This window comes from Sylvia atricapilla, chromosome W (genome assembly GCF_009819655.1).
Source record: "Sylvia atricapilla isolate bSylAtr1 chromosome W, bSylAtr1.pri, whole genome shotgun sequence".
Lineage (NCBI taxonomy): Eukaryota > Metazoa > Chordata > Aves > Passeriformes > Sylviidae > Sylvia > Sylvia atricapilla.
In genome coordinates, this window is record NC_089173.1 from 19,974,666 (window position 1) to 20,182,279 (window position 207,614).

A 207,614-nucleotide genomic window follows, 5' to 3' on the forward strand; every position below is an offset into this window, starting at 1 on the left:
CCAATAAGGATGACTAATATTCCAGTTAAATCTTTTCACACTCTGGCTCTAAGATGTTCCTACTTTTGCAACCATGTTGTCCAGCCCTCAAAGGAGGTCTTTAGGAAAGAAGAGCAGGCTGGCTGAATTTTAGAGATATTAGTTTGCATTAGTTATTCAACACATTTGAGAGACCATTCTGGGTTAAGCAACAGTTGTTGGCCTGTATTTCTTATTACATATGGGCCAACATCATAAATTTTGAATTGAAGCTTAAATGGCGTGAGTTGGGTTTGGGCTTGAGTGCTGGTGTAGGTTGTAATGAGCCCAATTATGGCATTTATTTTAAATTCAAGTGAGAGCCCAATAGTATCATGGGTCCAAAGACAAATGACTTTGACAGTCTGTACTAATGTGAAATTATACTAACAGTCTACTTCATTCAAATGATTACAAATCTTTCGGTGTTAATCTATAGGAGTTGTTGAGACACTAATTTGGATTGCTTTCTTATGGGTAGTCCCATTAATCATCTGGCATCGTATTTTAATTACCTCTCCTATAGTCTCTTGAAGTGACCACTTTTGCTTTCGCCATTCTTGCTTTTTATATACTTTGTTTTCGTGCATGACTACAGTTGATAGGTTTAGATCTTTTATATCAGAATATCTTCCCATGGATACAGTGTACCGAATAAAAGCTTGGGACCAAGGCTATTTAGCATTGTTCTGGCTAAAAGTACTTTCTAATTTTTGGATTATAATTATCAGCAAAACAATTTTCTTGATTAAATTTCTACAAGTTGAATAACTTAATATTCCTAGCTGTAATGCATTCATTTTGTTCGACTACGTTTTAATTTCAGTTCGTCATCACCTGATGTAACTTTACAGGGGGTCTCTGGAGCCTTCTTTACTTGAGTGTGATGGATCCATGCACTTTGCTCTTTGATTTTAATTGCAGTGAATGTGGTAAGAAGCACCTGGAATGGTCCTTCCTATCGTGGTTCCAGAGTCTTTCCTGTAAGACACTTAACATATGCATAATCTCCAGGTTGCATGTCATGCACTGGCCCATCTAATCCTATACTCCGAGTTCTAGCCACACGTTTTTTGATTTTTCTGACTTATTTACCCTGGGCCACCATGTAGGCGGTCAGTGTCTCTTCCCCAACTTGGGTGGACATTCCTTTTTGCACCCTATATGGTCTACTATAAAACATTTCAAAAGGACTTCACTTTTTCTTGGTTCTGGGTTTAGTATGAATTTGTAACAATGCCAGCAGGAGAGACTGGGGCCAGGGCAGATTAGCTTCTTGCCCTAGTCTCATAATTTGTTGTTTAATAAATGATTAATTTTCTTTACTTGGTCACTTGACTTAGGGTGGTATGGAATGTGAAGTTCCCAGTCTATACCTAAGTGACAGCTAATTTGTTGCACTATCTTTGAAATAAAATGTGGCCCTCTATCTGAGGATATTGTGCCTGGAACTCCAAAGCATGGTATGATCTGTAATAATACTCTGGTCACCTCCCGGGCTTTGGCAGTTCTGGTGGGAGAAGCTTATGGCTGTCCTGAAAAGGTATCCATTAACACCAATAGATATTGATACCCTCCTTTTCTTGCGAGTTCTGAGATGAAAATTTGCCACTGCTGCCTGGGTCCATGACCCCTCCCAATTTGACTAAGCTTTGGTTTGGGGGTATTTTTGGGTTTAGTCTGGAGGCAAAGGTCACACTGCTGAGTCACTTGGGTGACGGTAGCATATAGGTTCCTGGCAGTAATCTTTTCAATTAAATACTTATGCAGGGTATCAATTCCCCAGTGTGTTTTTTGATGTTCCTCTCTTACTAGTGACCATAGTATATGGGAGGGGATAACTAGTTTCCCTTCTGTGGTGACGGCCCATCCCTCTTGGTTATATGTTCCCCCTTGGTTCTCAGTTTTCTATCTTGTTTATTATATTCTGGCTTACCTTCAAGGGAGATCTCACTATCCAGAATCAAAGCTCCCATTACTGTTATCTCACTTTTTGCTGTTTCTTTTGCCTCTCTGTCTGCCAGCTCATTTCTTTCCTCCAATTCTGAGCTCACCTTCTGGTGTGCCTTAATGTGTATAATTGCTACCTTCTTAGGCAGCTGAACTGCTTCTATTAGTCACATTATCTCTTGTATATGTTTGATGTGCTTCCCTTGGGAGTTCAGCAGCCCCCTTTCCTTCCAGATTGCTCCATGTGGATGTACAACCCCAAAAGCATATATTGAGTCTGCGTAAATGTTTATTTTCTTTCTTTCTGCTCTTTCTAAAGCATGAGTTAAGGTAATTATCTCAGCCTTTTGTGCAGAAGTACCTGCTGGCAAAGATCCAGATTCAACTACTCTCCTGGAGGTGGTAATAGCATAGCTAGCATGTCGTTTTGCCCCAATGATGTAGCTACTTCCACCAGTGAACCAGGTTTCTGCATCATCAAAAGGGGTGTCCTTCAGGTCTGAGTGGCTGGAGTAGGTCGCTTTGATAGTCTCGAGACAATCGTGGTATACTGGCGCTCCTTGATTTCCACTAAGAAAAGAAGCTGGGTTGACAATGTTAGTTACCACTATTTCTGCATCATCTTGTTCTACCATGATGGCTTGGTATTTCAGGAACCTCTGTGAGGAAAGCCAGTGCCAGCCTTTTACTTCTAACATTGCAGACACTGTGTGAGACACTGGTACAGTCATTTTCTGGCCCAGGATGAATTTGCGTGCCTCTTGAATATTCAGCACAACTGCTGTGATGGCTCTGAGGCACCCTGGCTATCCCTTGGTTGCTGCATCTAGTTTATTGAAAAAGTAAGCAACTGCCCTTCAATATGGGCCCAGGTCTTGTGCCAGTATTCCCAGGGCTATCCTGTTTCTCATGGGAAAACAGAAAAAAATGGTTTACTCACATCTGGAAGTCCCAGAGCTGGAGCTGACATGAGAGCTTTCTTTAGCTGGGGAAAGGCTTGTGTGGCCTCCTTTGTCCACTGGAGGTCTCTATCTCTATTTGTAATGAGTACATTCAGAGGTTTTACCAGCAACCTACAGTTATATATCCATAATCTACACCATCTAGTCATGCCCAAAAAGGTTCGCAGTTTTTTTATTCTCTTGGCTTTCAGGGTTTGACATATTGTTTCTTTACGATCTTGCCCTAGAGTCCGTTGTCCAGCACTGACCTCATAACACAGGTAGATCACTTTCTGCTTTACCACTAGGCCTTTTTCTTTGATACTCTGTACCCCTGGAGTCCTAGAAAGTTTAAAAGGCTTACCATCCATGCCACACACGTTTCTTTCATCCTGGTGGTTATGGGGAGGTCATCTACATACTGTAACAACCTTCCTTCTTCTGATGGTGCCTCCCAGTATTCTAAGGGTTTTACAAGTTGTACTCTGAACAAGGCGTGTGAGTTCTTGAACTCCTGAGGCAGAACCGTCCATGTGAGCTGGGTTTGGCATCCACTTTTAGGGTTCTCCCATTCAAATGCAATTTTTTCTGGCTGGCTTCATGGAGAGGGAGGCAAAAGAAGGCATCTTTCAAATCTAAAATGGTAAGCCAAATTAGCTCTGGTGTTAGGCATGTTAACAAAGTATATGGATTTGCTACTGTTGTGGTTTGAAAGCAAAACAAGTGAGAGGCTCCAAGTCAGAAATACAATTTAATAGGAAGAAAGGTTAAAAAAAAGTAAAATAAAATAAATGCAATAACACAAAAGACCACTGACAGGATCAGAATACAACCTGAGCAGGGTGATGGAAGCAGTCCAGATGGGGTGGTCTTCCTGAAGCAGCAATCCCGTAGAAAGGTCTGGTAGCTCTGGTCCTCTGGGAATCCAGTGGGTAAGGGCTGTTTGTACTGTCCCAAATCCCAGCTTATATCCAGGTGAGAATGCTTGGCTCCTCCCCCTGGGTGGAGCATCTCACAATGGGATGATGAGTCATGCAGTGGGTCCTTGATGGCCCATTAAAAAGAGATAGCTCTCGGAGGGAGTTACCTGTGAGTCATGCAGCAAGGCATGGGCCATTAATAGAAGATAGCCCAGAGGGAGGGGGCCTGGGAAAACACTGCCCCACCTGGATTCAACAGTTCATGAAGATGGTGATAGAATACTTTTTTGCGCATCCTACACTACAACCCAGGACAGCTACCACAGGATAGAGATCCTCTGTTATCTTGTTGACAGCTCGTAAATCTTGTACTATTCAATATGACCCATCAGGTTTTTGAACTGGAAAAATGGGAGTGTTAAAGTCAGATTGACACTCTTTCAGCAATCCTAATTGTAAAGTAATTTCAATTATTGGGCTAATTCCATCCCTATCTTCCTTTTTCAAGGGGTATTTTTTAATTCCAAGTGGTGGTTTCCCTTCCTTAAGTTTAATTTGTATAGGAGGTGCGTTTTTTGCCTTCCCTGGTACATTGGAAGCCCACACTCCAGGAAAAACCTGGGTAATTATTTCTTCACTGATTTCCTCTTTAATTTCCATAGCTGTCAGCATTAAGCTCAACACTTTAACATATTTTTCATTGTTTGCTTCCAGAGTAATTTCCTCATTTTTAAAGGTAATGGTTACTTGTAATTGTTCTAATAGATCTCTGACGCTGTGTTGGAGTCCTTTAGCTAGCTCAGCTACTGTGGCGCAGCACCTTGAGTGGGATATGTCTCCCAAGCAGGCGATGGGCGATGTGGCTTAGAGCACTTTGCTCTAAGGCACAGAGGTCTTTAGATGGCGCAGGTTGGGGGCAAGGAATGAGAGAGAGGTCTTCTGTATGTGATCCAGAAGGGTTTATACTCCTGAATAGCCAGTGACAGACCCCGAGCACGGGACACAGCAGGTTATAAACGGGGGGGATTCAAGGGGTAGGTAGCAACTTTTGACCAATGAGGAAAGGGTATGGGAGAAGAACAAGGGAGAGTTTCATACTTTAGGAACTAATAGGAAACCAGTGGAATGAAAACAAATTATATGGACGAATGGTGTGTTGTGGATTAGGGGAATCCCTGAAATAGAGTTTGACAGAGATTGGTCCAGTGAAAGATTGACTTAGAACAGTCAGGAAAAAGGAGTTGGGATATGTATAACTGACAGCTCAGGGGGAGAAAACAACTTTTGGAACAAAACCATTAACTCGGACAAAACAAGGGGATACAGAACAGTCTAGTAACCATAAAAGTCAAACAAACTACAGCAGATCTCTACCTAAAAGTGATTGCAGTGATTTGGGCATATAGAGAAACCTATGAACGCCCCACTGCTTCTCAAGCTTGTATTTTAAGGGTTTACAAAAGTATGCCTTTTCAGACTGACCAGTTGCCCCATGAACAACAACATAAACTTTTCCCACAGGCACTAAAGCTTTGTTTAAAACTGAATATGTCCCTCCCGTGTCAACTAAAATTTTCAGCTCTTCCCCTTCTTTCTCCAGCTTCATTTTTATAAGCAGTGGATACGCTGGGGTGGAATCCTCCAGTCCTTCTCAGTCTACTTTCACCTGTGCGATCACCCCCTTTTTCCCCCGGTTCCCTCTTTCCTGTTGGTTATTCCATCTTCATTCTGGGCACTGATTTTTCCGGTGACCCATCTTACTAATTGTACACTGATTTCTACCTAACCAGGGTGGGCCTTGTCTGGATGGTCCCTGCCTGTGTCTACCTTTTTCTTGTTCACTCACAACCGCCACCAATTTTTTTCATTCCTTCTTTGTATCCCTCTTCTAGATTGATAAGTACTCTCTATGCGTCATCTAATAGGGCTTCTAGGTTCCTCCTGTCTGTTCCGCGAAGCTCCTGAAGTTTTTGTCTAATGTCTCCTGTACACTGTCCTAAAAATAAACTAACTTATATTCCTACCTCTGATCCAGGATCCAGTGGGGTGTGTTGGTGTATTGCGTCTCTCAGACACTCTAGGAATTCAGATGGAGACTTGGAAGGACCCTGTTTGATTGCATATAAGGCTGACTAGTTTATAGTTATGAGAATGGCTCTTTCCACCCCTTTTGCTATCCATTCCTGATAGCTTTCTAGATTTTCTCTTTCTGCTGTTGTATTTGGGTTCCACTTTGGTTTTCGAAGTGGGAAATAGTCCTTTACATCTAACTGCTAAGTTCTGTAATAGTCTTCTGCTAAATCCCCTGCTGTTTTTAAAATCAATTGTTTTTCTGTTTCGGTTAGCGCATCTAATAATAATTGCGTATCACTCATATCTGGATTATGTTGCTTTATTATATATTTTAAACGTTTCGCAGTGGCTATTGGGTTTCTCCGGTAATTTTTAGCAACCTTTTCCCATGCTTCTAGGTCACTTGTGGAAAAAGGCACTTTAACTAACATTCCTTCTCCATCTGGCCCCATTGCCTCCCATAGGGGTGCTTGGAATACCTGCTTTCTAGTCTGAGAAGAAATCGGACTACTAGAAGAAGGGTGGGCTGGAGCTACTGGAGCTGATATCTCCTCTGAGTCTTTATCCTTCTCCTGTTTCCCAGGGAAAGGCCTAAGCAAATAATCTATATCTTGTTCCTATGTTACTGTCTAGTATACTTTATCTTTTCTTGTACATCTCTGACTAATGCTACAAGCTGAGCAGCACCGCTTAAGCTTCTCTTTTTTTGCTTTGCGATCTTTTTCAAGGGCTAGTACCAGGGGATCAGAAGGGGCTCTCATTCCACAATCTCTCTGCCATTCAGGGTGCTTAAGAAGGGAGAAAAACATATCTGCATACGAAATCTTGTCCCACTTTACTTCTCACCTTAAGAACAACATCAATTGTAATAAGGTGCTGTATTCTAAAGTTTCAGTAGGTGACCATTTCACTGTCTTTCAATTGATACAAAGACCACCACTGACTTCAATACTTAATAAGATTCTGTTTGCTCTTCATGCCCCCAGAACCCACAGTATCCTTCCAGTGTGCCAGGATGCACCCCAGTGGACTAGCTTTAGAAATTTCCTTGCTCTGGCCAGTCCCCATTATCTCATTCTCTTTGCCTTGTCTCACTTCTACCCAAACCTTGTTTTACAGGCTATCACAGTCCTCTCCCACTCTTCCTCCTACACTTCCCAAGTTTTAGGAACCAAATATGATTTCTTCACACAAGTTCTAAAATCACAGGCTCAAGGTCTATTTGGCTAAGATGTTATTCCTTCTCCCACTGGGTGCACACACTCTGCTTGCTCCTCTGCTCGGGAAAATGGAAGGACACAAAGAAAGCCCAAGTTGCTTGGCAAACAGTCCTGCTTGCTGTTCTGCTGGGGATGTGGAAGGACATGAACAGAGCCCAAGTGGCTTGGAGCAGAACCCCTGCTCACTCCTCTGCCCGGGAATGCGGAAGGACATGAACAGAGGATCACACAAAGGTCTGGACTCAAAATCACAATACACAGACAAAAGCCAAGGGCTCACACAAACAAAACAAGGACTCAAAAACAAGGACTAACGCAATCAAAAACAAGGGTTCATTCAACTCACCCTCAGAGTTGCTTGCAGCTGTGTTATCAGACAGCGAACCCCTTAATCCTTCCGCCAGGCTGCTCTGTCAGTCTGTGGAATCCTTCTGCTAATCACTCTATTGATCAGCGCCTGCTTGCAAGCCCAAACTTCACTTACCTAGGGACTATGTTGTGCACTAGACGTCTCCAGTGGCTTACCAACTGCCCTCTGGCCTGTCGTATGACTTCTGGGTTTCTCTAGGATCCATACATACCGTTTGCAGTGCCAGCGGTCTGTTGTCTGTCCCTCCAGTGAGCGAGCCAGGGGACTGGAGTCTCTCCAGGAAATCCCAGGATGCACCAAGGGAGCCTGTTCCCTGGTCAGTCCCGCAGGGGCAGAAAAGAGTCCCTTTGTGGACACCAAAATGATTTGCAGAAAAAAGGACTTCACAACTATTAAGAGTTAGTTGAAGAGTAGGTATGTATTTCTATTGGCACCGGGTGGGATGTGGGCTCTTTCCCAAAGGCATGCGCAACTCCAAAGAGTTACCTTTCTCTACTTATTCTCTAAAATGTTACATATGCATTAAGTTGTCTATATGTTTTTATCACCTAACCCCACCTTTTCTCACTTTGTATTAAAATTAACTTTTCAGTCTTTTGCACCTGTGCAATGCCCTCTGGTGGTCGTGGGTGGTCTTCATGATGAAGTAATACAAGTCTTCCTCTTGTCTGAGCTTTTTACCCTGTCCTCTTGTGCATGCTCACTGGCTTCTTGGTCACAGTTTGAGTCGCAAGGCTAGCCCTGGTCATAACAGTCTTTTTTATCACCACCTCAACCAGACAGTTTCTGTCTTATCCGCTAGCCTTGCATTCTTTTCATTTTGCTGTTGCAAGCAATGGCCTTGCCTACTCTTGCAAGCCCAGCAAATGTTGAGCAAGATTCATTATTCAGACTATTTCTCCTAATTGATCACCCTTTGACTTTTAGCTCCCTTGTTTCATTGACAATGAGATTTTCTTCCAGTGAAACCCATCTTGCTATGTTTCCCGCAGGGTTTTTTTCTATTTTTTCAGCTTTTCGTTTTTGTTTTTTCCCGTTCTCATGCATTCATTTTTCAGCTTTTCCAGCTCTCATGCCACATTGGCGACTCTCTTCGCCATATTTTTTATACAGCCTGATGGGCTGTTCTGTCTCCCTTCACTCTCTGGCAGGATGGCTGTTGTCCTCATATTGGGGGCACCATGCATTGCATGGATGGTCATGAGTTGGAGACAGAAAATATGACTCGAGTCCTCTTGATCATAAGACAAGCAGCCTATTTTATTGTTCAGAACCATTTTATATAGGGAGTTCAAAACTCCCAGATCTAGACACTGATTGATCTGGGTCTTAGCCCTGCCCAGCTCCTTGACCTGTCTGCTTTCTGGACTGACTATGATTGGCTGAGGTCTCTGTATGAGTTCTCTTATTCACCTAGGAACTTGTAGAACAAGGCAGATTAGCCAAATTTGATTTGTTATGACCAGATTTATCTTATCTAGCTAATAGATTAGCTGTGACAATTCTCTATTAAGGGTGCTTGGTTTTATTTTTTTCATTGCTTATTGTGATATGCTCAAATTGTGATTAGTAGATTGATACTTTATTGTTGAATACCCATTACTTGTGAATTCCAGTGAGAAGTTGGGTATTGAACATGTCCATATGATCACAACAGTGTGCTCAGTTTTCATCTGAGCATTATTGTGCACTGAACTCAGTGCTAACCAGCTTTCACCAAAGCTGCTGCCCTGACAAGTTGTGTGCTGAGGCACGTTCATACATCAGGGATGCAGTAAAAGCACTTTTCTGCTTGTTTGCACATCTCCTCCTGCCTAGGTACACCACTTGTACGTTGTCCTTAGTTCCCTAAATTTGCAGGTTTTACTTCCCAGTGTCATGGGACAGAAACCAGGCAGTTAACTCTGACCTGACCAGTCAAGAGATCTGTTTCCATTTATCATAGCAACTATAAGCCATACTTGTCAATTAACCTTGTGTCAGATGCTGTAAGCCATACTTGGCAATTAACCTTGTGTCAGGTGTTGTAAAAATACAGGGAGAATAATAAATTTCTTGTTTTAAAGTAATTTTAATGACAGAGAATGAATTAGAATGAAAGCTGACTACCACAAATGGGATAGCACTGGTGGATGGGTATGGTTTGAGTTTTTTGTATTCTTTTGTTGCCATACAACCAATGCATGTTCAAAGCAGGGTAATAGGTAGTTTTGTAAATAGTTTCTTTAAATGTGAGGGAGAACATAAAAATATTGGCTGCAAAGGCTGTATTTAAAGGTAAGGATTATAATTTTTCTATAAGAGAGAATGACAGTGGGAAGTAGATTGGGCATTGTCTATGACTTCATGTATGAGTACAGGAAAGCAGTTTAATGATGGGGATGAAAGGAACAGCCTGGTTTGTGAATGTGACTTTTCTGTTAGTATTCTGAGTGGGTATGAGTGGTTGAATTCTAGACATCAGAACAAGACAGCAGATATTAAAGAAATTTAAGGAGTGATCCAGCTGGAGCTGGAATTTCAGTAGAGTAGCAGATAGAAAAGTCTATATGTTAAATAACTGGGAAAAGCTGTGAGATCCAGATGTTGTCTGGAAGTAGAGATCTAGACAGATCCCAGTCAGCTGACAAAAATGCTTTTTATCCACTTCATTTACCCCTTTACTGAAAAGATTCCAATAAATCCAAAAATAGTTTATTGAAGCTGCTTTCTCAGGAGTCTCTCTACAGAGTTTGTGGTAAAGACAGGAAGAGTTCAATCTACTACATTTGTATATTATTGGGGTATTATCGGCGATTGATGGAGAGACGGGAAGACTGATTCATGATCAGAATTCGATTTTACTGAGGTTTTCCAAGTCATATATACCATTTCAGGGAGGTTAATAATTTCTACTACAATAATTAGGTTAGAAGATCATACAAGCAACTCATGCATTATACAACATCTTTATCGTAGGGGGTTGATTGAATCTTTTCCCTTAAACAGGTTTTAATCCCATCTTCTCATAGGCTCAAAGTTCTGTTTGTCCTTGCCATGGCATCCTAGTCACCAGACTAGTCATGCTAATTCTGTCTTACTCTCAGACTTGTGTATTCCCACATCTCCCCCTTCTGTATTAACCAAAAATACTCCTTTAATAGCCTTATCGATCAATCTCTGCACACATTGAAGCAAACAAGGTATCATAACTAACACAACTACTATCAAAATCATAACATGCATTCTTATTTTAAGAAAATCTTATAGCCAAGGTGTCAAACCCCAACCACTAAACAAGTTATCTAGCCAAGAACTAGATTCTACTTTTAGTTTAAACACAGTATCCTTCAGCATCTGAATGCTTTTATGGATAGATCCTGAGTGATCAGAAAGATTCATAAATAAGCATAGCATCTGATTCAATCCCATGGTTTTTTGCTTGTTTGTTTTGATCTATATTGCAGAGAGAAAAAGATTCCTTTTAGCGTATTTCCTTTTTAAAAGATCAGTCAAATATAAGGCCCTCACTTAATTGTTTTGTCTGCATTTGAGTTTGCAAATATGGCTATGTTTGGATTTCCTCAGTACTTGCCTCCTGAGAGTAGGGAGGTGAGGACTATCCTTTTCTTGTGCCCTGGTATAATTAAAATTCCAATGACTGTTTGCCTGAATTTCACCAAAAGGACTCTGTAATATCTCTAGTTTTCACACGCTTTATACTGACACAAAACTTAAAAGTTCACAGTTTCCTAGACAGGACAAAAGAACATCAGCTGCAGTCCGGGTGGGGTTCCTCCTCTTTCTGTTCTCCCGTGGACTCAGTGGTGTCGGCTGCCTGTAGAGGTTCTTGGAAAGGCTTCACGTTCTTTGCAGGAATCCAGCGAGCTCCTTTTTCTGAGGAGATACAAGCAAAACCCCTTCCCCAAGTGATGAAGGGGTAAGGGCCCAGGATTTTACCAGATTCTGGGTCACGGATTAGTACTGGTGGTTTTTCCTTGCAGGAAAGCAATGTGGATGATGTAAAATGCCTAGTCATGGGAGGATTCAAGTTTGTTACTGAACAGTTTAAGAAATTAAAAACGTATAGAGCTTTGCATAACCTTTCAGCGGGGGTGTCTCTAGCTCCCCCCTTTTGTTGTACCAGAAGGCGTTTGAGACCTTCAGTGAGATAACCTGGGAGGTTGGAATGTGACCTAATATGCATCACAAAGTAAGGAGCCGTCCTCTTGTCTAACAGAGTAACCAGCAGTTTCAACCAGGAAAAAAGAGTGTCATTTTTAACATTTTTCAAAACAGAATTTTCTGCTCTTTGACCAATACCTGAAACATATGCGGAGTCAGTAACCAGATTAAAAGGTGTACTGAATTTCTGAAACACTCTGACCACAGCGGCTAATTCCACTATTTGTGGAGACCCTTCAACAACAGCAATATCAGATTGCCAGGTTCCTGTTTCAGAATCTTTCCATACAATCGCTGATTTATGGCTTTTCCCAGAACCATCTGTGAATATTGTCATAGCTCGCAAAGGAGTCTCACTTCTCTTTGGCTTAGAGGGAGTAAGTTAAAGCAAGAACTTAACAATTTGTGTTTAGGTGGATGGATAGATATCTGTCCTGGGTAATCTGCTAAAGCAATTTGCCATTTTTCAGACATCTGTAGCAACCATTCAAATAAAACATAGTGAGAGGCAGAAAGATGCAATCAAAATCTTTCCCAGCCAAGGAGGTCAGCCTTTGACAAGCCTTGATAATTAACATGGCCATAAGTTCATCCTGCATGGAAATAGTCTTGGGCATATTATTAGGCAAAAAGACCCATTCTATGATTAGTAAAGGGTCTGCTTTTTCCGAGTCCCACTGAAATATTAAAGCATGGGGTTGCTTGCTGGGGTTCAGAACGATTAACCACAGTGGTAACTCAGGGGCCCAACGGGCTGATTGTCTCTTGAGAGATAGCATCAGCCACTTTCTGAAGCGCAATCTTTGCTTCTTTATTTAAATGCCTAGGTGATAAAAGGTTGGGCTCTCCCCCCAAGAGGGCAAACAATGGCTCTAAATCTGCATTTGAAATCCCAAGCAGGGGACGTACCCAATTTATCGTTCCCAGCAGTTTCTGTGCATCATGTAAAGTTTTGATTTCAGTTGAAATTTGCAAGGGTTGTGCCGAAATAGAATGCATGCTTATTCGCCAGCCCAAATATTTCCAGGGGGATGTCTTTTGAACCTTCTCAGAAGCAATGGTCAGGCCCGCTGATGTAACAGCTTGGCAGACTGCTCGCATTGCTTCCTCCACACGAACCACAGTTTCTGCAGAGATGAGGATATCATCCATATAATGATACAACAGAACATGAGGCATTTTTTTTCCGTACTGGACTCAGAATTTTTGCCACATAGCACTGTCATATGGTCGGGCTGTCTCACAATCCTTGAGGCAGTACTAACCAATGATATCGATCAAGTGGTGCCTGCATATTAATGCTTGGCACAGAAAAGCTAAATTTGGGTGCATCATCTGGATGCAGTGGTATATCAAAAAAGCAATCCTTTAAATCAATCACTATTAGATGCCAATTTCTAGGGATCATGGAAGGAGAAGGGAGCCCCAGTTGTAGGGGCCCCATTCCCTCAATTGCCTCATTTATTTTCCTCAAGTCATGCAACAGCCTCCACCCCCCAGATCGCTTTTTAATTTTTAACACGGGCGAATTCCAGGCACTATTTGATGGGATTATATGTCCCTTTTTTAGCTGTTCTTGTACAAGTTCCTGTAACACGCGCAGTTTTTCTAATGACGTGGGCCATTGATCGACCCAAACAGGATTGGAGGTTTTCCAGGTTAGTTTGGGGGTGTCACACGCACCAATGACCCTTATGCAAAATTTGACTGCATGAAAATTTCCCACTGTGATAAAATATCTCTCCCCCACAAGATTAGGGGAGCTGAAACCACAAAGGGTCTGACCGAGGCTACTCTCCTCTCAGGTCCTGTAATTCGCACCAAGTATTGGCTCTGATAGCTTTGACTGTTCCCACCCACCCCTGAAAGGACTTGGGGGACCGGCATTAATGGCCAATCATTAGGCCATTGACTTTGAGAGATAAGACTAATGTCTGCGCCGGTATCAATAAGTCCGGTTAAAATTAACACCTTGCCTTTCAGAGACACTTTGCATTGGCATGTGGGACACTGAGAAGTGATATGTTGTCTCCAGAAAATCTGTGGCACCCCTGTGGAACCAAGCCCGCCCCCCCTCTGTGTACCTATCGGGGGTGCGGACAAAGGGGTTATCGGGAAAAGTACAAGCTGAGCAATTTTGCTGCCTGCGGGGATCATACAGGGGGGCTGTGGAGTCCAAGCCATAATTTTTATTTCCCCAATTGCATCAGAATCAATGACTCCTGGCAAAACAAATAGTCCTGTTACTGAGGTAGAAGATCTACCTAAGAGCAAAGCATGGTAGCCCTGTGGTAAAGTACCACAGATCCCTGTGGGGAGACAAAATACAGAGCTGTTGATTAACGTTACTGTGATACTGGTTGATATGTCCAACCCGGTGCTTCCTGGAGTGGCTGCCCGTAGTTCTGCGATGGTCTGAGTAGCGGGGGCTGGGCTGGCTGGAAGCTGAAGGTTGGTTCGGGCAGCTGTGGCTGGGGAGGCTGTGGAACTTGTGTCTTCACGCATCGCCATCCTGTGCTGCGAGATGAGTTTCCCTGCAAAGGCTGGCCATTTTTGTGAAATTTAGAGTTACAGGAATTAGCAAAGTGAGGACCCTTCCGGTAGTGAGGGCATACACTAGGTGTCTTGCTTTTTGCGCCTTTTGGCAGTCTTTTTTAATGTGCCTGGGCTCCCCGCAGCCAAAACAAACCAACTGCTTTCCCAGCAATATTTTCAAAGCGGCAAAGGCATCAGCTATACCTTGCCCCACGGCCTGGTAAGTAACTGCTGTTGTGTGCTGCAATGTCCCCAGGCGATTGCAAGCCTCAATCATTTGTAGCAATGTGGGCTCTGGTTCTGGAGGCAAAGTTTTTAAAAGACGTTTGCAATCCTCATTAGCATTTTCAACAGAAAGTTTTAGTAGTACAACTTCCCTGGCTTGGTCATTATCAATTTGTTTTTCCAGAGTTTGTTTCCATCTGTCCACAAACTGCATATAGGGTTCTTGTGGAGCTTGCTTAATATTTATGAAGGATTGTTGCGGGGTTTTGGCATCAGGCACTTTGAGAAATGCATACCTGGCTGCCTCGGTGATTCCCTCCAGGGCTTCCCTCGATAAAGCAGCCTGGCCATTAGGATCGGTGTGCACCCCCTCGACAGCCAATTGGTCAGTAGTTAAGGCAGCCAGGGCTTGGGTTGCATGCCCTGCATATGTTAAAATTAAGTTTTCCAGTCTTTTTTTCCATTGTGCCATGAATATTGCATATTGTGTTGGGGTGAGCAATAGGTTTGCCAAGAATTTAACGTCATGAGGAGGCATCAGGTGGGTAGTGAAGGTTGCTCTAAGAAAATTACTGAAGTAAGGGGATCCCAAACCGTATTCTCTTGCTGTACGGCGCAGTTCCTTAATTTCTGAGTGGCCTAAGGGCTCCCATCGCGGATTCCCCCCCTCGGGCCGAGTTGCACGGGGGCTACAAAGATTTCTGCCGCGGTTTCAAAGTCTCTGTCCTTAAGGGCTTTCTTTTTTATCCATAACCAATTGTTATGCATATTTGGAGGGAATAGGTCCGGATCTTTTTCGGGGCCGGGGTCGAAAGGCTCTCCGTCGCTACCAGAGTCACTGTCCGCATAATCAATTAACGTTTGGCTGCTCTGTGGTCGCTGGTGGGATAGCGGCAAGGCTACAGGTGGCATCTGTGCTCTGTCCCTGGCTTTCATCGGGGAGGGGGTGCGGACGGGAGAGGGAGCGTGGGACCTGGGCCGATCAGGGTTATCCACGGCTGCAGGGACCGTCTCTGCGGTTGCCTCACAGGTTACCTCGCCTCTCCCCTCTTTTTTAATCGCGTCCATGACTGCCCTCCAAGCCGGGAGCAGGCGAAGCTCTGGCTCGTGGCCAGGCAGCGTAGCCGGGTTGTAGAATTTTACACCGACCTTGTCCCAGTAGCAGAGAGTAAAAATAGAGGAAGCGGTGGTATCAGGAAATATGCGTGACACCCATCGTAGAAGTAACTTAAGGTCTCTCTTAGGGATGGGGGATCCATGCTTGCTTAGGAGGCGTAGCATGGTTTCATAGACGTCTCTCTCAGTGGACATTCCCTGTCCCATATTTTTAGTTCCCCTGGCTCACCTGTCATGTCACAGTGTACAGGGATTGTGGGCCCAAACACGGTTCTTTCACCGTCACAATCAGTTCCAGGGGCATCGCCGATTTCCGTCAGATAGACGGTTCTTCTCTAGTCACACGGAGCACCAATTATCGGCAATTGATGGAGAGACGGGAAGACTGATTCATGATCAGAATTCGATTTTACTGAGGTTTTCCAAGTCTTATATACCATTTCAGAGAGGTTAATAATTTCTACTACAATAATTAGGTTAGAAGATCATACAAGCAACTCATGCATTATACAACATCTTTATCGTAGAGGATTGATTGAATCTTTTCCCTTAAACAGGTTTTAATCCCATCTTCTCATAGGCTCGAAGTTCTGTTTGTCCTTGCCACGGCATCCTAGTCACCAGACTAGTTATGCTAATTAAGTCTGTCTTACTCTCAGACTTGTGTATTCCCACAGGGTATTGAATCAGTACCCTGCCTTAACTCTTTTTTTCCTTTCAGATTATTTTTTTATACATACATTGTTTTGTATATACTGTATATGATGACTTCGGTGGGCAGTGAACGTACCCGGGGCACTAGCGACAAAATGCAAATTTCAACCTCTCAGCCAACACAACCACAGAAACAAGTAGTACAGGTACGTGCTACTATATAATCTTTGAGTTGAAAGTGAGCATGCAATGATTTTTTTCTTCCCTAAGTCAGTAAAAATTGAGAAAAGATGGGGGGGCTATGGTGTTATTTAGAAATGTTTGTTTGTTTGTTTGTTTGTTATCTTGCTTTAATTGCTTAGTTATCCAGTACAGCATTAAGTTGTCCCTGTATGCTTGTCTCTGAAGGAGCTTTGTGTTCTTCAGCAACATTTCCCATAAGTGAGGAATTCAATGGCTATCCCTGTCAGGATTTCTGTTGTTACCTTACTGTCTTCAGAGCTCAGCTTTTTCATATGCCAGCCTCATGATGCTAGAAAATTTCAGGTCAATACAGGAATTTGGATGGGTGGGAAAAGCTTTGTTAGGTCCACGTTGTGTTCTACAGCATGATTCAACATATTTAGAAGTCACAAAATCCTAAAGTTATTGTGCAGTGCCTTCACAAAGTGAAATAAAAATGGTTTTCCACTAACAGACTAAAGTTATTGTGAATATCTGCAAGATTGAAATTAAGCTCTTACCCCATTGTCTTGGTTCTCAGCAGCAGAATAGTTAAGTTGTGTGCTTGCCTGGGTTAAATTGCAAAATGTCTCTGTTTCTAGCAACTCATTATTCTTTTGTCATGTACTTTTCAAAATTTGATCCAATTCAAGAATTGCCCCAGTTCTGTCTAGAGGTGCTCCCCTGGGAAATTATTTTCTAGACTGATCTTTAACATGGAGGGGCTCTTCTGCTCTGTACGCTAATAATTATGTGACCTCAAGCCCTTATCTCTTTGTGTTACAGTGCTTTGCATAGTGGTGATTCATGCTAAAGTGTGGGTTTAGAAAGTGACTTTCAACAAATGAAGTTGAATTTGTTTTTGCTTTATAACAAGTAAGTGTGCAGAAGTATAATGAGCAGGTTGACAGAAGTGATGGGTTCCCCTTTTTTGATGTTTGCAAGACAGCAGTGGAGTACTCTGCCCAGTTTTGGTTTCCCTAATGCAAGGCAGACATTGGCAAATGGGAGAAATTCCAGTGAGGAGCTGTGAAGATGGTTGAGAGGCTGGAGCACAGGATGAATGAGTGGTGACTGAGGGAACTGGATTTGTTCATCCCTAAGAAGGCAAGGACAGGTTGTCTTCTATTCAGATACCTCATAAAAGGGTATAGCAAAGGTGAAGCCAGCCTCAGAGACAATGGCACAATTTGGAACACTGGAAATTCCAACTGTTAAAAGTAAAAATAATTGTTTACCAGAAACGTTGGGGATTAGAGAGGTTGTGGGATCTCTATCTGGCCTCAAGCAACTACTCTGATGGGACATGCTCTCAGTGGAAGGTTGCACTGACTATCACTAGGATATATTTGCAACTGATGTGATTAATTGATTTTAAGCATTAAGTCTGCATTTTCTGCATTTTTCCCACTTATTCTACCTCTTGCATAACAGATATTGGTTTGGTCATTTCAGTGGAAAAGATGATTATTTAATATACAGCAAATATGTTTTAGTGCACCGTATATTTTTATTGTTTAGATCAGATGAACCTCCCTCCTTATACTTTACAGATCAACAAAAATGTGGGATGTTACTGTTCAATTTCCACCGATTCATTTTTTGAATGTAGAATAATGTTGCTTTCTCAAATGGAGATTTTTGTTGTCATTGTCGCATTGAACATCATTTAAGTTATTTCAGAAATTACATCACAGTTCTTTCTCATTGTTTCTCGATAATAAATATGCTATTTTATTTTAAGAACTGAGCCTATTTCTGTCACTTTGTAGTTTGCATACTTCTGTTTTCTGGTAGTTCAAAGTTGTTAAAAATTTCATTCACTGTTATGCTGCAAAGATAATGTATCTTGTAAGGTTGAGTAAAGTTCTAGCTGTCTTAAGATGATACCATTTTCTTAGTTGCAATTAAAATTTAATTATACTGTTTTATAGGATACTACAATGTCACTTGTAACAATGGGGCCTTAAAATGAAGAAGAAACACTCACTGGGGAAAAAAAGCAAAACTTTTTGTGACACTAATTTGGTGTTTGTGTAGTAAACACATCTTGTGGGATCTTGTTTTTTTTTATTTCTTCTGAATCTTCAATTCTATCTGTGTGCAGACCACTGGCATAAATGTTAATGAAATGTACCTGCTTGTGTTTCCAAGTTTCTCTTTACACAGGAAAACGAAAGATATTGTTACTCATTTGATAGCGTTATAAAGTTTGTATATTTTTGTCTTCTAACATGGACTTGAAAAGAGTTGGTTTACAGAAGAAATGAATCTCAATGGTTTCCTGTTTCTGGTCAAATATTCCATCATGTCTCTATAGAAATTACACTGAATGTTTGTATTCTGGTTATCTTTAAAGGAAATCTGTTCACTAGCTAAAAAGTTGCTGTGAGCATGAGGAGGCTGAAGTCAGAGCAAGAAGATGGATCATTGGGACCTAATTTCTGAAACCAGCAGACCTTTTATTTTTGTTCTTGTCTTGGGTTTTGTAACCAAAAAAATGTTTATTCTATTCCATCTCTTGAAACACGGTTGGGGAGATTTTTCCTTATCTGTTGTAACTCCAGAAGAGAGGGGGTAACTGCCTTCTCTGATAACAAGACAGCTGTTAAAAACCGTGTGGGACATTGTTTCTTCTCTCTGTTCAGTCTTACAGTACCCCCATGGGAATATCTTCTGTTAATGGACCATTAAAGCTCACCAATGACATGACACAATTCATCACCCTGTTGTGATATGCTCCACCCAGGGAGGAGGAGCCAAAACCATCTTCACCTAGATAAAAAGGAGCGAAAAGTGTCACCAGTTATCCAGTGTTCCCATGGGACTCCCAAAGGAAGACTGGACCCATCTCTGGACCCTTGGCTTCACAGGATCATCGCTGCTTCTAACAGGACCACATCTGTCACTCCAGGAGGGCTTACTTTCGGACTGTTTCTAACACCCTGATCAACAGGGTGTCAGGTTGTATTTCTGACTGTCAGGGTTTTCTAGGATTTCTTGTTTTTGATTTGCTTGCTTATTCTTCTGTACTAAAACATTTGTATTTTTATATATCCCTAATAAAGAACTGCTATACCTATTCCCAAAATCTTTGCCTGACAGCCTTTTAATTGCAAATTTATAATAATTTGGAAAGGGAGAGTGGGGGGGGGCTTACATTCCAAGGGAGACTCCAGTCTTCCCTGGCAGATACATGTCTTTCTAAACCAAGACAGCTCTCTGCTGAGCTCTCAATAGATACCAAGAGCAAGCTCCTTCATACAGAGCACCACACTGACCCAGGAAGCTTTTGTGGAGAGTTGCACCAGGGCTGGCACAGGGAATTCAAGAGCAGGCTCTCCTCTTGTGTTACTTACTGGCATATGAAGCTGTCAGCATGATACTTTGAAAATGTGAAGTAGCGCAGAGTACTTAACTCTGTTATTGTCTTAGTTTAAGACAACTGTGTGGGGTGGAGACTCCACAATGAGTTACCTTCTTGTAGTTTTAATCACTTTCCTTTCACCAGTAAGGAGAAATAAATGCAAGAAGATATAAGTGAAAAAATAACAGTTTACTAAAAAGAAAAAAAACAGCAATAACCACTAGATACAAAGGTGCTGAGTCACCTCGACCCCCTGGGAACAAAGAAAACAAGATGGTGGAGAAGCCCCCTACTCCCAAGATGATGGCAGCTGTAGCAGCCCACATGGCCTAGAGGACAAAGACAAGATGGTGGAGAAGCCCCCTTCTCTGGACCACTGGCAGAGAGAAAGAAAACAAAGGAAAATCAACACAGCAACTGAGTCTCTGCAGTTCCACAACTCCTTTCTCCCTCAAACAACAATCAACAGGGGACAGGGACAAAGCAAAACCTGGAAAAAAACCTAATTTTGTCCAAAAGGCTTCAATGCTGCTGAAATGCTGGAAAAAACTTCCCTCCTTGGCATGGCTAGAACTGGAGCAGCATCTGGAAAACTTGTGGAGAATGGGTCTAACTCCTCCTTGGCAAATGGCAGGTGGCTAGAACTGGAATAACAGCCGAAAAACTCATCCCCTCCTTGACATAACAGCAGGAAGCTGTGGCAAAGGTATTTCAATATCTGTTCTGAAGTAGCTTTGGATTGTGAAGTGCACCTTTTTTGGTTGTGACTAGGAGACCTGCCCAAGGCAACCCCCTCAGGAGCCCAGAGAGAACAACAGAGCTCATTGTTGTGCATTCCCTGTTTTTAAAAGGACCCAGCCCTCCTCCTTTCCCTGAACTGGGGTAAAACACACAAGCTCCACTTCCTGGGTTGTCAGGTCTTAGAGACTAATAATCTTGGGCAGGTTGGCATGGAGAAGATATGAAATGCATCAGGTTTTTTGGGTCATCTAGGACAATAACAAATGCTGATTGTCTTGGAACGTTGACTCTGAGCCAAGTAAATGTTACTTCCCTCAAGGAACTGGGACAGCTGCAGTAACTTTTCAGCCAATAAGCAGCTGGTGTTTTTTACTGGAGTAATTTTTTAGACTCGGATTTACACTTGGTGATCTCTAAAACTTGCATTTGTGGTAAGCTCCGAAAGTGAAGCAGTTTGAGACTGATTTAGTCTGAACTCGTGAGGTACAGAAATTCATGTGGGTATCCTGTGAAGTGAGACTGCCTAGGATGAACCCTTTCTGTCAAGAATTTTGGGGAATGATGTGGTCCCTTTCTAAATAATGAAGTCTTCTGCAGTACATCAGCTTGCATTTTGGGTCATGGCTCTCTTCAGTATCAGCCTTCTCTAGTATGAGATAGTAGCCTCTTCTGTTTAAACAGAAATCAAATGAGGTCCACGTTCACGTAGCATACAGTCATCTTCGATATTTTCATGGGAGTACAGTTCAAGTAGGCTTCAGATGCTGCACTATGAAGAGTGGCCTGTATGATGTGTCATTAATGTTTTTTAGTAGTTTTCTTTTTAGGGTAGCCATAGCCTATTTGGGTTTATTGCTCTTTACTGCATCCATCCATTTTAGTCTTTCAGCTTTTGGGGAAGTTGCCAGCATAGATTTCTTGTCCAGAAGTGTTACGAAAGCAGCAAATATTTTGTCAAGAGCAAGATTCTTTAGCAGTTTTCAGAGACTAGTATTCAGTTATAAAAAAAGGAAGTGCAGCTGTTCACGAGCAGAATCTTGAGGCATGACTCAGTCTCTAAGTGCTCATAAAATGAGTCAGTTGGTGTGACAGCTGTCACTGTTACCGACACGAAAGGACGAAGCAGGCAGCAGGAGGTCAAGCAGGAAAGCTCTCTACTTTATTTTTCTGACTCCGTATATATAGAGTTTTACAAAGAGGCCAAGATTGGCTACACAGGTAGCCACCTCTGACCTCGTTGGTGAACATCACCATCAATCATCTTTCTCCTCCCAGAGGAGAAGAATGTAAACAAAAGATAATTTTCTAAAAACATACATAGTTTACTTGAAGCTGTGTGAGAACAAAATGCAAACAGTGAAAAGCAGGTAAACTTGAGGCAACAGCTAACAGCTGGCCTGAAAGCCTCACAGGCACAAGTAACCCTGACCGTAACTCAATCAGCCTATACCTGTGAAAGAAAGGAAACCTCTTTGGGAGAGAGGGCTCTGAGAGATGGAGGGAGTTGGCTGCAGAGAACAGACACCAGCCAATCCCTGACAAGCATGCATGCAAGCAGCTATTGGTCAGTGAACTGGGTGGCACCAAGATTCTAGCTAATTGGGGTCAACCATATAAAAGCAAGTGGTGAACAATAAAGTTTTCCTATTGCCACGTGAACCTCAGAGTTTCGTGTTGTGTCCATCTCAACTGCGACAATTGCTGACCCCAACATGATGGTGATAGCCTAACCGCATGGAGAGCAATGAGACGAGGCCCAACACGAAGAGAGCAGCCTGGAGAGCTGCCGACAGCGTGGAGAGCTGTAACAGTCTGGACGTGTAAATTATAGGGTGAGCCACTGGAAACATGGGGGGACAGGTTTCAACAGAAGATATAGCTATAGTGAATGTATAGACCCTTATGTTGAGCAAAAGAGGGATTAAATATGATGAACAGGCTCTGTAAACTTTATTACAATTTTGTAAGAGCCAGGGTGTAGAAGCCACTACAGAAGCCACTTTCAGTATTAAAAATGGAGCAAGGTGGTAAATTGATTTTTGAGTCAGCCTCTCGAGAAAATGAAACTGCTATGAGTATTTTGACTACCTGGAGGTTGGTGCTGGATACATTAAAGCTGATAAAAGATGAGCAGAATGCGAAAGCAGCAGCAGAGGCACCAGAGGAACTGCCTGCCGAAATATCCCAAAATTGCAGAGTGCACGTGCCGTGGGCACCGCCCACCAAAACATCCCAAAATGGCAGAGTGCCAGGAGGAGTGGTTGGGGAAATAGATACTGCATCGGGTTTGCAAGCGGAGAGGGTGGATGAGAAACCAGAAAGGAAGCGACTTTCATTTGAGCTCTCTAACCCTGCAGAGTGCCCCCCCCTCCCCCAGCATCTGGTGTGCATGTGCAGCATTAGAGTCTGCCTGTGCTGCAGCTGCCAGAGCCATACATGCTTTGTCCCATGCCCTGTATTACCATAAAGCCACTCAGTCCTCCTCTGCCTGCAGCTGATTCCACAGCCCAGCCACTGCTTGGCACACCCATTCACAGCCTCAGCATGCAAACAGAACCTGGAAGCCGAGTGGCACCCAGCGCCAGAAGCGCCGGCAGGGAGATGACAGCACATGGGGCTGCGGGACGCCGCGTCCTGCTGCGTCCACAGCCATGGGCCAAAAAGCCCAAGGAATGCTGCACAGCAGCTGCTGTCTGCAGCTAGAGCCCGTCATGGCACTCTGAGCTAGCCCCGGCTGTGCCAAGAGCCACCACCCTGGGGGGCCCCAAGCAGCCGCCCCCGTGCTGGGACTGAAGAGCAGGGCATGGGCAGGCATGCAAAATGGTGGTGCAAGTGCCTGGCATGCAAATTAGACCCAGAAGGACTACAAAATTAGGATGCATTGAGAAAGGCTCCTTTGGTGAGGTCTTCAAAAGAATTGATAATCAGACACAGCAAGTGATTACGATAAAAATCGTAGACCTTGAAAAAGGAAAATAAAATGCCCTTAAATTCCTAGTTCAGGAACAATTAAATCAAGGACACATTCAGCCATCAACAAGTCCATGGAACACCCCTGTGTTTGTAATTAAAAAGAAATCAGATAAATGCAGATTAGTCCATGACTTAGGGAAAATTAATGCAGTTATGGAAAGTATGGGTGCTTTACAGCCTGGAATGCCATCCCCAACTATGATATCTGCTACCTGGGACATTTTGATTGTTGATTTGAAAGACTGTTTTTTCATTATTCCCTTATATCCTGATGACACCCCAAGTCTGCATTTACAGTGCCCTCCATCAGTCATGCAGCACGAGTCGAGTGATATCAATGGAATGTGCTGTCGCAGCATATGAAAAATAGCCCAACAATTTGTCACTGGTATGTTGCACAGGCACTCTCAGTAGTGAGAGAACACTTCCCAGGTGCATACAGCTATCATTATATAGATGACATCTTGATAGCAACCTCACCCAAAGAAGGCCTTGTGCAGATTTGGCCAAGTTTGATGCGAGCACTGCAAGATTTTGGGTTGCAAATTGTACCAGAAAAGGTGCAGCAGGAACTCCCATGGAAGTACCTGGGAGTTAAAATATTACATCAAACAATACAACCACGAACAATTCAGTTTTCAACCAAAGTTCAAACCTTAAATCATGCTCAAAAACTTTTGGGTATCATCAACTGGGTAAGACCTTATTTAGAGTTAACCACCCCACAATTATCACCCTTGTTTAATATTCTCCAAGGTGACCCTGAGTTAACCTCTCCAAGAAAATTAACTCCAGAGGCGAAAACTGCACTTGAAACAGTAGAGCGGGCCATAATGAACAGACAAATTTATTGGATCAAGTCCTGAAGTTCATATTACAGTTTGTTGTTATTGTTGATTTACACTCTGCAGGTATCATTGGTCAATGGGACACTCAGTGGTCTGACTCACTATACATTTTAGAATGTATCTTTTTGCTCCACCAACCTAAAAAGACAGCACCTACTATTTTTGAGTTAATTGCACAATTGATTATTAAATGCTGTCAAAGGTGCTTGCAGCTGAATGGTAAAGACCCCTCAAAATTTATTATACCTTTACAAGAAGAATATTTTGAATGGTGCTTTACAAATAGCACAATGCTATAAAGAGACTTACAAGACTTTACAGGGCAAATTGCCTATCATTTACCCAGTCAAACTGCTGCAACTAAGTGGGACCACTGTGTTGTCTTTGAAACCACTGAACCATCACACACCCCTGAAAGGCCTCACTGTTTTTACTGATGGATCTGGGAAAACAGGGAAAGCCATCGTGATCTGGAAAGATGACAAGGGATGGCAAACACTAGAGGGTCACAATAGTGGATCACCTCAGCTACTTGAATTACATGCTGTAGCCATGGCTTTCCAACATTTTCCTTATATTTCCTTAAATATTGTGACCGATTCGGCCAATGTTGCAGACATCCCACAAAGATTGGATCAAGCATTACTAAAAATAAATTGATAATGCCGCACTATTTGAGCTGTTAAAAACTTTGTGGCATACAATCCAAGCTAGAATTTGTCCCTATTATATATTGCATATTTGGAGTCATACAAATTTGCCAGATTTTATAGCGGAAGGTAATGCCTGAGCTGATTGGTTAGCTACCCCTGCCAGGACAGCAGCACAAACAGATATGCTGGCACAAGCAAGAGCATCACATGCCTTTTCCCACCAAGGTGTTTGAGCCCTACAATGACAATTTATGCTAACAAATACAGAGGCATGCAATATTGTTAATACTTGTGCTGATTGTCAAGGCCACGCTGCGCCACTGCAGATGGATGTCAACCCCCGTAGTCTGTGAGCCTTACGAGTTTGGCAGACTGATGTCGCACACATTTCTGACATTGGTTGCTTAAAATATGTACATGTTTCAACAGATACTTTTTCATCTGCCATATGGGCCTCAGTTCACACTGGAGAAAGAACCCGTGATGCCATCGCACATTGGCGATCAGGCTTCGTTGCCCTAGGCATTCCCCATACTACAAAACTGATAATGGCTCTGCATACTTCTCACAAAACACTCGACAATTTCTACAGCTCTGGGATGTGTTGCACCACAGTGGTATTCCTCATTCCCCTACAGGACAAGCCATTGTTGATTGTGCTGATGGCACTTTGAAGCATATCCTTGATAAACAAAAAGGGAGGATATGTGGTGAGACCCTGCAGAGTAGGATGGCCAAAGCTCTGTACACTTTAAATCATCTAATAATACTGACAAATTCCCCAAAATCCTGTCATTTTAAATCGCTTTTTATTATTACAGTCCTCTAGTTACATCCAGTCTCCCAAACCTAGGATACTGGTAACGGACCTCGTTACCAATAATTTGGAAGGTCCTGGGGACCTTGTGACTTGGGGATGAGGGTATGCCTGTATTTCCACAGATGCCAGCATTCAATGGGTACCTGCTCGGTACGTGTCCTGCTCTGTGCTGTGCTCTGGATCACAACCAAACTCCCTGATGTCCCCACAGCAGACACCGTAGAACAGTAACCAGAACAACCTTTTTGCACCGGCTGTATGGAAATATGGAACCTTTGGAATGACAATTTACCTATGACTTCACATAAACCTCAAGAATCAAACAATTTAAAGACATTACTAGCAGATGGAAGTGTAACTTTTAATTATACACCTGGACATGATCTGTAAGACCAAACTGAAACAAGAAAGCAAAATGTTTCCTCTGATGGTTTCTGAATTGAATTCTTTGTAACAAAAAGGTAAATGAAACTTCCTTAAGTCTGAGTGATTCAGTTATAGATGTAAATAGCCTGCAGCATGCCACCCAGTGAAATTGTGCTGTTACTGATATTTTCATTAGCTTCTAGACATGGTTGTAAAAAATTTGATGACGTATGCTGTGTGAGAGATTTTAGATCAGTGGCTGAAAAGATTAGGCTTGTCAAGTCGGGTGAAGAGCCTCATTTGAACTGGGCTCAACACCTTTTTGTTATTATAATTGTTTCACTCATTGTGCCATGTTTGTCATCCTGTCTGCAAAGGGCCCGGCAGAAGCTGACAAAGACTGCCTTTGTAGTTGAAAAACAAAAGGGGGAACTGTGACGGCTAACAGCTGGCCTGAAAGCCTCACAGGTGCAAGTAACCCTAAGCTTAACTCAATCAGCCTATACCTGTGAAGGAAAGGAAACATCTTTGGGAGAGAGGGCACTGAGAGGCAGAGGGACTTAGCTGCAGAGAACAGACGCCAGCCAATCCCCGACAAGCATGCATGCAGGCAGCTATTTGTCAGTTAACTGGATGGCACCAAGATTCTAGCTAATCGAGGTCAACCATACAAAAGCAAGTGGTGAACAATAAAGTTTTCCTATTGCCATGTGAACCTCAGAGTTTCGTGTTGTGTCCATCTCAGCTGCGACAAGGTGGTTTTTGGGAGAGGTGTGGAAGGTGATGTGAACAGGGATCATCAGAGATGTGGTTAATTTAGAAATACCACTGTCAGTTTGTTATGGTAAAACTGTCTCTGGAGTGGTAGATACTAAATAAAAGTAATATCAAAGTGTAAGCTTCTGTGGTAAATTCTATTATATGGTTGTCTTGTCTGTGGTGAGCTTTAACTGTGGTTCAAACACATTAGAATATTTTGAAATTGCTTCTGTTCTAGCTAACTTTTTAAGTATAAAATGGGCATAGAGGAGATGTTAATCCCTTCCCTGTAGCACCACTGTGCTTGTTGTGTATATTCTTTTTGAGAATTTTGAGAGAAAGAAAATAGTGACACTAGTGACCAGTAACGGATCCTGTGGGAATGGCCTGATGTTGTGTCAGGGGAGGGATAGGCTGGATATCAGGAAAAGGTTGTTTCCCCAGAGGGTGGTTGAGCACTGAACTGATTTCCCAGGAAATGGTCACAGCCCAAGGCTGCCAGAACTCCAGGAGGGTTTGGACAATGCTCTCAGGCACAGGGTGGGAATGTTGGGGTGTCCTGTGGAGGGCCAGGAGTTGGACTTTGATGATCCTTGTGGGTCCCTTCCAACTCTGTGTATGCTGTGATTGTTATAACTAGGAGATACTTAAAAAAATATATAGTTAAATTTTGTGTACTTTACTGCATGTTTGTGTTTCAGGCAACAGCAGAACAGATTCGCCTTGCTCAGATGATCTATGATAAGAATGACACAGATTTTGAAGATAAAGTGAAACAAGTATGTTTCTTATGATACAGAGTTTTTATGCCCTGCGGCAATACTGAGTTGTATTTTGGAGCTAGAGCATGTTTCTGATTTAGATGAAACCTTTTTCACAAGGATAGAATTTTAACTAGAAAAAGATGCTCTTATTGTCTTGTAAAGTCTGTTTTCAAGAAATTGTGTGGTAATATAGACTGTATGGTTACACTGGTATATTTTCCTTTGGCCTTTAAGCCAAAACTCATCTGTGCTGATGTCTTCCAGACTATATCTCTTTAGTATGGTCCCAATTGAATAATTGTCAGAATAAAAAGTACATTCAGGATGTTCATGTGTACACACACATGGGAAAAAATGTCACCTGTGTAAGCTGAGTTTACCAATATATTGGTTGTTTTTCAGGAAAAGTAAAAATCATAGAATCATAGCTTAAAGGTAAATTGAGGTATTATTTTAAAAAATAATTTGACCTCCCAGAACTGTGTATGCAGCTTCATTGACTTTTCCTTTCGAAAAACTCCTCTGAAGCATTAAGTGCTTTTTGTTGTTGTAAACTTGTTTTGGTGATGTGCCAGAAGTGAAGTTTTATACTTCCTGAAGCCAAAGTACCCTCATCAATAATGCCTGTAGCTGTGCTGGTGGGAAGGATAAGAATTAAGTTCTGCATAGGAAATCTCCAAGCATAAAGTTAAAGGAAAAAAAGAAGTGAGAGAGTGCTTTCTTGATTATCATTTAATTTTTTTACCTTTATTTGGGATTTTAGTTTGCTCTGACACAGTAGCTATGCCCATTTTTGAATCTGTGGTGATACTAACTCTTATTTTCTTACAAAGATAATTTGAATATTTTAACATGTCTGACTCTTACTGCCAGCTTATGGAAGTGACGGGGAAAAACCAGGATGAGTGCATAGTGGCACTACATGATTGTAATGGGGACATGAACAGAGCAATTAACATATTGCTGGAAGGAAGTTCAGACACGGTAAGGTTTTACTTTCCTACTAAGCTGTTCTTTTTGTTTCCACTTCTTAGAAGTGATTGGGAAAGTCACATTTTGGAAGCTTTTAATTTCCATGTCTCCAAATTCTTTTGAAGGAAATGGAGATCAGGACAGCATTTCTGCTGCATGCTGAACCTTGAAAATGTTGTGGGTGTTTAGCTGGTTTCTTGCAGAATCTTTTGGTTTTCATTTACATACAATAATTTTAACTCTGCAGCAGAAATCATTGCTTTGTTGGACACAGGCCTGGTTTTTGCTCCAATGTTTGTAACACCTCCCATCCACGAGACCTGAATCTAAGTGTTTGCCTCAAAGGATAATCTTTATAAACCTAAAGCACAGGTAGATATTTTAAGTTGTGCAACTTATGTAGGTTTGCACTGCCAGTATTGAATTTGGAGGAGGTTTCCACATCTGAAAGTTGCATTGACAGCACTACTAATGGCAAAAGAGGATACAAGTATCCTTTCACTGTTGTTCATTTGCATAACTTCACTGAAAACCAGAAAGAGGAGACTAAACAATGTGTATATAACAGCAAATAATGTTGCTTAGAATGTGTCACAGAGCAATTTTCTATCCCAAGAGATATCAGTAAAATGTCTTGCTGCAGCTTAAGCTTTTGCTGGAGGGACTTGTTATAGTTTGTCCAAGACAGTAAGCTAGATTTCATCTCATCTAAATTGGGAAAGAAACCTGGACTTACTTTCTTAATGCTGAACAGTCAGTATTTCCTGTGATTTGTCAGGATGTGTGGTCTGTCTTATTGTTAATGAGGAAACCCACCCCCACTCACCCTAAATCTAGAACACATACTGTTCTGACTGAGAAGACTTTCTTTCCTATCCTCTTTTCATTTATCGGAGTTGAGGTCATCTAAAACACAGAAATATATAATACTGAACAAACTGTCAAGTTGGGAATAGAAAAGAGCATCTCATTATTAAATCTTTGTTGGTAATGTGCTGGTTTTGTGTTCTTTTGTATTTCTTGTATTTGTCATTTTCTAGTTGAAAATAGTTTTCTGATAGGGAATTTTAAATGCTTCCTTACTTAGCAAATTTTTAATAAGTGATCATTGTTGGGAAAGGTGCGACACATGGATGCTCCTACAGATCATGGCATGGAAGAAACTTTCTGAACTCATTTATGAATTAGAAGCAGCATATCCATATATTTCTCTTTTGACAAGTCCCTCTGAACCTACTGCACTTTGTAGACAAAACACAACTCAAATACAGACAACTTGAAGGACTCAAGAAGGAAGAAGTATTAATTAGAAGGGGTTCTCATCAGAGTGTGAATAAACTTATTCTTTATGCAAATTTGTGGGCCTCCAACTTGAAGGCCATTATACTCCAGAACATTAACTGTGGATTTGATGTCAGGTTGGAAGCAGAGGTGGTACTAGTTCTGAATGCAGATTCCTAAATCTCTTTTTTTTTTTAGTTTCATTCTGCTTTGATGCACTGGAATGTTTTTTTTTTACCTCATTTGGAAGATGATGTGCCTATCTAAATTGAGGAATTAAAAGAAGGAGTGATAGCTAGAATGTCCATTTATAATTTCTTTGGTACTCTGCCAGTTTTGTCTTTTTTTAATGTTGTAATATTTAAGGCTTTATGCTCCGTGACTTAGTCTTTATGAAGACTTCACTTGCAATGGTTGTGTCAGTCTATCTTTGGATAGACAGACGCTTGTGGATGAGATTCAAGAAGGGTGTGTTTCTTTGCCCAAGACTTCTATTCATTTAACTTCGTACAGTCATAAGATCCATTTTATATCTGACTATGTGTTACTTCCTATACCTTTTAAGATAGAACAAAGGGGACCTTTCAGATTATTCTTCTTTCCATCTAAGACCAGGCCATCAAGGCAGCTTCTGTTACATATTTTTGAAGGTCAGGCCCACAGCTGTCATTTGGATTGCCTCAGGCATCCTCAGCTGAAATTGTAAGGGAGCTAACTGATTACAAAAAGAGACAGCTTCAATAGTCTGTGATGGATTCCCATGCCCAGAGGTAGCATCATACTGTATGCCCAACTTTTTGAGGCTTTCCTCGAAATTATACTGTGGGAAAGCATGGATCTGATGCTTTCATAGTCATCCTTTTACTGATCCTTCTTAAGTCATGTAAAACCTTACTAAGGAGAGGCTGCTTCCTCTTCAGCTTTGCAGACTCATCCAGTTTTGGGTATTTCTTGCAATGGTTCAAGATTTTTGGCACCATGCCCATCAGTAAAATAGTAGTACACTCTGAAAGTTATAGATTTGGTTCTTCAGTTGTCAGTGTGGCTTGGGTTTTTTTCTCCTGTGAAATAACTAAATTTTTAGGAGTATTTTAGTACATAATACAGTTACACAGACTATGGCAGATAAAGCCATGTGAGAGTTACTGGAGGAAACAGTTTTCTGTCCCACAAATAATGTGGTGTTGCTCAAACACATAGATTTGTACTTCTAATCTGTGCTGTCTGTGCTTCACCTAAGCTGTTTTATGGCAATATAGTCTTCTATACTTGGGATGAAATTTAAAAGTGATTTCAACCTTCTTTCTCAAGTATATGATGTTAAAAAAAAAAAAAGAATAACTATTCTTTTAGTACTTATTGTCTCCAAAGGAGATACTGAAACACTGTTTATAATTGTAAACTGCTTTGTTACTTGTTTTCCCAATAGAATTAGTTTCCTCAATTCTAGGTATCTTGGACTATCTGATCACTGCCTACCTTGTGAAGGGCTTCTGAGTTGCTGTTGTTTGAGGAGAGATAGGACAGGACCTGAAACTATTGATAGCCAACCTTTTTTGTTGAATGCACATTCCTGTCAGAGGTCATGGCTTTTTGTAGTGCTTCACAGTTGGATGCCATCTTGCTTGCATGTGCAATTTTACCTCTCAAATACCTTACCTAGACTAAAAGCTCCTAGAGATGGAGGCATATACATAAACTTATCTGCCATCTTAATGGTTTGTACTTAATACATTTATTCTTTCTTTTGCAGCTGACAGCTCAATAGACTAACCATGCAATTGCATAATATGAGTTGCTGTGCTATTCTTGACAAGTGTTTTAGCTGTTTTATTTTCAATTTCTATAGAGCTGATATGATCCCTGAATTTATTTTAAAGATAGAATTTAACATTAAAGCTAAAGCTCCAGTTTTCCCAAGTTATTGTTTTGCCATTCTGTCTCCTGGTGCTTGAATTCTAGTACATCTGGATAGTGGTTTCCCCCAGCCACATACTTACTGTCTGTTGTTCAGTGATACTTATAAGCATTTTTCATTTCCTTTGGAGAAAAGGATAGCTCTGTACATGCTCCCATGCTAGATTTATGAAGGTAGTTTAGAGGGAAACTTGCTTGCTTTGCAGATTTTCTGTGTTGTGGTCATATCTAGGCTTCCTTGAACTAGTAAAAGTCCATTATAGCCAGAAATATTTGAGATTCTCACATTCCATAAGAAAAAAACAACTTTTAAAATTTATTTTTCATTATTTCAAAAAATACAACTTATGTTTCCATTTGTATCAGTGTAATATGTATGTATGGCTGTTTTTTTCCCATGAACTGGAGGGATGTGAGGTAGAAGCATACGCTGAGAGCTGTCTCTTCCTTTTTGACTTTTGTATCTAATTCTATTCTATCCAAATAGACTTCTTGGGAGACTGTAGGGGGAAAGAAGAAAAACCTTGGAAAAGAAGGTTTGGAAAACAAAGAGAACAGAGAGAAACGATGGGACAGAGAAATGAGCCGTGGATGGGGAAGTTCCAACAGATGGGGAAGAGGAGGAAGCCATGGCCAAGAGTGTATGTATCTAAAGATTCAGACACTTTTTTTGCAGCTGAAACTGGTTAAGAGCAAATGCTAAATGAAGTAAAGTCTGTCTGAGCTATAGCTCAGTACTGAAGGGATCATAACATGTTTATGCAACAGGTATGCTCAGTTTGTCTGTGACTTGGTTTTGGGCTGGTCTATGTTTATTCAAAGACACTGAATTTAAATTTCCGTCCTTTTTTGATTAACTGATCTTGTATAAATTGCTATTCGTTTTAAGTTTTAGAATTGCCTCTCTGTAAAACTGCTTGAGAAGCAAGTATGTTGCTTCACAGCTGATATGCTTTTTTTCTTTTAATGAAAAAATTATCCAGCTTTGATTACATCTCCTTTTATGAGTGGGAGAACCTGAAGATATTCTCATCTTTTTATAAAGGGGAATTAAAAGACTGGGATCATTATTACTCTCTAGCATATATTACTCATAAGCCAACCAAAGGTGAGTTTCTACAACACAGAAAGTTCTTTGTGGATTGAAATGTTTAAAATTTTTCTACAGCTTATACAGGTAGAAAAATACATTGTACAAAAGCAAATTGATGTTTCCAACTTAGGTAGCATCACATTAGATCACCATTGGATGCACATTGCTTTTTTCTCTAAGTTTTATCAGCAATATCAAACCTATATAAATTGACATTAAGTGCCATATGCACTGATAGATGAGCAGAGAAACACCAGTGAAAAAATGTTTAGCTTTTGACTTAAAAGCAGGAAAAATTTTACGATATTAGCCAATTCTTTTAATTATTGCAATATCTTCAAATACTGTGCCAGTTGAAGACATTGTCAATATTTGTAAAATAATGTCAAAGTTAGCAAAAAATAGTAATAAAACTTGTAGCTTGTCTTGGGCTGCAATGCAAGATGTAGCCAAAAGTATGTATTCTATTGCCATCTGCTGAAACTGGTTGAGGAGGTGTTTTTCTTTATCTTCTATGACCCATTCCTCATAACTCCAGGGGGGAGGGGGTGGGTGTCTTCTGTTAATGGGCCAGCTGTTAAAACCAGGTGGGGCAGTGTTCTTTATCTCTTCCATGACCCATCCTCCCTCTGGGGGATATCTTTTGTTCATGGGCCATTAAGGCTCACTCAATGACTGATAAAATTACATCATCCCATTGTGAGATGCTCCACCCAGCGGGAGGAGTCAAGCATTTCTACCTGAATAAAACCTGAGATTCAGAACACCAGGACAGCCTGTTTCCACTGGATTCCCAGAGGAAGACCAGACCCATCGCACCACCACTGGACCTTCAGAGGAAAACTACACCCTTCTACAGGATCATGTCTGCTCCAACAGAACCACATCTGTCATTCCTGGAGGACTTAATTGGACTGCTACCAACACCCTGACAAACAGAGTGCCAGGTTGTATTCTGACTCTGTCAGTGTTTTCTTTTTTTGTTTGTTTGCTTTTTTGTGCTACTACATTTTTATTTTTGATATTCCTAGTAAAGAACTGTTATTCCTATTCCCATATCTTTGCCTGAAAGCCTCTTAATGTCAAAATTATAATAAATCGAAGGGAAGGGGTTTACATTCTCCATTCCAAGGGAAGCTCCAGCTTTCCCTGGCAGACATCTGTGTTTCCAAACCAAGACAGATTTTGTTGCCCAACGTGGGGCACGAGATCATTAAGGGAAAAAGTGTGAAAAAAGGAATAACAGTTCTTGAGTGATGTAATTTTTTGTGTGCTGGATATAGAAATGTTGTTAGGTGGCATCATGTGGTCTAGCTTACCCTGGTTCAGGTGGCACGTGGTTGTGGCTATATTTCTCCCATCTGCAGGCCCTTATCTAACCATGGGTCCTATAACTAAGGCTACTGTGGCTGCTATCCAGTTTGCTTTATGGGTTAATAAGGTGAGGAATTAATGTATTTTTAACTTCCTCTAGAAGGCGGGCACATGGATTCAGAACTATCACACACTAACTGTATGATTTTGGAGTTACGTTAATAATGGTACATCATGTGAGGAAATTAAACCGGGGGAAATTTTTTCCCAACCCCTCACCCAGCTCTTTGGATCTACCCCACCAGTTTTCAAAGGGTTAAAATCTTTAAATGCTAATCATATCATACAGTGCCTGGTATATCTGATAATGCCTGTTCTGTTTATCATTCAGAGATAAGGGAAGATTGACATGGATAACTACCCTGATATCTACTCCAGAGAATAGGCATGCAGCCCCAGAGCCCAAAATGGCCCCAGCGTCTAGGGATGCTGACCCTGCCCCACAGCCCACCTTAGAAATTAATCACCCAGATTGAGTGAAGGGGATAAGCAAGATGGGCCAGATGCTGAAGGAGTACATTTCCCCAGTGGTGGCCTTATTAGCTGCTGGGAAACCTTCTCCCTGCCTCAAAGAGGGGGCGTCTAATGGTGCAGCCGTTGAACCCACAGACATTACAACTGCCCAGGTTCCAGCTGAACCACAAGGGCAGTCACAGCCAGCAGCAGTCACCCCTGTGGAAACAAAGAAGTCTAAGATGAAATCAGAACACCCAGTTAATAAGAATAAGAAAGGAAGGTCCTCACAACCTGCAGGGTAGCCACAGGTTGAGATCATCATCGAGTCTTTGTCATATGAAAATCTCTGTAATCTGCAAAAATATATTGTACGACAGGGGTGTGAAGTTTATACACCCTGGTTACTTTGGGTCTGGGACCTTATGGGTTCAGGTGTGCAACTAGACAGTGCTGAGGCAAGAAATTTGAGACCCTTGACCCAGGACTCTGGTGTGAATCAGGTATTTGTAAGGGCGCCAGGCCCCCCTTTCCCTCTGAGAATGGCTTTTAATGAGTGTGAGAGAGAGGTTTGTCCATAGAGAAAGAATGTAGGTGTTCCATAATAAAATGCACTGGAAAACCCTTGAGGAAGAGATCCAACATCTGAGAGAAGTGGTGGTATTGGAAGTACTTTTTGGGAGGAGCACATGGCATGATAATGACCCTGACAAGATCTGGTGCACAGGGCAGATGTTGTGGAATCTGGCAAATCTAGGGCCATCTTAATACACCACCTTCATTGCAAATATTAGTGCCGATAACAACCAAGAGACAGTGAGTTCTGTCAGAAACAAGCTTAGAAATTACAAGAGTATGATCAGTGGCCCAATGCAGGCTCATGTCTGTGCCGTGGTGAAGGAACTCTAAGAGGAAATGAGGGAGATGAGGGAGGAGATGAGGAGGAACAGTTCTCACGTAGCACCGGTGCGAGTCACAGGCCCCAGAGTCAGAGCCAAACGTCCCCCAGCTAGAGAGAGAGGGTACATGCCAAGAGCTGACCTGTGGTCCTTCCTGTGTGACCATAGGGAAGACATGGGAAGGTGGGATGGGAAACCCACTTCTGTCCTGGCAGCATGGGTGCGTCAACTCAAGGAGAGAAACATTTACCGAGGGGATTCCACTAAAATGAAGGTAGCCTCAGCCTCTTATGACCAAGTTGCCAGGTACTATGGAGGTGGGGATGTTGTGTCAGACCCCCTTAAAGGAACCTGTACCATATATGTCCAGGAAGGGAATAACAACCAGTGCTAGAGGGGCCCTGCCTCTAGCCAGGAAGAGGCACAGGAAAATCGGGTCTTTTGGACAGTGTGGATCCCATGGCCTGGTACATCAAAGCCACAGAAATATGAAGCTTTGGTAGATACTGGTACGCAGTGTACTCTAATGCCATCGGGACATGTGGGGGCCAAACCGATTTCCATTGCCGAGGTGATGGGGGAAATGCAGCAACTGACCTTGTTGGAAGCTGAAGTGAGCCTGACTGGGAAGGAGTGGCAGAAACATTGGATTGTGACCGGCCCAGAGGCCCCATGTATTCTGGGCATAGACTTCCTCAGGAATGGCTACTACAAAGACCCAGAGGGAGGCAGATGGGCTTTTGGGATAGCTGCTGTGGAGGCAGAGGGCATTAGGCAATTGAACACCTTGCCTGGACTATCAGAAAACCCATCTACAGTAGGACTCCTGATGGGGGAAGAGCAACGACTTATCAATTGCCACCTCAGTGGTGCACTGCCGGCAGTATTGGACAAATCGAGACGCCATGATCCCCATCCACAAGATGATCTGTAAGCTGGAAATCCAATGGGTGGTCAGCAAAACCCACTCACCCTTCAACAGCCCTATCTCGCCTGTGCGCAAATCTGAGAGAGAATGGCGATTGACTTTGGACTATCGTGGCTTGAATGAAGTGACACCACCACTGAGTGCTGCTGTGCTGGACATGCTGGAACTCCAGTACAAGTTGGAGTCCAAAGCAGCAAAAAGGTACGCCACTATTGACATGGCTAACGAGTTTTTCTCCATTCCTCTGGCTGCAGAATGCAGGGCTCATTTTGCTTTCACCTGGAGGGGTGTGCAGTACACCTGGAACCGACTGCCCCAGGGGTGGAAGCACAGCCCCACCATATGCCATGGTCTGATCCAGGCTGCACTGGAGAAGGGTGAGGCTCCGGAACATATGCAGTACATCGATAACATCATTGTGTGGGGGAACATGGCAATGGAAGTGTTTGAGGAAGGAGAGAAGATAATCCAGATTCTCCTAGAAGCCAGTTTTGCTATCAAGAAGAGCAAAGTCAAGGGACCTGACCGAGAGATCCAGTTCCTAGGAGTAAAGTGGCAAGATGGCCAGCATCAGATTCCCACTGAGGTCATCAATAAGATCACTGTAATGTCTCCACTGACCAGCAAGAAGGAAACACAAGCTTTCCTAGGCATTATAGGTTTTTAGAGAATGCACATTCCTGAGTACAGCCAGATTGTGAGCCCTCTCTACCTGGTTACCAGCAAGCAGAATGATTTCCACTTGACCCTGAACAGCAACAAGCCTTTGCTAAATCAAGCAGGAGATCGCTCATGCGGTAGCCCCTTGGCCCAGTCAGGACAGCACCAGAGGTGAGGAATGTGCTTTACTCCACAGCTGGGAACAATGGTTTGTCCTGGAGCCTTTGGCAGAAGGTGCCTGGGGAGACTCAAGGCCGACCATTGGGATTTTGGAGCTGAAGTTACAGATGATCCGAAGCCAACTACACTCCCACAGAGAAGGAAATCTTGGCCGCCTATGAAGGAGGTGATTGGCATGGAAGAACAACTCCTTCTGGCACCTCGACTACCAGTGCTGGGATGGGTGTTTAAAGGAAAGGTTCCCTCTTCTCACCACGCCACTGATACCACATGGAGCAAATGGACTGCCCTCATCACACAGCATGCCCTTATTGGAAACCTGAATCACCCTGGGATTTTGGACATAATTACAAACTGGCCTGAAGGTGAAAACTTTGGTCTTACGGATGAAGAGGAGCAGGAGCAAGTGACATGTGCTGAAGAAGCTCCACTGTACAACCAACTACCAGCAGAAGAAACATGCTACACTCTTTTCACTGACAGTTACTGTTGCATTGTAGGGATGAACCGGAAGTGGTAAGCAGCCATATGGAGCCCCACATGACAGGTCGCACAAGCTACTGAAGGAGAAGGTGGATTGAGTCAAGTTGCAGAACTCAAAGCCGTTCAGTTGGCCCTGGACATTGCTGAAAGAGAGAAGTGGCCAAAGGTATACCTTTTTACTGATTCATTGATAGTAGCCAATGCTGTGTGGGGTTGGCTGGAAAGATGGAGAAAGGCCAACTGGCAGCATAGGGAAAAACCAATTTGGGCTGATGATGATTGGAAAGACATTGCCACTCGGATAGAGAAGCGACCTGTGAAAGTGCATCACGTCCTCAAGAGTCGGGCTAATGAGGAGCACCGAAATAACGAGCAGGTAGACCAGGCTGCAAAAATAGAGGTGCCAAAGATAGACTCAGATTGGCAACACAAGTGAGAGTTGTTCCTAGCTCGATGGGCCAATGATGCCTCATGTCATCAGGGCAGAAATGCCACCTATAAGTGGGCATGAGACCAAGGGGTGTGTCAAACCATGGACAGTGTTTTTCAGGTTATCTATGACTGTGACACGTGTGCTGCAATCAAGCAGGCCAAGTGAGTGAAGCCCTTATGGTATGGTGGGCGCTGGTCCAAATATAAGGATGGGGAGGCCTGGCAGATTGACTACATCACCTTTCCCCAAAACTGCCAAGGCAAGCGCTATGTGCTGACCATGGTGGAAGCCACCACTGGATGGTTGGAGACCTACCTTACTGGGATATCTTCTGTTCATGGGCCATTAAGGCTCACTCAATGACTGATAAAATTACATCATTCCATTGTGAGATGCTCCACCCAGCGAGAGGAGTCAAGCATTTCTACCTGGATAAAACCTGAGATTCAGAACACCAGGACAGCCTGTTTCCACTGGATTCCCAGAGGAAGACCAGACCCATCGCACCACCACTGGACCTTCAGAGGAAAACTACACCCTTCTACAGGATCATGTCTGCTCCAACAGAACCACATCTGTCATTTCTGGAGGACTTAATTGGACTGCTACCAACACCCTGACAAACAGAGTGCCAGGTTGTATTCTGACTCTGTCAGTGTTTTCTTTTTTTGTTTGTTTGCTTTTTTGTGCTACTACATTTTTATTTTTGATATTCCTAGTAAAGAACTGTTATTCCTATTCCCATATCTTTGCCTGAAAGCCTCTTAATGTCAAAATTATAATAAATCGAAGGGAAGGGGTTTACATTCTCCATTACAAGGGAAGCTCCAGCTTTCCCTGGCAGACACCTGTCTTTCCAAACCATGACACAGCTATGTTTAGAAAAACTGAAATCAGATCCATCAAAACTAAAGTGAAGGGCAAAATTTTTGACAGAGCTAGATGCTGCTTGTCGCGTTTTCTAAACTGGAATTAAAGATTTTTTTTCAAGTTTTTACCAAATCTTGATATCTCCTCCCAGTGCAAGCATTTTTGATTTTGTTGCGGCCATTAGGAAAAGTTGTGCTGTACAAAATCTCAACAGTGTTTTAAGTGGTCAGTCTTTTTTTTTTTTTTTTTTTTTTTTTTTTTTTTCTCTCCTTCCTTTGAAGACTCAGCCATCCTTTGGAGTACTTCCTCAGGAGTTTTCTGTGAAATAGTTAAGGTGCAGTGCTTAGTACTTTTTTAATGCCTCACCATCTTCCAGTTGTTATCCTTCTGATTAAAATACAGAGAGTTGTTTTAAGTTTCCCTGGTTGTACAGGTATATGTTATGGGCAGACAAAAGAGTTGGTGTTCTTGGTTCTCCCTCATCCTTTCATTGTTGCCACACAGCCTGGTATTGAGAAAGCATAGTATGAGGCAGATTTATTTCCTACCTCGTTAAAGAGGTGAGGCCATAATTAATAGTGTAGGCTGCAAAACACTGCCTTTCTCCCCTCCCCCAAAACCCCAACCCAACAGAAGTGTGTCTGCTGAAGGGCATTTTCCTCTTAGATATTTTGCTTTCTAATGGTCTAGTGCAAAGTGAACAACTTGCTTGTAGCTATGCTGCTGAAGAAGTGGGGTGACCGACATCTTTTAACCAGCACACTTTAAAATCTTGCCTTTTTTTGAGGTTTAGGTTAAGCAGATGGCTATACTGTCTCATGCGTGAGTCTCTTAAGCTGTCCTCTTTCCACAGTCAGAGCTGAAGAGAATGGAATGGACAACAATCAAGGAGAGAGGCCTTCAGACCATAGGAAACGTGTCTGTGGGAGAGGTGAGATTGTAGTACTGGTGCAGGACTGGCACCAATGATTTCATATCCTGAAATCGAACTCTCCCATTTGTTTCTTTAAACACTACTTTTTAATCATTTGTTGGTTATCTTTTGATTCCATAAGCATTTAATCCACCTTTAATTTAGGTACATTCCTCTCCCTTGCCCCTTGTTGTGTCTTGGTCTGAAAACAACTTGAAAGAATTGACACAGATGATTTCTATGGTAATTTCCTGTGTACCAGGCTTCTGTGCTCTGGCTATGGAGAGGTATTTTCCCAGATTGACTCATGTCAGCCTTTTGAGACTGGGAGTATGCTGGGCTCTGCAGGATGTACCTTGGCAGCAGGAAAGCACAAGATTCCATCTGTATGGCTCTCAGGGAAGGATTTGATGTGTACTTGTGTTGTTTCTTTGGGTTGATCTGGTTGTCAGGCTTGCCTTCTGTTTTTTGTAGCCAATCAGAGAACGTAGTGAGTCATTAAAACCGAAGATCACAGACAGAGACTCTCTAACTAGTTAAAGTTAGAAAGCGGTATGTTTATTAACACTGGTGGGTGGTACGGGAGTCATCTCCGAAAGGCCTGACCACGCCGTACAAGGTTCTTTGCCCTCTATTTATTTCCCAAGATCTTACATACAATACATATGCATAACCCCAGCACCTCTCATCCCCATTCAGTATTAAAATGAGGCTATTAGTCCTTTACATGTGCTGCGCATTTCTTCTCTTGAATTGGGTCGGTGGTCTCGAATTGGGACAGTGGTCTTAAGGGATGAAGTCACGAATGTCTTCATCAGGTCTCCATGACTCTCTGGCATGATCCAAGGTCCCATGCTTTGTGATTGATATGAAGTCCAGGTGCTAGCCATTGTTCTAGTGGTTTCGATCTGTTCTTATAACGGTTCACTTACTCCACTTCCTTCTATAAACAAGCTCATAATGGCAAACAATACAACAATTAGCTCTACCTTAAGCATCTAATAATCATTAACCTATTGTTTGTTTATCTAACTTACATCTTGACCAATATGAATTTCTTCTAACCCTTAGCTAAAATCTTAGCTCTTTAAAATCATGATTCAGTACAAGCCACCTTATAAGCTTTTTGGTAAGAGAAGAAATTCAGCATACAGGACATGAGAAGAACTATGGAAAACAAATACTGCAGAGTCTTAGGCACAACAATCTTATCCTGTAGAAGAGATAGGAAAGGTGTTGATAATGGATTTGATGTAGAATCAAGGGATGTGTAGTTGGTTTGATTTTCATTGGTTGAAGTGAAAAGAGGCTTGTTTCTTCTAAGAGCAGGAGGAATGAATATTAGTAACTTGAGTACAGTGCAGATTGTGTGAGGAAGTGGATATTAAATGAGTTAAATTGAGAAAGTGCATAGCAGAAGTAATGCACTTAAGTAATGTCTGATGAAAAATTCTGCCTTCAAAAGGCTCTCTTCTTTGAAATATTAAGTAATGAGGCATTCAAAGACAGGCACATCCAAGTTCATTGCCTCCATATCTGCATCTTGAAGGAATGGAAACATGCAAAGACATGTAGCTTCCAAAAAATTGCAAAACTGACTCAGTAGTACCTGTGAATCAGCAAATACCAAATGGTGTGTGTAGAGAGGTAGCCTTGCAGGGAAGGATGTGGTGTAGTTCACAGCTACAGATTTTTGGTATGTTAGCACTGTTAATAGATGGAATGTAAGTATTTCAGTTATTTGTTTTATAAAATAATCCTTTATATTCAAATTATAAATATAAAGGTAAGAGTTTTTAAAATTGTTGGCTGAAACTTAGAGGTTAGCTTTAAATGCAGTCTGTTTTTTGCTTTGTAACCTTATGAACGGTGCACTGCTTTCGTTGTTAACACTGTAGCTCTCTAGATGAATATCGTGTCTTAAGCCAAAACACTGACCTATCTGACTGAAGAAATAGGAACAACTTCTTCAACCAATTTTTGTTCACTGGCTTAGTGTATAAAGTATTATTGTATCTCTCTACCAAGTATTTTAGACTGCACGTTCATGTGAGAAAAGTATCTTAATGAAATGTTTTCAGCTGTCTGGGATAAACTGGTTGACTTCAGTATTACTATATTACAAGGGTGTGTATTCTGTGGCAGGAAATACCTAATTAAATTTTAATGCAAACCTCCTGTGGTTTTTGGCCAGGACAGTTATTTCTTTTTGCAGTAGCCATGAGGGAGAAAAGCCTGAAGCCATCTGATCATGCCTAGGTTGTTATTCTATACTACTCATCACTGCCAGGGGATGGAAGTAAGGGATTCTCACTTCTGAGAAGGGGGGGGGGGGGGGGACGACATGATTTATGGTCGGGAAGAAAAAGATGGCACATGGAGTGTCCCCCCACCATTTTGTTAATTGTCTTGGGAATTACGAAGTGCCAGGTTGGTTGAATGTGGGGATTTTTTGGGGTTTTTTTTGCATGCAAATCACCCTCTTTTTGTACACTTTTGTTATTAGTATTGTTGCTGTTACTGTTCATTTTCTTATCTCATTGCTTTTTCCAGTAAATAGTTTTATCTCAACCCTTAATCTCTGCCATTCTTATCTCCCACTGAAGGGGAGGAGCGGAAGGGGGGGAGGGTGAAGGGGGGGGAGGAGAATGGGACTGACTCTAAATTAAGGAGTGCTGCTCCTAAACAGCCTTTAAATTGGCACCCAGTGTGAGGCATGAAGGGTTGAGATAACAGACTTGCCCAGAGTCAGTGGGAAGCAATTTTGATCTAAGAATTTGTTGTATTAGGTATGGAGCCACTGGGTACAATGTTGCTTGGTGTGTTTACATGGTTGTGGTACCTAACCCTGTATGCGTTTCTGTATATGTACTGTGTGCCCATCACAGTGCTCCTTCTCAGAGCAGGGAGAGGGATCAGGATTGCTTTGTTGCTGTACTGTAAGATATCAGTTTATGAGATGATAACATCAAGGGCAATGAGGGTCATTAGGGTTGTGTCTTCAGTGCTGCTCTCCTGCCATGGCCTTGGGTGCTACCTCTGGAAATTGATTAAGAATCATACCCAGCCTGTGGGGGAAACAGGGGAGGATGATTTTCCCCAGCTTTTTACCCCCTTTTCCTCCTTCAGACCTGTTACATCAACTTTTGAGAATTTTGAATTTCCTTTGGATGTTAGGGAAAGTTTCTTCTTGTTGCTAAGTCTGCCAGGTCTCCTCAGTACAGTCTACACCATGTTCAGAGCCAAGAAAGAGATATCTAGGGAGGTTATTCAGAGATGTGCCACAAGGGTGGAGGGATAGTCATGAGTGGCATGGAATGTGGGAGAACATGAGCCAGTCTGGGGGGAAATTCTCTGCTCCAATGGCTTGAAAGTTCACCCCTGAACAAGTATAGGACCTTGTTATAGTGATAGAATATTTGCAAGGTCAATGCTGTGACCTCTCCACAGAGGAGCAACTTTTGCAGTGTGCTGGGCCCTGGCTATTATTTATTGGACACTGCTTGTCACTAGACAGCACCCTCAGGGGAAGGAGGAAGAAAGCAGAGCAACTGACACTGTGGCCACTCAAACTGCAGCTGAACCAGAGGAACAACCCATGCTGGTTGCAGTAATACCTATACAGAAAAAGAAATCCAAGACCAAATAATTTTGCTTAGTGAGGGTTGAAGACAAAGCAGGGCCCTCAGAACAGGAGGAAGATGCCGGGCCAGAGTGTAGCAGTCCGCTGTTTCTGCCACAGTGGAGGCTCTGGTATCCAGGCATACAGCACGACTTCCACTTTGTTTTCATGAGTGGGTCGGGTCTTGTAACAGACGCATTGTACCAATGTGGCAGACGGTTACAAAAGACGTTTATTAAGTAAAAGGTTCAGGTTTTATACCTCGGATCTACTACTACGTCAAACAGGATATTGCCACACTTCCTGGGTTAGTAGTTGGAGTGGAAAAGTACTGGCACATGTTAGTAGAGGGTCTACATTCCTTTCAGGGGTAGCTTATCTTGAGAGGGGGATGGGGCTTGCTCTTTTCCTCACCGTTACAGTCCGAAATCTTCCGCGCCGCCTGTCCCTATCTAACCACATCTCCCCCCCCTCTCTTACAAAAGAACGAGGTAGTTATACGCATATATATATATAGATATAGGCACTAAATGAGGTAGAAGGTTAGGACTTAATAAGGGAAAAAGGAGTTTGGAAACTTGAGTAAATTTCTGCCAGGCAAGTTTGGAAATCTTGTGACTGGCAATTTTAAATTCACAGCATCTCATGTTGGCCTATGAACAGAATGTTAGTTTGATCTAGGCGAGCTTTGACAAATGAAACTATTTTGTTCAGCAGGCATGTCGTTGGTGCTTGGATCTCGCCCGCGTGGGTTTCTCTGGTGCTTTCTGACGGCTTGGTGGTGTGTCTCGTTCTTCTGGGAGAGGCATGTACGCGTTACGTGGTCGCCCCACCAGCATGTCCTGTAAACAGAAACTCACAATTCTCATTAGTTTCATCCTGTTCACTGTGGAGATCAGGTTTGATTGATTTAATAGGACACTACCTGATTTTCCTATTCTTTTTGACAGCTGCATACCCTCGCCCTGTAAGCATTAATCTCTAGCCCCGTTCCCATTCACCCAGCTCATTTTTAATTACAACCTGCGGGCCCTCCTCTAGTGCTCTGGAGGCCCAGTGCTTTTGAATGGGATTATTTGCTTCACTTCCTCTGGGGAATTGATTTAATGCTATCAGTGCGGTTGCCAGTATGCGTGCCTGTTCTCCTGAGGGAATGGAATTGTTAAAGCCTTCTGCTTTTGCCAACACCTCTATCTTAGTTTTCAGGGTTTGATTTGCCCGCTCGACTATAGCCTGCCCAGTACTGTTATATGGGATACCTTGCACTAATGTGATCCTCCATTTGGAGGCGAATTCCTGCACTGGTTTAGAAATAAAATTGGAACCATTATCTGTTTTGATCTGTTTGGGGATACCAAGCCACGCCATAGCTGTCAGCCAGTGCTGGATTGTGGCTTTGGAGTTAGTCTTAGGATGTTGGGTGGCTACAATCGTTCCACTGAATGTGTCCACTGTTACTGCAAGCCATGCTCGAGGCTTCAGCAGCTGACACAAGGTGAAGTCCGACTGCCAGATTTCTGAGGGCTTAAGACCTCTTGGGTTGACTCCACTAGTCCACAGGGGTGACTTCTGGCAGTGAGGGCAGGTAGCCACTACATGTTTGGCATCCGCTGTTGTGATTCCACATCTCTTCGCCAGTGCTTTGGGTCCAATGTGGAGGGATTCGTGCAGTTGACGGGCCTCCTGCAGTGTCTAGACCCTTTTCGCTGCAGCATCTGCTTTGTCGTTGCCAATCTGAAAGTACCCTTTGATTGGGTTGTGGCTATTGACGTGAATGATTGATACAGTGCCCTTTTGTGAAGAGAGTGCCTCTTCTAGCATTAGGGCTGCTGCTGATGTTGACACACCTGGTCCTGCCATGGCTAGGCAGAGCCTTGCCACGAATATAGAGTCTGTTACAATGTTAAGGTGTTCCTCTTGGAAAAGTCCACAGGCCAGGGCTACTGCTGTAGCTTCCAGCTGCTGCACTGACAGTGTGGGGTCACATGCTTTGATGCAATGCCACTGCTTTCCTACTTGCCACACTGCTGTCGCCGTAGAAGTAGTGGAGGAAGCGTCTGTGAAAGCTGTTGGTCCTGGTCGTGGTCTGTCCATAACCTTTGGTGGCAGGTTTATGTCGACTATGGTCAGCAGCTGAGTCCAGGGTGGTCTGGTGGAGTAGGAGATTTCTCCTCCAAATCCGACGAGAGCAAGGGCTAGATGCTCCGAGATTGTGGTTGATTCTATGGTCGGTTGCTTGCGAAAAGGAAGGTGGATTCTCGCTGGCTCAGTCCCTAGGTGTTTCAAGGCGAGTTTCCTGCCTTTCATGATGAGGTTAGCGATGCATTCTACTGCTGGGGAAAATGCACGAGCAGGCCTTCCAAGGACCACCCATTGAATCGGTCGGGCCTTTTCAGAAAGTCCTTGGGCCAATGCTCCCACTCCCCCCTTTTGTGTAAAATGCACATATAAGTCCAGGGGCATCGTTGGGTTCCATCTGGCAAGTGTGCCAGTGGACATCTGCTGTTCGATGAAGTCGAGGGAGCTCGCTGCTTGTGGTGTCAGCTCCTTGGGTTCCCAGGGGTGCTTTCCTTTCAGGAGGTCGTACAGAGGGTCCATGATTTCAGGAGGAACTAGGACGATGTTGCGAAGCCACTGCAGTGATCTTACCAGGCGTTGCACGTCGTGGAGCGTCTTAACATCTCGGTGGACTTTCACCTTAGGAGGTGTCACGTAGGAGCTTGTGATTCCCACTCTTAGGAAGGTGACACAGGGTCCTTTTTTGATCTTCGCGCTCGCGATCTCGAAGCTGTTGGCCTGGAGGGTCTCTGTGATTCTGGATACCAGATGATCCACTTGGCTCGCTGATGGTGCTGAGACCAGAATGTCGTCCATGTACTGGATGATGGTGGCAGCAGGATAGGAGTGTCGGACTGGCATCAGTGCTTTGTCCACGGTGATCTGGCAGATGGTTGGGCTGTCGACCATACCTTGAGGTAGCACTTTCCACTGGAAACGCAGGCTGGGCCGGTTGCCATTCGGGAAAACCACGGAGAAGGCAAATCGTTCTTTGTCCTCAGGATGCAAAGGTATTGAAAAGAAACAGTCTTTAATGTCCAATACTGCACATGGCTGTCCTTTAGGAACAGCTGAGTTCATGGGCAACAGTGTCTGAACTGGGCCTATGGGTCGGATTGTTTTATTCACTTCTCTCAGGTCATGGACTAAGCGATAGCCCTCTCCTGACCTTTTGGGAACAGGAAAAACGGGCGTGTTCTATGGACTCACAGTGGCTTCTATATGATCCTTTTGCAGTTCCCTCTCAACCAGTTCTATTAAAGCTGCCAAGCGAGGCTCGCATAGGGGCCACTGCTCAACCCATACAGGGTCTGATGATTTCCAAGTCAATTTGATCGGCAGCAAAGGGTGTAAGGCAGTGGCCCTCATTATAAATTTGTAATCCTGACTCCGAGCATAGCCAGGACATCTCTTCCTATTAAGGGTGGAGAATCCTGTAAAATGTAAGGGTAAATGGCAACTGTTTGTTCTGGCCCCTTTTTTGTGTGGAGTGTTATCGCCACCAATTGGGTGCTTTTTCATGCCCTGGATTGTCCCCCCACCCCGTTCACAGGAGGGACTTCTTTAATTTGCCAATGTCTGGGCCAGTGTGATTGAGGAAAAATGGTGCAGTCTGATCCAGTGTCTGCCAAAAACTGAAGCCCTAAAACGTGAGGGTCCTGGCTGCCATAGAGCTGACACGTCCCCCACACCCTCAAGGGCTCCCTCCCCACTTTTATGACCAAGGCCACCCAGGGGTTCTGCTTTGGTTTGTCCCCTGTTGACCCTGTGACACTGGAGCAGTTTGTGGTGGTGAGAGGTGCATGTTGGCTGCTGGTGGTGGTGCATTGTTCTGCCACTGAATGACTGGTGGGGATGAGACAGTGACCGGTTCCTGTATATATATGGGGTATGAAGGTCCCCTGCCCCACTGGGTATTGGGAAGGCTGGGCCATCTCGCAGTGGGAGGAGGCTGAGTATGGCCCGCACGCCCCCTCCCCCTTCCGTTTCCCTGAGGCCTGGATCTGCACTCCTTGGCCAGGTGTCCCCTTTTTCCACAATTCCAGCAGGTGGGTCTCTGGCGCTGCTGGGTCGGGGGTGCTGCCACTGGCCGCTGTGCTGGCTGGGGACAGCTTGCTGCTACATGACCTGTTTGGCCACATTTCAGGCAAGCCATTGCATTTGTTAGGGTATGAACCGCTGCCTGCATGGGTATTAGGTGTTCTTCCTTTACCACATGTTTGATCATGTCAGCTAAGCTGGCTCCTGCAGGCAGAGACCGTAAAATTTCCTTGGTTACAGTATTACACTGTTGCTTTAAACAATCTGTCACCACCGGTCCCCTTGCAGCTGCAGGCAGGGTGGATGAATCAATTGCAGCCTGTAATCGGTCCACAAAATGTGTAAAACTCTCACTTTCCCCCTGTTTGATCGTTGACCATGGCGTGGACTTGTCCACAACCCGGGAAGCTGCCCTTATTGCCTCCCTAGCTGCCCTGGTTGTTGCTTTCACCTCCTCTGCTGTGAGGTGTGCAGCTTGGTTTTGGGGCGTGGCCACATCGTCATGTTTGCCAAGCAGCCTGGACAGAGTAGAGCCATGCAGAGGCTGTCCCTGCCCTGAGGCTTGAGCTAGGGCAGCTGCGCATGAATTGGACCACTCCTGCTGAAATACAATCAATCCTGCTCCATCAAAAAACATACGGGTTATTTGTGAGATATCAAAAGGCAGCATATCATCATTGCTAAAAAGACCATCGATCAGTGTGGACACCAGGGCTGAATTGATTCCTTTTTCCTGCACCGCTTTCACCACAATCTGCACTTCTTTCGTACTAAGCGGGGTGTAAGTCCGCCTCTGGTTCTGCCGGGTGCCAGAAACCCGTACCGGGAACGCATGTATTGCAGCCGCAGGTTCCCACTCTGCACAGGCTAATTTTATCTTCCCCCAATCGGTTAATTTGCCCTGAATTTGTTCCCTTACATTGTTAAAAGCTTTGCTCGGTTTCGCTGAAAACTTTATAAAATCTGTTATCTCCGTTTCCGAATCGGACTCGGAGCTCTCTGTAGAGCTCGCCGTGGAGCTGTAACTCCCTTCCGTATCGGAAGTGAACTGGTGGTAAGCTTCCGGTTTGCTATGCCTTTTCCCCGGACTCCGCCCCCGTTCCGCCTTCCGCGGGTGGGCTCGGATGTCCCCTCTGCTTTGACTCCATTCCGCCTCCCGCGCCCGGCCCCCCCCTTTCGACCGGGGGTGACGCCGGCGCCTTGCGCGGGGGTAGTCCCACGTTCCCCCTTTTTGCTCGCCCCCGCGCCTGGTAGACGACACCGGTAAGGGACCTTGTCCGCGTGTTCGCCCCCCCCCGCTCTCCCGCGCATGCGCCATGTAGGTCGGTGGTTCCGGAATTCCTCCGACCCCCCACGCATGATCGGTCGCGGGGTTTTGCACTTCCGGGTTCGCATCGCCACGTGGCGCCCTCCCCCGCGCGCGCTCCACGTGGCCGGCGCCATCTTGGCCACATGGCGGGGGGGGTAGCGGCGATTGGCCGCCCCGCCCCCGCGCTGGACCGTCGGCACCATATTGGCCATATGGCGGGGGGTGTATGCCCTCCGCGGCAGCCAATCTCTCTGCGTTTCTCGCTTGCCGCGCGAGTTTTTCCCAGACGGACCGCGCACGTTCCTCCGCGCGGCCGCGCCGCATCTCCGCGCCCGGAGAGACTGCCGCTTCGGACCGCGCCGGACCGCCGCCGCTCCGCGCGGGCGGCGCCGCCGCCGGTCCTAGCGCCATGTCGCTGCTCGGACCCTGGTCGCGGCAAGGAGGGACTATCGGGGAAGCCGCGGTTTTTTCGGGGGTGTTCGGATCTGGGGGCTCTCGCGGGGGGACCCGGGGTTTTTCCGCGTGCTCCGCGGCTTTTATGCATGTATTTGTGGAGGGGGATGACGCGTCTGACTCCCGCTTTTCCCCTGGGGTTTCTGCTGCACTGCGCCCCCCCCCCTTCTCTTCCGGGGCTTCTCCGGAGGGTCCTGCGCCCCTTCGGTCTCCTCTCCCCGGCTGCTTAGCCGTGAATAAACACGTTTTTGCAGCGTTCCAAGCTTCCTGTTCTTCCATTGCTTTTTGCAACACTTTTTCAACTTTTCCTCATGCTTTTAAAACTTTTCCGCTGCCGGTGGCTTTTGTATCTTCCGCCAGGGCAACTGTATATTTCTCCCACCCCTCTGAATTTAATATGTCTATAGGGCGTGAAATCGCGCCTAGATCCGATAACCTTGCAATAGCAAGAAATAAATCTTTTTTGTCCCACGCAATTCCCGAGTGGGTTGCTATTTTACTCACGATCATCATCACGGGGTCCATGTTTCCCGCGGGGTCCTTGGGGCGTCCCCCTTTTCCTTCTCCTCCTCAGGAGTTCGGACCGGCCGACTCCTACCCGCTGTGCCTTTTCCAAAGCGTAGCTCCCGTCCTCCGAGGTAATCGTTCCCGGGTTTCGGCACCACTTGTAGCAGTCCGCTGTTTCTGCCACAGTGGAGGCTCTGGTATCCAGGCATACAGCACGACTTCCACTTTGCTTTCATGAGTGGGTCGGGTCTTGTAACAGACGCATTGTACCAATGTGGCAGACGGTTACAAAAGACGTTTATTAAGTAAAAGGTTCAGGTTTTATACCTCGGATCTACTACTACGTCAAACAGGATATTGCCACACTTCCTGGGTTAGTAGTTGGAGTGGAAAAGTACTGGCACATGTTAGTAGAGGGTCTACATTCCTTTCAGGGGTAGCTTATCTTGAGAGGGGGATGGGGCTTGCTCTTTTCCTCACCGTTACAGTCCGAAATCTTCCGCGCCGCCTGTCCCTATCTAACCACACCAGAGGTAATCACCCAATCCTTATCCCTGGGTGAGCTGCAAGATATGTGACGAGATTTCAGCCGCCAGTTGGGTGAACCCATGGTGACCTGGCTGCTCTGATGCTGGGGTATGGTGGCCCATGATATGAAACTAGATGGTAGCCAAGCACCTGGGATCCCTGTTCCAGGATGTGTGCATTGACCAGAAAATTAGGAAGAAGACAGAAACTCTCAGCCTCTAGAGATGACTCCTGTCAAGAGTGATGGAAAGGTATTCTCTCAAAAATGTTCCGGTAGTGCACTCAAGCAGGTCAAATGCCATGGAGCAAGGTATCCAGTACCCGAGAGAATTAGCTGTGCTGGAGGTACTCTATAGGGATTCAAATAATGAGCACTCTCCTGTAGATCCAGATGAGGTCCAGTGTACACAATGCATGTGGCAGAAGTGCCTATGGAGTACGCTGTCATCATATGCCAACTCACTGGCAGTGATGTCAAGGAAAGAAAGAGAACTAACAGTGCTTCAGATGACTACCCGACTCTGGCAATAGACATGGTCAACAAAATAGCAGCTATGTCCCCACCAACCTCCAACAGGGGTCCCGAACAAGAACAAGCTTTTGAACAAATTAAACAGGAGGTTGTTCATGTAGTAGCCCTTGGGCCAGTCAGGACAGGACAGGATGTGAAAAATGTGCTCTACACCACAGCCAAGGAGAATGGTCCTTTCTGGAGCCTCTAGCAAAAAGGACCCGGGGAGACCCAAGGATAACCCCTGGGATTCTAGAGTCAGGGATACAAAGGATCCAAGTCCTTTTACAACCCAACTGAAAAAGAGATACTGGCAACTTATGAAGGGATTCAAGCTGCTTCAGAAGTGGTTGGCACTGAAGCACAGTTCCTCCAGCACCCCAACTGCCAGTGCTGGGCTGGATGTTTAAAGGGAAAGTCCCTGCCTCACATCATGCCATTTATGTTATGTGGAGTAAGTGGGTTGTGTTGATCACACAGCAAGCTCAAAATCCCAGTCACCCAGGGATCTTGGAAGTCATCACAAACTGGCCTGCAGGTGAGAATTTTGGACTAATTTCAAAGGAGGAAGAGGAAATGGTAATGTGCTGAGGAAGCTCCACCATATAGTCAGCTACTAGAAATGAAAAACAATATAGTCTTTTTCTTGATGGTTTCTGCCGTATTGTAGGGATACATCAAACACGGAAAGCTGACTTATGAATTCATACACGGTGAGTTGCAGAAGCTATTGAGGGCCAAGGTGGATCAACTCATGTTGCAGAGCTGAAAGCTGTCCAATTGACTTTGGATATCACTGAAGGAGAGAAATGGCCAGTGTTCCACCTCCCCAATGACTTATGGATGGTAGAAAATAATTTGTGGGGGTGGCTGGACCAATGGAAAAGAGACCAATTGGCAGCACAGAGGGAAAGCCATCTGGGCTGCTGAATCGTGGCAAGACATGGCTGCTCAGGTAGAGAAATTTACTGTAAAAGTACATCATGTACATCTTCAGTAGTGTCTCTTGGGTGCATGTGGAAAAATGGTGAGTTGAGCTGGCCCTGCCCCATCAAAACTTCCACGTACCATAGAAGGGGATAAAGTCCCTGTGGTGCATATGAGGAATGTGTTAGGGAAGACAGTTTGGATTAATTCTTCCTCAAGGAAAGGCAAACGCATCTGTGGGATTGTTTTTGCTCACAGACCTGGATGCACTTGGGTGGTAATGCAGAGGGATGGGGAAATGTGATGTGTACCTCAAGGGAATTTGATTTTGAGTGAGAACAGTCTGTAATGTTGAATTGTATAATATCAGGTGCTGAATGACATTGCCACTGTGCCATAACTACCATGGACAATGAGGATGGACTGCTTCAGATACACCAGTCATGAACTCCTGATGCAGCAGCCAGCTGATAGCACACCAGCCCTCCTCCCCTGGAAGGCATCTAGGACAGATAGAACCCACAGTCATGGACTAAATGAACTCAACAGACATCTTGGAGGGATGGCCATTGACAATGAAAATTATATGTGTGCTTGTGTATAGTTTTATATATACATAAGTATATATTTGGAAGGTATAAGATCTGGACATGAGCTAGATGATACAGAACAAGGGGTGGATAATGTCCTGTTTTTTTGGCCAGAACAGAATTAATTTTTCCACAGTTGTTGTGCGGGCACGGATCCTAGAGCCTCTGGGTGTTCCTAAGTTTTTATTGTATACCACTCATCTCACTGCTGGGGGGCAGAAGTAAGGAATTCTCACTTCCAAGGAGGAGGGGGATGTTGTTTACCATCAGGAAGAAAAAAGTGGCTTACAGAGGGTCCCCCTGCCATTTTTGTTAATTTTCTTGGGGGGTTGTACAGCACCAGGTTGGTTAGTGAATGTGGGGGTTTTGTATGCTTTTGTTATTAGTATTGTTGTAGTTACTGTTTCTTTTCTTATCTCGTTGCTGTTTCCAGTAAATTGTTCTTATCTCAACCCATAATCTCTACCTCTTATATCTCCCACTGGAGGGGAGAGGGAAGTGAGCGTGATGGTGGCTGTGCAGCACCAAATTAGGGGATGATGCTCTTAAACCATGACAAAACCCGTGAAATCTGCAGGGAGTTGTATAAAGCTGTGTAATTTATTTCTCAGTATTTCAGGAATGGCCGACCTTTCTTTGGATATTAGTAGAAATTGTCTTGGGGTGTTTTTATGATGATACTTTATTTCCTAATCATCTGCTTTATGCCCAGAAATGTCTGCAGTATCTTTAAGATGAACCAGGGGGCGTGACCTGAGCCTGGGAGCCCTGAATGCAGGCTCTGCTCAATCTCTCTCTCCAGCGGTCAGTGGCTACACAGATTGTAACTTCGTTGCCTTTTTCTGGAATAATTTTACCAATTCAGGCAAGAAGCCTCTGGTTTTTGTTGTTTGGTTTTTGGTTTTGTTTTTGTTTTTTTTTACCTTCCCCTGGCCTGGAGGCTTTTCACTGGCAAATCCTTTGGCAACTTTTTTTCTTCTTCTTTTTTTTTTTTTTTTTTTTTTTTTTTTTTTTTTTTTTTTTTTTTTTTTTTTCTTTCTCTCTGGCCCTGGGAGCCTGTGGGGTGGCCATGGTCAGTCTGAACCCTGGGAAAGACCAAGCCAGCAAAAGAAGAGACATCAAAATCTGTGGGAGAAGGGAATACAGGTGACCATGTCCCTGATAAGTAACAGTTGTGTTAATTACCCAGTACAGCCTTGCCCCTGATGAGTCACAGCTATCTCCCATAAAGACAAGTGTGATAAAAGAGAATGGGTTAGCTACTGAGGGAGAATAATGAACGAGGAGGAACCTTGAGGAAGAGGGAATGAGTGAATGATGGAGGATCTTAGGGAGAGAGAATATCAGTGCTGTGAGGTTGGTCTGGGTCTGCAGTTAGAGCCTATTGTTGGAACCGGCAGTCATAGGTAGGTAAAAGACTGCATTCAGAGTCTACAAACTAATATATGCAGTCATAGTTTAGCAGGAAATAATCAGCAGTCAGAGGCTGCAAGGGAGACCTACAGTAGGAGCTTGCTGCAGCTAGAGTCAGTGAATAGTTGGAGTCAGGATGGCTAAGCTGTAAAGAGGAATAAACCAGGACCTTTTTCATGCTGTGATAAAGAAGAAGTCTGTGTCTTGGCTCATTTCTACCCTCTAACAAGAGGGCTGCTGCAACAAAAATCCAGCAGTTTTGCCTGCTGTGAGGCAGAAACTAACACCAGAGGATCAACAGGTTTCCCATCTGCTCTATTCCAGGCTACTGTGTGAACTCCTCTTCCCCTTCCCAGAGCCAAAAGGGACCAGTTACCATTTTGTTTTCCAGGCCACGTAGTCAGCCTGTGTATTTTTCTTCCCTGGGCATTTGAGGTGTTTTTTTTTGTTTTTGTTTTTGTTTTGTTTTTGTTTTTTTTTTTTTGTTGTTTGTTTTTTTTTGTTTGTTTTTTTTTGTTTTTTTTGTGGTTTTTTTTTTTTTTTTTTTTTTGGGTTTTTTTTTGGGTTTTTTTTTTTTTTTTTTTTTATGTTCTGCTCTGTGTGTGTGGAGGGTAAGTTTCTGGGAGTTCATATCTAGCATTTATTCAGTCCTTTTCTGTGCCTTGTGGGCACCCACCCTTTTTTTTGGTAATAAACAATTCTGGGTTTTTTTGTTTGTTTGTTTGGTTTTTTTTTCACTTTCACCCACTGGTATAAGTTTCTCTCACTGGCAGAAGAAAAGGGGATTGTTGAAGCCCTTTCCCTTTTAGAGGAAACACTCATTTCAGGGTGTTTTCTCCTAAAATTTGTCTACAAAACCAAGACAAAATAATAATAAAAATCTGTCATTTCATATGGTAGTCTTTTCTGTTGTGCAGAATTAGGTGCTTCAGCTGCAAGTAAATAGGTGGCTGGTAATCTCTACAGAATCCTTTTTAAAAAATGTTTCATTCAGAGAGTGTGGTAATCTAGGCGTTGGATAAAAAAATAGGGGTCAGCTAATATCTTTGCAATGCGTTGTCTGTTTTAAGCTACCTACTGAGACTGGAGTTATCTTACTGACTGCTTTATAGGGGAATATTTTCTGGGCCACTGTGTTACTTCTTTACTGTAGAACAATATAATTTTAAGCAATCATATGCACTGAAAATAGCAGAAATGGGATTGACACTGTAGTAGAAATATGATGTTCACTGAGGGGGGGAAACCCTGATATTCAGTATTTCAGTCTCTATGCTATAGGTACTAGCCTTTTTAGGAGACTGTGATCAACTCCCTTGGGAGGCAGTCCTGAAGGGCAAAGGAATCTGAGAAGGTTGGACATTCTTCAAGAAGGAATTTTTAAAGTTTCAGGAGCATGCTGTCTCATGTGCTGAAAGATGAGCTGCTGGGGAAGACTGTGGGCCTGGCTTAACAGAGAGCTTCGACTAGAAGCTGGGGGGAAGAAAAGAGTTGATCACTCTTGGAAGAAGGGGCAGGCAACTTGCGCGGACTACAACGATGTCATAATGTACAGGAAGAAAATTAGAAGGGCTAAAGCTTTAATATGGCTGCTGTCATACAAGACAATAAAAAATGTTTCTATAAATATATCAGCAGCAAAAGGAGGGGCAAGGACAATATCCTTGAGTGTGTGGGAAAGCATAGTGACAAAGGATGAGGAAAAGGCTGAGGTACTCTGTCTTCTTTGCTTCAGTCTTTTATAACATGACTGGTTTGTTCTCTGGATGCCCAGCCTCCCGAGCTGGAAGATGGAGACAGGTAGCAGAATGAAACCCCCACAATCGAAGGGGAAATGGTTAATGACCTGCTACACCACTTAGACACACACCAGTCCTTGGGGCTGGATGTGCTCCACCAAAGGGTACTGAGGGAGCTGACAGAAGTGCTCACCAAGCAACTTTCAATCATTTGTCACCAGTCCTGGGTTGCTATCTACAAGAAGAGTTGGGAGTAGGATCTGGGGAACTACAGACCTGTCAGCCTGACCTCTGTGCCAGGGAAGGTTATGGAACAGATCATCTTGAGCGCCATCATGTGGCACCTACAGGATAACCAGGGGAGCAGGCCCAGCCAGCACGGGTTTAGGAAAGGCAGGTCCTGCTTGACCAACCTGATCTTCTTCTATGACAGGGCAACCTGCCTAGTGGATGAGGCAAAAGCTGTGGCTGTTGTCTGCCTGGAGTTTAGTAAAGCCTGTCTCCCACAACATTCTTCTGGAGACACTGGCTGTTCATGGCTTGGCTAGTTGCACTCTTAGCTGGGTAGAAAACTGGCTGGATGGCTGAGCTCAGAGTGGTGGGGAAGAGAGTTAAATTCAGCTAGAGGCTATTCACTAGTGCTGTTCCCCAGGGCTCAGTGTTTAGGCCAGTCCTGTTTAATATCTCTATCCATGATTGGTTGAGACGATCGAGTGTACTCTCAGTAAGTTGGCAGATGACACCAAGTTGATGTTGATCTGCTGGAGCTTCTAAAGGCTTTACAGAGGGATCAGGAGAAGTTGGATCAATGGTCTGAGGCTAATTGTATGAAGTTCATCAAGGTAAAGGGCCGGGTCCTGCATTTGGGTCACACCAACCCCCCCTGCAGCACTGCAGGCTTGGGGCAGAGTGGCTGGAAAGCTGCCCAGCACAAAAGGACCTGGGGATGCTGGTTAACAGCCAGCTGAACATGAGCCCAGGTGGCCCAGAAGGCCAATGGCATCCTGGCCTATATCAGCAATAGTGTGGCCAGCAGGACCAGGGCAGTGATCATTCCCCTGTACTGGGCACTGGTGAGGCCACACCTCAAATCCTGTCTTGAATTTTTGGCCCCTCACTACAAGAAAGTGGAAGTGTTCGACAGGCATGTGGATGTGGCACTTGGGGATGTTATGTTGATGCTGGGTCAACAGTTGGATTTAATCTTGGAGGTCTTTTCCAACCTTAATTATTCTGATTCTAAAAATGGTTACTAGAGTACATGCATTATATTATGAAACTGATTTAATGCTTCTAGCTTTATGATAACTAATAAGACAAAATTATTTGAATTGTAATGTGTACATAATTAATATCAAGGTCTTATATTAAATATAACTTCTGTGTTTGTTTTGGTAATATGGAATACCTAGAATTTGAATTTTCTATACTTAGCCTCCTTATTTCTTTGTAAGGCTTAAACTTCTGTCACCTTGGTGTCTTCTGGGAGGATGGCTGATTGTATTTCCAAAGCAGAGACCAGGACTGTTTGATTATTGTGTAGTCAGAGAGAAACACAAATCTAAGGTGTTGCCTGCACTTCCAGTCTGCCTTCCCTTACTGTTCTTAAGCCTATTTCTTTAAGTGTCTTCACCTAATTAAACCTGTCAGTGTGAAAATCTGAATTTAAAAATAAAGCATCTGTGATGCAGTAGAAAGATTTAGGTCTGAAAGCTCAGCAAACTGGATTTTTTACAGATTAGGTTATTAAGTTAATGGAGTGCTCCAATCTGAATTGTGATGCTACACACCTTTCTCATGCTCCCATGTAGCATAAATTTGTTTTCTGGGAAGAATAGTTGTGTATGAGCGGAACAATTATTTCTATGCATGGATGGTACCAGAGTGAAGTCTTGGTTGTTTAATTATAAGTGTTTTTAACTCCCAATGGGTTTTACTGGAAACAAAATCTCACTGCCTGCTTAGGTTGACTTCTCTATAATTTATTCCAGAAAAGAAAAATATAAATTGATTAAGCAGTGGTTAATGTGAACGAAGTCAACTGATGGAGGTGTGTGTAGTTTTGTTATTTGCTTGATTCCATTATTTGCTTTTGTGCTCAATATGCTGATTAATTGTAACAAAGTCTATTCCTTTAGACTCAGTGGAAGATTGAATGAGCTACTGCCGCATCACTTCTTGTCTTTTTGTTAGTATATAAAAATGTTGTTAGAAAAATTGCTGATTGTGAATTACCACAGGAAAAAAAAATTAGTGAACATTGGCTGTTGTAATATAAATCATATCTATGCATCTTTTTAGAGCAGTGTTAAAGCTATACTTTTTATGTTAAAAGCATAAACTGGCATTACTGCTGGGAGGAATTGATCTTGTCTGTCTCCTGGTACATTTGAACTTTATTAGAGGATTGATCTAAGTTTAAAATTAACCAAGCCAAAAAAATAAAAAGAGGGTAGGCAGCATGGTATCTGGGGACAGTAGGGGTTTTGGTGGCTTATCCTTGTGCAAAGGTGACTGGTTTTCTGGCATTTAGCAACCAGGAAACTGGTTTGAAGAGCTGATATAACAGTGACCTAATAATTTTGGTTTTAGATGGTGGTTTTGTGCTCACTTACTTTTTGACAGTATGTGCAACGCTTAGTACAGGAACGTTGCAGAACTTCTTAGAGAGCGAGGACATGATTTATATTTGGATTGAGGTTTGAGCTACTCCAGCCTGGGCCCCAAATTCAGGCCTGTGAAGCCTGTGGCGCAGTTAGAAATTATGTTAAGGTGTGCATGTAGGATAGGGCGATTTTAGGTGTTGATAGGTCTAGTTTTTGTGGTGTGAACATTTTAGCCACCTTAAGAATAAGATAAACAATGTTTGTTTGCATTCTTTTTATGACCTGTAATTGTAAACCATACTGAAGTGTATATAACCCACCATTTGAGATAGAATAAACAGAGAACGTCATATTAACCATATTGGCTTGATCTACGTTGCTCTGATTCCAGGCTTCCCAATACTTTAGGGGTTCCCTGACTTCACAGGAAAGAGCAGTTGTGATCACTAGTGAGAAACTTCTGTTGTAGTAGTTCTGATTTAAATGGGTTTAAGATACTGTGGGATTGCATGCTCAGAATATGGGTCCCTGCTCTGAATTGTGTGAAGCCCTGTTTGCTCACTGACCCTTTAGTCACTGTTAAAAAGTAGCAAAAGTTTGGAAATACCTGATGGCCATTCACAGTTGCTTCGTGACTAACTTCTCTATGTTAGAAGGCTGTGTGCCTTTTAATTGTTTTAATTTTGGCAGCAAAGTAATTTTCTTTGCATGAGAATTTAAGACTATAGTAGTGATTTGATTGTGTTGGAGAATATCAGTCCTTCCCATTGGCATCTTGCATTAATAGCCATGATGTATGAGATTCTGTGTCAGGGTGGTCTTCCAGTAGTGGGTACTCGCTGTCCCATATTTCGAATCAGTTCTTCATAAGTGTCTTACAGATTTGAATTTAGTGCTAACCCTGCTGGTTTGGTACTGCTTGTTTGTCTTCACTAGAATACTTTTCCTTGCATTTGTTGATTAAACTTAATTTCAGTTTTGACAGAAGGCATAGACACAGCTTTATGAAGTTAAGGGAATCTACTTGAAATTCAAGTTTTATACCAGATCACCTTGAAAATGCCTTGCTGATTAGTAGTCTGAGACTGTGCATGGAGCTTCAGGAACAACATGATGTTTTTCTAGCAATTCTAAAATTGTTAGAAGTTCTTGTTTTTAGCCAGTAGTTTATTGTGCCCATCCTGGTACAGTATCTTACATATGCCTTGTTTGCTAAAACTTCATCTTATGTGTAATATGCTAAAGTTATTTTTTCAGACTTTTGCACTTGGGAGACTGGGGAGACTTACTTCCTCTTCTAAAATCTATTTCTGCTTTCATGCTAGCTATTCCACCTTCTCTCTTTGTACCTAATGTCTGCCTCACTCAAAAATATTTCTGCTTGACTGTTACTGTGATTTGCAGCTCCCAGTCAGTCTTGTAGTTCAGTTTGTAAAAAAACTTTTGATCTCTCTTCTGTGCATCATTAGTAAATGGTGTTTAATGCTGTATTGATAGCTGTAGGAAGTACAGTGTCCCCAGGTAAACTTTTCTAGCTGGTTCTACTCTTTTAAGAAAACCAACAAAACCAATATTTACTAGGCAGAAAGATAATCCAGAGTGCACTGACTTCTAAAGCTGCAACTCTGTAATGCCATGGATCAGCTTCCCAGATTGTGGATTTTAGGTGAGTGAAGGAGAGGAGAGCAGTAGAAGAGGTAGGCTGAGCAAGGAGGTTTAGTAGGCTGAGTTATCAGATGGGTACAGCAGGGTCTAGGACACTGTTCATGACAGAGCAAAGAGCACAGCTCCATGTGTTGGCTCAGTGAAGAGGGATGGTAACTTCCAGGTTGCAGTTGTTATCCCTTTCCTAATCTCTGTCTCTTCTCTCCTGATGATTGTGAAAAGAGTGCAAAGAGGGGAAAATGGCCTTGTGTCAGACTTCATTCTTCTGTGTTCTTGTTCTGTGTTGCTAGATGGAAATCCTTCCTCTGCAGGTTTACATGGTTGTCATCCTGTATAGAATAGGGGTAAACCCTTTAATCAAAATGCAGGTAAAGCTATCCTGCTAATTTGATATTTCTAAGAAGTCTAAGGGTTTGCGTGGCAAGGTTTTGGTAGCAAGGGGAGGGAGGACTACAGGGATGGCTTCTCCGAGAAGTTGCTGGAAGCTTCTCTTATGTCTGACAGAACCAATGCCAGCCATCTCCAAGATGGATCCACCACAGGCCAAGCCAATCAGCAACAGTCATAATGTCTCTGTGATAACATATTTAAGGATGGGGAAAGAAAATATTGCACAGAAGTAATTGAATCTAAGGAAGAGAGAAGTGACAAACCGTGCTAGAGACTCCAAGGTCAGTGAAGGAGGTGCTCCAGATGCCAGAGCTGAGATTCCCCTGCAGCCCATGGTGAAGACCTGCAGCCCATGAAGGTCCACAGGAGAGCAGAGACCCACCTACAGCCTGTGGAGGACCCCATGCTGGAGCAGGTAGATGCCCAAAAAAAGGTTGTGACCCCGTGAGAAGTCTGTGCTGGAGCAGGGTCCTGGCAGGACCTGTGGCCCCATGGAGAGAGAAGCCCACACTGGAGTAGGTTTGCTGACAGGACTTGTGACCCTGTGGGGGACCCATGCTGGAGCAGCCTGTTCCTGAAGGCCTGACCCTGTGAAAGGGACCCACGCTGGAGCAGTTAATGAAGAACTGCAGCCTGTGGGAAGGACTCACATTGGAGAAGTTGATGAAGGACTGGCTCCCATGGGAAGGACCTCATACAGGAACAGAGGAAGGACTCCTTTATCTGAAGAGGAAGCAGCAACAGAAACAACATGTGATGAACTGTCTGTAACCTCCATTCCTCATCTCACTGCACTGTTGGGGGAGAAGGGGTAAAAAATCAGGAATAAAGTTAAGCCTGGGAAGGAGAGGGGAAAGGTGTTTTAAGATTTGTTTTACTTCTCATTGCCTTACTCTGATTTTGATTGGTAATAAATTAAATTAATTTCTCCAAGTCAGGTTTGTTTAGTCTGTGATGGTAATTTGTGTGTGATCTCTCCCCTGTCCATTTGTAGAGGGGAGTGATAAGAGGAGCTTTGGTGGGCACCTGACCTCCAGCCAAGGTCAAACCACCACAGTATTTTAGAGGTCCAGAAATGTCTTTTAAAACATTGATAGTGAACTAGGGCAAGGAAGAGAACAAGTAGCGAGGAGAGGAAAAGTCATTAAAATAGGAACTTTCTAAACTGAATTTACTATGTATTGGAGCTACTGTTTATTCAGTTTAGATGATCCCCTCAAAATAAGGGGTAATTTTGATCCAAATTTGAAGCCTTTCATAGGTAATTCTGATGTTTGGACAACCAGTATATCAGTGACTTAGGGTTATAACTTTTGTGCTCTGGTAAGCTTGTAGTTGTTCAGTAACTTTTTATAACCACATAATTTTGTCATTAAAATAAACATCACTTTGTTCTCAGCAGCAACTTTTGTAATACCATCAGCAGCAACTTTTGTAATACCAAATAATATAGATAGCCTCCCCTCAAAAAACCCAACAAACTGAAAAAGCCTCAGATACTGAGGTTATAAAAAAGAAAAAAAAATCCACCAAAACTATGTAGAAATATGCCACATGTAAGAAATAGTTTCTAACAGTTTGCATAGACATGTGCTTTATGGATGGTTAAGTAATACAAAAAAATTCATACTTTCTTGGCACTATGCAACATGCAAAAATAAAGCCATTCACTATATTAAGAAGCTTGTAAACTGAGGTTGGTAACTGAAATTGGAGGTAACAAATATTTGTTGTTGTTAAAATAGAAACTAATATTCTTGTGGGTGATAACAAGGAAGTTTGAGTAATTTGAATTTGATAATTTTCATGTCAGTAGTTATGCTTAAAGGGGAAACAAAAGGAATGTGTTGGAACAGATTGGTGAAAGCACAGGAGGGTAGAGGTGGGCTGAGTCAGAGAAGGAAGCAAATGGAATATTTAAACTTTCTTACAGATAAGAAGTGATGGTATTTCTTGAGAGATCAAGGTATGCAGGGAGGCTGGAATTTTAAAGCATTTAGGCAAGAGGGAAAAATTAAATGAAATTTTGAACAATGTCTAATGATTTGGCAATAGCAGTCTCAAGGGATGATTCTTTAGATTAAGTTTTTTTCTTGGCATTTGGAGCTACTTCACTAGATACAGAAAAGATAGCAAAGAATTGCAAGTCCTACTGAAACACAAAGTCTTAGATGAACTGTGGCTTACTTGCATGTGTTAGGGAAATTTGGGTGGTAAATGATATTTAATCACAGTACTTTTTTTTCTTCAACCATTATATTTTCTAATGTGACAGACTAGCAATTGGTGCCTCCTCTGCTGCTGCTGTTAAATGGTGTTTTCTCTCCTAGGGTTTGGACGTGGCAGAGGGAGAGGAGCAGGGAGGTTTTCAGCCCAAGGCATGGGGTAAGAAACACAGAGCACAGATTTTGGCAAGGATCAAACTCACTGGGCAATATTAATTGACAATGTTGCCACTGTGTGTCTCAATATTGCTGTATGTTTCATAAACCTGTATAGATACAAAAATTCAAAATGTCTTAGATTATTAATGGATTATTTTTGTCTTAAACCAGTATTTCTACCTAGACACACCTATGCAAAATTAATCTGTGTTCACTCAATGTTATTATCTCAGACCTGGGGAACCCATTTGTACCTATCAGTAGCAGCCATCAGTACTGTCTTGGAGACTGAAAGTTTTGTGTGATGCATATAGTTCTAGGTCAATTTAAAAAATATTTGTTTCAGTGTAATGTAGAACTTTCAAGTTCTATATAAAACCATAAAGACTAGTGATTCTAAACTTTCTCTTGTTTTTGAGGTTTCATGCTTTAGCTGTTTGGACGTACATTGACCCTTAAACAAAATCAACTGAAGTTACTCAGCAGCTCTAAAGTTTGTTCTCAGTTTTGGTGGAATAACTTGCTTCATGAAGTGTAGCCTCCACTACTTTTACTCACTGTTTGCCTTTAATGACATTTCATGTAACATCATTGATGTCATGATGAACAGAAGATTCATTCTACTTTTCTGATGATTCTTGTTCATACTTGTAGATGATAAACTGAAAGAGATTTTTTCTTTCATGATCCTTTTCCACCTTTTAGCTTAATCTGGTTTTTTTTGGCATTGATGTCAAGAGTGCATTCTGAAATAGTCTTACTGATGTTATGACTCCTGTCCTGCACAGGTCTGGTGCTCTGAAAGGACATGATACTTGTTTCTCATCAGTAAGCCACCTTCTGAGAAACTGTCAGCTGAGAGAGGCTTATCATTATGCATATAAACTAATGCTTTATAAGACTGGAGAAGTAGGTATACTGTTAACTGCTATTTCAGGAATTGTTGGTTTGGTTCAGTTTCTCTACAGTAATTTTTGTCAGTCTCTTCACTTTTTTTTTTTTTTTTTTCCTCCCTCTTTTATCTGTGTCTGCTCATAGAGGAAAAATTTTTGAAACCAAAACTGTCAAGATAGATTATGTGGAATCAAGAAGTTTAACCTAATGCAACTTCAGATAAAAATGATTGCATCTGTGTTCATTGAATGACCTATGTGTTCTCTTCCATTTTTAAACTTTTAAAATTCTAGGACATTTAACCCTGCATATTATATCGAGTCTTCTGCCGCTGATGGCTTTGGGACAAAATCAGAGATTTGGGAGACTGGTGAGAATGATGCAGATGATGGAACTGGTAAGATGCTTCAAGAAGTGGAAGGATTGAAATGAAGACCTGTAGTAAATTTCAGTTGAAATAACTATTCTGTTAGTGTTCAGTTAACTTCTGAAAATGTGAATACATTTCACATGACACAGATATTCTTTTTTATAGCTTAGTTGCTACTAATGTGCAGAGCACATGCTGTAGCCTCACTCTTGTTAGAATGAAGGGAAGGCAATTTGCAGCTTTTTTTGGTTTAATGCTGTGTTGGTTTAAGTTCGCAACCAGGCAGAAACACTAATCATGTAATGGTTTCATGTTCACTAATTTTGACCTTTCCTGGCTAACGCACCAATGAATGTAGTGGTTTGAGTGTCTACTAGAATAATCTACTCTTTTTCTTACTGTAAGATATGATTAGGAGAAAAGCAAAGCAGGCTTGAACTTAAGGGGTATAATGATAGGTTTATTAACACACTAAAATAAGAAAATGAGAATCAAAATGAAACTTTTAAAACACTTCTTCTCCTTACTACAGGTGTTCACTTTTCCACTAACAACATAAAGAGACAAAACTTTTGAGTTTTAGTCAGTTTCACTATTTAAAAATAATCTTTTATCACTTCTTAGGGAGAGGAGTCTCTCTTAGAACGCCTATGGAAACATCGCTACAAGAAGCAGTCCTCTGGTGGCTCCCATGTCACGAATCTGCAGTTGTCTGGAAAAAACTTTCTGCAAACTGTGAAGCTCCTCCCATTAGCAGCTTTCCTGAGCTGAATATGGGTCATATCTGCTTATTTTAGGGTACTGTTTAAGGATGCCTCTTCTAGTATAAACCAAAGGTTCTCTTCTTTTATCTTCAGAAATTATCTTCATCTCATGGAACATAGGTCTCTTTTTCCCTGGGAGCAAAGGGCTTCATATCACTTTCTCTTTATTTTCTTCTGCTTAAAATTCTCTATTAAATCTCAATTATGTTAGTCCACAACTTTAACTAGAACACTACATTACCCTAAACAGCATGTATATTGTTACAGGGAAAGTTAGTCCCTTCTCCATGGTTTCACAAGAGAAGTCTAGCCAAACGAGGCAACTCTTGAATCCTTTCTCCCACTTAGGACTTAACTCTCTTCACCGACTTCCATCTCATGCTGTGTCTTTGCTACATTTCACTCTCTCCTTTTCTTTTTAATCAAAAGGAGGATTACAGTTTTAAAAGTTCCATCTGCCAAAGAAAAAGTTAACACTCACCCGGGCTTGCAGATGGTCATGTGATCTCTGCTGGCAATTCTAAAGCCATGCCAATGGGGGGAGAGGGGGGAGGAACTCATGGCGAGAGATCAAAGCAACACAAGGAAACAGCAGTCAGGAATCTCATCAGCCAGGATTGTAGATGCCTCTTGCCCATCCCTGGTCTCATGGAGTGGTCCCAACTTGGAGCTGCTCCCTGGGGCCTGGGCGACATCTCCCTCAGCCCCAGCCTACGGCAGAAGCTTTAAAGTCAACTAAATGTTAGTAGCTGCGGCTTTCCCCTCCCCCACCGGCCTGGCAGCAGCTGCTGGGACCCAGCCAGGGCTACAAAAACAACAGAGCCTGGCTGGGTTGCGTGCAGGCCCAGGAGGGGCCTGCGGCAGAGCGAGGCCAGCCCACCACTCCTGTTATCTCTCTCCAAGGCAGGGAGGAAAAAAGAAATTTCCTAAGATTCCTCAAATATTTAATCTTGTGTGTTCATAGAGATGTATCATTTCTCCAATAGCTATATTAGCTGTCAATTTCAAAGCCAGTCAGTGATTAGATTTGCTACAACCTTCCCAAACTACTACAAATGCTAATAAACCCTTGAGAGACAAAGGGATTTGAAGAGTTATTGGAAGAGTCTTGTATGTGAAGAACTGTGTTAAAGGAGAAGCCAATGCCTGAGCATTCTCACACCATTTAAGGGGTCACACACACACCACCTGAGACTTTACCTGCTTAGACCAGAGTCCCTTCATAGTAGGCAGCTCCAGTGAGCCAATGGGTGCCCCTTTCTACTCCTTGCTAACACACATTCGCTCTCAGGTGTGCTTCCTCATTCTTCAGGATTGACCCTAGGTTTTCCACAGCAGAGTTTCAGGCATCTGATTTTATAAAAATGAATAATTTAAGAGTGGTACAGCAGCAGGTCAACTCGATCTGGGTACTTCTCGAGAGGGACCCTAAAGAAAGAAAACCCTAGACTTTTATGCCCTTGTAGTCTATGCATGTGTTCTTAACCCATTCTTCACATACCTTGCACACACCTCTTGGTCCAATGGTGATTTTTAATCTGGCGTCTTATAACCCTTTATTGTATTCTTTTTCTGTGTCCACACAGACAGGCCACTAACTGTTCTTATCTTGTCAAGTCACAACTTCTGCTGATGACTGTAGCCTTTTTATCTTCTGGTTTGTACTTCTTGTGCACTAGCTCAGTTGACAGAGCATGGAAAACTGAAAAGTCTTTGATTTAGAGTAAGCACTATGTAGCAACAACTAAAACATCGGTGTATTATCAACATTATTCTCATACTGAATCCAAAACACAGCAGTGTAGCAGCTACTGAGAAGAAAATTGTCTATTCTAGTCAAAAGCATCTCTAGGTGAAAGTGAATTTTTTTGCATGTCACATTAACATATATTCTATTTACTTGAAATCCCATGTCCAACCATACACAACAACTGGAACTGAATGTTAAACAACAGTTAATAGTGTTGGAACAATGAACTTTCCTCTTGCTGATTATCTCTATCAAAGTTAGATTTTGAGCTTTATCTGATTTGTAAAAAGAGAGCTCTTTCATTGGGTTTTCCAAGGTTTGGTCACCCATCCCATAAAAGTCTGTCACATACCTCCTCTTTAGTCTTGTTAACTTTATACCACTGTGGGTCATCCATTGACTTTATACTTAGCCATGCAGTTGTGGTCCTCTGGATTAACAGCACCAAGAGTAGTGAGATGCTCTACTTCATGTCTTTGGTATATAGATTCTTTCCAATGCAGATATTTGAGGCTGGTTGGCTATTCATTGCTCATTTGACATGAGAATGGTATATCCAATTTCCTTTTCATACAACTTTAAAAGCAAAATTAGAACACATTAAGACAGTATATGGCCTTTCCCATTTGGGTTCTAATTTGGATTTTTGTGAAAATACCTTAATTAACACTTCCATCTCCAGGTTGTATAAAAGGTACCTGTATTTTGGGTGGTGTGGACTGACACAATTGAACATACTTCCTTTTTTCCTCAAACGCCTTTTGCATATATATAACATACTAGTTCTAGTCCTTTAGAACTTGTGACAAAATGGATGAAGATCTGAATGAGAGTTTATGGGTCAGGATTAAAGGAAGAGGAGGGACAGGTGACATTATAGTGAGGGTCTGCTTCAGGCCACCCAACCAGGAAGACCAAACCGATAAGACCCTCTACAGACAGGTGGAAGTGGCTTCAAGTTCCCAAGCCCTGGTCCTCATGAGAGGGAGTGACTTTTACCACCCCAGTATCTGCTGGAAGGACAATACCACAGCAGGGTACAAGCAATCCAAGAGTTTACAGACATATGTTGATGAAAACTTCCTTCTCCAAGTGATAGAGGAGCCAACAAGGAGAAGTGCTATGTTGGACCTTGTTCTTGCCAACAAGAAGGGACTGGTGGGTAATGTGAAGCTCGAGGGCAGCCTGGGCTGCAGTGACCATGAATAGATGGAGTTCGAGAACCTTAGAGCAGCAGCAAGGAGGATGCACAACAAGCTCACTGCTCTGGATTTCAGGAGAGCAGACTTTGGTCTCATCAGGGATACGCTTGGTAGAGTCTCATGGGATAAAGCCCTGGAAGGGAGGTCCAAGAGAACTGGTTGATGTTCAAGGATCACCTCCTCTAAGCTCAAGAGCAATGCATCCTAATGAAGAGGGAATCAAGCAAAAATGCCAGGAGGCTTGCATGGATGAAGAAGGAACTGCTGGACAAACTTAAACACAAAAGGGAAGCCTACAGAGGATGGAAGCAAGGACGTAGCCTGGGAGGAATTTATATTGTCTAAACAGCCAGGAATCAGGTTAGGAAAGCTAAAGCTCCTACAGAACTAAACCTGGCCAGGGATGCCAAGGGCAACAAGAGAAGCTTCTGTGAGTAAATAGATGATAAAAGGAAGACTAGGGAAAATGTGGGCCCTCTCCTGAAGGACAGGGGAGACCTGATTATCCAGGTCATGGAGAAGGATGAGGTACTCAACAACATTTTTGCCTTATTCTTCACCAGCAGGTGTTCCAGCATCACCACCCTAGTTGCAGAAGGCAAAAGCAGGGAATGGGAAAATGAGGAACTCCCTGCTAGAGGAGATCAGGTCTGAGATAATTTAGGGAACCTGGAGATGCACAAGTTCATGTGCACTGGAAAAGGGGAAATATAACCCCCATTTTTAAAAAGGGAAATAAGGAAGACTCAGGAACCTACAGGCCAGGCAGTCTCACCTCAGTGCCTGGCAAGATCATGGGCCAGATCCTCCCGGAAACTATGCTAAGGCATAAGGTAAATAAAGAGGTGATTGGTTACAGCCAACATAACTTCACTAAGGGTGAATTGTGCCTGACGAATTTGGTGGCCTTCTATGAATGAAAGGGTTTACAGATGTGGTGGATGAGAGAAGAGTGACTGACATCATCTACCTGGACTTGTGCAAAGCATTTGACTGTCCTGCACAACATCCTTGTCTCTAAACTGGAGAGATATGGATTTGATGGGTGCACCACACAATGCATAAGGAGTTGGCTGGACGGTCGCACTCAAAGAGTTGCAGTCAAGGGCTCAATGTCCAAGGGGAGACTGGTGACGAGTGGTGTTACTCAGGGGTTGGTGTTGGGACTGGTGCTGTTTAACATCTTTGTCAGTGACATGGAGATTGTGTGCACCCTCAGCAAGTTTCCTGATGAGACCAAGCTGTGGGGTGCAGCTGACACACTGGAAGGAAGGGATGCCATCCAAAGTGACCTTGACAGGTGGGCTTGTGCAAACTTCATAAAGTTCAACAAGTCCAAGTGCAAGGTCTTGCACCTGGGTCAGGGAAATCCCAAGCACAAATACAAGGTGTGGGTGGAGAATGGATTGAGAGCCGCCCTAGGGAACTGGCAGATGAAAGAATGAGTAGTTCTTATAGACCCAGTTTGGATTATTTACCGCCCAGGGTTTCTGTCACCTCTTGCCTATTGAGCTAATTCAGCATCCTTATTATTTATGTTATCTCTTATTGGGTTGGAATAATTTCCTCAGCAAGACCTCGGTGTCTCCCTAGCTTGGATTTGTATCCAGTGCATATATTGGAAAATAGTTGAGTATATTTCTCAGTGTCCTTCCTTAGTCTCGGCATTTTACTTCCCACATAGAGCCAAGTCACCAGGATTCCAAGGTGGTTTAGTAAATATTTGCAATACAGGTGATGCTCCAACCATAGCCCTCTGTTGCATGGCAGCAGGATTAGGCAAGACACTAGAAAGCATATGATAGAGTCTGGCAGCCAGCAGAGCAATTATCTGAGGCTCGTATGGGCGAGTAGGCTCAGCTACTGCAAGCGTTACCTTTGTGATGCCTTTCATCTTGCACCTGACTTAGGTGTTTTTTCTCCCATGCTCAACCATCCCAAATGTAACAGTAATCAGTTTGTCCTGGGAACCTATCCTTTAGTCTGTGTTGCAGAAAGGTAAGTCTGTGCTGGTCAAAGGTCCCTTGTGGTGGCCACTGTTCTGCCAGGGTTCCATCTCTAGTTATAAATGGTCAGTCTTCTCGATATAAAATATCTGCGTACTTTTTTTTTGATAATTTGCTGTACCAAAATTCTTTTCCAGTTTTGTAATAGCTTGGTCAAGGGCACCCGCTTTTCTGTGTCGGGTATATTTCCCATCACTTATCCTTGTGTGCTTTACTCTGATCAGGCCAAGCACCAGCCCCGTCTCCTTGTGCAGTTTACACTGATCAAGCCACACACCCCTCTCTGTTTCCAGTAAGTCTACTAATGGAATTTTAATACACACTCACTCTTGGGTGCACTTCCTTCTTTTTCAGGCTCGACCCTAGGTTTTCCATAGCAGTCTCAGATGCTGGATTTAATAAAAATAAGTAGTTATATAGAGTGGTATAGCAGCATGTCAGCTTGAGCTGGGTGCCTCTAAATAGCCACCCAGAACAAAGAAATCCTTGGGCTTCTATACCTTCAAAACACAGTACTACACCAACTACTAGGAAAATTACTAAGAAAGTAAACTATTCTAGCCAAAAGCATATCTATGGTGAAAATACAGCTTGCAGCCTAGGGCTTCAGCAAATACAGCTACTCATCCTAAGCAAGTAAAGCTAAGCAAACGGCATACTAAATCACACAATATTATGACTCTTAAATGACTCATTCTTATTTAAAACTTACTTATTAAGCTAAACAACTCATATCTCATGTAAGTCCTACTAAAAGTGATTGGTCCATGGGCACTGAACAGTAGGGTATGAATATTTAAGTAAAAAAGAAAAAACATTTACAAATATGAATTCACTCAGTGACACTGGGATGGCTTTGGCAGCCTCATCTGTATAATATAAGAATGTGAGTCTCTAGGATGGAGGAGAATTCTAAGATCTTCTGTCTTTGAAGAGAATTATTAATTAAAGCATGAGTAGGCAATTGAATGAAAGCCAAAAGAGCAATTGGCCTGTCTGAAGATAGAAGCAGCTGTGTGTTTCTGTATGAACTTTCAAATGTGAAGTACACAGTCCTGGCTAAAGGCAAGAGACAGACCTAGTTTGCAAAGGAACTGTTTAACAGTGATCTCATGGCAATTCAGAAATGAAGAGTGTGATCTGCTTGTCTGTGATTGGTAAAACAGGATACCTTTCTGCTTCCTGTATTCTGTTACAGGAGATAAAGACACAGGAAACCCTGCATCAGGATGGAGAAATTTATATATGTTATTGTCCACACTTAGGAACCATTGAGTAATACGAGATTTTTTTTAACCCTAGCAAAGGGTAACTTCTGATCTCTTCACTGCTGAAGCCTACTCAGATGATTTTTCATCAACCTGTTTCAAGTGTGGAAGAAGACTGGAGGCCAGAGCATGCTCTGTTGGGCTCTGCTGTGAGCCTTTTGAGATGCAGCTTTCTAAACTTCAAATAAGCTAGTTTCCACTTAACCAGAGAAGACAATAACAGGCTCAGAGTTTAGGAGGGCCTGTGATACAACTGTTTTGTCACTCTGATTCCCTTCTAGTACAGTGTGGGAGAGTGGCCTTGAGTATATTAATGGCTACTGAAAAGGAGCATTCTGGCCAAATTATGGCATCTTTCCTAAGAATTACTTTTGAAATTACTTGGTGCTATAGTGCAAACAGAAACACAACTTTTACTTTCACTGATGTTAATTTTCCAAATAAGTTTAACAGATAAGTTAGAAGAATGCCTAATGACTTGTAAATTCCACTTAGGAATGCTGATACTGTTGTTTGCTGTATGGTAGCAGAGGACAAAGTATGCTGTCACAAGTATTGTACAAGCAATAAGGTTCGCTAAAGAAAGAAAATAGAGAAGAAAGGCATGAGGAGACTGTACTAGAGGTAGAAAATTCACTGATTAGTTAATAATGAATGCAATTGTAAGGTTTATACATGACTGACTTGTGTTTCACTTCCTAAGTGAGCTCAAATGTTTTGTGACCCTCTATTAACTCAAGGTAGCCTTCATGTGCTTTCCCCATGGCAACCTCTGTTCTTTCTTGTAGGCATCTCCTCAGTTTTCAGTGATGGAAGAATTATGCCTAGGAATAAGAGTATCTTGGTGTTGGTAAACAGATCCCAGTAGGAATACAAATGTGCCTACATGAGGGGTGTGCTGCTGAGTAAATAGATTGGTGGGAATCCAAAGTGATATGTGGAACTTCTGTTTGGATGCCAAGTGCACTGCTGCTGTTAGGCTGTGCATATGTCACTGAGAACTGCTCTTAACTTCAGTAACACAATTTGAGGCATGTATGAAAAGTTGGGGAACATGGTATGGAGAAGGTGTGAGAAGGCATTTGGGAATTTTCCCTGTCCTTGTCAGATTAATGATTCTTAGGGGTATGAATGAGTGTCAGTGTGAAGAGTTCCTGCAAAATCATTTGGTTGGTGGAAATTGAAAGTAAACTAGTTACATGTGAATGTTCTTTTGTGGTGCTAAGTACCTTTTTACTGCTAATCCTTATTTATTTTCAGACAAAGGGAAAAGGTACCATAACTGACAAAAAAAAATGTATCATGACATCCCACCCTTAAGGGAAAGGGAGCATCCAAGATTTGTAAATGTTCATGGTTGAAAGGAATAACAAAAATCAGGTCTGCAAAAGCTTAGAGAGATTTATTTTTAAATTGCACATTTGGTTTGGAAATTGGTGTGTTAGTCCCTGATCTCCTATATAAGCACATGGCAGTGGGTTTTGGATAAAGGGGTAGGGTGAAAGGGAAGAGAGAAAGAGAGAGATGAATTAAAGAGGGGGGAGAAAGAAAGAAATCACCAGTCACTCTGGGGCTTTTGGGGGTGCCTTTTTATAGATAAGTTTTCCCCACCCTGGAGATAAGTTTTGTGTTTCTATGCAAATCAGTTCTCATGGACAGTCTCTTCTAGACCTTTCTGGAAATGGATCAGAGGGTTTCCGAGGGTCTTTGGTGGTGTTGATTCCCCCATCCCCCCCATCCATGCCCAGTTCTCAATCTCATTCCTGTGCTTGCACTGGACTGTGTTGTGCTTATCTCCAGGAACTAGAACAAGGACATTTGTCCTAGAAAAATGCTGCCCTACCTCCAAATGGCCCCTTCTCCAGCCATATCCTGTTCTTTCTCACAGTGTGTTATTAGCAACAATCCTTGGTTGGTTCCACAAACATCTGGCTATTGGTGTTTGAGGCACACACACTAGCCCCTTATTTTCCATGCTTCTACATCTCTCTATATATGACTATAAGGAGGGTGTTTTGTTTTAGTGTTTCTTTTTTAGACAAGCTGTAGGAATGTCAAAAATAAGTCCCTGAGCCATAAAGACTTCTTGAAAAAGAGTAGGCTTTAAAATTGAATTATTTAGTTTTGTCCAAATGGGAAACACTTTCAACCTTGTGATGGAAATCATCTTGGGGGTTATTAGAGGATGCTGCAGCTGAGGTAGTAGTTTTAAAATAGAAGAAAGTGCTGGAAAGGAAGATGGAAATAGAGGTAGGGGGAAGGAGTGGCAGAAAAGATGTGGGACTGGAAGCAGGTTGTACAGATTTGAGCTTTTGATTTGGCTTATTAATCACAAGTATTAGTTTTCAATTTTTTTTCTCTTAATATTCAGTGCTGTTATGTTTGTTACAAATCAACAGACTCAGTAATAATTATGTTACCAATGTGGAGTTACTAAAGATGTGAATGAGGGCGATGTTTATGTATGGAAACCCATATAGCCTGCAGTGGGCTTGCAAAGGATTTCAGATAAGTATATACAGAGAGGAACGGCAGGATGTAAATCCCTGTCTTTATTCCTTATTATTCAGTCTTATTTCTTCTTTAATCTTAAAAAAAAATATTAGCACATACTGGCTGCATGGAGAATTACTCTCTTACATCTGCAGTTACATTGAAAAGGAGGTAATTGGGCAATTACCTGGGGAAACAAAACCAATTTTGCATATTAAAAACATTTTCTGAAGACATCATGCAAATATAAACTTTGCGGAGTTTTGAGTATTTACTAGATATTTGCTTTTTAAACCAGTGCTGGGAAATGATCAACATCAACATTTTCAACTAAAAATAATTACACTATTTGTTTCCAAAATGTACTTGCCCCCATACCTTCTATGAAAGCACTCTTGCACCTCTTGTCCTGAATTGTTGCAGGTGCCAGAGGAATTGCAGTAGCCTGAACAAAAGGTGTTTCTAGGTGCACCATTGTATAATCCTATAGAAAAGCTAGTTGGTTCTGTGGAGGTAAAATTTAGTGTTGTTGGCTGAAATTAAAAAAAAAAAAAAAGAAAGAGGGAGAGTAAAGGGCAAATCTTTAATGGTTCATAATGTTTAAGAGTGATTGTATTTTAAATAATTCAGCATTGGGTTTTCTACATCCTAATTTTTATAGAAGTAATGTACAAGTGAAGGATAAAGAGAAGGGATAGGTAGGACAAAACAAAACAACCAGTCCTTATTCAAAAGGGAATAAACTTGAATAGCATGATTGATATTTTCTTACAGGCATACTGAATGTTCAGTCACTTAGCCTTTTCTGTAATGTACAAGTCCGTGGGAGATCCTGAACCTCAAATCACAACAGTTCTTATAAATAAATTATGTTGGAGGTGGTTGCTTCTTAAAGCAAGTTATAAAAAATGGTATTTTGGTAATTTAATGATACTTCCTACTTAAATAGTTTCATAAATTTAACAGAAAAACTTCATTTGTTATTATCTTGGTTGTGAGCAGTTTTAAATAACTTTGAAGAACAACATGAAAGAAAAAAATTATAGTGGAGGAAGAAGGGAATTGTGTAGCTTAAAAGTTACAAGGAAGTTTTTTTTTTTAGGACTGCTGCAAAAGTCAAAAGGAACATTTTAGGAAACTTTAAGGTCATTCTAGAATGTGAATGTAATCTAGAAGGAAAGGATTATTATGTAAGTTTGGGATAGACCAAAATAAAATTATTTTTGGGCTAATATCTATGGCTGATTATTAAAAAAAAAAAATTCAAATAGTGTGACAGGAAGTGAGGAATTGGAGGGAAATAGCTGAAGAGTTACCAAAAATATGTAGCATACTTTTTATTGGCTTTGTAACTTTTTAAAACTAGACTTGTTACTAAGGGAAACAGGAAAGAGTCACAGATAATCATCTAGGTTGAATTACTATGGCAAGGATCCTTGAAAATACATAGCCTAATTTCAGTGCAAACCAGAGGATTCTTAAATTGCGATGCTTTGCAAGGTTTGGGGAAAGGTTGGGAAGAGGATATATGGAGTTGCAATAATGCCAAGGTGGATTTTGGACTAAAAGGAAAATGCACTTGTGGCAAGATCAGACTTAAAATCCCATCAATAAGAGGAAGGCATTAGTAAACTAGATTTAGTGCAGAGAAGAGCAGTGAAATAACTGAAACTGGAAGGATTGCACTGGAAAGGTAGTGTTAATAAATGATAGTAATAAACTTAGCAGCTTAAGTAAACTACTAAAAGTGTGATGGGTTGTGTTCAGTATTTAAAAAGAATAAACTCACAGAACCATGGTCATAAGTAGGAACAACAGATAAATGTTTAAACTGAATATCAGGAAAATGTCCCAAGTATTATTCTAAGTAAGTTTAGTTTCCCAAAGGTGGTGGGGAAGCAACGGATCCCTTACCCTCTCACCACCAGGCGGGAGGAGGGAACCTTAGTGATGGAGGGGAGTAGAAACAGGGTTCTGCTCAGGGTGGCAGACAAATCCCTTCCCAACCTACCCCACCTTCCCAGGTGCCCTTATACAATAGGTGTAAGGCCCTGGAATATGAGGACCAGGGAAATGAAGACCAGGAAAAGGAAAATGGGGGATCAAGGTGGTTCTGGGATGGAGGGGTCACCTAGGGCAAGGCAGCCTACCCCCCTCATCATGACCTCCTCAATTAAGAAAAAAAAGAAATATAGTAGTCATTGGTGACTCCCTTTTGAGAGGAATGGAGGGCCTGATATGCTGACCAGACCCAACCCATAGGAATATGTGCTGTCCCCCTGGGGCCTGGGTAAGGGACATCACCAAGAAACTTACCAGCTCGCTATTACCTGCTACTGGTTTTCCAGGTGGGTACCAATGAAGTCCCAACAAGAAGTCTGCAGATGATCAAGAGGGATTTCAGAGCCTTGGGACAACTGGTCGAGGAATCTGGAACACAAGTAGTGTTCTCTTCTGTCCTGCCAGTTGCAGAGAAACATGGAGCAAGAAACAGGAAAATCATGCAGATGAACACGTGGCTTTGAGACTGGTGTTATCAGCAGAATTTTGGGGTTTTTGATCATGGATCAGTTTATACAAGTGAGCCTGCTGGCCACTGATGGGATCCACCTGTCTCAAAGGGGAAAAAGGCTCTTAGCTCAGGAGTTAGCAGGGCTCATTGAGAGAGCTTTAAACTAGATTGGAAGGGAGATGGATGGTACAGGGCCAGGCTTGACAGATAAAGTGTGGGAAGGGGAGATCTATAGTGACCACTCAAGTAGCAAAAGATGACTTAAGACGGGATGCCTTGAGCTACCACAAGCAACCAAAGATGTAACCACAAGACAAGACTTAGGGCATTCCCTTGCACCCCTACTGGGATATTGACCCACTCAAATACCTCTGTAAAGTGCCTGTACAGCAACACGTGCAATATGGGAAACAAAGAGGAGGAACTATACGTCTGTGTGCAGTCACAGGGCTTTCATTGTGATTGGGATAGCTCACATGACTGCAATGTTTTCATGAAGGGCCGTGCTTTGTTTAGGAGACACAGACCAGGAAAGTGTGGTGGTAGAGTTGCCCTCTATGTGAGGCTAAATTTGGAATGTATGGAACTCTGTCTTGGGGTGGATGATGAGTGAGTTGAGAGCTTATAGGTTAAGATAAAAGGCAGGCTAGTAAGGGTGATACTGTTGTGAGTGTGTACTACAGGCTGCCTGAGCAGGAGGAAGAAGTGTATGAGGCCTTCTACAGGCAGCTTGAAGCAGCCTCAAAGTCACAGGCCCTGGTTCTTGTGGAGGACTTTAAATACCCTGACTTTTGCTGGAGAAGCAACACAGTGAAGCACAAACAGACCAGGAGGATCTTGGAAAGCACTGATGACAACTTCCTATCACAGGTAGTGGAGAATCCCACAAGGAATGGTGAGTTGTTTGACCTTATACTGACAAAGAGGGAAGGCCTTGTTGGAGATGTGAAGGTTGGGGGCAGCCTCGGCTGCAGTGACCGTGAGATTGTGTAGTTCAGTACTGAGCAAGGAGGAAGAGGGCGAATGTATGATCGCAACCACGGACTTCAGGAAAGCTGACTTAGGCCTCCTCAACAATCTTCTTGGAAGAATCCCATGGGAATGGGCCCTGCAGGGAAGAGGAGTCCAAGAACGCTGGTCAATACTCAAGCACTACTTCTTCCAGGCTCAAGAACAATGCCTCATGATCAGCAAGAAGTCGGGCAAAAGGGGCAAGAGACTTGCATGGATGAATAAAGAACTCCTGTCACTACTCGAGCATAAGCAGGTGTTGCCCTGATTTTCAGCCTTCTGATTGTTTTACATTCTTGTATTGGAGTTCTCACGCATTGAAACATAAACAAAGTAGATTGTTTTTGCATTCCTCTCTGTGATGGACTGCTGGTTTGACCACTGGGGTCAGAGGGGGTGTTCCTCTTGTCCCCCAATCCTTGACCAAATCCCAAAACCTATATAAGTTAAGATTCCCAAAATAAAGTCCTTCTTTTTTTCTCACTCTCAAGCTGACGGGTGAGTGTCCTTCTTTTCGTGTCCTCTTGCGACAAGCAGGAAACACACAAGAGATGGAAGCAGGGTCAGGCCACTTGGAATGAATATAGAGAGGTTGTCAGAGTAAGTAGAAATGAGATAAAATGAGGAAGGCCATGGCCTATCTGGAATTAAATCTGGCCAAGGATGTTAAGGACAACAATAAGGGCTCCTTCAAATACAACAACAGCAAAAGGAAAACTAAGGATAATGTGGGCTCATTACTAAATCCAGGGGGGACCCTTGTGACAGAGGATGCAGAGAAGGCAGAGTTACTGAATGCTGCCTTTGTATCAGTCTGCACTGACAAGACAAGCCCTCAGGGATCTCTGACCCAGGAGAGCAGGGTAAAGGAATGGTGGCAGGAAGACATTAATTTGGTCAAGGAGGATTGGGTCAGAAAACACCTAGGCAAACTTGACATCCTCAAGTTCATGGGAGTGCTGAGAGAGCTGGCAGACACCATAGGAAGGCCACTCACAATCAACTTTGAAAGGTCATGGAGATCAGGAGAGGTGCCTGAGGACTGGAAGTAAGCAAATGTCACCCCGATCTTCAAAAAGAGCAAGAAGGAGGACCCAGGGAGCTACCAGCCAGTCAGCCTCACCTCAGTCCCTGGAAATGTGATGGAGCCCTCATTCTGGAGGCCATCTCTACCCATATGGAGGACAAGAAGGTGATCAGGAGCAGTCAGCATGGATTCACTAAATAGAAGTGTGATGGTTTTAGTCATGCTTGACCAGCCTGATTGCCTTCTATGTTGAAACAACTACCTGGATTTATCAGGTTTTTGCATCTGTAGGATTGTTTCCTGTAGTTTTCCTGTTGCTGGATGCTGTGGGCTGTGTGCTGTCCTCCAGTGTTTGCCAAATAAACTCTGTGACAAGTTATGGGACAAAACATTTTGCAGCTACAGTGGAAGCTATTGATTCTTCTGCTGCCATTATATTCAGTATATTTTTTTTTTAAATTGCTTTCTCAGGGGAAGGTATTTGGCTTATTTTGCCCCAAGGAGAGAGTCAAGATGTTGGAAAGGAGCCTCCAGAGGCGTAGTTTAGGTCTTGAATTTGAGTATGTTGACAGCAGGATTATGGATGGCAGAGGAGGTGTAGTCATGTTTTGTTCAAGGTCTGTATGAATTTGTGCATGAAACTGGGAGATCACATGGGAGGGTTGAGTAACCTTGCACTGTCATAAGAGGAAATTCTTCCAATGTTTGCAGTTAATCACTCAGTAGAGACGTGTTCATGTAAATTATGTCTGGTACCAAAGTGGCTAAAAATACATTAAATCAGAAATTAAATGGGAAAATAAACCCACCTCCCAAAATTTTAAATCTGCAGTTTTCTCGAGTTTCCCATGTTTCCAACCACTATCTCCTTGCTTTGTGTTCCACAAATAATGAAAACAGGATTGCTTATAAAGCAGAATGGTTAAAATATGACATTGTGCTTTTAGCTTGTAACTGTTTTCTTTCCTTCCTCTAATTCCAATAGGTGCATGGAAAAACTCAATAGAAAAATGGACTGCAGAAGATTGGAATGAAGATGTAAGTGTACCTTGTTATGTAGACCAACTGATTATTTACCCTTTTCAGAGTTTCTGTGTTGTCTTCACAAACTAAATGTTTGATGTAATACTTTGTATGCATGCAGTGATATTTCTTATTGTGTTTTTTGCTGCAATTCTTGTTTTGAAAATATATTTATATAAGCTTTTTTTTAGAATAAAATTGAATCAAGAAATATTAATTTATTTTTTCTTGGTGAATAATACCAATATAATAATAAAATTTTAAGTTTTATCTCAAATTATTTTTTATTAATTATAGTTCTCCACTGGTCAATGCTGTTGGGTGTTAACTGCATACTTTTCCCTATTATCTAAGGTTTTAAAGCCATATTATCACAAGACTTTTACGTAATTAAGTGCTGAAGTTTACTATCGACTTTAGACTCCTCATTTGATATTTTTTTTTAAATCTGCATAATTGTTCCACTTAGTCCACTTCGTGTTCATAATCTTAAAAAAGGAGCTAGTAATATGCTGAAGTTGGCACTTAGTTCCCTCATTCCTGTTGTTTCATCATAATGTGTTGTGTAAAGTATTTAGAAGAATTTCGGTTCTCATTCTTTAACAGGCAAGAGATGTCTTCATGTCTGCAATATATTTGGCATTTATGATCATCATCCATGAAATTTGCATTTATGATTTTAAGTTTTCAGCTATTGTATTAAAGCTTAAGTAGTTCAGAAAACAAACTAGATAACAAGAAACATGGAAAGGAAAACTTAGCTTTTAAAAAGTCTTTCCTCTTTTATGTGAATATCTATTTTTTCAAGTTTATTTTCAGAAGAGTAAGCGATTGTCTCGGAAGTCATCCCTTTTGCCTCCTCCTTTGGAGTGGCATGTCAATGTTATCTCCAGAAATGTGTGAATGTCTCCTATAACAGATATGAAAGCTCCATCCTTGCCTAATGAGATGGACATGCCTTTCAAGAAAATGAAAATAAGTTCTAAAATTCATAGGTTTTCTGCATTGGTTACTGTCAGCAAAAGCTGGCAGCTTCTTTAAACCTGTCCTCTATTTCTGCAGTATATGCTAGAAGTAAACTAAGGGCTAAGGATACTTAAAATTTATGACCTTGGTCTTACCACTGTTTGCTGGTAAAATGCAGCATTTGTAATACAGGAGGGGTGTTGAGCTATGCTGATTAGGTAATTAACTATCAAACCCAAGTAATTTGTGTATGAATCTTGAAGGAACAGCAAATGAAATCTCTAGCCTGTTGTTAATTTTTATTAATTTGGGTGTGCTGGAAAAATCCCTGTAACCTAGGAGAAAGTTATCCATGTGCTGATGTTCAGAAAGAGTGAATGAAATAGTGAGCTGCAGGTAAATTATCCCAAAACATCCCTGGGGAAAAAATAAAGTAAAATCGATCAATTTGATTTACAAAAAAAAAAAAAAAAAAAAAGCATAAGAATGCACTTCAGTGTGCCATTTAGTGTAGTTGTATGAAAGTAGGTCCACTTCAAATAAACCTGATATTGGTCTTTAAGTAAATTTCAAATTAACTGCAAAAATAGAGTATGTCCTTGTAAGAGATTTGATCCACATCTTTTTGTTCTAAATATAATTACATGCTATCATGAAACACATTAAGTGGATTGAAATATGCCATGAAAATTTGAGTAAATAAATCTTTTACAGGAGGGCATTTCTAGTCAGGCTATAAAGTAATCCAGTCCCAGGTCAGATGCCATCTGGTGTCTTCATCAATGATTTGGAAGTAATAAGATCACTGCTGAATAAAATTTGTGAGAAATAAAAAAAATTATTGGAATGGCCATTAAAAGTAAGCCAGTCATACAGAAATCTGAGGCTCTGCTAGACTTGACCTGTTCTCAAATGAAAAATACTTTAATATAGCCAAGTGCCCATTTGTTTTATAGGAATAAAGGCACACCTCCAGAACAAAGGGCTAGTGTCTGGAAAGCAGCAACTGAAATATTTTCAGCATTGTAGTGGATGATGAAAAAAGAACAGCTCAGCATGATCTCCTAAAGAGCTGTTGCTGTGGCAAAAAACACACTATTGTAGTCTTTTTGCCTGTAGGTAGTCTTCCCTGTCTCTTAATTATTCTTGATTTATATTTCAGTATGTGGACTCTCCTGAACTTGATTCTGAAATACTGCATCCAATTATTCATTGCTTTTACAAAACAAAAAATGTAGAAAATAGCAGAAAATATTTACTGATGGTATTGGTGTTTGAGAGTGAGATTTTTAGTTTACTGAATCTGAAAAGGTTACTTTATTAGTATATAATGGGTTCTTGTTTTAGTCTAGCAGAATAAGGTATAGTGTGAACCTGTGGCTGGAAAATGGAGCCATGAATTTAAATGTATTATAAACAATTCTAGCAGCATGACTAATTGTTGCCTCGTGTTGGAACACTGATCATCGTGTCCAGGGAGGTTACAGCTGCCAGCAGGGAAACAGATGAGACAAGTCTCTTTGGTTAAGCACGAGAGTCGATTTTATTTCCCCCCCCACACCCCAAGCCGGGGAGGGAGGAGAAGATGAAGAGAGAGAGGGCGAGAGAGAGAACCCCAGTCCCGTCTCCCCTTAAGTAGAGGGTCTGGGGGCGGGGCAAAGGGCAGGTAAGGGCATTGACCTGAAGCCAATGGAGACACACTGAGGGGGAAGGAACCACAAGGCCAAGGTCATTGAGGGGGAGACAGAACCGACCAAACCATTGTGTACCGAGATTACATTGAATGGCTGAAAGGACTCCACAACTCTTCTGTGTATAAATAGGTTAAAATATGTGATGAATAACTCATAAGGGGGTTCTTGGTAATATGACTTACTGGTTTACAAAACTAAGATGAACATTATTAAGCTGAATTAACAAACAATAGAAAAGCATTTGAGATTTACAGAGGATAAGGTAACAGAAATGATACTGAATTAAATGAATACATTTTCACTTAATGAGCTAATAGTTCATTCTCCTTTGGCTTTTGATCTTCTGACCAGAAGGGGTGCAGTTCTTTGATCTCTTCTTCACGAAGGGCACAATTCTTAGTGTTTGGTCTCGGCTTTAGTACTGATGTTACAGCTGTTACTCTGTTGGATTGATGATGATGACTGTGAAGCCAGGAATGGTGAAAGCGGCAGTGGTAGAAACTCGCAGCACATGGCAGGATCCGGCCTCTTTCAGGGCTGACAGGCCCCACCTCACCACCACTGCTGTGCGGGCCTGGGGCAGAGCCAGATGCAGCCACGTGGCAGGAAGGGGGGAGGTAGGTGGGAGAGAAGGGCAGGAACGGGACCGGAAAAGAAGGACTTTGGCAGGAAAGAGGGGATCTCAAAAACTGTGTGTAAGCGCCAGTTTTTTAGAAGGAGCACCCGGGATGGCGTGGCCACTGCCTTCCCGGGCAGAGAACGGGGTATATGGAAAGACGGGGTGAAGGAGGAGAAAGGACAGCAGCACACCCGCGTCACTTCTGGATGATTTCTGACCTTTTCCTGACTGCAGGGAAAGTGGGATAGAGGTGGAGAGAGGGGCAGGGTGACAGAGATGGTAGCAACTCTGAGCCATCCTGGCAGTTTTCACTCCTTGACCTGCTCTTAGGAACAAAGGGTAAGGAAAGATACAGGCAGCTTCACAGCAACTGAAAAATGTGGGGGTTCACAAGATGGGTGGACCACTGATTTAGGGCGCTGACACTCTGCATGCAAATAACTTGCAGCAAATGAGTCAGGAGAGTTGGTAAGAGTCACCAGCATGGTCCTTTTTGCAGGCAGACTAGCTGCTTGTAGTTCTTAAAAACTGCCTCCCATGAAGAATGAAGACTTGTGATGGTAGATGTTAGTTTCATCTCTTGGTCCCAGTAAGTCGGTTCCCTTACTGGGAGGTTCTCTCCCAGTAAGCCTTTTACCCCCGTGTTTTTAAGGTTACTCTCAACCTGGTCTCCAGCCATGGTACTCTTGAGTCTTCCTGTTTATGGTGTCCTGCAGGGGAAGACTTAGAGTGTCGGTCCTGTTGTCCTCGCTGGTTGCCCGCATTCTCCACCATTTGTTGCCTCGTGTGGCAACAGTGATCATCGTGTCCAGGGAGGTTACAGCCGCCAGCAGGGAAACAGATGAGACAAGTCTCTTTGGTTAAGCGTGAGAGTCCATTTTATTCCCCCCCGGAGCTGAGGAGGGAGGAGAAGGCAAAGAGAGAGAGGGCAAGAGGCAAAAGAGAGAACCCCAGTCCCGTCTCCCCTTAAGTAGAGGGTCTGAGGGTGGGGCAAAGGGCAGGTAAGGGCATTGACCTGAAGCCAATGGAGACACACTGAGGGGGAAGGAACCACAAGGCCAAGGTCATTGAGGGACTCCACTACTAATGATTGAAACAACCAAGTGTTAACGAGGAAAACACATAATCAAGGAGATTATGTGGGTGCTTTATTGATAAGAGCTCTGGGAGCCGGGGTACAAACCCAAATCCAATTCCAACGAGGGCCCAAAAGGGGCCCTGTATTATACTGTTTTGTTACATAACTCTATGTTAAACATTAAACCTCCATTGTTTTATTGTATACACCCAAGCATGAATTTTGGTAAATATCTTCTTTTATGATTCTCATGATTCTGGTTTAAGATAATAATCACGTTCAGCTACCAACAATTGTTACAATTATATCATCTATCTTATGATGATTAGGTACAGTTTCAATCGATCTAGTATAGGATAGCTTTATTTCTAAAATACATAGCAAATCCTCCCTTCCCCCCCGATTACCCAGGCAAAGTTATACTTGATTTGGTTGGAACAATGAAAGCAACATCCTGGTTGCAGTGAAGCTGAGGCTCTATTCCCAGCTTTGTGGCTGCAGAAATTATTAACCCTATCTTAACACAAGGAAGCTGATGTACTTGCTGCCTGCAGGTAAAGACTAGGTGTTTTTTTTAAGAATATTTTTTTAAAATATGGTGTTCCCTAGTCAAGTACAAGTTAGGTGCAGGTGAGTGAAATTTCATGTTGTTTGACCTGAGAACAATTTGATTCCCGTGATTTAATTACTAGACAGGACTGGTAATTATCTTCAGTAGTGAGTATTGAGCAAGGATAGTATGTTGTCAGTGGGCTATTAAATTTGGGAAACTTCTTGCAGTGAAAATTGGAGGTTATATGGACAATGAAGGACCAGACAAATATTGAGGTACTGTAGATGGCTCTGGGTTTTCCTCTAAAAATTGTGATTATATTCTTCTGGCTAAACAAAATTAAGTTTAATTACAGAAACTGTCAGAAGGGAAGAAATAGAATATATACAAGTTGCTGGAAAGTGAATGAAAGCAAACATTTTCTGTATAATATTGGTAGTTTTCGTTTTTATTTGAAACAATGGCAACACTTAAAAAAAATAGTAGGAGTGTTTCCTTTACCAGGAAGCAGCACAAGAACTTGATTTAATTTCTTTAACTTCAGTACACCATATCAAAACACTAATAAGGTTTTGTTCTTTCTGATTTGTCACCGTTGAGTTTTTATGAGTACACCAGAGTATATTTTCTTGTGATCCTCACTTATCAACTGTTCATAGGACATGGTAGCTTAGTCATTAAATATATTGTATGTTTGGTGATTGGAGAATGATTTTTATCATAGAAACAGGAGCTGAAAAGCACAGACATTTCACTGCAGATGGAGGAAATACCCTTGTGAGGCTGCTGCTTGCAGATGGTTCACAACTGTTTATTCAGTTCTTGGAAAATGCCCGAGCCTCAGTGAAAGATCTGTGAGTATAGTGTACAGTGAGCATAAATAACTTTGTTAGGAGCTGATATTATGTCACTGTTAGCGACACGAAAGGACGAAGCAGGCAGCAGGAGGTCAAGCAGGAAAGCTCACTCTTTATTTTTCTGACTCCATATATATACAGTTTTACAAACAGGCAAAGATTGGCTACACAGGTAGCCGCCTCTTTGACCTCGTTGGTGAACATCATGATCAATCATTTTTCTCCTCCTAGAGAGGAGAAGTATGTCAACAAATTTAAAAATATACATAGTTTACTTGAAACTGCGTGAAAACAAAATGCGAACAGTGAAAAGCAGGCAAACTTGAGGCAACAATATTACTTCTAACAAATACTAAATACATCTTTGTAATAAAGCTTTTCAGCTACTGCTGCGCAAAGTATGTGTTTGTACAAATGCTGTAATCCCAGCAGATTTTTGAATTAGATGTTTGGAGCTTGTGGCAGTGAGTTTGCTGCAGGGTGTAGTGTAAACTTCAATGTAGCCAAGCTGGTAGCTGGAGATGTCTATTTTGCATGCTCGTTCACTTGAAGAGAACATTTCCTCTCTCACATCAAGCATGGTTTTGCATTGTCACAAACATCCTCAAGCTCCTCAATTTGCTTAGTTTTCAGGATTCATCAGTGTTTTGGCCATGGTTTGTCTTATCCTGGGCATTGTGAGCATAAGAAACTTTTGACATTACAAAGAATTTGCTATTTAACTAAGAGATTGCAAACCATAAGCTGCTCCTTGTGCCATTAGCTGACCTCCTTGTGCCATATAATGCAGGAGTCTCATAACACCACAGAAACTACAGTACATGTTGTTCTAAAATAACACATATGATGGGGAAAGAGCTGAGCAATAGAGAAACAGCCTTTTAAATTGGAAATAGGCTTGAGCTGAATCATCTTTGTTTTGATCAGTACATAGAGTTGCAAGCTGGCAGCATTGTGCTCAGGACAAGGTTGTGTTCCAGAAAGATGGTATTAAAATATGTTGTATTAGCAGGAAGGGAAGGAAATGAAGGGAGGAATTGTGGTGCTAATTTTTTCATGACCCAGTGTAGTGCTAGTGGAGAGTACATGAAACATTTGAACTTTGCCTCTGAGTAGTAAGTGATTTACTCCCAGTCAAACCTTCTGCATCCTGCTTAAATCAAATGTTTCATAGAAGAATGCCAGATAAGCATGTACAGGGACATATGTGCTTTCAGTAGAGCTGCCTGTGAGATGGCAGATGATATTGCCTCATGTCTGTGATGTCCTTTAAACTGGGCTGCTAGCAATTAAAAATGCATAATTTTCTGGAAGAGCTACATTCAAATGTCACATTCTAAATGGATTCTTTGTGCATGTTTAAATAGGTCAGTTATTCTTTAGTCTAAATACAGAGGTACACCAAAGTAGTTAAGGGTGATTTTGTGCAAATTTTGATTTAAAATATAACCATTATAAAGTCATATCTCTGCCTTGTTAAACCAAACCTGTACTGGCTTAAGACTTATTCTGGTTTGCAAGTATTCCTGTCAATAGAAATTAATTAGCCATAGGAAGTTGTAGTTAACTACTATTTTTCTAAAATGAAAAGCTATTTAAAAAAATCCCAAACAAGAGACAATCAATCCCCCTACAAACCAAAATCACCCCCTTTCTCCCCCAAAATTCCAACCAACCAGCTCCCCCTCCCCAGCTACCTGTAAAAATATCTATCTTTATTGTAACAGCATGGTGGAAGCAGTACAGTTTTCTGCTGTGGATGGTTTGACTTGTTATACTAGTGTAAGCAATTACACAGTTCTCCCTTTATTTTTTTCAAACTCATGCTTGCAGAGCAATCTGTTTAAGATGGTTTTGCCACCCCTAGCAGAAGTACCAAGAAGGAACCATGAATGCTAGTTCACTGTACATATCTGAGTGCAAACCTGCCTCCACTGATGATGCAAGCTGAAATGCAAAACAGAGATACATGAAATGAGTGAGAACAGTGCAATGTGTTAGACTTCTGCAATGAGATTTATCAGAGCTGCTCTATGTAGTCCTAAATTATGTCTGCACACTGATGATATACCAGCTGTCACATTAATTACTTTCTACTGGTATAGTTTTTAGCTAAACTATTTCCCAAACTGATGTAGTTACATTAGTATACCATTCATTCAGTGTTCAGTAGATCAAATTTCCTAACACTTTAATTAAATTGGTACTTGATTCTGTGGAGAGGACTGCTGAAGTTCTACTATATGTTTTTGTCTTTTTAAGCAGAGCGGCAGCATAACTGGTTGTAGTGATAGTTTGACTTTACTTTTGTCTTAAAAGTGCATGACCAAGATGAAATTTCTGAAGATGTCACAGTACTAAAGTGTAAGCATGTGTGTGATTAAAATAACTCTCCCTCCTACACACTTTTTTCAGTTTTCTGAAACAAAAGTCTTCACTGCTTCCTCTGTTCCAGCTGAGAATCATGTGACTCCTAGGCAAAGGTAAGATCTTCTTGCACAGTTTCCCTATACCTTAAAAACTTTTTGCTTGTTGAAGCAATGCTAGCTTGCACATATAAAATGTTGACTAAAACACAGGGCAGCCTTGGTCAGAGATTGGTCAAGCTAGTTTCAAAATTGTGAAAGTCTTGCTTTTGTGGGTTCCTGTATTACCTATTATTGACTACAGAAGTGGAGCCAAACTTAGCAAATCCATGGACATAATACTGACTTCTGTACGAAGACTGCTTACTGGCAGGAACAAAAGTAGCTGGTAAGAAAACTCTGCTGCTGTTGTTGAAAAGGAAGCTCTGGCTTTGCTGTCCAGAAAATGAAAACCCTACCCCTGTAGATGTATAAAGTGTTTAGAATGTAGTGCTTTGACAAATATGCTGACAGAAAAGCTTGTGTTGCTTACCAGGAAAATCACCTTCTTGCCATCACAATTACTTGCCTTAACTGATGATACAGAGTTCAGATAAAGAAAAGAAAATATGGCAGTTGCTGCCTTTGCTTGTCTGTCTTCACCAAATGCCTGGCCAATTTTGTTGAATCAGCTGCCTGCATTAGCCTCAGAGAGCAGGTTAAGGTTGTATGATGAAGACTTCTGTAGTTGGATAGCATGAGATCTGAAAACTAGATGGCCTAATGGTCCCAAACATCCTGATACAGCTGTACTGCTACACTTCAGAGTGCAGCAAAATTTTCATTATAACATGGGTGTGACCTGGAGGAGGCATAGTGTCAGTTGGCTTACAGTTTATATTCCATTCCTTTCCTTCTTAAAGGTGATATGGCAGGAGGGTTGGACTAGATGATCTCCGCAGGTCCCTTTCAACCCCAACTATTCTGTGATATGCTCACATGTTCATTGTTTTAATGCAAATATTCTTCCAGTAGATGTCTCTCAATTTATGTTAGAAAATATTTTAGTTCATCAGCTCAAATTCTGGTGTATTGGTTTGTGGTTTTTTATTTTGATTGTTTGGTTGGTTTTTTATTTGCCATAATAAAGGCTTGGACATTAAAAAAATCTGTGCTAATCAAAGTGCTGGAAGCAGCTCTTCAGCCCAAGCCTGTGGTATATTTAGGATAAACTTAAGTCAGAATATTTTGAGTAGATTTATTTTATTGTCTGAATGCTTTACTTTTCCTTGGGTAAACCTGTGTTAAACATGTGTAGGTGTTAGTAGGCCATGTTAAATTTAAGAAAATTCACCTTTCTCATCCTGCTCAGGTATGTATGATAAAGTAATTTTGGATATGTACCTACTGTCTGACAAACGTAGCTTTTATTTCCACTGCTCTTGTGACTTCCATACCATCACATGCTCACTCAATTACTGCATGTGACTTCATTCTTTACTGTCTGTATACCTACCCCATACAGAGGTAAGACTTTGATCCCTTGCTCTTTGTGATATACAGTGAATGTGGATTATCAATATATAGAGAGTTGGCAGGTGGGATCAGCCTAAACACAATGTATCTTTTATGACTTGTCTCCAGTTACTTGGTTATATTAATCATATAGGTTATTTATGTGATACATGATGATATACATTTGGTAATGTTTTAAATGAGAACAGAGACAATTTATATTCTAGCTGTAGTGGTAAGTTTCAGCTAGCATGTCCTAGGGTGACTATGATGCTTGTATCCCCAGTCATCTGTTCTGTGTGTGCTGTATGTTGTGTTCTGCACCTTTAAGACTGGTTCTGAGAGTGAAGCAGGAAAAGAAGAAGCGTGCAGTTTGTTTTGAAAAACAGGGTTCACTCCTCTGCATTTTCTTCTTCCTTGGGATGGTGTGTTTGCCAAATGCACGGACAGCGGCCAGAGAGAGGGGGTTTTTTGCTTTTAGTTAGTTTAGCTAGTTGAAGAAAAGAAGCTTCCTGGACTCTTTTTTTTTTTTTTTTTCCTTTTTTTTTTTCTTGAGACTGTTTAAATCTGCTCTGGACTGAGAAACCCAGAGGAGGACTGGGATCTCGTGCCCGTGGCCCACTGGGGCCTGCACCTCGGCATTTTCCAGTGCCGAAGGAACTGGGACTGCTAAGAAACTGAAGGAGCTGAGCTAACTCACGGCAAGGACTTCTCTGTTTTGCCATCTCTCTTCATGGCGGCGAGAGGTTTTATTGTTTCATATTATTCATTCCTTATGCTTGTGGGCATTTTGTTAGTTAAATAAATAGTTTTTTCCACTTTTCTCCAGGGATGTTCCTTTCCCTGACCGGCTGAGGAGAGGAGCCATTTGGGTTTGCTCTCCAAAGGAACCCCGTTCAGAGGTTTCCTCCCAAATTTGCCCTAAACCAGGGCATAGCAGAATTTTATTTTCTGGCAAAAATGTCTATTCTACCTATTTTTTATAGCAGGCAAGCAGTATTTGAAAAGGCTGTTAACCATTAATAATTCTGTCGCCGGTATGGCAGCTTTAGTATTAGTGCTTTCTTCAGTTTAAGCACAGTCTAATCATCATAATTATTCCAGCCAAACTTTGCTTTGTCTTACAGCACTGATTTGGTAACACTGCTTCAAAAGCCCAAAAAGCCTGTGACCCGTACCCAAGAGACAGAAGGCAACTCATTTGTGACTCCCCAGCAACAGACCTTTGGCCAAGCCCTAGTCTTCACAAATTCTCAGCACAGCTCCCAGATGGCATCAGGAACTGGCAGCTCCAGTGCTGTAAACTCTTATTCTCCTCAAAGTCTGGTAAAAATATCTTATGCTTTCTAAATATTCCTAATGAGTAAATATTTCAGGTTAAATAACTTTTCCAGTACTGGCCATTTAATGGGATGGTTCAGTATTTATAAAATTCAGGTTGCAAATGTTGAAGGAATTCTTAATTTCATTCCTTCCATTCACACACAAAATAAAGTTTGGGTTTTTTTCTGGTTTTGCTAAGTAGTTGTTTCTCAGTTCACATGAAGTACGTGTATTAATTTTTGAGTAGAGAGCAGATGCATTTATTGCATGCTGATTTAGGATGAAATCACTTGTTTATAGTGAAGAGTTCTATGCCAGAAAACTTTGATGTGTTATTTGCAAACACATATCTGGCTGCTTTTTGTGGAAACCGGATTATTTCTGAGTCAATTGTGAGGGCTTGAAACTGGGCACATAAACTGATTTTCACAGAATAAATGCAACTATTAGTAAATGCGTGCTATTTTAAGATGCATGGATTAAAGTAAATCAGTATTGTCATAGTCAGTGATAAAGTTATGTCAGTGATCAGAGAGGGTCTGGTCATATGCTCCAACTGCTGATTTTTTTATTGGTCTTAAACTAAAACACAAGAAGTGACGCCTTAACACGAGGAAGAACTTCTTTACATTGAGGGTGGCAAAGTACTACAACAGCTTCCCAGGGAGGGTGTAGAGTAGAGTCTCCCTCTCTGGAGATGTTCAAAACCTACCTGAATGTGGGTGACCGTGCCTTGGCAGGGAGTTGGACTGGATGATCTCCAGAGGTCCCCTCCAACCCTAACAATTCTGTGATTTATTAGTAATCTAGGAGTGAAAAGGTTTTGGTTGCTGCCAAATAGCAGCTGTAGGCATTGACCCTATGGTTATGGTTATGTTCAAATCATTTATTAAATACTCAACTCCACTCTTCCCCCCTTTTTTTTTGTCTCTTGGTAGTCTGCAGGTCTTTGTTCTGGCTTTGGAGAATGTGAGTCTCCTAAATTGACAAACTCTACTGGATCCCAAATCTTGGACCAATTGAAGTCTCCAGGTTTGGGTCAGTTTACCTCTCAACAAAACAATAATAGTTCTACTGCCACTACCACATCATCCTGGGATCGAAAACCACCCATTACCCAGGCCTCAGTCCTTAGTCAGTTTGGTAAGTGCTTTGACATAGCTTTGTCTCTCTGTTAGCCTATAAGATGTCGTAATACCAAAAGCAATTTGAAATGGCCTTAAATTAAAAGCTTTTTTTAAAAAACATAATCCTAATAATATAATTGGTTACAGCATTGTGCTACACTTAGTTGCTGGTTATAGACATTATATCACAAACTAAGTTTTGAGAGGCTTAAGTCTATCTGTAAATGTCATTGAATCTTTAGAGGTTGTTGAGCTTTCATGTAATGGGATCTTTGATTTAATGTGCTTGAATATTTCAGTGGAATTTTGATGTGACTTTGTGTCATAGTTTAACCCCAACCAGCAACCAAGCCCTGTGCAGCTGCTCACTCCCTCTCCCACCAGTGGGACTGGGGAGACAATCGGAAGGGTAAAAGTGAGAAAACTTGTGGGTTGAGATAAAGACAGTTTAATAGGGAAAGCAAAAGCCACACACACAAGCAAAACAAACTAAGGAATTCATTCACCGCTTCCCATGGGCAGGCAGGTGTTCAGCCATCTCCAGGAAATCAGGGCTCCATCACTTGTAATGGTGACTTGTGAAGACAAGTGCCATCACTCCAAACATCCTCCCCTTTCTCCTTCTTCCCCCATCTTATATACTGAGCATGATGTCTCATGGTCTGGAATATCCCTTGGGTCAGTTGAGGTCATCTGTCCCAGTTGTGTCTCCTCCCAACCTCCCATGCACCCCCAGCCCCCCTCCCCAGCGTGGCCATACAAGGAGCAGAAAAGGCCTTGACTCTGTGTAAGCTCAGCAATAATAAAAACATCTCTATATTATCAACCCTGTGTTCAGCACAAATCCAAAACACAGCCCCATACCAGCCACTGGGAAGAAAATTAACTGTACCCCAGCCAAAACCAGTACACTTTGTTTCTCAACAAATCCTGGAAAATACCTATTTTCAGTGTGCCTCTGCTGCTTCTAGGTTGTACCATATTTTGGTTTTTTTCCCCAGTTTTTTCTCTTCTGCATGAATTTTTAATGAGTACTCTATAATTTCTTTATAATGTGCATCACAACTCAGCATTCTTTCCCTAGTGTGAAGTCTGTGTGCTGACAATGATGCAGATTACCCATTTTTTCTATTCATAATTGTATGAATTTTTCACATAATTGAGTAAAATTAGTAGAAACAGTGAAAATTACACAAACTTGGTTTTACAGTGTAGTTCCTAGCAGTATTCTCACTGTGAAGAGTGTTAGCTCTTGTATCTCTCTGCTGTATGAGTGTATGTTTCCAGACAGATAAGCAGCCAATTTGGTAGCAGTTGTAATCTTTGACATGCAGCAATTCTGAAAAAAATGTTTATATACATTTTAAGTTGCTTTCTAATACACTTCAATTGGATTAAAAAACCTTCACACTGCAAATGCTGTGGATCTCTTACAATCGTTGAGCAGTGCTCTGAGATACTTTTAGTGTCTGAAAATATGAAAGGGGAAGTCTTGGGAAATAACCTGTCAGCATCCAGTGTTTCTTGACTTTCAGCCATATTTAGATGGTAGATGACTTCCTATTTCTGTTGAAAATCTTTTCCTTTGTAAGGGCAGGGGAATCCCAACTCATAATACCACTAAATTGCAGCTCTAGACCCCTTGGAAGTAATCACATTTTATTGGAACAGTTAATTGCCGTAAAACTTAGTGTTTGGCTAAAAGAATCCATAACAGTTTTTGAGGCCTAATGTGTGATAATGTTGCATCACTGTATGAATAGGTTTGCTTTTATATTTTTTAAGAAAGCCAAGGCAGGTAGCTCTGGTGCAGGTGTGTTTTCCAGCAGAGCAGGGGATCTATGGGAAGTGTTTGGTGATGGTGTCCTGAGCTGGGGAAACCCCAGGAGAGAGCACCAAGACCCGTCAGGAGCCAGCAGCTTGCATGAGAGTGACTGAGGAGGCATGGGCAGGGCCAGGAGTAATGGTGGCCACCCCCTGTGGCACTTAAGCCAGGTAGTCATGCGGCAAGGTTGTGTAGGAGGCCCTGCGAGCTCAATCAGGAAGCAATGGTGTCCACCTGGCAGACAGCCACAGCCGACCTCTCTAAGTTCTACACACACCATGACTGAAACAGCTGCCTAGACAGAGCTCCGGTGGGAACATGCTGCCACCCAGGTGTCAAGCTGCAGGGTATGCCCTGCTCTTATACCAGTATTGGACAGCAGTTGTGAGCAAACCTGTGGGAGGTGTGCCCAAGTAGAGGAATTCCTCTGCTTAGTGACAGGACTCTGGGAAGTGAGTAGATCGAGGAATACCAGGGAGTGCAAGAGAGAGACTACTGCAACCAAACCCTACCTTTCCTGGGACAGGCCCACCAGTCAGACAAGGTACATGACAGGGAAGATCCCCTGTCTTCTTTCTGCTTGGCTTAACATGGTGACCTAAAGGATAGGGAGTAATGGTGACAAGTTCCTACCCAGTGCAGCAGGCACATCTCATCTGTGACTACCCCACCTTCCCAGGTGCCCTGGCATAATAGATATGAGGCTCTGCAAGTGGAGCTGAATAATGAGGACAGGGGTTCATCTGGCATGGAGGTGTCGCCAAGGTTAAGTCAGTTTATGCCCTGTGTCAAAATTGCTTCCATGAAGAAAAAAAGACAGGTCATTGTCATAGGAGACTCCCTTCTGAAGGGAACAGAAGTCTTCACGTACAGACCAGACCCACTTGTGTCTGGGGAAGGTCCTTGGGAAGTAGTTTTTAAAAACAAAGGAGTCCAGGAAAGGTGGGCATGCTTCAAAGCAGGGATCTTGAAGGCACAGGAACAGGCTGTCCCTGTGTGCCGAAAGACAAGTCAACAAGGCAAACTTCCAGCCTGGATGGGCAACGAGATTTTAAAAGAATTTAGGAATAAAAAAAGGATGTATCATCTCTGGAAGGAGGGTCAGGTTTCTCAAGAAGCATTTAGGGGGGTTACTAGGGCATGTAGGAAGAAAATTAGGGAGGCCAAAGCTCAATTTGAACTTATCTTGGCAACTTCTGTAAAGGATAATTAAAAATCTTTTTACAAATATGTTAATTGTAAAAGGAAGGATGAGACCAGCCTTTGTTATTTATTGGATGCAGGAGGGAACTTAGTAACTGTAGATGAAGAGAGGGCAGAAGTGCTTAACACCTTTTTTGTTTCAGTCTAGTGGGAAGATGGCTTATCCTCAGGATAATTGTCATACTGGGTTGGTGGACAGTGTCAGGGAACAGAATGGCTCCACCATTATCCAAGAGGAGACAGTCAGAGAACTGCTGAGATCCTTGTATACTCATAAATCTATGGGCCCAGATGGAATTCATCCCAGGGTGATGAGGGAGCTGGCAGATGAGCTTGCAAAGCCACTCTCCATCATTTACCAACAGTCCTGGCTCACTGGTGAGGTTCCAGATGACTGGAAGCTGGCCAATGTGATTCCTATTAATAAAAAGGGTAGGAAGGAGGATCCCAGTAATTAAAGACCAGTCAGTCTGACCTCAGTACCTGGCAAGATAATGGAGCAGTTTATACTGAGAGCTATTATGCAGCACTTACAAGACAGCCTGGGTATTAGACCCAGCCAGCACGGGTTTAGGAATGGTAGGTCGTGTTTGACCAACCTGGTCTCCTTTTATGACCAGATGACCCACCTGGTGGATGCAGGAAGGGTTGTGGATGTTGTCTATTTGGACTTCAGCAAGGCCTTTGACACTGTCTCCCACAGCATATTCATGGAAAAGCTGGCAGTCTGGGGCTTGGACAGGAGCACTCATTGCTGGGTTAAGAACTGGCTGAATGGCCTGGCCCAGAGAGTGGTGGTGAATGGTGCTGTATCCAGCTGGCAGCCAGTCACCAGTGGTGTACCTCAGGGGTCTGTATTGGGGCCAGTTCTGTTCAATATTTTTGCTGATGACATAGATGGGGGTATTGAATCTTTCATTATTAAATTTGCAGATGACACTAAACTGGGAGCGTATGCCAATCTGTTGGAGGGTAGAAGGGCTCTCCAGAGAGACCTGGAATGATTGGATGGATGGGCAGAATGCAGTGGGATGAGGTTTAATAGGTCCAAGTGCCGAGTCCTGCATTTTGGCCACAATAACCCCCTGCAATGTTATAGGCTGGGGACAGTGTGCCCGGACAGCGATGAAGTTGCAACAAGAAGTCTGAGGGCAATCAAGAGAAACTTCAGTGTCTTGGAGTGACTGGTTAAGGGATCAGGAGTACAAAAAGTGTTCTCTGTCCTTACAGTTGCAGGGAATGATGAGGGAAAAAACAGGAAGAGCCAGCAGATCAAGGCAGTTATGGAAAGATGTCCACAAAAGCCCAGCCCCCCAGGGGTGAATACATTTTATAGCTTTTAGGAAATGAGTATAATTGATAAAAAGCACCAATTAGGAAGACAAGTGCTGATGCAATTCCCCCAGGTCAAGCCCCTTCTCAGGAGCCTCCCCTTCAGAACTAGTTGTACTTTGTCCATGAGAATGTATCTCGAAGAGTTATTCTTGATCTTGGTTCCCAGGAATAATCAAGATTGCACGGAGCCTTGTACGTCCAAGGACTTGGAGCTCTGGAATTTGTTTTGTCTTTCTGCCTAGGGAAAGGCCATGGAAAAGTACTGGGAAAACTAGTCACTAATACAGTAGCCTACAGAGCTACAAATATGTGTGAAAAATACAGAGAACATATAAAAGAAAAAAAGGCAAAACCTAAACGGCATCAGATGGAGATCCGTGAGGCAGCAAAGACACAAGGGTTATTGATTTGTTAGAAATCCCAGAAGTGCCTGAGAATGGTCACACAGGAATTGGAGCTTCTCCCCTCCAAAAAGGCAGCAGAATCAATAGCCCAAATGAAGTGCATCTACACCAACACACACAGCATGGACAACAGGAAGAGGTGGAAGCCATGGTGCAGCAGAAAAATTATGACATAGCTTACATCATGGAAACATGATGGGATGATTCACACAACTGGAAAGCTGCAATGGATGGCTATAAACTCTTCAGAAGCGACAGGAAAGGAAGGAGAGGCAGTGGGGTAGCCCTGTATGTTAGGGAGTGTCTTGATTGCCTGGAGCTTAATGGTGGTGATGACAGAGTTGAGGGTTCATGGGGATGTCATGGGTTGAAGCAGTATCTCCCTGCTAGGACCTTGGAATTCTCTGGAAAGGACAGACACCTATGGAGGGGGGCAGGTTTTGGATTGACATGCAGTTCTGGCCACTCAGAAAATGGAAGGTGACTTTTGGTAATACCCATATAAAAGCTGAAGCTGGGTTGGAGACTTACTCTTTCTTCCCCCATCTGGCGAGCAGGTAACACATGGGCTGGCTGAGGAGAGCCCGGCTTAGGCCCTGGCTGCCCTCAGGGTGGCGGGGGCCAGCTGGGCCTCCAGGAGCCGCTGCCCGCAGAGGACACAGGGCTGGTCATGTGTCTGGGCTGCGGCAGGGATCAGGGCAGATTGTGGCAGGGCCGTGCCCTGGCCCCCCTGGCTGCTGGCACCTCTGGCCCAAGGGGAGGATGGGATCCCCTCTACTCTACGCTGGGCCTTACAGAGCAGCTACGAGCAGCTCACGCCATCAGATCAAGGAGTGGAATACAAGGTATCCATCAGCCTCTCCCCCACCGCCAAGGCTTTGAAACATTTGCAGCTGCTGTGGCAGAGACCACATGACCACTGCAGGCCTGGGAAAGCTTTAACTCTTTCCTGACACAGACTGAGACTTTAAACTCTAACCCTTCTCAGAGATGAAAGAAAAGGCCAAATTGGAGACATGTAAAGGGACAATATGGAGATCTCAAAGTCAGTAGAGTGACTTTTAAGTGGTAGAGATGACAAGTTGCCTTGGTTCTAGGCTGAAAATCTTCTATGGATTTTGGTAACAGGATAATCTTTTAAATCATGGACAATATAATTTGGGGAGATGATTTGTGGATTTGAGCAAAGGCATCTGTGATAAACTGACTGAATATTTTTGTGCCCCCCATGAGAGGTTGAACAGAGAGAGATGAGAAGTCCTCTGCCAGTGAAGAAGTGAGACCATCTATGTTCCCTGAGTTGAAAAAGATACTTTGGTTTTTGAAACAGCTCATTTTTAAAAGGTACCACCCCAAGTTGTGAATCCACAGCCCACAGGTAGTCATGGGAAAGGCTACGTGATATGGGAAATTCCACAGCTGCAGAAGTCCCCCGGACAGGCTGCTTTTGTGTAAAAGTTACCAAACAACAGGAGAAACTTCTCTCTCAAAGACTGAATGAAAGACTTTTATAAGTGGTACTGACCTGGAGTTCTGAGTTTTGCCTCTTTACATTGTTTGTAGAAAATGAAAAGTTTGTAGTGAGAGAAAGGGTTTGTTTTAGAAATTAATTTGTGTTGTTGTTTTTTTTTTTTTCTTTTCTTATTTTCTTCTCTTAGTGTATGTTAGTAAAATCTCTCTGTTTTTGCTTCAAAGTTGAGCCTGCTTTTGCCTTTTTCTCCAAAAATCCTATCTCCCAGTTAGCAAAGAAATTCGGCAAATGTAAAACCACCACACAAATGGTGCTGTGACTTGGATAAGCAAACCTAAACCATAACAGGGGAGGAATCCAAGGGAAGGCCAACAGGGCAGATGTGAGTCTGTTATAGATCACCCAACCAGTATGAAGAGGCAGATGACATATTCTATAAGCATCTGGGAGAACTCTCATGATTGCTAGTCCTTCTTCTTGTCCAGGACATCAACTTACCAGTTGTGTACTGGAAATACAACACAGCGGAGAGGAAACAGTCTGTGAGGTTCCTGGAGTGTGTGGAAGAGAACTTCCTGACTCAGCTGCTGAGCCACCCAGGGGAGGTGCTCTGCTGGACCTGCTGTTTGTGAACAGAGAAGGACTGGTGGGTGATGTGGTGGTCAGAGGCTGTCTTCGGCACAGCAATCACAAAATGATAGCATTTTGGGTTCTTGGAGAAGTGAGGATAAGGGTCAGCAGAACTGCTATGTTGGACCTCCAGAGAGCAGACTTTGGCCTGTTTAGGAGACTGGTTGATGGAATCCCTTGGCAGGCAGTCTTGAAGGGCAAAGGAGTCCAGGAAGGTTGGACATTCTTCAAGAAGGAAATTCTAAAGGTGCAGGCAGTCTTCACGTTCCAGAAGATGAGCTGACGGAGAAGACCAGCCTGGTTGAACAGAGACCTTTGGCTGGAACTTGGGGGAAAAAAGAATCTGTCATCCTTGGAAGAAGGGGCAGTCAACTTGCAAGGATTACAAGGATGTTCGGTGTCGCTCTAGGATTTCAGAAGGCAAAGAGCATAGAAAAAGACGGCTTTTTTGTTTAAATTTTTACTACTTTTTATAAGGTGTTCTGATACAGACTTAACATGATTGGTAAATAGGAACGACACTTCTTTAATGCCATTGGTTAAACTACAGAAACAGCAAACACCAGCTGGACAAAGATTGTTTTGAGAAAGGATAGTTGTTTACCAAGATTGTTTTGAGAAAAAGCTTTCTTGAGAAATTTTTCTTTGGGAAAAGTTAGCAGCCACTAGCAGGCTAAAAATCTCTAAGGCCCACAGTTGGGAAAAAATTAGAAGGGCCAAAGCCCAGCTAGAACTCAATCTGGCTACTGCCATAAAAGACAATAAAAAATGTTTCTATAAATATATCAGCAGCAAAAGGAGGGACAAGGACAATATCCTTAATTGAGTGTGTGAGAAAGCATAGTGACAAAGGATGAGGAAAAGGCTGAGGTACTCAATGTCTTCTTTGCTTCAGTCTTTTATAACATGACTGGTTTGTTCTCTGGGTCCCCAGCCTCCTGAGCTGGAAGATGGAGACAGGTAACAAAATGAAGCCCTCACAATCCAAGGGGAAATGGTCAATGACCTGCTACACCACTTAGACACACACCAGTCCTTGGGGTTGGATGTGCTCCACCGAAGGGTACTGAGGGAGCTGACAGAAGTGCTCACCAAGCAACTTTCAATCATTTGTCACCAGTCCTGGCTAACCAAGGAGGTTCCAGAAGACTGGCGTTTAGCAAATGTGATGTCCATCCACAAGAAGAGTTGGAAGTAGGATCTGGGGAACTGCAGACCTGTCAGCCTGACCTCTGTGCCAGGGAAGGTTATGGAACAGATCATCTTGAGTGTCATCACGTGGCACCTACAGAACAACCAAGCGATCAGGCCCAGCCAGCATGGGTTTAGGAAAGGCAGGTCCTGCTTGACCAACCTGATCTTCTTCTATGACAGGGCAACCTGCCTAGTGGATGAGGCAAAAGCTGTGGCTGTTGTCTGCCTGGAGTTTAGTAAAGCCTTTGACACTGTCTCACACAACATTCTCTTGGAGAAACTGGCTGCTTATGGCTTGAACAGTTATACAGTTGGGTGGGTCCATAAATTTGCAGAGAACAAGTTGGGTTGAAGTGTTGATTTACTGGAGGATAGGAAGGTTCTGCAGAGGGCTCTGGCTAGTCTGGATTAATGGTCTGAGGCCAATGATATTCAGTTCAACAAGGCCAAGTGCCAGGTCCTGCACTTGGGTCACACCAGCCCCCTGCAGTGCTACAGGCTTGGGGCAGAGTGGCTGGAAAGCAGCTCAGCAGAAAAGGACCTGGGAATGCTGGTCAACAGCCAGCTGAACGTGTGTCAGTGTGTGCCCAGGTGGCCCAGAAGGCCAATGGCATTCTGGCCTGTATCAGCAATAGTGTGGCCAGCAGGTCCAGGGCAGTGATCATTCCCCTGTACTGGTCACTGGTGAGGCCACACCTCAAATCCTGTCTTGAATTTTTGGCCCCTCACTACAACAGAGATATTGAGGTGATGGAGTGTGTCCAGAGAAGAGCAATGAAGCTTATGAAGGGTCTGGAGCCCAAGTCCTACGAGAAGCAGCTGAGGGAGCTGGAGGTGTTTAACCTGGAGAAAAGGAGGCTCAGGGGGGACCTTATTGCTCTCCACAGCTAACTGAAAGGAGGTTGTAGCAACGTGTGGATCAGTTTCTTCTCCCAGGTAACACATGACAAAACGAAATAGCTTTAAGTTTCACCAGGGAAAGTTTAGATTGGATATTAGGGAAAATCACTTCATGGACAGTGTTGTCAAGCTGCCCAGGGAAGTGGTGGAGACACCATCCCTGGAGGTATTTTAAAAGTTGTATAGATATGGTGCTTAGGGATATGGTTTACTGTTGGATTTGGCAGTGCTAGGTTGGTGGTAGGACTTGATTTTAGAGGTCTTTTCCAACCTAAACATTTCAATGATTCTAAATACTGCTTGCCAACAGCTGTTTATTTAAAGTAGAGAATATCAAGTGTTAGCTTTATTATTACAGTGGTAATGTTCAGTATGAAACTTGTGTGATGTCTGAAAGAGACTTGCACGCTCTATAAAATCATAGCTGTCCAGTGTGTCAGGTCACCCAGATTGTTTCATAAAGGGTAGAAGCATGAAGAGCAGAGTTCAATGCTTTAATTTTGATGTTTCTTTTTCCCCAACACTGACCAGACTTGAAATCGCAGCCTCAAACATCCCCAGTTCTAAGCCATCTGACCCAGCGACAGCAACAACAAATGCAGACAGCCCCTGTTCCTCCTCCTGGGCTGGAGTCCTTCTCCTCCCAGGTAAAACTCCACGAGCCATCACCAGTAGACACCTCTACCACTGTTAGCAAAATATTACAGCTCCCCACTATATCTATGGATAACCAGGAAGTGGCTGCCCGTCAAACCCAGCAGAAGCAGATAAAACCACCAAAACGGAGGATAACTCCAGCATCCAAGGTGGGTAATTGAGTTTGTCCTTAGTAAACATATAAGCATACAAAAGCTTGTATCAGCAATAGTATGGCCAGCAGGACCAGGGAAGCAATTGTTCCTCTGTACTTGGTACTGGTGAAGCTACACCTTGAGTCCTGTGTCCGGTTCTGGGCCCCTCAGTTCAGGAAGGATATTGAGGTTCTGAAGCAAGTCCAGAGAAGAGTAATGAAGCTGCTGAAGGGGCTGGAGCACAAGTCCTATGAGGAGCAGCTGAGGGAGCTGGGGGGGCTTAACCTGGAGAAAAGGAGGCTCAGGGGGATCTTCTTCCTCTCTGCAACTGACAGGAGGATGGAGCCAGGCAGGGGTTGGTCTCTTCTCCCAGGTAACAATTGACAAGACAAGAGGAAATGGCCTCAAGTCACACCCAGGGAGGTTTAGATAGGATATTAGGAAAAATTTCTTTACGGAAAGGATTGTCAAGCATTGGAACAGGCTGCCCAGGAAGGTGGTGGAGTCACCATCCTTGGAGGTATTTAAAAAACATGTAGATGTGGTGCTTAGAGACATGGTTTAGTTGTGGACCTAGATTAATGGTAAGGCTTGATCTTAAGGGTCTTTTCCAACCTTAATCATTCTATATATAAGTTTCTAGGAAGAAGAGGAGCAAAGACCATGGTCTGTTTCTTGTTTATAAAGCAGGAACTTCAAAGCTGAATAGTTTTTAGGTTCAAAATACAGTGATGTCTTTTCCAAGCACATATCTAATTGTTCTGTGTTGAAAATGACTGTTGCAAAAATGTGATTTTTGGATTGACTTAGTAGCCACAAGATGAATATTGGCTGAGGGGGATGATCACAGATGACACTTTTATATTGTAGAGTAGTACAGCTTACTCTTTCAGCTCTGGATCAGGGCACAGAATCAATGAATTAATTTCAGGTTACAAGAATGTAGTTAATTTATGTAAAGTGAGGGCTTGTCACAGGTCTAGTTAGCAGCAAAGGCTGAAGAAGCCTGTAGTTAAGGGACAAGAGTACAAATTACTTATATCTTTTTTACAGATAGTGCATGCAAAGGAATTACGTTGCGTTTTTTCCTCCTTTAAGATTCCTGCCTCTGCAGTGGAGATGCCTGGATCAGCAGATGTAACAGGATTAAATGTTCAGTTTGGAGCTTTGGAGTTTGGATCAGAGCCTACGCTCACAGAATTTGGATCAACTTCAAGCAGTGAGAGTACCAGCCAGGCAACCAACAATAGCTTGTACTCAAAATCTGTCAAGTATGTGTGAGTTCCCCTCCTGCATTCTTGCATGTCTTCTTTAAGGGGTCAAGTTTGTGCCAAAAACATCAAGGCACAATTGGCATGTAATGAGAGGGGGAAATATGATGACATGTAAGGTGAACGTGTGCCCAGGTGGCCAAGAAGGTCAATGGCATCCTGGCCTGTATCAGCAATAATGTGGCCAGCAGGGCCAGGGAAATGATTCTTCCCCTGTACTTGGCACTGGTGAGGCCACACCTCGAGTCCTGTGTTCAGTTCTGGGCCCCTCAATTCAGGAAGGACATTGAGGTGCTGGAGTGAGTCCAGAGAAGGGCGACAGAACTGGTAAAGGGTCTGGAGTGCATGTCCTATGAGGAGCAGCTGAGGGAGCTGGGGATGTTTATCCTGGAGAAGAGGATGTTCAGGGGGGACCTTCTCACTCTCTACAACTCCCTGACAGGAGAGTGGAGTGAGGTGAGGGTTGGGCTCTGTTCCCCGGGAACAAGGGACAGGACAAGAGGACACAGTCTTAAGCTGTGACAGAGGAGGTTCAGGTTGGACATTAGCAGGAATTTCTTCCCAGAAAGGGTGATTACACATTGGAATGGGCTGCCCAGGATGGTGGCAGTCACCATCCCTGCAGGTGTTTAGGGAAAGACTGGATGTGGCACTTAGTGCCAAGGTCTGGTTGACAAGGTGATATTTGGTTATAGGTTGGACTCAATGACCTCAGAGGTCTTTTTCAACCTAATTGATTCTGTGATTCTGTGAAGTGTTTTCTGTGAATGACATCTTAAAGAAGAAATTTATTTTCTAATTACAATCAAAATCTCCCTTGATGGGTCAGTGTGAAGCTGGAGATGACATGAATGTATATAACCTTATAATTAAGCTACCCTTTATAAAACTGCTATTTTGTGTTTAATTTTCCTGATTTTTAAATTTGTTTGGGAGTTTGTTCCTCACAACAAAATTTTTTTCTGCTTTTTGGTCCAGGAGAGATGACCTTTGTAACATATATGTCTATTAGTAGATTGGCACCAGATTACAAATCTGATCCTTCTATGGGATGAGAAAAAAGCCAGTCTTTCATTATGCAGAACCTCTTACTGAAATGCTAAAATGGCCAATGATAAATAACGATAAATGCCAGCACACTAGTAACCCATTTTTTCTTCCTTATTCATTCAAAAATTGGCTTCAATAAGATGTTTCCCAAAGTTAAATCAGAAATATTATTAAAAATGAACTTTCACATTAATTTCTAGTTCTGTAAACCTAAAATAATAATAATAAAATTTAAAAAAAAGCTGTTTAGGAAGTAAAACAATAAAACAATCCTGCATTTTTCCTCTGCATAGTTCTGTTAGACTGCTACTTTAATGACAGAATTCTATTGTTAAAAGAGACTGTGTGTTTCTCATCATATACCAGACTTTTTGGATCTATTTGTTTAAAAAAGAGTTAATGTTCATTAATATATCCTTTGAGAAGGTGAAAATAACATGACCAAAAAAAGTGCTTGTGTGTAAACTCTTGTTTTGGTTGGGCTGGCAGGAGGAAGATGAATGATGCTTAGTGCAGCTAATGGTTTTGAAACAGTGATTACTGGGGACCAAAGTAAAATGATATATTTTTTCTCATTATTTGATTTTCTAGTATAAATAATGGAGATTTGACTGCATGTTTAAGGTAGTGTAGTTCTAGATAACTATATAGGAGCTGATATTTTCACAAAGGTATTTGAGATGTAGTTTGCCATGTTGATAAATAATTTTTACTTTTTTCAGTGATACTTTGAATACCTCTCTGCCAATATTCAATACAGTACAGGAGTCCACCTACACAACCTCTGCCATCAGCTCTTCCAGTCTGACCTGCTCATCCCAGAGCACTAGCCCAATAACAACTTCCTCCTATGAGCAGACTTCTGTGCTTAGTAGGATAGTGTACCAAAGCTCCATGGCTCCATCTGAACCAACCTCTGTTGCAGTTACAGTGAGTGAAATTCCAAAATAAGACTTCTACAAAAGGGAAATATTCTTATTGGTGTTAGACTTGTATTACCCAGATATGGTAATATTTAATCAAGCCAAGTGGTATTTTTGATTCCCAAGGCCACTGTTGTTTTTTCTTTTCCTATTTTGTAGCCATTTCTTGTATATAGGATATAAGAGCCGCTGCTTTTATGGGTTTTGACATCTTAAATTGCTGTTTGACCATTATTCTTAGTAACATTTAACATTCTAGTTGAGTTTCCTTCCCTGAAGCTTAGTTTTTAAAAAAGAAACTATCTCTGTATATAAATATCAGTCATAGTATTTTGCCATAACTTGACCATTTCCATCCACAGGTATATTATTTATTAAATTAATATGGCACCTAGATATTGGATCCCAAACTGTTTGTGGCCCTTCCAGCATTACTCTTTTGTTGGATTTAAACAGCAGTTGGAATTAGTTTCATCTTTTATTTTAAAAAGCATAAGGACAGATCTAGTCTAGGACAGAGAAAGTCTCAGGAGATATTCAAAAGCACCTACTCTATTTGCATATGGAATGTAGGTTTGTTTTAAGAGAATTTATTTTATCAAATATTTAAGGAACTTGTGAGAGTTTGTAAGTTTATTTACTCCTGGCCTTTGTTATGTAATGGCTCAGTCACACTTGTCTTCTGCACTAGCTCATATTTACTGGTGAGGATCAAGCATAGACTAGCCAGTTCTGTACTCCAGTGTTATCCAAAAAACAACTGGTGCCTCTCAAGTTTTATCTTTCAATGGAAAAAAATTGGTGTCTCTGTGTAACTTGGATAGTTAAAATTGTGAGTTGCATTAGATCAAAAGCACAACCATTTCCTATATGTTATAGCAATTCTTTCTTTCATATCGGTGTGAACCTGAAGTTTTTATGTTATATACAGTAGATGGGATGGTCTCCTGCTGATCGGTGTATTATGGGCAGTATATGGGATTCTGTATGTTCAGTACACCTCACACTTGAGACAACTTTATTATGTGGTTTTGTTAAAGGCTATAAAAAAAGTTAATTTTCTGTCTTTTTGATCTTTCAATTTAGAATGAATATAGAATTTTGCATGAAGCATGTTCTGTGTGTGGTTTGGTCTGAAAATTTAACATTCCTATTTGATAATTTATTCATCCATTTCTCCTTTGTTTACAGAATGGGCACATCAGTGTTAGAACACAGGCAACTCTTGACAGTAAGTTTACAAAGCTTGGTTGTGCACAGGACTTTCTGATCTTTCCTTACTACTTGCTGTGTGCACAACTGTAGCAGTGATGTCTGGTTTAAGGTTTTATATTGTTCTCACGGACTATTTTATTTCTGACTCTTTTGAGTTTATTTTGTATTTTCATAAGATATACTACTTGCTGCTTGACTAAAACTGAAGTGTGAAAGCAGCTCTATTAAATCTACAAACCCGAGCAGTCTTAGAATTAAAGCAGCTGATTTGCTGCTGCTTTTTCTTTTGAATTTATCTGCCAAAATTAGTAGAAAATAAAAAAATATAAAATTAATTATTAATATAAAATTTAATAGTAATTCTTCCAATTCTCAGTTGGGAAGATGTGAATAGCATTTAGCTATAATGACACAAAGTCACATTCTCTGAATGCACCTCTCATTTGGTGTAGTGCTACTTGTGCCCTATTAGAAGGCTGTGGGGAATAAGGGTGACTAACATGCTCCCTCTGCCAGGTACCTTGCTCCCTTGCAGTGGAGTAAGAATAACACAATACTGGCTCTGATACAGGCGTTACTGTTATCTTAGCTAGGTTCTAATGTGATATTTTACTTGTAGCATCCCTACATCTCTGTTCCTGGAGTTAAAATAATTAAATTAAATTCTAGTTTTCAATCCTCTGACCTTTATGGGCTGCTCTGTGGAAATTTTCAAGGGCAGCAGTGTTAATTAACATATTTTGGAATTCCAACACTTTAAGTCTGTCTTCCTCTTAAGCATCTCTTCAGGTAGGTCACTAATAGGGCAAACTCGTTTTTTTATACTTCTGAGTAGAAAGAAGTTGGGCATTCAAACCTATAAACAATGTTTTGTTAGTGCTAATTTAAATTTAAATGAGCAGGAGGAGTGTATATGCCCAAAGAGTTACTGTTGCAATAATAAAGCTGGGACTCAGTTTCTTCATGCAAGAAAAACCCCATCCTTTATTCACATAACTTATTTTTATACAGTTTTCACAGACCTCATGTTCAACTCCAATTGGTTAGTAGTTTTCTTGCCATTTAATTCATTGGTTATTAACTGGCATTTTACCTTTCCATCAAATCTCTATATTCTTGGATTGTTTACATATTTTGTTCACTGATTCTCATGGGATAGATTTATTATTTATACAGGTGCAAACAGTTCTCTTACTAAAATAGGTTACTGTGCTAACTGTTCTCTCATTCCTCTAATTCTTCCTTATGGGAACTTACAAGTTAATTATTAGCTTAGCTAGAGTAGCAGAGTCTAAACCATATTTTATAAGGTCTTTCTTTTATAATATCTCTACCTGTCTGCAACAAGCTACCACTTGAAAGATTGTTATATATAAAAACAACTTTTCAAGTGGAAAATTTTCTTACTCTTGTGTACAGAATTAATGAACAATGTATGAAATTCACTACAGGACTTGGGTTTTTTTTACTATGGAAAACAATATTTTTGAGATCCTAATATTTTTGTAATTATTCTGTAACAGCTTTATTAGTCCCTTTTTCTGAGCCAGTTCCCCTTTGAGAACACTTTTGTTCTTTTCTGTATCTCAAGCATATAAACTGGAACCAGTCTTCTTCCATCTATCTATTTCATTAATCCAAACTATTGTGTAATTTTCTCATTTTAACATTTGAAAGTACTGACATTTTCCCTTCTACATGTGCTGATAATATTCTTAGTTCATAGAATGGTTTGAGTTGGAAGGGATTTCAATTCTAGTTCCAACACCCTGCCATAGGCAGGGATACCTTCCACTAGACCAAGTTGCTCCAAGCCCCATCCAACCTGGCCCAGAACACTTCCAGAGATAAGGCAGCCACAACTTCTCTGGGCAACTTGTGCCAGTGTCTCTCTACCCTCACAGGGAAGAATTCCTTCCTAATATCTAATCTAAACCTACCCTCTTTCAGCTTAAAGCCATTCCCCTCTGCTCTGTCACTCCATGCCCTTGTGAAAAGTCCCTTTCCAGCTCTATTTGAGCCCCTTTAGGTACTGGAAGGCTGTTCCAAGGTCTCCCTGGAGTCTTCTCTTTAGGGTGAACAATCCCAACTCTCTCAGCCTGTCTTCACAGGAGAGGTGCTCCAGCCCTCTGATCATCATCTTGTCCTTACTCTGGACTCACTCCATCAGATCCACCTCCTGATGTTGGGGCCTCCAGAGCTGGACACAGTACTCCAAGTGGGGGTCTCATGAGAGCAGAGTAGAGGGACAGAATCCCCTCCCTCGACCTACTGGTCACACTGCTTTTGATGCAGCCCAGGATACACTTGGCTTTCTGGGCTGCAAGTGCACATTGCTGGTTTATATTAATTTTTTCATTCACCAAGACACCCAAGTCCTCCCCAGAGCTGTTCTCAATCCATTCTCCACCCACACCTTGTATTTGTGCTTGGGATTTCCCTGACCCAGGTGCAAGACCTTGCACTTGGACTTGTTGAACTTTATGAAGTTTGCACAGGCCCACCTGTCAAGGTCACTTTGGATGGCATCCCTTCCTTCCAGTGTGTCAGCTGCACCCCACAGCTTGGTCTCATCAGGAAACTTGCTGAGGGTGCACACAATCTCCCTGTCCATGTCACCGACAAAGATGTTAAACAGCACCAGTCCCAACACCAACCCCTGAGTAACACCACTCATCACTGGTCTCCACCTGGACATTGAGCCCTTGACCACAACTTTTTGAGTGCAACTGTCCAGCCAACTCCTTATGCATTGCGTGGTGCACCCATCAAATCCATGTCTCTCCAGTTTAGAGACAAGGATGCTGTGTCAAATGCTTTGCACAAGTCCAGGTAGATGATGTCAGTCACTCTTCTCTCATCCACCCCATTCCCCTTTTTCAGTCAGTGGGAACTTCACTGGACTGTCATGACTTCTCAAATATGATGGATAGTGGCTTAGCCACTTCCTCTGCCAGTTCCCTCCAGATCCACAGATGTACCTCTTTAGGTCCCATGGATTTCAGGTTCCTTAAATGGTCTATAACCTGATCTTCTATAAAATTTCTTTCTCTGTTGTCAGTTACCCTCATGCTTATTGCCAAGGCCAAGACTTCTTGATTTCTGGTTGTATAGCAACCCAGCAACCTGACTTGGGTCATTTAGCGAGGAAAGCAAACCAGTAACTTGAACAAATGGTGATGTGTACCTTCTGAGTGTATATGTGAATTTTCTTTTGTGACCATTCTAAGATTGTCTTTACATGCATTGCAATTTAGTGATGATCCACTGGCTAGTGGTCTCTCATGTGGTATGGAAGCATCGCCCAGCAGAAGGCAGGGATCAACACTCTCTTGCTTTTATTGGTGAATGAGTGCCTCTAATTTTGTGTATTATCTTCAGAGAACAAGAGATAAGTGTAGAAACAGCTAGGTATTCTGTTGGGCAGTAGGGTTGTTCAGTGTCTTATTATAGTGATCCTTTGGAAAGGTACATCTGTGGTAAACAAGTTCTACTCTATGTACCTGAAAAAGCACTATTCATGCTTCAAGCTTTTTGTTATCTAGGTCACATAGAGTTAGACAATATTTGACAACTCTAGCCATCAAAAGGGCTTAATGCTGTACCCAGTTGTGGCCTTTTATCATAGCATATCTTTTATTCTACTGCATTAAACATTTGACTCAGTTCTCTGAACTGATAAGTTGTATGTGCCCTTGTACTCCAGCGATCCAAGTCTTAAACATCAAAGGTGCTGTGTAGGTTGCAATGAAGAAACAGAGCTGTAGGTAAAAGCAGATTTGTACAGCACAAATGACTTCTGTTTGTGGAACCAGATGCAAGGAATTTTAAAGTGAGGACTGACTTGTGAACAAAAAGGTAGTAATCCAGATAGTGGGAGGTGAAGTGCAGAAGACTAGTTTGCTACACACATAGCATTGAAAATTATAAATCTACTGTAGGTGAAGAGCCTAAAGGGAAAAAATGATAGTTATGTTGCTGTTTGAATTTTCATTAATAGCCTGATTCTTGATACTGTTATTGGTTCTTAATGGTCAGGTTTTTTGTAAACCAAGGGGAGAACACTTGTGTTCCTGAATCCAGGCTGGGATGTCAAGTATGCTGGAATTTGTATTTTAATGTCTCTTTTTAATTTGTTGCAGCTACTTCATCAGTTCCTGCGCTTAATACAGAGCCTTCTCCCTCACTACCTTCTGCTGGTTCTCTGCCCAGCATGATGTCCACTACTGCTTCACTTCTGCCTTTAGCATCACAGCACACAGGAACTTTGCCCAGCTTGCCTCAACCCAGTGATCTGGCCAGCAGCTCACTCTCACAGTTAAGCAGGTACAGTAGGAGATGTGATAAACTGAAAGGGGTTCAATTGTCAGGAAAGGAAAGACAAGGGTGATTGTGTGTGGGGCTGTCAGGCACCAGGGTCTCCTTTTCTTGTTATAAACGGGCCAGGAGACCTGCTCCTTTGAAAAGCCTTTATTAGTCAGCTCTTTCAAGGGGGAACTCGAGGGGTCGCCTGCACCGCCGCTGCTCCTGTCGCCGTTCTCGCTCCTGTCGCCGCTGAGGATCAGGTGTCAGGCGAATCTGCTGCTCTCACCGCAGCAGAGTCGGGAGTTCCGGCCTCGCGCGAATCCCCAGGAACTCAACTGGGCTCATGTGGTCTAGGGGTGTCACTTCTTCCCAGTCTCTTTGTGGTCATGGCGAGGCGGCAGAAGCAGAATTCGGTCTCTAGGTAGCTGAGAGTCTTCTCGTTGTTGTAGTGTCTCCCTTTTATCTGGATTTTGTGCTGGCTCCCGGCTTTTGGGTCTGCTTGCCGGCAACTGCACTTCGGTTTGGAGCGGTGCACCATGGAAGTCCTTGGATTTTCCTATTAGGCGGGGCCAGCAGTTCGAGGAGCCGGCGGGGAATGGGGACAGCCTAGCCCGACGGAAGGGGAAGGGAACCCGGGGTTTTAGAGGGGGTATACAACTTGGAATAAGGTTTTGAGGGTACAAATTTTGGTACAAACAGCATAACTTTCTTAGGTTACAACTGGCATAACATTTTAAACAGCATAACTTTTTTAACAAATGACAGACTGTGTCAAAAATGGGAATTTCTTACATTTCATTCATTTCATTCTGACGTTAACTAGAATTAGGAGGGAGATTCAGAAGAGGCCAGGATGTTTCTGATTGCAAAGTATGAGCTTTGGGCTGCCTCTTAATGATAGAGCAGCTGCTGCCCTGAAAGTTTTCATGGTTGTCTTGGTTTAAGACAAGTTAAGAGGTGGACACTTTGAAATAAGTTACCTCCCCTTTAGTTTTAACCAATCCCTTTCCACCAATAAGGAGAGATGAATGTGAGTAGACATAAGTGAAAAAATAACAGTTTACTAAAAAACCAAAACAGAAACAGGCAAACATAATAACAGTAGTAGTCACTAGTTACAAAATTGCTGAAATCTCGCAGACTCCCTGGGAACGAGGAGAAATTAAAAAATGGCAGACTAACCCCTCCCCCAAGATGGCACCCTCCACAGACGTGTGAAAAGACAAAGATGGCAGCAGCGCTCCCCCCTCTTTTCTCTCTGGCGGCATCAGCAGCTCCATTGGTGAAGGTGGCTGGCACACTGGCAGCTGGAACTTGGTCAAGGGCTAGAACTTATGCAGAGACTTTGCCTTCCTCTTGGCAGAAGATGGCAAGGCAGCCAGCTGGAGTAACTCAGACTCTGTGCCTTCCCATTTTCACTGGGCACTGCTGGTGGGCTGGGGCGATTGTATGGAGCAGGGCTGTTCTGTTCTTCTCTTGCAATTCCACAGCTGCAGGCAGGCACTCATGGAATTTGCCTTGAGGCAGTCCAGGACTGTCTCTCAGAAAAAAAAAACTACCTGAGGCAACCCTCTAGGAAAAAAAACAAAACCCAAAAGAAACCCAAAGGAGAGCCTATGCCTACTGGTGCCTTAGCTCTATCTTCCTGCAGGAACAAAAGGAAAAAAGCCAGAGCCGTGAGGCAAGAGAGAGCTCTGCCTGAGTGCCTCAACCTCAAAAAACCTGGGCACCTCCCAGCCCTTGTGTAGTGGTTTCCCGTTTGCCAATTTCTGTTTCCCAAAATTAGTGCAGTGGTCTGAGTGTCTACCATAATCATTTAGTTTTTATCTGCTGTGAGATAGGATTAGGAGAAAAGCAAAGCAGGCTCAAACTTAAAAGGCATAAAGATAGGTTTATTAACAAACACTAAAAGAAAAGAATGAGAATCAAAATGAAACCTTGAAAGCACTTTTCCTCCCCCCACAACTGTTCCCTTTCTCACTAACAGCATAAAGAGACAAAACCTGGAATTTTCAGTTAGTTTCACCACCTTAAAATAGTCTTTCATCAGTTCTTAGGGAGAGGAACGTCTCTTAGAACTCCCATGGAGACATCGCCAAAAGAAACAGTTCTCTGGTGGCTCTCATGTCACGAATCTGCAGCTACCAGGGAATTCTGCAAACCGTGAAGTCCCTCCCATTTGGCAGCCTTCCCACAGCTGCACTCATGGGCATATCAGCCTTTTCTTAGGGTACAGTTTAAGGATGACTGTTTTAGTATAAAATGAAAGTTCTCTTCATCTATCTCTAAAATCATCTTCATCTCAAGAAACAGAGGTCTTTTTCCCTGGGGGCAGAGAGCTTCATATCTCTTTATCTCTATCTTCCTCTGTTCAAAATTCTCCATTAGATCACAGCTATATCAGTCCATGGCTATGACTAGAACTTGCATTCCCCTAAAAAGCATTCTATAAGTTACAGGGATATTTTAGTCCATTCTTCATGGCCTCACAAGAGAAGTCCAGCCCAAACTAGGCAACTCCTCAATCTTCCTCCCAATTAGGACTTTTACTCTCTCTCTCTCTTCACTGACTGCAGTCTCATGCTGTGTCTCTCCACGTCTCACTCTGACTCTTCTCTCACTTGGGGAAAGGATTAATGTCCTCAGGTCTCATTTTGTGCAGTGAAAGAGTTAACATCTCGCTGGGTCTGTCCCTCTTGGGCTGCAGCTCACGGTGTTGAATTTCAAAGCCGTGCCGATGGGGGGGGGGGGGGGGTGGAGGGAGGGGAGAACTCACACTGAGAGATCAGAGCGACCTGGGGAAATAGCAGCCAGGATCTCAACCGAGCCATGCCGCGGGCTGAGCCGGCTGGGCTGTGTGGCGGAGCGGGGCCCAGCCCGGCCCCGCCTTTATCAGCAGATGTTAGCATCCGCGGGAGGCCCGATCTAGCCGGGAAGGGGCTTTCTCTCCTCCCCTCCCCCTGCCTGGCAGTCATCGGACCCGGCCCCGACCTGGGGCCCGGCCCCAGGCAGGGTCTATCCAGCCTGGCCCTCCCCACGGCAAGGAGAGGGGCCGGGACCAGCTTACCTCTTTCCAGGGCCAGAAGAAAGAGAGCTTTATCCGGGAGTTCTCTGATTTTAACCCTGTGTGTTCCCAGAGGCATATCATCTTTCTAATGGCTATACCAAATGTCAATTTTCAAACCTAAAGTGTGATTGGGTTTGCTATAACTTCCTTGAAAAAATCACTTCCTTCTAAAACTATCACACCTTGCACGGTTGTTTTCCTGCTGCAGGGTCTTAAAGAGACAGTAACAATTTTGGGCACAGATGGATATGGAATACAATAACATTTTGGGTTACCCAGGACAGTGGTATATAAACAACTTAGTGTTTCAAGTAGCTCTTGCTTCAATCATGTCAGCTTAATTCATTTCCCCAGTTCGTTTTTCCTACTTTTTCTACAGTGCCTGCTGTTTGTTTAGTATTGTATGTTTGAAATTATTCTCTAACTATTTACTTCCTGGCTGATTTTGAAATAGTGTTTTCAATTATATTTGTATTTCTTAAAATTAGAAAATGGAAATGATTCCATGGGGAAAGTGTATGCCTTTTTCTAAGACATTTCCTTAAGACACTTTGAAATTTCAGATTAGTGTTCCTGGAAGTGCATTTAGCACAGCTCAGCTCATCGACACTGATTTTTTAGTGCCTGTTACTTGAGCTTTGTCCTTGGATAGGTGACATCCTGAGGCTGTGCTGGTTATGTTTTAATACTCACCTTCGTACTGTATTTGTTAATATAAGAAACTAATTTTATGGGCTATCACAGGTTTTTGTTTCACAGCTAGGACATAGTCTCTTCATACACTAGTCTTTTCTGTTGAATAAAATGGTAATTGTGTCAAACAACAAGAATTAATTCATTCACGTTGAAAACATATTCCCATGTAATAAATGATTAGCCAAATTAATGAATAAAAACAGAATTTATGGAGTAATTGGAATATAAGTTTTGAGAAAGCCACAAGCAAACAGCGCCGAGCCCGGGGTCCGCACTGGGTGAACTTTAGAGTCGGTCTCTATTGCCCCGAACCTCCTGCTGTTCACGAATTCTGCCTTTGGAGAGTCCGTTTTTATACAGTTTTTATGCTGGGCAGGGGTTTTCTCATTCCTTGGTCCCTCTTGTTCTTCTAACGTAATCATGTCCTTCTTTGTCTTGCTGCTGGTCTGTCGAAAAGTTTTCCGGGAAGGGATGAATACTTGGTTCTTTTTACGGGAATCCGGTATTGGAATGCATGCCCTTGAAAACGCAGATTATCTTATCATAGATGCATATCGGGTGCTTATCACTGGGGCATTGTCAGGCCCATCCCTGGAGGAGGCTCATCCTCGATTGATGGCACCCTCTTTTCTCCCTCTTTTCTATTGCAAATCGGTTTCTTCCCCTGTCCCGCCTGTGGTTTTACAATTCCTGAAATCTTTAATTCTTAAGCATGAATTATTTTATACCATATATCATACCCACATTTGTTTGTTGAAAAGTTGTGTACATTGGTAGAAATTTTAGTTGGAGGATTGATGCTGTTGGTCAGATACAAAGCACCATGAAAGATGATACTTGAATTCCAAGCATGCCTGGCTTGGTTGTGCTGGTGGCTCTTGTCTGTCTCTACCATAGGTCAGATAGAGAATTAAGGCTTTTAGAAGAGCTGGGGAGAGTGGGCAAGGGAATGGTTTAAAAACATGTGTAGGACAAAACTGTTTCTTTCCTTGCTGCTTGAAGTGGTGTCATTGTAATTTCTGCAGACAGAGAATAGTTTTAGAGTCAAAGTAAAATTAATCTATGGAACTGCCAAGATTTATTCTGGTCCTGCACCTCAAAGAGCTGCCAGAAGTGTTTGCCCTTTAATTAGGGCATAAGTTAGCCTGCAACTTTGCTATGAAAACTACTGTATTTTCTTGTGACTATTTCCATAGAGGACACTAAAATATTTGCTGTGGTTAGTATCTCTCTTGCTTCTGATTTCACATGAGAAGGTTTTTTTTTGAGCACCAAACCATACATACTTTTTATATCTTTGCTTTGTCAGTGTTGTTGCAGTCCGTTATTCTGCCACTGTGGAGGCTTAGTATTCAGACAAACAGCACGGTGTCTACTTTACTTTCATGAGTAGAGCCGGGCCTGGTAACAAACGCTGACACCAATTTGGGGGACGGTTACAAAAGGCGTTTATTAAGTAAAAAATGCGGGTTATATAGTCTGGGGTCTTTACTACGTCAGACAGGATATTGCCCCACTTCCCGGGTTAGCAGTTGGAGTGGAAAAATACTGGCACATGTTAGTAAGGGTCTACATTCCTTTTAGAGATAGCTTATCTTAGGGGGGGGTTGAGGTATGCTCTTCCCTTTCCCGTCACAGCCCGAGATCTTCTCGCTTCGCCTGTCCCTGTCCAACCACATCTCCCCCCCTCTCTTTCACAAAAGAACGAGGTAGTTATACATATATATATAGATATAGATATAGGCACTAAATGAGGTAGAAGGTTAGGGTTTAATAAGGGAAAAAGGAGTTTGGAAACCTGAGTGAGTTTTTGCCAGGCAAGTTTGGAAATCTTGTGACTGGCAATTTTAAATTCACAGCACAGTGTCCAATTTGTTTATTGTGCTGTAAGTTATGTTCTTGACCTTGAATGTAAGGTATAACTTCTGTCACTGTAAATGTTTAAAAAACATTTCAGTCACATCCATAATCCAAAGATCTCCCTGAAAAGTATGTCAGTGCTGCTGTCAGTGACAAAAGTTCACAGGCCCAGTCAGTTAGGAAAAAAAGGATGGTGCTAAAGCAGTTGCCTTCTAAAGCAAAGCTATTGCAAATGTTTTTCATCAGGGGATTCTTTATTTTCATATTTTACAGTGTATGTATAAAACTGAACTAATAGTTCTATTTCATCTTTTCAAAGAGGAAATTTGTTTTGGTAGGGTGTAGTGGTATGAATTTGCCTTGATTAAATTGACAGATTCTGTAGTAGTATGACTAACTTTTGGACTTTCACAGATGCTTGAAACGAATCCCCCACAGCCCCCTGGGGCTAGCTCGGTTTCTTGGGAGGCTTTGGGGGAATATTTCAGGGACAGGGCAAAAGATCCAAAAGAGGCTCTTACCCCCAGGGTTGGTCCAAGACGTTTATTCCAGGAGGGGAAACGAGGGCAGGAGGCCCAGAGGGCAAGGGAGGTCCAGAAGGAGGGAAAGAGGGCTGGAGCCTTGGAGAGCTGGAGGGCAAGAGGAAGAAAGAGGAAGAACAGACCCTTATCAAGGCTCCTGCCCAGGGGGGATGGCTGGATCTCAGCCAATTGGGTCAAGAAAGGAAGGAAGGGTAAAACTACATGGTTACAGGTTTCAGGGGTCCTGGGAAAAACCATTCCCCAGAGAAATACAACAGATGCCCTTCATTTGTTGGGTGTTTTTTTTTTGTTTTGTTTTGTTCTTTTGGGTTTTTTTCATTTGTTTGTTTTGTTTGTTTGTTTGTTTGTTTTAGGCCTGTCTTTTGAGCATTTCTTAGGGCTTTTGGTAGAGTTATGGGGCAAATACCCTGCAGTTCTAATTGATTGAACTAATGTTATGCAGGTTATGTGAGAAATACCATAATGAGTGAAACCAAAGCACTATCTCACCTAATTAATACTTGTGCCCTGTGGCAAGCAGCAGCAGTTGCTTATGGAAAGAATCAGAAACAAGCCATGTGTTTGTGTGAATGTTCTTCTGGTTTTGGACTTTACATGTCTTAGAGTCATTGCTACATAATTCCTGAACCAGCAGTCGTTTTTCTAAAAATAAAGTAATTTGATAAATATAAATGGATGGTGTTTTAGATGTTTCTTGTTAGTAATAGTTGTCTCTGTACTTCACTTTTTTCATTAAACCATAGTAGGATATTAGTTAAAGGGAAAATATAGGGGGTGTGTGTATATATATATATATATATATACACACACTTCTACAGACAATTTCTTCTTTATTTTCCTACTGTGTGTATATGTGTATACACATAGCTACAATTTTTATTCTTTAACTAATATTCTACTGCCTACTCTGTATATGTATGTGTATATATACATAGATATATATTAAAAATGTTTTAGGAAAAAACAATTTTATTAACTCTTTGCAATTTCTTTTTAGCTCCATTTCTAATCATCAGAGCAGCCTCTCCCCTGCCTCAGTGTTGTCTTCAAGCACATCACATGTGGTAATCCTTTTTGCATTTCCACAGATATTTGACATATAGTCAGTTTATCTGATGATTAAGACCCTCTCTTAGTTCAGTGTGTTCCAGTATGCTAATAACTGAAACGAGGTTTATCTCAGGGAAGGAGTACTGCCATCTCTCTAGTGGCAAAAAAGTCTTTACCACTTGTGATTTGTACTAGATCAGGACTAGCTGTTACAGAGACCTGCCAGTCACACAACTGTAGAGGAAATTTTTGTGCCAGCAAGGGAGGATGTAATGTACAAAGAATTTCCTATAACAAATGTGTTTAAAAAACAAATAAAACTTTAGATGTGGCTGTCTGAAACTGTTCTAAAATGGGGACTGTTCGCTGTCTCCACTGGAGAGGTTAGCTGGCAAAGTGCAGGTGATGGAGTAGTATATGTGTCCTGGGGTGACTAAACCAGGACAATATGTCATGACAAATGCCTCAGGACAGATTATTTTAGAGTTTACCATGTGACATTGATGTCATCTGTATATTTAATGCATTAGAGATAAGGCAAATGGTAGTGAACACAGTGCTCTAGATGAGGTTGCACAAATGAAAGTCATACACTGCCTTGTTCTGTCTGTACAATCCCAGTTGGGGTGTGCAGATAGGTTACTGCTTTTCTTTATGCTTGAATTTTAGTTTGCAACATGGCACCCCTGCTGTATATGTAACTTAAAAATCACACTTATCAAAACGTCCTCCTTTTTTGTTGTCAGAGTTCTTTTTGGCTTCTGTGTGTTGATGACGCTGTTTTGCAGGTGTGATCAGCTTACAGCTAAAGCACTGTATTGTGCTGGATTCAAACCAGGAACTCCTTTATCCTCATGTGTTCCTGTAATACATTTTGTTTGTGTTTCAGTTTACCACATTGACTCTGTTATGGGGCACAGCAATTTTAATCTTTTAAATTCCACAAATGCACTGAGGAAATCACAACAGCAGTGTCCTGTATTTTGAAAACAAATATTGTCTTTTGGAAGAATACAGTTTATTTAACATAACAAATACTAGCTTAAAGGAGTATACAGGCAAAAAGGGCAAGAAATAATGCAAGGGAGTGACATTTGAGTTACTGTGGTATAATTTTGTGATGATATAGCAGTTTGAATTTAACTGTCATGTAATAATTTCCTTTTAATAATTAAAAATCACAAGCATGTAACTTAATTGCTTGCCTAATACATAGATAATGCATTTTTTTTTACATGTGCTGCTGTTACTTAAAAGACTGTTGGGTTTGATTTTTAGTTTTGTTCCCTCACGCATCTTTCACTGTGCTTCATTTGCTCTGTGATCCTCATTCTTTTTGTCTCCTTTCTAGCACACTAGTGTTGAGAATTCAACTTTGCTTCAGTCTTCAACAACTTTTTCAACTGCTTCAACCTCAGCCACTAGCACCACCTCTTCAGTTGTCAGCATGGCAAGCAGTATGAACACTACAGCTAGCCTTGGCCTGAATGTTACCAGTGTGTCTGCTACTACACGGGCAGCTCCCTTAATGTCTTCAGGTTTGCAATATTAACAGTTTATGTGGAGAGACAGAGGACTTCAGTCAGCAGGGCTGTCAGCTGAGCATCTTGCCAGCCATAGCTATGCTAAGAAATCCACATTCTTGACTAGCATTTTCAGTATGCTTTATTTTCTGGGTTATAAAATAAAAATGCCTGGGTTTGTGTATTTGAGATATTTGTTAGGATGTTATGTGGCATTTATGTAGCATATTCCATCCTCAAAGAGCTTTATAAATAGAAACCAGAGCAATTCTGACTTTGGAAGTTTTGGACTAGGAGATTCACCCTGTTTGTTTTCCGGGTTATAATCAACTCTTTGCTGTGAGTTCATATTAGCTTTAATTTCAGTCTTTTCTGTGACTTGAATTCATTTGGCAATGTCAAAATATACTGCAGTGTCCTCATTATCATACAACACATCCCTGTTGCCACATTTAGAGAAAGGAAAAAAGTATCTGATGTCTGAGTCATTCCATGGAAAATAGCACTTCAGAAAAAGGAACCACAGAGGGAAGGTTGGGAGGCTTCTTGCACTGAAGTGAAAGCAATGATAAAGTCTCTTTCTTTTCTAATCAGCCTGAACTGCTAAAAGGAAATCCTAGGGAGGGAAGTGAACGATTTAAATATTAAGATCAGACTTACAGAAGAATTTCTCATTTCCATAGCTTGTAAATAAAGTGTCTGATGACTGGTCAAAGTGCATTTTTTTTTTTTTTTACCTTTCTGCTTTCTAGCTTTGCTTCATGTAGGCAATTGAAACCGTTTTGATTTCCTCTTTGCTTTTCCCAGGTGCAGTAAGTCACCACCAAAAAGTATGCTGGCAATATTAAGTGCTTTCCAGTCTATTGCTGGTGATAAGGGGCAATGTGTTGACAGAGCAGAAAATGAAAGCAGATAATTTGCTCTTAGACTGAAAACAATGCTTGAATTTTGCCTTCAGGAGAAGACCAAGGAAAGGAGAGTTCCTGTAATTCTTGTAATTCTCTTGGACAGAGTAAATAAAAAACAATAGACTGTTCTCTGATGGGACTCTTTTCAGTCTTAAGTAGCCTGTGATTTCCCTTCCTTGAGGCATGGTTATTGTAATAAGTAATCAGCCTAATTTCATCAATATGCCATTTTATTGAGAAATATTGCGAAATATAAATTCAAAAAAGCCACAAGCAATGGACAGCACTGAGCCCGGGATCGGTGCTGGGTGAACCTTATAATCGGCTGCGTGCCGTATCCTTCCCCATTCACAAAGTCTGCTTTTGCAGGGCTGACTTATATACAGTTTTTCCGGCCAGAAAGAAGGTTGCCTCATCCCATTGTCCACTCAGTCGTTGTTTCATATTCATATTTCTTTTCTCTTCATCTGCCGGTCCGATGAATAGCTTTCCGGGCAGGGCTGGATGTCTGATTGCATTTAAGGGAACTCTGCATTGGAATGCACACCCAGGCCGATGTAGATAAGATTTTCATCAGGTGTTGATCACTGGGTCGTTGGCAATCCCATCTTCGGAGAGGACCCATCTCCTGGTGGAGACACCCTTCTTTCTGTTGCAAATACGCTGCTGCTTCCGCTGTTCCCGGCAGAGGCTTGCAGTTTCACAATTACTTTTTATTTGTTGGAATTAAAATTATTCAATACCATATATTTCTATAAAACACGAATTAATTCTCCAATACTTATAACAGTTAAACTCTCCAGGCTATTTTGAGCATTTTCATCAAACAGCACAAAATTCTTCTGTGTAGTTCTGCTTTTACAAACTAACAGTGCTGCTGCCAGGACTTTGTGAACTATCTTGTCTCAATGCTGAAGCCTTTTCTTTTCTAAAGACTTGTTAAAATGCCTGAATTTTAATTCTACAGGGAAAGCTCCTCCAAATCTGCCTCAAGGTGTACCACCCTTGTTGCATAACCAGTATATTGTGGGACCTGGAGGACTTCTGCCTGCCTACCCAGTAAGCAATTTGTTTGTTCTTGATTGCTTAAGCCTTGGTGCAAGTGAGCTGTCCAGACCTGCTGTTGTCTATGCCAAAGCATTTCTGTTGGCACATGTTGCACCTGGAATTCTTGTTCCAAATGGTGAAGAATGTTAAATGTATTCAGTGAGGGTTTACTGTTGATAGTAAACTGCAGAAGTGTTGGTATGGACCTGATCTGGCTGTTGTTGAAGCTAAACATGCATGTTGCTATGGTTTTCAGCGTTATCAGGTTTTAGGCCCTTTACATAAAATTAGACCCATTTATGTTTGTATTACTGGAGTAGATAGTATTACATAGTAATGTAATAGTAATAGTGCATAGTAATGGTTGAAATGTGCCATGTGTCCTGTCTGTCATACTTTAATAGATTGCACATAACTTTTTGGTGTCTGATCAGGATCAACATATTTTTGGTTATCTGTTTTTTGAATCAGAAACTTTATTCTAATAATTCCTCTATATCACACCAAATGCAAGGGGATACCATAGGTTGCTTTGTGGTCTAGTCATCAAATCCTAAATCCTGCTATTTTCAAAAGTAATTATTAAAGCAAGGAATGCTGTTGCTCTTACTCCAAATTCTGAATGCCCTGTAGTTTTTTCACAATTTCATGAATGATGCATCTGTGTAAACCGTACTGAACATGGGATAGTAATATTCTCAAGAGGACTGCTGTCACAAGGAAACAACATCAGAGTGTAAAGCCATTTTAAGCTTTGCTCTACTAGCCTTAAAATGCTACAGTGCACCATGATAGCACAACATGACATATATCTGTACATCTTTAAAATAGATTTGGCCTGGGTCAAACTGTTTAAACAGAGCCCCAAATTGATCATCATCAGAGGAATGTGTTATAATGTTTTATTTTTATCTGTCTTTAAGCAGATTTATGGTTATGATGATCTCCAGATGCTTCAATCCAGGCTGCCATTGGTAAGTATATGGCTTGGTTTATTTAGTTTTAAACAAGTTATCTTCAGTGTTGATCATTTGTGCAATGCAAATTAATTCGATAGCGACTGAGAGCTTATCTTTATGTTCTATATGCTGTTTTTTTTTAATCATCCAGTTTTCTAGGTGGTGTAAATTGATACAGTGAAACTGTCATTTTGCAAATAGAAGCAAATTTCCTCTGTGCTTTTGAGTGGAGAAATTTTAAATTGTTATAGGGAGAGTATAACATCTTGTCAAATCTAGTTGAAGTCTGTGTGTCAATGTTTGCTTTTACCAAAAGGTAGGATTGAACAGCAAGTAAACAAATTGGAAGCCAGTAGGTGCATCTGGCAGGTTTTGGAGGTGCTCATGTCACTGAAACTGTGGGAAAAACAAAACACCTCCAACAACATTTTTAAAGTTAGAGTCAAGGCATTACTTTATTCTGGCCAGGATGTACCACAGAAATCATCTCATGCACACATAGCCCAGATGTGCAGAGAAAATCATTCCACGATACACATTATTTCAAGATTTTCTCCCAAACTTTATACAGTCAAAACTCATAGAGATGCACTGTTTTAAAGTTCACTGGTCCAGAGTTGAGCAACCCCCAGTATTCTGTTTCCCATTGGATCTGAATCTCCTCCCCTCCGATGTTAATTAGGTCTTCATTCTTTGATTTTCTTCTCAGTCCTTTCTGGACCAGATGTCTCCAACTCTGCTAGAGGTGGCATCTGAGGGTAGATGTTCCTAGATAGCCACTGATGTTCCATTAGTGGCCCCTGATGGCCCTTTATCTTTTTGGGCTACTCCCAGTCTGTTGATATATTGAGTTCATCAGACCCCACCTGGTGGAACAATGCCCTGGAAAGAAACTTAAAATTCTTTTTCCCGGAGCAAAGGCAAAAAAAATCCCTTGACTAAAGATACACAAAAATTTTTAAACTGGTATGTTTTACAACACTCATAGGTGATCTTTGCATGTGCATCATGGCAACAAATGCAGGTGAGCTGCAGGAGGGAGAGTATATGAAGTTTTCTTCTTTACCTGGATTGAGAATGTAAATGGCATGAGTGAAGCTGGGAGTTAGATTCACAGAGCCTCAGCCTAGATTGCAGAAAGGTAAATAATTTTGTTTTCAGAAAAGTAGGGTAAGGATATTGAAGAGAATGCTAGTATGTTACTGAGAAAAGTCATAAAGTGATTTGGTGTATCTCTAGATGCAGAAATGGAGCAACGAGCAGTGATCTGAAAATAAGTGTCACTGGATGAATGCCATAGATAAAGATTCAAGTCAGAACTAGGTCTTTCATGTGGAGTCTGGGGACAGCCAGAGTCAGATAGTCAAAGGTAAATACAGGGATGTCCTAGGCAAAACCCTGTCCACCTGCACAGCCTGAACACCTGTCTCGAACTCAGGTAACTTTATTTTATAACCCAGCAAATAAAGCATGCTGAAAATGCTAGTTAGTAGTGTAGTTATCTTAGTGCAGTTATGGCTAGTCTTAGGAGGAGTGGCTGAAGGAGCTAGGGTTGTTTAGCCTAGAGAAAAGGAAGCTCAGGAGACATTATTGCTCCCTACAACTACCTGAAAGAAGGTTGTAGTGAGGTGAGTGTTGGTGTCTTCTCCCATGTAACAAGTGATAGGTCAAGAGGAAATGGCCCCAAGTTGCACCAGTGGAGGTTTAGACCGGATATTAGGAAAAATTTCATCATGAAAAGCGTTGTCAAGCATTGGAACAGGCTGCCCAGGGCAATGGTTGAGTCTTTGCTGCCTGAGTCTCTTGTCTGTAATGACCTGGTGTTGGTTGTGGTCTGTTTTCCTTTCCCTTGTGTGTTGCATTTGTTTTCATATTAGCTGATCTTTTCACATTTGGAAGGGTTATGAAATGATGTTTGGAAGTGAGGCATGAATTTGAGAAATCTCAATTGATCCTTTATAGTAGATTAAAGAGCATATACTGTATGTTAGAATGCATTCCAAATAGTATTTTAGAATATATGAAATGGCATTTAGTGAATACGGAACACTGTATCTGTTACCCTTTTGCACATATTTATGAACTAGAAGAACTAGCCCAAGCAACAGAATAACAGGGCTAAGGGTGCAGATAAAGAGAAGAATACAGACTCTAAGATGATATGTTCCCTTGAAAACGTGCCAAGAAGGCCAAAGCACACATGGGAGAGATAAAGGTGAAGAGGTGAATGAAAGAAGACCACTACCACAGCCCAGAGACCATCACCACTAAAGACTGAGCATGCCCAGAATGGCGTAGACTAATTACCATACCAAGCGAGGATGGGTGGGATCAGGGAATGAATATGTATGAAGAGAGCCTGTAGAATGTCATGCATATGTAAAGCCTCAAAAAATAAGAAGAGTAAGTTCCCGGGGGGGGGGGGGGGGGGGGGGGGGGGGGGTGTGGGAGTGGGTATGCGTGTGTTTAGTGAAATTATTCCCCACGCATCTCAACGTCAATAAATACATACCGCTCTAACAACTATTATTAGTTATGGAGTTCTTTCTGCAACAGCGTTCCAGGAAGAACCTGGGGAGCCCCCTCCTGGACCTGGAGGGGCTTTGGGGACAGTGCAGTGGTGGCAGTGGCAGCTTCTGAGGAGGTGGCTCTGTGTGTAGGCACTTGACTGTTGGATGTGTTCCTGTATACAGCTGCCCCAGCTCCTATGTTTGAAGCTCCTGAGAATAAGGAAGAAAGGCTTTTCCTTCGGGTACATATTGCTCCTCCTCCTGCTGGATTGGGTCCCTGGCTGTGGTCCCATGTGTGTGTGCCTGTAAACAGGAGTCTTGTGCTTTCTCTACCTTTTTGCCTGAGGTGACTGGGGAGCAAAGAAGAAAGTGCCCCCTATAAGGCTGTTCGTAAGCAAAAGGTCTTGCATTTGGCATGGCCTTGAGCTCCTGTGCCCCAAGAGGAGGGGTATCCAAGAGTCCTCTGGAGATGGAGCTGAACCAACTAATCTAGTTAGAGCTCTAGTAGGAGGAGAAGGATGTGGTGGTTTCACTTGCTGAAGTTTTAAGGTCCTCTCCAACAGCAAGGATCACATTCTGCTTCAACAAGAGCAATTGTCTCATGTTTTATCAAAGCTTTTGGAGCAGGGAAAATGTCTCTGTGGTGGTATTGACAGGCTGGTGGTCTTGTTAGGCAGTGTTGTGTTGGGGAGTGCTATACTTTGGGTGCTGGCATATGCATGATGTTTTGGCATACCTAGGTGCCATTGTAACCAAAACTGCGGGAAAAACAGAAACCCGCTAACAACATTTTTAGTGTTAGAGAATCAAGGCATTACTTTATTTCTGGCCAGGATGTTGTTCTGGCCAGGATGGGCAACAGAAATAATTTCGTCCACCCACAGCCCGGATTGTGCAGAGAAAATCATTCCATGACACATGGACTTTACTAGATTTTTCAGATACTTATACAGTCAAAACCCACAAAAATTCATTGGTTCAATGTTCATTGGTTCCAAGTTATGTAGTTCTTAGTATTTGGATTGTGATGTTTGGAGTTGATGGTTCGTTAATGGTCGTTGATGGCCGTTGATGGTTGTTATCTTTTGTGTATCTTCTGTGCTACTCAGAGTCTGTTGGGATGTTAGGTTCATCAGGCCTCCCCTGGTGTTATGAATAGATAAGAGAGTTTACATAAGTCCTTGCCTTTTGCCCAGGCCTTTGGCAGCAGATAGTAGTCTTATTGGCGTGGCCAGCAGCCCAAAACCCACTCTCATCTGCAAGCACTTTAATAATGGCCAATTAGGTTTATTATAGAAGGAATTATTTATTTTATAAACACAAAATCAACAGACATTGAGACTTTAAATAGACTATTTACTACACAGGCATAAAACAACAACAAAAAAAGGTAACTACTAGTTGATAACATACAGTGCGGAGACCAAAACTAGGCAAGAAAATAAAACTCTATAGTCAGACGGCTATAGAACAGGTATTTGTTTATTCAGCACTGGGAGTGAGTGGGATCTTTCTGCCAAAAACTCACTCCCTCTTCTTTAGCCTTCAGTTATGTGAGAAAGAACACTCACTTTTAAAATTTCAAAGGTTTATTAAACCTTAACAAAATACAACAAAATACTGAATAGGGAGAAAAGCAGTCTCTGTGACTAGCAGCCACGTGCTCATCTATAAAATGGATGCTCTGCTTTTTATACTCTTGGCCCCTCTCAAAGTCTTGTTAGTCAACTCCTTCTCTGTTGTCTATTGGTGGAGATCACTTTGTTACCAATTTATGACCAAAAGCCAATTGTGGTTTCCAATTGGGGTTTTTTTATTAATTACAGCAAGCAAAACAAAAGCGGTTTCAGCGCTGGGCGACAGGGGGCTCTTCGTCCCGCAAAACTGCCGCGCCGATCCGGGGTCTCTGGTGTCCTCTTATACAGTTCTGTTCTTTGTTGACGTGACTGTCCTTGATGTACTTTGCGCATGTCCATCTCGTGTTGCTAGGGTCTTGATTAGTCTTCTTCAGATGTGGTTAATCATCGCAATTAGTATGTCCCTGGAAATGTTTATCTCAACAGGAAGGGGTCAGTAAAGTTATACAACTTATCTGTCTCCTTTCGTCCTTGATTCAGTGAGCAGACATACCTTATCTATTTCCCTTCACCCCCCCCCCCCCCCCCCCCCCCCCCCCCCCCCGATCTAGTGAACAAATGTACTTTATCACATCTATTTCCCTTCACCCCCGATCTAGTGAACAAATGTACTTTATTACATCTATTTCCTTTCACCCCGATTTAGTGAACAAACATACTTCATCACAACTTTCTTACAACTTGATTTGAGGTCAGGTGTTGCCATGCTGTACCTCCTAGTAACAAGCCTGCCCTCCCCCAAATGCCCTCACCAGTGACAACAGTATAAGGGAGAAGGGAAAGAGGACTATGGAGGCAAAATACTTTAATAACATAACTATAAATCTATAAAACTTCTCTTAACATACACATATTCATCTCTTAATTGTGAGAGCAAACCATCGCATTACCCATTTATAACAGTTACATTTTAAAAGTCCTCTGGTGCAACATCACAATTACAACATATCATTATCATACTCATATTTGCATAAAGCTGTGTCATGGTTTTACAAGTTTGTTGCTTTTACGTATGTGTCAGTTCCTTCTGTGGTGGTCATCAGTGTTCTGGTGGTCTTTTGATGAAGGCTTCTGTAGTCTTCCTCATGTTTGAAGTTTTCACCTCTACAGTGCATTCCTGGTGCTTCTTTTTTTTTTTTTTTCAGTCTAACTTGCTTTTAGCTAATTTTACAGTTTGCAAGTTTCATTAAAACTTGCTATCTTGCTGTTGATGGCATTGGTTATCTCACTTGCCCTGCTATCTTGCTTTGTTATCTTGCTTACTTTACCTGCACATCTCGTTACAGTGTTACTTATGGTTAACCTTTTGTTACATACGACTTAGGATTCAAGTGCACAATTAAAGGTACCTATTTACAGCTAGCAAAGAAATAGTATAGATTCGGATTCAATGTATCTTAACATCCAATTGCTGATGGGGCACACATCGAAATCCTTTCCCTCAATTTCCAGAAAAGTAGCCACAAAGATGCATACAGGCTTCGGGGAGTAGCCATCTTACACATTTCCAGGGAGTGTGTAAGAGCCTTCTACCTCCATGATAATCTGTGTGACTTTTATAGTAATAAAGAGTAGTATCTTTGGTCAATGATAATTTATTTTTCTTTTATCTTCCCACATCTGCTCTCCATATCAAGATGTTGATTCTTGGTTGGGCTGTAGACCTTTTGGCTTCAGGAGACAACCCCTTGCTGGGCCTTTGACTCGCTTGGGTTATCTCTCCCATCTATAACAGCCATCTGTGGTAGAGAGAGGAGGGGGGAGGAAGTCCTTCCACACCTGGTGGAACAAGACCCTGTAAAAAAAAAATTTAATTCCCTTACCCTGTGGCAAAGGTGAACAAACCTAAGTAAAGTAAAAAAAAAAAAAAAAATTAAACTTGGTATATTTTCCAACACTGTCCCTGCAGGAGGTACACTGATGTAGAAGGTCCATGGCTGGACCTTGTCTATGTTGTCCTAGAATAGCTCATGCTGCAAGGTGTTTTCAAGCAACACAATGAGACAGTTGGCATGAAAAGTGCCTGAAGTGGCAAGAGTAGCTGAATTCAGCCTAGCCAAAGTGATCTCTGCTGTGTCTCTCCTTCATGTAATCATAGAATGAGTTGGGTTGAAAGGAATCTTTAAAGGTAATCTAGTTCAATCTCTGTTACAAACCAGTTTAACACAGAAGACCGGAGGAAACTAAGCCTCTGTGAATAAAATGGATCAGACCTAGAAAGGTTCAAAATATACCCCCAAAAATGTTTAAAATCAAACGAGGTTAGATGTTGGTGCCAAAAAAACTTGATATATTTTATTTTATAGTAAAAAAAGGAAAAGAAAAGAGAAAAGAGAAGAAAAGGAAAGGAGAAATAGAAAAAGAAGTGGTGGGAGGTGAGGTGGGGAGACAGGAAGAGAGTGACAGGGGTTAGGTAGAAACATATCACCCTTTCAGGGGTCCCAACAGCATCTCAGTGTTCCCCTCTATCTGGTCTTCTTGGTGGTGAGTCACCCGCCGCCCACTGCCACCACAAAGTACAGAATCCCATGGATTAATATACATTTGGGCCAGGTGGGAATGCCCACATGCCTTTCCTGGGGAGGGCAAGTTTGATACTGTCCCTTGCAACACTGTGGATCTGTTGCATCATGCTGCAGTGCTCTGGTGTAGGGTCCAGGGACCCCTTTGGGATGGGGCCTTTGATGGGCCATGACACCCCATCTGCTTCTCCTTCATGTGGATGCAGCTTTTCACAGGGTGAAGAAGCCCCACAGCTGAGCTCCTCTGCAAAGTGGAGGATGGGTGTTCACTGCCCCAAACCAGAGGCTTTTTCATTACACAGCCAAAACCTCTCTTCCTCCCCCACAACCATTGGTGTGAGGATCTGTTCAAGCCTGGCAGCTGATAGCCCCGGGGCTGTGGTCTCCACCCCGAAGGTACTAAGCTTGATCCCTCTGTGAATGTATCCTTCTCCCCCTGAGTTACTTTATCTTATCTCCATCAATGAGCAGTACAGGGCCCCATTCAGCATTTTGGTGGTTTTCTCTGCAGCTTTTGTACAGTGTGCTGGTTTTGCATTGACTGAAGAAAGCTGTGGCAAAAACCAATTAGTGACTGGCTTTGAATGTTGACAGTCTGATTAATCAATTAAATATGGGGATACACCTCTGGACTACACAGGTTAAAAATCAGAGGAATCCCAGGAAAGCTCTTTTCTTCCAGACTGGCAAGAGATAACCAGGTGCTGGCGGGGTCGGCCCCACTCTGCCGCGTGGTCCCTGGGCCTGGTGCGGCCTGGCCAGGCCCTGCCACTGCTGCAGCCCTGGTGGGGCCAGGCCCAGCAGCTGCTGGGCAGGGAGAGAGTAGGAGAGAAGGCCCCAGCGGCTGTTAGCATCTTGCCGCTAAAGTCACTCCTCCATTGCAACACCAGGAGGCCTAGCCAGGCTGGACGGCCCCTGCCAAGGGGCCAGGCCCCTTCTCCCCCCCAGCATGGCTTTCTGAAAAATCCTTCACTGTAGACAGCTCTGGCCACCGCTACCAAGTCATCTGGCCAAGGGGAGGGGGCCCAGCTGTGTGGAGTGGCCCTGCAGCTGGAGTTTGGGTGCGGCTGGGGCCCCTCCAGGATCCTGGCGCAACCCCAGTGAGGCCTGAATGTACCACCTGAATGTACCACCTTTGGCCACTGCCCTGAAGAATCATTATTATGATGCTTATGTTTTGCCTATATTATAGCAATTATTTTGCTATAATATAGGCAAAAGTCTTTCATGAAGATGCTTAAGCCATAAATTATAACATTCAGTTTCCTACAACCCCCCCCCCCCCAGCAATGAGCAGGGACATCTTCAACTAGATCAGGTTGCTCAGAGCCCCATCCAACCTGGCCTTGAATGTTTCCAGGTGTAGTGGTTTCAGGTTCGCCATTTTCTGTTTCCCGATTTATGTGTAGTGGTTTGAGTACCTACTAGGATTTTTTACTCTTTTTCTGCTGTGAGATAGGATTAGGAGAAAAGCAAAGCAGGCTCAAAACTTAAAAGGGTATAAAGATAGCTTTATTAACAAAAATACAAGTGAGAAAAAAATTATATGAATCAGAATAAAACCTTCAGAATATCTCTCTTCCCCCACAACTTACCTTTCCATTTTCATGGACAACGTATAGAGACAAAACTTGAAACTTAAGGTCAGTTACCACCTATAAAACAGTCTTTCATCAGTTCATTTAGAGAGAGAAGTCTCTTTTGGTCTGCCATGGAAACTTCTCACAAGACAGACAGTTCTTTTGTGGCTTTTAATTCTCACAAAAGCAGTCATCCAGGAATCTGCATTTGTGAGGTCTCTCCCATATCAGCCTTCCCCGCAGCTGCCTAATGGGCATGTAAACTCATGGGGTACCATTTAAAAGATGAGTGGTTCCAAAAGAAAAGCTTCTCTTCATCTCTCTCTGAGATCATCTTTATCTCTAGGAACAGAGATCATCTTCTTCTTCCTGGGGGCAGAATTTCATCTCATCTCTCTCTGTTCAAACTTCTCATAAGATAACAGTTACTTCAATATTTGCTTAGTCCACCACAAATACCTTTGCTTATATCTGCAATCTGAACACTCTTTTCATATCCTCAATGCATATTTCCATGATTTAAAGGGATATTCTAGTATATTACAGTCCGTTACCATGGCTTTACCAAAGAACTTCAGCCCAAGACTAGGCATCTTCTCATTCTCTTTTCCATCTAAGACTCAGCTCTTCCTTCGCTGACTTTGATGTCTTCATATTGTCTCTCTACATGTCTCCACTCTGTCCCTTTCTCTGATTTCAGAGAGAGCATTAGTGTTTTGCCAGTTTCATCTGTGCAAGGAGTTAACATTCTCCCAGATCTGCAGACAGCATGATAGTTCAAAGCTGCAGAGCCACCCTTGGTCTCAGCTGCATGAATCTCACACACAGCTGGGCCCCTCCCATGGCAAGGGGCCTTGGTAGCGATGGCTGGAGCATGCTGGAGGGAGGGGAACAGCTAGGATCTCACAGCAGCATGCCCGTGGCTGGGGTTTTCCCCCCTTCCTCTGCCCTGCAGCTGCTGGGGGGGAGCCCGGCCTGGCCCTGCCAGGCCTCCCGGGGCTGTGATGCAGGGCGGCTTAACGGCGGGATGTTAACAGCCGCTGGAGACCCGATCCAGCTGGAACAGCGCATTCTCTCCTTCCCTCCTCCTGCCCGGCAGTCACCAGGCCCAGCCCAACCCGGGGCTCAGCGGGCTTCCCGGGAAGGGGCCTGGCCCCTGGCAGGCCCTGGCCAGCCTGGTCCCCACGACAAGGAGGGAGCCGGGCTTGCTTGTTACCTCTTCCAAGGCTGGAAGAAAAGAGAGCTTTTTCCCGGGGTTCCTCTGATTTTAACCTGTGGCCACAGAGGCGTATCCAGCTCTCTAATAGGTTAATCAGGTTGTCAATATTCAAAGCTAGTCACTGGTTGGTTTAATCAGTGATTTTTCTTAGAAAAATCACTGCCGTGCAAAACCAGCACACCAGGGATGGGGTATCCACCACCTCTCTGGGCAACCTGTGCCAGTGTTTTACCATCCCCATCATAAAAAAGTCTTCCTTATATCTAGTTGAATCTACCCTCTTTTAGTTTAAAACCATTACCTCTCATCCTATTGCAACAGGCCTTATTAAAAAGTCTGTCCCCATCTGTCTTATAAGACCCCTTTAAGTACTAAAAGGCCACAATAAGGTTTCCCCTGGAGCCTTCTGTGAGAAACGACCTCTCACTTTAAAATTTTAAAGGTTTATTAAACCTTAACAAATACAACAAAGGACTGAATAAAGAAAAAGGACAGATCTGGGAGTGTGGCTGACTGCCACAGGCTTGTCCACAAATTTGACTGCTCTGCCTTTTATACCCCTGGTGTTGCATCAGCCAACCCTGGCCCCTTCCAAAATCTACCAGTCAACTCTTCTTCAACATCCATTGGTGGAGACCTTCTTGTAACTTGATTGGAGGTGAGGTGTTGTCATGCCATGCCTCCCCAGCAACAAGCTTTCTCCATTTCCAACTGCCCCATGCAAGGGGCACATGTACACGCTCTCCCTTCACATGTCCCTGACAACCCTAACAACCAAGGCTGTCCGGTGGCAATAATACAGAGGGGGGAAAGAGGACTATGGGGAGAACAGAGGGTGTCCAAACAACAAACTACAACAACATAACTATACATCAACAACACTTCTCTTAATATACATACAATATTTATCTCTTAATTGTGAGAGCAAATCATTATATTACCCATTTATAACACTTCTCCAGGCTGAACAACTCCAACTCTCCAACAGGTCCATGCCTTCCTTTTACTGAGGACTCCAATGCTAATCATTAGTCAGTCTAAACTGGGATGGAAGGTGGAAAATGTTGAGGAGATACAGGCTGAAGAGATTATTCTGATGATGATGGCTAAACCCTGGCAGAGATTTTCCAAAGAAGTTGAGAAAATTTCATTCTTGGAGAGATGCCAAAACAAAGAGTGCACAGGGCTGTGAAGCATGGGAACTGTAGAGTTCTGTTTGGAGCAGGTGTTGAGTGGAGATCACTTCTCCTGATCCCAAAGGCTTGTCCCTGTGCTCCTGAGACAAGAGGCACCGACATGCTTTTTTGCAACAGGTCTTTATTTTTGGTCAAATAAATAAATGGATAAATAGTTAGAAACCCTTTTCAAATTAAATAGAATAAATGACTACTCAGTGGAGGCCCAGGGTCCATGGCTGTTCTTGTGGTGGATCTTGCCACTGATTGTGGAGGTGGGAAGACAGGGGTGGGGATGGGGTAGTAGTCCAGAAACTGTGATGGGTGGCATGGGTGGAACTCTACATGTTGGTCAGGGTAGTTGGGCTAATCACATATGATGTGGGTGTGGTTGTGGAGATGGAAGCAGGTGTGAGCTTCAAGGCAGATGTGGTCCTAGGCATAGGGTCTGTGGTGGTGAGTGCAGAGGGAGTCCTGGATGCACCCAAAATATTTGTTGATGCTGAGCAGCAGGTTGCAGGGCCCTTGGCCTTCAAAGAGTATGCCACTGGCTGGGACATACTGCGGAAGCTGCTGGATGTGGTGCAGGACGTAATGCCATATCTTGGCATCCCAGTGATGGTGGGTGGGGGTGTTTGGGCTGCTGAGGGTGGTGAAGAGCTTCTGGAGGATGCAGAGTGTGGTAGCAGCAGCTGCTGTACGTGTGGAGGAGGGTTTTGGGGAAGAGAAAGGGTGCCTGCTGGTGGTGGCAGGGCTGTGGCATGCTAGGAGCCATGGCCTGAAGGAGCTGGAGGCTGTCCCAGGGGAAGGGTGTTTTGCGGAGACATGAGTGGTGGTGAGGCTTGGCGGGAGCACCAGGGTACCATACCACAGGCAGGGCTGTAGGTCTGTGAGCACAGCCTAGGTGGGGCTATGAGTGCTGGGTGTGTGAGCCTGGTCAGGCTTGGTGGTGGTGTGGGTGGATGCTATGCTTTGGGTGCTGCCATGTGAGTGGCTTTCTGTGGTGTCATAGCTTTCCTTTCCTCGCTTTCTGAGTGGAACAGGTTTCCCACTGTGGTTTTCAATTTTGGCTGTTGGCTGTGGTGTCTTGGGGAAGTGCATTGGTGGGGTGGCTATGCTTGGGGAGGTTAGTGCTGTGTTGGGAGCAGGTTGGCTGTAGTGGTTCAGTGGGGGATGTGAAAGTGTTGGGATAGCAACATGTGGGGCAGTTTTACTGCTGATTTTTTTTTTTTTTTGTGGTTTCTCCTTTCCCTCCCAAGTGAGCTCTGATGCCTGTTGTGTTCCACTGAATTTCCCTTCCTGCCCAAATCTCTTTTCCTTATGTATAATGCTGTTGCCCGGAACGAAGTTAAAACACAAACTAACAAGGAGTCAGTTTATGTCGTGCTTTATTCAGGGGCTGGGGACCTGGGGACCAACGTCCCAAATCAGGATTCCCAAGGACCCTCATCAAGACTCAGGTTTTTATACCTTTTTACAAAGATTACTTCATCATACTACATGACAAACAGAAAAATTCTTTGATCAAAGCAAAAACATTCATCTACTAGGTAACAGACTCCTAAAGTAATAAATTCTACATGCTTGTCTTATTTAAAACTATAGGTTAATTACCAAAATTTACTTTTCCCCGTCACTAGACCCCCTCCTAGTAATATTTCAAACTTTATCTTTAAGACGGTTTTCCCTTACAGCATGTTCTTCATGCTTTGCTAATCCCTTTGATTATTGTTTCCACAGACCCAGCATATTCCCAGGCTACCTTCCCAAGGCCTAGTGCCCTAATGCTAGCCAAGAAGCCTTAGCATAACTACTGCTATACAATTTTCTGATATTTTGGTAACATTTCCCCCCTTTTGAGCATTCTTCAAAAATCTTCTTTGCAAGGATGCTCAATTCTTCAAGTTGTGGTTTCAACATACGGCAGGGGAGCAGTTCTTCTAGAAGTTGGAGCCATTACTTCACTTCGGGTTACTGCTTTCATGATCTTTTGGGTATGAGTTCTTTCCTGGATAATCATTCCCAGAAGGCACCTGTATGAGATTACTACTACAATAATGATTATTACAATCATTATCATATATTGTATCACTGAAGAGATCCAACCAGAGATCTGGATTCCAAATGAGCTAAATAAAGCTCCAACCCAATTATGTTCTGCCTCCTTCTCTACCTCCTGGACTTTTGATTCAATTTGGTCTAATTGGCTAATATCCCTCTCTACTTCGGTAGTCACATTTGGGATGTGTATACAGCAATGGTCATCCTTACCCTTCAAATACCCACACACCCCATGTTCCTTGAGTAATATTATATCCAATGCCATACGATTCTGTACTGTCATCCTTGTGGTTGCCTGTAACTGCAAATTAACATCTTTGAATCCTTTTTTGTGACTGCAGCCAATCTTTCGGTTTGATTCTTATTCTTAGTAGGGCCAGTGGTAAAGCTTGTGGCCACTGGATTTTGGCTTCCTGGCATATTTTCTTGATCTGCCCTTTTAGTGTCTGATTCATCCTCTCTACCTGTCCACTCGATTGAGGCCTCCACGGAGTATGTAAGTTCTACATGATTCCCAACATCCTAGCTATCTCCTGCACAATTCCTGCCACAAAATGAGGACCCCTGTCTGATGATAGCCCTAATGGCACCCCAAATCTAGGGATTATTTCTCTCAATAACGCTTTAACTACTTCTTTAGCCTGATTTGTTCTGCAAGGGAAAGCTTCTGGCCATCCCGAAAAGGTACACACATATACCAACAAATATTTATACCCCTGTGCTTTAGGTAACTCAGAAAAGTCTACTTGCCAATAGTCTCCAGGCTGTGGTCCAATTTGTATTTTACCCATCTGCACCTGTTTTCTTACCACCGGATTGTTCTTAATACACAAAGGGCACATAGCATTGATCCTTTTAGCCATTGTTAGCATCTGGTTAGAGATTATCTCATTTTTCAAGAATTTTGTCAGCGCCTCTGCTCCCCAATGGCATTTATTATGTTCTATTTCCAAAACTGTTTTCATGATCCTCTGAGGCAGTACCACCTGTCCAGTAGAAGTTACATACCATCCTCTTAAATTTTTCCGAGCTTGAACAAATGCTGCCAATTTTTCATCATCTGGCGAGTAGAGGGGTCGTTGATCCATAAACGGTGTGGCTGGATTGATTCGTGTGGGCAGTAATACCAACTGAGTCCATACCTCTCGGGCTGCCTGCTTGGCCGTCCGGTCTGCGAACTGGTTCCCTTGGAATGCTTTCCCTTCCTCGTTTCGGTGTCCTCTCACATGCATCACCGCAACAGCCTGTGGCTTATGGATAGCTTCTAAAAGAGCTTTTACTTCTTCCCGGTGTTTAATTAATGATCCTTGAGAATTCAGCAGGCCCCTCTCTTTCCAAAGGGCACCATGTACATGTACCACCCCAAAGGCGTATTTAGAATCTGTCCATATGTTTACCCTCTTCCCTTGACTTAATATGAGAGCACGTGTTAGGGCCCAGACTTCAGCCTTCTGGGCCGAGGTCCCAGGAGGCAAAACTTTGGCCTCTATTACTTGTTGCAAGGTGACCACCGCATACCCAGCATACCTGGTTCCATTCTCCACAAAACTTGATCCGTCCGTGAACAGTTCCCAATCGGGATTCTCCAAGGGCTCATCTTTTAAGTCCTTTCGGCTGGCATATACTTGCTCAATGACTTCCACACAGTCATGTGCCAGTTCTCCAGTTTCCTCTTCTGCTCTTAAGAATTCTGCTGGGTTAAGATGATTAGTCGATTTTAATTCAATATCATCCTGCTCTCTCAGCAATGCCTGGTATTGTAACATCCGGCTTGAGGATAACCAATGCCCCCCTTTTTGTTCTAAAACAGTCAACACCATATGGGGAACGTATACCTCCATTTTTCTTCCAAGAGTTAATTTCCTGGCTTCTTGTATCAATAGTACCGTTGCGGCCACTGCTCTCAAGCATCCTGGCCATCCAGCACTAACTGAGTCCAATTGTTTGGAAAAGTATCCTACCGGGCGTTTCCATGATCCCAATTTTTGGGTGAGCACTCCCAATGCCAATTTCTGCCTCTCGGTCACATAGAGTTGAAAATCTTTATTGAGGTCAGGCAATCCCAATGCCGGAGCTTCTCTCAGTGCCTGTTTGAGGGCCTGGAATGCTTTTTCCTCAATCTTGCCCCATTTCAGTTCGGGATTTTTCACAGCCTCGTAGAGAGGTTTGGCCTTTAATCCAAAATCAGGGATCCACAACCTGCACCACCCCACCATTCCCAAGAATGACCTCAATTCTTGATGATTTCGTGGGGTCGGGATAGCACAGATAGTCTGAATTCGATTGACCCCCAACTTACGCACTCCTTGAGAAATTTCACATCCTAAGTAGATAACTTGTGGTCTTACCAGTTGCGCTTTTTCTTTGGACACCCGGTATCCAGCCTGACCTAGCATGTTCAGCAGATCGATGGTCAACTTCAAACAAATCTCCTTATCTGCAGTAGCAAGAAAAATATCATCTACATATTGCAAAATCACAAATGAGAAAGGTGACTCCTTTACCTGTGTTGTCTTCCATTCTTCTAATTCCCGAGCCAATTGATTCCCAAATATTGTAGGTGAGTTTTTGAATCCTTGAGGTAGACGACACCAAGTGAGTTGTTTCTTCCTCCCTGTCTCTGGGTCTTCCCACTCGAAAGCAAAATATTTCCTGCTTTGAAATGCCAAAGGGATGCAGAAGAACGCGTCCTTTAAATCAATTACTGAGAACCACTGAAATTTTTCTGACACAGATGTTAACAAGGTATAAGGATTAGCCACCACTGGATGAATGTCCTTAGTGATATTATTAATGGCCCTTAGATCCTGGACTAACCTATACTTACCATTTGGTTTTCTTACTGGGAAAATGGGAGTATTAAACTCAGATTCACATTCCTGCAAAATACCTATGGTCAGGAATTGGGATATCATCGGGGCCACTCCTTTCTTTGCTTCCAATTTTAAAGGATATTGCTTTATTCTTACCGGGCTGGCTCCTTCTTTTAATTCCACTACTACTGGTTGTGCAGCCTTAGATTTTCCCGGAATACCTGTCTCCCATACCCAGGGGACCACAGCCAACTCTATTTCTTTGGGGACTTCTACTGACTCCACTTCCCTAACCAAAAACAATTTAGATATGTTTTCTTCTGGTATTTCTAATTTTGCCCTTCCTTTTTCAAATGTTATTTTTGCTTGCAACACAGACAGCAAGTCCCTTCCTAATAAAGATTCAGGGCTATTGGGCATATACAAAAACTGGTGGTCAAATTCTTTCCCCTTCCAACTTTTGTAATTTCTTCCTTATATCCTCCTGTGACTGTCCTGTGAATATCAATGCCAGCTGTAACTTCCCTGATTCCTCCTCTACTTCTAAATTAGTAAATCGCCTAGCAACCTCTTTCAACCGTTCCAGGAAAGCCGATGGGGACTCATTTTTTTCCTGCCGCACTGAATACAACTTTGACCAATTTAATGTTTTCGGGATCCCCGCCCGTACCCCTTCAATCAATAATTCCTGGTAAGCCTTCAACCTCTGGTATCCTCCGATCGAATTGGGATCCCACTCCGGATCCTCCCTGGGCACTAAATCATTTAAAGTGCCATCTGCTACTCGCAATCGTAGCATTTCCCGAGCCTTTTCAGACATTACTCTAAATACCATTTCTTTCTCAGTGGAGTCCATAACTGTATCTAACAATACCTGCAAATCATTTCAGTCAGGGTTTTGAGTCTTTATAACCATTTTTACCACTCGTGCAACCCGATCCGGGTCCTCGCGATACGAACCAGCTGATTGTTTCCAAATCATTAAATCATTCGGGGAAAAGGGCACTTTTACCATTATCTTGTCCCCCTGCGGTCCTACCGCTTCTCGCAAAGGAGCCATCAAAGAGGGTTGTACCATCCTCCCCCCTTTCCCTCCTACCCGACCTCTCCTGGTCCTTTCCGATAAAGGAGTTCTAGGCTTTTCCTTTTCCCTCATTTTCTTTCTACCATCCTCTTCCTCTGAATCCCCCTCGTCTGAAGATTCCAGAGGAGGAGCACTGGGTGCTACCAGCATTGAAACATCCTCCTCAGATTCTTTGAATGTGACAGAACAGCACTTACAATTTTCCCTGCTTTTACAACCTAAACATTTGTCATCTGCAGTAACGTTCAACACCAACAAACCACACTCTTTCTGCCACTCCGGCTTTCCTTGCAAATAATAAAACAAATCCAAATACGGTATCTCATCCCATTTCTCATTATTCCTCAAAAAGTGCATCAAAGGAGTAATAATATCAGAATTCAAAGTACCATTCCGGGGACATTGCATTCCCCCAGTCTCATATTGTGGCCAAACATGATTACAATAGTCCATTAATTTCTTTTTGCACAGTTCTTGCCCAAAATTACCCACTTTCCAATTTTTCAGCAAGCACCCAAGCGGAGAATCATCGGGGATCTCCATACCTACGGACGCCAATGCTTTGAAGTTTTTAAAGGGCATCATGACACACTTAATCAACAAACACTCACTCACAATTTTATTATCTCACTCACACAACTTGATTATTCCACAAATTCCACCAATTCTTGCCTTTTCTCGTCACTGCGAGCGGCAAGTGCTGGTCCTGCACAGCTTCCTTGCCGTGTCTTACGGCCAGCGCCTAGGCTTTTACCACAACCACAGACGTCTTTTTACCCAGCCCTGCGGGAATTACTCTCCCGTCTTATAGGGCGACACCCTTATTAGAGGAATAAAGCACTTGTCGGGCTTACCTCACAGTCGTCCGTCAGGCGTGGGGTCGGGCACGGGTTGATGTCTCCCCAGAAATCACCTGGTGCCGGCGTGGAGTTGATCAGCTCGCGAACCGCCCCAGCAGCCTTCGGAGTCCTGCCGCGGTCGCCAGAAAACTGTTGCCCGGAACGAAGTTAAAACACAAACTAACAAGGAGTCAGTTTATGTCGTGCTTTATTCAGGGGCCGGGGACCTGGGGACCAACGTCCCAAATCAGGATTCCCAAGGACCCTCATCAAGACTCAGGTTTTTATACCTTTTTACAAAGATTACTTCATCATACTACATGACAAACAGAAAAATTCTTTGATCAAAGCAAAAACATTCATCTACTAGGTAACAGACTCCTAAAGTAATAAATTCTACATGCTTGTCTTATTTAAAACTATAGGTTAATTACCAAAATTTACTTTTCCCCGTCACTAGACCCCCTCCTAGTAATATTTCAAACTTTATCTTTAAGACGGTTTTCCCTTACAGCATGTTCTTCATGCTTTGCTAATCCCTTTGATTATTGTTTCCACAGACCCAGCATATTCCCAGGCTACCTTCCCAAGGCCTAGTGCCCTAATGCTAGCCAAGAAGCCTTAGCATAACTACTGCTATAAGATTTTCTGATATTTTGGTAACAATGCCAGTATTGGTTGTGATTTTTTTTTTTTTTTTAGTTTTGGTATATTTGTCATCTATATTTTTGTGTCAATACATCTTTTTTTTTTTTTTTTTTTTTTTTTTTTTAAATTTTGGATGATTTGTAAAATTTTGTATTTCTTGGGAATCTCAGGAACTCTCCAAGTCCAGACATCATTTGAGGAGGTAGCTCCGGGTCTAAGCACTTGATCACTGTCAGGACTTAAAGAATGCATTTTACTTGTCTCAAAATACTGTCAAAGAGGGAAGTTCCCACAAGATAAGCCACCACAACAGGCACAGATGGCAAACAGGAAGGTGTTAATTCCAGGCCCAAATGGAGGTTTGGAATTAGCACACCAGGCAAAATTCCACTGGACTGTGGTAACTCCCCCAGTTTATATACTGGGCATGATGTTCTGTAGTATGAAATATCCCTTTGGCCAGTTTGGGTCACCTGTCCTGACCATGCTCCCTCACAGCTTTTTGTGCACCCGCCCACTGGCAGAGCATGAGACACTGAAAAGCCCTTGACTCAGGGTAAACACCACTTAGCAACAACCAAACCATCAATATGTTATCAACACTATTCTTATATTAAATCCAAAGCACAGCACTGTACCAGCTACTAAGAAAAAATTAACTTTATCCCAGATGAAACCAGGACAGTATCCACCCCTTATTCCATACCATTTGCATCATGCCAAGTCCCACACTTCCCGATATCCCATCACCTTTCCTATTTTTTGATAGATATACAAGATAGATATCATTCCCTTAGTCTATGGAACATCCCTATAAAAGTCCATTGAGTTAATTTAGTCCATGACTTTGGAGTCCATCTGTCCTAATAGTCTTTCAGGCAGGAAAGATGGTGGATGGTGTTGCATATTGAAGCCAGTTCTGATTCCATCACTGCTGCACTTGTTCTGGTTTATGAAAGTTCATTCTTTATTAATGTGCCAATCAGAGGGAAGTCAGGTTCATAATTACAGAATGGATGTGGCAAAGATGGATGTCACAAGGTGCCCAGTGTGATGATGCATATAGCTGCTACAGAGGTGATAATACACAGTGTTATATATAGTTATTAACACCATACAGTTTAAATAATTGGCAATTCTCCCCAAATCAAATCCCCTTGAGGCACACACAGACTTCCCCATCCTCCTGCATTACCCACCAAGTGCATCCAGGTCCTTGAGTGAAAGCAATCCCATGGATGGGTTTGCCTTTGCCTGACGTAGGGATAAGCCAGCTTTTCCTCAGCTTATTTTTAATGTGTGCTACAGGAACTTCCTTCCCTTCTACAATACGTAAAAGTCTTCATTGGGCAAGGCCAGCCTGATTGGCAAATGTTCTGGTGTTGACTAACCAGGTTGGTTTTTGCTAAATTTGTATCCCAGTGTTAGAAAGGCCCACTGCCTGTTGCTCTCAGTGTAGTCTTTAACAGTCCATTACATCATTCAATCTTTCTTGAGGCTGGTGCGTGATAGGGAATGTGATACACCCACTCAATGGCATATTCTTTGGCCCAGGTGTCTATGAGGTTATTTTGGAAATGAGTTCCATTGTCTGATTCAATTCTTTCTGGAGTAATGTGTCCCCATTAGATGTGCTTTCCAAGTCCTAGGACAGTGTTCTGAGCAGTGCCATGGGGCACAGGGTATGTTTCCAGCCATCTTCTGATTGCTTCCACCATTGGAAGGATATGGCACTTGCCTTGGTGGATTTGTGGGAGCATGATAAAATCAATCTGCTAGGCCACCCCATATTTATATTTCAGCCATCATCCTCCATAGCAAAGAGGCTTTACTGCTTGGCCTGCTTAATTGCAGCATGTTTCACATACCTGGATAACCTGTGTGATAGTGTCCATGGTCAAGTCCACCCCTCGATCACAAGCCCATCTATATCTTGTATCTCTTCCTTGATAGCCTGAGGTGTCATGGGGCCACTGAGCTAGAAATAATTCACCCTCATGTTGCCAATCCAGATCCACCTGAGCCACTTCAATCCCAGCAGCCTGATCCACCTGCTGGTTGTTCTGATATTCTTCAGTGGCCCGACTCCTGGGTACATGAGCATCTACGTGATGTACTCTCACAACCAGGTTCTCCACCTGGGCAGCAATATCTTTCCATAATGCAGCAGCCCAGATGGATTTGCCCCTGTGCTGCCAGTTTTTCTGCTTCCATTGCTGCAACCACCCATTTGTCACCATCCATGAATCAGTACAGAGACAAAGTATTGGCCGTTTCTCTTGTTCAGCAATGTCTAAGGCCAACTGGATGGCTTTCATCTCTGCAAACTGATGGCAGGATCCATCAATAAAGAAGGCATATTGCTTCTCACTTTCTTGTAATTTATTATGTAGTAGGACCTCTTCAGCACATGTCACCTCCTCCTCTGGTGACATTCTGAAACCTTTGCCTTCTGGCCAGTTCATGATCACTTCCAAGATTCCCAGATGACTGGGGTTCCCTACTGGAACTTGTTGTATAATCAGTGGGACCCACTTATTCCATGTAGCATCAGTTGCATGATGTGCAGAGGAGACCCCCCCCCCCCCTTTGAACATCCAGCCCACCACTGGCAGTCGGAGTGCCAGGAGGAGCTGTACTTCAGTGCAAATCACTTCCAAAGTGGCTCAGACCCGTTGATAAGATGCCAGTATCTCTTTTTCAGTAGGAGTATAATGGGCTTCATATCCCCAACCCCAAAACCCCAGGGGTCAACCTTGAGTCTCCCCTGGTGCTTTCTGCCAGAGGCTCCGGGAAGGATCATTCTCCCCAGCTGCAGTGTAGAGCATATTTTTTTACATCTTGCCCTGTCCTGACTGACCCAAGGGGCTACAGTATGAACTGTCTCCTCTGATTTGCTCAAAGACTTTTCATTGCTCAGGGCCTCATTTGAAAACATTTTTCTTCTGGGTCACTTGGTAGAGAGAGCTTATTATATTTTGGAGTGTACATTCTCCAAAAGCCTACAGTGCCTAAAAAAGCTTGTGTTTCTTCTGAGTTGGTGGAGACATTGCTGTTTTGTTGATCACATTCACTGGTATCTGGCAATGTCCATCTTGACATTTTATTCCTAAAACCTGGATCTCTTGGGCAGGTTCCTTGACATTACTTTGCTGTATTGCCACACACGATATCATCAGTGTATTACAGGTGTTCCAGAGCTTCACCCTGTTCCAGTGCAGTCTGGATCAGTCCATGGCAGATGGTAAGGCTGTGTGTCCACCCCTGGGGCAGTCGATTCCAGGTGTACTGGATGCTCCTTCAAGTGAAAGCAAATTGTGACCTGCACTCTGCTGCCAGAGGGATTGAGAAAAACACATTAGCCATATCAGTTGTGGCACCACTTGGCTGCCTTTGACTCCAGGTCATATTGCTCCAACATGTCCAGCACAGCAGCACTCAGTGGTGTGACTTCATTCATGCCACAATAATCCACTGTCAGTCTCTATTCTCCATTAGACTTTCGCACTGGCCATATGGAGCTATTAAAGGGTGAGTGGGTCCTGCCAATCATTCCTTGGCTCTTCAGTCAATGAGTCAGCTTATGGATGGGAATCCGGGAGTCTCAGTTGACATGATATTGCTGCTGGTGCACTTTTTGCACCTGCTGTTCTTCAACCTTCAGCAACCCCACAACTAAAGAGTCTTCCAAGAGACTGGGCAAGGTAGGCAGCTGATAACTTTCCTCTGTCTCTAGGACAGCTATACAGAAAGTTAACCGATACCCTTCTAGGTCCTTGAAATACCCTCTCCTGAGATAGTCTATGCCAAGGATGCACAGAGCCTCTGGGCCAGTCACAGAGGGGTGCTTTTGCCATTCATTCCCAGTCAGGCTGATTTCAGCCTCCAATACAGTCAGCTCTTGGGATCCCCCTTTCACTCCAGAAATACAAATGGGTTCTGCCCCTTTATAGAATCATAGAATATCCCAAGTTGGAAGGGACCCACAAGGATCATAAAACTCTAACTCCTGACCCTGCACAGGACACCCCCAAGAATCACACCATGTGCCTGAAAGCATTGTCCAAATGTTTCTTGAACTCTGGCAGGCTTGGTGCTGTGATCACTTCCCTGGGGAGCCTGTTCCAGTGCTCAACCACTGTGATACATGAAGGGACAAGACCCACCAGCAGAGAGAGTGAATCTGAAACTTATTTGGAAGCATCAGTATATATATCTTTACTCCAAAGAGCATTTTTTGGTAACAGCTTACAGACGTAATCATAGTTCTACAATAAATCTGTCCTCTTGACATTTTCCATTGTTCTCTCCAAAGACATGGTAAAGGAGCGTGAAGAGAGTACAGTTTTATGTTGAAGTAGAGACTCGTTCATCCAGTTCTGTCTCAGGTACACTCTGTCCAGAGATATGCTGCTGCTGCTAGCACTGCTGTTGCTCTCTGTTTAACTCTTTCCTTACACCAACACCTGTTACCCCAACAAACCACCCTCTGGGTGAAGAACCTTTTCTTAATATCCAATCTAAACCTCCCCTGACATGGCTTTGTGCCATTCCCTCAGGTCCTGTCACTGATCACCAGAGAGGAGAGATCAGTGCCTGCCCCTTGTGAGGAAGCTGTATAATGCAGTCTCCTGTCAGTCTCCTCCAGGCTGAACAGACCAAGTGACCTCAGCCACTCCTCATACAACTTCCTCTCAAAGTCCTTCACTATCTTCACAGCCTTCCTTTGTATGCTCTGTAATAGCTTTATATCTTTCTTATACTGTGGAGACCAAAAATGCACACAGTACTCAAGATGAGGCCATACCAGTACAGAGTGGAGTGAGAAAATCACCTCCTTTGACTGGCTGGCGATGCCTTGCCTGGTGCTCCCCAGGACACAGTTGGCCCTCCTGCCTGCCAGGGCAAACTGTTGACTCATATTCAACTTGCCATAGCTTGATGACATTAGAGTACACTGTGCACTGGTATCTACTAGAGGCTTATACTCTTGTGGGTCTGACATTTCAGACCAATGGATCCACACAGTCCAGTAAACCCAGTTGTCCCTCTCTTCCATCTGGCTAGAGGCAGAGCCTCTTTAATACTGATTACAGGATTCTCCATTTAGTTCATGTAAAAATGGATTAGAACTTTGTTCCATAGAATCAGTAGTGAAATTAGCCCTTCCATTCTGCCTGGGAATCTGTCCACTGGAGCAGCAACTTTCCTGGATGAACCCAAGATGGGCTTGTTGTGCTTGTGATTGTTTTTCCCTGCAATTCCTGCACCTGTGCTTCTAGGGTCAAAGTAGGTTTTCCATCCCACTTCCTCATGCCTTCTCTGTGGTCCCACAAGTAAAAGCACAGGGTATCCCATGGTGTGTATCTTCTGTATACTCTCTCAAGAAGAAAAGGACACCTGCTCTCAGTTCCTGAGTGTAGTGGTTTGACCTTGGCTGGGTGCTAGGTGCCCATTAAGCTGCTCTATCACTCCCCTTCCCAGTGGGACAGGGGAGAGAATAAGATGGAAAACAAATTGTAGGTTGAGATAAGACAGTTTACTAAAGCAAAGGAAAAAAAGCAAAAGTTTGCATGTGCATAAGCAAAGGAAAAAGTTAATCTCTATTTCTCATCATCAAGCCATGTTCAGACACTTCCCAGGAAGCAGGGCTTCATCACGCATAGTGGTTGCTCCAGAAAGTAAACATTTTAGAATAACGAATGTCCTCCCATTCCTCCTCTCTCTCTTAGCTTTTATATCTGAGCTGATGTCATATGGTATGGAATATCCCTTTGGTTAGTTTGGGTCATCTGGCCTGGTTGTGTCCCCTCCCAGGATTTTGCGCACTCCCAGCCCCCTTGATGGAGGAAGGAATGTTAGAGGGATAGTGCTGGTCAGCAGCAGCCAAAATGCCGATGTGTTCTCAACACCCTTCCAGCTACCAATGCAAAGCAGAGCACTGTGAGGGCTGCTATGGAAAAATGAACTCTATCTCAGTTAGACCCAATACACTGAGATATAGGACCAAAGAGGGAGAAGCATAAACAGTCTAGAAGGTTGCTGGAAAACACTGATGACAACTTTCTGACACAAGGGGTGGAGAACCCAACAAGCTGCTTAACCCTATACTAATAAACAATAAAGGCCTTGGCTACAGTGACCATGAGATTATGGAGTTCAGTATCAAGCAAGGAGGAAGAGGGCGAATGTATGATCGCAACCATGGACTTCAGGAAAGCTGACTTAGGCCTCCTCAACGATCTTCTTGGAAGAATCCCATGGGAATGGGCCCTGCAGGGAAGAGGAGTCCAAGAACACTGGTCAATATTCAAGCACTACTTCTTCCAGGCTCAAGAACAATGCCTCATGATCAGCAAGAAGTCAGGCAAAAGGGGCAAGAGACTTGCGTGGATGAATAAAGAACTCCTGTCACTACTCGAGCATAAGAGGAAACACACAGGAGATAGAAGCAGGGTCAGGCCACTTGGAATGAATATAGAGAGGTTGTCAGAGTAAGTAGAAAGGAGATGAAATGAGGAAGGCCATGGCCTATCTGGAATTAAATCTGGCCAAGGATGTTAAGGACAACAATAAGGGCTCCTTCAAATACAACAACAGCAAAAGGAAAACTAAGGATAATGTGGGCTCATTACTAAATCCAGGGGGGACCCTTGTGACAGAGGACGCAGAGAAGGCAGAGTTACTGAATGCTGCCTTTGTATCAGTCTGCACTGACAAGACAAGCCCTCAGGGATCTCTGACCCAGGAGAGCAGGGTAAAGGAATGGTGGCAGGAAGACATTCACAGAATCACAGAATCACAGAATGTGTATGTTGGAAGAGACCTTCAAGATCATCGAGTCCAACCCAGCCCTAACACCTCAACTAAACCATGGCATCGAGTGCCACATCCAGTCTTTTTTTAAACATGTCCAGGGATGGTGACTACACCACCTCCCCAGGCAGACTATTCCAGTATTTAATCACTCTTTCTGTGAAAAACTTCTTCCTAATATCCAACCTATATTTCCCTTGACGCAGCCTGAGACTATGTCCTCTCGTTCTATCAGTTGCTGCCTGGAGAAAGAGACCAACCCCCACCTGACTACAACCACCCTTCAGGAAGTTATAGAGTGATAAGGCCACCTCTGAGTGTCCTTTTCTCCAGGCTAAACAACCCCAGCTCCCTCAGTCATTCTTCATATGGCTTGTTTTCCAAGTCCTTCACCAGCTTTGTTGCCCTCCTCTGGACGCATTCAGGCATCTCAACATCCTTCCTAAACTGAGGGGCCCAGAACTGGACACAGTACTCGAGGTGCAAAGAGTGCTCCTGTCCAAACCATGGGCTGCCAGCTTATCCAGGAGTATGCTGTGGGAGACAGTGTCAAAGGCCTTGCTGAAGTCCAAATAGACAACATCCACAGCCCTTCCTGCATCCACCAGGTGGGTCACCTGGTCATAAAAGGAGATCAGGTTGGTCAAACATGACCTACCTCTCCTAAACCCATGCTGGCTGGGCTTGAGACCCTGGCCAACCTGTAGGTGCTGCGTGATGACACTCAGTATAAACTGTTCCATTATCTTGCCAGGTACTGAGGTCAGACTGACTGGTCTATAATTACTGGGATCCTCCTTCCTACCCTTTTTGTGAATGGCTGTCACATTGGCCGGTTCCCAATCGTCCAGAACCTCACCAGTGAGCCATGACTGATTGTAAATGATGCAGAGTGGCTTTGCAAGCTCATCTGCCAGCTCCCTCATCACCCTGGGGTGGATTCCATCTGGGCCCATAGTTTTATGAGTATACAAGGATCTCAGCAGTTCTCTGACTGCCTCCTCTTGGATAATGGTGGAGCCATTCTGTTCCCTGACACTGTCCACCAACCCAGTATGACAATTATCCTGAGGACAAGCCATCTTCCCACTGAAAACTGAGGCAAAGAAGGCATTAAGCACTTCTGCCTTCTCCTCATCTGCAGTTACTAAGTTCCCTCCCTTATCCAATAGAGAGCAAAGGTTGGCCTTACCTTTCCTTTTACCATTAATATATTTGTAGAAACATTTTTTATTATCCTTTACAGAAGTTGCCATTTTAAGTTCAAACTGAGCTTTGGCCTCCCTAATTTTTTTCCTGACAGAAACTGATGCACAGGAAGTTCCACCTGAATATGAGGAAGAAGTTCTTTACTGTGCATGTGACTGTGCACAGGAACAGATTGCCCCGAGAGGTTGTGGAGTCTTCCTCACTAGAGATATTCAGGAACCATCTGGACACAATCCTGTGCCATGTGCTCTGGGATGATCCTGCTTGAGCAGGGAGGCTGGTCTAGATGACATCACTGGTGGTCCCTTCCAACCTTATCCATTTTGTGATATCTCTTAATTGCTGGAACTCCTGGGTCAGTTTATCAGTTTTTTCACAGCTGATATGAGGGAGGAAGAAATACTGTCTTCATACTCCTGGAGATGGTGAACCACTTCATCCACTGTTAGTGGTGTGTTGTCTTTCCAGATTAATGTTGTTAATGGGTTGTCATGCACCATTGTTGTGCTCTGTACACATTTCCACTTCATGGGTTGTAGTCATAGGACTTTGTCTGGATCTTTGTGTAATTACACATTGTCCAGGTCATAATAAATGTTGTGGTTTAAAAACAAACCAAGTAAGAGGCTCTAAGTCAGAAATAAAATTTAATGAGAAGAAAAGGAAAATAAAATAAAATAAAATAAAATAAAATAAAATAAAATAAAATAAATACAAAAAGAAAAACCACTGACAGAGTCAGAATACAACCTGATCAGGGTGATGGAAACAGTCCAGACGAGGTGGTTTTCTTGAAACAGAAATCTTGTAGAAAGGTCTGGTAGCTCCGGTCCTTTGGGAATCCAGTGGGTGAGGGCTGCTTCTACTGTCCCAAATCCCAGCTTATATCCAGGTGAGAATTCTTGGCTCTTCCCCATGGGCGGAGCATCTCACAATGGGATGATGAGTCATGGAAGAGGGCCTTGATGGCCCATTAAAGAGAGAGATAACTCCCTCTGGGTCATGCAAAAGGCATTGATGGGCCATTAACTGAAGATGGTGATAGAATACATTTTAAACTACAACCCAGGACAATCCACCCCTTATTCTATTACCATCTACAACATGCTTAAATCAATATATTCTTACAGATGAATGCATATATACATACAGAATGAAACCTTACATACTGCTCTCACTTAAAATTAAGTCTCCCTGTGGTACACAACGGGTTTCTCTATCTTTCTGCATTACTCACTAAGTGTAGCCAGGTTTTTGAGCAAAGACAATCTCATGGACGGGTCTGCCTTTGCCTGAAGTGGGATTAATCCAAACACTCTTTCCTAAAATGCCCTTCATGTGTACCACAGGTACTTTGTCTCCATCCACTGTGTGTAAGGGTTCAGACTGGGCAGGACCACCTCGATTGATAGACCCTCGGGTGTTAATTATCCATGTGGCTTTGGCTAAGTTTAGTTCCCAATTTTTGAAGGTTCCCCCACCAAGTGCCTTCAGGGCAGTCTTTAATAGTCCGTTGCACCGTTCAACTTTCCCGGCAGCTGGTGCATGATAAGGAATGTGGTATATCCATTCAATACCATGTTCTCTAGCTCAGGTGTTTATAAGGTTGTTCTTGAAATGGGTTTCATTGTCTGACTTAATTCTTTCAGGGGTGCCGTGTCTCCACAGGATTTGTTTTTCAAGGCCCAGGATGGTGTTCCGGGCAGTGGCATGAGGCACAGGGTGGGTTTCCAGCCATCTAGTGGTGACTTCCACCATGGTCAGCACGTACCGCTTTCCTTGGCGTGTTTGGGGAAGGGTGATATAGTCAATTTGCCAGGCTTTTCCGTACCTGTACTTCAGCCATCGTCCACCATACCACAGAGGCTTCATTCGCTTGGCCTGTTTGATTGCAGCGCAGGTCTTACAGCTGTGGATGACCTGTGAGATGCTGTCCATAGTGAGGTCCACCCCTCAGTCACGGGCCCATCGATATGTTGCATCTTTTCCTTGATGACCAGAGGCATCATGGGCCCAACGAGCTAGGAATAATTCTCTCTTGTGCTGCCAATCTAGATCTACTTGTGATACTTTCACCTTGGCAGCTTTGTTTACTTGTTCATTGTTGCGATGCTCTTCATTAGCCCGGCTTTTGGGTATATGCGCATCTACATGTCGAACCTTCACGGTCAGCCTCTTTACTCGGGCGGCGATGTTTTGCCAAATGTCAGCGGCCTAGATGGGTTTTCTTCTGCGCTGCCAATTGGCCTTTTTTCAGCGATTCAGCCATCCTCACAGAGCATTAGCTACCATTCATGAGTCAGTGTAGAGATAAAGCCTCGGTTACTTTTCTCGTTCAGCAATTTTTAAAGCCAGCTGGACAGTTTTAAGCTCTGCAACTTGACTCGATTTACCTTGTTCCTCGGTAGCTTGTGCAACTTGTCGTGTGGGGTTCCATGCTGCAGCTTTTTATTTCTGGTTAGCTTTTACAATTCGGCAGGAGCCATCAGTGAACAGAGCATATTGTCTTTCAGTTTCCGGTAGCTCATTATATGGTGGGGCTTCCTCAGCGCGTGTTACTTGCTTTTCTTCTTCTTCTTCTTCAGACGATAATCCAAAAGTTTCACCTTCCGGCCAGTTCATTATAACTTCTAGAATTCCAGGGCGATTTGGGTTTCTAATGCGGGCGCGCTGTGTAATGAGGGCAATCCATTTGCTCCATGTGGTATCGGTGGCATGATGTGTGGAAGGAACCTTTCTCTTAAACATCCACCCCAGCACTGGCAGTCGGGGTGCCAAAAGCAGCTGTGTTTCAGTGCCAATCACTTCTGAGGCGGCTTGAACTCCTTCATGGGCGGCCAAGATCTCCTTCTCTGTGGGAGTGTAGTTGGCCTCGGAGCCTCTGTAACTTCTGCTCCAGAATTTCAATGGTCGGCCTCGAGTCTCCCCAGGCACTTTCTGCCAAAGGCTCCAAGACAAACCATTGTTTCCAGCTGCGGAGTAAAGCACATTCCTCACATCTGGTCCCGTCCTGACTGGGCCCAGGGCTACTGCATGAGCAATTTCTTGCTTGATTTGAACAAAAGCTTGTTGCTGTTCAGGCCCCCAGTGGAAATCATTCTTCTTGCGGGTTACCAAGTAGAGAGGGCTCACGATTTGACTGTACTCAGGAATGTGCATCCTCCAAAAGCTTATGGCACCTAGGAAAGCTTGTGTTTCTTTTTTGTTGGTAGGTGCGGACATGGCTGTGATTTTGTTGATTATTTCTGTGGGGATTTGGCGACGACTATTTTGCCATTTGACCCCCAAGAACTGGATTTCTTGAGCTGGTCCTTTAACCTTGCTTCTTTTAATGGCAAAACCAGCTTTCAGCAGAATTTGGATAATTTCCTCTCCTTTCTTGAAGACCTCCTCTGGTGTATTTCTTCATATGATGATGTCATCAATGTACTGCAGATGCTCTGGAGCCTCACCCTTTTCCAGTGCAGCCTGGATCAGTCCATGGCAGATGGTGGGGCTGTGTTTCCACCCCTGGGGCAGTCGGTTCTAGGTGTACTGCACGTCCCTTCAGGTGAAGGCAAACTGAGGTCTGCACTCCGCTGCCAAAGGAATGGAGAAGAAGGTGTTGGCGATATCAATGGTTGCATACCACTTTGCTGTTTTGGACTCCAGCTCGTACTGAAGCTCTAACATGTCTGGCATAGCAGCGCTCAGTGGTGGCGTGACTTCGTTCAGACTACGGTAATCCACCGTCAGTCTCCATTTTCCACTGGACTTACGCACCGGCCAAATCGGGCTGTTGAAAGGTGAACGGGCCTTACTGACTACCCCTTGGCTTTCCAGTTTACGGATCATCTCATGTATGGGATTCACAGAGTCTCTGTCAGTGCGGTATTGCCTACGGTGTACTGTTGCCGTGGCAATTGGTACTTGTTGTTCTTCTACTTTCAGCATTCCCACAGCAGAGGGGTCATCTGAGAGACCAGACAAAGTATTCAACTGTCTGATGTCTTCTTTCACTACTGCGGCTATCTCAAAAGCCCAACGATATCCTTTTGGATCTTTGAAATATCCATTCCTGAGATAGTCTATGCCGAGGATGCATGGGGCCTCTGGGTCAGTTGCAATAGGGTGTTTCTGCCACTCGTTCCCAGTTAAACTCGCTTCGGCTTCTAATACAGTCAGTTCCTGGGACCCTCCTGTTACTCCTGTAATAGAAATGGATTCTGTTCCTACATACCTTGATGGCATCATGGTACATTGGGCCCCAGTGTCAATCAATGCCGTATATTTTTGTGGGTCAGATGTGCCAGGCCATCGGATCCACACAGTCCAGTAGATCCGATTGTCCCTTTCTTCTTCCTGGCTAGAGGCAGGGCTCCCCTATTCCTGGTCATCGCATACGTTGTTCTCTTCCTGTAAATGTGTTGCTGAGGTCCCTTCAAGAGGATCAGTTATATCATCATTTTTGTAACGTCTGGAGTTCTGTGCACGAGAGACCGGAGCAACACTGATTCTAGATGAGCTTTTTGTGGTAGGCATTTTTCTTTTCAGTTCACGTACCCGGGCTGCTAAGGAGGAGGTAGGTTTTCTATCTTACTTCTTCATATCTTCTCTATGCTCCCGAAGAAAAGACCAAAGGTTACCTCGGGGTGTGTATCCTCTCTCCCTGGCTGGGGGACGCCTGCTCTTAATGGCAGAGACTCTTGTCAGCTCTGGTGAGATATCGTAAATTTTTTCCTTAAGTTCTTTTTTCAGTTTCTGATGGCCTTCTTCAATTAAGTTCTTGACTTGCTTAGCCAGTCTTGTTTCCACAGATGAGACATGGGCACGAATTGGGGCGGTGACAGTGTCCTCGTAAAGCCTTAGTTTGTTAGCCAGGACACCCACCTTGTCCTCACCTTCTTTCCATTGCAGTGTTGCCAGGTAACGTGAGTACATCTCTGGTCCAAGCCGTGCAAATCTCAACCACATCCGTGATGTGCACTGGACATCATTTGGGCTTTTAGGAAATCTCTCATCTTCTGCAAAAATGATCTCCAGCACAGCCAATTCCCTTAGGCATCGGATACCTTGTTCTATTGTGTTCTATTTTTCTTGGTGCACTAGGAGGTCTTCTTTACAAAGGTATCTGTCTTTTACACTTGTTAGCAGTCGCTGCCAGAGGCTGAGAGTTTCTTGGGTTTTTTCAATTCCCTGGTCAATGACCACATCCCGGGACAGTGATCTCAGTTGCCTGGCTTCAGTTCCATCCAGAATGGTGTCATTGGCTGCAGCATCCCAGATGCGGAGCAGCCAGGTGAGGATGGACTCGTTGGTCTGACGGGTGAATTCCTTTCGCAGGTCACGCAGCTCACCCAGAGATAGAGAGCGGGTGATGATTTCTGTCTCTGTCTTTTTAGCTGAGTGTGAAGGTCCTGCTCCATCCTCATCAGTCGCTATGCGGACTGATTTGTTCCTTGATTTCTTCTTCTGAGTGGTGGCAACTGCTACTGGTTTAGGTTGTTCCGGTTCAGTGACGGTTTGTGTGGAGATGCTGACAGCACTTTTGGTTTCTTTCTTCTCTGTGACAATCTGTGTAGTCGTCGATGCTATTGCTTTGCTTCTTTTTACCTCTTCTACTTCTTTAAGAACATGCTCCAACACACCATGTAGTGTTTTGATTCTAAGCATGGTGCAGAGAAAACAAAGCAGGATTAACAAGAATATTATGCTGTCCTTGGCATCTAGAGGGTACTCAATATTTTCAAAAATTGCTGTGTCATTCCTGAAAAGCTGGAAAAAATCATTCTTTACTCCTCCCCACAGGGGCTGGGTGAGATTGTTGAGGCTCCAGACGTAGCATCCTAGACTAGAACAAAAATACAAAACTGGGTATATATTCTGAATAATGTTCATTGCCTCAGATTTTATCAAGCAATGGACATAATAGAGCAGTAAAGCAATTTTAGTACCATATCCTGGTCTATGCAGGAGTATTAATGCCGGCAGATAGTGCCCCAGGTTTGGAAAAATATAGAGAGATAGGTATAAGACACATGTAAGCATGTTGGGTATTATAACAGACAGGTGTCTTTTTCAATAAAATTGTAATTTCTGACTTTTTTTATTGCCTCTGCCCCACGTTGGGCGCCAAAAATATGTTGTGGTTTAAAAACAAACCAAGTAAGAGGCTCTAAGTCAGAAATAAAATTTAATGAGAAGAAAAGGAAAATAAAATAGAATAAAATAAAATAAATACAAAAAGAAAAACCACTGACAGAGTCAGAATACAACCTGATCAGGGTGATGGAAACAGTCCAGACGAGGTGGTTTTCTTGAAACAGAAATCTTGTAGAAAGGTCTGGTAGCTCCGGTCCTCTGGGAATCCAGTGGGTGAGGGCTGCTTCTACTGTCCCAAATCCCAGCTTATATCCAGGTGAGAATGCTTGGCTCTTCCCCATGGGCGGAGCATCTCACAATGGGATGATGAGTCATGGAAGAGGGCCTTGATGGCCCATTAAAGAGAGAGAACTCCCAGAGGGAGTTATCTCTAAGTCATGCAAAAGGCATTGATGGGCCATTAACTGAAGATGGTGATAGAATACATCTTAAACTACAACCCAGGACAATAAATCATCTCTCACATGGCTAATTCCCTCAGGTGTAAGATACCTTTCTCAATTGCAGTCTAGTTGCCTGGGAGACATGGAATATCTTCCTTCTAGAGATACCTTTCCATCACACTTGATAGGAGTTGCCTCCAGAGACTGAGGGCTTGTGTCATTTTTTCCATTGCTTTGTCAATGCCTGCTTCCTTAGCAAATGATCCCAGCTGCTTGACTTCCTTACCCTCTATTTCCAAACTGCTAATTCTGTTATCCCAGCATCAGAACAGCCAGGCAGTAATAATACACTCGCCTGGATGACAGCTGAAATCTTTTCATGTCTCCTGCAGCTCATTTAAGGATAGAGCTTGAATGGTGGTTACCACTTGTTCTTCCTCTTACTCCTGTTCCTGTGAATGGCACTTGTGATGGTCCTGCTGCTTCATCCTCTTCGCCCTCCCTCCTTCTCCTCCTTTACTAAACTCTTTTATGAGCTGACCTCTGTACATTTCTTCTGTGTAGGGGCAACTGATACCGGCACATGTTGGTTCTCTGGTTCAGCTGCAAGGCCTGTCACAGGGGTTGGAGTAGTTGCACGGCCTATTGTCCTGTTGTCAGATCCAGAGTCCTTCTTGTCTCCCTGAGAGCAGTGAGTGGTTAGCAGGGCTCGGTAGGCCTGGGCCAGGGCCCAGCATATTGCAGGGATTTGTGTCTCTCTAGAATTGCCAGGGTGACTGTCTTGGTTTGAAAGACAGGTGTCTGCCAAGGAAGGTGGGAGCTTCCCTTGGAATGGAAAATATGACTCCCTTCCCTCCAAATTATTATAACTTTGAAATTACAGGGCTTTTAGGCAAAGATATGGGAAAAGGAATAACAGTTCTTTACTAGACTATATATACCAAGGCAAACAAACAACAACAACAACAGCAGCAACAACAAATAAAAAAAAGAAACCAAATAGCAGCCTTCTTTCAGCTGTCAGGTACTTTCCCCTTTGGTGTAGTTATAGTCACAGCTGGCAGGGATGCTTTTGGCTCCCAGTGGGGCAGGGCAGGTGCGATGATTCCCCCACAGCTGCAGAGGGCATTGTGGCTTGAGCTCAGCCTCCTCTCTCAACACTGTAATGATGGGTGAGCCAGCAAGAAGAGAGAGAAAAGGGGCTTCCTTTACAAACCCACAGAAGCAGCCAGTCCTGGTGCGCCTCTGAGTGGCAAGATGGGCTTTAGCAGTGTGAAAAACGAGATTCACTTTTTAGATTTTAGGAAAGAGGTTTAATAAAAGATAAGACAATTAGGAAATAAGGAAAAAAAAGCAAAGTACGGCCGGCCGGGTGACTTGGCACTCAGCCAAGTCCACAAACTGCTATTTCACAGGCTTTCTTTAAATACCCTTTTTATTGTATCAGTCTGTTGAAGACTCATTTTTTTCTATAAACTAGTTTTCATATTCCAGGAAATATTTTGCGTGGCTCCTCCTTGGGTCCGTCTTTTTAGAGCATGCGTGTTTTTTTGGCTGTGTCTTCATTATCACTTCCAGATTGGGCCTTGGTCCATGCTTCCTTCAGATGGTAGATGCTGATAGTCGGGGTATCAATAGCAGGGTCTTTTTTGCATGGTCACTGGATGTTATCCCAGCCAAACAGACAGTTTAAGCATACTATATCACTACTACCACTATGTCTAATTTTCTTTACTAACAGCAGAAATAAAAAAAACTTATATTCTTACCACAAAGTTATTAATCATAGAGCACACATCTTGCGAAAAGCCAACTTTATAATAGGTATTTATAACAATTCCTCCCTTTTTCTTTTTAACCATCATTTGGCTTGAGCCATTCTCTTTGTTTTCTAGCCTTTATTATTTGCTTTTTTTTCCACTGATAAAAAGGGTTTTCTATATTATCTATTTAGATGCAGTTATTTTAGGATCTGTTGACATTACCAATATTTGCTTATTTTGGACTACACCAATGATTAGCCAAATAGATACTTAATTTCTAAAAATTCCAGTATTGGTCCCAATTTTACACATATGTAAGAATGTAATTTGGATGGGTTATAATAGTGAATGTTGATATGGGTATTAGAAAAAAACTTCAGTTTACAGTCTTTGGTAGCACTTGTATCATGATTTTGCTATGATCTTTGAAAGATAAAAGAGTGAGTGACAGAAATAGAGTTTCAGTTCTTTGACTTATATTCCCACCTGACCAGGCCTATGGGGGTGCATCCCACAGCTGGTGTATGATTCTTCTCGGTGGCGAAATACAGTGGTCTTGACTGGAGTTTGCTCTCTTATTTCCTTGTCACACTCTGCTCAATTTCAGGCAAATAGTTTTTGATACCTTTTAATTGAAGTTGTTTTATGTTAATCAAGCATTTCCCATTCAACAGACACTAGTAATCCCCATTCACCAGGATATATGTATATATGCATCACTAAAAGGCAGTAAAGTCCCTTAATCCCAAAGCCCAGCTGCAAAGCCCTTTTAGAACTGGCAATTACTTGTGCTGGCCAGACTGTACTTTGAGTAAAACTAAAATAACTGCATCTTCAATTTATTGTGATTCTTCTGCATGATCATTTTACTGAAATTAGGGTGTCATTTTCCTCTCCAGGTAACCACCTTTGATACCATTTAATTTTTGAAAGCCTCCACCTTTTTTTTAACTGCAACCAGGATCGAGGAACAGGTTAAAAGGAAACTTAAGGAGAAAAATTTAGTCAATAACAAAAATAACTTAAACTACAGAGTGCAAAAAACCCCTATTTTTACCCCTTCTTTCTTTTCTATTAAGGTATTTATGGGCTATTCTTAACTTGTTGACTTAATAAATATTCTGATGTTAGAGCCTTATCATACTGAAGGTTTCTGGTGGGCAGATCCTCTGCCCAGCCTGCTCTTAGAGTAGAAAGACAATGAATTCTTGACATTCCAGAAGATTTCTTTTACTATTTTAGGAGAACTCAGAAATATACATACACTATAGGATTTGTTTCTGTTTAAGGCCAAAGACACTCACCCAATTTGTTATGCATTGATTTAAGAGATTAGGTACCTTTTAGAAACTTTGATGAGAACTCCCTTTGATGGGAATTAATACCACCACTTTTGTGAGATAGGTCTCATCTGCAAAAAAGCTGGAAAACTAAGTAAACCCCCTAAAATAGTTTTTGCAAAATTTACAATAATTTAGTGTCACTTAGCATCACCAAACAGGGAAAGAAAAGAAATTACTAAAAAATCTTGCATATACCACAATAGTATTATAAAGCAGCAAGTATCTTGTTATTCATACTATCGTTTTTCATACTCTATCTCAAGAGAAATCTGACATCTTATATTAAAAAGAAAAACAAAACACCTCCAAAAGTCTTTTAACAAACTTATAAAGAACTCCCCCAAAGAAGCCATCTCAACCACTATCTACATCTTAACTTCCAATGTGAGAGGTGGATGACAATGTTTTCCATTTTATAACGTTTTATGATTAGTACCTTAAATTATTTTTGACATACCCACTTAGAAGAGCAAATCTTTATATCTCTTCTTGTGACTTTCAAATAGCAGAAGAAAAATTGCACTTGAGAATTTCTTTCTACTATTATTCTGACAGTATTAGACTTCTATCAGTGATTAACTGTACCTTTTTGTGGGGACAACACTGCTAGCATAACTGAAGAATGTCCCTTGTTGGTTACAAATGTTTGCATGTTTGTGTGTGTATACAAAAGAATCACAGCTACTGTATTAACTCCAACACAGTACAAGTTTAGTTGAAAACTCTTTCCTTAATCACGACTCTGCTGGGTAGTAATTCACACTTATGTTCTGTGAACACCAACATATCCCCTTGGTATTTTGCATAGGTGCTTCTCTTTGCCCTTCTTCTTTAGGCTATATTCAGTTAGTACATTAGTAGCACCGATTGATGAATAATAAAAGAATATTTAAGTTAGTATGAAAGAGCTACTTTAAATACACAAAACAATTAGGAAAAATAAAAGAGACAAAAACATATTGTCTGTTCTGTAAGGTATAAAACCTAAAGTAAATTAGCCAAAATGCCAAGAATATGGAGCCAGTCCTCTTCCTGTGATCTTCATGTACCTGCAACATTACACAGTGGGTGACAAACACTTTCAAAACAATACTACACGTTTCAACTTTAATTTTCTACACCTGTAGAGTAGGGTTACTTTAAAGTCCATTTTCTTTGTAGCTGTGAAGAAACAGAAGTAGGAGGATCTGACAGACCAGACTGATTTCTGAGTGTTATGCAGAGAAGTAAAACAGAGAAAGTTCTTTGTCCAAATTTTTTTGAATTATTTGAGTCTTTTTCAGTTCATTATTATTCAGTTTTGTGTAAAATTTAACTTGGTATCACCTGGTTGGGATCTTACAGTTGATTCTTAAGTTCTTACACCAGTCTTTTGATCTTGTTGGTGTTGATTCAAAATTAGCAGCCTTTTAGTTGTCAGTCATACTGCAGCTTCAGTTGTTTGTGATACCTGAAAAAAAGCATCTTCTTGCTGTGGGGTTAAAGAATTGTCCTTCCCATTTTTGCAATTGTAAAGATATACCTTTTTAACATTAATCTCTTTTTATTTCATAAACAACAGTTTCACGGTCCAAACATTACCTCTTAGGGTGTTACTTTCAGGTTTCCATTTGGGTTACATCTACACACCTCTCACTCATGGCATTTGAGTATTACTTTTGTTTAAAAAAAATTCCCAATAATGAAAAATTCCAATTCCATCCATAATTCCTTCTTTTTTTTTCTTCACCACATTCTTTAAACTTCCAATACCTTCTTATCAAACACCAGAACTCTCTCACAACTTTTTTGACTCCAATCTCCTATTCCATCAAAACTATTCCCTCCCATTTCTTAGGTCATCCTCCCCTTTGATTTCTTATAGCTATTTCTTCAGGTAATTTTAATGCCCCCAAAATTTTCTAAAAACTTTTAAGACCTCTAAAAACCCAAAAACCTCTAAAAATTTCTGAAAATCTAAAAAAAACCCACAAAAACCATCCTTTCAAGACTTGTAAAAACAAAAAAAATCTTTAAAGAATCTTAAAAAAATGAACCTCCTCATTAATCTGTAAAACTGCATTAATCCTTTTCAAGCATCCCTCTTTTTCCATAAATTTCTTTTAAAAGTACATATTATCCCAAATCAGTAAACATTTTACACTTTTTAAAGGCACATTTCAACATTCTTTTCTTTGTAAGATTTTTCTACAAACTATCAACATATTTTCTCTCCCTCTCTTAGAAGATTTTATTTTTGTCAAACTTTTAATATTCTTCTGGTATAACCCTTATTCTCAATAATATTTCTAGATCTTTTCCCAACACATTAAGACCCAGTTCAGGGATCAATAAAATATTTCCCATCTATCTGTTGGTATTTCTTTTAATTACCACATCTTCTATGATAGGGACTTCAAACTTTTTCCCTCCCACCGTCGCCACCTCTGAGATCTCTTTATCTACCCTCCATCCTACTGGACTTCCCCATAACACATGCCTTTTCTGTTTCAAAACCGACCAAAAATTGGAACACCTCCTCCCACGACCTACTTTTCAGGGATATTACAGACTCCAGATGGCATTTGTCCTTAAAAAAAATAGAGCCTGACTCCTCTATATTATGTTTTGTTTTGGTTTTGTTTTTGTTTTCTCGACGAGGGCACTCACGCTTATAATGCCCTTCTTTCCTACAAAAGAAACAGGCACCCTTAGTACGCTTTTGGGATTTTGTTCGCATTTTGTCTCTCTTCCCCTCCCCGTCTCCAAGCCCTGAATCCCCGAGGAGCGGGAGGCTGCAGACGGCTCCGGGGCCGCTCTGCGGTCAGAGCCGTCCGGCGGAGGCCAGGGGCCCGCGGAGCACCGGGGGGCACGGACTCTGTGTTCGGGACAGATGGGACTGTCGATGGAGTCCACAGGGCTGCGGTGGTATCTCCCACGGCAGAACTAAGGCAGCCTTCTCTGTCGGCAGCCCCGCAGCTCTAACATGAGCAGGCGAGGGCAGGGCTGTGGGGGAATTCAGCACGAACCCCACAGGGACAAACCGCCGCGTGGCACGGGAGATTGGAGGCTGCCCCGGGCCAGGAGGCAGCGGTACGGGGAAAGTGCCCTCGGGTGGGGTGGCAGGAGCCAGCGGGACCCCGGCATGGCCGGCGGAGCGGCCGCGGGTGGGGCAACCGAGACTGGGTGAGACCGAGCCCCCGGCGGGGCCGGGGCTGGCGGGGGCCGGGGGGAGCGGAGCGCAGGCGGCCGTGCAGTCACGGAGATGGATCGCAGCACAGCCAGGGGCAGCGCTGGGGCAGACAGCGGGATGGGGTTGGAGGACGGGCAACCTGACAGAGACACAAGTGGGGAACTTCGGCGCAGCCTGAACCAAAGCGGGAGGTACGACAGGCGCAAACAGTGGCCCAGCAAGCGCCGTGAAAGGCGCTGCGGCTGCACAGGGGGGAACAAGCGGCTGCACAGCCAACACAGACAGAAACACGGGTGGGGGCTGCACCCAGCCCCCCCTTCCTCTCGATCTCTGGATCCCAACTCATCTCCTTTTGGTTTGTTTTTTGGTTTTTTCTCATTTCCACAGTACAAGGAAACTCCTCCTTTCCAACAACACAATACAATAACACAAATAAACTCTACAACAAGTATGTCTCTCAGTTACACATACCTCCACTCACACAAAGACAACATAAAAAGATTAGTATTCTTACACTCATTCATTCACCCTTATTCAATTCAATATGCCTTCCTTGCTCACCCTCCTTCACAAGACAACACAAGCAGACAACACAAGAAAAATGGTACCTTCTTTTGATGTTTATTATTTTCCTATAGGTATTTAGCTAACTTCTCCTCCAGATGCTCTTGGATTATCACACTTTTTGAGCCTCTGGTGTTTCTCAACCTGGTGATTTTTTAAAACCTCGGTATCTTGATTCTTACACCCCTAGCCCTTTTCGTGTTTTTATCCTCAGTCTGGAAAAAAGTCATGCATGCATTTGGCCACTCACTCGGATGCTCTTAGGTTACCCAACCTTCAATCCGACAATGTTTTGGGGTCCCCCACTTATCCCGTTTTCCCAGTGGATTGTCTAGGAAAACCGTCGGCTCCCTACCCGAGGGGTCCAACCCCTCCCCTGGGACCCTGTCCCAGCCACCCGGGGTTTTCCCAACCCCTTTTTCCCCTGGGACCCTGTCCCAGCCACCCGGGGTCACTGTCACTCGTTACCTTTCGCTTCGCCTCCGTACTGGCCGCCCCTCTCACGAGAGCACGGAACCGCAGCATAGGAAGCCATCACACTAGTTTCACCAGTCTGGGGTGCCCAGCCAGTTGTCTCATTCACACACCACACAGACCCCCTATCCCGCTCCCCTAAGAAATACTTACAATCCCTTTTTCTTTCTTAGGTTCTTCGTGCACGAGGTTTTTTACGGAGCAAAAATACTGCAGTTTCAGGGAGCCTTTTCCCTTTTCTTTACTTTGCTTTTTTCTTTCCGTCTCCTTGCTTATCTCTTCAGGTGTTTACCTGCAATCCCCAATTCTCACCAGGAAAAACAAAGTTTTGGGCCACCAAAGATCAGGCGGGGCGCCTCCCTTGCTCTGAATCTCCTGGGGTTTCAGGGATGAGGTATATCCCGGCAAGAGCCCCCAAATTGTGAAAAACGAGATTCACTTTTTAGATTTTAGGAAAGAGGTTTAATAAAAGATAAGACAATTAGGAAATAAGGAAAAAAAAGCAAAGTACGGCCGGCCGGGTGACTTGGCACTCAGCCAAGTCCACAAACTGCTATTTCACAGGCTTTCTTTAAATACCCTTTTTATTGTATCAGTCTGTTGAAGACTCATTTTTTTCTATAAACTAGTTTTCATATTCCAGGAAATATTTTGCGTGGCTCCTCCTTGGGTCCGTCTTTTTAGAGCATGCGTGTTTTTTTGGCTGTGTCTTCATTATCACTTCCAGATTGGGCCTTGGTCCATGCTTCCTTCAGATGGTAGATGCTGATAGTCGGGGTATCAATAGCAGGGTCTTTTTTGCATGGTCACTGGATGTTATCCCAGCCAAACAGACAGTTTAAGCATACTATATCACTACTACCACTATGTCTAATTTTCTTTACTAACAGCAGAAATAAAAAAAACTTATATTCTTACCACAAAGTTATTAATCATAGAGCACACATCTTGCGAAAAGCCAACTTTATAATAGGTATTTATAACAGCAGGAACCGCAGAGCAGCAGGCTGGAATGGCAGAGGCAAGCAGACCCTGGAGGTGGCAAACAAAATGTAGCAGAAACTCTGCAGCTGTAGCAGGAACCACAGGGAGTCGGGAAGACACGGGATATCAGGTTAAAGTGTAGTGAAAAAACCAAAGTAGTGGCAGAAGACAGCGGAGCTGAGCAGCGGCAGCTGAGCTCCTGAAAGCAGCCAGGAGAGGCTCCCTTGGAGGGAGGAGGGGCTCTGGGTCCCGGGTTTTCCCCTGGGGCACTCGAGTAGATGATGAGGGTCCTTTTCCAGTGAGGTCAGGTGTTAATATGGTCCCAATTCAATCACCATTTAATCGAACTGCTACCAATGCCCAATCAACAGTGTGTCAAGTTGTATTCTGACTCTGTCAGTGTTTTTGTAATATTGCATTGATTTTCATTTTCCTATTAAATTGTATTTCTGACTTGGGATCTCCCACTAGTTTGCTTTCAAACTAGTACACTCACCCACGGTATGACAAGCAGTGGGAGGACAAAGGCTCCACAGTGGTAGCCAATCTTCTGGGCAGCAACTGTCCAGCATTAAATCCCACTTGCCTCCACTCCAGTCCCTGAGAGAGAGAGAAAAACTGAGCCCAGCCCCTCACCCCCCAGCCAAAATCTCAGTATCTCTGCCCTTCCCAGGAGAAAACCCCTCAGCTAAGAGAGTAGCCAACGTCCCCGATTTGGCCACTTCTTTTGTCTCTTAAGTACCTGTCGTTATCATCTCCTAGGTAACAAATGGGACAAAATTCCCTGAAAGAAAGAAAAAGAGAAGGAAAAATCCTAACCCTCAACAGTGACAGATGTGTTTTCCAAATTTTTACTAGTTTTTTTTTTGGATTCTGCACTTGTTCAGGGCAGGGGCAGGTGACATTATAGTGAGGGTCTGCTACAGGCCACCCAACCAGGAAGACCAAACTGATAAGACCCTCTACAGACAGGTGGAAGTGGCTTCAAGTTCCCAAGCCCTAGTCCTCATGAGAGGGAGTGACTTTTACCACCCCAGTATCTGCTGGAAGGACAATACCACAGCAGGGTACAAGCAATCCAAGAGTTTACAGACATATGTTGATGACAACTTCCTTCTCCAAGTGATAGAGGAGCCAACAAGGGGAAGTGCTATGTTGGACCTTGTTCTTGCCAACAAGAAGGGACTGGTGGGTAATGTGAAGCTCGAGGGCAGCCTGGGCTGCAGTGACCATGAATAAATGGAGTTCGAGAACCTTAGAGCAGCAGCAAGGAGGATGCACAACAAGCTCACTGCTCTGGATTTCAGGAGAGCAGACTTTGGTCTCATCAGGGATACGCTTGGTAGAGTCTCATGGGATAAAGCCCTGGAAGGGAGGTCCAAGAGAACTGGTTGATGTTCAAGGATCACCTCCTCTAAGCTCAAGAGCAATGCATCCTAATGAAGAGGGAATCAAGCAAAAATGCCAGGAGGCTTGCTGTTGCTGTTTCTTTTCTGCAAAGGCGGTGGCCTGGTCTAGGAATGACAGCACGGCGCCCACATGCTTGTGTGTCGCTCGGGCATAGTAACACACGCTTACACCAATGTGGTGGACGGTTACAAGCATTTATTATCTCAAACATGCAGTTTAAATACTCTAGGGTTCTTCACTACGTCAGAGGGGTCTTGCCACACTTCCTGAGTTAGTAGGGAGAATGGAAAAGTACTAGCACGTTGTTAGTAGGTTACATTCTGGGGGTGATAGCTTATCTTGGGGGGTTGGAGTGTTCTCTGCTCTTTCCGTTACAACCGATATCTACCGAGCGCCTGTCCCTATCCAACCACATCTCCCCCCCCCCTCTTTTACAAAAGAACGAGGTAGTCATATATATATATATATATATATAGGCACTAAATGAGGTAGAGGGTTAGGATTTAACAAAGTGTTCTGGGTTGAGCTGCCTCCTATCCCATATATCCATCCCATATCTTGGATATGTTGTTATGTCTCGCAGCTGAACCCCGCCCTCTTGGGCGGGAGCCTGCAGTTCCTTCTCTCTTTTTTCTTGCTTAGCTGTTTCAGCTCTTGCTTCAGCTGGCTCGGCTGCTTTTGCCTTCTTCGCTTTGCTTTGCTTCACTCTGCTCTCCGGCTGCCCCTGCCGCCGTTTTTCTTCCCCCCCCCCCGCTGCTTCTGTTTGTTTTTTTTTTCCCTCCCTCCGTTCTCTCCCCCCCCCCCCCCCCCAAGGTTTGAATGGGCTCCGGACCTGACCTGACCTGAGAAGTGGGAGAAGTCCCGGGGCTTGCAACAGACACATCAGCACCCTCCTCATCACAGTAACCCGTCTTTTCCCACTATTCGGTGTTGGGGAGTGTATTTTTGTCAATAAACCGGTTTTTCCACTTTCCTCCGAGGTATTTTCCTTCCCGAACCCAGGGCTGGGGAGGGGAAGGCGTGGTGGAGGTTTGGTTTAGGGGACTCCTTTTGGAGGTTCTTCCCTAATTTACTCCAAACCAGGACATTTCTTGGTGCGTTGGCCGGGAAAGGGCCAGAGAAAGTGGAAAAACCTTAATAATAATATTGGTGGTTCTAGTTGTTTTGTGGGTGTATTGGGATGTTTTTTTTCTGGATTCATAATGTCGTTCGAGGTGAAAGCCTGCCAATATTTCTGGTCCCCAGGGATTTTTGAGGTTTTAATACCTCTGTGGTACCTAGGGCTATTCCCTTATATAGAAAAAGCTCTGGTATTGCTACTAATATGTAGCTTTTGGGGCCGTGGGGCACTAACCAGAATATTCATTGGGCTGGGCTTGCTTGTGATGCTTTATAGGAGGGCTGTTAAGATGCTTAAATCTGTTCCAGAAGTGTATAGTTCGTTGTTATGGTGGTGCATTCAGTTTGTTAGGGGAGAAGCAGGGGGAGAGTTTTTTCAGGCTCTGTCTTCCCTCTTCTCCTTTGAATTTTTTACATCTCTATTAGAGAATGTTCAGTTTCCCCTGAGTGTTAAAGAGACCATCTTTCTGGCATTTAATCTAGTAAGTCTTTTCTATACTGTCTGCAGTTTATATAAAATGAAAGCTGAGATTTCTAAAAGGGCTAATGAGTCTCCTGATTTAGGGGTAAAGCCAACAAAGAGAAATCTTGAGTGGAGTGGGAAATGGGAAGATATGGGCCAAATTTTAAAGAAATTTTCTGATCCTATAGTCTGGGACTTCCCATCTGAACAAATTCAGAACCCAGCTGAGGTGGCGAAGTATTTGAAAGAGAAGTGCTGTGGTAATACTAAGGAGAAAAGGATTGTTGCAGTGAGCTGGGCCCTGGCATATGTTTACCGTACTCTGCTAGATACTGAAGGACAGCAGATAGAAGAAAGGGAACAGGGAGATAAGCTAGTTACCACCCCAGTCACTCAGGCTGCAGCTAATATCCTGGGCTCGGGGCCAACAGCTAAACCAGACAGGGAGTCTAAGACACTGGCAGTTGCCGGGGCAAAGAGAGCACGAAAGACTGATCGACCAGTAGAGGATGATGATGATGAAGGTGAAGGGCCCTCAAGGCCTCCCGAGGACACCCAATCAAAAGCTGGACAAACTGACGTAAAATCAGAAGCCGAACTAACTGACACCCAATTGGGAGCCAGATCAACTGGCCTAAGATCAAATGTCCAACCAGCTGGCACAAGATCAGGACCCACTATTGATGCTTTTTCCCTGAAGGACCTCCGAGGTTTGAGAAAGGATTACACCCGACGACCAGATGAGTCTATAATTAGTTGATTAGTCCGTCTCTGGGATGCTGCAGGCGAAGCTACAATTCTGGATGGCGCTGAAGCAAGGCATTTGGGCTCCCTGTCACATGATCCAGTTATTGACCAAGGAATGATGAGGGTGGCTACCCCTTGCAGTCTCTGGGAACGAGTCCTGGGAAGTGTGGCACAAAGATACCTGTGTGCAGACGATCTCTACATGCAGCAGACCCAGTGGAAGACCATAGAACAAGGGATTCAACGCTTGAGAGAAATGGCAGTGGCAGAGATTATCTTCTCAGATGACCTAAACACTAAGAACCCAGATTTGGTACCATGTACACCCGTGATGTGGCGAAAACTTGTACGACTTGGACCATCTGAATACACTTCTGCTCTAGCAATAATGAAGCGGGAGGAGACACACGAAATCGTGCTCGATATGGCAAGGAACCTTCGAGCATATGCTGATTCAGTACATGGCCCAACTCACGCCAGGATTGCAGCTGTGGAAACACGACTGCAGAAATTGGAAGATAAATTAGAGGAAAATCACAAAAAACTCAGGGAAGAGATTAGGGAGGACTTCCTCCAAATTTCGGCCATTCAAATTAGAGACCCTGGTGTTCAACGCGGGCGTACCTCTGTTGGGGAGAGAAGGCGCACTCCGCGAACCAAGTTGTGGGTCTTCTTGCGTGAAGCTGGGGAGCACATGAGGAGGTGGGACGGAAAACCCACTGCTGCTCTGGCACAACGGGTGCGTAAATTGAAAGAAGGTAGGATTCAAAGAGGAAGTCCTACTAAACAGAGAGCAGCACCAGTTGTCTGCAGCCGGGACGATGATGATATGTCTGATCCCCTGGAGGGAACCTCTAGGACATATGTCCAAGGAAAGAAAGATAATCAGGCTTAGAGGGGCCCTGCCTCTAGCCAGGTAGAGGTTGGGGAGAATCGTGTGTTTTGGACTGTGTGGATTCGATGGCCTGGCACATCGGCGCCACAGAGACATGAGGCTTTGGTGGACACTGGATCGCAATGTACTTTGGTGCCATCGGAACATGTGGGGGCAGAACCAATTTTCATTGCCGAGGTGACAGGGGGAGTACAAGAGTTGACTTTGTTGGAGGCTGAGGTGAGCCTGACTGGAAAGGACTGGCAGAGACACCTGATTGTGACCGGCCCAGAGGCCCCGTGTATTCTGGGCATAGATTTTCTTCGGAATGGGTATTTCAAAGACCCAAAGGGATTCAGATGGGCATTTGGAATAGCATCTGTAGAAACAGAGGGTGTTAAGCAACTGAACACCCTGTCTGGACTATCGGATGACCCATCTGCTGTGGGATTGTTGAAGGTGGAAGATCAGCAGGTGCCAGTCGCCACTTCTATAGTGCATCGGCGGCAGTATAGAACAGTTCGAGATGCAGTGATTCCCATCCACAAAATGATTTGTGAGTTGGAGAGCCAAGGGGTGGTCTGTAAAACCCACTCACCCTTTAACAGCCCCATCTGGCCTGTGCTCAAGTCGGATGGAGAATGGAGGTTGACTGTGGACTACAGGGCATTGAATGAAGTGACTTCACCGCTGAGTGCTGCCGTGCCGGACATGCTGGAACTCCAGTATGAGCTGGAGTCCAAGGCAGCAAGGTGGTATGCCACTATTGACATCGCCAATGCCTTTTTCTCCATTCCTCTGGTTGCAGAATGCAGGCCTCAGTTTGCTTTCACCTGGAGGGGTGTGCAGTACACTTGGAATCGACTACCCCAGGGGTGGAAGCACAGTCCTACCATTTGTCATGGATTGATCCAAACTGTATTGGAAGAAGGTGAGGCTCCAGAACATCTGCAATACATCGATGACATCATTGTGTGGGGGAACACTGCAGCTGAAGTGTTTGAAAAAGGAGAGAAGATTATCCAGATTCTCCTGAAAGCTGGTTTTGCCATCAAGAAGAGCAAAGTTAAAGGACCTGCTAGAGAAATTCAGTTCCTGGGAATTAAGTGGGAAGATGGACGGCGTCAGATTCCCACTGATGTCATCAATAAGATCACAGCGATGTCTCCACCAACTAACAAGAAGGAGACAGAAGCTTTCCTAGGTGTCATAGGTTTTTGGAGGATGCATATTCCAGAATATAGTCAGATTGTAAGCCCTCTCCACCTGGTAACTCGCAAGAAAAACACTTTCCAGTGGGGCCCTGAGCAGCAACACGCTTTTACTCAGATTAAACAGGAGATTGCTCATGCGGTAGCCCTTGGCCCAGTCAGGACGGGACCGGACGTGAAGAACGTGCTCTATTCTGCAGCCGGGAGCCACGGTCTGTCCTGGAGCCTTTGGCAGAAGGTGCCTGGGGAGACTCGAGGCCGACCACTGGGATTTTGGAGTCGAAGTTACCGAGGGTCGGAAGCCAGCTATACTCCAACAGAAAAGGAAATTCTAGCAGCCTATGAAGGGGTTCGGGCCGCCTCAGAGGTTATAGGTATGGAAGCACAACTCCTCCTGGTACCCCGACTACCAGTGCTAGGGTGGATGTTTAGAGGAAAGGTTCCCTCCACCCACCACGCCACCAGTGCTACCTGGAGCAAGTGGATTGCCCTCATTGTACAACGCGCTCAAGTTGGGAAATTGAATCGCCCTGGAATTTTGGAAGTAATTACAAACTGGCCCGAAGGTGAAAGTTTCAGTGTTGCAGATGAAGAACAAGAACCAGTGACCCGGCTTGAGGAAGCTCCGCCATACGACCAGTTGCCAGCAGAGGAAATATGTTACGCTTTATTCACCGACGGTTCCTGCCGTGTCATAGGGATGGGTCGGAGGTGGAAGGCAGCTGTATGGAGCCCCACACGACAGGTCGTAGGGGTCGTTGAGGGAGAGGGTGGATCCAGTCAATTTGCTGAACTTAAAGCAATTCAACTGGCCCTAGATATTGCAAAGAGAGAGAAGTGGCCAAGGCTCTATCTATACACTGATTCTTGGATGGTAGCCAATGCTCTGTGGGGATGGCTGAAGAAATGGAAAGAGGCGAACTGGCAGCGTAGAGGTAAACCAATTTGGGCTGCTGAAGAGTGGAAAGATATCGCTGCCCAGTTAGAAAACCTACCTGTGAAGATTCGCCATGTAGATGCCCATGTCCCCAAGAGTAGAGCTAATGAGGAGCAGCAAAATAATCAGCGGGTAGATCAAGCTGCAAAGATAGGGGAGTTGAAGATAGATCTTGACTGGGAGCACAAGGGAGAGTTATTTCTAGCACGATGGGCCCATGATGCCTCAGGTCACCAAGGTAGAGATGCCACCTATAAGTGGGCACGAGACCGAGGGGTGGATTTAACCATGGACAGCATTTCTCAAGTTATCAGTGACTGTGAAATATGCGCTGCCATTAAGCAAGCCAAGCGGATGAAGCCTCTCTGGTATGGAGGGCGGTGGTCTAAGTACAAGTATGGGGAGGCCTGGCAGATTGATTACATCACACTGCCTCAAACCCGCCAAGGCAAGCGTCATGTGCTGACCATGGTAGAAGCCACCACAGGATGGTTGGAAACCTATCCTGTGTCTCATGCTACAGCCCGCAACACCATCCTGGGCCTTGAAAAGCAGGTCCTTTGGAGGCACGGCACTCCCGAGAGAATTGAGTCAGACAATGGGACTCATTTCAAAAATAATCTTATTAAAACCTGGGCTAGGGAACATGGCATTGAATGGGTATATCATATCCCCTACCATGCACCAGCCGCGGGTAAAGTGGAGAGGTACAATGGGCTGTTAAAAACCACCCTGAAGGCATTGGGTGGAGGGTCCTTAAAAAACTGGGAGCAGCATTTAGCAAAAGCCACCTGGTTAGTTAACACTCGAGGTTCCACCAACCGAGCGGGTCCTGCTCAGTCCCAGCACCTTAATGTAGTAGATGGAGATAAAGTCCCAGTGGCCCATGTTAGAGGTTTGTTGGGAAAGACAGTATGGATCAACCCTGACTCGAGTACAGGCAAACCCATCCGTGGAGTTGTCTCTGCTCGAGGACCGGGTTGTACATGGTGGATAATGCAGAAAGATGGAACGATGCGATGTGTACCTCAGGGAGATCTGAATATGGGGTAAGATTGATATGTGCTGAATGTTACTACCATTGTCTGCGTGTTAGATCAGTTAGACATGAAACAGAAGAAAATGTGTAAGTGTCGAAGGTCTGAGCAAGTAAGACGGACGGAAATGTGTAAGTGTTAAAGGTCTGAGTAAGTGAGATGAAAGTTTTAATTGGATGGATATATGGGATAAGGGGTGGAATGTTCTGGGTTGAGCTGCCTCCTATCCCATATATCCATCCCATATCTTGGATATGTTGTTATGTCTCGCAGCTGAACCCCGCCCTCTTGGGCGGGAGCCTGCAGTTCCTTCTCTCTTTTTTTCTGGCTTGGCTGTTTCAGCTCTTGCTTCAGCTAGCTCGGCTGCTTTTGCCTTCTTTGCTTCGCTTTGCTTCGCTCTGCTCTCCGGCTGCCCCTGCCGCCGTTTTTCTTCCCCCCCCGCTGCTTCTGTTTGGTTTTTTTTTTTCCCTCCTTCCTTTCTCTCCCCCCCCCCCCGACAAGGTTTGAACCGGCTCCGGACCTGACCTGACCTGAGAAGTTGGAGAAGTCCCGGGGCTTGCAACAGACGTGTCAGAACCCTCCTCATCACAGTAACCCGTCTTTTCCCACTATTCGGTGTTGGGGAGTGTATTTTTGTCAATAAACCGGTTTTTCCACTTTCCTCCGAGGTATTTTCCTTCCCGAACCCAGGGCTGGGGGGGGGGAAGGGGTGGTGGAGGTTTGGTTTAGGGGACTCCTTTTGGAGGTTCTTCCCTAATTTACTCCAAACCAGGACATAAGGGAAGAAGGAGTTTGGAAACCTGAGTAAGTTTTTGCCAGGCAAGTTTGGAAAATCTTGTGACTGGCAATGTTCTCTGATTAATTCACAGCATTTCATGTTGGCCTATGAACAGAATGTTAGTCTGTTCTAGGCGAGCTTTAACAAATGAGACTATCTTGTTCAGCAGGCATGGTCCGAAGGTAGCAGCTAAAAGTAGCATTGCCAATGGGCCTACCAAAGTGGAAATTAAAGTGGTTAACCATGGGGATTGGTTAAACCAGGATTCGAACCAGCCTTGCTGAGCTTCCCTATCTTTCTGTCTCTGAGCCAGTCTGTTTCGGAGTTCTGCCATGGAGTCTCTGACGACTCCGGTGTGGTCCGCATAGAAGCAGCATTCCTCTTTCAAGGCGGCACACAGGCCTCCTTGCTGCATGAACAGGAGGTCCAGTCCTCGCCTGTTCTGCAGGACCACTTCTGAGAGCGAGGAGACTGACTTCTCTAAGTAGGAAATAGATTTCTCAATCCTCTGCAAGTCCTCGTCTATGGTCATTTGTAGCTGAGACAGACCTCGATGTTGCGTTGCTAGGGCCGAAACACCTGTGGCCGTTCCGGCTGCTCCTAGGCCGAGCAGCATTGCGATAGTTACACTTGTCATTATCTCTCTTTTGTGGAGTCTGTTGGATTCTTCGAAAAGGTTGTACACTTCTTCGTCTGAGTGGTACAGGACCCTAGGAACAATCAGAACTTGGACACAGAAGTCGTTAGAATCATTGAACTTGGGAAGAAATACACATGGACTTACTCCAGATCTTTGACAAACCCACATTGCTGACGCAGCTGGAACCACCCACTTATTGTTTTTTCTGCTGGGCTTTACAACTCTGGTGCAGACGTTCCCTTTTCGCTCAGCTAGGGTTGCATTACCAAAGCATTTGCCTCGACCTGTGACTTGACTCAGGGTAATACCTCTGCGGGGTGTGTCCCATCTGCACTGGTGAGGTGCATCAGCTGTGGAGTAACTGAATGGGGTGTTTAAAGCAACTCCTTCATAGAAAGGGGGTTGGACATCATAACAAAGCCAACAGGAATTGGTTAGGTTAGGGTTAGATTCGTTCAGGGATAGGAAGGTAGCTTCTAACATACGAAGGATTGGGTCCGGGTCTGACCTGGCTAAACGGTCTATCTGAAGGGCTTTTGCATCGCTAGTTGGGATTTTGGTGACGCTTGTGGGTAAGGCTTTGGGGTAGGTCATGTTTCTCTTTGTCTGCGTGCTTTTAATCACCTTGTTGGGTCCAACCGCTCGGGATGCTGATGGTTGGAGCCTGGTAATTCGCACATTCACCCACTCTTTCGACCCTTGAAGGACCACTGTCCATGCTTTACCCACTGTCCAACTAGGATGATTGGGCTGCAAGACTGTCATGTTATAGTATATGCATTTTCGAAATCTAGGGATTTTATAGCTGTTTCGATAGGAGTTTCCATGTACAAAGAGAGGTGTTTTGCAACCTGCGGGTGCCCAGGTGAACTGTAGGAACTTGTCGGGCTCTTGTGGGTCCCACCCAGGCCCTGACGGCCTGGCATCTGTTACTATGGTTTCACAACCCCAGTACCCACAATGTCCCCACCCGGGGTAATTACAATAACTTTTTCCTGCGTTTGAAGCTGGGTACCAGTAGGATAGGTACATGTGTGATGAGTGTGGAGAATAGGAATCTACCTTTGGTTGTCCTGGAGATAGATCGGTAATACGGAGCACGAAGGATGGAGTGTCTGGTGTGGTGATGTCTCTGAGCACCTTGTCGCTGGTAAGGTGTCTCATAACCCACCTGAACGGCTGATGTGGGTAGTAATCTGGGCTGGCTTGTCCTCTGGTGACAAGCCCCAACAACAAAATCACACAGACATATCGTTGATGCTTGGGTCTCACCCGTGCGGGTTTCTCTGGTGCTGTCTGACGGCTTGGTGGTGTGTCTCGTTCCTCTGGGAGAGGCATGCTGCGTGGTCTTGCGGTGTAGCCACATCATCATGTTTGCCTAGCAGTCTGGACAGGGTAGAGCCCTGGAGAGGCTGTCCCTGCCCTGAAGCTTGGGCTAGTGCAGCTGTGCAATGATCGGACCATTCCTGCTGAAATACAATCAGCCCTGCCCCGTCAAAAAGCATACGAGTTACCTGTGAAATATCGAAAGGTAGCATATCATCATTGCTAAAAAGACCATCCACCAGTGTGGACACAACAGCTGAATTAATCCCCTTTTCCTGAACCGCCTTCACCACTGCTTGTACCTCCTTTGTGCTCAGCGGGGTGTAGGTTCGCTTTAAATTCTGCCGTGCACCGGTAACTCTTACAGGGAATGCATGTATTGCAGCAGCTGGTTTCCCCTCAGCGCATGCTACCTTTATTTTGCCCCAATCAGTGAGTTTGTACTGAGTTTGTTCCCTTACATTGTTAAAAGCTTTGCTCGGTTTCGCTGGAAACCTCATAAATTCTGTTATCTCCGTTTCTGTATCGGACTCGGAGCTCTCTATATAACTAGCCGCGGAGATGTTGCTTCCCTCAGTGTCGGAAGCAGACTGTTGGTAGGCTTCCGGTTTGCTATGCCTTTTTGTCGGGCTCCGCCCCCAGTTCCGCCTTCCGCGCGTGGGTTCGGTTTTCCCTTCAGGCTCGGCCCCGTTCCGCCTCCCGCGTCCGGCCCCTCCCCTCCTCCCGGGGGTGGCGCCGGCGCGCCTCTTGGGGGCTGTCCCATTCCCACCCCCTGGGCTCGCCCTGTCCCGCCCAAGGAGGGGTTCCCTTGTATGGTGGCATTGGGAGCGGTTTCCGATCGCGTATCCGCCCCCCCCTCGCTCTCCCGCGCGTGCGCTGTGGAGACCGGCAGGTCCGGACTTCTACTAGTCTCTCGCGCGCGTGCGCCCGTGGGGGTTTGCACTTCCGGGTTCTTCGCGCCACGCGGCCGGCCACCCCGCCCCTGCTCTGGACTGTCGCCGCCATCTTCGCCATATGGCAGCGGCGGCGGGGCTTCCGCCCACGGTCCGGCACCGGCCTCTCTCTCGGCGCCTCTCGCCTCCCGGGTGAGCTCTCCCCAGAAAAACCGCACGCATTCTTCCGCCCGCCGCACCGGTTCGGCGGTTGGAGAAGCCGCGATCTTTTCTATGGGCTCTGGGGGGGAGCTGTTGCCCAGCGCGCTCCGCGGAAGCGCTGCTGAACCCGGCGGGGTACCGCTGCCAGACGCACCTGGGTCCCGGAGACGAGAGCGGCGGGGAGGAACAGTCGGGAAAACCACGATTTTTTCGGGGGGTTCTGCGGGGGTTTTTGGGTTCTGGGGGTCCCGTGGGAAGGTCTGAGGGTCTCCTATGGGCTCCAGGGGGTTCGGGCATGGGCTCAGAGAAGGGTGTAACGCGCCCGCTCCCCGCATGTTCCTGCCATTGATTTCACTATCCCCGGGGGGTCCCGCAGTGCCGTAGCTCCCCCCCCAGCTGCGTAACCGCAAATAAACATGTTTTCGCAGCATTCCAAGTTTCTTGTTCTTCTATTGCTTTCCGCAACACTTTCTCAACTTTTCCCCATGCTTTTAAAATTTTTCCACTGCCGGTGGCTTTGGTATCTTCAGCCAGAGCAGCAGTATAGCTCTGCCACCCCTCTGATTTTAATATATTAACAGGGCACTGTATCGCGCCCAAATCCAAAAGCCTTGCAATAGCAAGATATAAATCCCTTTGGTCGCACCGTATTCCCCAGTGGACCTCCATTAGACTTACAACCTTCTCTAAGGCTTCCATGCCGTTCGCGGGTTCTTGGGGCGTCCCCCTGTTCCTCCGCAGTAGATCGGACCAGCCGCTACTGCCGCTGTCTCCTTCCAGGCAAAAATCCCGTCAGCCGAGGTTCTTTCCTGGGTTTCGGCACCACTTGTTGCTGTTTCTTTTCTGCAAAGGCGGTGGCCTGGTCTAGGAACTGACAGCACGGCGTCCCACATGCTCGTGTGGTCGCTCGGGCATAGTAACACACGCTTACACCAATGTGGTGGACGGTTACAAGCATTTATTATCTCAAACATGCAGTTTAAATACTCTAGGGTCCTTCACTACGTCAGAGGGGTCTTGCCACACTTCCTGAGTTAGTAGGGAGAATGGAAAAGTACTAGCACGTTGTTAGTAGGTTACATTCTGGGGGTGATAGCTTATCTTGGGGGGTTGGAGTGTTCTCTGCTCTTTCCGTTACAACCGATATCTTCCGAGCGCCTGTCCCTATCCAACCACAGCTTGCATGGATGAAGAAGGAACTGATGGACAAACTTAAACACAAAAGAGAATTCTACAGAGGATGGAAGCAGGGACATGTAGCCTGGGAGGAATTTAGATTGTCTGAGCAGCTAGGAATGAGGTTAGGAAATCTAAAGCACTATAAGAAGTAAATCTGCCCAAGAACCTTAAAGGTAACAAGAGGCTTCTATAGGTATGTGATTGTATTGGGTTTGCATGGCAAATCTTTGGTAGCGGAAGGACTTGCTTGAGAAGCTTTCTCCATGTTTGGCAGAGCCAATGCTTGGCAGCTCCAAAGACAGATGTACTGCTGATCAAGTCTAGGCTAAGCAGAAATGGTGGTAACTCGTCTGTGATAACATATTTATAAATAAAGAAAAAGTTACTGCGCAGTTGTAATTGTAGCCAGAGAAGAGCGGGATGAGAAGATGTGAGAGGAACAACTCTGCAGACATCAAGGTGAGTGGAGAAGGAGTCCCCCTCCTTGGGAGGTGCCCAAGGTGCCAGAGCTGAGATTCTCCTGAAGCCTGTGGTGAAGACCATGGTGAAGCAGCTGTGCCCCTGCAGCCCATGGAGATACATGGGGATGCAGAGATGCATCTGCAGCCTGCAGAAGAGACCCACACCGGAGCAGGTGGATGCCTGAGAGGACACTGTGACCCCGTGGGATATCATCTCTAATTAGAGTCTGTTTTTCCCATTATGATATTCGAGGTGTGATCTCTCCTGGTCCTTAACTCATTAAATCTTTGTTCTATTTTCTTTCCCCTGTCCAACTGTGGAGAGGAGTGAAAAAGAGGCTTTGGTGAGTACCTGGCATCCAGCTAAGGTAAACCCACTACAGTTGGCAATAAAAGAAAGACTTGGCTGGATGGTTGCACTCAAAGACTTGCTGTCAAGGGCCCAATGTCCAAGTGGAGACCAGTGATGAGTGGTGTTCCTCAGAGGTTGGTATTGCAACTGGTGCTGTTTAACATCTTTCTTGGTAACATGGACAGTGGGATTGATTGCACCCTCAGCAAGTTTGTTGATGACACCATGCTGTGTAGTGCAGTTGTCATGCTTCGGGGAAGGGATTCCATCCAGAAGGACCTTGACAGACTTTAGAGGTGGGTCTGTGCAAACCTCAGAGTTCAACAAGGCCAATTGCAAGATCCTGCACCTGGGTGAAGGCAATTCCAAGCACAAATATAGGCTGGGCAAAGAATTAATTGAGTGTAGCCCTGGGGAGAAGGACTTTTAAGATGTTGGTGGATGAGAAGCTCAACATATCTCAGCATTTTTTCTGGCAGCCCAGAAGGCTAAGTGTACCCTGGGCTGCATGAAAAGCAGCATGACCAGCAAGCAGGTCAAGGGGGGTGATTCTTCCTGTCTACTCTGCTCTTGTGAGATCCCCACGTGGAGTACTGTAATCAGCTCTGGAGTCCACAACATAGGAAGGATGTGGACCCGATGGACCGAGTCCAGAGGAGGACTTGAAGATAATCAAGGGACTGGAGCATTTTTCCTATGAACACAGGCTGAGGGAGTTTGGGCTGTTCAACCTGGGAAGAGAAGGCTCCAGGGAGACCTTGTAGCAGCCTTCCAGTACCTAAAAGGGGCTGGAGAGGGTCTGTTTGCAAAGGCATGTAGTGATAGGACAAGGGGTAATGGCTTTAAACTGAAGGAGGGTACATTTAGATTGGATAATCGGAAGAAATTCTTCCCTGTGAGGGTGGTGAGGTACTGAAACATTGCCCAGAGAAGTTGTGGCTGCCTTATCTCTGGAAGTGTTCTGGACCAGGCTGGACAGGGCTCTGAGCAGCCTGATCTAGTGGATGGTGTCCCTGCCCATGGCACAGGGGGGATGGGGTGGGGGTAGGAACTAGATGATCTTTAAAGTCCCTTCCAACCCAAACCATTCTGTGATTCTGTATACTGAACATGACATTCTATGGTATGGAATATCCCTTTGGCCAGTTCAGATCAGCTGTTCTAGGCATGGTCCTTCACAGATTGTTATGTACTTCTGCACTGGCAGAGCATGAGACACTAAAAAGTCCTTGACTCAGGGTAAGCACCACTTAGCAACAACTAAAACAAGTGTGTTATCAACAATTTTCTCATACTGAATCTAAAGCAGCACTGTACTAGCTACTAAGAAAAACTGAACTCTATCCCAGCTGAAACCAGGGGGGACAGTGTGACGGGCACAGTTCCTGTGGCAGATATTTTTGGTTTGGTGGTTGGAGGGTAAAGGAGCAGGTGATGCTGGTGGTGTCATGGCTGCAGCCGGTCTGTAGCTGCAAAGATTAATTTGCGTGTAACAGACCCCCAAACTCAACCAGCCTAGAAGTAAACAAGTCCCTGGTGAGCAATGATGGGATGGATTTGAACCCAAACAGGGAACCCCAGTCAATCCTTTTCAACCCTGTATGCAGACATATCATTGGCCAGAGAGCTGGGCAGTGCTGAGACCCCAAGCAATCAGCTGTTCTAGCTTGGGAGTTTTGAACCCCCTATAAAAGAGGGCTCTGAACAATAAACTGGGCTGTTTGTTGCCGACCCTCGGTGAGTCCTGTCATGTGTGTCTCCAACCAATGACCGTAATGTAATATGTGGTGACCCCAATGTGATTGACGTAGCCATTTTTGCGTGCAAGAGCGGGACAGACAGACAATGGTGAACAGAGCCTAACCAGAAGCGGAAAGGTGAAAAATCAAAAGGTGAGCAAAGCCTTCTGCAGTAAAAAACCACTCAAATCCGGATTCCTTTATAAATATCCCTGAAAATAGAAGAAAACCACTGCCAAAGACATGGATGGGTGTATCTTGGTGGAAGAACACCCAGCTGTGAAGGTATGGACTCGTTTTCTTCAGGAATGGGGGATAAATTATAAGGAGCAGGCTTTATTAGCCTTGCTAACCTGGGCTAAGAACCATGGGTCGGACACAACCAAAGAGGAAGTACTTGATATAAATACTTGGGTGCAGAATGGCAGACTTATAATTAAAGCAGCTTCTAAAGGCAACGAAAGTGCCATTAAGGTTCTACAGCCCTGGAAACTTATTTTGGACTTGTTGAGGCAGTTAGATGTGAAGATGCATGGTGAGAACTGGGTGCCAGATGAGGCAGCAGGAGGCGTACGCACCCTGCCAAGGGCCTGGAGGATAGCTGCCAGATGAAATGGCCACCCTGCGCCATCGCACTGTGGTAAACAGGCACCCTGCGCCAGTGCTGTGCCTTTGCTGAGCTGGATTGTGCAACCTTGCCCCATGTCAGGGCCTCAGCAAGCGGCAGAGCTGGGGGGGATGGACAAACTGTGGCAGGCAGCAGCATGCTGGATTGTGCAACCCTGCCGTGTGGTGGGGCCCCAGTGGACAGCGGAGCCGGGGGAAGCAGCCGAATCGCAGCGGGTGGAAGAGTCCTGCCATGAGACAGAGCCCCTCATGGCAGTGTGCTGAACTGTGCAACCCCATCACGTGGCAGGGCCCCAGAAAGAGGCAGAGCCATGGGGGCATGGAGGAGTTCTGCTGAGCAGCTAAACCCAAGCCACCCCGCGCTGCTGTACCAGACTGCCCCGTGGTTGCCCCAAGTTGCTGTGCCATGCCAAACCGCACTGCCATGTTGGGCAGGTGCCTGGGGGCTGCGCCACAGTGCCTTGCGGCCCCTGGGACAGCCACCCACCGCCCACACTCTCTGCGCCCACGCAGTTACCTGAGCAGCCCGTGCTGGGACCGCACATGCCCCTCATTGCCACAGAAACCCTCGGGCTGCCTCTGCCTGAAGCTGACTGGCTTGGCTGCAAAACTGCACCTACAATCCTGCCTCCCTTGAACATGCCCATTTGCTGCTGCAATTTGTGACTAGGGCCCGAGGATATGTCACTACAGATGCCCGGATGCCAAAGCTACGTCACAACTGGAAATACACCAGAATCAGGAAATACCAATGCCACAGTGCCGGACCCTGGTCCCAGTCCCAGCCCCGCTTCTGCAGCCACTGTGACCCCACCGAGCCAGCAAACAAGGCTCAAACAGCCCCAAGGAAGCATATCACTGATGGATACACGAGACCCCCACAGAGGAAACCAGAGTCACCGCCCTACTACTAGCCCCAGAAAGGAAACCCTTGCAACACTGCCAGCATCAGCTCCAGCTCCATCGATGTTCCAATTGGATGCCATCCTCACTCACAACCCGGTGAACTTTTGGAAAGAGGTAAAGCAAATGGCGGTTGCAAGTGGGGCTATAGAGGGGGCTGAGTGAATTTCTGTGCCTATGTCTTCGCCATCATCAGAGAACTGTCCACAGTGGGGTGGGACAATTGCAGCATTCCCAGTTCAGTGAGATAATGTGAGTGGCCCTGACAAACACGTCCCTTTCAATTGTCAAGTCCTCTCCAAACTATGCCAATTAGCTGCTAAACATGGGCTAGGATCGCCTACAGTTGCAAATATGCTTCGATCTATAACTGCCAGTGAATTAACCCCCTTTGACACAAAGCAAATCGCAAAATTCATTTGCACTCCAGTGCAATGTATGATGTTTGATGCTGCCTGTAGCAATTTAGCAGAAGAATGGGGACTTCTAAACTCAGAAGCCTCACAGTAAGACCCATACTTTGGGGCAGGGGTTTCTCAATTAATGGGACTGCCTCCCACAGAAAGTCCACAGATGCAGGCCCGCCTAAACCTCTCAATACTAGCCCAAGTAAAAGACTTAGGAATGCAAGCTCTAATGAAAATTACAAACATGTCTGTGCCAACTCAAAGATATTCAACTATAAGACAAAGCCCCAACAAATTATATATGCAGTTCATAGAACGTTTACAGGATGCTATGGAAAAACAAATAGCAAAAAGCAAAGCAAAGAGTCAATACTACAACTAGCACGAGATAATGCAAACGAACACTGCAGAAAAGTTATAGATGCATTACCCAAAGACAATTCATCTTTACAGGAAATGATTAATGTGTGTGCTATGGTTAGAACTGGATCATATAACATGGAGATGTTAGCTAATTCTATTACAGCTGCTGTTAAATTGATACCCCACTGCTACAGATGTGGACAACAAGGCCACATGAAAATGGACTGTCCCTGTAAGTCCATTCCACAGAGGACATTTTGAGGACATTTCAAGGACAGAGAAGTGTAAATTTAAGCTGCAACCGATGTGGGAGGTCTGGACACGCAACCAAGGTATGCAAGTCTAAATTTCATGTTAATAGACAATTTCTAAAAGACCAGGGAAACGGGAGACCAAGTGCGAAAGGGAAACGCATGACAAGTATTTTCTCACCCTCCGGTACAAGCCTGTGTGACCAGCTGACAGCAAGGACAAGAGGATCAGCTGGCATGGATGTTTCCATCTCAATCCCAATAACTGTAAACTCATTAAAGGTACATAAAGTCCCTCTTGAGGCCCAGGGGCCCATAGGGAGAGGACTGAGTGCACGGCTTCTAGGGAGATCCAGTGCCACACTGCAAAGTATCTTTGTGCACCCAGGTGTTATTTACGCTGATTTTACTGGACAAATACATCATGGTATGAACCCCTACTCCACCCGTAACTATCCCTGCTAAAACCTGAATTGCACAACTCATTCCTATTAAGTCTTCTGTCCCCAAACCAGATTCTAGGGAGCTAAGAGTCCGAGGCTTCAGATCAACGGGAAAGTCCCAAGTGTACTGGACTTAGGTCGTGGGTGACCAAAGACCTAATATGGTTTGTACTGTTACGATGCCTCAGGCAAGGCCTTCACAAATAAAGGTCAGTGGGATGATTGACACAGGGGCAGACATCACTCTCATATCTGCCAACACATGGCCTTCATGGTGGCCTACCACAACTGCGGGATCTACTGTTGCTGGCCTCGGAGGGACCACACAGAGCTACTTGAGTAGCAAACTTGTGTTGGTTAAAAATCCAGAGGGTCAAACAGCTATGATTCGGCTATATATATCACTGCTGCATCACTAAACCTGTGGGGGAGGGATGTTCTAGCAGCATGGGGAGTCCACGTGGGGATGGATTTTTAACAGGGGCCACTGTATTAAAAGGCATAAGGTATCCCACATTAGCTCTAAAATGGCTCACTACTCAGCCTGTGTGGGTACCACAACAGTCCCTTGAGAAAGAGAAACTGGATGCCCTAAAGGCCCTGGTACAAGAACAAGTTCAAGGACACATTGAACCTTCAATGAGCCCTTGGAACACCCATGTATTTGTCATAAAAAAGAAATCTGGTGAATGGAGGTTGCTCCATGATTTGAGAAAAATTAATGCTGTAATAGCGAGCATGAGTGCTTTGCAACCCTACCATGATACCTACCACCTGGGACATTTTAACTGTGGACTTAAAACACTGTTCTTTCACTATTCCATTACACACAGATGATACCCCAAAGTTTGCTTTTACAGTGCCTTCCCTTAATAACACTGTACCTGTCAAACATTAGCAATGGAAAGTTCTGCCACAAGGTATGAAAAACAACCCCACAATTTGTCAGTGGTGCGTTGCACAGGCACTCTCATCATTGAGACAACACTTTCCAGGGGCATACTGTTACCATTACATGGATGTCATTTTGATAGCAACCCAAACCAAAAAGGAACTCACAGATTCAGCTAAGCCTGCTGCAAGTATTAAAAATGTTTGGGCTGCAGGTAGCACTGAAAAAGGTGTGGCAGCAACCACCCTAGAAATATTTGAGACTCAAAATAATGAATCAGACCATTCAGCCACGAACGATTCAACTTTCAACCAAAATTCAAACCCTAAATGATGCATAAAAACTTTTGGGTACCATAAACTGGATTAGACCCTATCTAGGATTGACCAATTCACAACTGATGCCCTTATTTAACCTCCTAAAAGGTGATCCTGAGTTAACTTCCCCCAGAAAATTAACTCCAAAGGCAAAAGCCACTCTTGAAATAGTAGAGCAGGCTATCACAAACAGACAAGTCCACCAGATATGCCCAGAGGTATGCATCACTATATTCATTCTCATTGTTGATTTTCACCCTACTGGTATTATTGGATAGTGGAATACTCACTGGCTTGACCCTTTGCACATTCTAGAGTGGATGTTTTTACCTCATCAACCAAAAAAGACAGCACCTACCATCTTTGAGGTAATTGCACAGTTAATTATCAAATGCCGTTACAGGTGTTTGCAATTAAATGCTAGAGATCCTTCAAAAATTATTATACCGGTGACACAAGAACAATTTGAATGATGTTTTGCCAACAGCACAGCTTTATAAAGCACCTTGCAAAATTTCTCAGGACAAATTGTTTATCACCTATCAAGTCATAAATTACTGCATTTAAGTGGAGAAACTGCACTGTCTCTAAAACCTCTAAATTGCCGTACATCCCTTAAAGGTATTAGTGTTTACCAATGGTTCTGGAAAAACAGGAAAAGCCATTGTAACATGGAAAGAGGAAGGTGAGTGGCAAACATTGGAAGGTTATGAGAATGGATCCCCTCAGTTGTTGGAGCAACGTGCTGTAGCTATGGCTTTCCAACATTTTCCCCACATTCCTCTAAATGTTATGACTGACTGCCTGTGTTGCTGACATCACACAGACATTAGATCAAGCACTATTAAGAGAAATTAACAATGCACAACTATTTAACTTACTAAAAACTCTGTGCTATACCATCCAAGCCAGAACTTACCCTTATTACATCTTACACATCAGAAGTCATACAAATTTACCAAGTTTCATTGCAGAAGGCAATGCTCAAGCAGATTGCCTAGCTGGCCCTGCTTGGACAGCACCACACACAGACATGCTTGCACAAGCAAAGGCATCACACGATTTTTCCCACCAAGGTGTTCAAGCATTACAATGACAATTCAAGCTGACAAACACAGAGGCTCGTAATATAGTTAACACCTGTGCCAAGGCCACACTGTACCACTGCAGATGGGGGTAAACTCTCGTGAACTGCGTGCTTTACAAATCTGGCAAACTGATGTCACACACATCCCTAAATTCAGATGTGTAATATATGTATATGTATCCATTTATGCCTTTTCATCAGCAATATGGGCTTCAGTTCACACAGGAGAAAAAGGTCGGGATGCCATCGCACATTGGCGATCAGCCTTTGCTCCTTTAGGTATCCCCCATACCATCAAAACAGACAATGGCCCTGCTTACATTTCGCAAAATACAAGACAATTCCTACAGCTCTGGGGTGTGTCACACCACACTGGTATTCCCCACTCAGCAACAGGTCAAGCCATTGTGGAGCATGCACATGGCACTTTAAAATGTATACTTATTAAACAAAAAGAAGGAATGTGTGGTGAGACCCCACAGAGTAGGGTAGCTAAAGCTATTTATACCCTAAATCATTTGACAGTATCAGAAAATTCCCAGAACTCAGTAATTTAAAATCACTTTCTTTTATTACAATCATCCAGAGATGCTCAGTAGCTCAAACCCAAGGTAATGGTGTGAAACCTTATCATAAATTGGTGGGAAGGTCCGTGGGATCTTATTACCTGGGGACGGGGATATACTTGTGTCTCTATAGACACTGGGACGCGTTGGACACCTGCCAGATGTGTATGTCCTGCCTGGAACCACAAGCAGCACACCCCTGATGGCCCCTGAACAGATGTTGTGGAGTCGTATGTAGAACAGTGATTAAAACAACTTGTGCACATACCTCATGGAAATCTGGGACTCTTGAAGTGACAGTTTATTTAAAGATTTTGTTTGTTTATAAATTGTTTTTCTGTTAGTTGGGTTCTTCTGATGATTCTAAAAGTTGAATGGTTTCTTGTTTGAAGTATTAAGTTGTACTTGTAACTTCTAAGCAGTTGGCCTGTGACATGCTAGCTTGAAGGACTGTGTTTATGGTGATCTCGCCTGACAGCTCCTGTACGTGAGTGCTGCTTCTCCAGCGGTACATGGGATACATCACTGGCTGGGGGAGCTAGGTTTGTCGAGTTGGGTGGAAAGCCTCATTTGAACTAGGCCCATGGTGTCATTTGTCAGCCTGTCTGCAAAGGGCCCTTGCAGGTAGGAGAACAGAGAACACTTTGCATTTTTTTAATAAAACAAAAAGGGGGAATTTTCATGGCTGCAGCCGGTCTGTAGCTGCAAAGATTAATTTGCGTGTAACAGACCCCCAAACTCAACCAGCCTAGAAGTAAACAAGTCCCTGGTGAGCAATGATGGGATGGATTTGAACCCAAACAGGGAACCCCAGTCAATCCTTTTCAACCCTGTATGCAGATATATGCCAGAGAGCTGGGCGGTGCTGAGACCCCAAGCAATCAGCTGTTCTAGCTTGAGAGTTTTGCACCCCCTATAAAAGAGGGCTCTGAACAATAAACTGGGCTGTTTGTTGCCGACCCTCGGTGAGTCCTGTCATGTGTCTGTCTCCAACCAACGACTGTAATGTAATAGTGGTGAATGAGCAGTTTCCATCATGTGGAATGCTGTTGTGCCCCATCTATGCTGGTCGGTTTGAGCCATGTTGGGTGGTAGTGTTTGAGGGGTGTATCTTTTGGTTTCTTTGGTGGGTTTGGTAGCACTGAGGTGCTGTTCCTTGTCCAAATCTCCCCGGGCCTTGGTGGGCCCTCTCCTTGCCTCTTTCAGGTGCACTTTGTTCATGCCACCCTTGGCCCCAAGCAGTGCTGTAGCATTGCTGAATGATTGTGATGGGGTGGTGGAGATGGCTTTCATATCCTGGCAGTGGGAAATGGTTTGGAAGGGAGAGGGGTGGTGGCCGAAGAGGAGGAGTGTGCAGGGCAGGCAGCATGCTGTTTGGGTGAGTGTGTGCTTGAGAGTCTAGCATCAGTTGGAGATATCTGTGGACTTGGAGGAGTGTGGTGGGTCCCTGAGAGTGGCCTGCTGTCCAGAGCCTTCAATCAGGGCAGGAGGCATCAGTGGGATGGGCTGCAGGAGGGTGGTTCATCCCTGCTTGCCTGTGGAGACCCTGTCTTTGCCCTTCACATATATGTATGATGACCTTCTCCTTACAGCACAGCAATTTGCTCCAGTGCATGGGCTGTGTTGCAGCCTGGCCCCAGCCTCACTGTGGTCATGCCTGTTTCCCTGTTGGCACAGGCTCCTGACTGGAAAAGGTATGAGCAGTGCTGAGAAATCCCAGCCCTTGCTGCTGTTGCCTCCACTCAATCTGTGGTTGCTGATGTTGGCTGGAGATGGGCATTTGATGCAGGTGTGCTTGGTGGGGGACAGGAGCTGGTTGACTCTTCATCTGCCACATGAGTGTGTCCACACGTTCAAAGCAGATGCAAGCTTTGAGTTGGACATGGTCCCAGAGGCAGGTGCTGTTGTTGTGGGTGCAGATGAAGTCCTGGATTAGCCTGAAGTATTTGTTGATACTGAATGGTAGGTTGTGAGGCCCTTGGCCTTCAAAGAGCATACCATTGGCTGTCATGCATTGCTCCAGGTGGTGGATGTAATGCTGGAGGTTGTTGAGGAGGTCCTGCCATGCCTGGGTATCCCAGTGTTGGGGAGTGCTGGGACTGCTGAGGATGTACAAGAGGTGCTGGAGGATGTGGGGGGCAGTGGCAACAGCTTGCTGTGGGTGGTTGATGTGGAAGAGGATGTCAAAGACAAATGGCACATGCTGGTGGTGGGAGGGCTGTGGTGGGTTGGGAGCTGTCCCGGGGAAGGTGACATCACAGGGATGCAGGTGGTGGCAAGCAAGGGCTGTGGCAAAAGCCAGCAGGAGGAGTAGGAGCACCAGGGCACCATGCTGCAGGCAGAGCTGTGGGTGCTGCATGGGTGCTGCATGGCAGGAGTCTGATCAGGCTTGGTGGTGGGTGAGGATAAACGCTGTGCTTGGATTGCTTCAGGGCAGCCAACTGTATATGGTTCTGTGGCTTTCCTTTCATCATCATCTAGACAGCATTTCTGTTTACATTTTCAATTTTGCTTTCTGTTTACTTTCTCCTGAGGGCTGCTTTTGAAGTGTGGGGGAAGCCTGGCTCCTGTGTGTTGCATTAAGAATATGGATTTGACTTTTGACAGAGTGTCTTCAAGGACTTTGACTGAGACAGTTTCACAAAGTTCAATGTAGATAGTTTATTGAGGCGACAGATAGATTCAGAATTGCTGTTGATAAATGCTTTTGCTGTGTTAATGCTAAATATCCTAAGGCTAGCCAATGATTAATTAAGCTAAGAATTCACAGTTCACTAAGCTTAACTTCACATTTAATTAAGCTTACTATCACCCAGGTGTCATCCACTAAATGCCATTTCTTACTGAAAGAGGCATCCCTGCTAAGAGAGAAAGGAAAATGAGTCAGAACTGTCAATCTGCCCAGCAATCAGTGAAGTGTCTCCTCTTAAGGAGGTGTTTCTCCTCTTTACTAAGTGTTTGCAAGGGACCAGATTTATAATATTGAAAAGGTGAGACTAGGTCATAGTTTATAAACTTCTAACAAGACTTGTTATGTGTGGATAAGGCAGTATGAGGCTAATGTCTGGTAGAGAGGCATGGGTGCTCTTCTGTGAGACTTCTGTGGTTGTTTTTCTAGCTTCATTGAGACATCAAGCTGAGGCCTTTGCTTCACCCTAGACATCATTCAGTTGTTAAGATAAGCATGCCCTTGCTCAAGCCAGGTGCAAGATAAGCAAGTGGCTCAGCTCACGTTCTTGCACAACTGGTCTCATCAATTCTCCATATTTTGAAACAGCAAGCCTGGCAGTTTTCTACACTGTGCTGTTATGGTTCAGTGAGTGATGAAAGCATGGTGGCAGAGGCTTTTGGGGTATCTGTACTGGGGATGCATTTTAAGGTTTTCTTTTTGTCTCTTTTGTGAGTGGTCTTGCTTGGTTTTATTTTCAAGTTTGCCAACCATCTATATTTCATGTTTCATACTCTTATTATTTGTATATATGAGTTAATGTATGTTTTCTTTTATTTCTTATTGACAAACATTTTTAGTTTGTTGGTGTTTTTTTTTTTCTCCCACCTTTCCCTATAACATCTACATCCTTGCAGATAGAAGTGTGTTTCCTCTCTCTTTGCAAATATCTTGAAGAATGTTTTTGGGGGTCATATGTTATTCCCCCTCAGTTTCTCCCCAGTGTGTTGCTATTTAGAAATAAATGCATAAATGTTGTGAAGATTTTTCCATCATTCATGCAATGGTTGTGGTTTCTAGATTTTGGGGTATTTTTATTGTGTTTTGAATTTGTTGTAGAAATTAGGCAACATTAAATGTATGGGAAGCAGGAACTGCTGGAAATATTTGTCTTTGACATGCTGGTCTGTTTACATCTGGAAAGTCAAAGTGGGCTGAGTCCCAAGTGTAGGTCGTCACTGCTTCCTGGGATGTTGGGATTTATATTTGGGTTGATTGAGGGTGAGCAATTCCAGACTGGGCCCTTTGGCCTGCAGAGCCTGTGGGCCCCTGAGCCCACAGGCCCTGCAGGCCACAGTGACGCAGTTAGAAATTCACAGTTGTGGTGCAGTAGAAAAACTCACAGCTTATATTAGGGTGTTCTGGGAAGTAATGGGTTTCTAAATGTAGAGTTGTAGTTCTAACACTTTAGCCACCTTAAGACTTAGATAAATAAGGGTTGTTTGCATTCTTGGTATAGCCTGTAATGTAAATTAAATGGCAAACCTATATAACTCACTGTGGGCTGATAATAAAGGGGGAATTCGACATGGAAGTCGTATCGGGTAGGCGTGTCGTCTGTTCTGTCCAATCTCCTATTAGTCAAGGACCCTTGCTACACTGGGAAGCTTCCAGTAGTAAAATACTGCTGGCTGCTGATACAGTGAGTTGGGGGAGGAGTGTGTGTATGTCTTAAAATTTAATTCAATTTCTTAATGCCTATGTTCATACTGTAAATTCTCACTGTGATGTGTTTTGGGGTTTTTGTTTGTTTTAATTTTGGTGTATACTACATTGGGATATGCTATCTTTTCTGTTAGTCTGTTGCAGGCTACCTGTGTAGTAGTGTCTTGGGTTTTGTAACAAAAAAAAAAAAAAAAAAAAAAAAAAAAAAAGTTTATTCTATTCCATCTATTGAAACCCGGTTGGGGAGGTGTTTTTTTCTTTATCTGTTGTAACTCCAGAAGGGAGGGGGTGACTGCCTTTCTGATAACAAACCAGCTGTTAAAAATGGGTGGGACATTGTTTCTTATCTCTGTTCAATCTTCCTGTACCTCCCAAGCCTGCTGTTAAAACCGGGTGGAGCATTGTTTCATATCTCTGTTGGTCTTCCACTACCCCCATGGTGTCACTGTTAGGGACACAAAAGAATGAAGTAGGCAGCAGGGGGTCAAGTAGGAAAGCTCTCTAATTTATTTTCTGACTCCATCTTAAATACCTTTTACAAGCAGGCCAAAGATTGGCTACACACGTAGCCACCTCTTTGACCTCATTGGTGAACATCACCATCAATCATCTTTCTCCTCCTAGAGAGGAGAAGTATGTAAACAATTCTAAAAATATACATAGTTTACTTGAAGCTGTGTGAGAACAAATGCAAACAGTGAAAAACAGGCAAACTTGAGGCAACATCTCACCCTTTTACCATTAAAAAAAAGAAAAAAGAAAATGTACAATGTTAAATTTCTTCTCGTGGAAGGACCATCGGAGTGATCACTCATGTGATTGACATCCTAATCGTCACTCAGGGGTTCCCCCACTTGTTGACATGCATTTCAGTCACAGTCTCCTGCTTTCAGCATGACTGGGTTATTAGAATTCTGCAGCACCTTACAATGCTTGATGGCATATACAAAGCCTTTGCCAATTGATTTTACAGGGTTCATCCTGCATTCCCTGTTTTTGTTTTGAAGAACCCAGGCCTCAGGGGCACAACACAGGGTCACCATCAAATGAAACAAATTAACATTGCCAACTCCCTTCAAAACTGAATGACCCAACCTCTGTGCGATGTTGGCCACAGAAATGGAATCCGTGACTAAATGGAAAGGTTCCTGGGAAACTTTGGAAATGCCATGACGGCAGCCCTCAATACAACCAACTGGGCTGCTCCATCCTCATGACCTTCCAAAACTTGACCCTCAGATCCATCCTTCCAAGCAACAATGGCCCTTCTTGTCCTTCCCGAATCGTCTGTGAAGACAGCAGGTCCTTGCACTGGCTTCTGACTGTTTTTGGGTCGCAAAAATTTTCAAAGAATTTTGCCACTTGCAATAGCTCATGGCTGGGCAGATGAGAAGCGACCTGCCCTAAAAAATTTTCCAGACCATTTGGCAGAGAAACACTGCTTGCAAAGCTCCAGCCAAATTTCTCCTGTGGTACCGAGAGTATGAAAATTGCAAAATCCGCACCCATCAAATCGCAAGCACTGTTGCTTGCATTTAATTATCAATTGAGTAATGAGGTCAAACAAAGCAATTGCTGTCTTTTGCAGCTGATGGGGCAGGAAGACCCAGTCTAAAACATGCAAGGGATCAGACCATTCAACATTCCATCAGCCACTGATACCTGTAGGATGCAAATGAATCACAAGAAAACAATCTTTCATATTCACAATGAGGATCGACCAATCCGCAGAAAACATGGTGGGCGACGGCACATCAGCCTGCACCATCCCCATGCTTTCCACCACGGCATAAACTTTTCAGAGGTCTTGTAACAACCTCCATGTCCCAGACTTCTTTCTGAGGCAGGAAACAGAGACGTTCCAGGAACTGGTAGAAAGTTCCAGATGATCCTGGTTCAACAGCTCCCGAACCAAGTCATGAAGGGCGACGAATTCTTCTTGAGAAAGGTCCATTCCAGCTGTCAAGCAGCGAAGGAGAGACTCGCAATGGACAGAAAGAGTAAAAATCACTTCAGGACAGTCTCTGGTCAGAACAACAGACCAGTGAACATGCGGCAGTCCAGTAGCTTCAGAGCAGCCTCCTTCTCACCACCAGCACTCTGTCCTGTGAACAGAAGACTCAAAAAACACAAGTTGGGCAATTCAGGTCCCTTCAGGGACAGTGACGGGGCGGGTGGGTGTGGAAACTGTGCTGGCCCAGCAAATCTCCATCAGCTCTGGGGACTGGGAAGACACTCATGTCTGAGTACACTTCCTTTTCGTGCCCTGCTGCCCATTTCCTGAGCCCAATAGAGGACGGCCATTCACATGAACCGTTGCCTTACAATCATTGGCCATGTCATTTGGCCTTCCACACCGTCCACAGAGAAACAAAGGAGTGGTCCCTTTTTGAAATCATTTCCCTTTTGTGTTGCCGGCCTGAGCCTTTGCCTGTTTCTGCTTTTCACCCTGCTGCCCCTTCCAGGTTGGCCGCAGGGTGGTAGCCACGGCAGCCACCTTAGCACCTGTGGTGCCCAGTCTTGTACAGGCCTCAGCCATTTGCAAGAGCGTTGGATTGCCCAGAAGGGCCTCAATGATCCTCCTGCACTCTGCATTACAGTTGCTCATCGCCAGATGCTTGAGCAACATCGTTCTGGTATTAAAATCATCCACCTGTTGCTCAACCAAACCTGTCAGCCTCCCTGCGAATTGCAGAAAGGGTTCATCAGTCCCCTGAAGAATCTTGGCAAAAGACTGTTTCAGTGCAGACATCCCCATTGTCTGTACCAAAGCTGCCATGCCAACCTTTTGGCACTGCTCCAGTACCAAGGGCTCATAGGTGATTTACCTATTAACATCAGCAAACTCACCTATACCCAGCGGCACATCTGGCCCGACCTCATACCTAGGGTCATCTTGACGAGCCATCCAATTCTGTGCTGCAGTCTTTTCAGCCAATTGAGACCACTTGGACTCAAATAGTTCGTATTTGACTGGCTGAAAGAGAACCTTGGCCAAGCACCGAATGTCATAAGGAGGTAATATGTCTGTGTCTATCAATCGCAGCACTTGCATCATCTCTGGAGACCCCAGACCATATTTACCAATCCTATCTCTGAGATCAACCAATGCTTGCCAAGACAAATGGACCTATTTCTTGTGACCAGCTTCCCGAAGCACAGGGAAAGTTTGCAGACTGCCCTTCGAGGCATCATCATCCTCTGAATCCTGTCCTGCAGACTCTACGGGGACAGAGGCAGAGCCCATCTCGCAGCACTAGCAGAGGTAGGGAATTCATCCCTGCCCTTCTGGGGGTGCTGTGACGAACCACAGCCGCCCACCTCATCAGCCTTGGATCAGACATCCTCCCAAAATGGTGTGTGGTCCCACGGCCGGACCATCACCTGACATGGTGACAGTGTCCAACAGCCAGCTGAAGGTGACCCGGCATGCTGGGACCACTTGCCACGGGGGAACATTGGCCTGTCGTCAGCTGTGTCATCCCATCCTTTAAAAGTAAACAACGCTAAAACAGTGCCGCTCCAGCTCAGCACGGGGGGAGGGGAGCACAGCGATGTGAGGTGTTTGCCTGGCGGCGCCGCTTCCAAGGATGTGGGAGATTCGGGGGTAGAAGCCATGCTTGCCTGCTGCGGGGTGAGTCTCTCCCTCTCCAGGGCCGTGCTTTCCCGAGCAGACTTTGCTGGCCGCCCAGAGCCACGCCCGGAGCACCTCGGGTCCCCGCCGCATGGATCCGGGTCCACTTCACTTGGCACCCTGGAGCGGCTCGAGTCCACGCCTTCGTCCTCCATGGAATATCTCATGGAAATTACACAATGAGGAAAATCTGCCATGACCACCCGCCCTCCCCAGTCCAAATGCGCTTTTGGCGCGTCCCGCACTGGGAATGCACGGGGCGGGGGGTGTGGTGAAGGACCTTCCACTGCAGCGGCACGGGGGTCAGTGGCGCTGGCGAAGCCAGTCCCGCAGGGCATTCCCATGCTCTGAGATTCCCCGCGGTCTAGCATCTGCGGTGTGCGGGTACGGGCGAGGTCTGCTCTGCGGACCCTGCGCCCACCTCAGCAGCTGCACTGAGGGAGGGCAGGCTTTCCTCACTCCTGTGCCTGCGTGGGGCAGGAATCGGTGTTCCTACCAGCAGTGTGTGCACCCGGGAGGGGGCCAAATCCCCTCCACTCCAGCGGTGCGCCCACAGTGTGGGGACAGAAGAAAAGGCACCACCATCTCCCCTGGCATCTAGCCCGGGAGACAGTATCAGGCTGGAGCCAGCCTCTGAAACCCCAGAACTGGGATGCTGCATACTGAGCAGCACCCTTTCCAGCCTTTTCCAGGTTGATAGCAACCTCAGAAACTCTACACAAATGAGGGCTCCCTCCCTCTCTAGGACCTCAAACCAAAGGTCCATCACAAGGGCATCATCCGAGGAATGGGTAGAGGTCATCATCTCTTACCACTTGTTACCTCAGACACACAGAAGGCTGAATTCTTTTTCCACGGAGGGTCACCAGATGTCGCTGTTAGGGACATGAAAGAACGAAGCAGGCAGCAGGAGGTCAAGTAGGAAAGCTCTCTAATTTATTTTCTGACTCCATCTTAAATACCTTTTACAAGCAGGCCAAAGATTGGCTACACAGGTAGCCACCTCTTTGACCTCATTGGTGAACATCACCATCAATCATCTTTCTCCTCCCAGAGGAGAAATATGTAAACAATTCTAAAAATATACATAGTTTACTTGAAGCTGTGTGAGAACAAATGCAAACAGCGAAAAGCAGGCAAACTTGAGGCAACACCAAGGGAATATCTTCTGTTAATGGGCCATTAAAGCTCACCAATTACATGACACATTACATCATCCCATTGTGAAATGCTCTACCCAGAGAGGAGGAGCCAAACCATTTCCACGTAGATAAAAAGAAGCCATAAGTGTCACCAGTCATCCAGTGTTCCCACAGGACTCCCAAAGGAAGTCCCAAAGGAAGACTGGACCCATCTCTGGACCATTTTCTCTACGGGGCCATCTCTACTTCCAAGAGGACCACATCTGCCACTCCAGGAGGGCTTACTTTTAGACTATTTCCAACACCCTGACCAACAGGGTTTCAGGTTGTATTCTGACTCTGTCACTGGTCTTTTGCATTGCATTTATTTTATTTTACTTTTTTTTTTTTTTTTCCTTATTAAATTGTATTTCTGACTTGGAGTGTCTCACTGGTTTTGCTTTCAAACCACTACAAGTAGAGGTCTTATAAATGCCTTAGCTGGTGTGTGTGGTACCTAGTGAGCTGCTTGATGGAACTTACATCTATTACATCAGAACACTTATTATTTTTCAGTCATTTTCTGTCTTTCATTTTGAGTCTATTCCTGATATTTCAGTTTTGACTTTAGGCACCTTCTCCTGCATGCCTTCTGTAGGTCAGAAAATACTCATGTTGTTTGAAGAGCAGAGTATCTCTTCTGATGTTTTCCTATGGGCGGGCATGCAATGTAAAGATAACTGGTCTGTACTCATATTTTCTAATGATTTTTGTTTTGAATGTATGCATGCACAGGTGTGTGGGATAGGTATATTCAGTGCTGATGTGGTTTTCCTGTCATGGTTTAATGCCAGCCAGGCACCAAGCCCCAAGCAGCCACTCGCTCATTCCCCCATCAGAGGAATCAGGGTGAGAATCAAAAGAGTGAAACCTTGAAAACTTGTGGGTTGAGATACACACAGTTTAATAGGAAAAGCAAAAGCTGCACAGAAGGAAAGCAAAACAAGGAATTAATTCACTGCTTTCAATGGGCAGGCATGTGTTCAGCCACCTTCAGGAAAGCAGGGCTCTATTACATGTAAATGGGGACTTGGGGAGACAAACACCATCATTCCAAATGTGTCGTCCCCCCCCCTTCTTCTTTCTTCCTCAAGCTTTATATACTGAGCATGATGTCTCATGGTCTGGAATATCCCTTGAGTCAGTTGTGGTCACCTGTCCAGGCTGCGTGTCTTCCCAACCTCCCACACACCTCCAGCCCCCTCCCCAGTGTGGCTGTACAAGGAGCAGAAAAGGCCTTGACTCTGTGTAAGCTCAACAATAACGAAAAAATTTCTATATTATCAAGCCCGTGTTCAGCACAAATCCAAAACACAGCCCCATACCAGCCACTGGGAAGAAAACTAACTGTACCCTGGGTAAGACCAGCACATCCTCTACCTGAGGGGCAGTGGTTATAATTGCAATCCTTAGCTCCTGTTCTCATATGGATTTGGTTATATTTTTTCTGATTTATGTAGGGAAAAAATGCTACTTTGTAAGTTCCAGTTCATGTCCAATGAATCCTCTTCAGATCTCTTCTTCAAATCTACTCTTTGTGTTATGATGTTCCTCAGAAGGACATGGGAGTGCTGCTTTTGAGTAACTTGCAAAGATTTTTAATAGGAATTTGGTTGTGTTTTGCTAAGTGATTCATGCTGGAGATGCTGAGGTGGAATTAACTGTAAAGGAAAAGACGATGAAATATGACACTGTTTCAAATTACAGAAAACCCCTGCAATACTAAATCTTTGCCAAATGGTTTCATGTTTAGTGATGGAGGACTGGGTTTAGGAGATGGGAGGGATATGCAGAAATGCAGCAAGGCAGCAGGTGCTGGGGAATTTGCAGAGAGGGGTATGAAGGATGAGGATGCTTTTCCAGTGTTGAAGACTGTGGAAATTGATATGTAAATGGTTAAAACATTAACTCTTTGTGCTGGTTTGAAGGCAAGCCAGCAGGAGGAATTAACTCCACACAAATACGTTTCAAGAGATTCTAATTCAGAAATACAATTTAATAGGACAATTAAAAAAAATGGCAATACTACAGGAACATTGGCTTAAACCAAAAAAGGCAGAATATGACCTGGCACCCTGTTGGTCAGAGTGGTGGTAGCAATCCCATTGGAGCGATGGATGTGGTCTTGTCAAAGCAGTGATCCTGTAGGAAGGTCTGGTCCTTCTCTGGAAGCCCAGTGGTTGTATCATGGTGTCCCAAGCCTCAGATTATATACAGGTAGGAATGCTCAGTTCCTCCCCCAGGGCGGGGAATTTCACAATGGGACTATGTAATTCTATGAGTCATGCTGGTGAGTTCTTGATGGTCCATTAGCAGAGATGGCCCCCCTTTAGGCTGTGTGCATTGGGCAGCTGTTGCAAATGAGCAACTATTAACAGCTCATCAGAAGGTGATAGAATACATATCTTACCTTGTAACACAAGACACTCTTGATGGATTGGAGGTGGTAGGGAGAAAACCATAGGAGGAAAATTACTTAGAGTACCTGCCTCATATGTGGAGTTCACCCAGAAAGGGAAGGGCAATTTTTTCTCTTTTTGTCCCAAACTAAAGACAACATATTGCATTGATTTTGCTGGCATGTCCTGTCAGTGTGAGCTTTCTAGGGTGAGGATTTTCTTACCTTCCTGTAGAAGAATGATCTAAGGCCTTTTTTGATTGCATCACCTCATCAGCAAAAACAAAAATTGTGAGCACTCCCAATATATTTTTATTTATAAATTATATATGTATACTATTGTACTAATATGTATGTTATAAAACATACATGAAAATAAAAAAAAAGGAATGAGAACAAATTTTTATTTTCGATCTCTATTTTTAATTTTTTAAAAAATTATTTATTAATGGTACCAAAAACAATTTCTTCATGCACCCCAGTGGATTGTCTTGTGCACCTCACTTTAGAGACTACTAATCTGAGTTGTCCTGTAACACAGTTTAAGTAAAATTTCCAGTCATCAGGTGGTGACTTTTTCAACAGTTTTTTTAATGTTTGTGCTGTTTTCCTAGCTGATATTTTTTACTTTTAGAAAATAGAGCATGTTAAAACCTTTAGACTACATCCGCATTGTGATTATGGTCCTGGCTTGAACCTAGGTCTTTGGCCCTTGATGGTCTGTTGCTCTTCCAGACAGTCTTGCTGTAATATGACAGTTCAGAGCTGTGGGTTGGGAGGGGTAAGCATTTAGTCGCTGCCTCTAATATACCATTAAGAGGTTAAGTATTTGTATACGATATTAAAAATGCCTGTAAAATAGATTTATTTTGAAGTTGAGGATACAGGTAAACCTTCAGCTATGCTGTAAATGATAAGGTCAGTTTCTGCCCAAACTTCCTTTAGTTCTTCCTTTTAAAATTTTCTTATGCTTAAAAGAAATATAAGGGTTATATCACAAAAATATAAGGGTTCATAAGAGCTGTCCACCTCTGTTATGGTTTCAGCATTTCAGCTATTAATAAATGATGATGTCTTTTTCTAAGGATTACTATGGAATTACATTCCCTGCTTCTGCAGCCTTGACAGGCAGAGATGGAAGCCTTGCTAACAACCCCTACTCAGGTGAGCATTATTTAAACATGAGGATGGTGAGTGAGATGTGCTGCTGTTGCTGAAAAAGCAGTAATTTTCCCCTTCTGTAGGCAGTTAAACCATTCGGTCCAAACTAGCCAAACAAAAGCAAGCATCTTTCTCTCAACCCTGACATTGATTTTTTTCACTGATTTTTTTAATTGATTTTTTTTTTCTTCATGGTTTTGGTCAGTAATTCATATGTGACTCAAAGGTTCTTGGGAGTAAGTTGGATACCCTTTGAGAATAAGTGAAAAATTGTTACAAATTTAAATGGTAGTGTCATCTAGTGTCCTTCCCAAGCGCATAGCGGTGCTTGAAAAATATTCCATAGCTTAATCATTCTTCTTGAAATTTGACTGGCTTGCTTTTCTTTGTTGCTATTTATTACTTGTATGTTCTCAGTAGGAGCTGCCTCTAGCAGGCTCCCTCTCACCCTCTCCAAATCTAATGGACTTCATTCCCAAAAGCATGTGGTCTAAGAAGCCCTTGCTCATTCCTGCTCTTACTCTTCAGTTATTGTTGTTCGAAGATGACACTAATGTTTTCCAGGATTTTCAGCCAGTGGTTTTCTTTCACTGCAATCTGATTACAGCTTAAAACTGTAGGTATAGGTGTTATAATTCCTATAACGATGCTAGTAAGTGTTGTCATACTTTTTGGTAACCAGCATAAAGGAATACTAGTTGGGAATGAGAGAGATGTGAGTGATATATGTCATCTCCCTAAAAACATGTGAGCATGGTGCTCTGTAGGCCACCAGAAAATGCAAGTGTTCAGGAGTTTTTCTGCTGCATAATCATTTCTCTTGGGAGTCTGCTTTTGGGGTAATAACTGAATTTCCCTTCCTACTTCTTAAAAAAGGTGGCCCACAATGCAAGTCTTGCTTTCCTGGCCTTCAGCTATTGTTTCCAGAACTTTGGTGATGTGAGAAAGCAGACATTAACTCTAGTCATGCTTGGCAAATAAAAAGACTGACAAAAATATGCCTATCACTTCCTGTAAATCCTAACTTACTTTCAGCCCATGAAGCTTAGCTAATCACTTTAACCTCTAGGAGAGTCACACTAACCCAACAACTATTTGCTCTTTGGCTGTTTAGCATACTTTTGCTTTTAGCATGTTTTATTGCAATGATCTGATATAATGAATCTGCTCATATTGTGTGAGATAGGTAAGTATTGGTATCTCCATTTTAACAATGGATTAGCCATGGCATGGAGTTCTCTGCCACTAACAGGCAATGTCCTGGTAGCCATCAGGAACAGAGACTGGGAGAGGGCTTCCCATGGACAACTGCAGGCTTTCAAGCGTAGGATGTGTTCTCTTTTGTAGTTTTCTACTTGTGTTCAGAGATTTTGAATCCTTTGAATTCTCCACTTTTGGTGTAGCTTTGATAGATTTTCTGATGAGTTTGTTCTTTCGCAGGTGACGTAACAAAATTTGGCCATGGGGATTCTGCCTCCCCTGCTCCTGCTACCACGCTTTCCCAGTCGCAGCAGAACCAGACTCAGACTCACCATACAGCTCAGCAGCCATTCCTCAATCCGACCCTGCCCCTGGGGTACAGCTACACTGGGTTACCTTATTATGCTGGTGTGCCCAGTGTTCCCAGTGCATTCCAATATGGGCCAACCATGTTTGTAAGTGTGATAGCCTAAACTGTAACCCTCCCTGTGTGCCTCTCTGGTTTTGCTCTCTTCAGCCCAAACCTTCTACATCTTAGAATCACAGGATGGTTTGGGTTGAAAGGGACCTTAAAGATCATGTAGTTCCAATGCCTCTGTCATGAACAGGGACACCTTTCACTAGACCAGGTTTCTCCAAGCCCTGTCCAACCTGGCCTTGAACACTTCCAGGGATGGGGCAGTAACAACTACTCTGGGCAACCTGTGCCAGTGTCTCACCACCGTCATTGTAAAAAACATCTTCCCTATGTCCAATCTAAATCTACCCTCTCACTTTAAAGCCATTCTCCCTTGTCCTGTCACTATAGACCCTGGTAAAAAATGTTTCTGTGTCTTTCTTATAAGCTCCCTTTAAGTACTGAAAGGCCACAATAAGGTATTCCTGGAGCCTTCTCTTCTTCAGGCTAAACAGCCGCAACTCTCTCAGTCCTTCTTCAAAGAGCCGCTCCAGTCTTTTAATCATTTTCATGGCCCTCCTCTAGACTTGTTCTAACAGGTCTTTCTTGTGCTGGGGGCCCCAGAACTGGATATGGTACTCCAGGTGGGGTCTCATGGCAGCAGAACAGAGTAATCTTTCCCAGTCTCTAAGGGAATCTCCAAAAACATGCAAGCATGAGAAAATAACTGCAGTCTCTTCCTCAGGAAAATGGGAAATTTAAAAGGCCAGAGTTCATGGATTCCTGTGCAGGTTACTGTAAATAGCAGACAGCTGCAGCTCTTGGACTTGGTGTTCCTGAAAGCCTGTAGCACCCTCCAGATAGTCAAAGGGAGATCCAAAGCTGCGTCAGAGAGCTGAGAATGCCTAGGAAATCCTTTTGAGGATGGAGGAGACTGGATAAAGTCAGAGAGCAGGGAGTCTCAGGAGGGAAAATGTTATTTGGGAAGAGGGATGGTCCAAGCAGAAGGGTAGATGATGCTATTTTAGGGCCTTGTACTACTGTGTCTTATGAAACAGACTTGAGCAGGAGTTGGTATTTCATTTGAATTTGTGGGTGACATTTTGCTGTTTACAGTCAGTGTACAAAAGAGATTCAACAAGGCCAAGTGCTGGGTCCTGCACCTGGTCACACCAGCCCCCTGCTGTGCTACAGGCTGGGGGCAGAGTGGCTGGAAAACAGTCCAGCAGAAAAGGACCTGGGTGTGCTGGTCAATAGCCAGCTGAACATGTGCCAGTGTGGCCCAGAAGGCCAATGGCATCCTGGCCTGTATCAGCAATAGTGTGGCCAGCATGACCAGGGCAGTGATCGTTCCCCTGTACTGGGCACTGGTGAGGCCACACCTCGAATCCTGTGTTTAATTTTTGGCTCCTCACTATGAGAAAGACATCGAGGTGCTGAGAAGGGCAACAGAGCTGGGGAAGGGTCTAGAGAGTAAGTCCTATGAGGAGCTGCTGAGGGAGCTGGGAGTGTTTAGCCTGGAGAAAAGAAGGTTCAGGGAGGACCTTCTCACTCTCTCTAACTCCCTGACAGGAGAGTGCAGCCACATGGGGGTTGGGCTCTGCTCCCAGGGAACAAGGGTCAGGACAAGAGGAAATAGCCTCAAGCTGTGCCAGAGGAGGTTCAGGTTGGACATCAGGAAAAATTTCTTCATAGAAAGGGTTGTTAAGCATTGGAATGGACTGCCCAGGGAGGTGGTGGAGTCACCATCCCTGGAAGTGTTCAAGAAATTATTGGATGTGGCACTTAGTGCCATGGTTTAGTTGACAAGGTGGTGTTCAGTTGAAGGTTTGACTTGATCTTGGAGGTCTTTTCCAACCTTAATGATTCTATGATTCTAAAGAAATACACAGCCTGTTTTGAGAGAGGGTTGTGCTGTCATCAGGGGGGCAGCTCTGGCAGAAAACTTGGAGCTTGCATTAAACCACTACAGAAATTTATTTCTGGAAGTGTGAATGCCATGTCCCATGTCAGCCCAGTGTTCCCAACTCTAAATTGAATTTCCTACAAGGTGAAGGTGCCTTCTCCACTAGATGGTAGAGGGTCCTTGTGTTTTGTGTGCCATTCTCTGGTCAACAGTCTTTTGTTTCCTTCCTTTGTCCAGGTACCTCCAGCATCTGCTAAACAGCATGGAGTCAACCTGAACACCACATCGACTCCTTTTCAGCAAGGGAGTGGCTATGGGCAGCATGGCTATGGAGCAGGTATGCTTATCACTGTGCTTTTCACATGCATATCTGCACAGTTGCTTGCTCACTGTAACACCTTGTCTTGTACACACCAGCAGGCTATGATGACTTAACACAGGGAACAGCAGCTGGAGATTACAGCAAAGGAGGCTACAGTGGGTCATCTCAAGCACAAAACAAATCTGCTGGCACTGGACCTGGGAAAGGTAACATGAAACATGAGATTGCTCTTGAGTGGGATTTAGTAGGGCCAACTCCCAGCTCTAAACAGGGTCATGATCCAAGCTGTTTGTCCATCTCACATATACAAAATGCTTTTTAAGTGACCCAAGCGTTCCTTCTAAATCTCACGGATGAACTTGGCATAAGGATTTGTGTGGCTGATGTGCAGCTTTGTCCACAGTTATACATGGGAGAAATGGTAAGCTGTTTCCTCTGCCAAAGTTTTCTTTGCTGAAGAATATAGCGATCCTGCAGCAGTGCTGTGTTTTTGAAGCCTAAGCAGTTGGATGCTGTTGCTGAAATTGTCCTCTGCCAAATGAAGACTAAATTGGATTTCTTGGTAGGCACTTGAGGTAGCTGTGTGTTAGGGTTGAACAGGGCACTTCATACATCTCTGGACTGTTTGGCTTCTGTCTGTACACCCTGTAACTCATCACTTTCTTTTGAGCATGAAAATGTTTCCTTTGAGACTGTAAAGGTTGAAGAATTTATACAGCTCATATGAAAGCTTTATTCTGCACGTGCTAGTTAGACCTGAGAAGTGTATACTTAGGTGCTTAGCACTAACTAGTTCATCCTTTGACTTAAACAAGTACCAAGCATTTGCTGTGCATTTGAAATGCTGTCTTCATTCAAGAGCTGATCATGCTCTCATCTGTAGAGGAGCAATCCAAAAAGGAGCAATGTCCTAGGAAGGGAACAACCATAAAGCAGTGCACACCCTCTGAGCCCAGTCCTCTGATTCACTGGCCAGAAACACCTAGTTTTATTCTGATCCAAGTGAAATTATTATAGACAGTCTTTATAAGACTGAATAACTGCTGGTTAGAAAATCACCTTGCTGGTGAGTGTTCCTGAGCCTGATGTGGCACCAGACTGTCTAGATGGAAGGCAGCTTGAATCAGTGATATTAATTTTGTCTGGGCAGAGGAGCATTGCAGACCTCACTCTTCTGCAGGGTGTAAAAGGACAAGGATTCAAATGTGTAGCAGATGCTGAATCTCTGCTCAGTGCACTACTGGAAAGCTGTTGAATGCTACAGTAGAGCCAAATGCACCCCTAATCCTAGGGGAAAGCTGTCTTTTTGTGAGCTTAAATGAGTGTTTGGTGCAGCCAACTGCTGCCTGGTGAAGTGCATTTGAATCCAGGTGGTAACCACTGGGTTGTGAATGTGGGTGATTTATTCCAGTTGACTGTTTTCCTGCTTTGCAGTGGGAGTGAGTAATTGAACCATTTCTTCTGTTCCCATGTGCAATGCTGTGGGTCTGACAGCACAGAGAACCGCACTGGGTGGACCAGCAACAGCATCAGGGTGTAGGGTGCAATGGTTGCAGACAAAGGTGCATCCACTGAGGCTGTCAGAGGTGCTGGGAGCAAAGCATGGGGCTCATGCTAGGTGATGGTTGACTTTCCCATTGTTGGTGGCTGTTTTTTGTTTTCCAGGCATTTCTGTGACCTCAAGTAACACGGGTGTGCCTGATATCAGTGGCTCAGTCTATAACAAGACTCAGGTGAGCAATGCTGGACTCTCCTCCCCTGTGGTCTTGAGGCCTGACCGGTGGCTCCCCTTATGGAGGAGGCTAGGGCCATTCCCAAGCCAGTTGGTTCTCAGGGTCAACAGGCTGTGACATTTCTTATGCTGGCTGTTTGCTGTTGGAGAGGAGTCTCACCCTCTGTCCCACCGTTCCTGATGGCAGCTGTTGGCATAGGTGTGGGCACTCTACACTGCCCATGCTGCACCACATGTGCTGTGTCCTGGTTGCAAATGAAGTGTGATGGCACTAATGTTTTTGGTCAAAATATCCCTCAAAGCAAGTGAGTCAAGAGGCTGGGTTGAGCTTTGGTCAGGGTGAGAAAAATCTTATTACAAGTGATACTTCCACTTTTGTAATTCCAGCCTGAGCCCCCATAATGTGTGAAGGACTGATTTCAGGAAGCTGCTGCCATCCCATGTCCCACTGAATGAAAAGAGGTCAGGGAAAAAAAGGAGCATAGTAGCTGTGGAAATAAAAATAAAATGTTGGAGTCATTAGTTAAGAAGAATGGATGAGAAAAGGAACTGAAACTCATCTGCTGAAGTGCTTGCAGGTGTAACTTGGCTTGCTCTGTGGGGGTGATAAAAGTTTCAGGTGATGTGTGTTTGGGCCACTCTTGTTCTCCTTTGGTCACCATGAGGCTGCTCATACCAGTCTCTGATGCTGTCCCCCTTGCCTCCTGTGCAGACATTTGACAAACAGGGATTCCATGCTGGCATGCCACCTTCTTTTAGCCTACCCTCTGCTCTCGGATCAACTGGGCTGAATCCTGGTGCTGCCCCAGGTTATGCCTCAGCCCCATTTCTCCATATCCTCCCTGCGCATCAGCAGCCTCATTCCCAGATGCTGCATCACCATCTTCAGCAAGATGGGCAGGTGAGTCAGCCCCTTTCATCATCTTCAGTGTGCTTGAGGGCAGATTCCTAGCAAGGTCTTGGGGGTTTTTGCTTCCTCCTGGTTTTTGCTTTGCTCATTGGGAAAGGGCCTTGACAGCAATTGTAGACTTACAGACTCAGTGCTGTTGGCCAGTTTGGGGAGGGAATCTCATGAAGTTCAACAAGGGGAAATGCCAAGTCCTGCCCCTGGGGAGAAACAACCCCATGCATCAGTATATGATGGGGGCCAAAGCAGCTTGGCAGAATAGGCCCTGGGCATCCTGGTGGACACCAAGTTAACTATGAGCTAGCATTATGCCCTTGCTGCAAAGGCATTCTGGGCTGCATTAGTAGGAGTGCTGCCAGCAGATTAAGGGAGGTGATCCTTCCCCTCTGCTCAGCAGTGGTGAGTCCCATGTCCAGTTCTGGGCTCCCCAGTACAAGACAAACATGGATGTATTGAAGAGTCCAACAAAGGGCCACAAGGATGATGAAAGGACTAGGTGATCACTTATCTGTATAGGCTGAGAGAGCTGGGACTGTTCATCCTGGAGAGGGGAGATCTCATCAATATATATAAGTACCTAAAGGGAAGGTGCAAAGAAGATGGAGCCAGACTTTTTTCAGTGGTTCCCAGTGACAGGATCAGAGGCAATGGGCACAGGCTAAAACACAGGAGGTTCCCTCTGAACATCAGGAATTTGTTTTTTTCTGGGATGGTGACCAAGCACTGGCACAGGTTGCCCAGAGAGGTTGTAGAGTCTCCATCCTTGGAGCTGTCTGGACATAGGTCTGAACAACTGGCTCTGGGTGACCCTGCTTGAGCAGAAGGATTGGGCAAGAAACCTTGAGAGGTCCCTGCCAGCCTCAGCCAGGCTGTGATTCTGTGAAGAGGCCATCCTGATATGGGGCATGGAGAGGTGGGCTGTGAGGTGTGAAGCCCAGGCAAGCATTGATGTCCCCTGGCTGTGGCAGGAGAGCAAGATTGTGAACACTTGTACTGTAATTCTGGGGGGGAACTCATCCCCTTGCAGGTTGCATGTTGGTTCCAATTTCTTATTTGGTTTTACCAGCCCATGTGTTTCCTTACTATAAATGTTCCCCAGAAAAAAGGATCCTGCCTTAGAATCAAGAAATAGGAAATTACTTCTCTTTCTGAATGTGTGTTGTCTTTGTCTGCTGCACTGCTTCTGTTCACCTTGGAAGAGTTCCTTTGTTGTCTCCAGTCCTGCTCCTCATCTTCCTTGTCCTTAAACCTGAGTGGGAGGTGGTGGGATGATGATCTCTGCTCTTCTGCTTGGTTTCTCTGCGACTGTCCTGGATTGCAGGATGCAGAGATGTTGCAGAGCAGAAACAGATCTGTCCGGAGGGACATTGCTGTGTTGGTGGAAGCTCTTCTGTTGATGTATGGACAGGCTTGTCTTCCTAGTAGTGTTGGTGCTCATGTCTCCTTTCTTTCTGATTTCTAGGGTGGATCTGGCCAACGCAATCAACCCAGCACCATGCAGCAAAAGTCTCAGGCTACCAAAACCTATGGCACTTCTCCATACTGGACAAACTAAATCCAGAACTGGGGAGGGGGGAGAGAATGAAAGGAGAGGAGGCAAAGAAAAAAAAAAAAAAAGAGAAAAAGCTGACCCCCATTCCTAGAATTATTAGGAGAAATTACTCCTCAGCCAGACCTGTGTGGGGAGAACTGCAGCCAGGCAGCCATTCTCAGTGACTTGCCTGTTTCCTCTTGAAGTTGCTGTTGTATGTAATATATTTATGTATGTATTTGTAAATGTAATAGTGGCTAAATGTGGTTTTCTGCATCTTTCAGCCTGTTATTTTTTCTTTGTAGGGAAACTTATTATGAATTTCCCATCTGCACCAGATCATACTTCCTTGTTTTTTTTTAAGCTTAATAACTTTGTCAAAAGACAAACTGTACCTTTTTTTTTTTTTTTTTACTGGACCCCATTTATTTAATGCAGTTCTAAATTCAGGCAAATAAGACCTGCCTTCCCCCCTGCCCCCCCCCCCAAAAAAAAATAAATTAAGATGTGTAGATGTGTCCTGTTGGTTTGATTTCTGCTCTCAGCCCCCAGTATAGCTGTTACTTTAAAAAGATAAAAAAGGGGCTGGGAGAAGGAAAAAGAAAGTTTTGTGGGTCTTCCTCTTTAATCTTCTCATTCCTTCTTGCTGTGGAAAATGAATTCTTGTGGGCAGTTTGTTCACTGTGGCCCTGAGCTGCACTCTCACTTTTTTTTTTTTTTTTTTTTTTTTTCACTTTTTTTAATAATAAAGGCTTTTTTTTGTTCATGGTTTTTGTTTGTGGTTTTTTTGGGGGGAGGTGGTTGTGTGTTTTGATATTGGGTTGGGGTATTTTGTTTCTCTAGCAAGAGACTTTTGATGGCTCAGTGGGTCCTGCAACTTCCTTTCCATCACTGGAGACAAAAAACTATGTAGCGGTTTCTTAAATAAAAGTATAAGCTGTGTCTTGTACCTCTTTTTGCCTCAAGACACCCTGCCCAGAAAAAACACAGCTACTTGATGGAAACTTCACCTGTCCCACCCCAATTTTTTCTAAAACAAGGCCCTGGAGGCAACTCCTGGTCCTTCTTGTCCTACACCAGTGCGGTGAATATTTTAGGAGTTTTATTTCTTTTTAACTCTCCCTCCACCTAATAAATATTTGAGCGTATCACTAGTGTTTGTCTGCATTTTCATAGGCCTCAAGCAGTTTTGCTTTTACAGCCTGTCGCTTTCTACCTCCTCCTGCTGGGAGGGTAAGGGCAAGAGATGGATCTGCAGGTGATGCTGAATACTGTGACAAAGGTGAGCACACCTTGGTACTGAAAGCTCATAGGCAGCTGCATTGGGTTGGGATCCTGGGCAGCACCCTGACTTCTGCCACAAGCATCATGTCTCTGCATTTCCTGTCATCTGACATTGTGCTCGGTCTGAGGCCCTGTGGAGCAGCTGGGAGTGGTAAGGAGGGGGCACAGCAGCATTCTTTCCTTGCTTTGCCCATTAAGTCCATGGCCTCCATCAGGAGGAAGGTCTGTGGTGAGGTTCAATAAGGTGGAGTGCTCAGTCCTGCACTGGGAATACAGCAATCTATTTCTGCAGGCTGGAGACACTGCCTCCCTTTCCTCCCCCGGCAAGCCTAAACAGGATGTTTTCCCCTTATTGTCAGCTCCAACAGGGCTCTTCTACAGCAATTTCCTCTCTAAGCCTCTGTTCCACAGTCTGATGGTAAAACCAAGGTTGCTCTGCTGCATGTGGCCATCAAGGAAATGGAGAAAAAAACCCCAACCACTCTGCACAAGGGGCAGCCAGGTTTGTCCAGTGCAGGGCAGTGTGGAGTGTTTGTCCTGGTTTTGGTACAACACCTTCTGCTACATCAAAAAGCTACTGTCAGCTCAAGGCAGGCTGGTGCGAGAGAAGCCAGGCAGGAGCTACAAACAGGCTTGATCCCAGTCAGAAGGCCCAGACAGCACCATCTCATTCCCCAACATGGAGACTCCTCTAGGAAGTCAGCTCTGCAATGACATAACCATTCCTCCAGCATGGCTGTGAAGCAAAAACATTCAGACCCCAAACACATTTGACTCGGCAGTTGCTGTGCTGCAGTGTTGTGTAGCAAATGCATCACCTGTACACGTGTCCTGCTAATTTCAGCACTGCAAAAACAAATACTTCTTCACTCTTGAGCCTGGAGGGAACAGCATGGGCCAGGCAGGGCAAGCACCCTGAAGGGGTGGTTGGCAGTGATTACCTCAATTCCTCTATTGGTCTTCTGCATGAGGTCAAAGCACCTTGCCCCAGAAAACTGGCCACCAGCAGCACCCCAACCCCAAGCAACTGTCAGCAGCACCTTTACCCCAAGTCCTTGCATCCTGCTGCAGTCATATGATACCATGAAGAGTCTTCTCCCGGGTCTCTTTGCTGACTTTGTATGAATAAATTAATATAACAGCAAAGCTCATGGCCTTTTGCCAAAGTGCTTCTCCAAATCAGTTTGTTCTTTACTCTAAGGTATAGACAGCTGTCAAACAGCAGCTTTAGTTTTCCAATAGCCTTGTAGATATTTATGTATATGTATAGGTATTGATACAGGAACACCACTGAATTTGTGAACAGCTGTTATTCAAAGCTTTAAGTAACCCATGCAAATAAACCAACTCAATTAACAAGGAAGTAACAGTACTGGCATATTTTCATTTCACATTTTTATTAATAGATGTGCAGAAAAGACAAAAACATAACTACTGAAGGGGAAGACAACACAAAAATGCATCAGTTAATTGTTTCTGGTAAATTATACTGAAGAAAAAAAGGAAAACATCTGGGATTTCAGCTAAGAAAACTACTAAGAAATGTAGTGTACCCTGCTGGTTTCAGAATGGTTGAAAACTGCATTTGAAAGGGCAGGTAGTTGCGAATGTAAACACTAATATTGGCTGAGATGAGCAAAAGTTTAAGAAAAAAACACAATATAAAGATCAGATAAACATTTTTCCACAACTTCTTAAATAGGTAAAAAAACCAACAAAAACCCAACAAAACCAAACACAATACCCTCATTTCAGTTTGTATCTCAATGAAACCAGCAAGTCAACAAGCAATGACACTGCACAGGACAGTGGGGAAGAGAAATTAGTCTGGTTATGATCAGAGCTCTCAAAATAGGTTGCTTTTTGTCTTTAAAAAGGTTAACATGAGATAATGCATCTTACAACATCAAGCTTGAAAATACAACTCACTGGAGAGCATACAGTG

General features: G+C 43.7%; 2 protein-coding genes, 2 long non-coding RNA genes and 1 other non-coding gene across 5 annotated transcripts; 3 read left to right on the forward strand and 2 right to left on the reverse strand.

Moving 5' to 3' along the window:
- Positions 1-16,256: 16,256 nt before the first annotated feature.
- On the forward strand, positions 16,257-204,515 carry LOC136373264 (ubiquitin-associated protein 2-like). The gene is made up of 27 exons (XM_066338170.1): positions 16,257-16,392; positions 27,637-27,714; positions 28,573-28,683; positions 32,357-32,510; positions 40,096-40,173; positions 62,844-62,898; positions 64,085-64,188; positions 79,180-79,232; positions 87,400-87,467; positions 89,972-90,170; positions 91,106-91,310; positions 100,788-101,062; positions 102,146-102,318; positions 104,091-104,298; positions 105,483-105,522; positions 109,649-109,832; positions 116,974-117,040; positions 118,378-118,564; positions 120,425-120,516; positions 121,431-121,478; positions 196,315-196,393; positions 197,831-198,045; positions 200,131-200,230; positions 200,314-200,421; positions 201,881-201,948; positions 202,660-202,848; positions 204,317-204,515. Exons 1-27 carry the CDS (start codon positions 16,294-16,296, stop codon positions 204,407-204,409), a joined length of 3,330 nt encoding a protein of 1,109 aa, XP_066194267.1. The 5' UTR covers positions 16,257-16,293; the 3' UTR covers positions 204,410-204,515.
- On the forward strand, positions 101,764-101,849 carry LOC136373475 (small nucleolar RNA SNORD121A). Its single transcript, XR_010745653.1, has one exon. It is a non-coding gene; the product is annotated as a small nucleolar RNA SNORD121A (small nucleolar RNA).
- On the reverse strand, positions 158,296-161,677 carry LOC136373231 (uncharacterized). The gene is made up of 2 exons (XR_010745596.1): positions 161,570-161,677; positions 158,296-158,677 (listed from the first exon to the last, which is right to left on the reverse strand). It is a non-coding gene; the product is annotated as an uncharacterized lncRNA (long non-coding RNA).
- LOC136373232 (uncharacterized) lies at positions 159,806-162,063 on the forward strand. Its single transcript, XR_010745597.1, has 2 exons — positions 159,806-160,371; positions 161,590-162,063. It is a non-coding gene; the product is annotated as an uncharacterized lncRNA (long non-coding RNA).
- LOC136373436 (interferon-like) lies at positions 185,275-185,982 on the reverse strand. The gene has a single exon (XM_066338333.1). It carries the CDS (start codon positions 185,980-185,982, stop codon positions 185,275-185,277), a length of 708 nt encoding a protein of 235 aa, XP_066194430.1.
- Positions 204,516-207,614: the final 3,099 nt, after the last annotated feature.

Bases quoted from the DNA above. Each gene is read 5' to 3' on its own strand.
- LOC136373264 (XM_066338170.1), top strand. From the start codon at position 16,294: ATGATGACTTCGGTGGGCAGTGAACGTACCCGGGGCACTAGCGACAAA. The intron at 79,233-87,399 runs GTAAGTGTACCT...CACTTTTTTCAG, and splicing joins CAGAAGATTGGAATGAAGAT to TTTTCTGAAACAAAAGTCTT. The intron at 120,517-121,430 runs GTAAGCAATTTG...GTCTTTAAGCAG, and splicing joins GACTTCTGCCTGCCTACCCA to ATTTATGGTTATGATGATCT.
- LOC136373436 (XM_066338333.1), bottom strand. From the start codon at position 185,982: ATGCAGCACCCACAGCTCTGCCTGCAGCATGGTGCCCTGGTGCTCCTA.